General features: G+C 49.6%; 9 protein-coding genes across 9 annotated transcripts; 7 read left to right on the forward strand and 2 right to left on the reverse strand.

The window, feature by feature from the left end:
• Positions 1–16,045: 16,045 nt before the first annotated feature.
• On the forward strand, positions 16,046–41,748 carry LOC308276641 (vomeronasal type-2 receptor 116-like; the record flags this gene model as incomplete). The annotated part of the gene is made up of 14 exons (XM_080715465.1): positions 16,046–16,116; positions 18,099–18,390; positions 20,608–21,140; positions 21,297–21,414; positions 22,278–22,375; positions 22,440–22,603; positions 22,682–22,735; positions 22,847–23,079; positions 28,264–28,491; positions 30,598–30,721; positions 32,180–33,058; positions 41,253–41,275; positions 41,353–41,469; positions 41,605–41,748. 14 exons carry the CDS (start codon positions 16,046–16,048, stop codon positions 41,746–41,748), a joined length of 3,078 nt encoding a protein of 1,025 aa, XP_080571591.1.
• LOC308276389 (small ribosomal subunit protein uS2-like) lies at positions 22,279–23,166 on the reverse strand (the record flags this gene model as incomplete). The annotated part of the gene is made up of 1 exon (XM_080715123.1): positions 22,279–23,166. The coding sequence occupies one exon, from the start codon at positions 23,164–23,166 to the stop codon at positions 22,279–22,281; it is 888 nt and encodes a 295-aa protein (XP_080571249.1).
• Positions 41,749–44,273: 2,525 nt separating the features above from the next.
• On the forward strand, positions 44,274–68,156 carry LOC308276642 (vomeronasal type-2 receptor 116-like; the record flags this gene model as incomplete). Its single annotated transcript, XM_080715466.1, has 12 exons — positions 44,274–44,295; positions 53,246–53,342; positions 55,275–55,566; positions 58,026–58,290; positions 58,408–58,581; positions 58,681–58,832; positions 58,934–58,976; positions 61,165–61,220; positions 61,384–61,611; positions 64,029–64,170; positions 66,881–67,759; positions 68,053–68,156. 12 exons carry the CDS (start codon positions 44,274–44,276, stop codon positions 68,154–68,156), a joined length of 2,454 nt encoding a protein of 817 aa, XP_080571592.1.
• A 734-nt stretch (positions 68,157–68,890) lies between these two features.
• Positions 68,891–95,921, forward strand: LOC308276643 (vomeronasal type-2 receptor 116-like; the record flags this gene model as incomplete). The annotated part of the gene is made up of 11 exons (XM_080715467.1): positions 68,891–68,898; positions 69,041–69,168; positions 75,569–75,633; positions 75,686–75,822; positions 81,367–81,658; positions 83,986–84,518; positions 84,675–84,792; positions 86,557–86,784; positions 89,145–89,232; positions 90,695–91,573; positions 95,845–95,921. The coding sequence occupies 11 exons, from the start codon at positions 68,891–68,893 to the stop codon at positions 95,919–95,921; spliced, it is 2,553 nt and encodes an 850-aa protein (XP_080571593.1).
• A 1,010-nt stretch (positions 95,922–96,931) lies between these two features.
• LOC308276644 (vomeronasal type-2 receptor 116-like) lies at positions 96,932–128,941 on the forward strand (the record flags this gene model as incomplete). The annotated part of the gene is made up of 11 exons (XM_080715468.1): positions 96,932–96,939; positions 98,753–99,044; positions 101,355–101,887; positions 102,041–102,158; positions 110,881–111,108; positions 113,456–113,531; positions 114,791–115,669; positions 125,571–125,730; positions 127,581–127,872; positions 128,804–128,816; positions 128,883–128,941. The coding sequence occupies 11 exons, from the start codon at positions 96,932–96,934 to the stop codon at positions 128,939–128,941; spliced, it is 2,658 nt and encodes an 885-aa protein (XP_080571594.1).
• Positions 128,942–130,333: 1,392 nt separating this feature from the next.
• On the forward strand, positions 130,334–139,807 carry LOC308276645 (vomeronasal type-2 receptor 116-like; the record flags this gene model as incomplete). Its single annotated transcript, XM_080715469.1, has 5 exons — positions 130,334–131,116; positions 133,081–133,308; positions 136,330–136,471; positions 137,663–138,541; positions 139,803–139,807. The coding sequence occupies 5 exons, from the start codon at positions 130,334–130,336 to the stop codon at positions 139,805–139,807; spliced, it is 2,037 nt and encodes a 678-aa protein (XP_080571595.1).
• A 3,648-nt stretch (positions 139,808–143,455) lies between these two features.
• On the forward strand, positions 143,456–156,310 carry LOC308276646 (vomeronasal type-2 receptor 116-like; the record flags this gene model as incomplete). The annotated part of the gene is made up of 3 exons (XM_080715470.1): positions 143,456–143,543; positions 146,056–146,934; positions 156,228–156,310. The coding sequence occupies 3 exons, from the start codon at positions 143,456–143,458 to the stop codon at positions 156,308–156,310; spliced, it is 1,050 nt and encodes a 349-aa protein (XP_080571596.1).
• Positions 156,311–171,883: 15,573 nt separating this feature from the next.
• MBD3L1 (methyl-CpG binding domain protein 3 like 1) lies at positions 171,884–172,342 on the forward strand (the record flags this gene model as incomplete). The annotated part of the gene is made up of 1 exon (XM_080715471.1): positions 171,884–172,342. One exon carries the CDS (start codon positions 171,884–171,886, stop codon positions 172,340–172,342), a length of 459 nt encoding a protein of 152 aa, XP_080571597.1.
• A 1,980-nt stretch (positions 172,343–174,322) lies between these two features.
• MUC16 (mucin 16, cell surface associated) lies at positions 174,323–227,275 on the reverse strand (the record flags this gene model as incomplete). Its single annotated transcript, XM_080715472.1, has 58 exons — positions 174,323–174,421; positions 175,777–175,856; positions 176,125–176,166; positions 177,409–177,575; positions 177,901–177,968; positions 178,785–178,948; positions 182,399–182,518; positions 182,648–182,796; positions 184,116–184,183; positions 185,358–185,488; positions 187,274–187,309; positions 187,421–187,593; positions 187,732–187,799; positions 187,886–188,007; positions 188,811–188,876; positions 190,321–190,356; positions 192,139–192,311; positions 194,175–194,242; positions 194,322–194,446; positions 195,305–195,340; positions 195,666–195,838; positions 196,247–196,314; positions 196,398–196,522; positions 196,869–196,904; positions 196,999–197,171; positions 197,742–197,809; positions 198,086–198,219; positions 198,868–198,903; positions 199,009–199,181; positions 199,693–199,763; positions 199,872–199,996; positions 201,401–201,481; positions 201,899–201,958; positions 202,880–202,915; positions 204,014–204,120; positions 204,679–204,746; positions 204,851–204,975; positions 208,859–208,963; positions 209,172–209,207; positions 209,482–209,654; positions 211,830–211,897; positions 212,263–212,387; positions 214,819–214,991; positions 215,670–215,737; positions 215,896–216,020; positions 217,525–217,584; positions 218,426–218,461; positions 218,936–219,105; positions 220,787–220,854; positions 220,927–221,057; positions 221,613–221,678; positions 221,855–221,890; positions 223,080–223,274; positions 223,535–223,707; positions 224,912–224,979; positions 225,051–225,175; positions 226,504–226,995; positions 227,209–227,275. 58 exons carry the CDS (start codon positions 227,273–227,275, stop codon positions 174,323–174,325), a joined length of 6,210 nt encoding a protein of 2,069 aa, XP_080571598.1.
• Positions 227,276–285,151: the final 57,876 nt, after the last annotated feature.

Here is a 285,151-nt window from a genome sequence, read left to right on the forward strand (position 1 = left end):
TGCCAGACACCCGCCCCGGGACGCGCTATTTGTGTGTGAGTGTAGGTCCGTCACAGCTGACAGAACCTTAACATGGCATCTAAAGTTTTAATTCCAGAGAGAAACAGGCGGAGATGGAGCGTACACTCCGACTTTGCCAAAAGGCAGATCCCTGGTAGCTGCCCTTTGGCTGGCGGTGGCGGCTCAGCCCTCTGGAGCGCCACCTAGGTGTGGAGGACTGCAATGACGACTACCTCCAGGAGCCTGCCTGAAGTGGGGCGAAGCCACGCCCACCAATCAGACTGTGCCCGGCGTGCGGCCAGGAGGGCCACTGGAACAATGCCCTTGGAAAAGGGTGAGCCCCAGGTGCCTCAACACAGGGGGAGCACCTTTCGAGACCAGGCCCCGCCACTGGCCCTACTCAGCCTGGCTCCTGGATCCCGCAACCTCCATCCTCTTTGCCAGCTCAGGGTAGCTCTCCAGGTACTGAGTAAGCCAGTCTCCTTTTTGGTCGCCTGCTCAATCTCATGATTTGTTTTTTTCTTTAATAGCCCTTGCCTGTTCAAGCCTCCTCAAGCGCACATCACTAAGCTGTCCAGGGTAACCTCCAATTCGCACTGCAGCTATGCACCCACCTGCACCCCCTTCTGGGGGACTGGACTCCCGACTCCTCCCGGCCTGGGGCCCCTGACGACGCCCCTTGACAGCAGGAAGAAGCTAGAGGGTCCAATCGTCATCTGTTATCCCTACCATCAAAAGGCCGGGATGATAAGTTGGGTCCTGCACTCATGTGACTTTGTGTCACATGACCTCTGCAGGGCAAGGGAGGGGCTGAAACCCCCGTGAGAATTGGGCGTTCCCGCGAGTAAACCCCCATCTCGCGAGATGCATACCTTGAAAAGGAGAGCCCGCGTCCTCAAGCTTCGGACAGGCACGGGGGTCTCACGGTGCCTCGCCCTGATCCCCGGGAGAGCCGTGCCATTAAAACTTTACATGCCACGTGTACCGGACCTCTCTCGTGTTTTTCACACTCCGCCGTACTCACTTATTTTTATTTTACTTGCATTAATTTTTTATTTTACTTATCAGTCATCAGGCACCACGTGCATGAGCAGCGCCGCGCCATACAAGCGCCCCACCGTGACAGCCAGGGAGAAGCAGGTGGCGAAGGACTTGATTGGCACCTGGGCCGAGCACGTGCGCAGGACGTGGCCACGGGCGCGCATGCGCAGGACGTACCCGTGGGTGTGCATGCGAAGGAGGAGGTGATGGGGAAAGTTTAGCTGCCCAAAGTTCAGCACCCCCGAGGTGGACAGCGCCCCCTCCTAGGCCGACGTCCACGACACGGGAGGCGCAGCCGGGAGATGCAAGGTGACCGAGGTCCGGATGGGAGCGTTGACCCCGGGAGGGGCCCACCATGGGCAGGCACCGCTGGCGCCGCACGAGCACGGGGTAGTGCAGGGGGTGGCACACGGCGACATAGTGGTCGTAGAGGTCAGGGGAGCAGGACACCCTCCCTCCGCCGCACCCATCAGAGTCAGGAAGAAAATCCGAGCTGAAGACTTCCATCCCCGAGGAGATGGAACCTTCTCCCTGCAGGAAGTCTGAGGCCATCTTGGGGATGGTGAACAGGGGCAAACCCATGTCCAGCAAGGGCAGTTGGCTGAGCAGAAGGTGCATGGGTGTGCACAGCGTGAGCCCATGTTGACCAAGAGCAGCAGAGAAGGCTTAGGGCTCTAAAGTGTGCCAGAAGAGCCGGGCGCGGTGGCGTACGCTTATAATCCCAGTACATGGGAGGCGGAGTCAGGAGGATTGCGGTTCGCAGACAGCCTCGGCTACTTAGTGAACCCCTCCGCAACTCAGCGAGACCCTGTTTCAAAACAAAGAATAGACTATCAGGCTGGGCCGGGCGTGGTGGTGCACGCTTGTAATCCCCGTGCTTGCGAGGCAGAGACAGGAGGATGGCACAGGTTTGAAGCCAGCCGCGGGCGCTGGCTTAGGAGACCCTGTTTCCAAATTTAAAAAAGTATAAAATAGGTCTGGGAGTGTAGCCCGGAGGTAGAAGGCCCCTGGATTCCATCCCCAGTACCACCAAAAGATAAAAAATAAAAATAAAAAGGGCTGGGGGCGCGGCGCCTGACTTGGAGCTGAGATCTGCAGGGGCCAATGTCCGTCGGGCAAGAAGGGGAAGGGAGAGGATGGAAGGCTCCCCCATTCGGGGCCCCGCACCCGCACTCTGAAGGTTCTGGAAGGTGGAAGGGCGGTGCCTGATGCCTGGTGCACGTGGGGCCTGATGACTACTACAGCCCAGGGCAAGACAACGTGATGCCACGGTGCTGCAGCCTGCGGAACCCCGAGTGTGGCCCTGCTCAGAGTGCACCAGGGGCTGGACGCGGGTCAAGGTGGCGGTCCTCTTCTGCCCAGGCGTCCGCGGGGGCCCGCCGCAGGCCTTATGTCCGCAGTGGGCGAGTGGCCAGCGCCCCCTGCCCTAACTACTTGGCTTCATGCGTTTAACCCCCGCGGACTTGGGCTGGGCAGTGGTAACCGGGTTCATCGCTTTTTTTTTAAATCAGGGTTTGGAAGTGGAGGTGTTCTACCTCTAAGCTACACTCTAGCCCTATTTATTTGTGTATGGCACTGGAGATTGAACCCAGGCATGTTCTACCTCTGGGCTACACCCCCAGGCCTATTTTATTTTGAAACAGGGTCTTGCTAGGTTGCTGAGGCTGGCCTCCACAAGTGATCCTCCCATCCCAGCCTCCCCAGTATTGGGATTACAGGCCTGCACCATTGTGCACCAATTCTATTACTTAAATATGCTTTGTCTAACAGTGTAGTAGTAACGCAAACAGGAGGCTGTCCTTTGTAAAGCTCCGTGACTGAGTTGACAAATTATGCCACTAACATTTGCTGACCACTTGGTAACATTAAAATGTTTAAGATGGCCGGGCGTGGTGGCGCACGCTTGTCATCCCCGCACTTGGGAGGCGGAGACAGGAGGATCGCGCTGGTTCGAAGCCAGCCTCGCTGGCTTAAGTGACCCTGTTTCCAAATAAAAATATAAAAAATAGGTGTCTGGGAGTGTAGCCTGGAGACAGAAGGTTTTCCAGGAACCCCAGTACCACCACCAAAAAAAAAAAGTCTTTACAAGATATTTGTTAAAATTTGGCCTTTATTGAGACGTCCACTGTCCATCAGGGCCTGGCTACTTTGCAAACAGCCACTGAATAATGGGGTGGCACTGAATTCAAGTTCTTGTGAACAAACAGCCAACAGTCAGATAAGAATCAGCGTTGGCAAACTATCTAAGCTTTTCAAGAAGGCAGGGTTGGCAGATGGTAAATTGGATGGTAGCACATGCCCGGCACCCCAGTGCTTGAGAGGCTGAGAGGCACGGGGAGGGGACACCCCAGATTTGAGAGCAGCTTCAGTGACTTAGCGAGACTTAACAAGGCCCTCAGCAACCTAGGGAGACCTTACTGCAACCTAATAAAAAGCAAAAGTACCTAATAGGAAAACAAATCGCTAAAAACAATTATAAGCCGAAATGGAAGAACTCCAAGTAAGACAGCCCCTTTCTCCTCGTCTGAAAGCTCATCTCACTCATGAAACCATGTACTCTGCACACGCTCCGTCTCCCCCGGAGCTCGACGGAGAGCAGAGTGGACGGGTGGTGCTGGCGAGGGCGGCTTGGCAGGAAAGGCCTCCTCGTCTGGTGCAGTCTTGGCCGCCCGTGCTGTCTGCCTCCCGGGCCAGCCGGTCTGCCTGCAGGGCCTCGGCCAGTCTCTTTCTGAGTGTCCTCACCTTCCACATCTGCCTCTGGATGTCTTCGGAGGTCACGGACTGGCCCAAGAATGGCTGGGAAGCATGGAGGCGCCCTCCTGGGAGCATCCTTTCTCCTCCGGACGGAGGCCGAGGCTGGCCGGGAGCGGATTTGCCCTGACTGCCCGCTTCCATCGTCCCTGAGACAAGGGCAGGATGGAAGGGACTCAGCCGGGCTCCTTGGCGGTCCTGGGCGCAGAGCCCCTGCAGCCTCTTCAGGGCGCAGCGCTGCAGGGGCCTCTCCAGCGCCTCCCTTGCCTGGAGGCTCCTGACCTCACTGTCGGGGTGGGCCCGGGGCCTGGTCACCGGGGTCTGGAAGATGCAGCTGGTCAGTCTCAGGGGGTCTGCGGGGCCCGCGTCTGCTCTCGGCCTGGCCCTCCTCGGCCGGACGCGCCGCCTCTGTAAGGACTCGGGGATCATACTTCTTTTGAGCCTCCCCTTAAAAACACACCAAGGAAATATATATGTAAAGGACTCTAAGAGCTTAATACACACACAACCAAATAACAATAACAAACGCGCAACAGAACTAAACAGACACTTCTCAGATGAAATGTATGAAATAAATGAAAAAAAAAAAAAAGTCCGAGCTGGGCGCACGCTCGTAATCCCAGCGTTCCAGAGACTGAGACAGAGGGATTGTGGTTCTCAGCTACTGAGATTCTCCATAACTTAGTGAGACCCCGTTTCAAAATAAAGAATCGAAGCTGGGCGCGGTGGCGCACACGTGTCATCCCAGCTGTGGGAGGCTGAGACGGGACGATCGCGGTTCGTGGCCAGCCTCAGCTACTTACTGAGGCCCTCTGCAACTCAGTGAGACCCGGTTTCAAAATAAAGAATAAGAAACAGGGCTGAGGGTGTAGCTCAGAGGTCGAATGCCCCTGGGTTCCATCCCCTGTACCACACACACACACACACACACACACACACACACACACACACTTCCGACATCAGTAACAATCGGGAGTGCAAATCACAGAATCACAGTCCCCCTGTGAGTCCATCTACACCCAGTGGAGGGTTAATCTGCAAGAATTTAAACAGCTTTAACCCCAGAACTCGGGAGGCTGAGTCTGGAGGAGGAAGATTGAAGGCCGGCCTCAGCAACTTAGTAATTAAAAAAAAGCAAGCACGAGGGCCTGGTACTTCACGCTCCTATCAACTAAGTACCCGTCTCCTGGCTGGACGGAGTGCGGCAGAGGACGATACTGACCAGCGATGGGGAAGGTCTAGAACTAACTGCCAAGGGGCATTTTCACCAGAACAGAATCTCAATCTCTTTTTCTTTCTTCTTGATACTGGCGATTGAACTCAGGGTCGTTCTGCCTCCGGCTGACACCTGGGCCCTACCTCTCTTTCTTGTTTAGAAACAGTCTGGCTGGGTTGATGAAAGGCTGTCCTTGAACCTGCCACGTCAGCCTCCCGACTAGTGGGATTATAGGCGTGTGCCACCACGCCCAGCTTAAGAACAGAACTGAAACATAAAGAGCATTCTCACTCATGGACTTTGGAGAAATGGGGATAACTTAAACAGTGCAGGCTGATGTGCTTGGTCTAAAAACTTCTGACCTATTAACTCATGTGGAAAAGTGAATATAAGAAAGAATACCATAAAAAAAATAAAAGGAAGGAACCCCAGTACTTGGGAGGCTGAGACGGGAGGATTGCGGTTCTCAGCCAGCCTCGGCTACTTGGTGAGGCCCTTTGCAACTCAGTGAGACCCAATTAGTTTGTTTGTTTGTTTGTTTCTTTCTTTTGGCGGTACTGGGGGTGGAACCCAGAGGCTTTCTACCTCCGGGCTATACTTCCAGACCTTTTTTATATTTTATTTGGAATCAGGGTCTCACTGAGTTGCTGAGAGCCTCACTAAGTAAGTAGCTGAGGCTGGCTTCGAACCCGTGCGATCCTCCTGTCTCAGCCTCCCAAGAGCAGGGATTACAAGCGTGCGCCACCACGCCCGGCTGAGACCCTGTTTCTAAACAAAGAATAAAAACAGGGCTGGGGGTGCAGCTTGGAGGTAGAATGTCCCTGGGTTCCATCCCCAGTACCGCAAAATAAATAAAGAAATAATAAAAGAAAGAGTGCTTGCCTTAGCATGCAGGGGGCTTGGGCTCTATCCCCAGAACTGAAAAAAAAAAAGAAAAAAAAAGAAAAAAGAACAGTGTCGGGCCGTGCAGAGGGTGTGGCGAGGCAGCCTGCGATCTCGGTAGTTAGGAGGCGGAGACAGGAGGAATGCGGGCTGGAAGCTGCCTCAGCTACCTAGTAAGACCCTCGGGGAGACCCCATTTCAAAATAAAATAAAGAAGCTGGGAGCGGTGTCCATGCTTGTAACCCCAGCATTCGGGAGGCTGAGACCCGAGGATCCCCTTCCGAGGCCAGCCTCAACTACGTAGTGAGGCCCTCCACAACTCAGTGAGACCCTCTTTCAAAATAATAAAAAATAGGGCAGGGGCTGGGTTCCATCCCTCCCACTACCAAAGGACTCAGCTGGTGTGGGGAGGGCTGCTGCCAGCCCTGGGGGCTGCCACTCACCAGAGAAGGCCTGTGTGCGGGTGAGCGCTCCCGCGTCTCCTCCATGGTCGGGCGGCCCCTCGGCTCCTCTCCTGATGCCAACAGGCTGCAGCTGGCTGGACCGGCCTGGTCTGCTTCCTCTTTTATAGAGGCAGAGAGAGGAGCCCTCCATCAGCCAGAGCCCACCTTGGGTAGGCCAATCAGCCGGCAATCCACAGAGGCTTCCCGCAGGACACCTTGATTTTTTTTTTTTTTTTTTGTGGTATTATGGATGGAACCCAGGGGCGTTCGACCTCCGAACTACACCCCTGGCCCTATTTTTCATTCTTTATTTTGAAACAGGGGCTCACTGAGTTGCAGAGGCCTCACTAAGTAGCTGAGGCTGTCCTCGGGGCGATCCTCCTGTCTCAGCCTCCCAGATGCTGGGATTAGAAGCGTGGACACCGCGCCCGACTAGACTAGCTTTAAGTTACTTTATTCGTGCACCAAGATTCTGTGTCGTAGTGAGGCTTGAGTGAGGTTTGAAGAGATGGAGCACCCCCCAGCACTCGGGGTGCCCCCGCTGGCCACCGCCCGGCCTCCTCCCTGCCCACAGCTGCGAGCTTGGTAGTAATCCCTCACAGCTCCTCCCCAAATCCCTGCATCTACTAGACCTCTCTCCATCTTAATGTCCTTTCCAAGCCTGTCCTCCCCAGTACTGGGGGAGGCCGACACAGGAGGCTCTCAGGCTAGAGGCCAGCTTCAGTAACTTGGTGAGGTGTCTGCGATTTAGTGAGACCCTGTTTCAAAAATAAAGAAGAGCTGGGCGTGGTGGCGCACGCTTGTAATCCGAGCATTCGGGAGGCGGAGAGCGGAGGATCGCAGTTCTCAGACAGCCTCAGCTCTTAGGGAGGCCCTAGGCAACTCAGTGACACCCTGTTTCAAAAATAAAGAATAAAAAATAGGACTGGGGGTGTAGCTTAGAGGTAGACCGCCCCTGGGTTCAATCCTCAGCACCACACACGCGCGCGTGCACACAGACACAAACACACACAAATAGTAATTATTCTCAGCTTCACGGCTCCCAACTAACACTTGGCACCCAAGGGGAAACAGGACCCCGATTCCTTCTGACCTGCAGCGACGCGGGTTAGTCTTCACGTGGTCCACAGCAAAGTATTAAGTGTCGGTTCCCAAGGATTTAGGGGTCCAGGGCTGGAGGAGAGAGGGGAGAGGGCTTCCTCCTGGCCCCAGGCTGCCGAGGGGAGGGTGCTGGGGAGGAGACGCCCAGCAGGGCCTCCCGTGGAATGCTGGGACGGGAGGATGACCGGGCGTAGCTGCGGCCTTGGATGCTCTGTGGACCTTGGCGACGCCACGGGAGACCCTGCGGCCAGCAAGAAGCCATTCCCCCCGGGAAGGCGCATCTGCGGTCCCTGTGTGCGTGGTCCTCGCAGCCTGATCTTGGAGCCCAGTGTCTCCGGCACCCCTAGATCTGCCCGGAGCCTTCTTCCTCAGAAAAACAGGGCCAGGTGTCCTGGCAGACAGACGGATGTCCTGGGGAATCTAGGGGCTTGGGTCTCTCACCGGGCGCCTTTCAACTTTAATGGGCGCCCGGTGTGGTGGCGCAGGTCTGGAATCCCAGTACGCGGGAGGCTGAGACAGGAAGGTCACAGGTTTGAGGCCAGCCTCAGCAAGTAGTGAGACCCTTTTTCCAAATAAAGGATAACAAACAGGAGTAACATTGGGCTGGGGGGTGTAGCTCAGAGGTAGAATGCACCCCAGGAACACACACACACACACACACACACACACACACACACACACAGCTTTAATGGACTGAGGTCAGGACATCTTCGCTCCCACCTGCCTGTCTTCCTGGCTCTCCCTGATTGGAGTCACCTGGAGGCTTTGTCCACCCAGGCATTCCCCATTTCCCGGGCCCCGGGGTCAGCGCAGCCTGTGTTAAGAGATCCAGTTGGAAGCTTAGGCCACAGACAACCAACGTGTGAGGGATGCGTTGGCCAGAGTGGAGGGGTCGGAGCAGGACCTGAGGTCACCTGCTGTCTGCGGAGATATCAGTTGGCCAGAGTGGAGGGGTCGGAGCAGGACCTGAGGTCACCTGCTGTCTGCGGAGATATCAGCGGGGACCGACCAGAGGGAGTGAGGCCAATAAAGGGAAAATACCGGCTTCTTTTCAGAGAAAAGATGGAGATCTCCTGAGAATCTGGACGCCACCTCTTCCTCTTTCTTCATGGTGTGGTGTATTTTATCTTACTTTGTGGTATAAGGGGAGTTGACCCCAGGAGCATTCTACCTCTGAGTTACACCCCCAGACCTATTTTAACTTTTATTTTGCAACAGGGCCTCACTCAGTAGCTGAGGCTGGCTGGGAACCTGTGATCCTCCTGTCTCAGCCTCCCAAGTACTGGGATTACAGGCGTGCCTCACCACGCCCGGCTTGATAAAGGTTAAACTTGACTGGGACTTTCGTAGTGTTTCTCTCCATCCCTGACATTAAGGCCAAAGACACGCACCAGCAGTGCACAGAGATGTCACCTTGGTTCTCTGAAGACCTCTGCCATGTCTAGAACAGACGCACCGTGTCCTCTGTGCTGTGGTCCTCCCCCTCTCCCTCCTCATCCCCATTTTATCTGCGTCTCATCCCTCTGGAGTTGAAAAGCTAAGCAGAGCTGGGCGTGGTGGCGCGCGCTTGTAATCTCAGTACTTGGGAGGCTGAGACAGGAGGATCGTGGTTCTTGGCCAGCCTCAGCTACTTAGTGAGGCCCTCTGCAACTTAGGGAGACCCTGTTTCCAATTAGAGAATTAAAAAATAGGGCTGGGGGTGGAGCTCGGAGGTAGAATGCCCCTGGGTTCCATCCCCAGTTCTGAAAAAAATGAAAAAAAGAAAAGCTGAGTTGAGAGGGAAGCTCCCTCTCCTCCATTTGGTCACCTCTACACAAAGCACTCCTCCCTCCCTCCCACCCTCCCTCCTTCTTTTTTTTTTTTTGGTGGTACTGGGGATAGAACCCAGGGGCCTTCTACCTCCGGGCTACACTCCCAGACCTATTTTATATTTTCTTTGGAAACAGGGTCTCTTAAACCAGCCGAGGCTGGCTTTGAACCTGCCTGATCCTCCCGTCTCCGCCTCCCAAGCGAGGAGATTACAAGTATGCGCCACCATGCCCGGCTCTTCCTTCCTTCCTTCCTTTATTTTTTTGTGGGTCTGGGGATGGAACCCAGGGTCATTCTACCTCCGAGCCACACCCCCAGCCCTATTTTCTATTCTTTATTTTGAAACAGGGTCTCACTGAGTTGCACGGAGCCTCACAAGTAGCTGAGGCTGGCTGTGAACCGCGATCCTCCTGTCTCGGCCTCCCATATACTGGCATTACAAGCGTGCGCCCCACGCCTGGCTCCACAAAGCACTTCTTGCTCACCCGCACGTGCCTCTCGGCTTTTCTGAGGGGCGAGCTTTGCTGGCTTCAGTAACAGCACCACTACCCGTGAGGGGAATCTGAGCATTCTCACCCCCAGACACCACAGTGGCCACTAAAATGGCCAGGGAAGCCCTAGCCCTGCCGGGAAAGCAACGTGGCGCTCCCCTAGGAAAAACAGTGCGGGCTTCAGTCTAAATGTACCACACACTCGCAAATCCACCAAGCCTTCCTGCTCTAGAAAGCCTAGACTCTTCTAGGCCAGCTTAGTAGCAATCTCCCACAGCTGGCGAGGTGGCGCGTCCGTGCGCGGGTGCGTTGGTGGCTCAGGGGCTGTTCATTCCGTTCTGAGGTGCCGGCTGTGCGCTCCGTGCCGGGGGTCGAGATGCTCTGCTCTCGGGCCGATTTGGCTCTCAGCCTGGGGGTGTGAGCAGGGAAGTGTACAGAATTCTGAGCAGATGGAGGGCGTTCAAGCTCTCAGTCCTCCTGTCTGCTGGGACGTATTTGAACTGGTGTCATCGCCTGTTTTGCATCTCATGAATGTGTCAGAAATGTGAACCGGTCTTTCCTTCTCTCTCTTTTTTTTAATGACCAACAGGGTCGCAAGGTCCTAAGACCAATAAGTCTTGTCACACACAACTGGTGTCTTTCCACAACGTCACGAGGTTCACTCAACACTCAAGGTCAGAGCACCAAGAAGTGTCCCGGGTAATTGCCCGAGTGAAGGTAGGCTGAGGTCGGATGCTGGACGGCTGCTCTGCCAACTAGAAACAAGTGAGTCAAACACGACACGGCGCACTAGCAAATCCAGCCTGTGGGTCGAGTAAGTGTGCTGGACAGCGCACGAGTTCTGTACATTCAGATCTCTCCAATTAATTAGGAAAACTATATGATACAAAAAACAGGGAGTGGGGAGTACTGAACCACGTCCAGGAATGGAAGAGGAGATTCGGGAGTTGATAGAGCGGTTTGAAGTCTTGGGGATCCTCAGGCGGGGAGAAGAGCAGGACCACAGTGCTCACTGGATGGGAGTGCCACACACAGGTGGGCTGCTGTGATGGGGGCAATGTGCCCACCCTGCTCGTAGGAAGGCAGGGCTCTTCCTAGGACTTCATGGGCACTGCCCAGCATCTTGGCAGGCTGTTCCAGGCTCCTCCAATACCATGAGAGTCCTGGCAGTAGTCTCAAATGTATTGATGACGTGTGTCCATCAGAGGAGAGGAGACAGCTCCTGACCTGGGGTCTGTTATTAACTGCAGCACAGATGTGCTGGTCTGAGCCCTAGGCTACACGTCCAGACAAGTTTCTGAAGTTATAAGCTGGCAGACATAAACAAGTTGTTTATGAGTTTCTCAAGTTGTTTGAGCTCTCTGCTGGCATGTGTAAACAAGCTGTTTATGAGTTTCTGAAAATGTTTTATGATCCATACTGTACATCTTTGGCCAGTATTGAAAATTGCTCTGGTATTAATTTCCAAAAATTGTAAATGGCAGGCAGCGTCTGGGTGCTGGGCAGGCACTCAGGCAGGGAGAGGCGGCAGCTGGTCCTGGTACACTGCGGAGCTCTCTCCCCTCTGCCCTGTGACCTAATGATACCCATAGTAAGAGAGTAGATGCAATTAAAGCCTCTAGTCTTAAAATACAAAGAAGAGATCAGTGCCTGTATACCTCCTCTTCTTTGTGGCTCGGCCTTTACCTCAAAGCACCCATAGTTGATGGGCAACTGATACAGCAGAGATTAAAAAAATAGAGGGATAATTAACCTTGCACTTAGTAGGTGCACTGTTCACAGACAAGAAGGCAACACCCGCCGAGGGAATAAGTTACTACACGTTGCCTTGATAACACTGGTGAGAACAACACAATCAAACAAACAAACAAACAAACAAACAAAGAAACAAACAAAGAAACAAGCAAAACCACCCAGACACCAAAACCCCAAAACCCTGTATTTAGTTGATGAGAACAGAGAGGTGGGCAGAGTTCCATTTTTGGGTCTCCAGCATGTCTGCCAGGCTCACTGTTTTTCTTCTCTCACCTTTCTCTTCCCTATTGACTTTGTAATAAAAATGTGTTGCAGCTGCACTGAGCTGTCCATTAGTTTTAATTTCCCAATTCAATTTATCTACTTGAGTCGAGGAAAAGAGCCCACAGTGCCCTTACAACCCTAACACCTTCCTGTGTTTGCTCAGAGCCATGCATGTTGTGATACAGGTGGTTATATATCTACTAGGCAGGGCTTTAAAGAGCCACAGAAGGCAGAGCCCACCACGAGGGGACAAGGAGAGACTCTCCCAGGAAACCAGCAGCCCCCAGCCCACCGACCTGAGTCCACGCAGTCAGCATAGTATTCCTTTTGCTTTTGATATTTGAGACCACACAAGCATGAGGACTTAGTGCCAGATTTATCAGGGAGACCAGGTCAGGGTAAAACACTGGAGCTCCACTGGAGAAGGAGGACATGCAGGGACAACCACATTCTGTTCTTCCCTGGAATGTTCCAGATCTCACAGCCTTTCTTCAGGGTAGTGTTGAGGTCATGTGTTTGATGCCCACCTGTGCCCTTGTAAAGGAGACACTGGAGTGTTAGGAATTAGGATTTCACTGCTGTCTCTTCAGTTCATTTTGAGTTATATGACAAAAGTTAATGGTTCACTGTGGAAACCCAATATTCAGTATGGGTGTGTGTGTGTATCAACGGTAGAAATTATGAGTTAAAATTTCATCCAACATTTTATTTAGATAAGGAGGAATGTGTCCAAGAGATGGGTTGTACATCCCAGGCACTACAGTTAAAAACAATGTAGCAACCTGGGCACAGCGGTGCATGCCTGTTACCTAGGTTCTTGGGAGGCTGCGATCACAGGATCACAGGTTTGGGGATAACCTCAGCACCTTAGCCAGGCTTTCAGCTACTTACTGAAACTCAAAATAAAGAAATAATGCCTGGTGTGGTGGCACGCCCTTGTAATTCCAGCATTTGGGAGGCTGAGACTGGAGGATCGTGGTTTAAGGATAGCCTCAGCTGAGGCCCTGTTTCAAAATAAAGAGTAAAAAACAGGACTGGGGGCTTAGCTCAGAGGTAGAATGCCTCTGGTTACAATCCCCACAACTGCAATAAAATAAGATAAAATAATATAAAATATAAAATAAAAAGGTTGGGAATGTAAATCAGAGGCAGAATACACACACACAGGACCATGAAAAAATTTCCCCACAAGATGGCGACGGAGAAAAGTGGGGCTTACGAGCCTCGCTAACAACCAATCTCTATTACCACAAAATCAGTGCCTTTCATAGCCAGAAAACACCATCAGCAGAGAAACAAAAAATGTAATTACAAGGAACAGAGAAAAAGAGGTCTGGAAAAACGAGACACCAGAAACCAGACCGCAGTGCTGCAGCCGGAGCCGCGGCGTGAAGCGGCGAGTGCCATTTTCCCTTGCAGTACCAGGCTCCAGAGAGGAAGGGAACTCATAACGGAGCTCAGAGCCACAGAGGAGATACGCCGGCCTCACGTCCGAGAACGCGGCAGCAGCGCCTTACTGCCGGCGGCAGCGGCGAGCTCACTGGACGGCACCAGACCAATGCACTCAAGAGCCCACCAGGCTCCAGAGAGGAGGGGTGGACAGCGAGCTGAGGTGAGCCGCTGTGGATCAGCCGGGCGGGATTCGGCAGATTTCTCGGCGCAGGGAGCGTCTAAATCTCCCAGGGGCCGTGCTCATCACACCCTGCAGGGACTCAGAGCGGAGCTCAAAAACAGAAAAGAAATATGCCAGCCTCATGGCCGAGGGCGTGGCAGCGGTGCCATATTGCAACTGGCAGCGGCAGCGGCAACAAATTCACCGAGTCCACGACAGCTCCATCTGCGCACTCAACAACAGTGAGTAAAATTGTGGCCACTAGAGGAGAAACTTATAGAACTCCCTTTAGACAGTATCAGAGAAGACGATCCCCACGCCACATAATTGTCAAAATGACCAATGTCAGCCGGGCGTGGTGGTGCACGTTTGTAATCCCCGCGCTTGGGAGGCGGAGACAGGAGGATCGCGCAGGTTCGAAGCCAGCTGTGCTGGCGTAAGAGACCCTGTTTCAAAAATATAAAATAGGTCTGGGAGTGTAGCCCGGAGGAAGGAGGGCTTCCAGGAACCCCAGTACCACCAAAAAAAAAAAAAAAAAAAAAAAAAGACCAATGTGGAAGTCAAGCAGAAAATCTTAAAGGCAACAAAAACAAAGGGCCAAGTGACATTCAGAGGCAAACCAATTAGAATCACTCCAGACTTCCCAAACCAAGTCATGAGAGCCAGAAGGGCTTGGACTAACATATTCCAAACTCTGAAAGAAAACAACTTCCAGCCAAAAATTTCCTACCCAGCAAAACTTTCTATCAAATTAGATGGGGAAATAAGAAGCTTCCATGACAAACAGAAACTGAAGGAATTTATGTCTTCAAAACCAGCACTAGAGAAAATACTCAAAGAGATTAACTACAAAGAAGAAATAGGTAACACACACCAGAACCAGAGAAACAAGATTTTCCATCCAACAGACAACTAAGATTGGTTATCTGTGGAGATTCATTATTTATGTTAGTCTTTTACCTATCTCTAAACTGTATTGTTTGCTTTTATTGTTGCTAATTTTTAGGATTTCTAGTTGGAATATTAATATACCTTCAGATATAGCATTTGGAAATATTTTATCCCATTCTATCAGTAACTTTTAACTCTGTTTACATTGTCTTTGGATATACAATATTTTTTTATTTTTTAGGGAGTTTGTTTACCCTTCTGTTGCCTATGCCATTGAAATCGTATCCAAGAAATCACTGCCAATTTCAGTGTTGCTAGGTTTTATGACCCAGATTTTCTTCTAAAAGTTTATAGTCTTAAGATTTATATTTAGGTCTTTTATCTATTTTGAGTTAATATTTGTATATGGTGTTAGGTGAGGGTCCAATTTTACTCTTTTTGTCGATGAATGCCTAAGTAGTTGTGAATGGTGCTGGATAATCAAGGGTGTGCAGGACTCACTGTAGGATCCTAACTTCAGTTGTTTTCAACACCAACTCCTGCTCACCCTGTCCTGTCCCTCAGGGCAGTGGACTGACAACAAGTCTAAACTTCTGGTCTGTCAGCAACTCAGGGCTCTGTGGTACTCAGAGCCCTGCTGGACCATGATGAAATCCTGGTGGGCGTTGAGAAGCCGAGGCACAAACATGTTTTTGCAAAGTGTTTTCATCAGGATGGAGGTGACAGGTGCAGAGCCCCGGGCAGTGGGTCCCTGAGCTCATGGATGCGACGGCAGGAGAGCCATGAAATGACTGGGCACCGGAACTGCTGTGACCACAGCCAGATGGCTCAGGTCTCAGCTCCGTGACTCCGTTGGTGCCCCCTTTCCTTCTCCTTTTGTCTCTGCTGAAAAGCCCGTCGGCACACTTTGCACAAGTCCAGGACATCCGTTGACAGGGGGACGCCATTGTGCCCGCACAGACGACACCTGGATCCTGCTCTTCACCTGCACAGCTCAGCCTGAATGCCAGACTGTCTCTGTGTTGGTCGGAGCCTGAGATGTTCTTCTCTCTGTTACTCTTCTTCCCGCTCACGCAGCCCTTGCACACATACTGGGACCATAATATGACAGTCTGCGTCAATGATGTGAAGCCAAATATCCAGAAAGAAGGAGACCTGGTGCTGGGAGCCTTTTTCCTCCTTTACTACCCAAATATGGAGTCGCCCATGGTCTGGCAATCTTTTTTAAGGAAATCAGAGCACAGAGAACCTTTAGTGTAAGTTTTACTCTTTACCCAAATGTTACGGGTGGCTGTGGCTATGTGATTTTCTGTGTTTAATCTCTCTGCTTTGGCACTGGGGATGGCCCCAGGGACATTCTGCCTCTGAGATACATCCTCAGACTTTTTTTTTTATTTTGTTTTATTTATATATTTGTGGTATGGGGGATGGAACCCAAGGACTATCTACCCCTGAGCTATACCACAAGACCCATTTTCTTTTTTTGAAAATAGGACCTAAGTTGCAGAGGACCTCACTAAGTAGCTGAGGCTGGCTGTGAACCTGTGATCCTCCTGTCCCTGCTTCCAAAGTACTGGGATTACCTGTGTGCACCACCACGCTCTTGTTGTGAGTGGTACTAGGAAATGAACCAAGGCACAGTCTACTCCTGAGATACACTCCCCCAGTCTTTTTGATCCTCCTGTCTCTACCTCTCAAGTGTCTAATGCTCTTTGAGTCTGCACAGCAATTAGAGAAATACAGAGCAATGTATTCCCAGGTTCTATCTCATCCTCGTGAATCTACAACCATGCGGTTGCTCTCAGCTCCACAGGTACTGAGGAGAGTAGGGAACACATTTTCCTACTCCACCAGCCTGATGTACGTGGTCCAGCAATAGGGGGTTTGGAATGAATGTGTCTGGTGGAACCCGCCTTGCCTGGGGGCAGAAGCCCCTTACGGGGACACACAGGTGTCTGAGCCTTTTTGACCTTGCTCATGGTGTCAGACCCATGAAGTCCTTAAGAAGGTCCCTTGGTTTTCCTTGACCACTGCCATGGTCTGGCAAGTTGGTCAGACACAGTGTTTCCACAGATCGCGTCCAGCCTTAATAAATAATTGTGCCCTGCACGTTCTGCATAAAGTGCATTGGCTCTGGACTCTATGCAGGGGGTCTTCGTGGGTCTCTAATGATTAATTTACCATACTAACACACACAGATTGTCAGTATGGGGCTGAACCAGGGAGCGCTCCTCCACTGAGCTACATCCCAGGCACTTTTAGTAGGTATATATGTGTGTGTATGTATGTATGTATGTATGTATGTATGTATGTAATGTATTACCAGGTTGGATCGGAACCCAGGGTCATTCTACCTCCCAGCTAATCCCCCAGCCCTATTTTGTATTCTTACTTTTGAAATATGGTCTCAGTGAGTTGCCAAGGGCCTCACTATGTAGCTAAGGCTGTGTGTGAACCATGATCCTCCTGTCTAATCCTTCCAAATGTTGGGATTACAAGTGTGCGTCGCCACGCCTGGTTTACTACTACTTGTTTGGTAAAACAAAGAAACAAATACAAAAAACAAAATAAAAAACAGCCTCAGCAATTTAGAAAAATCTCTTTTTGAAAAAAATAAAATGAAATGCAAAAGCCAAGATGTTGCTCCAGGGAGAATGCCCCGAGGAAAATAAAATAAAAAAAAAGTTCGGGGTGTAGCTCAGAGGTAGGGTGCCTCTGGGTTCAATTAAAACACACACACACACAAACACATACACATACACACACACACACAAAAAAAATTTATGTATTCTTTCAGAAACAGAAGCCTTTGATAGGTAGCTTTAAAATCCAAGAACTTCACTTTTGGTAAATTTAGGTACAAAAATACCTGAGAAGGGGCAAGGAGAGAGGAGGAAGGATCAAGGGGCATTCTCTCCAGAGAAAGAAAGTCCAGAAACACAAAGTGAACATGTTGAAACCTACGAAATATAATTAGAGGTCCTGAATCATGTGTTTACGTTTTAAGAAAAACATAATGGCCGGCTGGCTCTCTTAAGTGTGGGTGGACTAGAGTAGTAATGGCTCTGTACAATATGAGCTGCTCAGAATCCCTCTGGGAAACCTGGAGAAAGGGGAGACTGCTCCCAAAGCTTTGGTCAGCAGGCAGGGCAGAGGCTGGCTAAGGATTCCTGAACACAGGGAGAACCAGCACTGCTTGTGATTGGTTCTGCTCTAAGAGGAAAAGGAGGACAGCTTTGTCTGAGCTGGCCTCTTGGCTCATGGCTGTGATCTCAGTACTTGGAAGATAAGAGAGGAGAATTGCAGGTTCAAGGTAGGTCTCAGCAACTTAGTGAAACTCTTGGTACCCTCGAGAGACTCATTTTCAAGCAAAACAAGTTATGTGAGGAGGCTGTGGCTCAGTGGTAGAAAGCCTGGGTTCTGCCCCTGGGTTCAGTCTTCAGCATCATAAAACAAGAGGGTTTATGAAGAAGGGTGTGAGCCACCTTCACTCATTTCCCTAAGAACTTCCTGCTCCTGTTGTAACCATCAGTGCACCTCGAATTTATAGAAACTTCAGCAAAGTGGTCCAGTCGACAGTGACAACAACCAGTGAATCTCCACCTCAGCCCACTCAAATGTCTCGCAGATCTCTCAGTGTTTAGAACACAGTGTGCTTCCCAAGAGGCCAAGAGCCATTTCAAGGTCACCAGGGCCCTGGGAACCTTACTCACCAGGGTCCACAGTCCAGGGCACCTCTGAAGAGCATCCTGGATCTAGCCTGTCTGGTGCTGATGCTGGCTCAGGACTCAGCCCTGAGCCTCCTGACCTCACCTTCTCCCTGACACTGCTCCTCTGTCTAGGTTTTTTATGAAGAACTACCAACACGTGCTGGCCTTCTACTTCACCATCGAGGAGATCAACAGGGACCCTCACCTGCTCCCCAACCTGACCGTGGGGTTCCAGATCTACAATGTCTTCCCTAGTGAACGCAGGACCCTTGAGGGCACTCTGATGTGGCTGTCAGGAGGTGACGAGGTTCTCCCTAACTACCAGTGCAAGAATCAGCACAGACCCTTTGCTGCCATCGCAGGGACCTCGCCAACATTTTCGGCTGAGACCGGAGCCCTGTTGGAGCTCTACAAAACCCCTCAGGTTAGCGGGCCAAGCATTCTGTAGAGAATGTGTAGATTTCCCCTAGTGCTGGACCCTAATGTGTGATCAAGACAAAGTGGAATTTGAGTGCCTATTAATCATGATCAGGTGATCAGGTCTCAGTGAATTCCCAAACTCTTGAGAATCTCAGCAGTGTGAGGAGAAAGATGGAGAAGGAGCTCTGGAGATTAAGCATCTAAGCTGGACGTGGAGCTCTCCTGTAATCCCAGTACTTGGGAGGCTGAGGGAGCGGGACCACAGCCAGAGTTGGAATGCCTCTGAGCTCAATCCTCAAGGCAGAAATAAAAATAAAACAAAAAGAGTATTAACCATTATATTCATCTCCCACTCACTGGAACACTGATTCCCGATGGCCCACAGCTGTGGGCCTCCTAGGAAATGTCCACAGCATAGAGACTGCCCACAGGACATGACCACTTCAGATGCCTCCAGAGACCAGTGACTGTCAGGTGTAGGGAGAGCAGCCCCTGGGCATCTGGAGGCAACGATGAGGTCATTGTGGCTCCAGGGATCCCAAGGAGAGTTGAGGCTCAGAGACACCCATCCTGGGGCTTACCAAGGGCCTCTGCCCAGCTTAAGGCATGTGATTTGGAATTCACTGTTAGAGCACCCAGCCAGGTGGAGAAGTGGGATATGGCTGGATGAGGGGGACCTGGGCTGTGGTCTTGGGAACTGTATCTGTCCCTGGCCCTCCCTGTCCCACTTGCTGCTTTCCCCTGCCATGAGCTGTGAGCTCTGTCCCACTGCCATGTCTTGCCACCAAAGTCTGTGCCATGGACACATCTGACCATGGATAGAACAGAAACTCCAAAACTTCTAAATCCATGATCCCAATAAACCTTTCCTCATCTCAGCTGTCCTTCTCAGGTACTTTGGTCAGAGAGGTGAAAGAGGTTAGGAATCAGGCCTCCCCAAGTCACTACTTCCTAGCGGGAAGCTCTGCAAACACTTCTAACAATCAGGACGGTGTCACTGACAAACACAGGCTGTAGCTTAGCAGCATTGTGTTCAGGAAGAAAAAAGTTTTAGAGAATCAGAGGGGGTAAATGGAAGTAATCCTCTAGATGACCTCAGGCCCTGTGTTCATAACTGAAGTCCAGACTACCAGGAGGTCAGTGTAGTAGAGGACACTTCATCATCAGTGTGCGCAGGCAGCATGGGTCGCTGGTGCTGGCTCTGCTCCACAGGAGTGAAATACAACCTGCTACTTCTACGCTGCACCATGTCAGACCTTATTCCCAGGCAGGAGGTGAAAGCAGTTGTCAATCTCACCTTTCCATTTTCTTGCTTTTTTTAATTGTGGTACTGGGCATCGGAACTAGGGGCATTCTCCCTCTAAATTATGGCCCTTGCCTTGAAACAGAGCCTCACTAAGTTGTCAAGTTGGCCTGGAACCTGTGATCCTCCTTTCTCAGTCAACAAACTACTGTGATACAGACGTGTGCAAGGATGCCCGGTACCCTTTAATTTCTAAAGGTAAGACACTCAGAAAAAGTGTTCTGTATGCCCACAAGGGAGAACAGGGAATCCTCTATAGGAGAGTACCACGCAAGAGGATGTTATTCAGTTTCATATTCATTCATTCTCTCTCCCTCTCTCCGCCTCTCTCCCTCTCTCCCTCTCTCTCTCTCTCTCTCTCTCTCTCTCTCTCTCTCTCTCTCTCCCAGGGATTTCCTTCTATTTCAAGCCAAAGAACCTGCATTTTTTTAATTTTAAACTTTTTTTTTTATAGTACTGAGGATGGAACCCAGAGGCATTCTACCTTTGAGCTATACCCTCAGGCCTATTTTTTGTTGTTTATATTGATACAGGGTCTCACTGAGTTTCAAAGGGCCTCACTATGTTTCTGAAGCTCATGCAAACCCTGATCTTTCTGTCTTTGTCCCCGAGTGCTGGGATTACAAACATCTGCCACCACCACCACCACCACCACCACCACCACCACCACCACCACCGCCACCACCACCACCACACCGGACTTATTTTTTATTTTTCTGAAACAGGGCCTTGCTAAGTTGCTGCTGCTGGTTTCCAGTTTGTAGTCTTGCTGTCTGAGCCTCTCTAGTGCAGAGATCACAGATGTGTACTGTGCCTGGCTGAAATGCCCTGTTTTGTAAGAGCATTCTAATTTGTTTCTAAGGAGAAAACTCTCTGACTCCCTGTAACTCAGAATCATATTTTTCTTTGCTGACTCAGGTCACATATGGACCTTTTGATCCCATGCTAAGTGACAAAGGCCAGTTCACCTCACTCTACCAGATGGCCCCTGAGGACAGCTCTCTGGTCCATGCAATGGTGTCATTACTGGTGCATTTTGGCTGGACGTGGGTGGCCATCTTAATATCTGATGATTTGAAAGGAGAACGGTTCCTTCAGGGTCTGAATGTGGAAATGGTGAAGAAAGACATCTGTGTGGCCTTAACTGAAAGGCTCCCTCCCTTTAAGACAAAGTATCCACCAAGTATGTACACTGCCATGAACAGGCTCAGCATTTCATCTGCAAACGTGCTCATACTCTATGGTGAAGCGGGGAGACTCTTCATAGTAGACTACATGACAGATTACTTCCTAACCACAGATAAGGTGTGGATCATGGCAGACAAGTGGGATATCACTGTTTATGAGAATCGCCAATTGCTGCACTCCTTCCATGGAAGCTTCTCATTTTCACAACACAAGCGGGAAATCCCTGGCTTCCAAGACTTTCTCAAAACCGTCCACCCTTCCCAGTACCCAGAAGATTCTTACTTCAGTAAAGTTTGGCTTCTATATTTTAAATGCTCACCTGCTGGGTCATCATGTGGGAAAATAGGAGACTGCGAACCAAATGCCTCTTTAGAGTCTGGTATGAATTATTTCGACCTGATGACCTTATCTGACTCCAGCTATTTCCTCTATAATGCTGTGTATGCCGTGGCCCACGTCCTCCATGAGGTGCTTGTGGAGAGAATAGCACAGGGATCTCCAGAGGATGCAGAGCAGCCCAGGCCCCCTCCATGGCAGGTAAGGCTTCTCCAGGAGCAGGCAGGGCTGAGCACCTGCTGGCACCTGCGGGTACCCTAGCGAGGGGCCTCCTGCCTGTGTTTTCATCTCTTTATCAGCAAAACCAGGCAACAAGGAGCATGGGCACCTTCACACTGGCTCTAGGTGTAGCTGGAACTGTTACCCATGTGTGGAGGATTCTGCTCCTGGGAGCTTCCATCTCAGACTATTTAATTAGAAAGTGAATCAGAAAAGCATGTTCTATTGCAGGAGAAAATACTATCAAATATGATAACTCATAACTGACAGGGTGAATTAATTGCTCCAATCTGCATTGTTTGGAATGTATCCCATGCTGTGAGACATGGACTGAGTGACCACGTGTGATTCTGGGTTCTTTGCACTGATGAAGTGGACTCTACCCATTTAGACTCTAGTACTCTATATCTCTATCACGTATAAGATGTGACTCTGGGAAATGAATTGTTTTTAAGCCTCTTCCTCTGCTTCCTCCTTCTCCTCCTCCTCCTTCTTCCTTATTGTTTTGGAAGTGGGGACAACCCCAGTCCTTAAAACATTTTATAAATGTTTTCAAATTTTTATTATTTTTTTTGTTGTTATTGTTGTTTTTTAAAAATATTTTATTGGTGCATTATATTTATACATTATATTGGGGCAAAAAAACTTGTGTGTATATACATGTACACACCACCGATTTAACCCCTACCCAATTCTCACCCCACCCCCTCCCCATCCCGCCCTCCCTTGCTTGGCTCAGTGGTTGACTTCGATATGTTTTCTTTTTTTTTTTTTTTTTGAGCTTTTAAAAACTCAGGTTTATTTCCCGCCAACCTCATTTCCACTTCACTGGTGTCTTTAGGCAGCTTAAGACCACTCGGTGGTTGTTCCGACCCACTCCGTGGCCTGGGCGGTGGGAGCTGCAGACCAGTCTTCAGTGGCTGGCTGGGCGCTCCAGTCTTCAGTAGGGAACTGCTGAATGGGCACCGAGGGAACCTGGACGCCCTCTGACCAGTCTGCAACCTCAGGCTGGGCAGCGGCGAACTCGGGGGCTGGTGCAGTCCATTCGCCCTGGAATTCCTCCTTGGTCGCCGCCTTCTCAGCAGCGGCCTGCTCTTCCTTTTCAATCTCTTCAGGATCTCTGTAGAAGTAGAGATCAGGCATGACCTCCCACGGGTGCTCCCGGGAGATGGTGCCACGCATGCGCAGGACTTCTCGGGCCAGCATCCACCACATCAGCCCCACAGAGTGAGCTCCCTTGTTGTTGCAGGGAATGGCGATGTCCACGTAGCGCAGGGGAGAGTCTGTGTTGCACAGCGCGATGGTAGGCAGGTTGACATAAGACGCCTCCGTGAGAGGCTGGTGGTCAGCTCTGGGGTCAGTCACCACTAGAAGACGCGGCTCCCGGAAGGCGGCCTGGATCTGGCTGGTGAAGGTCCCAGGAGTGAAGCGGCCAGCGATCTGGGTGGCTCCAGTGGCCGCAGCAAACTTGAGCACGGCCCGCTGGCCGGTGTTCCTGGACGATATGACACTGACGTCAGCAGGGTTCTCAATGGCGACAATGGCTCGAGCGGCCAGCAGGAGCTTCTCCCAGGTCCTCTTCAGGTTTATGATGTAGATGCCATCGCTCTTCCTTTTGTAGATATATTGTTCCATCTGGAAATCCAGGTTGGTGCCATCTAAGTGGGTTCCTGCTGCAAGGAATTTGAGGACATCCTCCTCCTTCATTTGCAGGACATCGAGGGCTCTGGACATTGTGATAGTTTCCCTTTAAGTTACGCCGGGAATCAAGAACAACGCCGTATGGACCCCTCTCTAGGCGGCGCGGAAAGGCCGATATGTTTAAGTACATGGTGTGTTTTAGAGAATTTCCTTCTTCCCCCCTCCCATCCCCTCCTTTAGGTTGTCTTGTTTGCTCCTCTGTAGGATTTCCTTTTTCATCTAGAGTTCCTCCTATGACCCATTTCACCTTGGCTTTCACATATTAGGGAAAGCATCTGATTTCTTATTTTTTTGTGACTGACTAATCTCACTTAGCATAATGTCCTCCAGTTCCATCCATTTCCCAGAAAATGATGTAATTACGTTTGTTTTTTTTTTGATGGCTGAGTAAAATTCCATTGTGTACATATCCCACATTTGTCACCTGTTGATGGACATCTTGGCTGGCTCCATAGTTTGGCTATGGTGAATTGTGCAGCTCTGAACATAGATACACATGCATTAATTTGGTAGTTTGTTTTCCTATCTTTTGGGTAAATACCCAGAAGTGATATTGCTGGATCAAATGGTAGATTTGTTCCCATTCTTCTGAGGATCCTCAATACTGTTTTCCAAAGTGGCTGCACTAATTTGCAATCCCACCAACAATGTCTTAGAGTTCCCACTTCTCCACATCCTCGCCAGCATCTGTTGTTGCTTGTGTTTTGAATGATGGCCATTCTAGAAGGTGTTAGGTGAAATCTAGGGTAGTTTTGATTTGCATCACTCTGATTGCCAGTGATGTTGAACATTTTGTCATGCATACATTGGCCATTTGAGTTTCTTCTTGCGTGAAGTGTCTATTTAGTTCATTTGCCCATTTTGTTATTTATTATAATTTGAAACATGGTTTCAAAGTTTCTGAGAGCCTCACTCATAGGCTGAGGTGGGCCTTGAACCTGCAATCCTCCTGTTTCAGACTCCAAGTATTTGGTGACAAATGTGCCTTTGCATCTAGCTTAGACATCATTTTTTAAAAATAAAACCCACCATAACGTAGCCTGTGGCTGTACTTTTAAGTAGGAGACCTCAGTTGGTGGCGATCATCTCAGACTGCCCTCCAGGTTTGAGATGGATTTTTCTGGATATTAATCCTGACTGATCTGAATCCATAGTCTATGTATGAAATATTTATCAGCTCATGTACAATAGTCAATATCAGTAATAAGCTTTCTAGAATATGTAAAATAAATTTACTATGTAGACAAAGGCAAATATGTAAAAATATGAAAAAATATGTAAAAAGCAATGTCAGAAATATGTAAAAATATGTAAAAAGCAATGTCAGAAAGTCTCATCTACCATCTAATTTCTATTTTTCCTATAATAATGTTCGATGTGCAATTTGGTTCTTATTGGAAGTTGCCATTTAGAAAAGGAGGTCACTGTGTCCAGGTGGATTCCAAAGATGGAAGGGCCAATTATTTAGAAAAACAACAAAACTGTGTAAGCCATCAGAGGTTAGTAATTTCCCTCAACACAGTGCTCTGGACACAAGAGACTCACAGATTAGCACACTCCATTCAAAACCTCCTTAGAATTGAGAGTTGTTTTTTGTTGGGGACACCAATAGCTCCCTTCCCTGTCACTAGATAGAAGCCTGGTCACTAAGAAGGTCCAACAGCAGAGACAAAGGAGCCCATGTTCTGCCTCCTTTAAACTTCACTGAGATAAAACTGATAAGCACAATCAATTGCACATACTTAATCTTCTGTTTTTTTTGACAATGTAATAATCTATTTTTAAAATTTTTTTATTTTTTATTGGTGCACTGTATTCATACATCATAATGGGATAAAAGAAAAACACTTTTGTAGACATACATGCACACATTGCCCAGTTAGCCCCTACCCAATCCCCACCCTGTTCTCTCCCCATCCTTCCTTCCCATGCTTGGCTTAGTGGTTGACATCTAGTATTATAGCAATTTATCCAAAATTAACAATGATAATCTCACATAACAGTTTCATTTGTCTAATACCACGCTTTTGATGACTTAAAAATAACATTTCAATATTTCTTTTTGCTTTCTTTCTTACCAGGGAATTTTTTTTAGGTGAAACTAGCATACATTTATTTATTTATTTTTCAGAAAAAATCTATCCTAATAAGAAATATGGACTCTAGATACCCAAAACGATCTTAAAAAAGAACAAAGCTAGAAGATGTATATTTTCTGATTTCAAACCATATAAAGCTACAATAATTGAAACAGTGTAGTACTGTTCTAAAGGCAGATATATAAACCATTGGAGTTAAATAAAAGCCTAGAGATAAATTCTTTCATATATTGTCAAGTTATTTTTGACAAGGTTTCCACGAACATTTGGTGGAGGAAATAATAATCTTTTAGCTAAATATTGTTGAAAAATAATAGTTACATGAAAAAGAATAAAATTGGACCCTCACCTAACACCATATACAAATATTAACTCAAAACAGATAAAAGACCTAAATATAAATCTTAAGACTATAAACTTTTAGAAGAAAATCTGGGTCATAAAACCTAACAACACTGAAATTGGCAGTGATTTCTTGGATATGATTTCAATGGCACAGGCAACAAAAGGGTAAACAAACTCCCTAAAAAATAAAAAAAATATTGTATATCCAAAGACAATGTAAACAGAGTTAAAAGTTACTGATAGAATGGGATAAAATATTTCCAAATGCTATATCTGAAGGTATATTAATATTCCAACTAGAAATCCTAAAAATTAGCAACAATAAAAGCAAACAATACAGTTTAGAGATAGGTAAAAGACTAACATAAATAATGAATCTCCACAGATAACCAATCTTAGTTGTCTGTTGGATGGAAAATCTTGTTTCTCTGGTTCTGGTGTGTGTTACCTATTTCTTCTTTGTAGTTAATCTCTTTGAGTATTTTCTCTAGTGCTGGTTTTGAAGACATAAATTCCTTCAGTTTCTGTTTGTCATGGAAGCTTCTTATTTCCCCATCTAATTTGATAGAAAGTTTTGCTGGGTAGGAAATTTTTGGCTGGAAGTTGTTTTCTTTCAGAGTTTGGAATATGTTACTCCAAGCCCTTCTGGCTCTCATGACTTGGTTTGGGAAGTCTGGAGTGATTCTAATTGGTTTGCCTCTGAATGTCACTTGGCCCTTTGTTTTTGTTGCCTTTAAGATTCTCTGCTTGGCTTCCACATTGGTCATTTTGACAATTATGTGGCGTGGGGATCCTCTTCTCCGATCCTGTCTAAAGGGAGTTCTATAAGTTTCCTGGATCTGTGTATCAACCTCTTGCTCTATGTTTGGAAAATTTTCTGCTATTACTTCCTTGAAGAGATTGTTGATCCCTTTGGTTTCACTTTCTTTTCCCTCCTCTATTCCGATTATTCTTAGGTTAGCTCTCTTAAAATGGGCCCATATTTCTTCAATGTCAGATTCCTGCTGTTGGATATTTTTTTCTAGATTAGAAACTATGCGTTCATTTTTGGAGTGATCATCTTCCAAGAGTGAGATTCTATTCTCCATGTGGTTTAATCGGTTGTTTGTACTTTGAATTGAGGCCTTTACTTCATTAATTGCATCCTTTATCTCTTTTTGGCTCTCTCTGAATTCTTTTTGAAACACCTCTGTTATTTTCTACAGTTATTTTCCTGATTTGATCTTCTAGAAATCTCTGAATTTCTGTTTTATCAGGTTCTTATGTTGTGGGGTTGTGGGCATTCATTGCTCCATTGTTATTCCTCTTTTCCATGATTTCGGAAGTTTGTGCCTTCTCTGGGTTCTTCCCTTGGGTCACTATGACTTCACTTAAGGTGCTCTGGATCTTGAGTCTGTGGTATCTCAGTCCCCACTACTCCTTTACTGGCTTGTATTGCAGAGTCTCCGACCCAGAGAGTCAATTGAGGCTGCTTTAGACCAGGAAGAGGCAGGTTGGGCATTCTCCTATGGTGTGATATCTCTGCCACTGCCATTTCCCCACTGGGTCAAGTCCCTGGGAGTGCTGTACTCCTCTAGGGGCTGCAATTTGACTCACTGTTGTTGAGTGTGCTGATGGAGCTGTAGTGGACTCGGTGAATTTGCTGCTGCTGCCACCAGTGGCAATATGGCGTTGCTGCCACGCTCTCGGCCGTGAGTATGGCGTATTTCTTCTCTGGTTTTGAGCTCCACTCTGAGTCCCTGCAGGGTGTGCTGAGCCCAGCCCCTGGGAGCTTCAGATGTACCCTGCGCCGAAAAATCTGCCGAATTCCGCCTGTCTTTTCGCAGCGGCTCACCTCATCTCGCTGTCCGCCGATCCTCTTTGGAGCCTGGTTGGCTGTTGAGTGCATTGGTCTGGTGCTGTCTGGGGAGCTTGCTGCTGCCACCAGCAGTAAGGCGATGCTGCCACGTCCTTGGGGCATGAGGCCGGCGTATCTCCTCTGTGGCTCTGAGCTCCGTTCTGAGTCCCCTACTCTCTGGTGCCTGGTGCTGTAAGAGAAGATGGCGCCTGTGCCGCTCCGCGCCGCGACTCCCGTTGCAGCACTGCAGTCTGGGTTCTTTCTGGTGTCTCATTTTTCCAGCCCTCTTTTTCTCTGTCCCTTGTAATTACATTTTTTGTTTCTCTGCTGATGGTGTTTTCTGGCTATGAAAGGCGCTGATTTTGTGGTAATAGAGATTGGTTGTTAGTGCGGCTCATAAGCCCCACTTTCTTTCTGTCACCATCTTCCTGGAAGTCTCCTAATCTTCTGTTTTGATGAGGTGTGATGTGCACACACCAGGCTGCCCTCCCCAGGATGCAGACACTGAAAAGTTCCACTCCTGTTGTGGCCTTACTAAGTACAAGGATTGGCTTCCAAGCTGCTCCAAATAGACTTTGCTGGTCAGAGTTGTGGCAGAGCTTCTGCTAACACTGACTTTTTAGCTTGTCCTAGAATCCCTGGACTCCATGGCTCCACCACTGTGCCCACAGAACTCTTCCCCTCCCGTGAGCCCATGACAAGGTGACCTCAAAACAAACAGACCTGAGCCTCTCCCCAGGAGGAAACCTGAGCCTAGGGAGGTGGGAAGAAGGACTGCCTAGGAATTAAGGGTTTCCCACCTTCCATTTGTATGCACGCCTCATTGCCACATCAATGCCTCTCCTCCAGCTCCATCCACTCCTGAAGAAACTCCAGTTTAACAACACTGCAGGGCAGCTCATATCCTTAGACAAGAAAGGAAACCACGCAATCATGTATGATGTCCAGAACACTGTGAATTTCCCTGGTGGCCTTGGTTTGCTGGTTAAAGTAGGGGAGTTTGCCTCTGGAAGTCCACTCCGTGAAGGCTTGATCATCAATGAAGAGATCATAGAGTGGCCTATTGGCTTCACACAGGTATGATTCTGTTTCCTTATTGCATAAAGAAAGAGGAACATAAAGAGTGCTGACTGAGTGTGGTGGAACACATCTGTAAGCCTAGTAACTTGGGAGGCTGAGACAGGAGGATGGCAGGTTTGAGGACAGGCTTAGCAAGTAGTGAGATCCTTCTCAACCTAGAAAGACTGTTTCAGAAATAAGCAGCTCAGAGGTAGAATGCCCCGAATCTAATCACTATTACCACAATAAATGGATAATTGATAAAAAATAAATAAACAAACAGGGTGTTGAAGGGCTTGAGGTATAGCTCAGGGGTACAGCCCTTGCCTGGCATGCTCAAGACTCTGGGTTCAATCCTGATTACTGCAAAGGTAATTAAGTAAAAAGAGTCCTGAGATAAGGCTGCGTGTGAGCCCTTTAGCTCAGCACCAAGTTCACCAATCACTTCCTGATTTTGTATGATGAGATTTATTCTGGACAAAATTTAGAGCTAAAATCCATAGAAAGAGAAAGTTTTAAGAATTTGCTTTTTAAGGTTCTGGAACAATGATCCATGCAACTGTAATAAAACTAAACAAAGGTTGCAAATAACAACAGAAATGAAAGTACAGATGCATAAAAACCAAATATATCTGTCCATATGACCTGAGAACCTCCCTCCTGTCTGGTGAGAATCCTTGGGATGTGTTGCTGTATATAATCACAAGTGGATCCTGGATCAGGACATCGTTCCCCTCCAGGAGGTATTCTTTACATGGTTCTTGGTACTTTGTATGCCATTCACTCCTCAAACATTGTTCTATTCAGCATGTTTTCTACTACTTTTCTTTAACATGGTCCTGGGATTGAACCCAGGGTTATTCTATCACTGAGCTAAATCCTAAGCCCTTTTTTAAAAAATTTTTATTTGAAAACAGTATCTTGCTAAGTTGCAGAGACTGGCCTTGAACCTGCAACCTTCCTGTGTCAGCCTCCAAAGTACTGGAATTACAGGCAGTGCCACCATTCTCAGCTCTACTCAGGACCTTAATGCTCTAAGATGCGTTCATGTTCTCCTTCCACAACTGGACATTTCCAGCCAATTGTTTTTTTGCAGGTCTGGGGAGGGAATCCAGGGGCATTTGACCTCCGAGCTACAGCCCCAGCCCTATTTTTTATTCTTTACTTGGAAACAGGGTCTCAATGAGTTGCGGAGGTCCTCACTAAGTAGCTGAGGCTGTTCACGAACCGTGATCCTCCGGCCTCAGCCTCCAAAATGCTGGGATTATAAGCTTGTGCCACCACACCCAGCTCTCCAGGCAATTTTTAATACTTTTATCAGTGCACTGCGATTATACATCACAGTAGGTTCAGTGTGATACAAGCGTGCATGCACACAGCCAGGTGTATTTACTTCAGCATCTCGCCACCGTCTCTCCTCCTCCATCCACATACAAGCTCCTGGAATTGGTAATAATGCCTCATCTGTTGCTATGGTATTTTGAACTGTTTCCTTCCTCTGTCCTCCTCTTTCTCTTCCCATCTCCCTCCCCAAATTCTCTTCTGCTATTTTATGGCAGTTGCTTTGTACCACAATCAACTTTGTACATAATTATATTCTCAATTATACATAATTATAATTCTCAACAATTATACTCACCATTATATTCTATGGTTTTTCTTGTCCTCAGAAGCTGACAATATGTGGTGTGTCACTCTCTGAGATTTTCTGTAGGTATGAAGTAGAGATTAGGTAGATTATACATAAAGTCCAACAGTCCCCATTCAAAGATGCAACCTCAAAGTATTCTCAGGCATAGCAGTTGACAGACCCACAGAGAATCTCATACAGAAAGGAGTTGGGTGATGAGGTTATATGAGAAGCCCGGGTGTGTGGCTGATGTCTGAACCCAATGCGATCCTGAGCCATGGTGATATGTGGTGATCGCTTGAGATGGAGAGACGGCAGCTCAGCTTAGGAGCCCAGAATCAGGTGTCCATGTAGGATCCCATGGTGACCTTTGGTGTTATGAGAGATGACCTTCTCTTCCAGGTCAAAGTGCTTTCTTATTTGGAGAGATTCTGACACACTGTTAAAGTAGATAATAACACAGCACATTCTAACCATCACCTGGTTTCCCTCAGACTCCTCAGTCTGTGTGCAGCCAGAGCTGTGGCCCAGGATTCAGGAGAATCCCCCAGGAAGGAAGACCAGTCTGCTGTTTTACCTGTGTTCTATGCCCAGAGGGACACATTTCCAATGAAACAGGTAACAGTTCACAGCCACCCTACAGTAATCTTCTCTGTCATAGCTTCTCAGGGATAGGAGCCAAGGACATTGGCAGTGGGCCACAGAGGCCTCTGTTCACTGTCCACCATCCTGTCTATAGACGCCTGCTGAGGTCACTGTCTGCCCACCTATGTCCTCTGTGGCCCAGCACAGCTCAGCCTATGAGGTCATCTGTGGTGGACAGTCCAGTCGTCCTTTGTTAGCCTCCAGTGCTGCCCCAGACAGTCTCCTGAGACCTCACGGTGGTCCAGGCTAACGTCCACCCATGCAATGCAAGATGAGCCATCCTCAAGGTACCTGTGGGTGCCTTGGAAGCATGAAACCAATAGAAAGACTGGGCTCTTCATCGCCAGGAGATACACTCAGAGCAAGTGAGCACGAATTGTCATGGGAGGGTTTTAGTGCACTGAACCATGTTAAACACCATGCAAGGCCTGAGGACACATTCTTTACACTGGACTCTGACCTTTGCAATACTATTATCTGATAGGGAAAAGATCCATTTAACGTGTGAAGGCATGAGCTGAACATGGTGCCCATGCCTGTCATCCTAGTACTTGGGAGGCTGAGACAGCAGGATTGCCACTTCACAGAAAAAATGGTCACCAAACAATGCTTTCAGTTGGAAATAAATATAAATATATAAAACTAATCTAGTCTTAAAATTTTGATTAAAATGCTCACTACTGAAAAATGTACTGAATTATAGCTGGGTGCTGTGGCAGACGCTTGAAATCCCAGTCACTCAGGAGGCTGAGACAGAGGATCACACATTTAAAGGCCATCCTGGGCAACTTAGCCAGACCCTGAATCAAAATAAAAAAGAATCTGGGGGTGTAGCTCAGTGGCAGAGCACCCCTCGGGACCAAACTTCTGCACAAGAAAGTTAATAATATAATGGCAATTAAATTTCATTTGAAGTTCAAAACTTGTGAATTCAAAGTGTTTTCAATATTTATATGGAAACACTGATCAGAATTGTCATGGGGAAATGAAAATTTCAGATGGGAACAAGACTACTTCCAGCAGATGTGAAGTCATATACTGAAACCAGCAGAAATAAGGGCACGTTAAATATAGGAGGTCCTGTAAGGTGTAGAAATTGATTTCTGGGTTGAGCATGTGTAAGGAAGGCTTCCATCTGATGGATCTGGGTCAATGTTATTAGCATGACAGACCTCCTATCATGAGAAGACACAGGGTGATGGAGGAGACTTGGTAACATCACTGAGCCACAGGAGGAGCCACGGAGACCTCCAGTGTCCCTGGAAGGGTGGGGTCAGCATTCTCCAGCTCAGCGATGGCACAGCCTGCTCTGTGCTTGTCTTGGACGTCACGGGCAGTCTGTCCTCAGTGACATTACAGAGGGGACCGTGGACTTTTATGTGGCAAAGAGGACAAGTCAGTAAATATGAACTGCTGATGTTTCCCCTCCAGATGCAGAGCAGTGTATCCGGTGTCCCCCGCACGAGTATCCAAACACTGAGAGGAGCCGCTGCCTCCCCAAGGTGGTGTCGTTCCTGGCTTATGAGGACCCCTTGGGGACGGCTCTGGCCTGTGCTGCTCTGGGCTTCTCTGTGCTCACAGCTGGGGTTCTTGGGGTCTTTGTGAAGCACAGAGACTCTGCCATCGTCAAGGCCAACAACCGCGCTCTCAGCTACGTCCTGCTCGTCTCCCTCGCCTTCTGCTTCCTCTGCTCCTTGCTCTTCATTGGCCGTCCCAACATGGCCACCTGCATCCTCCAGCAGATTGCCTTTGGAGTCGGGTTCACTGTGGCTGTTTCCACTGTCTTGGCCAAAACTGTCACCGTGGTTCTGGCCTTCAAGGCCACGGGTCCTGGGAGGAGGATGAGGCAGCTCCTGGTGTCAGGGGCTCCTAATTTCATCATCCCCATCTGCTCCCTGATCCAAGTGATGCTCTGTGCCATCTGGCTGGGAACCTCTCCTCCCTTTATTGACACTGATGCACACTCTGAACACGGCCACATCTTCATCGTGTGTAACAAGGGCTCAGTCACTGCCTTCTACTGTGTCCTGGGATACCTGGGCTCCCTGGCCCTGGGGAGCTTCACGGTGGCTTTCCTGGCCAGGAACCTGCCTGACACCTTCAACGAAGCCAAGTTCCTGACCTTCAGCACTCTGCTGTTCTGCAGTGTCTGGGTCACCTTCCTCCCTGTCTACCACAGCAGCAAGGGGAAGGCCATGGTGGCCGTGGAGGTCTTCTCCATCTTGGCCTCCAGTGCGGGGCTCCTGGGCTGCATCTTTGCCCCCAAGTGCTACATCATTCTTGTAAGACCTGATGAGAACTCCCTGAAAGGTCTGAAGGACCAAAGTTCTAGGAGAAATAGGCTTTCTGGTGGCTTCCACCATAAATCTCCTTCCTAATTTTAATGTTTGAAATATTTTTTAATTATTGTCTTCCTCTTGCTTCTTGCTCTTTTCATACTGAGGTTTGAGCCCAGGGGCATTCTATCTCTGGTCTACATCTCCAGCCCTGTTCATTTTATTTTTATTTATTTATTTTTATATACAAATTTTTTACTGAACATAAATGGTATACATTTAAACTATACTTGGTGCCCTCTCCCCTTTACACCCATTTTCCCTTCACCCCTCCCACCAATGATTGTCCAGGGTAACCATGCCATATTCATAATTTTACACATAATCAGATGTGGCCCTTTATTAATAAAGTTCAGCCTTCCTCCTCTCCTATCTTTCCATTTAATCTTTGCTGATATTTCTCCTCCATTATCTGGAGTCCCACTGGTATCCTCTATGTTCCCTAGTTTGGGCATATTAGAGGAAACATATTTACCTTCTCCTTTTGTGCTTGGCTGATCTCACTTAACATAATGCTCTCCAGGACTTTCCATCTTTTTGCTGATAATATGATTTTGCTCTTCTTTATGGCTAAATAGAATTCCATTGTGTGTATTACCCAAAGATTTGCAATCCATTCATCTGTTGATGGTGGTCTGGGTTGGTTCCATATTTTGGCTATTACAAATTGTGCTGCTATGAACATAGGTATGCATATGTTGCTGTAGTTCTCTGCCTTCAACCCCTTTGGAAAAATACCCAGGAGTGGTAGAGCTGGATCATATGGTGGATCTATTCCCAGCTTTCTTAGGAATCTCCACACAGATCTCCATAGTGGCTGAACTAGTTTGCACTCCCACCAACAGTGTAAAAGAGTTCCTCTTTCCCCACATCCTCACCAGCATTTGTTATTATTTGATTTCTTTATGCTTGCCACTCTGATTGGGGTTAGATGGAATCTCAGTGTAGTTTTGATTTGCATCTCCCTGATGGCCAGTGATGTAGAACATCTTTTCATGTATCTATTGGCCCTTTGTATCTCTTCTTTTGTGAAGTGTCTATTCAGTCTGTTTGTTTTATTGTTAAACAGGTCTCTGTAAGTTGCTGAGGGCCTTGCTAAGTTGCTGATGCAGGCCTGGATCTTGCGATGCTCCAGGTTCAGCCTCCACGTACTGGATGACCGATGTGGCCACCACACCTGGCTGCAGGCATTCTCTGGGATGGTCACTGATTCCATGAAGATTTTCAGGTAGCCTTTGATTCTAACTTTAACATATTTTGTCTACTTTCTTCTTTTTGCCACCTGCTAATTCAGAGACATCTTCGGATAAGAAATTATGGAATATACATGATACAATACCTATTCTCTCCTTACCTAAAAATTACTTAGAGAGCTGGGCATGGTGTCACACACCTGTCATCCCAGCACCTGGGATGTCGATACAGGAGGATCGCAGGTCTGAGGCCAGTCTCAAGAACTTAGTGAGATGCTGTTTCCAAAAAAAAAAAATAAAATAAAATAAAAAGAGCTTGGGTGTGAAACGTCCCTGGGCTCAAACACTGATTCCAACAGTTATTATTTAGTTGGATTTTTAATAGTTTTTTTTTTGGTGGTACTGGGGTTCCTGGAAGCCCTTCTACCTCCGTGCTACACTCCCAGACCTATTTTTACATTTTCATTTGGAAACAGGGTCTCCTAAGCCAGCGCGCACGGCTGTCTTTGAACCTGCGCGATCCTCCTGTCTCTGCCTCCCAAGCACGGGGATTACAAGCGTGCGCCACCACGCCCGGCTTTTTAATAGTTTTGACCTTAGATTTTTACTCATGAATACACTGTGGTATAGGTTTTCTTTCTTTTTTTTAATTTTTTATTGGTGCACTGTATTCATACATCATAGTGGAATACAAAAACTTTTGTAGACATACATGCACACATCGCCCAGTCAGCCTCCTCCTGATCCCCCCCAATTCCCTCCCCATCCCTCCTTCCAATGCTTGGCTTAGTAGTTGACATCTAGTATTATAGCAATTTATCAAAAATTAAAAATGATAATCTCAAATAACAGTTTCATTTGTCTGATACCAAGCTTTTGATAACTTTTTTTTTAAATTTTTTTTTATTGGTGCACTGTATTCATACATCATAGTAGGATACATACTTTTGTAGACATACATGCACACTTTTCCCAGTCAGCCCCCACCCAATCCCCACCCCATTCTCTCCCTATCCCTCCCTCCCATGCTTGGCTTAGTAGTTGACATCTAGTATTATGGCAATTTATCTAAAATTAAAAATGATAATCTCACATAACAGTTTCATTTGTCTGATACCAAGCTTTTGATGACTTAAAGATAACATTTCAATATTTCTTTTTGCTTTCTTTCTTACCAGAGAATATTTTTTTTAGGTGAAACTATCATATATTTATTTATATTTTTTTCAGAAGAAATCTATCCTAATATGGAATATGGACTCTAGATACCCAAAACGATCTTGAAAAAGAACAAAGCTAGAAGATATATATTTTCTAATTTCAAACCATATAAAGCTACAATAATTGAAACAGTGTAGTACTATTCTAAAGGCAGATATATAAACCATTGGAGTGAAATAAAAGCCTAGAGATACCTTCTTCCATATATTGTCAAGTTATTTTTGACAAGGTTTCCACGAACATTTGGTGGAGGAAATAATAATCTTTTAACTAAATATTGTTGAAAAAAATAGGTACATGAAAAAGAATAAAATTGGACCCTCACCTAACACCATATACAAATATTAACTCAAAATAGATAAAAGACCAAATATAAATCTTAAGACTATAAACTTTTTGAAGAAAATCTGGGTCATAAAACCTCACAACATTGACATTGGCAGTGATTTCTTGGATATGATTTCAATGGCATAGGCAACAGAAGGGTATACAAACTCCCTAAAAATAAAAAAAAATTGTATATCCAAAGACAATGTAAACAGAGTTAAAAGTTACTGATTGAATGGGATAAAATATTTCTAAATGCTATATCTGAAGGTATATTAATATTCCAACTAGAAACCCTAAAAATTAACAATAAAAGCAAACAATACAATTTAGAGATAGGTATAAGACTAACATAAATAATGAATCTCCACAGATAACCAATCTTAGTTGTCTGTTGGATGGAAAATCTTGTTTCTCTGGTTCTGGTGTGTGTTACCTATTTCTTCTTTGTAGTTAATCTCTTTGAGTATTTTCTCTAGTGCTGGTTTTGAAGACATAAGTTCCTTCAGTTTTTGTTTGTCGTGGAAGCTTCTTATTTCCCCATCTAATTTGATAGAAAGTTTTGCTGGGTAGGAAATTTTTGGCTGGAAGTTGTTTTCTTTCAGAGTTTGGAATGTGTTACTCCAAGCCCTTCTGGCTCTCATGACTTGGTTTGGGAAGTCTGGAGTGATTCTAATTGGTTTGCCTCTGAATATCACTTGGCCCTTTGTTTTTGTTGCCTTTAAGATTCTCTGCTTGGCTTCCACATTGGTCATTTTGACAATTATGTGGCATGGGGATCGTCTTCTCCAATCCTGTCTAAAGGGAGTTCTATAAGTTTCCTGGACCTGTGTATCAACCTCTTGCTCTATGTTTGGAAAACAATTTGACTCACTGTTGTTGAATACGCAGATGGAGCTGTAGTGGACTCGGTGAATTCGCTGCTGTTGCCTCTGCCGCTGGTGGCAATATGGCTCCTCTGCCACGCCCTCGGCCATGAGGCTGGCATATTTCTTCGTATTTCTTCTCTGTTTTTGAGCTCCCCTCTGAGTTCCTGCAGCATGTGCTGAGCCCAGCCACTGGGCGCTTTAGATTATCCCTGCGCCAAAAAATCTGCCGCATCCCACTGGGCTCTTCCGCAGCGGCTCACCTCGGCTCGCTGTCCGGCCTCTTCCGCAGCGGCTCACCTCGGCTTGCTGTCCGCTGCTCCTCTCTGGAGCCTGGTGGGCTGTTGAGTGCGTTGGTCTGGAGCTGTCTGGTGAGTTCGCCGCTGCCGCCGGCAGTAAGGCGCTGCTGCCGCGTCCTCGGCCGTGAGGCTGGCGTATCTCCTCTGTGGCTCTGTGTTCCGTTATGAGACCCCCTCCTCTCTGGGGCTGGTGATTTTTTTGTTTCTCTGGTGATGGTGCTTTCTGGCTATGAAAGGCGCTGATTTTGTGGTAACAGAGATTGGTTGTTAGCGGAGCTCTTAAGCCCCGCTTTTCTCGGTCGCCATCTTCCCAGAAGTCTGGTTTTCATTGAGACAATCACCTGCCGTCCACACTGGATCCCGAGTCCAGGGCCCATGTCCCTGCTCGCTCACCTGGAGTAAGCACTCAAGGAACACGCAGTGGCCAGGATGTGGTTTAATAAGAGTATCATGCCACAGAAGCCAAGGGAGGCTTTTGCATGTCAGGAGGAGAGGGCCACTCAGGTGTGGGCAGAGAGGAGAGAGGAGGCCAGGAGAGGCCCTGATGGCTCAGTGAGGAGCCTGTGAGGCCTCCCCCATGATGCCTGCACTGAGGTCCCGGTTCGCTTCTGGCCAGGCTTGGATTCTTGGAATGAGCTTTCGGGCCCCATGGAGCAGCCTCCTGAGAAGAAAGCTCCCTCCAGGGGTGTGTGTGGATGGACAGGTCAGTGCCTGCCCTCCATGTGTACACAGCAAGGGGCTGTTCCAGATACAACCCACAAGTTCCATCAGTTGTGCGGGACTCTTCCTGCACACGGAATGCTACAATTTCCTGGTGTGTCTACACACCACCCTTTCTCCTTAGGATGAAGTATGACCATGGTCACACCTCTCTTGGTCCACCAAACATGCTCAATCAGCAGGACTGTGGGCTGAAGAGATGCTCTGGGATCCAGTCTGGGTTCTACTCTCACCAGCCAGGGAACTCAGGCAAGCAGTCAAAGTGCAATCTAGCAGTTTCCTCAAAGATGAAGTGGTGATAATATAGAAACAGCCAGGGTGGGGCCACAGCCTGCAATCCCAGCACTGGGGAGGAGGCAGAAGGAACAGGTTTGCGGCCAGCCTCAGCTACTTAGAGAGCCCTCCACAATTTAGTGAGATCCTTTTTCCAAATAAAAGATAAAAGAAGGCTGGTGTAGGAGTGACTCAGAGGTAGAATATCTCTGAGATCAATCTTTTGTACTAACTATCATAATTATACACACAAATATAATAGAACTTGAGATTGAAACGAGTACTCACTAGTTAATATTTATAAGGTATTTCTGGCTTTTTATGAGAAGTGCCATTGAAGTGTTTGACTATTTATTACCAATACATTAGAATACTTTGCTATGTGAAAATGACCACTACAAAGGAGCAATTCACCTAAACATAGCTAAACCTATAGGCACCTGATTACTGCATATCAAAGTAAATAAAAAATAATAGAATTACAGGCATATGCATTGGAAAACTCTAATATGAATAAGATTGAAAGGGCCAGGCATGGTGGCGCACACTTGTAATACCCGCGATTGGGAGGAGGAGACAGGAGGATCACTCAGGTTCAAAGTCAGGCTTGCTGGCTTAAGAAACCCTGTTTCCAAATAGAAATATAAAAAAAAATAGGTCTGGGAGTGTAACCCGGAAGTAGAAGGGCTTCCAGGAACCCCAGTACTACAAAAAACCCCAAACAAACAAACAAACAGATTAAAAGAAAACCCTTAACTTAAATAACACAACACCACAATTACATTGATTCACGTAGCTACCCTGTGTCTCTATATTAGAGAATATACACTGCTTTCAAAGACTCACAAGCCTGGACAGCTTTTGGGAGTGAATAGTTTTACAGTTAGCTACTGTGTCCAGGGTGTTAAGCACCTCTCAAAGCAGATAGCCAACCCCTTTGACTCAACTGTTCAGCTGCTACTTTCTCTCTGCATATCACAGGTGAAATCTTTATTTATTTTTCCTGCACTGAGTACTGTGTGTCTTTTTACACACAATCAGTGTCTTTCAATATGTCCCGAGGTTTATTCAACACTCAAAGATCAAAGCACACAGAAACTTACCGGGAAACTAAGTGAAATTAGGTTAAGTTCAAATGTTGGGTGGATACTTTGCCAAAGCCAAGTAGCACCAATGAGCATCGAACAATACAGGTCATGGAAGCAAAACTAACCATTTAGGTAAAATAAGTGTGCTATACAATATGCAAATTTTATACATTCAGGGCATTTTAAGTAGAAAATAATATGAGAGTAGAAAATAATATGGGAGTGGGGAAATACTGAACCAAGTCTTGGTGTGGAAGAGGAGATTCAGGAGTTGATAGAGTGGGTTGGAGTCACACTGATCATCAGGCAGAGAGAAGGGCAGGACCGCAGTGGTCACTGGATGTTAGTGGTGCACAGGGGCGGGCTGCTGTGGTGTGAGCAAAGTGCCCCACACTGCTCGTAGGAAGGCAGGTCTCTTCCTAGGACTTCATGGACACTGAACAGTGTCTTGGCAGCTCCTCCAACACAAGACTTCTGTCAGTAGTCTCAAACGTATTGATGATGTGCGTCCATCAGAGGAGAGGAGACAGCTCCTGACCCAGGGGTCTGTTATCAACTGCAGTACAGATGTGCTGGTCTGAGCCCTAGACTGACCATCCACACAAGTTTCTGAAATTATATGCTGGCAGACATAAATTATTTATGATTTTCTCAAGTTGTTTGAGCTCTTTGCTGGCATGTGTAAACAAGTTGTTTATGAGTTTCTGAACAGGTTTTATAACCCATACTGTATACACCTTTGACTGGTATTAAAAATTGCTCTGGTATTAATTTCCAAAAAGTGTAAACGGCAGGCAGAGTCTGGATGCTGTGCAGGCACTCAGGCAGGGAGAGGTGGCAGCTTGTCCTGGTACACTGTGGAGCACCCCTTCCCTCTGCTCTTTGTCCTAATGATACCTGTTACAGATGGAAGGAATATGGTTTTGGGGGGGAAACTGTTCCTGGGGACTCCTGTTAGGGTCCCTGGACACACTTTCCCTCAAACCACCACAAAACCATAAACGACCAAAAACAGAAAAAACCCTGCGGGTTCTTGTCCTGAGCTAAGGATAAATATACATAACTTGGACAGTTGCTGAAGATTTAATAAATGTATTAAAAAGACAGAAATACAGAAGGTTATTACAGCCCCATGCCAGAGTGGCATGGAGGGGTGACTCAGCTGAATACACCAAAGGGATCACACGTGGACTCGACCGTTTTTTATACCCATGACCTCCATGTTGTTCATGAAATCTAGACTTAGTAAAGTCTCTGTAAGGTACCTTCCCCAGCCAGGTGTGGCAAGGTGTCTCCTTTCATGAAGGGCAAGGTCAAACCCTGCTCCATCCTCCCAAGATTATCATGTAGATCTATCTGTCTTTAGAAAGAGGAAGCCCTAGCTCTCTTCTATTGACTTGTTAATTACTTTTAGCTAGCTTAATTTACATTGGAATAGCTGCTTGCTTTTAGGCAGAAATCAAGTCCTTTCTTTACCCATGTCTGCTGCCATTTTGACACAACTATTTTTGAAATATTTCAATTATTTTTGAAATATATTAAAGTCAGAGCTTTCCCAAATCTTCCTAGGCTGTTGCCAACACGGGTACAATACCCATTGCAAGAGAGTAGATGCAATTAAGGCCCTTAGTCTTAAAAATGCAAAGAAGAGATCAGTGCCTGTATACCTCCTCTTCTTTGTGACCTGGCCTTTACCTCAAAGCACCCATAGTTGATGGGCAACTGGTACTGCAGAGATTAAAAAAAAATAGAGGGACCATTAACCTTTGCACTTAGTAGGTGCACTGGTCACAGAGAAGAAGGCAACACCTGCCTAGGGAATAAGGTACTATACATAGCCTTGATAACACTGATAAGAACAACAAAATTAAACAAACAAACAAACAAACAAAACAACCCCCAAACCAAAAACCCTGCATTTAATTGATGAGAACAGAGAGGAGGGCAGAGTTCCATTTTTGGGTCTCCAGCATGTCTGCCAGGCACACTGTTTTTCTTCTCTTCCGTTTCTCTTTCCTAGTGACTTTGTAACAAAAATTTGTTGCAGCTGCACTGAGCTGTCCATTAGTTTTAATTTCCCAATTCAATTTATCTACTTGAATCGAGGAAAAGAGCCCACAGTGCCCTTACAACCATAACACCTTCCTGTGTTTGCTCAGAGCCATGCATGTTGTGATGCAGGTGGTTATATATCTACTGGGCAGGTAGGGCACTGCTCCAGACCACCTCTCCTCGATTCACCACTGCTGTCCCCGCTCGTCGTTGTCCATTCTGTATGAAGCTGCTGCCATCCGTGTACCAGTTCAACGCAGTTAGGCAGTGGAACATCCTGCAGATCAGCTCGCACCTGGGAGACTTCAGACAGGATTTCTGCACAGTCATGAAGAGGCTGTTGCAGGTCCGGTGCTGGCAGCAGGGTGGTTGGATTCAGAATCACTGAATCTATGAAGGTAATCCTAGGCAAGTCCAATAATAGTCCCTGGTAATGAGTTAATCTGGCATTTGTCATCCATTTGCCTGGTGGTTGTCTTAGGACTCCCTCCACCATATGGGGAGCCGTAATTTGCAGATGTTGCCCAAAAGTCAATTTATCTGCATCTTTGACAAGCACAGCTATGGCTGCAATGATGTGGAGGCACGGGGGCCATCCTGCCATTACCGCATCCAGTGTTTTTGACAAATAGGCTACTGGCCTTTTCCATGGTCCTAGCCACTGGGTTAACACCCCTTTAGCTACTCCTTCTCTCTCATCTACAAACAGAGCAAAGGGTTTCAGGGGATCAGGCAGGGTTAGAGCAGGCGCCTGCAACAGGGCTCTTAAGATGATCAAAGGCCTGTTGATGTTCCCCAGTTTATTGTCACTTTTTAGTCTCTTTGGTGGCCTCATAGAGGGGCCTAGCCACCTCTACAAAATTTGGTATCCATAGTCGGCAAAACCCTGCAGAACCCAAGAATTCTCTCACCTTCCGAGCGGCGGTAGGCGTTGGAATATGAAGAACGGTCTTCTTCATTTCATCAGTGAGCCATCGTGCGCCATCCCTTAATTTGTACCCCAGGTAGGTGACAGTCTGTTGGCAAATCTGTGCCTTTTTAGCACTGGCACGATACCCCAGGGTCCCCAACTCCTCAAGCAGCTGGCCTGTTGCTTTCAAGCATTCCTGTCTAGTGCTGCCGCTAACAGCAAATCATCAACATACTGTAGCAGAGTCACGTGAGGATCAGTCTGTTGGAAATGCTCCAGGTCCCGGCTAAGGGCCTCATTAAAAAGAGTTGGGGAATTCTTGAAACCCCGGGAAGCCTGGTTCATGTTAATTGGCCTATCTTTCCCCCTTTTTCTTCTTGCCCCTCAAAAGCAAACAATGATTGGCTAACTTCAGCCAATCTTAACAGAATTAGTGTCGGGGAAAGATGGCTTAAAATTGTGTAGGGATTAGGCACTGTTGGGTGTATGTCTTCAGTTCTTTCATTGATCTTTCTAAGATCCTGCACTGGCCGATAATCTGTTCCTCCTGGCTTTTTGACTGGGAGGAGAGGGGTGTTCCATGCTGAATGGCAGGGCCTGAGGACTACAGCTTCCAACAGTCTATGGATATGAGGCGCTATCCCCTGTCGTGCTTCCTCGGGCATTGGATATTGCTTAACCCGTATAGGTTGGGCGGTAGCTTTTAGCTCTACGACTATTGGAGCCATATGTTTGGCCAGTCCTATGCCTGTTATTTCAGCCCAGGCGTTGGGGTAATGTTCTACCCATACAGTCATTTCCTCCTTGTCTTTTAGTTCTTTTCTTTGCTCTTTAAATAAACGGTGTTCATCATTCAGTGATAAAGTCAATATATGTAATGGTTGTCCTTCTCCATCAGTAACTTTAATTCCTTCTGGTTCAAAGTGGATACGAGCCTTTACTTTAGTGAGCAAGTCTCTTCCCAATAATGGAGCTGGGCTTCCAGGAACCACCAGGAAGGAATGAGTGACCTGGTGTTTTCCTAGGTTAACAGTACGCTCACTTGTCCAGGAGCAAAGTTTTGATCCTGTCGCCCCCTGGACTATGCTTGTTCTCTGCTTATTTAGCATTCCCAAAGGCTGGTTTAGCACCGAGTATTGTGCTCTAGTACCCACCATGAATCCCACTGGTTTCCCTTCCATCATTAAAGTTACCCAAGACTTGAGGGGGGAGGGGAGCTGAGCCCTGACTCCCTCAGTCTTCCTGATATCAGGGGCTGCCTAATAAAAGAAAGTATAACAGCTGATCAGTATACATCTGCCTCTGGGTCTATTGGAGTTTACTGCCTATAAGCATCATACAAGTGTTCTAAAAATGCAGCCGGGCTTTCAGTTTTTCCTTGAACAATAGCCTTTACCTTAGAAAAATTTGTAGGCTGTCTAGCAGCCACCTGGAGACCGGTCATTAGAGTCTGGTGGTACCCTCGGAGATGCTCCCTACATCATGCGTTCCTGAAGTCCCAATCTGGACGTGTAAGCGGGAAGGCATCACCAATTTCATACTGAAGTGTGGTGGGTCTCCCATTTTTGCTGAGGACATTCTGGCCTCATTGAGGATACGCTCCCTTTCTTCCGTGTTGAAGAGCGTCTTTAGCAGCTGCTGGCAGTTGTCCCAGGTTGGGCAATGGGTATGCATGATGGACTCTAATAATCCTATAAGACACTTAGGATCTTCAGAGAAAATGGGGGTTTTGGGTTCTCCAGTTATAGAGATCACTGGAGGAAAAAAAAAAGCCAATATTGGTAATGTTACTCCCCCTCTGGTCCCCCCTGTCCTATAGCACGAACTGGGAAGATTGGGACGTCTTCCTCTGGAGTTGAGGAGGTGGGCTCCTGTTCTCTGAAGCCCTCTAGTCCTTGGTCTACGTCCTCTTTCTTGGCCCCCAGTTGTTGAAGACACTGGCCTAACTGCGGCACTAGGTGCTTGGTCTGCCTGGGCAGCTGCCCCAGCTACTCGACCTGCTTGGGCATATGGAGGTGGCCTAACTGTCTCAAAATCTAGTAGAGAAGGATATAGAGATGAACTTTCTGGAAGCACCAGGGCAGAAGACTTTTCTCCATAAGTATTAAAGACACCTGGGGGTCCCTTTTTCTCTTGGACTACCAATGCCAGAGTGCCACCAGCTTGTACCAAAGGCCTAAGCCAGGACGGGGCTTCTGGACTTAATCCTCCCAAACTAAAATGTATGGAAACTGATCAGGATGGCCCTGGCTACCAGAACGAGTAATGATGGCCTTGTCCTTAGAAATTAGGTCTGGGAAAACGTTCCCTGTGGTTGCCACCCAATTTTCTGGTGTGGCTATGAATGGTAGAACAGGAAAGGTCATTCTGGATGCTGCAGGTAAATCTTGAATAAAGAGATGGCTCAGGGCTGGCCTGTTAAGCCCTCCCCACCCTGGCTAAGCTTTTGGATCTTGGGTCAGGAAAGAAGGGCAATGCCTTAGAATTGGCCTCTGAGATCTCACTGCATGATCACCTAAGGTTCTTTTAGTCAACTCTGGTGGTAGTAATTTACTGGGACCTAGGTCTGAGGACCCTATTTCCCTTCGGAACTGGGGGCGCTCCACCATTTAATGGTCCCCCTTTGCACTGTGAGCCAGGCCTCGGAGGGCCTCTCTGGCTTCCTGGTTGAGAGCATTACTCCAGTGATGCCCTTGCTTTCCATCCTTAAGCTGACTTGAGCCTAGGCTTCTGTGCTCAGCCAGAGTTCTTACATGGCTTTTGTCTGTCTCTTTCCCCTTTCAAGTCCTTACTAAACCAAATTGGCAGCCTGCAGTCTGAGGATGGCCCCCACTCTACCAGGTAAAGATTTAAGAATGCCAACACCTATCCAAAGGATGGCCACTCGGCCGAACAGAGAGTCAAACTTACCCTTCTTGATAGCCAGGCCCATTTCCCGAGCCTCCTTCTGTACCTCAGAAAAGTGGGAGAGGACGAGACCTTTGGGAGTTACGTGTGCTTGTCCCATTGTTAAAATTAAACAACTTATTCTATATTTTTCTCTTAAAACCACTTAATACTGTATTTACAAAGCTTTATAACCACAATCCTTATTATTCTCAGCCGAGTGGGATGGGGGAGTTATAAGTCTAGGGGTATGATTTTAGAACTCTGGCGGCTAGTCCTTCATCCCAAATTGCTTCCCCTAGTCCTTGAGGGCTACAGGTGTTTGGAAAGCTACCTGGGCAACCAGTAGAAGTCCTTCACCTAGACCAGAGTCTGGGATGGGCTCTCCTAGTGTTTCAGGTCTGTAAGTGTGCTGTCTTAAGGAGGGGACTTCACCAGGTTGTTAGTCTGTGCCGTATGCCTCCACAGTATCTCAGGCAAACCTGCCCTCTCTAGCAGAGGTAGGCTAGTCCGGAGTGCTGAGCAACCACCCCTTATGTGCACTCCCCTGGCGGACTGTTAGAATTTATTTTTAACAGATGTCGTTGCTCAACCCCACCCCAAATCGGCTGTTTCCCTAGCCAAATGCCTTAGAATAGCAATTAATGAATATTAAATGGATACCATGAAAACTTAGGCATGCAAATTACCACTATCATTAAAAGAGCAATTTCTAAATTTAGAAGAATTATAATTAACCACTAATTATAATACATTTACTGGTACCAATACTCCAAAATATCATACAACAAAAACAACAAAATTGCAAATCCAATCACATATCCCAATTGTTTCTATTCACTCCACTTTTCTCCAATCATACGGACCGGTCCTTTTCACACTCACACACTCACAGTTAGGATCCTTGATGAGGCCGAATGGAGTCCACTTCACCTGTGGAAGATCAACTTCTTCATTGGGCGCCAGGATTCCTTCTTTGCTCGAGCATAAAGGACACTGTTCCTCTCTCAAAACCTTCTGTGCTTGAGCATAGAGGACACTGTTCCTCTCTCAAAACCTTCTTTGCTTGAGCACAGAGGACACTGTTCCTTTCTCAAAAAAATTCCAAAACAGCTTTAACTCCCTTCTCATGAAGAAACTCAAGAATGGAGCTCCCCCTCTCACAGAGAGACATCCACCGAGAGCCTCCTATTGGAGGTCACTGGTCTTATGTGCCGTCGCACTGCCCCTGGGGTCTTCCTCCAACTTTCCAACCCGGCATCCGGCATTGGGGCCTGAGTGGTGCCTTCAGGCTAGGGGCCCTGGTCAGCACCACCACTGGAGGTCACAAGGGACTTTATACCCAAGCCTGTTCCTCCAGCCCAGGGGGTCACAAGGGCCTTACCACAGTGTCTTGCCGCCCGAGCCTTTTCCCCCACCTGAGGCCATCACCTCCAGACTCGATCAAGGGTCACAAGGGCCTAACACAGCGTCCTGACGCCCAAGTCTTTTCCCTTGTCTCATCCCAGGAGTTATAACGACGTCTCGTGGCCTGAGGGCTCCAAAATGAAACCTCTGCCCCTTGGTGCAGTTCGCTAAATGGGGAAGAGGCTTATCCCAGACGTGCCCCCATATGAAGGGTCCGAGAGTCGCTCACCAACACAAATATTGAAGGACTCACAAGAGATGTAAAATGCAAGTGAGGTTTATTGTGCTGCAGCTCTGTCCCGGCTAGCCAGGGGTCGAGTTTCAACCCAGGGCTCACTTCACAGTCTGGATTTATAGCCCCAGGAGGGAGTGGTTACAACATCAGAGCCCGCCAAAAGTCTGAGCCTGCGAACCTTAGAATACAACCAATCAGATACAAGGACAAACAAGTACAACCAATAATTTTAAAACATGCATCCACACATGTCAGAGCCTGCTAAAGACTGCTTATCTCCCTTATGGTATGTGTTCATTCCCTAGGGCTGCCTTTCCCACCCACCTTGGCTGGGCCAGGCTTATCTCTGTGCTGAGGACTCTGCCTGGAAAGCAGATTAGCATGGCCTTGTTTGCTGATCTGGCTCAGAGATATGGGGATGGGGCCCATTTTCAAAGACCTTGGCCGGCAAGCTGGAGATTAGAGGCTTTGACCTGGTGGGTCCCCTGCCCTGGTCCTTGAATCCTGTAACCTGGGCAACTGGACTTATGGATCTTCATTCTGTTTCTAATCCTACCTTACTTCTATATCTTAACTCTATATTCTAATATCTTATTTCTAATCCTAATATGGGAGAAGACTTCTCTAGTTAACTTCTTATGCTGGGGTAGGGGAAAGCACTTCTTCCAGCCTGCTTTCCAGCACCCCTACACCATGAAAAAATTTCCCCACAAGATGGCAAGGGAGAAAAGCGGGGCTTACAAGTCTCGCTAACAACCAATCTCTATTACCACAAAATCAGTGCCTTTCATAGCCAGAAAACACCATCAGCAGAGAAACAAAAAATGTAATTACAAGGGACAGAGAAAAAGAGGGCTGGAAAAATGAGACACCAGAAACCAGACTGCAGTGCTGCAGCCGGAGTCATAGCGTGAAGCGGCGGGCGCCATTTTTTCTTGCAGCACCAGTCTCCAGAGAGGAAGGGAACTCATAACGGAGCTCAGAGCCTCAGAGGAGATACGCCGGCCTCACGCCTGAGGACGCGGCAGCAGCACCTTACTGCCGGTGGCAGTGGCGAGCTCACTGGATGGCACCAGACCAATGCACTCAACAGCCCACCAGGCTCCAGAGAGGAGGGGTGGACAGCAAGCTGAGGTGAGCCGCTGCGGATCAGCCGGGCGGGATTCGGCAGATTTCTCGGCGCAGGGAGCGTCTAAAGCTCCCAGGGGCCATGCTCATCACACCCTGCAGAGACTCAGAGCAGAGCTCAAAAACAGAAAAGAAATATGCCAACCTCATGGCCGAGGGTGTGGCAGCGGCGTCATATTGTAACCGGCGGCAGCAGCAACAAATTCACTGAGTCCATGACAGCTCCATCTGCGCACTCAACAACAGTGAGTCAAATTGTGGCCCCTAGAGGAGAAATCCCAGTACAGCACTCCCAGGACTTGACCCAGTGGGGGAGTGGTGGTGGCAGAGATATCACACCATAGGAGAACGCCCAATCTGGCACCCCACCATGGTCTAAAGCAGCCTCAATTGACTCCCATAGTCTGAGACTCTGTGATACAACCCAGTAAAGGAGTAGTGGGGACTGAGATACCACGAACTCGAGATCCAGAGCACCTTAAGTGAAGTCATAGTGACCCAAGGGAAGAACTCAGATAAGGCACAAACTTCCAAAATCATGGGAAAGAGAAATAACAATGGAGCAATGAATGCCCACAACCCCACAACATCAGAACCTGATAAAACAGAAATTCAGAGATTTCTAGAAAATCTAATCAGGAAAATAACTGTAGAAATAATAGAGGTGTTTTGAAAAGAATTCAGAGAGAGCCAAAAAGAGATAAAGGATGCAATTAATGAAGGAAAGGCCTCAATTCAAAGTACAAACAACTGATTAGACCACATGGAGAATAGAATCTTGCTCCTAGAAGATGATCATTCAAAAAATGAACGTATAGTTTCTAATTTAGAAAAAAAAATCCGACAGAGGAGGGAAAAGAAGGTGAAACTAAAGGGATCAATCATCTCTTCAAGGAAGTAATAGCAGAAAATTTTCCAAACATAGAGCAAGAGGTCAATACACAGGTCCAGGAAACTTATAGAACTCCCTTTAGACAGGATCGGAGAAGACGATCCCCATGCCACATAATTGTCAAAATGACCAATGTGGAAGCCAAGCAGAGAATCTTAAAGGCAACAAAAACAAAGGGCCAAGTGATATTCAGAGGCAAGCCAATTAGAATCACTCCAGACTTCCCAAACCAAGTCATGAGAGCCAGAAGGGCTTGGAGTAACACATTCCAAACTCTGAAAGAAAGCAACTTCCAGCCAAAAATTTCCTACCCAGCAAAACTTTCTATCAAATTAGATGGAGAAATAAGAAGCTTCCATGACAAACAGAAACTGAAGGAACTTATGTCTTCAAAACCAGCACTAGAGAAAATACTCAAAGAGATTAACTACAAAGAATAGGTAACACACACCAGAACCAGAGAAACAAGATTTTCCATCCAACAGACAACTAAGATTGGTTATCTGTGGAGATTCATTATGTTAGTCTTTTACCTATCTCTAAACTGTATTGTTTGCTTTTATTGTTGCTATTTTTTAGGATTTCTAGTTGGAATATTAATATACCTTCAGATAGAGCATTTGGAAATATTTTATCCCATTCTATCAGTAACTTTTAGCTCTGTTTACATTGTCTTTGGATATACAATATTTTTTTTATTTTTTAGGGAGTTTGTATACCCTTCTGTTGCCTGTGCCATTGAAATCGTATCCAAGAAATTACTGCCAATTTCAGTGTTGTTAGGTTTTATGACCCAGATTTTCTTCTAAAAGTTTATAGTCTTAAGATTTATATTTAGGTCTTTTATCTATTTTTTTTGCAGGTCTGGGAATGGAAACCAGGGGCATTTGACCTCCGAGCTACACCCCCTGCCCTATTTTTTGTTCTTTATTTTGAAACCGGGTCTCACTGAGTTGCAGAGGGCCTCTCTAAGTAGCTGAGGCTGTCTGCGAACCGCGATCCTCCAGGTCTCAGCCTCCCGAATGCTGGGATTACAAGCGTGCGCCACCATGCCCGGCTTGTCTTTTATCTATTTTGAGTTAATATTTGTATATATGTTAGGTAACAGTCCAATTTTATTATTTTTCATGTAATTATTATTTTTCAACAATATTTAGTTAAAAGATTAGTATTTCCTCCACCAAATGTTCGTGGAAACCTTGGCAAAAATAACTTGACAATATATGGAAGAATTTATTTCTAGGCTTTTATTTAACTCCAATGGTTTATATATCTGCCTTTAGAACAGTACTACACTGTTTCAATTATTGTAGCTTTATATGGTTTGAAATCAGAAAATATACATCTTCTAGCTTTGTTCTTTTCGAGATTGTTTTGGGTATCTAGAGTCCATATTCCTTATCAGGATAGATTTTTTCTGAAAAATAAATAAATAAATAAAATGCATGATAGTTTCACCTAAGAAAAGAAAAAAAGAAAAAAAAAATTCTCTGGTAAGAAAGAAAGCAAAACGAAATATTGAAATGTTATCTTTAAGTCATCAAAAGCTTGGTATCAGACAAATGAAGCTGTTATGTGAGATTATCATTGTTAATATTGGATAAATTGCTATAAAACTTGATGTCAACCACTAAGCCATGCATGGGAAGGAAGAATGGGGGGGGAACGGGGTGGGGATTGGGTAGGGGCTAACTCGGTGATGTGTGCATGTATGTGTACAAAAGTATTTTCTTTATACCATTATGATGTATGAATACATTGCACCAATAAAAAATAAATAAAAAAAATTTTCCCCACAAAACCCCCAAACAAAACCAATACTCCAAGAGCTATACGTACGTGTGTTGTATCACACTGACCCTCACTATGCTGTATAATAGCAAGTATACCTCATGAAGAGCACTAATAAAAGCATTCAAATTAAAAGCACTCTACTGTCTCCTTGAAAAGTATCAAGAGAGCAGACTTCAAGTGTTCTCACTGTAGAAAGAGAAAGGTATGCGAGGTCTCCAGCAATTCCACAATATATACCTGTATCAAAATATCTCAAAACACCATAAATATATGCACTGTATGGCTATTAATTTTAAAAAAATAAAAAAATGAAAACTGTGTAGAGAAGGTTTTCCAGGAAGAGTGGTGGGAAAAAAGGGGATGTCAGCACTAGAGGACTATGGGGTAAAGCACTGAGTTGTCTTAGTCAGGGCTTGTAAACCCAATGGTGAGCACTACCCAGTGGGCAGAGGTGTAGTTTCAGGCTGAGGAAAGAGGTTTCCCTCTGCCAAGGGTTGGGGTGGGGTGGCCGACAGGTCTTCTTTGGAGCACAGAGTCCTTTTCTTTTGGCGGTACTGGGGATGGAACCCAGGGGCATTCTGCCTCCAAGCTCCACTCCCAGCCCTATTAAGTTTTTATTTTTTATTTTGAAAGAGTCACACTGAGTTTCAAAGGGCTTCATGAAGTAGCTGAGGCTGCCCACGAGCCGCGATCCTCCTGTCTCAGTCTCTCAAATGCTGGGATTCCATGTGTGCTCCACCACGCCCTGTTCACAGCCTCCTTCTGAGGAAACCACAAAGCCCACTTCTTCCAGGAGGATCCTGTCACCCTGGGAGCGACCTGGGCACAGGGTCAATGCGCCTTCCCTGAGCACCAAAGGAGACTTCCCCGCTGACCTCAGTCCCCACGTTCTTGACCAAGCTTCCAAGTGATGGCATTTTGCGACTGGGCATTTTGTTGACTCCTACTCTATCTCCTTTTGGTATTTTGAGTTTTTTGTTATACTTTTATTGGTGTGTAATTATACATCACAGTGACATTCAAAGTGATCCCTACATTCCTGCACACGTCCCTGGGTATGCTCCCTCCTTACACACCCGCCCAGCCCCTTCCTGCTCCATACATGTCAGAGAGGCTGGTGGTGAATCCTCCTTCAAGGAACAGAGCAGGATGTGGTCTGTGTCCTTCTCAGTCCTCCTCTTGCCTTTCCCCTCTCCTTCCCCAATCCCTTCCTCTGCTCTCCTGGCCTCTCTCCTCATTCAGCTCAAGTCCTGTTTCTCTCTGGAGCCCATGTAGATAGGAGACCTAGAACCTTTGTCTTTATTACATGGGCCAGTCTCACTTAGCATACTGTACTCTATCTAGTTCCATCCATTATCTGCAAATGACATGACTATTCATCTTTATGGCTGAGTAAAATTCCACTGTGTGCCTATACCACATTATATTTATTCATTCATTTGTCGATGAATGCCTAGGTAGTTGTGAATGGTGCTGGATAATCATGGGTGTGCAGGACTCACTGTAGGATTCTAACTTCAGTTGTTTTCAGCACCAACTCCTGCTCACCCTGTCCTGTCCCTCAGGGCAGTGGACTGACAACAAGTCTAAACTTCTGGGTTCTCAGCAACTCAGGGCTGCTGTGGTCCCCAGAGCCTCAATGGACCATGATGAAATCCTGGCGGGCGTTGAGAAGCCGAGGCACAAACATGTTTTCGCAAAGTGTTTTCATCAGGATGGAGGTGACAGGTGCAGAGCCCCGGGCAGTGGGTCCCTGAGCTCATGGATGGGACAGCAGCAGAGCCATGAAATGAATGGGCACCGGAGCTGCTGTGACCACAGCCAGATGGCTCAGGTCTCAGCTCCGTGACTCCCTTGGCGCCCCCTTTTCTTCTCCCTATGTCTGTGCTGGGAAGCCCGTCTGCACACTCTGCACAGGTCCAGGACATCTGACAACAGGGGCACGCCATTGTGCCTGTACAGACGACGCCTGGATCTTGCTCCTCACCCACACAGCTCAGCCAGACTGTCTCTGTTTTGGGTGGAGCCTGTGATGTTCTTCTCTCTGTGTCTCTTCTTCCTGCTCCTGCAGCCTTTGCAAACATACTGGGATGAAGATTATGTTTCCTGTGTCAAAGGCCTGAAGCCAAATATCCAGAAAGAAGGAGACGTGGTGCTGGGAGCCTTTTTCCTCCTTTACAGCACAAAAATGGAGTTGCCCGTGATCCAGCAATCTTTTTTAGTGGAATCAGAGCGTATGCCTGCTTCAATGTAAGTTTCACTCTTTACCTATAAGTTAGGGGTGGCTGAGGCTGTATTTTCTGTCTGTTTAATCTCTCTGATTGGGCACTGCGTATGGCCCCAGGAACATTCTGCCTCTGAGATACATCCTCAGTCTTTTTTATTTGTTTTGTTTGTATATTTTGTTGTATGGGGGAATGAAACCCAAGGACTATCTACCCCTGAGCTATAATTCAAGACCTATTTTCTTCATTTATTTGGAAACAGGGCTGCACTAATTTGCAGAGGACCTCACTAAGTAGCTGAGGCTGGCTGTGAACCTGTGATTCTCCTGTCTCTGCCTCCAAAGTACTGGGATTACATGTGTGTACCACCATGCCAAGCTAAATTTTTTTCTTATTGTACGTGGTTCTAGAGACAAACCAATCTACTCCTGAGCCACACCCCCCCAGTCTTTTTGAAACAGGGTCTCCCTGTTTTGTTGATGGTCTTGCTTAGTTTCTGAGGCCTCGAGCCTGCAATCACCCTGTCTCTACCTCTCAAGTGTCTAATCCTCTTTGAGCCTGCACAGCAATGAGAGCAATGCAGAGCAATATATTCCCAGGTTCTCTCTCACCCTCGTGAATCTAAAACCATGTGGTTGTTCTCAGCTCCACAGGTACTGAGGAGAGTAGGGGACACATTTTCCTACTCCACCAGCCTGATGTACGTGGTCCAGCAGTGTGGGATTTGGAATGAATGTGTCTGGTGGGACCTGCCTCACCTGGGGGCAGAAGCCCCTCTTGGGGACACACAGGCGTCTGAGCCTTTGTGACCCTGCTCATGGTGTCAGACCCTCGAAGCCCTTAGAAAGCCCTTTGGTTTTCCTTGACCACTGCCATGGTCTTGCCAGTCGGTCTGGCACAGCGTTTCCATAGATCACGTCCAGCCTTAATAAGTAATGGTGCCCTGCACATTCTACAGAAAGTGCATTGGCCCTGGACTCCATTAACAGTGTCTGCGTGGGTCTCTAATGACTGATTTACCAAACTGACACACACAGATTGTCAATAGGGCTGAATCAGGGAGTGCTTCTCCAATGAGCTACATCCCAGACACTCATAGGGTATGTATGTATGTATGTATTTATGTACATATGTATGTCTGTATGTATGCATTACAGTACCAGGTTGGATTGCAACCCAGGGTTATTGTACCTCCCAGATAAACGCCTAACCCTATTTTTTCTTTTTTTAACAGGGTCTTGCTGAGTTGCAAGGGCCTCACTAAGTAGCTGAGGCTGTTCCCAAACCATGATCCTCCGTTCTCAGGCCTCCCAAATGCTGGGATTACAAGCGTGCACCACCATGCCTGGCTTGCTACTACTTGTTTGGTAAAACAAAACAAAACAAAACAAAAACCAAAAATAAAAACAGCCTCAGCAATTTAGAAAAACTCTTTTTGAAAAAATAAAATAAATTAAAAAAAGCTGAGATTCTGCTCCAGGGAGAATGCTCCTGGGCTTGATCTCCAGTGCCCCAGAAAAAATAAAATAAAAAAGTTGGGGGTGTAGTTCAGAGGTAGGTTGCTTCTTCGTTCAATTAAAACACACATACACACAAACACATACATATGCACACACATAAAGGTTTTTTATGTATTCTTTCAGAAACATATACCTTTGAAATGTAGGTCTAAAATCCAAGACTTCACCTTTGGTAAATTTAGGAACAAAACCTAAATTTTGTACTTTTGTACAAAAGGGGCAAGGAGAGAGGAGGAAGGATCAAGGCAGATTCTCTATAGAGAAAGAAAGTCCAGGAACACAAAGTGAACACGTTGAAACCTATAAAATTAATTAGAGGTCCTGAATCATGTGTTCACGCTTGAAGAAAAACACAATGGCTGCCAGCTCTCATAAGTGTTGTGGACTAGAGTAGTAACGGCTCCGTACAACATGAGCTGCTCAGAATCCCTCTGGGACACCTGAGAAAGGGGAAACTGCTCTCAAAGCTTTGGTCAGCAGGTAGGGCAGAGGCTGGCTAAGGATTCCTGAACACAGGGAGAACCAGCACTGCTGTGTCTTGGTTCTGCTCTAAGGAAAAGGACAGCTTTGTCTGAGCTGGCCTCTTGGCTCCTGGCTGTGATGTCAGCACTTGGAAGATAAGAGAGGAGAACAGAGGTTCAAATCAGGTCTCAGGAATTTAGTGAAACTTTCGGTACCCTAGTGAAACCCAGTTTCAAGGTAAACAAGTATGTGAGGATGCTGTGGCTCAGTGGTAGAAAGCCTGGGTTCTACCCTGGGCTCGATCCCCAGTGTCATAAAACAAGACAGTTTATGAAGAAGGATGTAGCCACCTTCACTCATTTCCCTAAGAACTTCCTGCTCCTGTTGTAACCATGAATGCACCTCAAATTTATAGAAACTTTAGTTAAGTGGTCCAGTTGACAGCGATAGCATCCAGCGCATCTCTACCTCAGCCCACTCCAAATGTCCCACAAGTCTCTCAGTGTTTAGAACACAGTTTGCTTCCCAAGAGGCCAAGAGCCATTCCAAGGTCAACAGGGCCCTGGGAACCTTACACAGGGTCCACAGTCCAGGGCACCTCTGAAGAGCGTCTTGGATCTAGCCTGTCTGGTTCTGATGCTGGCTCAGGACTCAGCCCTGAGCCTCCTGACCTCATCTTCTCCTCTGTCCAGGTGGTTTTGGAAGAAGTACCAACACGTGCTGGCCTTTTACTTCACCATCGAGGAGATCAACAGGAACCCCCACCTGCTCCCCAATCTGACTTTGGGGTTCCAGATCTACAATGTCTTCCCCGGTGAACAAAGGACCCTTGAGGGCACTCTGATGTGGCTGTCAGGAGGTGACGAGGTTCTCCCTAACTACCAGTGCAAGAATCAGCACAGACCTGTTGCTGCCATCGCAGGGACCTCACCAACATTTTCGGTTGAGATCGGAGCTCTATTGGAGCTCTACAAAACCCCTCAGGTAAGTCGGCCAAGCATTCTGTAGAGGATGTGTTGATTTTCCCTACTTCTGGACCCTGATGTGTGATTAAGCAAAGTGGAATTTGAGTGTCTATTAATCATGGGGGTTCAGGTGATCAGGTCTCAGTGAATTCCCAAATTCTTGAGAATCTCAGCAGTGTGAGGAGAAAGATGGAGAAGGAGCTCTGGAGATTTAGCATCTAACTAAGCTGGACGTGGAGCTCTCCTGTAATCCCAGTATTTGGGAAGCTGAGGGAGCGGGACCACAGTCAGAGTTGGAATGCCCCTGAGCTCAATCCTCAAGGCAGAAATAAAAATAAAACAAAAAGAGTATTGACCATGATATTCATCTCCCACTCACTGGAACTCTGATTCCCGATGGCCCACAGCTGTGGGGGTCCTAGGAGAGGTCCAAGCATAGAGACTGCCCACAGGACATGACCACCTCATAGGTCTCCAGGCACCAGTGAATGTCAGGTGTAGGGAGAGCAGCCCTGGGCATCTGGCTGGCATCTGGGGCAACAATAAAGTCCATTGTGCCTCTAAGGATCCCAAGGAGAGCGTAGGCTCAGAAACACCCATCCTGGGCCTTACCCACAGACTCAGCCCAGCCTGCCTCGCTCACGTCCATCCAAGCAGATCTCTTGAGAGCCTACCCAGTGACATCCTCCCTAACGCATATGATTTTGAATTCACTGTTAGAGCACCTAGCCAGGTGGAGAATTGTGATATGGCTGGATGAGAGGTCCTGCGGTGTGGTCTTGGGAACTTTATCTGTCCCTGGCCCTCCCTGTCACACTCGCTGCTTTCCCCCGCCATGAGCTGTGAGCTCTGTCCCTCTGCCATGTCTTGCCACCAAAGTCTCTGCCTTGGAAACATTTGAACATAGATAGAGGAATGGAAACCCCAGAACTTCTAAATCCATGAGCCCAATAATCCTTTCCTCATCTCAGCTGTGCTTCTCAGGTACTTTGCTCAGAAAGATGACAGAGCTGAGGAATCAGGCCTCCCCATGCCACTGCTTCTTTGCAGGAAGATCTGGAAACACTTCTAACGATCAGGATGGTGTCACGGCCAAACACAGGCAGTAGCTTAGCAGCATTGTGTTTAGGGAGAAATAAGTTTTAGAGAATCAGAGGGGGTAAATGGAAGTAATCCTCTAGATGACCTCAGTCCCTGTGTTCATAACTGAAGTCCAGACTACCAGGAGGTCAGTGTAGTAAGAAGACACTTCATCATCAGTGTGCGCAGGCAGCATGGATCACTGGTGCTGGCTCTGCTCCACAGGAGTGAATACAACCTGCTACCTGCACCCTGCACCACGTCAGACCTCCTTATTCCCAGGCAGGAGGTGGAAGCAGTTGTCAATCTCACCTTTCCATTTTCTTTTTCTTTCTTGTTTTGGTGGTACTGGGGTTCCTGGAAGCCCTTCTACTTCCGGGCTACACTACAAGACCTATTTTTTTATATTTTTAAAATTTGGAAACAGGGTCTCTTAAGCCAGCAAGGCTGGCTCCGAACCAGCGCGATCCTCCTGTCTCTGCCTCCCAAGCGCGGGGATTACAAGCGTGCACCACCACGCCCAACTCACCTCTCCATTTTCTTGCCTTTTTTTAAATTTTGGCACTGGGCATCGAAACTAGGGGCATTCTCTCTCTAAGTTACACCCCCAGATGTATTTTATTTTTATTTTGAACAGAGCCTAAGTTGCCAAGGATGGCCTGGAACCTGCGATCCTCCTTTCTCAGTCACAAAGTACTGGGATACAGATGTGTGCCAGCATGCCTGGTACACTTTACTTTCTAAAGGTAAAGACACTTAGAAAAAGTGTTCTGCATGCTCACAAGGGGAGAATAGGGAAATCGGTATAGGAGATTACCACTCAGAAGGATTTTATTCAGTTTCAAGTCTCTCTCTCTCTCTCTCTCTCTCTCTCTATCTCTATCTCTATCTCTATCTCTATCTCTATCTTTATCTCTCTCAAACCCGTGGAACTCTTTCTATTTCAAGCCAAAGTACCTGCATTTTTAAAATTTTAATTTTTTATTCTTTTATGGTACTGGAGATGGAATGCAGGGGCATTCTACATCTAGCTACACCCCATTCTTGTTTTTATTCCTTATTTTGATACAGGGTCTCACTGAGTTGCAAAGGGCCTCACTTCATATCTGAGGCTGGACGCAAACCCAGATCCTTCTATCTTTGTCTACCAAGTGCTGGGATCACAAGCATCTGCCAACACACTGGATTTTTATTTTGAAACAGGGCCTTGCTAAGCTGCTGTTCCTGGCTTCCAACCTGCGATCCTCCATCTGAGCCTCTCAAGTGTAGAGATGTGCACAGATGTGCACCACTGTGCCTGGCTGAAAAGCTCTGTTTTGTACAGAGTATGCTAATTCGTTTCTAAGAGGAAGCCCCGATTCCTTGTAACTCAGAATCATATTTTGTTTGCTTACTCAGGTCACGTATGGACCATTTGATCTTATGCTAAGTGACAAAGACCAGTTCCCCTCACTCTACCAGATGGCCCCTGAGGACAGCTCTCTGGTCCATGCAATGGTGTCATTACTGGTGCATTTTGGCTGGACGTGGGTGGCCATCTTAATATCTGATGATTTGAAAGGAGAACGGTTCCTTCAGCATCTGAATGTGGAAATGGTGAAAAAAGATATCTGTGTGGCCTTAGCAGAAAAGCTCCCTGCCTTAAAGAAAATGCACCCACAAAGTACATATAGTGCCATGAACAGGCTCAGCATTTCATCTGCAAACGTGCATATACTCTATGGTGAAGCAGGGAGTCTCTTCATAGTAGACTACCTGTCAGCTTACTTTGTAACCACAGGGAAGGTGTGGCTCATGGCAGACAAGTGGGATATCACTGCGTTCGATAATGACCAAATGCTGCACTCCTTCCATGGAGGCTTCTCGTTTGCACAACACAAGCGGGAAATCCCTGGCTTCCAGAACTTTCTCAAGACCATCGACCCTTCCCAGCACCCAGGAGATTTTTACTTGAGTAAATTTTGGATTATACTTTTTAACTGCTCACCTGCTGGGTCATCATGTGGTAAAATTGGAAATTGTGAACCCAATGACTCCTTAGGGTCTTTGACAGGAAATATCGACCTGATGACCTTATCTGACTCCAGCTATTTCCTCTATAATGCTGTGTATGCCGTGGCCCACGTCCTCCATGAGGTGCTTGTGGAGAGAATAGCACAGGGATCTCCAGAGGATGCAGAGCAGCCCAGGCCCCCTCCATGGCAGGTAAGGCTTCCCCAGGAGCAGGCAGGGCTGAGCACCTGCTGGCACCCACAGGCACCATAGTGAGGGGCATCATGGCTGTGTTTTCATCTCTAAACCAGCAGGACCAGGCAACACGGAGCATGGGCACCTTCACACTGGATCTAGGTGTGGCTGGAACTGTTACCCATGTGGAGAGAATTCTGCTTCTGGGAGCTCCCATCTCAGACTATTTAGTTAGAAAACTGAATCAGAAAAGCATTTTCTTTTTTCTTCTTCTTTTTTTTTTTTGGTGGTACTGGGGTTCCTGGAAGCCCTTCTACCTCTGGGCTACACTCCCAGACCTATTTTTACATTTTTTAAAATTTGGAAACAGGGTCTCCTAAGCCAGCGCGCACGGCTGGCTTCGAGCCTGTGCAATCCTCCTGTCTCTGCCTCCCAAGCGTGGGGATTACAAGCGTGCGCCACCATGCCCGGCAGAAAAGCATTTTCTATTGCAGGATAAAATACTATCAAATATGTGAACACAACTCATAACTGACAGGGTGAATTAATTGCTCCAATCTGCATTGTTTGGAATATATCCCATGCTGGGAGACATGGACTGAGTGACCACGTGTGATTCTGGGTTCTTTGCACTGATGAAGTGGACTCTACCCATTTAGACTCTAGTACTCTATATCTGTATCACGTATAAGATGTGACTCTGGGAAATGAATTATTTTTAAGCCTCTTCCTCTAATTCCTCCTCCTCCTTCTTCTTCTTCCTTATTGTTTTGGAAGTGGGGACAACCCCAACCCTTAAAAATTTTAAAAATATCTTTACATTTTTATTATAATTTTATTTTTTATTTTTTACTTTTTGGTGGCACTGGGGTTCCTGGAATCCCTTCTACCTCTGGGATACACTCCCAGGCCTATTTTTTTATATTCTTGAATCAGGGTCTCTGACATCAGCGCTACTGGCTTTGAACCTGCATGATCCTCCTGTCTCTGCCTCACAAGCGTGGGGATTACAAGTGTGTGCCACCATGCCCGGTCATTTTTATTATAATTTTGAAACATGTTTCAAAAGATTCTGAGAGCCTCACTCAGAGGCTGAGGTGGGCCTTGAACCTGCGATCCTCCAAGTACTTGGTGACAGGAATGTGCCTTTGCATCCAGCTTAGGCATCATTATTTTTCTAAAATCTATACAACCCACCACAACATATCCTGTGGTTCTACTTTTAAGTAGGAGACCTCGATTGGTGGCGATCATCTCAGACTGCCCTCGAGGTTTGAGGTGGATTTTTCTGGCCACATCCTGACAGATCTGAACCCATAGTCTATGTATGAAATACATTTATCAACTCATGCACAGTAGTCAACATCACTAATCAGGTTTTTGGAATATGTAAACATATTAACTATATAGACAAAGGCAAATATGTAAACAGCAATGTCAGAAAGTCTCATCCACCATCTAATTTCTATTTTTCCTATAATAATGTTCAAAGTGCATTTGGTTCTTAATGGAAGTTGCCACTTAGAAAAGGAGGTCACTGTGTCCAGGTGGATTACAAATATGGAGGAGTCAATTATTTATAGAAATAACAAAACTGTGTAAGCAATCAGAGGTTAGTAATTTCCCTCAACACAGTGCTCTGGGCACCAGAGACTCACAGATCAGCACACTCCATTCAAAACCTCCTTAGAATTGAGAGTTGTTTTGTAGTTGGGGACACCAATAGCTCCCTTCCCTGTCACTAGATAGTAGCCTGGTCACTAATAAGGTCCAACAGCAGAGACAAAGGAGCCCATGTTCTGCCTCCTTTAAACTTCACTGAGATAAAACTGATAAGCACAGTCAATTACACATATTTAATCTCTCTCTCTTCTTTTTTTTGGTGGTACTGGGTGTACTTTGGTGTACTGCCCTCGAGGTTTGAGGTGAATTTTTCTGGTCACATCCTGAGAGATCTGAACCCATAGTCTATGTATGAAATACATTTATCACACTGGGGTTCCTGGAAGCCCTTCTACCTTCAGGCTACACTCCCAGACCTGTTTTTTTTTTTTTTGAAACAGGGTCTCTTAAGCCAGCGCAACTGGCTTCAAACCTGCGCGATCCTCCTGTCTCCGCCTCCCAAGCACGGATATTACCAGTGTGCGCCACCACACCCGGCTTTAATCTCTGTTTTGATGAGGTGTGATGTGCATACACCAGGCTGCCCTTCCCAGGATGCAGGCTCTGAAACACCCACCCCTGTGGTGGCCTAAGTACAAGGATTGGCTTCCAAGCTGCTCCAAATAGACTGTGCTGGTCAGGTTTGTGGCAGAGCCTCTGCCAACGCCACCCTTTTTGCCCACCCTAGAATCCCTGGACTCCATGGCTCCACCACTGTGCCCACAGGAGAACTCTTCCCCTCCCGTGAGCCCATGACAAGGTGACCTCAAAACAAACAGACCTGAGCCTCTCCCCAGGAGGAAACCTGAGCCTAGGGAGGTGGGAAGAAGGACTGCCTAGGAATTAAGGGCTTCCCACCTTCCATCTGTATGCACGCCTCATTGCCACATCAATGCCTCTCCTCCAGCTCCATCCACTCCTGAAGAAACTCCAGTTTAACAACAGTGCTGGGCAGCTCATATCCTTAGACAAGAAAGGAAACCACGGGGTCGTGTATGATATCCAGAATGCTGTGGATTTCCCTGGTGGCCTTCGGTTGCTGGTTAAAGTAGGGGAGTTTGCCTCTGGAAGTCCACTCCATGAAGGCTTGGTCATCAATGAAGAGATCATAGAGTGGCCTATTGACTTCACACAGGTATGATGCTGTTTCCTTACTGCATAAACAAAGAGGAATATAAAGAGTCCTGGCTGAGTGTGGTGGAACACATCTGTAAGCCTAGCAACTTGGGATGCTGAGACAGGAGGATGTCAGGTTTGAGGACAGCCTTAACAAGTAGTGAGATTCTCATCAACCTAGATAGACTCTGCTTCAGAAATAAAAAGAAAAGTTAAACATAAAAATAAACATCTCAGAGGTAGAATGCCCCTGGATTCAATCACTATTACCAAATAATAAAGCCAGGCGTGGTGGCGCACGCTTGTAATTCTAGCATTTGGGAGGCTGAGACTGGAGGATCACAGGTTGCAGACAGCCTCAGCTACTTAGTGAGGCTCTTTGCAGTTCAGTGAGACCCTGTTTCAAAATAAAGAATAAAAAATAGGGCAGAGGGTGTAGCTTGAAGGTCGAATGCCTTGGTTCTCTCAGACCTGCAACAAAGAAATAAATAAAGAAAGAAAGAAAAAAAGAAAGACCCAAAATGATTACCACAATAAATAAATGGATTGACAAACAAACAAACAAACAAACAAACAAACATATGGGTCTTGAAGGGCTTGGAGTGCAGCTCAGGGCCACAGCCCTTGCCTGGCATGCTCAAGATACTGGGTTCCATCCCAAATACTGCAAAAGTAGTTAAGTAAAGAGTCCTGATGAGGCTGAGTGTGAGCCCTTTAGCCCAGCACCAAGTTCACCAATCGCGTCCTGATTTTGTATGATGAGATTTTGAATGGACAAATTCTGGGCTAAATTCCTTAGAAAGAGCAAGTTTGAAGAAGTTGTTTTTAAGGTTTGGGTGCAATGATGCGTGCAGCATTAATAAAATTAAGTAAAGTTAAGAAATTACAACAGAATTGAAAGTACAGATGCATAAATACCAAATCTATCCTTCCATACGACCTGAGAGCCTTTGTCCTACCTGGAGAGGATCCTTGGCTGTGTTGCTGTCTAGTATAATCAAAGTGGGTTCTGGATTAGGACACCATCCCCTCCTGGAGGTTTTCTTTGCCTTGTTCTTGGTATTAAGATGCCATTCACTCCCCAAACGTTGTTCTGTTCAGCACGTTTTCTCCTTCTTTTTCTCATGCTCCTGGGGATTGGAACCAGGGACATTCTATCACTGAGATAAACCTTGAGCCCTTTTTTAAAAAATTGTGAGAACAGTATCTCACTAAGTTGCAAACTGGCCTTGAACCTGCAATCCTCCTGCACCAGCCTCCCAAGTACTGGAATTACAGGCGTGTGCCACCATGCCCAGCTCCACTCAGCACCTTAACGCATAAGGTGAGTTCATGTCCTCTTCCACAGCTGGACATTTCCAGGGTATTTTTAATACTTTACCAGTGCATGTCAATTATGCATCACAGTAGGTTCAGTGTGATGCAAGCGTGCATGCACACAGCCTGGTGTATTTGCTTCAGCATCTCGCCACCCTCTCTCCTCCTCCATCCACATACAAGCTCCTGGAATTGGTAGCAATGCCTTCACCTCTCGCTGTAGTATATTTGAACTGTGTCCTTCTGTCCTCCTCTTCTCTTCCCATCTCCCTCCCCCAATATCCTTCTGCCTTTTTACTGCAGAAGATTTGTATATCAATCAATTTTATACACATAATTATATTCTTAATATACACATAATTCTCTATAAGTATATTCTCAATTATATTCTGAGGCCCCACTTGGCCTCAGAAGCCCACAATATGTGGTGTGTCACACACTCTGAGATTCTCTGTAGATAGGAGGTACAGAATAGACAGGTGATAGATAGATGACAGATACGTCCAACAGTCCCCTTCAAAGATGCAACCCTAAAGTATTTTCAGGCATACCAGTTGACAACCACACAGAATCTCATCCAGAAAGGAGTTGGGTGATGAGGTTATATGAGAAGCCTGGGTGTGTGGCTGATGTCTGAACCCAATGCGATCCTGAGCCATGGTGATATGTGGTGATCGCTTGAGATGGAGAGACGGCAGCTCAGCTTAGGAGCCCAGAATCAGGTGTCCATGTAGGATCCCATGGTGACCTTTGGTGTTGAGAGATGACCTTCTCTTCCAGGTCAAAGTGCTTTCTTATTTGGAGAGAGATTCTGACTCACTGTTAAAGTAGATAATAACACAGCATATTCTAACCATCACCTGGTTTCCCTCAGACTCCTCAGTCTGTGTGCAGCCAGAGCTGTGGCCCAGGATTCAGGAGAATCCCCCAGGAAGGAAGACCAGTCTGCTGTTTTACTTGTGTTCCATGCCCAGAGGGACACATTTCCAATGAAACAGGTAACAGTTCACAGCCAGCCTACAGTAATCTTCTCTGTCATAGTTACTCAGGAATAGGAGCCAAGGACATTGGTCGTGGGCCACAGAAGCCATTGTAGGCTGTCCAGCATCCTGTCTATAGACGCCTGCTGAGGTCACTGTCTGCCCACCTATGTCCTCTGTGGCCCGGCACAGCTCAGCCTATGAGGTCAGCTGTGGTGGACAGTCCAGTCGGCCTTTGTTCGCCTCCAGTGCTGCCCCAGACAGTCTCCTGAAACCTCACGGTGGGCCAGGTTAACGTCCACCCATGGATTGCAAGATGAGCCATCCTCAAGGTACCCGTGGGTGCTCTGAAGGTGTAAACCCAATAGAAAGCCTGGGGCTCTTCATTAGCAGGGGATACACACAGAGCAAGTGAGCAGGAATTGTCCTGGGAGGGTTTTAGTGCACTGAACCGTCTCTAAACACCATGCAAGGCCTGAGGACACATTCTTTACACCAGACCCCGACTTTTGTAATATTATTATATGACAGGGAAAAATGTCCAGTTAACATGTGAAGGCATGAGCTGAACACGGTGCCTCATGTCTGTCATCCTAGTACTTGGGAGGCTGAGAATAGAGGATTGCATGTTCGAGGCCAGCCTCAGCAACTTGACAAGATCCTCCACAACCTAGGGAGACCCTGTTCAATCAGGGTGAGGGTGGAGCTCAGAGGTAGAATACTCCTGGATTCAATCCCCTGAGGAAATAAATAGATAGATAAACAAATAAATAAGATGAAGATGTGATATTTTAAGAAAAGTCACAATGCAGTATGAGTATATGTAGTTTTCACCCAAGTCATCAATTTAAGAAATTATACAGATCAAAACACAATATGCTATTGGCAAACACAGATTGTTGAAAGACTAATTAATACTGCTCTCATTTTTGTAATGGTTCATAACAAATACAGGATTTGAATGCATGCATAAGGACTATGTCATTCCCGTTGTGCGTGCGTGTGTGTGTGTGTGTGTGTGTGTGTGTGTGTGCGCGCGCACATGTGGTACTATGGATGGAACCCAGGGCATTCTACCTCACAGCTATGCCCTCAGCCCCTTTTTATTTTTAATTTGAAACAGAGTCTCACTAAGTGGCTGAGGGTATCCCTATGTGGCTGAGGCTGAACTTGAACCTGAGATCCTCCTGTCTTAGCTTCGCAAATACCAGGACTGTGCCTGGCTCCCATGGTCTAAGCAGTAGCAATGACCTGATTTCAATTGCTAGCAGAATAGTTAAAATCAGATAAGTATACATTAATGAAAAGACAATCTCCTCGTTTGTGCCACATTTTTTGTATGTCATATATTAAACATGGAAGGGAAGTCAAAAGGTACAGTGATACGATATGCACACACTTGTGTGTGACACGCATGCCTGTATACAGAAGTCCAAGACATCTTTTTATGCTATGAGGAGGAGTATCTCATGACAAGAACCCTGAGAGAGGATCACTCTGAATTATTTCAGAATCCTGTCCATTGCACGGATCTTCCCAGCAATAATGACATAAGGAAGCCGAGGCAGAGCAGGCAAATGGCTGCCTGTTCTGGCAAAAAGAATAAGCTCTTTGGTGCTGGGGTGAAGCCAGAGGTGTTCTGCCTCCCAGCTGCGCTCACAGCCCTATTGAGTTTTTTTATTTTGAAACAGGGTCAGGCTAGTTTGCTGAGGCTGTCACTAAGTTTCTCCAACCTGAGATCCTCCTGTCTTAGCCTCCCCAGGACTGGGATTACAGGCAGTGCCACCATACCTGGCTGGGAAATTAAATTTAATTGTAATATAGACATGCGTTTTTTTTTTTTTTTGGTGGTACTGGGGTTCCTGGAAACCCTTCTTCCTCTGGGCTACACTCCCAGACCTATAATACATATATTTTTTATTTTGAAACAGGGTCTCTTAAGCCAGCGGGGCTGGCTTTGAACCTGCACAATCCTGTCTCTGCCTCCCAAGCACGGGGATTACAAGCGTGCACCACCACACCGGCCATAGACATGCTTTTTAATAAATGTACATTGGCTATTTTCATGCAGTAAGAGCAGATGTTGGATGTGGCAGGAGGTACTTTACATCATGCCAAAGTCAAGATCCTCCTAACCTGCCACTTCATTGAACAAATGGTTACCAAACCATGCTCTCAGTTTTAAATGCATGTAAAAATATAAAAACACAGACTATTTTTTATATTTTGATTAAAATGCTCACTACTGAAAAAGTTCCTGAATTACGGCGGGGTGCTGGGGCAGATGCTTGAAATCCTGGCCACTCTGGGGGCTGAGGCAGGAGGATCACTGGTTTGGGGCCAGCCTGGGTGACTTAGCCAGACCTGACTCAATATAAAAAAGAAAAGATTCTGGGGGTGTAGCAAATCACCCCAGAGCTCAAACTTCTGTACAAAAAAGTTAACTATATAATGTCAATTAAATTTCATTTGAAGTTCAAAACTTTTCATTTCAAGGTGTTCTCAAAATTCACATGGATAGATTGACAAAATCATCACAGAAAAATGCAGATGCAGGAAGGGAAGTAGACTGCTTCCAGCAGATGTGAAGCTGTATACTGAAACTAGTAGACATTAGAGTAAGTTAAAACACAGGAGGTCCTCTGGGTTGTAGGAGGTGGTTTCTGGGTTGAGCATGTATCAGGAAAGCTTTTCCCTGATGGCTCTGGGTCAGTGTGATAAGCATGGCAGTCCTCCTGTCATGAGAAGACCCAGGGTGATGGAGGGGACTTGGTAACATCACTGAGCCACAGGAGGAGCCATGGAGACCTCCAGTGTCCCTGGGAGGGTGGGCTCAGCATTCTCCAGCTCAGCGATGGCACAGCCTGCTCTGTGCTTGTCTTGGACGTCACAGGCAGTCTGTCCTCAGTGACATTACAGAGGGGACCGTGGACTTTTATGTGGCAAAGAGGACAAGTCAGTAAATATGAACTGCTGATGTTTCCCCTCCAGATGCAGAGCAGTGCTCCCAGTGCCCCCTACACGAGTACCCAAACACACAGAGGAGCCGCTGCCTCCCCAAGGTGGTGGCCTTCCTGGCTTATGAGGAGCCCCTGGGGACAGCTCTGGCCTGTGCCGCTCTGGGCTTCTCTGCGCTCACAGCTGGGGTTCTTGGGGTCTTTGTGAAGCACAGAGACTCTGCCATCGTCAAGGCCAACAACCGCGCTCTCAGCTACGTCCTGCTCGTCTCCCTCGCCTTCTGCTTCCTCTGCTCCTTGCTCTTCATTGGCCGTCCCAACATGGCCACCTGCATCCTCCAGCAGATTACCTTTGGAGTTGGGTTCACTGTGGCTGTTTCCACAGTCTTGGCCAAAACTGTCACGGTGGTTCTGGCCTTCAAGGCCACGGGTCCTGGGAGGAGGATGAGGCAGCTCCTGGTGTCAGGGGCTCCTAATTTCATCATCCCCATCTGCTCCCTGATCCAAGTGATGCTCTGTGCCATCTGGCTGGGAACCTCTCCTCCCTTTATTGACACTGATGCATACTCTGAACACGGCCACATCTTCATCGTGTGCAACAAGGGCTCAGTCACCGCCTTCTACTGTGTCCTGGGATACCTGGGCTCCCTGGCCCTGGGCAGCTTCACTATGGCCTTCCTGGCCAGGAACCTGCCTGACACCTTCAACGAAGCCAAGTTCCTGACCTTCAGCACGCTGCTGTTCTGCAGTGTCTGGGTCACCTTCCTCCCTGTCTACCACAGCAGCAAGGGGAAGGCCATGGTGGCCGTGGAGGTCTTCTCCATCTTGGCCTCCAGTGCGGGGCTCCTGGGCTGCATCTTTGCCCCCAAGTGCTACATCATTCTCATTAGACCTGATAAGAACTCCCTGAAAGGTCTGAAGGACCAATGTTCAACGAGAAATAGGCTTTCTGCGGGCTTTTCTCATAAATCTCCCTCCCATTTTTAAAGCTTGAGACTAAAACCCAGCCTGGTTTTGAGATAGGTGTTGTTTGTCTTCCTCTCTTCCTCATCCTCGTAGATACTGGTGATTGAGTTCAGGGCCATTCTACTGCCGAGCTACATCCCCAGCCCTGTTTATTTTATTTTTAAACAGGTGTCTGTAAGTGGCTGAGAGCCTTGCTAAGTGTCTGACACTGGCCTGGAACCTGAGACGCTCTGGTCTCAGTTCCCACGTACTGGATGACAGGTGTGTGCCATGACGCCAAGCTGCAGACACTTTCTGGGATGATCACCGATTCCATCAAGATTCCTCAGGTTGCCTTTGACTAACTTTAACATGAGCTTTTTCTACTTTCTTATTTTTGCCACCTGGCAATTCAGCAGCAGGACATCTTTCTATAATGAATTGTGTAATATGCATGCTACCTGTCCTCTCCTTGCCTAACAATTACTTAGAGAGCTGGGTATGGTGGCACACACCTGTGATCCCAGCACCTGGGAGCCTGAGACAGGAGGATCACAGGCTTGAGGTCAATAGCAGCATCTTAGTGAGATGCTGTTTCCAAATAAAAAGTGTTGAGACATCCCTGGGCTCAACTCATGATACCGTCAGTTTTTATTTAGTTGAATTTTTATAGTTTTGACCTTAGATTTTTATTCTCGAGCGCATTGTGGTATGGGTTTTTTCCTTGAGACAATCGCCTGCCGTCCACACTGGAGTCCGAGTCCAGGACTCGTGTCCCCAATAGCTCACCTGGAGTAAGCACTCAAGGAACACACAGCATCCGGGATCATGCCCCAGGGACAAGGGAGGCTTTCAGCATATCAGGAGGAGAGGGCCATGCAGGTGTGGGCAGAGTGGAGAGAGGAGGCACACACAGGAGAGCCCGGGTGGCTCTTGCCTCTTTGTGTGGGAGTCGGCCAAGGCTTCATCCCTTCTGCCTGCACTTGGACCCTGGTTCTCTTTTTGTCAGACCTGGGGTTCTAGGGGTTCTAGGAGTGGAGCTGTGGGGCCCTAGAAAGCAGCATCCTGAGACAAAAGCTCCCTGCAGGGGGGCGTGTGGATGGACAGGTCAGTGTCCATCCTCCACATGTACACAGCAAGGGGCTGTTCCCAGATACAACCCAGCAAGTCCCATCAGGTGCACGGAACACTTCCTGCACACATGATGCCCCATTTACTGGTTGTCAGCCATCCACCCCTTTCACCTTAGGATGGAGTGCAGCTGTGGTCACACCTTGCTTGGTCCACCCAATGTGCCCTGCCGCAGACTGCTCAATCGGAATGGCCATGAGTTCACTCAGGATCGAATTATCTCAGAAAAGATGGGCGAGGATTCGGGTGCCGTTCTGCAGCCGCTTATCTGCAGCGATTCTTTCCCCTCTATGAAATAAATTTCTTTAAGTTCCTATTTATGGCGCTTCGGGAAGGAATCTGACATGGACAAAAGCTTCTTGAGCTATTGACACTTTATTACAAGAACCCAGAAAATTTATACCCTTCACCAGTGAGGTTAATAATAAGAAAAAAGAGGGGAGTGAAATCACTGCAAAACAATAGTAAACAAAACTAGTCCGACATTCAAGGGATTAGCTCCAGATTTTTCCCTGGATCTTGCAGACAGTGGTTCCAAAGGGCAAATTCCAGAAGACATGGCACACCCAGGGCTTGGAGGCCTCTCATGGAATCTTCTTTAACTTTTTTGGAACTTTCCATCTTTAGGGCTTAGTCCATATGTCAGGCATGGGGAGATGTGGCGATCCAGGTATATGTGATGGAGTTCTCCCAGGTGTCATCCGCCTTGCCTTCTAAAATCTGAAAGCTTAAGCAAACTCACAACACAGTTTGGCAGATAAACACCAAAAATACCCTGAAGTTTTTAGATTTAGTTGTCAGATGTATTTCCTTAGCTGCTGAACACTTTTCCTCAAACGATAGGCTTATTAGAAACCTATTCCTCTTTTAATAATCCATTTCCACATCACAATCCTTCTGCAACCTGCTTTTAATCTTTCTAATTCCTTTCTTTCCTATTTGGGACAATCTTACGATAAGCTCTTCTTCATACAAGAATCCTTTCTTATTCTCACCATATTTCTTTTCTTTTACACATTTTTATATCTATCCTTTGTTCGGACAGTCATTTCTTAGCCACGTGGCGCCTCCCTGTCTCAGGCAGCGCTCATACTGGGTGTAAAGGTCAAGAATCTTCCTAGCCTTCAGCTCTATTGTATTGGGCAGTATTAGCTGCTCATAAAATAGGTTGCTTTGATGTCATACCCAACGTTTGTCTTCCTGTATCTAGGCAGGATCACAAAGAGAGGGGTAAATAGAGGCACCGGGTTGCCTCCCCTCTAGGGCTTTTGTTGTAAGTTAGTGATTAGGATGAAGGTCAGAGATAGAGGGGAAGTCTGCGTTTGTAATTACTGGCTGGAATGCTGCCACTGCATCTAAATTCTAACTAGATTTTATTACCATTTGAACAAAGCCGAGGACGTTTAGAGGCTTAGACAAATTACCAGAAAGTTTGTTTTCCACGGACTCAGTTTCTCTCACAGTCCTGATCTTACACCACCGGAGCAATTTGTGTGGAGAGTTAAAAGAATCATTACCAAAAAATAATAGTTATGAAAGAATATCTAAAAGTGGGGGAATACTTTGGCCAGAGACGACACCCTCTCTTGGAGAAAAACACACAAATTCTACATATTCAGAAAATAATACATAAAAACATAATATGATACAAAAAACAGGGAGTGGGGAAATACTGAACCAAGTTCAGGAGTGGAAGAGGAGGTTCAGGAGTTCAAGGAGTGGTTTGGAGTCTTGGGATCCTCAGGCAGGGAGAGGATCTGGACCACAGTGGTTGCTGGACAGTAGTGGTGCACAGGGGCGGGCTGCTGTGGTGTGAGAAAAGCACCCCACGCTGCTTGTAGGAAGGCAGGTCTCTTCCTAGGACTTCATGGGCACTGCCCAGCTTCTTGGCAGCTCCTCCAGGCTCATCCAACACCATGAGACTCCTGTCAGTAGGCACAAATGTATTGATGATGTGCGTCCATCAGAGGAGAGGAGACAGCTCCTGACCCAGGGGTCTGTTATTAACTGCAGCACAGATGTGCTGGTCTGAGCCCTAGACTGACGATCCACACAAGTTTCTGAAGCCATATTCTGGCAGACATAAATAAGTTGTTTATGAGTTTCTCAAGTTGTTTGAGCTATTTGCTGGAATGTGTAAATAAGTTTATTAGTTTCTGAAAATTGTTTTATAACCCAAACTCTATACATCTTTGGCCAGTATTGAGAAACTGCTCTGGTATTGATTTACAAAAAAACATGAACAGCAGGCAGAGACTGCGTGCTGGGCAGGCATCAGGCAGAGAGAGAGGCGGCATCTTGGCCTGGTACACTGTGGAGCTCCCTCCCCTCTGCCATTGGTCCTAATGATATCCATGGCAAGAATGTAGATGCAATTAAAGCCTTTAACCTTAGAAATACATAAAGGAGATCCATGCCTCTGTTTACCTCCTCTTCTTTGTGACCCATCTTTTATCTCAAAGCACCCATGGTTGATGGGAAATGGATACATCAGCAATAAAAAAAAACCAAGATGGATCATTATCCTTTGCACTTAGTAGGTGCACTGCCAGAATCAAGAAGGAACCACATGCCAAGGAACAAGTTACTATACATTACCTTAATAACACCTACAATAATTTCCCATAATAAAAAAACCTAAAAACTAACCCTGTATTTAAAGGCTGGGGATGGAGTGGTGGGCAGAGTTCCATATTGGGGCTCTTCGGTGTGTCTGCCAGGCACACTGCTTTTCTTCTCTTCCCTTTCTATTTCCCACTGACTTTGTAGTAAAGATTTGTTGCAGCTGCACTGAGCTATTAGATTTAATTTCCTGATCCAATTTATCTATTTGAATTGAGGAAAAGAGCCCACAGTGCCATTGCAACCATAACACCTTCATGTGTTTGCTCAGAGCCATGCATGTTGTGATGCTGGTGGTTATATATCTACTGGGCAGGGCTGGGAAGAGCCACAGAAGGCAGAGCCCACCACGAGGGGACAGGAGACTTTCCCAGGAAACCAGCATCCCCCAGCCCACCAACCTGAGCCCACACAGTCAGCATAGAATTTATTTTTTTTAGGATATTTAAGAGCACTTAAGAGAGAACTTAGTGCAGATTTATCATGGATACCAGGTCAGGGTAAAACACTGGACCTCAGCTGGAGAAGGAGGAAATGCAGGGAAAAGTTACATTCAGTTCTTTCCTGGACTGTTCCAGCTCTCACAGCTATTTCTTCAGGGTGGGATTGAGGTTGTGTAACTGATACCCTAAGGGGACACAGGAGTATTAAAAATTGGGATTCTACCGCTGGTTCTTCAGTACATTCTGAGTTAAGCATATGATTGAAGTTAAAGTTTCCCTGAGGAACTTAATATTCAGCTGGGGGGTTGTTTATTAAATACAAGAAATTTTAGTTAAAAGTTCTGTCCAAATTTTTAGTTAGATAAGGAGAAATAAGTCCAAGAGATGGGTTGTACACCCCAGTCACTACAGTTAAAAATAATAAAAACTTGGACAGTGGTGCATGCCTGTTATCCTGGTCCTTGGTAGGCTGAGACTGAGGTCTGAGGATAGCCTCAGCATCTTGGCCAGGTCTTCAGCAACTTCCTGAGACCCCATTTCACAATAAAAAAATAAAAATGTTGCGACATTAGAATACCCAGTACCAAGGAAAAAAAATCCCCACCAAAACCAAACCAAACAAAATCCACACAATGCCAAGCGTAGGCATGTGAGCTGTGTCACACTGACCTCACTGTGCTGTAAGATTGCAATTAAAATTAGCAAAGTATTCAAAGTAGAAAGCAGTCTGTTGTCTTCTTGAAAAGCAGCAACAGAGCAGAACTTAAGTGTTCTCACCATAGAAAGAGACGGTATGCGAGGTAGCCAGCGATTCCACAATATATACTTGTATCATAAAGTCTAGCCTGGTGTGGTGGTGCAAGCTTGTAATCCCAGCATTCAGGAGGCTGAGACAGGAGGACATCAGTTTGTGGGCATTCTCAGCTACTTAGTAAGGTCCTCTGCAACTCAGTGAGGCTATGTTTATTTATTTTGTATTTTTTAATATATATTTATATTGGTGCATTGTAGTCAAACATCACAATGGAATACAAGAGTTGTGAGGGTATACAAACACACATCATCCAATTATCCCTTGTCCCCTTCCCGCCCCATTCCCTCCCCCTCCAGCGATCCCATGCTTGATTTGGTGATTAACTTTGATTCATTTGTTTACATATATCATGTGTTTTAAAGGGATTCCATCTTCCCTCATCCCATCCCCTCTGATTGGTCACCTTAAAAAACTGCTCTTCCATGGGGCCCTTTCTTCAACTAGATCTCTTCCCATTACCCATTTCTTCCTAGTTTTTGCATATTAGGGAAAGCATCTGATTTTCTATTTTCTGTGATGTTTCTCTATGTATGCCACATTGCAAGTTCCGATCCTGCTCCTGAAGGCTCCGGCGCCAGCCTGGCCCCCCAGCAGACTCTGATCTCGCCCTCTCTAGCTTAAGCACCGGCCTTGCCTCATGGCAGGCTCCAATCCCGGCCTCGCTGGCCCCAGCACCAGCCTAACCCCTCGGCAGGCCGCGATCCCGGCCTCGCTGGCCCTGTCACCGGCCTAATCCCTCAGCAGGCTCCAGTCCCGGCCTCAGAGACCCATGCACGGGGCTTGCCTTATGGCAGGCTCCAAACCCGGCCTCGCTGGTCCTGGCACCATCCTCACCCCTCCGCAGACTCTGTTCCCAGCCTCAGAGGCCCCAGCACCGGCCTTGCCTCACGGCAGGCTCTGATCCCGGCCTCGCAGGCCCAGCACTGGCCTAACCCCTCGGCAGACTCCGATCCCAGCCAGTGAGGCTGTTTTAAAATAAAGAATGAAAAATAGAACTGAGGATGTGGATCAGAGGTAGAATGCCCCTGGGTTCCATCTCCAAAAATTCAAACAGCATAAACATGCATTTTAAGGCTCCTAATTTTCTAAAATTAAAATTGGAAAACTGGGTAGAGGTTTTTTTTTTTTTTTTTTTTTTTTTTTTTTACAAAGAGTGGTGGAAAAAATTGAGATGCAGCACTAGGTGAATATGAAGCAAAGCTCTGGGTTTCCTTAGTTTTGACTTGTTAGGCCCCCCCAGTGGTGAGTTCTTGGTTCTGTTTCCCAGGGCGAGACAGAGCGTCAGGCTGAGGGAAGAGGTTTCGCTCTGTGAAGGGTTGGGGTGGGGTGACCAAGAGATCTGCATTGGATCACAGACTCCTTCTTTTCTCCCCCATAAATGTGGATGGAACCCAAGGTCATTCTACTTTCAAACTATACCCCAAGCCCTATTTTGTTATTCTTTATTTTGAAACAGGGTATCACTGAGTGGCAGAGGGCCACACAAAGTAGTTGAAGCTGTCCACAAATTGTGATTCTCCTCATCTCAGCCTCCCAAAAGCTAGGATTACAAGCCCCATATCCAGCACACAGACTCCTTCTTAGCAAACCAAAAAGCCCACTTATTCCAGGAGGATCATACAGCCGTGGGAGCGACCTGGGCACAGGGTCACTGTGCCTTCCCTGAGCAGCACAGGAGACTTTCCCCCCTGACCTAGCTCTACATGTTCTTGGCAAAGCTTTCAAGTGATGGAATTTTTCTATGGAATTTTTTTTACTCCTACACCACCTCCTTTTGGTATTTTGTGTTTTTGGCATACTTTTATTGGTGTGTAATTATACATCACAGTGACATTCAAAGTGATCCCTACATTCCTGCACAAATCTCTGGGTGTGCTCCCTCCTTACACACCCGCCCAGCCCCTTCCTGCTCCATACATGTCAGAGAGGCTGGTGGCGAATCCTCCTTCAAGGAACAGAGCAGGATGTGGTCTGTTTCTTTCTTCTGTCCTCCTCTTCCTCCTGCCCTCTCCTTCCCCAATCCCTTCCAGTGCTCTCCTGGCCTCTCTGCTCATTCAGCTCATGTCCCATTTCTCTCTAGTGCCATGTAAGATAGGAGACCTAGGACCATTGTCTTTATTAGACGGGCCAGTCTCACTTAGCATATTGTACTCTTTCTAGTCCCATCCATCATCTGCAAATGACATGACTATTCATCTTTATGGCTGAGTCAAATTCCACTGTGTGCCTAAACCACATTATATTTATTCATTCATTTGTCGATGAACGCCTAGGTAGTTGTGAATGGTCCTGGATAATCATGGGTGTGCAGGACTCACTGTAGGATCCTAACTTTTCAACACCAACTCCTGCTCACCCTGTCCTGTCCCTCAGGGCAGTGGACTGACAACAAGTCTAAACTTCTGGGCTGTCAACAACTCAGGGCTGCTGTGGTCCTGAGCCTCAATGGACCATGATGAAATCCTGGTGGGCGTTGAGAAGCCGAGGCACAAACATGTTTTTGCAAAGTGTTTTCATCAGGATGGAGGTGACAGGTGCAGAGCCCTGGGCAGTGTGTCCCTGAGCTCCTGGATAGGAGCCATGAAATGACAGGACACCTGAGCTGCTGTGACCACAGCCAGATGGCTCAGGTCTCAGCTCCGTGACTCCTTTGGTGCCCCCTTTCCTTCTCCCTGTGTCTGTGCTTTGAAGCCCATTTGCACACCTTGCACACTCTGCACAAGTCCAGAACATCCGTTGACAGGGGGACGCCATTGTGCCTGCACAGATAACACCTGGATCCTGCTCCTCACCTGCACAGCTCAGCCTGAATGCCAGACTGTCTCTGTGTTGGTCAGGGCCTGAGATGTTCTTCTCTCTATGTCTCTTCTTCCTTCTCCTGCAGCCCTTGCACACATCCTGGGACCATAATGTCACAGTCTGTGTCAATGATGTGAAGCCAAATATCCAGAAAGAAGGAGACCTGGTGCTGGGAGCCTTTTTCCTCCTTTACTACACAAATATGGAGTCGCCCGAGGTCTGGCAATCTTTTTTAAGGAAATCAGAGCACAGAGAACCTTTAGTGTAAGTTTCACTCTTTACCCAAATGTTATGGGTGGCCGTGACTATGTAATTTTCTGTGTGTTTAATCTCTCTGGTTTGGCACTGGGGATGGCCACAGGGACATTCTGCCTCTGAGATACATTCTCAGCCTTTTTTATTTTGTTTTATTTATATCATTTGTGGTATGGGGGATGAAACCCAAGGACTATCTATTCCTGAGCTATACAACAAGAACTATTTTCTTTTTTCTTTTCTTTCTTTCTTTTTTTTTTGAAAATAGGACCTAATTTGCAGAGGACCTCACCAAGTAGCTGAGGCTGGCTGTGAACTCTGATCTTCCTGTCTGTGCTTCCAAAGTACTGGGATTTCATGTGTGCACCACCATGCTCTTATTGTGTGTGGTACTAGGAAATGAACCAAGGCACAGTCTACTCCTGAGCTATACTCCCCCAGTCCTTTTTAAATTTAATTAATTAATTTATTTAATTTTTTTATTGGTGCATTATATTCATACAACTTATTGGGGTAAAAAACTTGTGTGTACAAACATGTACTCATCGCTGATTTAACCCCTAGTCTTTTTGATCCTCCTGTCTCAAATTCTCAAGTATCTAATGCTCTTTGAGTCTGCACAGCAATTAGAGAAATGCAGAGCAAGGTATTCCCAGGTTCTCTCTCATCCTCATGAATCTACAACCATGCGGTTGCTCTCAGCTCCACAGGTACTGAGGAGAGTAGGGAACACATTTTCCTACTCCACCATTCTGATGTACGTGATCCAGTAGTGTGGGATTTGGAATGATTGTGTCTGTTAGGACCTGCCTCGCCTGGGGGCAGAAGCCCCTTATGGGGACACACAGGTGTCTGAGCCTCTGTGACCCTCATGGTGTCCAACCCTCGAAGTCCTTAGGAAGCCCCTTGGTTTTCCTCGGCCACTGTCATGGTCTGGCAAGTTGGTCTGGCTCAGCGTTTCCACAGATCACATCCAGCCTTAATAAGTAATGGTGCCCTGCACGTTCTGCAGAAAGTGCATTGGCTCTGGACTCTATGCAGGGGGTCTGCGTGGGTCTCTAATGATTAATTTACCATACTAACACACACAGATTGTCAGTATGGGGCTGAACCAGGGAGCGCTCCTCCACTGAGCTACATCCCAGGCACTTTTAGTATGTATGTATGTATGTATGTATGTATGTATGTATGTATTGTAGTACCAGGTTAGATTGGAACCCAGGGTTATTCTACCTCCCAGCTAAACCCCAGCCCTATTTTTTGTTATGTAAATTTTTATTAGTGCATTATAGTTAAACATCTTAATGGGATAAAAACCTTTTTGAGATATACATGCACACATCACCCAATCAGCCCCTACCCAATCTCTAACCCTTCCCTCCCCTCTATCCTTCCCATGCTTGGTTTCCTGATTAATTTTGATAAGTTTTTTTTCTTCCACATATGGTCAAGTTATTTTGGACAAGGTTTCCAAGAGCATTTGGTGAAGGAAATAATAATCTTTTCACTAAATATTGTTAAAAATAATAACTACATGAAAAAGAATAAAATTGGGCCCTTACCTAACACCATATACAAATATTAATTCAAAATAGATAAAAGACCTAAATGTAAATCTTAAGACTATAAACTTTTTGAGAAAACCTGGTTCATAAAACTTCACAACATTGAAATTGGCAGTGATTTCTTGGATATGATTCCAAAGGCACAGGCAACAAAAGAATAAACAAACTTCATAAAAAATAGAAAAATATTTTACATCCAAAGACAATGTAAGCAGAATTAAGAGTTACTGATAGAATGGGATAAAATATTTCCAAATGCTCTATCTGAAGGTATCTTAATATTCCAAATAGAAATCCTAGAAATTAGCAACAATAAAAGTAAACAATACAAGTTAGAAATGGGTAAAAGACTAAAATAGATAATGAATCTCCAAAGATTTTTATATGACCAATAAACACATGAATATTACTCCTCATTATCATAATATAACTAATCTTTAAGGAAATACAAATAAAAACTATAGTGACAAATTTCATATTTGTTAGGATGGCTACTTAACATGAATTTCTCGCTTCAGCCCTTTACCTTGAATTTGTTACTATCTTTACTTGTAAAGTGTGTTTCTTGTAAGCCTCAGATGGATGGATTCTGGGTTTTAATCCTTTTTGCCACTTTATGTCTTTTTATTGGGAAATTGAGGCTATTTACATTCAGTGTGATTATTGAGAGATAACTTTTAATTCCTAACATGTTAAGATTTTATTTCTGTTTGAACTACTGTTTATTCTTCTTTGCTTTGTTGTCTGCTGGATGGAAAATCTTGTTTCTCTGGTTCTGGTGTGTAGTTCCTATTTCTTCTTTGTGGTTAATCTCATTGAGTATTTTCTCTAGCACTGGTTTTGAAGACATAAATTCCTTCAGTTTCTGTTTGTCATGGAAGCTTCTTATTTCCCCATCTAATTTGATAGATAGTTTTGCTGGGTAGGAAATTTTTGGCTGGAAGTTATTTTCTTTCAGAGTTTGGAATATGTTACTCCAAGCCCTTCTGGCTCTCATGACTTGGTTTGGGAAGTCTGGAGTGATTTTAATTGGTTTGCCTCTGAATGTCACTTGGCCCTTTGTTTTTGTTGCCTTTAAGATTCTCTGCTTGGCTTCCACATTGGTCATTTTGGCACTTATGTGGCATGGGGAACCTTTTCTCTGATCCTGTCTAAAGGGAGTTCTATTAGTTTCCTGGACCTGTGTATCAACCTCTTACTCTGTGTTTTGAAAACTTTCTGCTATTATTGCTTTGAAGAGGTTATTGATCCCTTTGGTTCACCTTCTTTTCCATCCTCTAATTATTCTTAGGTTAGCTCTCTTAAAGTGGGCCCACATTTCTTCAATGTCAGCTTCCTGCTGTCAGATTTTTTTTCTAAATTATAAATTATGCATTTGTTTTTGGAGTGATCATCGTCTAGGAGTGAGATTCTATTCTCCATGTGGTCTAACATATTGTTTATAGTTTGTTGGATGCCTTTACTCCAATGATTGCTTCCTTTATGTCTTTTAGACTCTAATATCTTTTCTAAAGTCCTGTATTATTTCTACAGTTGTATTCCTGATTTGATCTTCTGGAGATCTCTGAATTTCTTTGTTATCAGGTTCTGATATTATGGGGTTGTGGGCATTCATTACTCTATTGTTGTTCCTCTTTCCCATGATTTCAGAAGTTTGTGCCTTTTCAAGGTTCTTCCCCAGGTCACTACGACTTCACTTAGGGTGCTATGGATCTCGAGTTTATTGTAATCTCAGTTGCCACTACTCCTTTACTGGGTTGTATCATAAAGTCTCAGACCCAGGGAATTAATTGAGGCTGTGCAAAACTGTGGGGGATGCCAGGCTGGGTGTTTGCCCATGGGGACCTGTGACTAGTGTGTGGTATCTCTGCTACTGCTACTCCTTCAGTGGGTTGGACTGCAAAATCTCAGACCAAGGGAGATTATCAAAGCTGCGCAAGTCCCCTGGGATTTCTTCATCTCAATTTTACTCATGGTTATTTTGCGCGCTGTCCAGGGTGTGGTGAACTCGCTGCTGCTGCTGGCAATATGGTGCTGCTGCCACACCCTCGGGCCTGAGGCTGGCATATTTCTTTTGTGGTTTTGAGCTGTGTTCTGACTCCCTGGAAGCCCTGATGAGATAGCCACTAGGAGTGTTAGATGTTGTTTGCGCTGAAAGAACTGCTGAATTACACCTGAATGATCCGCAGCTGCTCACTTCGGCTCCTTGTTTAGCTTTCCTCTCTGGATCCTGGTGCTATGATTCATGATGGCGCTGGTGCAGCTCCACAATCCGGGCTGGTTTCTAGTATGGTCTCTGGTTTTCTTCTAGTTTTCTTTTTCTCTGTCCCTTGTGTTTACATTTTTTATTTCTCTGCTGATAGTGTTTTCTGGCTATGAAAAGCGCCAATTTTGTGGCAATAGAGATCGAGTGTTAGCAGGACTCTTAAACACTGCTTTTCTCCATAGCCATCTTTCCTGAAGTCACTATTTTTTATTCTGTCTTTTGAAACAGGGTCTTAGTGAGTTGCAAAGGGCCTCTTTATGTAGCTAAGTTTGTCTGCGAACCATGATCCTCCTGTCTCATCCTCCCAAATGTTGGGATTACAAGCGTGTGCCACCACACCTGCCTTGCTACTACTTGTTTGGTCAAACAAACAAACTGAAACCAAAACAAAAATAAAAAAAGCGTCAGCAATTCAGAAAATCTCTTTTTGAAAAAAATAAAATGAAATGTAAAAGCCGAGATGTTGCTCCAGGGAGAATACCCCTGGGCTTGATCTCCAGTATACCAAGAAAAATAAAATAAAAAAAGTTGTGGGTGTAGTTCAGAGGTAGGGTGCCTCTTGGTTCAATTGAAAAACACATACACAAAACACATACAAACGCACACACACAAGAAAAAAATTTTATGTATTCTTTCAGAAACAGAAGTCTTTGACAGGAGGGTCTAAAATCCAAGAACTTCCTTTTTGGTAAATTTAGGTACAAAAATACCTGAGAAGGGGCAAGGAGAGAAGGGGAAGGATCAAGGCACATTCTCTACAGAGAAAGAAAGTCCAGGAACACAAAGTGAAGATGTTTAAACCTACAAAAATTAATTAGAGGTCCTGAATCATGTGTTCACATTTGAAAAAAAAACATAATGGCTGGCCGGCTCTCTTAAGTGTGGGTGGACTAGGGTACAAGGGCTCTGTACAGCATGAGCTGCTCAGAATCCTTCTGGGAAACCTGAGAAAGGGGAGACTGCTCCCAAAGCTTTGGTCAGCAGGCAGGGCAGAGATTGGCTAAGGATTCCTGAACACAGGGAAAACCAGCACTGCTGTGTCTTGGTTCTGCTCTAAGAGGAAAAGGAGGACAGGTTTGTCTGAGCTGGCCTCTTTGCTCATGGCTGTGATCTCAGTACTTGGAAGATAAGAGAGGAGAATTGCAGGTTCAAGGTAGGTCTCAGCAACTTAGTGAAACTCTTGGTACCCTTGAGAGACTCATTTTCAAGCAAAACAAGTATGTGAGGAGGCTGTGGCTCAGTGGTAGAAAGCCTGGGTTCTGCCCTGGGCTCAATCCTCAGTGTCATAAAACAAGAGGGTTTATGAAGAAGGGTGTGAGCCACCTTCACTCATTTCCCTAAGAACTTCCTGCTCCTGTTGTAACCATCAGTGCACCTCGAATTTATAGAAACTTCAGCAAAGTGGTCCAGTTGACAGTGACAGCAACCAGTGAACCTCCACCTCAGCCCACTCAAATGCCCCACAGATCTCTCAGTGTTTAGAACACAGTGTGCTTCTCAAGAGACCAAGAGCCATTTCAAGGTCACCAGGGCCCTGGGAACCTTACTCACCAGGGTCCACAGGCCAGGGCACCTCTGGAGGGGGGCCTGGGTCAAGTCTGTCTGGTGCTCATGCTGGCTCAGGACCCACCCCTGAGCCTCCTGACCTCACCTGCTCCCTGATGCTGCTCCTCTGTCTAGGTATTTTTTGAAGAATTACCAACATGTGCTGGCCTTCTACTTCACCATCGAGGAGATCAACAGGAACCCCCACCTGCTCCCCAACTTGACCGTGGGGTTCCAGATCTACAATGTCTTCCCTAGTGAACGCAGGACCCTTGAGAGCACTGTGATGTGGCTGTCAGGAGGTGACGAGGTTCTCCCTAACTACCAGTGCAAGAATCAGCACAGACCCTTTGCTGCCATCGCAGGGACCTCGCCAACATTTTCGGTTGAGACCGGAGCCCTGTTGGAGCTCTACAAAACCCCTCAGGTAGTAGGACAAGCATTCTGTAGAGGATGTGCAGATTTCCCCTAGTGCTGGGCCCCAGTATGTGATCAAGACAAAGTGGAATCTGAGTGTTATGAGGGTTCAGGTGATCAGGTCTCTGAATTCCTATACTCTTGAGAATCTCAGCAGTGTGAGGAGAAAGATGGAGAAGGAGCTCTGGAGATTTAGCATCTAACTAAGCTGGACGTGGAGCTCTCCTGTAATCCCAGTACTTGGGAGGCTGAGGGAGCGGGACCACAGCCAGAGTTGGAATGCCCCTGAGCTCAATCCTCAAGGCAGAAATAAAAATAAAACAAAAAGAGTATTGACCATCATATTCATCTCCCACTCACTGGAACATTGACTTCTGATGACTCACAACTGTGGGCCTCCAAGATATGTCCACAGCATAGAGACTGCCCAGAGGACATGACCACCACAGAGGCCTCCAGGCACCAGTGACTGTCAGGTGTAGGGAGAGAAGTCCCTGGACATCTGGCTGGCATCTGTGGGCAACGATGAGGTCATTGTGGCTCCAGGGATCCCAAGGAGAGTTGAGGCTCAGAGACACCCATCCTGGGGCTTACCCACAGCTTCTGCCCAGCCTGAAGCATATGATTTGGAATTCATTATTAGAACACCCAGCCAGGTGGAGAAGTGGGATATGGCTGAATGGGGGCCCTGGACTTTGGTCTTGGGAACTGTATCTGTCCCTGGCCCTCCCTGTCCCACTTGCTGCTTTCCCCTGCTTTGAGCTGTTATTTCTGTCCCTCTGCCATGTCTTGTACCAAAGTCTCTACCTTGGAGACATCTGAACATGGATAGAAGAACAGAAACTCCAGAACTTCTAAATCCATGATCCCAATAAACCTTTCCTCATCTCAGCTGTCCTTCTCAGGTACTTTGGTCAGAGAGATGAAAGAGGTTAGGAATCAGGCCTCCCCAAGTCACTGCTTCCTAGCAGGAAGCTCTGCAAACACTTCTAAGAATCAGGACGGTGTCACTGACAAACACAGGTTGTAGCTTAGCATTGTGTTCAGGAAGAAAAAAGTTTTAGAAAATCAGAGACAGGAAATGAAAGTAATCCTCAAGATGACCTCAGTCCTTGTGTTCATAACTGAAGTCCAGATTACTAGGAGGTCAGTGTAGTAAGAAGACACTTCATCATCAGTGTGCACAGGCAGCATGGGTCACTGGTGCTGGCTCTGCTCCACAGGAGTGAAATACAACCTGCTACCTCCACCCTGCACCATGTCAGACCTCCTTATTCCCAGGCAGGAGTGGAAACAGTTTTCAATCTCACCTTTCTATTTTCTTGCCTATTTAAATTGTGGTACTGGGCATTGGAACTAGGGGCATTCTCCCTCTAAATTATGGCCCCAGACCCATTTTATTTTTATTTTGAAACAGAGCCTCACTAAGTTGTCAAGTTGGCTTGGAACCTGTGATCCTCCTTTCTCAGTCAACAAACTAATGGGATACAGACGTGTGCCAGGATGCCCGGTACCCTTTAATTTTAAAGGTAAGACACTCAGAAAGTGTTCTGTATGACCACAAGGGGAGTACAGGGAATCTTCTATAGGAGAGTACCACGCAAGACGATGTTATTCAGTTTCATATTCATTCATTCTCTCTCCCTCTCCCTCTCCCTCTCCCTCTCCCTCTCCCTCTCCCTCTCCCTCTCCCTCTCCCTCTCCCTCTCCCTCTCCCTCTCCCTCTCCCTCTCCCTCTCTCTCTCTCTCTCTCTCTCTCTCTCTCTCTCTCTCCTTCCCTCCCTCCCTCCCTCCCAGGGATTTCCTTCTATTTCAAGCCAAAGAACCTGCATTTTTTAATTTTAAACTTTTTATTTTTTGATAGTACTGAGGATGAACCCAGAGGCATTCTACCTTTGAGCAACACCCTTAGGCCTATTTTTTTGTTTATTTTGATACAGGATCTCACTGAGTTGCAGAGGGCCTCACTATGTATCAGAAGCTCACACAAACCCAGATCTTTCTGTCTGTCTCCCTAGTGCTGGGATTACAAGCATCCACCGCCACCACTACCACCACCACCACCACCACCACCACCACCACCACCACCACCACCACCACCACCACCACACTGAGCTTATTTTTTATTTTTTTTAAACAGGGCCTTGCTAAGTTGCTGTTTCTGGTTTCCAGTTTGCAGTCTTGCTGTCTGAGCCTCTCAAGTGCAGAGACCACAGATGTGTACCACTGTGCCTGGGTGAAATTCCCTGTTTTGTACAGAGCATTCTAATTTGTTTCTAAGGAGAAAAAACTCTGACTCCCTGTAACTCAGAATCATATTTTTCTTTGCTTACTCAGGTCACATATGGATCTTTTGATCTTATGCTACATGACAAAGACCAGTTCCCATCACTCTACCAGATGGCCCCTGAGGACAGCTCTCTGGTCCATGCAATGGTGTCATTACTGCTGAATTTTGGCTGGACATGGGTGGCCATCTTAGTATCTGATGATTTGAAAGGAGAACGGTTCCTTCAGGGTCTGAATGTGGAAATGGTGAAGAAAGACATCTGTGTGGCCTTAACTGAAAGGCTCCCTCCCTTTAAGACAATGCATCCACCAAGTATGTACACTGCCATGAACAGGCTCAGCATTTCATCTGCAAACGTGCATATACTCTACGGTGAAGCAGGGAGTCTCTTCATAGTAGACTACATGACAGATCACTTCGTAATCACAGATAAGGTGTGGATCATGGCAGACAAGTGGGATATCACTGTTTATGAGAATTACCAATTGCTGCACTCCTTCCATGGAAGCTTCTCGTTTGCACAACACAAGCGGGAAATCCCTGGCTTCCAAGACTTTCTCAAGACTGTCAACCCTTCCCAGTACCAGGAAGATTTTTACTTCAGTAAAGTTTGGCTTCTATATTTTAAATGCTCACCTGCTGGGTCATCATGTGGGAAAATAGGAGACTGCGAACCAAATGCCTCTTTAGAGTCTGGTATGGATTATATCGACCTGATGACCTTATCTGACTCCAGCTATTTCCTCTATAATGCTGTGTATGCCGTGGCCCACGTCCTCCATGAGGTGCTTGTGGAGAGAATAGCACAGGGATCTCCAGAGGATGCAGAGCAGCCCAGGCCCCCTCCATGGCAGGTAAGGGCTGAGTACCTGCTGGCACCCGCGGGTACCATATTGAGGGGCATCCTGACTGTGTTTTCATCTCTAGACCAGCAGGAACAGGCAACAAGGAGCATGGGCACCTTCACACTGGCTCTAAGTGTAGCTGGCACTGTAACCCACGTGGAGAGAATTCTGCTTCTGGGAGCTTCCATCTCAGATTCTTTAGCTAGAAAACTGAACCAGAAAAGCATTTTCTATTGCAGGATAAAATACTATCAAATATGTGAACACAACTCATAACGGACAGGGTGAATAAATTGCACCAATCTGCATTTTTCTTGGAGTGTATCCAATGCTGGGAGACATGGACTGAGTGCCATGTATGATTCTGGGTACTTTGCATTGATGAAGTGGACTCCATCCATTTAGACTCTATTACTCTATATCTCTATTATCTATAAGATGTGACTCTGGGAAATGAATTGTTTTTAAGCCTCTTCCTCTGCTTCCTCCTTCTCCTCCTCCTCCTTCTTCCTTATAGTTTTAGAAGTGGGGACAACCCAGTCTTTAAAACATTTTTTAAATGTCTTCATGGTTTCAAAAGTTTCTGAGAGCCTCACTCATAGGCTGAGGTGGGCCTTGAACTTGCGATTCTTCTGTTTCAGACTCCAAGTACTTGGTGACAAATGTGCCTTTGCATCCAGCTTAGACATCATTTGTTTTTATAAAACCCACCTAAACGTAGCCTAAACTTTTAAATAGGAGACCTCGATTGGTGCCTATCATCTCAGACTGCCCTCCGGGTTTGAGATGGATTTTTCTGGCTATTAATCCTGACTGATCTGAATCCATAGTCTATGTATGAAATACATTTATCAACTCATGCACAATAGTCAACATCACTAATCAGATTTTTGGAATATGTAAAATAAATCTACTATGTAGAAAAAGGCAAATATGTAAAAAGCAATGCCAGAAAGTCTCGTCTACCATCTAATTTCTATTTTTTCCTATAATAATGTTTGATAGGCAATTTGGTTCTTATTGGAAGTTGGCAGTTAAAAAAGTAGGCCATTGTGTCCAGGTGGATTCCAAAGATGGGAGGGTCAAACTTTTAGAAAAACAACAAAACTGTGTAAGCAACCAGAGGTTAGTAATTTCCCTCAACACAGTGCTCTGGACATCAGAAACTAACAGATTAGCACACTCCCTTCAAAATCTCCTGAGAATTTGAGTTTTTTTTTTTTTTTTAGTTGGGGACACCAATAGCTCCCTTCCCTGTCACTAGACAATAGCCTGGTCAGTAAGAAGGTCCAACAGCAGAGACAAAGGAGCCCATGTTCAGCCTCCTTTAAATGTCATTGAGATTAAACTGAAAAGAACAACCAACTGCACGTATTTAATCTTCTATTTTGATGAGGTGCGATGTGCACACACACCAGGCTGCCCTCCGCAGGCTCTGAAAGTCCCACTCCTTACTAAGTATGAGAATTGGCTTCCAAGCTGCTCCAAATAGACTTTGCTGGTCAGAGTTGTGGCAGTGCTTCTGCTAACACCAACTTTTTAGCCCGTCCTAAAATCCCTGGACTCCAAGGCTCCACCATTGTGCACATGGGAGAACTCTTCCCCTCCATTGAGCCCACAAGAAGGTGACTATCTAGACAAACAGACCTGAGCCTCTCCTCAGGAGGAAACCTGAGCCTGGGGAGGTGGGAAGAAGGACTGCCTAGGAATTAAGGGCTTCCCACCTTCCATTTGTATGCACGCCTCATTGCCACATCAATGCCTCTCCTCCAGCTCCATCCACTCCTGAAGAAACTCCAGTTTAACAACACTGCAGGGCAGCTCATATCCTTAGACAAGAAAGGAAACCACGCAATCATGTATGATGTCCAGAACATTGTGAATTTCCCTGGTGGCCTTCGGTTGCTGGTTAAAGTAGGGGAGTTTGCCTCTGGAAGTCCACTCCATGAAGGCTTGGTCATCAATGCGGAGATCATAGAGTGGCCTATTGGCTTCACACAGGTATGATTCTGTTTCCTTATTGCATAAAGAAAGAGGAACATAAAGAGTGCTGACTGAGTGTGGTGGAACACATCTGTAAGCCTAGTAACTTGGGAGGCTGAGACAGGAGGATGGCAGGTTTGAGGACAGCCTTAACAAGCATTGAGATCCTCGTCAACCAAGAAAGACTGTTTCAGAAGTAAACAGCTGAGAGGTAGAATGCCACTGCGTTCGATCACTATTACCACAACAAATAGATAATTGATAAATAAATAAATAAGCAAACATGGTCTTGAAGGGCTTGTGGCATAGCTCAGGGGTACAGCCCTTGCCTGACATGCTCAAGACTCTGGGTTCAATCCTGATCACTGCAAAAGTAATTAAGTAAAAAGTCCTGAGATAAGGCTGAGTGTGAGCCCTTTTGCTTGGTACCAAGTTCACCAATCACTTCCTGATTTTGTATGATGAGATTTTCTCTGGACAAATTCAGAGCTAAAATCCATAGAAAGAGAAAGTTTTAAGAATTTGCTTTTTAAGGTTCTGGTACAATGATCCATGCAACTGTAATAAAACTAAACAAAGGTTGCAAATAACAACAGAAATGAAAGTACAGATGCATAAAAACCAAATATATCTGTCCATATGACCTGAGAACCTCCCTCCTGTCTGGTGAGAATCCTTGGGATGTGTTGCTGTATATAATCACAAGTGGGTCCTGGATCAGGACATCGTTCCCCTCCGGGAGGTATTCTTTACATGGTTCTTGGTACTTTGTATGCCATTTACTCCTCAAACTTTGTTCTATTCAGCATGTTTTCTACTACTTTCCTTTATCATGGTCCTGGGATTGAACCCAGGGTTATTCTATCACTGAACTAAACCCTGAGACCTTTTTAAAAAAATTTGAAAACAGTATCTTGCTAAGTTGCAGAGACTGGCCTTGAACCTGCAACCTTCCCGTGTCAGCCTCCAAAGTACTGGAATTACATGCCACTCCCACCATTCCCAGCTCTATTCAGGACCTTAACACACTAAGATGAGTTCATGTTCTCCTTCCACACCTTGAAATTTCTAGGAAATTAAAAAAATTTTTTTTGCGGGTCTGGGGATGAAATCCAGGGGCAGTCGACTTCCGAGCTACATCCCCTGTCCTATTTTTTATTCTTTACTTGGAAACAGGGTCTCACTGAGTTGCAGAGGGCCTCACTAAGTAGCTGAGGCTGTCCATGAACCACGATCCTCCAGTCTCAGCCTCCCAAATGCTGGGATTACAAGCTAGCTCCACCACACTCGGCTCGCCAGGCATTTTTTAAAGACTTTTATCAGTGCATGTCAATTATGCATCACAGTGAGGTTCAGTGTGATACAAGCGTGCATGCACACAGCCATATGTATTTGCTTCAGAATCCCACCACCCTCTCTCCTCCTTCATCCACATACAAGGTCCTGAAATTGGTAGTAACGCCTTCACCTATCGCTGCAGTATTATTTCAACTGTTTCCTTCCTCTGTCCTCCTCTTTCTCTTCCCAACTCCCTCCCCAAATTCTCTTCTGCTATTTTATGGCAGTTGATTTGTACAACAATCAACTTTGTACATAATTATATTCTCAATTATACATAATTATAATTCTCAACAATTATACTAACCATTATATTCTAAGGCCTCACTTGGCCTCAGAAGGCCCCAATATGTGGTGTGTCACTCACTGAGATTTTCTGTAGGTATGAAGTAGAGATTAGATAGATTATACATAAAGTCCAACAGTCCCCATTCAAAGATGCAACCTCAAAGTATTCTCAGGCATAGCAGTTGACAGACCCACAGAGAATCTCATACAGAAAGGAGTTGGGTGATGAGGTTATATGAGAAGCCCGGGTGTGTGGCTGATGTCTGAACCCAATGCGATCCTGCGCCATGGTGATATGTGGTGATCGCTTGAGATGGAGAGACGGCAGCTCAGCTTAGGAGCCCAGAATCAGGTGTCCACATAGGATCCCATGGTGACCTTTGGTGTTATGAGAGATGACCTTCTCTTCCAAGGTCAAAGTGCCTTCTTATTTGGAGAGAGATTCTGACACACTGTTAAAGTAGATAATAACGCAGCACACTCTAACCATCACTTGGTTTCCCTCAGACTCCTCAATCTGTGTGCGGCCAGAGCTGTGGCCCAGGATTCAGGAGAATCCCCCAGGAAGGAAGACCAGTCTGCTGTTTTACCTGTGTTCTATGCCCAGAGGGACACATTTCCAATGAAACAGGTAACAGTTCACAGCCACCCTACAGTAATCTTCTCTGTCATAGTTACTCAGTGATAGGAGCCAAGGACATTGGCCATGGGCCACAGAGGCCCCTGTTCACCGTCCACCATCCTGTCTATAGACGCCTGCTGAGGTCACTGTCTGCCCACCCATGTCCTCTGTGGCCCTACACAGCTCTGCCTATGAGGTCAGCTCTGGTGGAGAGTCAAGTCAGCCTTTGTTAGCCTCCAGTGCTGCCCCAGACAGTCTTCTGAGACCTCACAGTGGTCCAGGCTAATGTCCACCCATGGAATGCAAGATGAGCCATCCTCAAGGTACCCGTGGGTACCTTGGAAGCATGAAACCAATAGAAAGACTGGGCTCTTCATCGCCAGGAGATACACACAGAGCAAGTAAGCATGAATTGTCATAGGAAGGTTTTAGTGCACTGAACCATGTTAAACACCATGCAAGGCCTGAGGACACATTCTTTATACTGGACCCTAATTTTTGCATTATTATATGATCATGAAAAAGCTCCAGTTAACATATGAAGGCATGAGCTGAACATGGTGATTCATGCCTGTCATCCTAGTACTTGGGAGGCTGAGACAGCAGGACTGCCACTTCATAGGAAAAATGGTCACCAAACAATGCTTTCAGTTGGAAATAAATATAAAAATATAAAACCAATCTAGTCTTAATATTTTGATTAAAATGCTCACTACTGAAAAATGTACTGAATTATAGCTGGGTGCTGTGTCAGACGCTTGAAATCCCAGTCATTCAGGGGGCTGAGGCAGGAGGATCACACATCTAGAGGCCGGCCTGGGAAATTTAGCCAGACCCTGACTCAAAATAAAAAAGAGTCTGGGGGTGTAGCTCAGTGGCAGAGCACCCCTCAGGACCAAACTTCTGCACAAGAAAGTTAATAATATAATGGCAATTAAATTTCATTTGAAGTTCAAAACTTGTGAATTCAAAGTGTTTTCAATATTTATATGGAAACACTGATCAGAATTTTCATGGGGAAATGAAAATTTCAGATGGGAACAAGACTACTTCCAGCAGATGTGAAGTTATATACTGAAACCAGTAGAAATAAGGGTACGTCGCCGGGCGTGGTGGCGCACGCTTGTAATCCCCGCGCTTGGGAGGCAGAGACAGGAGGATCGCGCAGGTTCGAAGCCAGCCGTGCTGGCGTAAGAGACCCTGTTTCAAAAATATAAAATAGGTCTGGGAGTGTAGCCCGGAGGAAGGAGGGCTTCCAGGAACCCCAGTACCACCAAAAAAAAAAAAAAAAAAAAAAAGAAAGAAGGGTACGTTAAATATAGGAGGTCCTATAAGGTGTAGGAAGTTGATTTCTGGGTTGAGCATGTGTAAGGAAGGCTTCCACCTGATGGATCTGGGTCAATGTTATTAGCATGACAGACCTCCTATCATGAGAAGACACAGGGTGATGGAGGAGACTTGGTGACGTCACTGAGCCACAGAAGGAGCCACGGAGACCTCCAGTGTCTCTGGAAGGGTGGGCTCAGCATTCTCCAGCTCAGCGATGGCACAGCCTGCTCTGTGCTTGTCTTGGACATCACAGGCAGTCTGTCCTCAGTGACATTACAGAGGGGACCGTGGACTTTTATGTGGCAAAGAGGACAAGTCAGTAAATATGAACTGCTGATGTTTCCCCTCCAGATGCAGAGCAGTGTATCCGGTGTCCCCCGCACGAGTACCCAAACCCTGAGAGGAGCCACTGCCTCCCCAAGGTGGTGTCCTTCCTGGCTTATGAGGACCCCCTGGGGACGGCTCTGGCCTGTGCTGCTCTGGGCTTCTCTGCGCTCACAGCTGGGGTTCTTGGGGTCTTTGTGAAGCACAGAGACTCTGCCATCGTCAAGGCCAACAACCGCGCTCTCAGCTACGTCCTGCTCGTCTCCCTCGCCTTCTGCTTCCTCTGCTCCTTGATCTTCATTGGCCGTCCCAACATGGCCACCTGCATCCTCCAGCAGATTACCTTTGGAGTCGGGTTCACTGTGGCTGTTTCCACTGTCTTGGCCAAAACTGTCACCGTGGTTCTGGCCTTCAAGGCCACGGGTCCTGGGAGGAGGATGAGGCAGCTCCTGGTGTCAGGGGCTCCTAATTTCATCATCCCCATCTGTTCCCTGATCCAGGTGATGCTCTGTGCCATCTGGCTGGGAACCTCTCCTCCCTTTATTGACACGGATGCATACTCTGAACACGGCCACATCTTCATCGTGTGCAACAAGGGCTCAGTCACTGCCTTCTACTGTGTCCTGGGATACCTGGGCTCCCTGGCCCTGGGGAGCTTCACGGTGGCTTTCCTGGCCAGGAACCTGCCTGACACCTTCAACGAAGCCAAGTTCCTGACCTTCAGCTCACTGCTGTTCTGCAGTGTCTGGGTCACCTTCCTCCCTGTCTACCACAGCAGCAAGGGGAAGGCCATGGTGGCCGTGGAGGTCTTCTCCATCTTGGCCTCCAGTGCGGGGCTCCTGGGCTGCATCTTTGCCCCCAAGTGCTACATCATTCTCATTAGACCTGATGAGAACTCTCTGAAAGGTCTGAAGGACCAATGTTCAACGAGAAATAGGCTTTCTGGAGGCTTCCACCATAAATCTCCTTCCTAATTTTAAAGTTTGAAATGTTTTTTAATTATTGTCTTCCTCTTGCTTCTTGCTCCTTTCATACTGAGGTTTGAGCCCAAGGGCATTCTATCTCTGGTCTACATCTCCAGCCCTATTTGTTTTATTTTTATTTATTTATTATTATATACAAATTTTTTATTCAACATAAATGGTATACATTTAAACTATACTTGATGCCCTCTTCCTCCCCATACCCATTTTCATTTCACCCCTCCCACCAATGATTGTCCAGGGTAACCATGCCTTATTCATAATTTTACACATAATTAGATGTAGACCCTTATTAATAAAGTTCAGCCTCCCTCCTCTCCTATCTTTCCATTCAAACTTTGTTGATATTTCTCCTCCATTATCTGGAGTCCCACTGGTATCCTCTATGTTCCCTAGTTTGGCATATTAGAAGAAACATATTTCCCTTTTCCTTCTGTGCTTGGCTGATCTCACTTAACATAATGCTCTCCAGGACTTTCCATCTTCTTGTCGATGGTATGATTTTGTTCTTTTTTATGGCTAAATAGAATTCCATTGTGTATATTACCCAAAGATTTGCAATCCATTCATCTGTTGATGGAGGCCTGGATTGGTTCCATATTTTGGCTATTATGAATTGTGCTGCTATGGACATAGGTATGCATATGTTGCTGTAGTTCTCTGCCTTCAACCCCTTTGGAAAAATACCCAGGAGTGGTGGAGCTGGGTCATATGGTGGATCTATTCCCAGCTTTCTTAGGAATCTCCACACAGATCTCCATAGTGGCTGAACTAGTTTGCACTCCCACCAACAGTGTAAAAGAGTTCCTCTTTCCCCACATCCTCACCAGCATTTGTTATTATTTGATTTCTTTATGCTTGCCACTCTGATTGGGGTTAGATGGAATCTCAGTGTAGTTTTGATTTGCATCTCCCTGATGGCCAGTGATGTAGAACATCTTTTCATGTATCTATTGGCCCTTTGTATATCTTCTTTTGTGAAGTGTCTATTCAGTCTGTTTGTTTTATTGTTAAACAGGTCTCTGTAAGTTGCTGAGGGCCTTGCTAAGTTGCTGATGCAGGCCTGGATCCTGCGATGCTCCAGGCTCAGCCTCCAGGTACTGGATGACAGATGTGGCCACCACACCTGGCTGCAGGCATTCTCTGGGATGGTCACTGATTCCATGAAGATTTTCAGGTAGCCTTTGATTCTAACTTTAACATATTTTGTCTACTTTCTTCTTTTTGCCACCTGCTAATTCAGAGACATCTTCGGATAAGAAATTATGGAATATGCATGATACAATACCTATTCTCTCCTTACCTAAAAATTACTTAGAGAGCTGGGCATGGTGTCACACACCTGTCATCGCAGCACCTGGGACGTCGATACAGGAGGATCGCAGGTCTGAGGCCAGTCTCAAGAACTTAGTGAGATGATGTTTCCAAAAAAAATAAAAAGAGCTTGGGTGTGAAATGTCCCTGGGCTCAAACACTGATTCCAAAAGTTTTTATTTAGTTGGATTTTTAATAGTTTTAACCTTAGATTTTTACTCATGAACACACTGTGGTATATGTTTTCATTGAGACAATCACCTGCCGTCCACACTGGATCCCGAGTCCAGGGCCCGTGTCCCTGCTCACTCACCTGGAGTAAGCACTCTAGGAACACGCAGTGGCCAGGATGTGGTTTAATAAGAGTATCATGCCACAGAAGCCAAGGGAGGCTTTTGCATGTCAGGAGGAGAGGGCCACTCAGGTGTGGGCAGAGAGGAGAGAGAAGGCCAGGAGAGGCCCTGATGGCTCAGTGAGGAGCCTGTGAGGCCTCCTCCATGCAGTCTGCACTGAGGCCCCGGTTCGCTTCTGACCAGGCTTGGATTCTTGGAATGTAGCTGCCGGGCCCCATGGAGCAGCCTCCTGAGAAGAAAGCTCCCTCCAGGGGTGTGTGTGGATGGACAGGTCAGTGCCTGCCCTCCATGTGTACACAGCAAGGGGCTGTTCCAGATATAACCCACAAGTTCCAATCAGTTCTGCAGAACACTTCCTGCACATGGAATGTTACAATTTCCTGATGTGTCTACACAACACCCTTTCTCCTTAGGATGAAGTATGACCATGGTCACACCTCTCTTGGTCCACCAAACATGCTCAATCAGCAGGACCTTGGGCTGAAGAGATGCTCTGGGATCCAGTCTGGGTTCTACTCTCACCAGCCAGGGAACTCAGGCAAGGAATAAAAGAGCACTCTCTCAGTTTCCTCAAAGATGAAGTGGTGATAATATAGCAACAGCCAGGGTGGGGCCGCAGCCTGCAATCCCAGCACTGGGGAGGCTGAGGCAGGAGGAACAGGTTTGAGGCCAGCCTCAGCTACTTAGAGAGCCCTCTACAATTTAGTGAGATCCTTTTTCCAAATAAAAGATAAAAGAAGGCTGGTGTAGGAGTGACTCAGAGGTAGAATATCTCTGAGATCAATCTTTTGTACTAACTATCATAATTATACACACAAATATAATAGAACTTGAGATTGAAACGAGTACTCACTAGTTAATATTTATAAGGTATTTCTGGCTTTTTATGAGAAGTGCCATTGAAGTGTTTGACTATTTATTACCAATACATTAGAATACTTTGCTATGTCAAAATGACCACTACAGACAAAGGAGCAATTCACCTGAAAATAGCTAAACCTATAGGCACCTGATTAATGCATATCAAAGTAAATAAAAAATAATAGAATTACAGGCATATGCATCGGAAAACTCTAATATGAATAAGATTAAAAGGGCTGGGCGTGGTGGCGCACACTTGTAATCCCCGCGATTGGGAGGCAGAGACAGGAGGATCACTCCATCCCCAGCCCTATTAAGTTTTATTCTTTATTTTGAAACAGAGTCACACTGAGTTGCAAAGGGCTTCATGAAATAGCTTAGGCTGCCCACGAGCCGTGATCCTCCTGTCTCAGCCTCCCAAATGCTGGGATTCCAAGTGTGCTCCACCACGCCCTGTTCACAGCCTCCTTCTGAGGAAACCTCAAAGCCCACTTTTTCCAGGAGGATCCTGCCGTCCTGGGAGTGACCTGGGCACAGGGTCAATGCGCCTTCCCTGAGCACCAAAGGAGACTTCCCCGCTGACCTCAATGCCCACGTCCTTGACCAAGCTTCCAAGTGATGACATTTTGCGACTGGGCATTTTGTTGACTCCTACTCTATCTCCTTTTGGTATTTTGAGTTTTTTGTTATACTTTATTGGTATGTAACTATACATCACAGTGACATTCAAAGTGTGCCTACATTACTGCACATACCTCTGGGTGTGCTCCCTCCTTACATACCCGCACAGCCCCTTCTTGCTCTGTACATGTCAGAGAGGCTGGTGGCAAATCCTCCTTCAAGGAACAGAGCAGGATGTGGTGTGTGTCCTTCTCAGTCCTCCTCTTGCCCTTCCCCTTTCCTTCTCCAATGCCTTCCTCTGCTCTCCTGGCCTCTCTCCTCATTCAGCTCAAGTCCTGTTTCTCTCTGGAGCCCATGTAGATAGGAGACCTAGGACCTTTGTCTTTATTACATGGGCCAGTCTCACTTAGCATACTGTACTCTATCTAGTTCCATCCATTATCTGCAAATGACATAACTATTCATCTTTATGGCTGAGTAAAATTCCACTGTGTGCCTATACCACATTATATTTATTCATTCATTTGTTGATGAACGCCTAGGTAGTTGTGAATGGTGCTGGATAATCATGGGTGTGCAGGACTCACTGTAGGATTCTAACTTCAGTTGTTTTCAACACCAACTCCTGCTCACCCTGTCCTGTCCCTCAGGGCAGTGGACTGACAACAAGTCTAAACTTCTGGGTTCTCAGCAACTCAGGGCTGCTGTGGTCCTGAGCCTCGATGGACCATGATGAAATCCTGGCGGGCGTTGAGAAGCCGAGGCACAAACATGTTTTTGCAAAGTGTTTTCATCAGGATGGAGGTGACAGGTGCAGAGCCCCGGGCAGTGGGTCCCCAAGCTCCTGGATGGGACAGCAGCAGAGCCATGAAATGACAGGACACCTGAGCTGCTGTGACCACAGCCAGATGGCTCAGGTCTCAGCTCCGTGACTCCGTTGGTGCCCCCTTTCCTTCTCCATGTGTCTCTGCTGAAAAGCCCGTCGGCACACTTTGCACAAGTCCAGGACATCCGTTGACAGGGGGACACCATTGTCCCTGCACAGACGACACCTGGATCCTGCTCTTCACCTGCAAAGCTCAGCCTGAATGCCAGACTGCCTCTGTATTGGTTGGAGCCTGAGATGTTCTTCTCTCTGTTACTCTTCTTCCCGCTCACGCAGCCCTTGCACACATCGTGGTACCATAATGTCACAGTCTGTGTCAATCACCTGAAACCAAATATCCAGAAAGAAGGAGATGTGGTGCTGGGAGCCTTTTTCCTCCTTTATTACCCAAATATGGAGTCGCCCATGGTCTGGCAATCTTTTTTAAGGAAATCAGAGCACAGAGAACCTTTAGTGTAAGTTTTACTCTTTACCCAAATGTTACGGGTGGCTGTGGCTATGTGATTTTCTGTGTTTAATCTCTCTGCTTTGGCACTGGGGATGGCCCCAGGGACATTCTGCCTCTGAGATACATCCTCAGACTTTTTAAAATTTTGTTTTATTCATATATTTGTGGTATGGGGAATGACACTCAAGGCCTATCTACCCCTGAGCTATACCACAAGACCCATTTTCTTTTTTCTTTTTTTGAAAATAAGACCTAAGTTGCAGAGGACCTCACCAAGTAGCTTAGGCTGGCTGTATCCTCCTGTCCTGCGATCCTCCTGTCCCTGCTTCCAAAGTACTGGGATTTCATGTGTGCACCACCACGCTCTTATTGTGTGTGGTATTAGGAAATGAACCAAGGCACAGTATACTCCTGAGCTACACTCCCCCAGTCTTTTTGATCCTCCTGTCTCTACCTCTCAAGTGTCTAATGCTCTTTGAGTCTGCACAGCAATTAGAGAAATACAGAGCAATGTATTCCCAGGTTCTATCTCACCCTCGTGAATCTACAACCATGCGGTTGCTCTCAGCTCCACAGGTACTGAGGAGAGTAGGAAAGACATTTTCCTACTCCACCAGCCTGATGTACGTGATCCAGCAGTGTGGGTTTTGGAATGCATGTGTCTGGTGGGACCCGCCTTGCCTGGGGGCAGAAGCCCTTTATGGGGACACACAGGTGTCTGAGTCTTTTTGACCTTGCTCATGGTGTCAGACCCATGAAGTCCTTAAGAAGGTCCCTTGGTTTTCCTTGACCACTGCCATGGTCTGGTAAGTTGGTCTGGCACAGCGTTTCCACAGATCGCATCCAGCCTTAATAAGTAATGGTGCCCTGCACATTCTGCAGAAAGTGCATTGGCTCTGGACTCTATGCAGGGGGTCTGTGTGGGTCTCTAATGATTAATTTACCATACTAACACACACAGATTGTCAATATGGGGCTGAACCAGGGAGCGCTCCTTCATTGAGGTAAGTCCCAGGCACTTTTAGTATGTATGTATGTATGTATGTATGTATGTATGTATGTAATGTAGTACCAGGTTGGATCGGAACCCAGGGTCATTCTACCTCCCAGCTAATCCACCAGCCCTATTTTGTATTCTTACTTTTGAAATATGGTCTCAGTGAGTTGCCAAGGGCCTCACTATGTAGCTAAGGCTGTCTGTGAACCATGATCCTCCTGTCTAATCCTTCCAAATGTTGGGATTACAAGTGTGCGTCGCCACGCCTGGTTTGCTACTACTTGTTTGGTAAAACAAAGAAACAAATACAAAAAACAAAAGTTAAAACAGCCTCAGCAATTTAGAAAAAAACTCTTTTTGAAAAAAATAAAATGAAATGTAAAAGCCATGATGTTGCTCCAGGGAGAATGTCCCTGGGATTGATCTCCAGTATACCAGGAAAATAAAATAAAAAAAAGTTTGGGGTGTGGCTCAGAGGTAGGGTTCCTCTTGGTTCAATTAAAACACACATACACCCAACCACATACACATACACACACACACACAGAAAAAAAATTTATGTATTCTATCAGAAACAGAAGCCTTTGATAGGTAGCTTTAAAATCCAAGAACTTCACTTTTGGTAAATTTAGGTACAAAAATACCTGAGAAGGGGCAAGGAGAGAGGAGGAAGGATCAAGGGGCATTTTCTCCAGAGAAAGAAAGTCCAGGAACACAAAGTGAACACGTTGAAACCTACAAAATATAATTAGACGTCCTGAATCATGTGTTCACGTTTAAATAAAAACATAATGGCCGGTCGGCTCTTTTAAGTGTTGGTGGACTAGTTGGTGGAGTAGTAAGAGCTCCGTACAATATGAGCTGCTCAGAATCCCTCTGGGAAACCTGGGGAAAGGGGAAACTGCTCCCAAAGCTTTGGTCAGCAGGTAGGGCAGAGGCTTGCTAAGGATTCCTGAACACAGGGAAAACCAGCACTGCCGTGTCTTGGTTCTGCTCTAAGAGGAAAAGGAGGACAGTTTTGTCTGAGCTGGCCTCTTTGCTCATGGCTGTGATCTCAGTACTTGGAAGATAAGAGAGGAGAATTGCAGGTTCAAGGTAGGTCTCAGCAACTTAGTGAAACTCTTGGTACCCTCGAGAGACTCATTTTCAAGCAAAACAAGTATGTGAGGAGGCTGTGGCTCAGTGGTAGAAAGCCTGGGTTCTGCCCTGGGCTCAATCCTCAGTGTCATAAAACAAGAGGGTTTATGAAGAAGGGTGTGAGCCACCTCCACTCATTTCCCTAAGAACTTCCTGCTCCTGTTGTAACCATCAGTGCACCTCGAATTTATAGAAACTTCAGCAAAGTGGTCCAGTTGACAGTGACAGCAACCAGTGAACCTCCACCTCAGCCCACTCAAATGCCCCACAGATCTCTCCGTGTTTAGAACACAGTGTGCTTCTCAAGAGACCAAGAGCCATTTCAAGGTCACCAGGGCCCTGGGAACCTTACTCACCAGGGTCCACAGGCCAGGGCATCTCTGGAGGGTGTCCTGGGTCTAGCCTGTCTGGTGCTGATGCTGGCTCAGGACTCAGCCCTGAGCCTCTTGACCTCACCTGCTCCCTGATGCTGCTCCTCTGTCTAGGTATTTTTTGAAGAATTACCAACATGTGCTGGCCTTCTACTTCACCATTGAGGAGATCAACAGGGACCCTCACCTGCTCCCCAACCTGACCGTGGGGTTCCAGATCTACAATGTTTTACGTAGTGAACGCAGGACCCTTGAGGGCACTCTGATGTGGCTGTCAGGAGGTGACGAGGTTCTCCCTAACTACCAGTGCAAGAATCAGCACAGACCCTTTGCCGCCATCGCAGGGACCTCGCCAACATTTTCGGCTGAGACCGGAGCCCTGTTGGAGCTCTACAAAACCCCTCAGGTTAGTGGGCCAAGCATTCTGTAGAGGATGTGCAGATTTCCCCTAGTGCTGGACCCTAATATGTGATCAAGACAAAGTGGAATTTGAGTTTCTATTAATCATGAGGGTTCAGGTGATCGGGTCTCAGTGAATTCCCAAACTCTTGAGAATCTCAGCAGTGTGAGGAGAAAGATGGAGAAGGAGCTCTGGAGATTTAGCATCTAACTAAGCTGGATGTGGAGCTCTCCTGTAATCCCAGTACTTGGGAGGCTGAGGGAGCAGGACCACAGCCAGAGTTGGAATGCCCCTTAGCTCAATCCTCAAGGCAGAAATAAAAATAAAACAAAAAGAGTATTAACCATCATATTCATCTCCCGCTCACTGGAACATTGACTTCTGATGACTCACAACTGTGGGCCTCCAAGATATGTCCACAACATAGAGACTGCCCAGAGGACATGACCACCACAGAGGCCTCCAGGCACCAGTGACTGTCAGGTGTAGGGAAAGAAGCCCCTGGGCTTCTGGAGGCAACGATGAGGTCATTGTGGCTCCAGGGATCCCAAGGAGAGTTAAGGCTCAGAGACACCCATCCTGGGGCTTACCAAGGGCCTCTGCCCAGCTTAAGGCATGTGATTTGGAATTCACTGTTAGAGCACCAAGCCAGGTGGAGAAGTGGGGTATGGCTGGATGAGGGGGACCTGGGCTGTGGTCTTGGGAACTGTATCTGTCCCTGGCCCTCCCTGTCCCACTTGCTGCTTTCCCCTGCCATGAGCTGTGAGCTCTGTCCCTCTGCCATGTCTTGTACCAAAGTCTGTGCCATGGACACATCTGACCATGGATAGAACAGAAACTCCAGAACTTCTAAATCCATGATTCCAATAAACCTTTCCTCTTCTCAGCTGTCCTCAGGTTCTTTGGTCAGAGAGGTGAAAGAGGTTAGGAATCAGGCCTCCCCACACCACTGCTTCCTAGCGGGAAGCTGTGGAAACACTTCTAACAATCAGGACGGTGTCACTGACAAACACAGGCTGTAGCTTAGCAGCATTGTGTTCAGGAAGAAAAAAGTTTTAGAGAATCAGAGAGGGTAAATGGAAGTAATCCTCTAGATGACCTCAGGCCCTGTGTTCATAACTGAAGTCCAGACTACCAGGAGGTCAGTGTAGTAAGACACCTCATCATCAGTGTGCGCAGGCAGCATGGGTCGCTGGTGCTGGCTCTGCTCCACAGGAGTGAAATACAACCTGCTACCTGCACCCTGCACCACGTCAGACCTCCTTATTCCCAGGCAGGAGTGGAAGCAGTTGTCAATCTCACCTTTCCATTTTCTTGCCTTTTTTTTTGTTGTGGTACTGGGCATCGGAACTAGGGGCATTCTCCCTCTAAATGATGGCCCTAGCCCCATTTTATTTTTATTTTGAAACAGAGCCTCACTAAGTTGTCAAGTTGGCCTGGAACCTGTGATCCTCCTTTCTCAGTCAACAAACTACTGATATTACAGATGTGTGTCAGGATGCTTGGTACCCTTTAATTTCTAAAGGTAAGACACCTAGAAAAAGTGTTCTGTATGCCCACAAGGGGAGAACAGGGAATCCTCTATAGGAGAGTACCACGCAAGAGGATGTTATTCAGTTTCATATTCTCTCATATTCATATTCTCTCTCTCTCTCTCTCTCTCTCTCTCTCTCTCTCTCTCTCTCTCTCTCTCTCCCTCCCTCCCTCCCTCCCTCCCTCCCTCCCTCCCTCCCCTCCTCCTCCTCCTCCTCCTCCTCCTCCTCCTTCTCCTCCTCCTCCTCCCCAGGGATTTCCTTCTATTTTAATCCAAAAAACCTGCATTTTAAAAAACTTTTTTATTATTTTATAGTACTGAGGATGGAACCCAGAGGCATTCTACCTTTGAGCTATACCCTCAGGCCTATTTTTTGTTGTTTATATTGATACAGGGTCTCACTGAGTTTCAAAGGGCCTCACTATGTTTCTGAAGCTCATGCAAACCCTGATCTTTCTGTCTTTGTCCCCGAGTGCTGGGATTACAAACATCTGCCACCACTACCACCACTACCACCACCACCACCACCACCACCACCACCGCCACCACCACCACCACACCGGACTTATTTTTTATTTTTTTGAAACAGGGCCTTGCTAAGTTGCTGCTGCTGGTTTCCAGTTTGCAGTCTTGCTGTCTGAGCCTCTCTAGTGCAGAGATCACAGATGTATACTGTGCCTGGCTAAAATGCCCTGTTTTGTAAGAGCATTCTAATTCATTTCTAAGGAGAAAAATCTCTGACTCCCTGTTACTCAGAATCATATTTTTCTTTGCTGACTCAGGTCACATATGGACCTTTTGATCCCATGCTAAGTGACAAAGGCCAGTTCCCCTCACTCTACCAGATGGCCCCCGAGGACAGCTCTCTGGTCCATGCAATGGTCTCATTACTGCTGCATTTTGGCTGGACGTGGGTGGCCATCTTAATATCTGATGATTTGAAAGGAGAACGGTTCCTTCAGCGTCTGAATGTGGAAATGGTGAAGAAAGACATCTGTGTGGCCTTAACTGAAAGGCTCCCTCCCTTTAAGACAAAGTATCCACCAAGTATGTACACTGCCATGAACAGGCTCAGCATTTCATCTGCAAACGTGCTTATACTATATGGTGAAGCAGGGAGACTCTTCATAGTAGACTACATAACAAATTACTTCGTAATCACAGATAAGGTGTGGATCATGGCAGACAAGTGGGATATCACTGTTTATGAGAATTACCAATTGCTGCACTCCTTCCATGGAAGCTTCTCGTTTGCACAACACAAGCGGGAAATCCCTGGCTTCCAAGACTTTCTCAAAACCGTCCACCCTTCCATGTACCCAGAAGATTCTTACATCAGTATAGTTTGGATTCTATATTTTAAATGCTCACCTGCTGGGTCATCATGTGGCAAAATAGGAGACTGTGAACAAAATGCCTCTTTAGAGTCTGGTAAGGATATCGACCTGATGACCTTATCTGACTCCAGCTATTTCCTCTATAATGCTGTTTATGCCATGGCCCACGTCCTCCATGAGGTGCTTGTGGAGAGAATAGCACAGGAATCTCCAGAGGATGTGGAGCAGCCCAGGCCCCCTCCATGGCAGGTAAGGCTTCTCCAGGAGCAGGCCAGGGCTGAGCACCTGCTGGCACCCATGGGCACCATAGCGAGGGGCCTCCTGCCTGTGTTTTCATCTCTATATCAGCAAAACCAGGCAACAAGGAGCATGGGCACCTTCACACTGGATCTAGGTGTAGCCGGAACTGTTACCCATGTGCAGAGGATTCTGCTCCTGGGAGCTTCCATCTCAGACTATTTAATTAGAAAGTAAATCAGAAAAGCATGTTCTATTGCAGGAGAAAATACTATCAAATATGATAACTCATAACTGACAGGGTGAATTAATTGCTCCAATCTGCATTGTTTGGAATGTATCCCATGCTGTGAGACATGGACTGAGTGACCACGTGTGATTCTGGGTACTTTGCACTGATGAAGTGGACTCTACCCATTTAGACTCTAGTACTCTATATCTCTATCACATATAAGATGTGACTCTGGGAAATGAATTGTTTTTAAGCCTCTTCCTCTGCTTCCTCCTTCTCCTCCTCCTTCTTCTTCCTTATTGCTTTGGAAGTGGGGAAAACCCCAGTCCTTAAAATATTTTTTAAATGTCTTCAAATTTTTATTATAATTTTTTGTTGTTATTGTTGTTTTTTAAAATAATTTATTGGTGCATTATATTTATATATTATATTGGGGTAAAAAACTTGTGTGTATATACATGTACACACCACCGATTTAACCCCTACCCAATTCTCACCCCACCCACTCCCCATCCCGCCCTCCCTTGCTTGGCTCAGTGGTTGACTTCGATATGTTTAAGTACATGGTGTGTTTTAGAGAATTTCCTTCTTTCCCCCCTCCCATCCCCTCCTTTAGGTTGTCTTGTTTGCTCCTCTGTAGGATTTCCTTTTTCATCTAGAGTTCCTCCTATGACCCATTTCTCCTTAGCTTTCACATATTAGGGAAAGCATCTGCTTTCTTATTTTTTGTGACTGACTAATCTCACTTAGGATAATGTCCTCCAGTTCCATCCATTTCCCTGAAAATGATGTAATTGCATTTTTTTTTGATGGCTGAGTAAAATTCCATTGTGTACATATCCCACAGTTTTGTAATCCATTCATCTGTCGATGGACATCTTGGCTGGTTCCATAGTTTGGCTATGGTGAATTGTGCAGCTATGAACATAGATACATATGCATTAGTTTAGTAGTTTGTTTTCCTATCTTTTGGGTAGATACCCAGAAGTGGTATTGCTGGGTCAAATGGTAGATTTGTTCCCATTCTTCTGAGGATTCTCCATACTGTTTTCCGAAGTGGCTGCACTAATTTGCAATCCCACCAACAATGTCTTAGAGTTCCCACTTCTCCACATCCTCGCCAGCATCTGTTGTTGCTTGTGTTTTGAATGATGGCCATTCTAGAAGGTGTTAGGTGAAATCTCAGGGTAGTTTTGATTTGCGTCACTCTGATTGCCAATGATATTGAACATTTTTTTATGCATATATTGGCCATTTGAGTTTCTTCTTACGTGAAGTGTCTATTTAGTTCATTTGCCCATTTTGTTATTTATTATAATTTGAAACATGGTTTCAAAGTTTCTGAGAGCCTCACGCATAGGCTGAGGTGGGCCTTGAACCTGTGATCCTCCTGTTTCAGACTCCAAGTATTTGGTGACAAATGTGCCTTTGTATCCAGCTTAGACATCATTTTTAAAAATAAACTCCACCACAATGTAGCCTGTGGCTCTACTTTTAAATAGCAGACTTCAATTGGTGGCGATCATCTCAGACTGCCCTCCAGGTTTGAGATGGATTTTTCTGGATAGTAATCCTGACTGATCTGAATCCATAGTCTATGTATGAAATACATTTATCAGCTCATGTACAATAGTCAATATCAGTAATAAGATTTCTAGAATATGTAAAATAAATTTACTATGTAGACAAAGGCAAATATGTAAAAAGCAATGTCAGAAAGTCTCTTCTACCATCTAATTTCTATTTTTCCTATAATAATGTTCGATGTGCAATTTGGTCCTTGTTAGAAGTTGCCAGTTAGAAAAGTAGGTCACTGTGTCCAGGTGGATTCTAAAGATGGAAGGGCCATTATTTAGAAAAACAACAAAACTGTGTAAGCCATCAGAGGTTAGTAATTTCCCTCAACACAGTGCTCTGGGTGCCAGAGACTCACAGATTAGCACACTCCATTCAAAACCTTCTTAGAATTGAGAGTTGTTTTTTAGTTGGGGACACCAATAGCTTTCGTCCCTGTTACTAGATAGTAGCCTGGTCACTAAGAAGGTCCAACAGCAGAGACAAAGGAGCCCATGTTCTGCCTCCTTTAAACTTTACTGAGATAAAACTGATAAGCACAATCAGTTGCACATACTTAATCTTTTTTTTGACAATTTTTTTTAAATTTTTAAATTTTTTTCATTGGGGCACTGTATTCATATGTCATAATAAGATAAAAGAAAAAACTTTTGTAGACATACTTGCACACATCGCCCAGTTAGCCCCTACACAATCCCCACCTCGTTCCCTCCCCATCCCTCTTTCCCATGCTTGGCTTAGTGGTTGACATCTAGTGTTATAGCAATTTATCCAAAATTAACAATGATAATCTCACATAACAGTTTCATTTGTCTGATACCACGCTTTTGATGACTTAAAAATAACATTTCAATATTTCTTTTTGCTTTCTTTTTTGCCAGAGAATATTTTTTCTTTTTTTCGGTGAAACTATCATACATTTATTTATTTATTTTTCAGAAAAAAATCTATCCTAATATAGAATATGGACTCTACATACCCAAATGATCTCGAAAAAGAACAAAGCTAGAAGATGTATATTTTCTGATTTCAAACCATATAAAGCTACAATAATTGAAACAGTGTAGTACTGTTATAAAGGCAGATATATAAAGCATTGGAGTTAAATAAAAGCCTAGAGCTAAATTCTTCAATATATTGTCAAGTTATTTTTGACAAGGTTTCCACAAACATTTGGTGGAGGAAATAATAATCTTTCAACTAAATATTGTTGAAAAAAATAGGTACATGAAAAAGAATAAAATTGGACCCTCACCTAACACCATATACAAATATTAACTCAAAATAGATAAAAGACCTAAATATAAATCTTTTTTTTTAATTTAATTTAATTTAATTTAATTTTTTTCCTTTTTTTTTATTGGTGCACTGTATTCATACATCATAGTAGGATACATACTTTTGTAGACATACATGCACACTTTTCCCAGTCAGCCCCCACCCAATCCCCACCCCATTCTCTCCCTATACCTCCCACCCATGCTTGGCTTAGTAGTTGACATCTAGTATTATGGCAATTTATCTAAAATTAAAAATGATAATCTCACATAACAGTTTCATTTGTCTGATACCAAGCTTTTGATGACTTAAAGATAACATTTCAATATTTCTTTTTGCTTTCTTTCTTACCAGAGAATATTTTTTTCTGTTTTTTAGGTGAAACTATCATATATTTATATATTTATTTTTCAGAAAAAAATCTATCCTAATATGGAATATGGAGTCTAGGTACCCAAAACGATCTTGAAAAAGAACAAAGCTAGAAGATATATATTTTCTGATTTCATACCATATAAAGCTACAATAATTGAAACAGTGTAGTACTATTCTAAAGGCAGATATATAAACCATTGGAGTTAAATAAAAGCCTAGAGCTAAATTCTTCCCTATATTGTCAAGTTATTTTTGACAAGGTTTCCACGAAGATTTGGTGGTGGAAATGATAATCTTTTAACTAAATATTGTTAAAAAATAATAATTACATGGAAAAGAATAAAATTGGACCCTTACCTAATCCCATATACAAATATTAACTCAAAATAGATAATAGACCTAAATACAAATCTTAAGACTATAAACTTTTAGGAGAAAATCTGGGTCATAAAACCTCACAACATTGAAATTGACAGTGATTTCTTGGATATGATTTCAATGGCACAGGCAACAGAAGAATATACAAACTCCCTAAAAAATAAAAGAAAATATTGTATATCCAAAGACAATGTAAACAGAGTTAAAAGTTACTAATAGAATTGGATAAAATATTTCCAAATGCTATATCTGAAGGTATATTAATATTCCAACTAGAAATCCTAAAAATTAACAACAATAAAGGCAAACAATACAATTTAGAGATAGGTAAAAGACTAACATAAATAATGAATCTCCACAGATAACCAATCTTAGTTGTCTGTTGGATGGAAATTCTTGTTTCTCTGGTTCTGGTGAGTGTTACCTATTTCTTCTTTGTAGTTAATCTCTTTGAGTATTTTCTCTAGCGCTGGTTTTGAAGACATAAATTCCTTCAGTTTCTGTTTTTCATGGAAGCTTCTTATTTCTCCATCTAATTTGATAGAAAGTTTTGCTGGTTTCTCTGGTTCTGGTGAGTGTTACCTATTTCTTCTTTGTAGTTAATCTCTTTGAGTATTTTCTCTAGCGCTGGTTTTGAAGACATAAATTCCTTCAGTTTCTGTTTTTCATGGAAGCTTCTTATTTCTCCATCTAATTTGATAGAAAGTTTTGCTGGATAGGAAATTTTTGGCTGGAAGTTGTTTTCTTTCAGAGTTTGGAATATGTTACTCCAAGCCCTTCTGGCTCTCATGACTTGGTTTGGGAAGTCTGGAGTGATTCTAATTGGTTTGCCTCTGAATGTCACTTGGCCCTTTGTTTTTGTTGCCTTTAAGATTCTCTGCTTGGCTTCCACATTGGTCATTTTGACAATTATGTGGCGTGGGGATCCTCTTCTCTGATCCTGTCTAAAGGGAGTTCTATAAGTTTCCTGGATCTGTGTATCAACCTCTTGCTCTATGTTTGGAAAATTTTCTGCTATTACTTCCTTGAAGAGATTGTTGATCCCTTTGGTATCACTTTCTTTTCCCTCCTCTATTCCAATTATTCTTAGGTTAGCTCTCTTAAGATGGGCCCATATTTCTTCAATGTCAGATTCCTGCTGTTGGATATCTTTTTCTAGATTAGAAACTATGCATTCATTTTTGGATTGCTCATCTTCTAAGAGCGAGATTCTGTTCTCCATGTGGTCTAATCGGTTGTTTGTACTTTGAATTGAGGCCTTTACTTCATTAATTGCATCCTTTATCTCTTTTTGGCTCTCTCTGAGTTCTTTTCGAAGCACCTCTATTATTTCTACAGTTATTTTCCTGATTTGATCTTCTAGAAATCTCTGATTTTCTGTTTTATCAGGTTCTGATGTTGTGGGGTTGTGCACATTCATTACTTCAGTGTTATTCCTCTTTCCCATGATTTCGGAGTTTTGTGCCTTCTCTGGGTTCTTCCCTTGGGTCACTACGACTTCACTTAAGGTGCTCTGGATCTCGAGTCTGTATTATCTCAGACCCCACTACTCCTTTACTGGGTTGTATCACAGAGTCTCCGACCCAGGGAGTCAATAGAGGCTGCTTTAAACTATGGGGGGTGCCAGATTGCACGTTCTCCTATGGTGTGATATCTCTGCCACCACCACTCCCTCACTGGGTCAAGTCCCAGGAGGCACAATACTGGGATTTCTCCTCTGTGGCCCACAATTTGACTCACTGTTCTTGAGTACGTAGATGTAGCTGTACTGGACTCGGTGAATTCACTGCTGCTGCCGCCGCCGGTGGCAATATGGCGCCTCTGCCACGCCCTCGGCCATGAGGCTGGCATATTTTTTCTTCTCTGGTTTTGATTTCCACTCTGAATCCCTGCAGCGTGTGCTGAGCTCAGCCACTGGGAGCTTTAAATGCTGTCTGCGCTGAAAGATCCCGCCTGGCTGTTCCGCAGCGGCTCACCTGGCTTGCTGTAGCCGTCCACTGAGTTCGCCGCTGCCGCCGGCAGTATGGCGCTGCTGCCGCGTCCTCGGGCGCGTGTGTCTCCTCTGTGGCCCTGAGCTCTGTTCTCAGTCCGCTTTCTCTCTGGAGCCTGGTGGTTTTTTTGTTTTTCTGGTGATGGTGTTTTCTGGCTATGAAAGGCGCTCTTTTTGTGGTAATGGAGATTGGTTGTTAGCGGGACTCTTAAGCCCCGCTTTTCTCGGTCGCCATCTTCCCGGAAGTCCCTAAATATAAATCTTAATACTATAAACTTTTAGAAGAACATCTGGGTCATAAAACCTCACAACACTGAAATTGGCAGTGATTTCTTGGATACGATTTCAATGGCACAGGCAACAGAAGGGTAAACAAACTCCCTAAAAAATAAATAAAAAAATATTGTATAGCCAAAGACAATGTAAACAGAGTTAAAAGTTACTGATAGAATGGGATAAAATATTTCCAAATGCTATATCTGAAGTTATATTAATATTCCAACTAGAAATCCTAAAAATTAGCAACAATAAAAGCAAACAATACAATTTAGAGATAGGTAAAAGACTAACATAAATAATGAATATCCACAGATAACCAATCTTAGTTGTCTGTTGGATGGAAACTCTTGTTTCTCTGGTTCTGGTGTGTGTTACCTATTTCTTCTTTGTAGTTAATCTCTTTGAGTATTTTCTCTAGTGCTGGTTTTGAAGACATAAATTCCCTCAGTTTCTGTTTGTCATGGAAGCTTCTTATTTCTCCATCTAATTTGATAGAAAGTTTTGCTGGGTAGGAAATTTTTGGCTGGAAGTTGTTTTCTTTCAGAGTTTGGAATATGTTACTCTAAGCCCTTCTGGCTCTCATGACTTGGTTTGGGAAGTCTGGAGTGATTCTAATTGGTTTGCCTCTGAATGTCACTTGGCCCTTTGTTTTTGTTGCCTTTAAGATTCTCTGCTTGGCTTCCACATTGGTCATTTTGACAATTATGTGGCGTGGGGATCCTCTTCTCTGATCCTGTCTAAAGGGAGTTCTATAAGTTTCCTGGACCTGTGTATCGACCTCTTGCTCTATGTTTGGAAAATTTTCTGCTATTACTTCCTTGAAGAGATTGTTGATCCCTTTGGTTTCACCTTCTTTTCTCTCCTCTATTTCAATTATTCTTAGGTTAGCTCTCTTAAAACGAACCCATATTTCTTCAATGTCAGATTCCTGCTGTCGGATATTTTTTTCTAGATTAGAAACTATGTGTTCATTTTTGGAGTGATCATCTTCCAAGAGTGAGATTCTATTCTCCATGTGGTTTAATAGGTTGTTTGTACTTTGAATTGAGGCCTTTACTTCATTAATTGCATCCTTTATCTCTTTTTGGCTCTCTCTGAATTCTTTTCAAAACACCTCTATTATTTCTACAGTTATTTTCCTGATTTGATATTCTAGAAATCTATGAATTTCTGTTTTATCAGGTTCTGATGTTGTGGGGTTGTGGGCATTCATTGCTCCATTGTTATTCCTCTTTTCCATGATTTTGGAAGTTTGTGCCTTCTCTGGGTTCTGCCCTTGGGTCACTATGACTTCATTTAAGGTGCTCTGGATCTTGAGTCTGTGGTATCTCAGTCTCCACTACTCCTTTACTGGGTTGTATCGCAGAGTCTCCGACCCAGGGAGTCAATCGAGGTTGCTTTAGACCATGGAGGGTGCCAAGTTGGGCGTTCTCTATGGTGTGATATACCTGCCACCGCCACTCCCCAACTGGGTCAAGTCCCTGGGAGTGCAATACTGCAATTTCTCCTCTAGGGGCCACAATTTGACTCACTGTTGTTGAGCGCGCTGATGGAGCTGTAGTGGACTAGGTGAATTCGCTGCTGCTGCCATCAGTGGCAATATCGCGTTGCTGCCACGCCCTCGGCCATGAGGCTGGTGTATTTCTTCTCTGGTTTTGAGCTCCACTCTGAGTCCCTGCAGGGTGTGCTGAGCCCAGCCCCTGGGAGCTTCAGATGTACCCTCCCCTAAAAAATCTGCCGAATTCTGCCCAGCTGTTCTGCAGCGGCTCACCTCGGCTAGCTGTCCGCTGATCCTCTCTGGAGCCTGGTGGGCTGTTGAGTGTGTTGGTCTGGTGCTGTCTGGTGAGCTCGCCACTGCCACTGGCAGTAAGGCGCTGCTGCCGCGTCCTTGGGTGTGAGTCCAGCGTATCGCTTCTGTGGCTCTGAGCTCTGTTCTGAGTCTCCCTACTCTCTGGTGCTTGGTGCTGTAAGAGAAGATTGCGCCTGTGCCGCTCCGCGCCGCAGCTCCGGTTGCAGCACTGCAGTCTGGTTTCTTTCTGGTGTCTCCTTTTTCCAGCCCTCTTTTTCTCTGTCCCTTGTAATTACATTTTTTTGTTTCTCTGCTGATGGTGTTTTCTGGCTATGAAAGGCACTGATTTTGTGGTAATAGAGATTGGTTGTTAGTGGGGCTCATAAGCCCCGCTTTTTTCCCGTCGCCATCTTCCCGGAATTCTCCTAATCTTCTGTTTTGATGAGGTGTGATGTGCACACACCAGGCTGCCCTCCCCAGGATGCAGGCTCTGAAACGTTCCACTCCTGTTTTGGCCTTACTAAGTACAAGGATTGGCTTCCAAGCTGCTCCAAATAGACTTTGCTGGTCAGAGTTGTGGCAGAGCTTCTGCTAACACTGACTTTTTAGCCTGTCCTAGAATCCCTGGACTCCCTGGCTCCACCACTGTGCCCACAGGAGAACTCTTCCCCTCCCGTGAGCCCATGACAAGGTGACCTCAAAACAAACAGACCTGAGCCTCTCCCCAGGAGGAAACCTGAGCCTGGGGAGGTGGGAAGAAGGACTGCCTAGGAATTAAGGGTTTCCCACCTTCCAATTGTATGCATGCCTCATTGCCACATCAATGCCTCTCCTCTAGCTCCATCCACTCCTGAAGAAACTCCAGTTTAACAACACTGCAGGGCAGCTCATATCCTTAGACAAGAAAGGAAACCACGCAATCATGTATGATGTCCAGAACATTGTGAATTTTCCTGGTGGCCTTGGGTTGCTGGTTAAAGTAGGGGAGTTTGCCTCTGGAAGTCCACTCCATGAAGGCTTGGTCATCAAAGAAGAGATCATAGAATGGCCTATTGGCTTCACACAGGTATGATGCTGTTTTCTTATTGCATAAAGTAGAGGAACATAAAGAGTGCTGACTGAGTGTGGTGGAACACATCTGTAAGCTTAGTAACTTGGGAGGCTGAGACAGGAGGATGGCAGGTTTGAGGACAGCCTTAACAAGTAGTGAGATCCTCGTCAACCAAGAAAGACTGTTTCAGAAATAAACAGCTGAGAGGTAGAATGCCACTGTGTTCGATCAATATTACTCAAACAAATAGATAATTGATAAATAAATAAGCAAACATGGTCTTGAAGGGCTTGTGGTATAGCTCAGGGGTACAGCCCTTGCCTGACATGCTCAAGACTCTGGGTTCAATCCTGATCACTGCAAAAGTAATTAAGTAAAAAGAGTACTGAGATAAGTCTGAGTATGAGCCCTTTTGCTTGGTACCAAGTTCACCAATCACTTTCTGATTTTGTATGATGAGATTTTCTCTGGACAAATTCAGAGTTAAAATCCATAGAAAGAGAAAGTTTTAAGAATTTGCTTTTTAAGGTTCTGGTACAATGATCCATGCAACAGTAATAAAACTAAACAAAGTTGCAAATAACAACAGAAATGAAAGTACAGATGCATAAAAACCAAATATATCTGTCCGTATGGCCTGAGAACCTCCCTCCTGTCTGGTGAGAATCCTTGGGATGTGTTGCTGTATATAATCACAAGTGGGTCCTGGATCAGGACATTGTTCCCCTCTGGGAGGTATTCTTTACATGGTACTTGGTACTTTGTATGCCATTTACTCCTCAAACTTTGTTATATTCAGCATATTTTCTACTACTTTCCTTTAACATGGTCCTGGGATTGAACCCAGGGGTATTCTATCACTGAACTAAATCCTAAGCCCTTTTTAAGAAAAAAATTTTGAAAACAGTATCTTGCTAAGTTGCAGAGACTGGCCTTGAACCTGCAACCTTCCTGTGTTAGCCTCCAAAGTACTGGAATTAAAGGCAAGTGCCACCATTCTCAGCTCTACTCAGGACCTTAATGCTCTAAGATGAGTTCATGTTCTCCTTTCAAAACTGGACATTTCCAGCCAATTATTTTTTTGCAGGTCTGGGGAGGGAATCCAGGGGCATTTGACCTCTGAGCTACACCCAGAACCCTATTTTTTATTCTTCCCTTGGAAACAGGGTCTCACTGAGTTGCAGAGGAGCTCACTAAGTAGCTGAGGCTGTTCACGAACCGTGATCCTCCGGCCTCAGCCTCCAAAATGCTGGGATTATAAGCTTGTGCCACCACACCCAGATCTCCAGGCAATTTTTAATACTTTTATCAGTGCTTGTAAATTATGCATCACAGTGAGGTTCAGTGTGATACAAGCGTGCATGCACACAGCCTGGTGTTTTTACTTCAGCATCTCACCACCCTCTCTCCTCCTCTATCCACATACAAGCTCCTGAAATTTGTAATAATGTCTCATCTGTTGCTATGGTATATTTGAACTGTTTCCTTCTTCTGTACTCCTCTTTGTCTTCCCATCTCCCTCTCCAAATTCTCTTCTGCTATTTTATGGCAGTTGATTTGTACAACAATCAACTTTGTACATAATTTTATTCTCAATTATACATAATTATAATTCTCAACAATTATACTAACCATTATATTCTACAGTCTCACTTGGCCTCAGAAGCCCCCAATATGTGGTGTGTCACTCGCTGAGATTTTCTGTAGGTATTAAGTAGAGATTAGGTAGATTATACATAAAGTCCCACAGTCCCCATTCAAAGACGCAACCTCAAAGTATTCTCAGGCATAGCAGTTGACAGACCCACAGAGAATCTCATAGAGAAAGGAGTTGGGTGATGAGGTTATATGAGAAGCCCGGGTGTGTGGCTGATGTCTGAACCCAATGCGATCCTGAGCCATGGTGATATGTGGTGATCGCTTGAGATGGAGAGACGGCAGCTCAGCTTAGGAGCCCAGAATCAGGTGTCCATGTAGGATCCCATGGTGACCTTTGGTGTTGAGAGATGACCTTCTCTTCCAGGTCAAAGTGCTTTCTTATTTGGAGAGAGATTCTGACACACTGTTAAAGTAGATAATAACACAGCATATTCTAACCATCACCTGGTTTCCCTCAGACTCCTCAGTCTGTGTGCAGCCAGAGCTGTGGCCCAGGATTCAGGAGAATCCTCCAAGAAGGAAGACCTGTCTGCTGCTTTACTTGTGTTCTGTGCCCAGAGGGACACATTTCCAATGAAACAGGTAACAGTTCACAGCCACCCTACAGTAATCTTCTCTGTCATAGTTACTCAGTGATAGGAGCCAAGGACATTGGCCGTGGACCACAGAGGCCTCTGTTCACCGTCCACCATCCTGTCTGTAGACGACTGCTGAGGTCACTGTCTGCCCACTTATGTCCTCTGTGGCCCAGCACAGCTCAGCCTATGAGGTCAGCTGTGGTGGACAGTCCAGTCGTCCTTTGTTAGCCTCCAGTGCTACCATAGACAGTCTCCTGAGACCTCACGGTGGTCCAGGCTAATGTCCACCCATGCAATGCAAGATGAGCCATCCTCAAGGTACCTGTGGGTGCCTTGGAAGCATGAAACCAATAGAAAGACTGGGCTCTTCATCGCCAGGAGATACACGCAGAGCAAGTGAACATGAATTGTCATGGGAGGGTTTTAGTGCACTGAACCATGTTAAACACCATGCAAGGCCTGAGGACACATTCTTTATACTGGACCCTAATTTTTGCATTATTATATGATCGTGAAAAAGCTCCAGTTAACATATGAAAGCATGAGCTGAACATGGTGATTCATGCCTGTCATCCTAGTACTTGGGAGGCTGAGACAGCAGGACTGCCACTTCATAGGAAAAATGGTCACCAAACAATGCTTTCAGTTGGAAATAAATATAAAAATATAAAACCAATCTAGTCTTAATATTTTGATTAAAATGCTCACTACTGAAAAATGTACTGAATTATAGCTGGGTGCTGTGTCAGACGCTTGAAATCCCAGTCATTCAGGGGGCTGAGGCAGGAGGATCACACATCTAGAGGCCGGCCTGGGAAATTTAGCCAGACCCTGACTCAAAATAAAAGAGTCTGGGGGTGTAGCTAAGTGGCAGAGCACCCCTCAGGACCAAACTTCTGCACAAGAAAGTTAATAATATAATGGCAATTAAATTTCATTTGAAGTTCAAAACTTGTGAATTCAAAGTGTTTTCAATATTTATATGGAAACACTGATCAGAATTGTCATGGGAAATGAAAACTTAGGATGGGAACAAGACTACTTCTGGCAGATGTGACGTTATATAATGAAACCAGTAGAAATAAGGGTACGTTAAATACAGGAGGACCTGTAAGGTGTACGACGTTGATTTCTGGGTTGAGCATGTGTAAGGAAGGCTTCCACCTGATGGATCTGGGTCAATGTTATGAGGATGGCAGACTTCCTATCATGAGAAGAAATAGGGTGATGGAGGAGACTTGGTGACGTCACTGAGCCACAGGAGGAGCCATGGAGACCTCCAGTGTCCCTGGGAGGGTGGGGTCAGCATTCTCCAGCTCAGCGATGGCACAGCCTGCTCTGTGCTTGTCTTGGACGTCACGGGCAGTCTGTCCTCAGTGACATTACAGAGGGGACCGTGGACTTTTATGTGGCAAAGAGGACAAGTCAGTAAATATAAACTGCTGATGTTTCCCCTCCAGATGCAGAGCAGTGTATCCGGTGTCTCCCGCACGAGTACCCAAACACTGAGAGGAGCCGCTGCCTCCCCAAGGTGGTGTCCTTCCTGGCTTATGAGGAGCCCCTGGGGACGGCTCTGGCCTGTGCTGCTCTGGGCTTCTCTGCGCTCACAGCTGGGGTTCTTGGGGTCTTTGTGAAGCACAGAGACTCTGCCATCGTCAAGGCCAACAACCGTGCTCTCAGCTACGTCCTGCTCGTCTCCCTCGCCTTCTGCTTCCTCTGCTCCTTGCTCTTCATTGGCCGTCCCAACATGGCCACCTGCATCCTCCAGCAGATTACCTTTGGAGTCGGGTTCACTGTGGCTGTTTCCACTGTCTTGGCCAAAACTGTCACCGTGGTTCTGGCCTTCAAGGCCACGGGTCCTGGGAGGAGGATGAGGCAGCTCCTGGTGTCAGGGGCTCCTAATTTCATCATCCCCATCTGCTCCCTGATCCAGGTGATGCTGTGTGCAATCTGGCTGGGAACCTCTCCTCCCTTCATTGACACTGATGCATACTCTGAACACGGCCACATCTTCATCGTGTGCAACAAGGGCTCAGTCACTGCCTTCTACTGTGTCCTGGGATACCTGGGCTCCCTGGCCTTGGGGAGCTTCACGGTGGCTTTCCTGGCCAGGAACCTGCCTGACACCTTCAACGAAGCCAAGTTCCTGACCTTCAGCACGCTGCTGTTCTGCAGTGTCTGGGTCACCTTCCTCCCTGTCTACCACAGCAGCAAGGGGAAGGCCATGGTGGCCGTGGAGGTCTTCTCCATCTTGGCCTCCAGTGCGGGGCTCCTGGGCTGCATCTTTGCCCCCAAGTGCTACATCATTCTCATAAGACCTGATAAGAACTCCCTGAAAGGTCTGAAGGACCAAAGTTCTAGGAGAAATAGGCTTTCTGGAGCCTTCCACCATAAATCTCCTTCCTAATTTTAAAGTTTGAAATATTTTTTAATTATTGTCTTCCTCTGGCCTCTTCCTCTTTTGATACTGAGGATTGAGCACGGGGCATTCTACCTCTGGGATACATCACCAGTCCTGTTTATTTTAAAAAGGTCTCTGTGAGTTGGATTCTGCGATTATCCGAGCTCAGCCTCCAGAAATTGGATGACAGGTGTGGCCTCCATACCTGGCTGCAGACATTCACTGGGATGGTCACTAATTCCATGAACATTATTCAGGTAGCCTTTGATTCTAACTTTAACATATTTTTTCCACTTTCTTCTTTTGCCACCTGCTAATTCAGAGACATCTTTGTATAAGAAATTATGGAATATGCATGATACCTATTCTCTCCTTACCTAAAAATTACTTAGAGAGCTGGGCATGGTGTCACACACCTGTCTTTGCAGCACCTGGGAGGCCGAGACAGGTGGGTCACAGGTTTGAGGCCAGTCTCCAGAACTTAGTGAGATGCTGTTTCCAAATAAAAACTAAAAAGAGCTTGGGTGTGAAACGTCCCTGGGCTCAAACTCTGATCCCAACAGTTTTTATTTATTTGGATTTTTAATAGTTTTGACCTTAGATTTTTACTCGTGAACACACTGTGGTACAGGTTTTCATTGAGACAATCACCTGCCGTCCACACTGGATCCCGAGTCCAGGGCCCGTGTCCCTGCTCGCTCACCTGGAGTAAGCACTCAAGGAACACGCAGTGGCCAGGATGTGGTTTAATAAGAGTATCATGCCACAGAAGCCAAGGGAGGCTTTTGCATGTCAGGAGGAGAGGGCCACTCAGGTGTGGGCAGAGAGGAGAGAGGAGGCCAGGAGAGGCTCTGGTGGCTCAGTGAGGAGCCTGTGAGGCCTCCTCCGTGCAGTCTGCACTGAGGCTCAGGTTCACTTATGGCCAGGCTTGGGGTTCTAGGAGTGGAGCTGTGGTACCCCAGGGAGCAGCCTCCTGAGATGAAAGCTCCCTCCAAGGAGGCAAGTGGATGGATGGGTCAGTGCCCACCCTCCATGTGTACACAGCAAGGGGCTGTTCCCAGATACAACCCACAAACGCCATCAGTTCTGCAGAACACTTCCTGCACATGGAATGCTACAATTTCCTGATGTGTCTACACACCACCCTTTCTCCTTAGGATGAAGTGCAGCCATGGTCACACCTCTTCTGGTCCACAAAACATGCACAATCAGCAGGACCATGATCTGGGGAGATGCTCTGGGATCCAGTCTGGGTTCTACTCTCACCAGCCAGGGAACTCAGGCAAGCAGTCAAAGTGCAATCTAGCAGTTTCCTCAAAGATGAAGTGGTGATAATATAGAAACAGCCAGGGTGGGGCCGCAGCCTGCAATCCCAGCACTGGGGAGGAGGCAGGAGGAAGAGGTTTGCGGCCAGCCTCAGCTACTTAGAGAGCCCTCCACAATTTAGTGAGATCCTTTTTCCAAATAAAAGATAAGAGAAGGCTGGTGTAGGAGTGACTCAGAGGTAGAATATCTCTGAGATCAATCTTTTGTACTAAGTATCATAATTATACACACAAATATAATAGAACTTGAGATTGAAACGAGTACTCACTAGTTAATATTTATAAGGTATTTCTGGCTTTTTATGAGAAGTGCCATTGAAGTGTTTGACTATTTATTACCAATACATTAGAATACTTTGCTATGTCAAAATGACCACTACAGACAAAGGAGCAATTCACCTGAAAATAGCTAAACCTATAGGCACCTGATTAATGCATATCAAAGTAAATAAAAAATAATAGAATTACAGGCATATGCATCAGAAAACTCTAATATGAATAAGATTAAAAGGGCCAGGCGTGGTGGTGCACGCTTTTAATCCCCGCTATTGGGAGGAGGAGACAGGAGGATCGCTTAGGTTCAATGCCAGCCTTGCTGGCTTAAGAGACCCTGTTTAAAAAAAAATGTCTGGGAGTGTAACCTGGAGGTAGAAGGGCTTCCAGGAACCCCAGTACCACAAAACCCCCCCCAAACAAACAAACAAAAAAAGATTAAAAGAAAACCCTTAACTTAAATAACACAACACCACAATTACATTGGTTCACGTAGCTACCCTGTGTCTCTATATTAGAGAATATACACTGCTTTCAAAGACTCACAAGCCTGGACAGCTTTTGGGAGTGAATAGTTTTACAGTTAGCTACTGTGTCCAGGGTGTTAAGCACCTCTCAAAGCAGATAGCCAACCCCTTTGACTTAACTGTTCAGCTGCTACTTTCTCTCTGCATATCACAGGTGAAATCTTTATTTATTTATTTTTCCTGCACTGAGTACTGTGTGTCTTTTTACACACAATCAGTGTCTTTCAATATGTCCCGAGGTTTATTCAACACTCGAAGATCAAAGCACACAGAAACTTACCGGGAAACTAAGTGAAATTAGGTTAAGTTCAAATGTTGGGTGGATACTTTGCCAAAGCCAAGTAGCACCAATGAGCATAGAATAATACAGGTCATGGAAGCAAAACTAACCATTTAGGTAAAATAAATGTGCTATACAATATGCAAATTTTATACATTCAGGGCATTTTAAGTAGAAAATAATATGATACAAACAAACAGGGAGTGGGGAAATACTGAACCAAGTCTTGGTGTGGAAGAGGAGATTTAGGAGTTGATAGAGTGGGTTGGAGTCACACTGATCATCAGGCAGAGAGAAGGGCAGGACCACAGTGGTCGCTGGATGTTAGTGGCGCACAGGGGCGGGCTGCTGTGGTGTGAGCAAAGCGCCCCACACTGCTCATAGGAAGGCAGGTCTCTTCCTAGTACTTCATGGGCACTGCATAGCGTCTTGGCAGCTCCTCCAACACAAGACTCCTGTCAGTAGTCTCAAACGTATTGATGATGTGCGTCCATCAGAGGAGAGGAGACAGCTTCTGACCCAGGGGTCTTTATCAACTGCAGCACAGATGTGCTGGTCTGAGCCCTAGACTGACCATCCACACAAGTTTCTGAAGTTATATGTTGGCAGACATAAACAAATTGTTGATGAATTTCTCTAGTTGTTTGAGCTCTTTGCTGGCATGTTGTAAACAAGTTGTTTATGAGTTTCTGAACAGGTTTTATAACCCATATTGTATACACCTTTGGCTGGTATTAAAAATTGCTCTGGTATTAATTTCCAAAAAGTGTAAATGGCAGGCAGAGTCTGGATGCTGCGCAGGCACTCAGGCAGGGAGAGGTGGCAGCTTGTCCTGGTACACTGTGGAGCACCTCTTCCCTCTGCTCTGTCCTAATGATACCTGTTACAGATGGAAGGAATATGGTTTTTTTTTGGGGGGAACTGTTCCTGGGGACTCCTGTTAGGGTCCCTGGACACACTTTCCCTCAAACTACCACAAAACCATAAACGACCAAAAACAGAAAAAAACTTGCGGGTTCTTGTCCTGAGCTAAGGATAAATATACATAACTTGGACAGTTGATGAAGATTTAATAAATGTATTAAAAAGACAGAAATACAGAAGGTTATTACAGCCCCATGCCAGAGTGGCATGGAGGGGTGACTCAGCTGAATATGCCAAAGGAATAACACGTGGACTAGACCTTTTTTATACCTATGACCTCCACCTTGTTCATGTAATCTTGACTTAGTAAAGTCTCTGTAAGGTACCTCCCCCAGCCAGGTGTGGCAAGGTGTCTCCTTTCATGAAAGGGCAAGGTCAAACCCTGCTCCATCCTCCCTAGATTATCGTGTAGATCTATTTGTCTTTGGAAAGAGGAACCCCTAGCTCTCCTCTATTGACTTAATTACTTTTAGCTAGGTTAATTTACATTGGAATAGCTGCTTGCTTTTAGGCAGAAATCAAGTCCTTTCTTTACCCATGTCTGCTGCCATTTTGACACAACTATTTTTGAAATATATTAAAGTCAGAGCTTTCCCAAAATTTCCTAGGCTGTTGCCAACACGGGTACAATACCCATTGCAAGAGAGTAGATGCAATTAAGGCCCTTAGTCTTAAAAATGCAAAGAAGAGATCAGTGCCTGTATACCTCCTCTTCTTTGTGACCTGGCCTTTACCTCAAAGCACCCATAGTTGATGGGCAACTGGTACTGCAGAGATTAAAAAAAAATAGAGGGACCATTAACCTTTGCACTTAGTAGGTGCACTGGTCACAGACAAGAAGGCAACACCTGCCTAGGGAATAAGGTACTATACATAGCCTTGATAACACTGATAAGAACAACAAAATTAAACAAACAAACAAACAAACAAAACAACCCCCAAACCAAAAACCCTGTATTCAATTGATGAGAACAGAGAGGTGGGCAGAGTTCCATTTTTGGGTCTCCAGCATGTCTGCCAGGCTCACTGTTTTTTTTCTCTCACCTTTCTCTTCCCTATTGACTTTGTAATAAAAATGTGTTGCAGCTGCACTGAGCTGTCCATTAGTTTTAATTTCCCAATTCAATTTATCTACTTGAGTCGAGGAAAAGAGCCCACAGTGCCCTTACAACCCTAACACCTTCCTGTGTTTGCTCAGAGCCATGCATGTTGTGATACAGGTGGTTATATATCTACTAGGCAGGGCTTTAAAGAGCCACAGAAGGCAGAGCCCACCACGAGGGGACAAGGAGAGACTCTCCCAGGAAACCAGCAGCCCCCAGCCCACCGACCTGAGTCCACGCAGTCAGCATAGTATTCCTTTTGCTTTTGATATTTGAGACCACACAAGCATGAGGACTTAGTGCCAGATTTATCAGGGAGACCAGGTCAGGGTAAAACACTGGAGCTCCACTGGAGAAGGAGGACATGCAGGGACAACTACATTCTGTTCTTCCCTGGAATGTTCCAGATCTCACAGCCTTTCTTCAGGGTAGTGTTGAGGTCATGTGTTTGATGCCCACCTGTGCCCTTGTAAAGGAGACACTGGAGTGTTAGGAATTAGGATTTTACTGCTGTCTCTTCAGTTCATTTTGAGTTATATGATAAAAGTTAATGGTTCACTGTGGAAACCCAATATTCAGTTTGGAGGTGTGTGTTGATCAAAGGTACAGATTTTCAGTTAAAAATTCATCCAAAATTTCATTTAGATAAGGAGGAATGAGTCCAAGAGATGGGTTGTATATCCCAGGCACTACAGTTAAAAACAATGTAGCAACCTGGGCACAGTGGTGCATGCCTGTTACCTAGGTTCTTGGGAGGCTGAGATCACAGGATCACTGGTTTGGGGATAACCTCAGCACCTTAGCCAGGCTTTCAGCTACTTACTGAAACTCAAAATAAAGAAATAATGCCTGGCGTGGTGGTGCACACTTGTAATTCCAACATTTGGAAGGCTGAGACAGGAGGATCGCGGTTTAAGGATAGCCTCAGCTGAGGCCCTGTTTCAAAATAAAGAGTAAAAAACAGGACTGGGGGCTTAGCTCAGAGGTAGAATGCCTCTGGTTACAATCCCCACAAATGCAATAAAATAAAATAATAAAATAATATAAAATAAAAGGTTGGGAATGTAAATCAGAGGCAGAATACACACAGAGTACCATGAAAATATTTCCCCACAAAACCCCCAAACAAAACCAATACTCCAAGAGCTATACATACGTGTGTTGTATCACACTGACCCTCACTATGCTGTATAATAGCAAGTATACCTCATGAAGAGCACTAATAAAAGCATTCAAATTAAAAGCAATCTATCACCTTGAAAAGTACCAAGAGAACAGACCTCAAGTGTTCTCACTGTAGAAAGAGAAAGGTATGCGAGGTCTCCAGCAATTCCACAATATATACCTGTATCAAAATATCTCAAAACACCATAAATATATGCACTGTATGGCTATTAATTTTTTAAAAAAAATTAAAAATAGGAAAACTGTGTAGAGAAGGTTTTTTAGGAAGAGTGGTGGAAAAGGGGATGTGAGCACTAGAGGACTATGGGGTAAAGCACTGAGTTGTCTTAGTCAGGGCTTGTAAACCCAATGGTGAGCACTTGTTCCATTACCCAGTGGGCAGAGGTGTAGTTTCAGGCTGAGGAAAGAGGTTTCCCTCTGCCAAGGGTTGGGGTGGGGTGGCCGACAGGTCTTCTTGGGAGCACAGAGTCCTTTTCTTTTGGCGGTACTGGGGATGGAACCCAGGGGCATTCTGCCTCCAAGCTCTAATCCCAGCCCTATTAAGTTTTTATTCTTTATTTTGAAACAGAGTCACACTGAGTTGCAAAGGGCTTCATGAAGTAGCTGAGCCGCCCAATAGCCGCGATCCTCCTGTCTCAGCTTCCCAAATGCTGGGATTCCAAGTGTGCTCCACCACGCCCTGTTCACAGCCTCCTTCTGAGGAAACCACAAAGTCCACTTCTTCCAGGAGGATCCTGCCACCCTGGGAGCGACCTGGGCACAGGGTCAATGCGCCTTCCCTGAGCACCAAAGGAGACTTCCCCGCTGACCTCAGTCCCCATGTTCTTGACCAAGCTTCCAAGTGATGGCATTTTGAGACTAGGCATTTTGTTGACTCCTACTCTACCTCCTTTTGGTATTTTGAGTTTTTTGTTATACTTTTATTGGTGTGTAATTATACATCACAGTGACATTCAAAGTGATCCCTACATTCCTGCACACGTCCCTGGGTATGCTCCCTCCTTACACACCCGCCCAGTCCCTTCCTGCTCCATACATGTCAGAGAGGCTGGTGGTGAATCCTCCTTCAAGAAACAGAGCAGGATGTTGTCTGTGTCCTTCTTCTGTCCTCCTCTTGCCTTTCCCCTCTCCTTCTCCAATCCCTTCCTCTGCTCTCCTGGCCTCTCTCCTCATTCAGCTCAAGTCCTGTTTCTCTCTGGAGCCCATGTAAGATAGGAGACCTAGGACCTTTGTCTTTATTACATGGGCCAGTCTCACTTAGCATACTGTACTCTGTTGCCGGCGGGCTCAGTCCTGTGGGGGGCAAGTCCACTCGCGGTCGGGAGCCTCAGAAAGATGGGGCAAAAGGCAGGTGAAGTTCTGCAGAATCTTATCTGCAGCGGTTCTTTCCCCTCTATGAATTCCTTAAGTTTTTAGGTACGACGCTTTGGAAAAGAACCTGAGGTGGACAAAGGCTTCTTGAGCCAATGACACTTTATTATGAAAAACCCAAAAATTTATACCCTTCCCCAGTAAAGTTAAGAGAAAAAGGGGGGTATCTTTCAGCTGCCTGTTGGCCTTTGAAAAAGACCAACTCCTGTTTCTCTCCAAGGTTTTGCAGATAAGCAGTTGCAGGTGGCAGTCTCCCAGAACAAACAGGCATAGTTAAAGCTTGGGAACTTCTCGGGGAATCTTCTTTAAATTTTCCTGGAACTTTCCATCTTTTGGGCTCAGTTCATATAGCAAGTGTGGGGAGATGTGGTGATTCAGGTGGATGTGATGGAGTTTCTTCAGGTGTTGGCATCTTATCTTCTAAATCTGAAAGCTTAAGCATACTTACAACACAGTTTGGCAGACAAAATACCACAAACAACACCACAAGGTTCTTAGTTCTAATTGTCAGATGTATTTCCTTAACTGCTGAGCACTCTTCTTTAAACAACAAGCCTATTAAAAGAATCCACTTCCCTGTCACAAACCCTCTGCAACCTGCTTCTAACTTTCTAATTCCTTTCTTTCCCAGTTGGGACTTTCTTATGATAAGCTCTTCTTCATGCAAAAATGCTTTTCTTACTCTTACGGTATTTCTTTTCCTTCATACATATATATTTAGAACGTCTGTCCTTTATTTTGTCATATTCATTTCTAACTATGCGGCCAGTTTTTTTTTTCTATCTCTAGGAATGCTCACAATGAGGTAAAAGTTAACAGTCTTTTTCTTTGGGTCTATTGTATTTGGGCAGCTAAGTTGTTTCTTTAAGGTTACACACACACAAGGTTTCTCTCTGTCTCTAGGCAGGATTTCAAGGGTAAATAATTATTTTTGAACTGAGCTACTTTGCAAGAGTTAATAGATAGTGATGAAGGTAGGAGGCCATAATGATTGCTGCAGCTGAGGTGCTTATCACAGTATCTGAATTCTGGCCAGTTTCTCATTATTGTTGAGCAGAGCCAAGGATGTTTAAACAAATTATTAGAAAGTTTTATTTCCACGGACTCGATTTTTTTTATAGTCCTAATTTCACATCACTGGAGCAATTCGTGTAGAAAGTTAAAAGGAATAATAGTGAAGGGTATCTAAAAGTGGGGGGTACTTTGGCCAGAGACGATACCTCCTTCTCGGGGCGTTTTTGCCGATTTAACTATGTGGAGTGGGGTCTCAACACATAGATGCCGAGGCAGCAGGATGTCTTGGCAGTACTCTATCTAGTTCCATCCATCATCTGCAAATGACATGACTATTCATCTTTATGGCTGAGTCAAATTCCACTGTGTGCCTATACCACATTATATTTATTCATTCATTTGTCGATGAACGCCTAGGTAGTTGTGAATGGTGCTGGATAATCATGGGTGTGCAGGACTCACTGTAGGATTCTAACTTCAGTTGTTTTCAACACCAACTCCTGCTCACCCTGTCCTGTCCCTCAGGGCAGTGGACTGACAACAAGTCTAAACTTCTGGGTTCTCAGCAACTCAGGGCTGCTGTGGTCCTGAGCCTCGATGGACCATGATGACATCCTGGTGGGCGTGGAGAAACCCAGGCACAAACATGTTTTCGCAAAGTGTTTCCATCAGGATGGAGGTGACAGGTGCAGAGCCCCGGGCAGTGGGTCCCTGAGCTCCTGGATGGGACAGCAGCAGAGCCATGAAATGAACGGGCGCCGGAGCTGCTGTGACCACAGCCAGACGGTTCAGGTCTCAGCTCCGTGACTCCATTGGTGCCCCCTTTCCTTCTCCCTTTGTCTGTGCTGGGAAGCCCGTCTGCACACTCTGCACAAGTCCAGGACATCTGGCAACAGGGGCAGGTCATTGTGCCTGCACAGAGGACACCTGGATCCTGCTCCTCAACTTCACAGCTCAGCCTGAATGCCAGACTGTTTCTGTTTTGGGTGGAGCCTGTGATGTTCTTCTCTCTGTGTCTGTTCTTCCTGCTCCTGCATTCCTTGCACACATCCTGGGATGAAGATTATGTTTCCTGTGTCAAAGACCTGAAGCCGAATATCCAGAAAGAAGGAGATTTGGTGCTGGGAGCCTTTTTCCTCCTTTACTGCACAAAAATGGAGTCACCTGCGATCCAGCAATCTTTTTTAGTGGAATCAGAGCGTATGCCTGCTTCAATGTAAGTTTCACTCTTTACCCATAAGTTAGGGGTGGCTGAGGCTGTGATTTTCTATCTGTTTAATCTCTATGCTTGGGCACTGAGTATGGCCCCAGGAATATTCTGCCTCTAAGATACATCCTCAGTCTTTTTTATTTTGTTTTGTTTGTATATTTTGTTGTATGGGGGAATGAAACCCAAGGACTATCTACCCCTGAGCTATAATTCAAGACCTATTTTCTTCATTTATTTGGAAACAGGGCTGCACTAATTTGCAGAGGACCTCACTAAGTAGCTGAGGCTGGCTGTGAACCTGTGATTCTCCTGTTTGCCTCCAAAGTACTGGGGTTACATGTGTGTACCACCATGCCAAGCTAAATTTTTTTCTTATTGTACGTGGTTCTAGAGACAAACCAATCTACTCCTGAGCCACACCCCCCCCAGTCTTTTTGAAACAGGGTCTCCCTGTTTTGTTGATGGTCTTGCTTAGTTTCTGAGGCCTCGAGCCTGCAATCACCCTGTCTCTACCTCTCAAGTGTCTAATCCTCTTTGAGCCTGCACAGCAATGAGAGCAATGCAGAGCAATATATTCCCAGGTTCTCTCTCACCCTCGTGAATCTACAACCATGTGGTTGTTCTCAGCTCCACAGGTACTGAGGAGAGTAGGGGACACATTTTCCTACTCCACCAGCCTGATGTACGTGGTCCAGCAGTGTGGGATTTGGAATGAATGTGTCTGGTGGGACCTGCCTCACCTGGGGGCAGAAGCCCCTCTTGGGGACACACAGGCGTCTGAGCCTCTGTGACCCTGCTCATGGTGTCAGACCCTCGAAGCCCTTAGGAAGCCCTTTGGTTTTCCTTGACCACTGCCATGGTCTTGCCAGTCGGTCTGGTACAGCGTTTCCATAGATCACGTCCAGCCTTAAGAAGTAATGGTGCCCTGCACATTCTACAGAAAGTACATTGGCCCTGGACTCCATTAACAGTGTCTGCGTGGGTCTCTAATGACTGATTTACCAAACTGACACACACAGATTGTCAGTATAGGGCTGAACCAGGGAGTGCTTCTCCAATTAGCTAAATCCCAGACACTCTTTGTATGTATGTATGTATGTATGCATGTATGTACGTACGTATGTATGTCTGTATGTATGCATTACAGTACCAGGTTGGATTGCAACCCAGGGTTATTTTACCTCCCAGATAAACGCCTAACTCTAGTTTTTCTTTTTTTAACAGGGTCTCGCTGAGTTGCAAGGGCCTCACTCAGTCGCTGAGGCTGTTCCCAAACCACGATCCTCCATTCTCAGGCCTCCCAAATGCTGGGATTACAAGTGTGTACCACCATGCCTGGCTTGCTACTACTTGTTTGGTAAAACAAAACAAAACAAAAACCAAAAATAAAAACATTCTCAGCAATTTAGAAAAACTCTTTTTGAAAAAATAAAATGAAATAAAAAAAGCTGAGATTCTGCTCCAAGGAGAATGCTCCTGGGCTTGATCTCCAGTGCCCCAGAAAAAATAAAAATGTTGGGGTGTAGTTCAGAGGTAGGTTGCTTCTTGGTTCAATTAAAACAGACATACACACAAACACATACACACACACACACAAAAGTTTTTTAGGTATTCTTTCAGAAACATAAACCTTTGAAATGTAGGTCTAAAATCCAAGACTTCACCTTTGGTAAATTTAGGTACAAAAGTACCTGAGAAGGGACAAGGAGAGAGGAGGAAGGATAAAGGGGCATTCTCTACAGAGAAAGAAAGTCTAGGAACACAAAGTGAAGATGCTGACACCTACAAAAATTAATTAGAGGTCCTGAATCATGTGTTCACATTTGAAGAAAAACACAATGGCTGCCAGCTCTCATAAGTGTTGTGGACTAGAGTAGTAACGACTCCGTACAACATGAGCTGCTCAGAATCCCTCTGGGACACCTGAGAAAGGGGAAACTGCTCTCAAAGCTTTGGTCAGCAGGTAGGGCAGAGGCTGGCTAAGGATTCCTGAACACAGGGAGAACCAGCACTGCTGTGTCTTGGTTCTGCTCTAAGGAAAAGGACAGCTTTGTCTGAGCTGGCCTCTTGGCTCCTGGCTGTGATGTCAGCACTTGGAAGATAAGAGAGGAGAACAGAGGTTCAAATCAGGTCTCGGGAATTTTGTGAAACTTTTGGTACCCTAGTGAAACCCAGTTTCAAGGTAAACAAGTATGTGAGGATGCTGTGGCTCAGTGGTAGAAAGCCTGGGTTCTACCCTGGGCTCGATCCCCAGTGTCATAAAACAAGACGGTTTATGAAGAAGGATGTAGCCACCTTCACTCATTTCCCTAAGAACTTCCTGCTCCTGTTGTAACCATGAATGCACCTCAAATTTATAGAAACTTTAGTTAAGTGGTCCAGTTGACAGCGATAGCATCCAGCGCATCTCTACCTCAGCCCACTCCAAATGTCCCACAAGTCTCTCAGTGTTTAGAACACAGTTTGCTTCCCAAGAGGCCAAGAGCCATTCCAAGGTCAACAGGGCCCTAGGAACCTTACACAGGGTCCACAGTCCAGGGCACCTCTGAAGAGCGTCTTGGATCTAGCCTGTCTGGTTCTGATGCTGGCTCAGGACTCAGCCCTGAGCCTCCTGACCTCATCTTCTCCTCTGTTCAGATGGTTTTGGAAGAACTACCAACATGTCCTGGCCTTTTACTTCACCATCAAGGAGATCAACAGGGACCCCCACCTGCTCCCTAATCTGACCTTGGGGTTTCAGCTCTACAATGTCTTCCCCGGTGAACAAAGGACCCTGGAGGACACTCTGATGTGGCTGTCAGGAGGTGACGAGGTTCTCCCTAACTACCAGTGCAAGAATCAGCACAGACCTGTTGCTGCCATCGCAGGGACCTCACCAACATTTTCGGTTGAGATCGGAGCTCTATTGGAGCTCTACAAAACCCCTCAGGTAAGTCGGCCAAGCATTCTGTAGAGGATGTTTAGATTTCCCCTAGTGCTGGACCCTATGTGTGATTAAGCAAAGTGGAATTTGAGTGTCTATTAATCATGGGGGTTCAGGTGATCAGGTCTCAGTGAATTCCCAAACTCTTGAGAATCTCAGCAGTGTGAGGAGAAAGATGGAGAAGGAGCTCTGGAGATTTAGCATCTAACTAAGCTGGACGTGGAGCTCTCCTGTAATCCCAGTATTTGGGAAGCTGAGGGAGCGGGATCACAGTCAGAGTTGGAATGCCTCTGAGCTCAATCCTCAAGGCAAAAATAAAAAAACAAAAAGAGTACTAACCATCATATTCATCTCCCGCTCACTGGAACACTGATTCCTGATGGCTCACAGCTGTGGGGCGCCTAGGAGAGGTCCAAGCATAGAGACTGCCCACAGGACACGACCACCTCAGAGGTCTCCAGGCACCAGTGAATGTCAGGTGTAAGGAGAGCATCCCCTGGGCTTCTGGCTGGCATCTGGGGCAACAATAAAGTCCACTGTGCTGTGGAGGCTCAGAGACACCCATCCTGGGGCTTACCCACAGACTCAGCCCAGCCTGCCTCGCTCACGTCCATCCAAGCAGATCTCTTGAGAGCCCACCTATTGACACCCTCCCTAAATCATATGATTTTGAATTCACTGTTAGAGCACCCAGCCAGCTAGAGTAGTGGGATATGGCTGGATGAGGGGCTCCTGTGGTGTGGTCTTGGAAACTGTATCTGTCCCTAGCCCTCCCTGTCACACTCGCTGCTTTCCCCCGCCACGAGCTGTGAGCTCTGTCCCTCTGCCATGTTTTGTCACCAAAGTCTCTGCCTTGGAAACATTTGAACATAGATAGAGGAATGGAAACCCCAGAATTTCTAAATCCATGAGCCCAATAATCCTTTCCTCATCTCAGCTGTGCTTCTCAGGTACTTTGCTCAGAAAGATGACAGAGCTGAGGAATCAGGCCTCCCCATGCCACTGCTTCTTTGCAGGAAGATCTGGAAACACTTCTAACGATCAGGATGGTGTCACGGCCAAACACAGGCAGTAGCGTAGCAGCATTGTGTTTAGGGAGAAATAAGTTTTAGAGAATCAGAGGGGGTAAATGGAAGTAATCCTCTAGATGACCTCAGTCCCTGTGTTCATAACTGAAGTCCAGACTACCAGGAGGTCAGTGTAGTAAGAAGACACTTCATCATCAGTGTGCGCAGGCAGCATGGATCACTGGTGCTGGCTCTGCTCCACAGGAGTGAAATACAACCTGCTACCTGCACCCTGCACCACGTCAGACCTCCTTATTCCCAGGCAGGAGGTGGAAGCAGTTGTCAATCTCACCTTTCCATTTTCTTTTTCTTTCTTGTTTTGGTGGTACTGGGGTTCCTGGAAGCCCTTCTACCTCCGGGCTACACTCCAAGACCTATTTTTTTATATTTTTTTAAATTTGGAAACAGGGTTTCTTAAGCCAGCAAGGCTGGCTCCGAACCAGCGTGATCCTCCTGTCTCTGCCTCCCAAGCGCGGGGATTACAAGCGTGCACCACCATGCCCAGCTCACCTTTCCATTTTCTTGCCTTTTTAATTTTGGCACTGGGCATCGAAACTAGGGGCATTCTCTCTCTAAGTTACACCCCCAGATGTATTTTATTTTTATTTTGAACAGAGCCTAAGTTGCCAAGGATGGCCTGGAACCTGCGATCCTCCTTTCTCAGTCACAAAGTACTGGGATACAGATGTGTGCCAGCATGCCTGGTACACTTTACTTTCTAAAGGTAAAGACACTTAGAAAAAGTGTTCTGCATGCTCACAAGGGGAGAACAGGGAAATCGGTATAGGAGATTACCACTCAGAAGGATTTTATTCAGTTCCAAGTCGTCTGTCTGTGTCTCTGTGTCTCTGTCTCTCTCTCTGTCTCTCTGTCTCTGTTTCTCTCTTCTCTATCTGTATCTCTCTCAAACCTGTGGAACTCTATTTCAAGGCAAAGTACCTGCATTTTTTAAATTTTAATTTTTCTTCTTTTATGGTACTGTGGATGGAATGCAGGGGCACTCTATCTCTAGCTACACCCCATCCCTGTTTTTATTCCTTATTTTGATACAGGGTCTCACTGAGTTGCAAAGGGCCTCACTTCGTATCTGAGGCTGAACGCAAACCCAGATCCTTCTATCTTTGTCTCCCAAGTGCTGGGATCACAAGCATCTGCCAACACACTGGATTTTTTTTTTTTTTTTTGAAACAGGGCCTTGCTAAGCTGCTGCTCCTGGCTTCCAACCTGCGATCCTCCATCTGAGCCTCTCAAGTGTAGAGACCACAGGTGTGCCTGGTTGAAGAGCCCTGTTTTGTACAGAGCATTCTAATTGGTTTCTAAGGAGAGGAAGCCCCAATTCCTTGTAACTCAGAATCATATTTTGTTTGCTTACTCAGGTCACATATGGATCTTTTGATCCCATGCTAAATGTCAAAGACCAGTTCCCCTCACTCTACCAGATGGCCCCTGAGGACAGCTCTCTGGTCCATGCAATGGTGTCATTACTGGTGCATTTTGGCTGGACGTGGGTGGCCATCTTAGTATCTGATGATTTGAAAGGAGAACGGTTTCTTCAGCATCTGAATGTGGAAATGGTGAAAAAAGATATCTGTGTGGCCTTAGCAGAAAAGCTCCCTGCCTTAAAGAAAATGCATCCACAAAGTACATATAGTGCCATGAACAGGCTCAGCATTTCATCTGCAAACGTGCATATACTCTATGGTGAAGCAGGGAGTCTCTTCATAGTAGACTACATGACAGATCACTTCCTAACCACAGGGAAGGTGTGGCTCATGGCAGACAAGTCTGACATCACTGGATTCGACGATAACCAAATACTGCATTCCTTCCATGGAAGCTTCTCGTTTGCACAACACAAGCGGGAAATCCCTGGCTTCCAACACTTTTTCACCACTGCCGACCCTTCCCAGTACCCAGAGGATTTTTACTTCAGTAAATTTTGGATTGCAGTTTTTAACTGCTCACCTGCTGGGTCATCATGTGGGAAAATTGGAGACTGTGAACGCAATGCCTCCTTAGACTATTTCACAGGAAATGCCAACCTGATGACCTTATCTGACTCCAGCTATTTCCTCTATAATGCTGTGTATGCCGTGGCCCATGTCCTCCATGAGGTGCTTGTGGAGAGAATAGGCCAGGGATCTCCAGAGGATGGAGAGCAGCCCAGGCCCTCTCCATGGCAGGTAAGGCTTCTCCCGGAGCAGGCCAGGGCTGAGCACCTGCTGGCACCCGCGGGTACTCTAGTGAGGGGCCTCCTGGCTGTGTTTTCATCTCTAGATCAGCAGGATCCAGCAAGAAGTATCATGGGCATCTTCACACTGCTTCTATCTCAGACTATTTAATTAGAAAACTGAATCAGGAAAGCATGTTCTACTGTGGGATAAAATACTATCAAATATGTGAACACAACTCATAACTGACAGGGTGAATAAATTGCTCCAATCTGCATTTTTTTGGAACATATCCAATGCTGGGAGACATGGACTGAATGCCCATGTCTGATTCTGGGTTCTTTGCATTGATGAAATGGACTCTACCCATTTAGATTCTAGTACTCTATATCTCTATCACATATAAGATGTGACTCTGAGAAATGAATTGTTTTTAAGCCTCTTCCTCTGCTTCCTCCTTCTCCTCCTCCTTTTTCTTCCTTATTGTTTCAGAAGTGGGGACAACCCCAGTCCTTAAAACATTTTTAAATGTCTTTACATTTTTATTATAATTTTGAAGCACAGTTTCAAAAGATTCTGAGAGCCTCACTCAGAGGCTGAGGTGGGCCTTGAACCTGAGATCCTCCAAGTACTTGGTGACAGGAATGTGCCTTTGCATCCAGCTTAGGCATCATTATTTTTCTAAAATCTATACAACCCACCAAAACGTAGCCTGTGGCTCTACTTTTAAGTAGGAGACCTCGATTGGTGGCGATCATCTCAGACTGCCCTCCAGGTTTGAGATGGATTTTTCTGGCCACATCCTGACAGATCTGAACCCATAGTCTATGTATGAAATACATTTATCAGCTCATGCACAGTAGTCAACATCACTAATCAGGTTTTTGGAATATGTAAACATATTTACTATATAGACAAAGGCAAATATGTAAAAAGCAATGTCAGAAAGTCTCATCCACCATCTGATTTCTATTTTTCCTATAATAATGTTCAAATGCGTTTTGTTCTTATTGGAATTTGCCACTTAGAAAAGAAGGTCACTGTGTCCAGGTGGATTACAAATATGGAGAAGTCAATTATTTATAGAAATAACAAAACTGTGTAAGCAATCAGAGGTTAGTAATTTCCCTCAATGCAGTGCTCTGGACACCAGAGACTCACAGGTTAGCACACTCCATTCAAAACCTCCTTAGAATTGAGAGTTGTTTTTCAGTTGGGGACACCAATAGCTCCCTTCCCTGACACAAGACAATAGCCCGGTCAGTAAGAAGGTCCAACAGCAGAGACAAAGGAGCCCATGTTCTGCCTCCTTTAAACTTCACTGAGATAAAACTGGTAAACACAGTCAATTGCGCATATTTAATCTCTCTCTCTCTTTTTTTTTTTTTGGTGGTACTGGGGTTCCTGGAAACCCTTCTACCTTTGGGCTACACTCCCAGACCTGTTTTACACTTTTCTTTATTTGGAAACAGGGTCTCTTAAGCCAGTGCGGCTGGCTTCAAACCTGCGCGATCCTCCTGTCTCCGCCTCCCAAGCACGGATATTACAAGTGTGCGCCACCATGCCCGGCTTTAATCTCTGTTTTGATGAGCTGTGATGTGCATACACCAGGCTGCCCTTCCCAGGATGCAGGCTCTGAAACACCCACCCCTGTGGTGGCCTAAGTACAAGGATTGGCTTCCAAGCTGCTCCAAATAGACTTTGCTGGTCAGGGTTGTAGCAGAGCCTCTGCCAACGCCACCCTCTTGGCCCACTCTAGAATCCCTGGACTCCAGGCTCCACCACTGTGCCCATGGGAGAACACTTCCCCTCCCTTGAGCCCACAAGAAGGTGACCTCAAAACAAAAAGACCAGAGCCTTCTTCAGGGAGAAACCTGAGCCTGGGGAGGTGGGAAGAAGGACTGCCTAGGAATTAAGGGCTTCCCACCTTCCATCTGTATGTACGCCTCATTGCCACATCAATGCCTCTCCTCTAGCTCCATCCACTCCTGAAGAAACTCAAGTTTACCAACAGTGCTGGGCAGCTCATATCCTTAGACAACAGAGGAAACCACGGGACCATGTATGATATCCAGAACATTGTGAATTTCCCTACTGGCCTTGGGTTGCTGGTTAAAGTAGGGGAGTTTGCCTCTGGAAGTCCACTCCATCAAGGCTTGGTCATCAATGAAGGGATTATAGAGTGGCCTATTGGCTTCACACAGGTATGATTCTGTTTCCTTATTGCATAAACAAAGACAAACATAAAGAGTCATCGCTGTTGCTGGGTGTGGTGGAAAACCTCTGTAATCCTAGTAACTTGGGAGGCTGAGACAGGAGAACTGCAGGTTCAAGGACAGCTTGAATAATTAGTAATATTCTCATCAACCTAGATAGACTCTGCTTCAGAAATAAAAAGAAAAGTAAACATGAACATAAACATAATCATAAAAGTGAGCTAGGATTATAGTTCAGAGGTAGAATGTCCCTGGATTCAATCAGTATTACCAAATAATAAAGCTGGGCATAGTGGCGCACGCTTGTAATCCTAGAATTTGGGAGGCTGAGACAGGAAGATCACAGGTTGCAGACAGCCTCAGCTACTTAGTGAGGCTCTTTGCAACTCAGTGAGGCCCTGTTTCAAAATAACAAAAAATAGGGCAGGGGGTGTAGCTTGGAGGTCAAATACCCCTGACTTCTATCTCAGACCCGCAAACAAAAACAAAAAAACCCCAATACTATTACCACAATAAAAAATGGATTGATAAATAAACAAATAAATAAACACATGGGTCTTGAAGGGCTTGGGTGCAGCTCAGGGCTATAGCCCTTGGCTGGCATGCTCTCAAGACCCTGGGTTCCATCCCAAATACTGCAGAGGTAGTGAAGTAAAAAGAGTCATCTTGAGATGAGCCTGAATGTGAGCCCTTTAGCCCAGCACCAAGTTCACCAATCGCATCCTGATTTTGTATGATGAGAATTTGAATGGACAAATTCTGAGCTAAAATCCATAGAAAGAGCAACTTTGAAGAAGTTGTTTTTAAGGTTTTGGTGCAATGATTCGTGCAGCATTAATAAAATTAAGCGAAGTTAAGAAATTACAACAGAAATGGAAGTACAGATGCATAAATACCAAATCTATCCTTCCATACGACCTGAGAGCCTTTGTCCTACCTGGAGAGGATCCTTGGCTGTGTTGCTGTCTAGTATAATCAAAGTGGGTTCTGGATTAGGACACCATCCCCTCCTGGAGGTTTTCTTTGCCTTGTTCTTGGTATTAAGATGCCATTCACTCCCCAAACGTTGTTCTGTTCAGCATGTTTTCTCCTTCTTCTTTTATATCATTATCCTGGGGATTGGAACTAGGAACATTCTATCACTGAGATAAACCTTGAGCCCTGTTTTAAAATTGTGAGAACAGTATCTCACTAAGTTGCGGAGACTGGCCTTGACCTTGCAGTCCTCCTGTGTCAGCCACACAGGTACTGGAATTACAGGCGTGTGCCACCATGCCCAGCTCTACTCAGCACCTTAACGCATAAGGTGAGTTCATGACCTCTATCCACAACTGAACATTTCCAGGCAATTTTAAGACTTTTATCAGTGCACTGCAATTATGCATCACAGTAGGTTCAGTGTGATACAAGCGTGCATGCACACAGCCTGGTGTATTTGCTTCAGCATCTTACCACCCTCTCTCCTCCTCCATCCACATACAAGTTCCTGAAATTCATAGCAATGTCTTCACCTGTTGCTATGGTATATATATTTTTATTATATTTTTTATTTTTATTGGTGCATTATATTCATACAACTTATTGGGGTAAAAAACTTGTGTGTACAAACATGTACTCATCGCTGATTTAACCCCTACCCAAATACCACCCCATTCCCTCCCCGTCCCTCCCTTCCTTGCTTGGCTTAGTGATTGACTTCGATATGTTTAAGTACATTGTGTGCTTTAGAGATTTTTCTCTTCCCCCTCCTTTCTCTTCCTTTAGGTTATCTTGTTTGCTCCTCTTTTCTCCCTAACTCTCACATATTAGGGAAAGCATCTGATTTCTTATTTTTTGTGACTGACTGATCTCACTTAGCATAATGTCCTCCAGCTCCATCCATTTCCCTGGAAATGACTGCTATGGTATATTTGAACTGTTTCCTTCCTCTATCCTCCTCTTTCTCTTCCCAACTCCCTCCCCAAATTCTCTTCTGCTATTTTATGGCAGTTGATTTGTACAACAATCAACTTTGCACATATAATTATATTCTCAATTACACATAATTATAATTCTCAATAATTATACTCACCATTACATTCTATGGTTTTTCTTGTCCTCAGAAGCCCCCAATATGTGGTGTGTCACTCTCTGAGATTTTCTGTAGGTATGAAGCAGAGATTAGATCGATTATACATAAAGTCCAACAGTCCCCATTCAAAGACGCAACCTCAAAGTATTCTCAGGCATAGCAGTTGACAGACCCACAGAGAATCTCATAGAGAAAGGAGTTGGGTGATGAGGTTATATGAGAAGCCTGGGTGTGTGGCTGATGTCTGAACCCAATGCGATCCTGAGCCATGGTGATATGTGGTGATCGCTTGAGATGGAGAGACGGCAGCTCAGCTTAGGAGCCCAGAATCAGGTGTCCATGTAGGATACCATGGTGACCTTTGGTGTTATGAGAGATGACCTTCTCTTCCAGGTCAAAGTGCTTTCTTATGAGCCGGGCGTGGTGGCGCACGCTTATAATCCCTGCACTTGGGAGGCTGATACAGGAGGATCGCCCAGGTTTGAAGCCAGCCTTAGCTGGTTTGAGAGACCCTGTTTCCAAATAAAATATAAAAAAGGTCTGGGAGTGTAGCCCGGAGGTAGAAGGCCCCTGGAACATCCCCAGTACCACCAAAAAAAAAAAAAAAAGTGCTTTCTTATTTGGAGAGAGATTCTGACTCACTGTTAAAGTAGATAATAACACAGCACATTCTAACCATCACCTGGTTTCCCTCAGACTCCTCAGTCTGTGTGCAGCCAGAGCTGTGGCCCAGGATTCAGGAGAATCCTCCAAGAAGGAAGACCTGTCTGCTGCTTTGCTTGTATTCTCTGCCCAGAGGGACACATTTCCAATGAAACAGGTAACAGTTCACAGCCACCCTACAGTAATCTTCTGTCACATTTTACTACAATAGGAGCCAAGGACATTGGCCGTGGGCCACAGAGGCCCCTGTTCACCGTCCACCATCCTGTCTATAGATGCTTGCTGAGGTCACTGTCTGCCCACCTATGTCCTCTGTGGCCCAGCACAGCTCAGCCTATGAGGTCATCTGTGGTGGACAGTCCAGTCGTCCTTTGTTAGCCTCCAGTGCTACCATAGACAGTCTCCTGAGACCTCACGGTGGGCCAGGTTAACGTCCACCCATGGAATGCAAGATGAGCCATCCTCAAGGTACCTGTGGGTGCCTTGGAAGCATGAAACCAATAGAAAGACTGGGCTCTTCATCGCCAGGAGATACACACAGAGCAAGTAAGCATGAATTGTCATGGGAAGGTTTTAGTGCACTGAACCATGTTAAACACCATGCAAGGCCTGAGGACACATTCTTTATACTGGACCCTGATTTTTGCATTATTATATGATAGGGAAAAAGCTCCAGTTAACATATGAAGGCATGAGCTGAACATGGTGATCCATGCCTGTCATCCTAGTACTTGGGAGGCTGAGACAGCAGGATTGCCACTTCATAGGAAAAATGGTCACCAAAGAATGCTTTCAGTTGTAAATAAATATAAATATATAAAACTAATTTAGTCTTAAAATTTTGATTAAAATGCTCACTACTGAAAACCTTACTGAATTTTCGCTGGGTGCTCTAGCACATGCTTGAAATCACAGCCACTCAGGGGGCTGAGGGAGAGGATCATGCATTTACAGGCTGGCCTGGGCAACTTAGCCAGACCCTGACTCAAAATAAAAAAGAGTCTGGGGGTGTAGCTCAGTGGCAGAGCACCCCTCGGGACCAAACTTCTGCACAAGAAAGTTAATATAAAATGGCAATTAAATTTCATTTGAAGTTCAAAACTAGTGAATTCAAAGTGTTTTCAATATTTATATGGAAACACTCATCAGAATTGTCATTGGAAATGAAAACTTAGGATGGGAACAAGACTACTTCTGGCAGATATGAAGTTATATACTGAAACCAGTAGAAATAAAGGTACGTTAAATATAGGAGGTCCTGTAAGGTGTAGGAATTTGATATCTGGGTTGAGCATGTATAAGGAAGGCTTCAACCTGATGGATCTGGGTCAATATTATAAGCATGGCAGACCTCCTATCATGAGAAGACACAGGGTGGTGGGAGGAGACTTGGTGATGTCACTGAGCCACAGGAGGAGCCATGGAGACCTCCAGTGTCCCTGGAAGGGTGGGCTCAGCATTCTCCAGCTCAGTGATGGCACAGCCTGCTCTGTGCTTGTCTTGGACGTCATGGACAGTCTGTCCTCAGTGACATTACAGAGGGGACCGTGGACTTTTATGTGGCAAAGAGGACAAGTCAGTAAATATAAACTACTGTTTCCCCTCCAGATGCAGAGCAGTGCTCCCAGTGCCCCCTACACAAGTACCCAAACACACAGAGGAGCCGCTGCCTCCCCAAGGTGGTGGCCTTCCTGGCTTATGAGGACCCCTTGGGGATGGCTCTGGCCTGTGCTGCTCTGGGCTTCTCTGCACTCACAGCTGGGGTTCTTAGGGTCTTTGTGAAGCACAGAGACTCTGCCATCGTCAAGGCCAACAACCGCACTCTCAGCTACGTCCTGCTCGTCTCCCTCGCCTTCTGCTTCCTCTGCTCCTTGCTCTTCATTGGCCGCCCCAACATGGCCACCTGCATCCTCCAGCAGATTACCTTTGGAGTCGGGTTCACTGTGGCTGTTTCCACTGTCTTGGCCAAAACTGTCACCGTGGTTCTGGCCTTCAAGGCCACGGGTCCTGGGAGGAGGATGAGGCAGCTCCTGGTGTCAGGGGCTCCTAATTTCATCATCCCCATCTGTTCCCTGATCCAAGTGATGCTGTGTGCCATCTGGCTGGGAACCTCTCCTCCCTTTATTGACGCTGATGCATACTCTGAACATGGCCACATCTTCATCATGTGCAACAAGGGCTCAGTCACCGCTTTCTACTGTGTCCTGGGATACCTGGGCTCCCTGGCCCTGGGGAGCTTCACTGTGGCTTTCCTGGCCAGGAACCTGCCCGACACCTTCAATGAAGCCAAGTTCCTGACCTTCAGCTCACTGCTGTTCTGCAGTGTCTGGGTCACCTTCCTCCCTGTCTACCACAGCAGCAAGGGGAAGGCCATGGTGGCCGTGGAGGTCTTCTCCATCTTGGCCTCCAGTGCGGGGCTCCTGGGCTGCATCTTTGCCCCCAAGTGCTACATCATTCTCATAAGACCTGATAAGAACTCCCTGAAAGGTCTGAAGGACCAAAGTTCTAGGAGAAATAGGCTTTCTGGAGGCTTCCACCATAAATCTCCTTCCTAATTTTAAAGTTTGAAACATTGTTTAATTATTGTCTTCCTCTGGCTTCTTCCTCTTTTGATACTGAGAATTGAGCCCGGGGCATTCTACCTCTGGGATACATCTCCAGTCCTGTTTGTTTTATTTTTAAACAGGTCTCTGTGAATTGCTGAGGGCCTTGCTAAGTTGCTGATGCAGGCCTGGATTCTGCGATTCTCCAGGTTCAGCCTCCAGGTACTGGATGACAGGTGTGGCCACCACACCTGGCTGCAGGCATTCTCTGGGAATGGTTCTTGATTCCATGAAGATTATGCATGTAGCCTTTGATTCTAACTTTTAACATATTTTTCCCACTTTCTTCTTTTTGCCACCTGCTAATTCAGAGACATCTTTGTATAAGAAATTATGGAATATGCATGATACCTATTCTTTCCTTACCTAAAAATTACTTAGAGAGCTGGGCATGGTGTCACACACCTGTCTTCGCAGCACCTGGGAGGCCGAGACAGGTGGGTCACAGGTTTGAGGCCAGTCTCCAGAACTTAGTGAGATGCTGTTTCCAAATAAAAACTAAAAAGAGCTTGGGTGTGAAACGTCCCTGGGCTCAAACTCTGATCCCAACAGTTTTTATTTATTTGGATTTTTAATAGTTTTGACCTTAGATTTTTACTCGTGAACACATTGTGGTACAGGTTTTCATTGAGACAATCACCTGCTGTCCACACTGGATCCTGAGTCCAGGGCCTGTGTCCCTGCTCGCTCACCTGGAGTAAGCACTCAAGGAACACGCAGTGGCCAGGATGTGGTTTAATAAGAGTATCATGCCACAGAAGCCAAGGGAGGCTTTTGCATGTCAGGAGGAGAGGGCCACTCAGGTGTGGGCAGAGAGGAGAGAGGAGGCCAGGAGAGGCTCTGGTGGCTCAGTGAGGAGCCTGTGAGGCCTCCTCCGTGCAGTCTGCACTGAGGCTCAGGTTCACTTATGGCCAGGCTTGGGGTTCTAGGAGTGGAGCTGTGGTACCCCAGGGAGCAGCCTCCTGAGATGAAAGCTCCCTCCAAGGAGGCAAGTGGATGGATGGGTCAGTGCCCACCCTCCACGTGTACACAGCAAGGGGCTGTTCCAGATACAACCCACAAACGCCATCAGTTGTGCAGAACACTTCCTGCACATGGAATGTTACAATTTCCTGATGTGTCTACACACCACCCTTTCTCCTTAGGATGAAGTGCAGCCATGGTCACACCTCTCTTGGTCCACCAAACATGCTCAATCAGCAGGACTGCAGGCTGAAGAGATGCTCTGGGATCCAGTCTGGGTTCTACTCTCACCAGCCAGGGAACTCAGGCAAGCAGTCAAAGTGCACTCTAGCAGTTTCCTCCAAGATGAAGTGGTGATAATATAGAAACAGCCAGGGTGGGGCCGCAGCCTGCAATCCCAGCACTGGGGAGGAGGCAGGAGGAAGAGGTTTGCGGCCAGCCTCAGCTACTTAGAGAGCCCTCCACAATTTAGTGAGATCCTTTTTCCAAATAAAAGATAAGAGAAGGCTGGTGTAGGAGTGACTCAGAGGTAGAATATCTCTGAGTTAAATCCCTTGTACTACCATAATTATACACACAAATATAATAGAACTTGAGATTGAAATGAGTACTCACTAGTTAATATTTATAAGGCATTCCTTGCTTTTTTTGAGAAGTGCTGTAGAAGTGTCTGGCCATTTATTACCAATACATTAGAATACTTTGCTATGTCACAATGACCCCTACAGACAAAGGAACAATTCACCTCAAAATATCTAAACCTATAGGCACCTGTTACTGCATATCAAAATAAATAAAAATAAGCCGGGCGTGATGCTGCACGCTTGTAATCCGTGCGTTTGGGAGGCTGAGACAGGCGGATCATGCAGGTCGAAGCAGCCTTAGCTGGCTTAAGAGACCATGTTTCCAAATAAAATATAAAATATGTCTGGGAGGGTAGCCCCGAGGTAGAAGACCCCTGGTTTCCATCCCCAGTACCAAAAAATAACAATAATAATAGAATTACAACATATGCATCTCGAAAACTCTGTCATTAATAAGATTAAATGAAAACCCTAAGCTTACACAGTACAACAACATCATTAGATTGATTGACGTAGGTACCCTGTGTCTCTATATTAGAGAATATACACTGTTTTCAAAGACTCACAAAGCCTGGACAGCTTTTGGGAGTGAACAGTTTTACAGTTAGCTACTGTGTCCAGGGTGTTCAGCACCTCTCAAAGCAGACAGCCAACCCCTTTGATTCAACTGTTCAGCCGCTACTTTCACTCAGAATCACACAGGACAAATCTTTTATTTTTTTTGCTGCACTGGGTGCCGTGTGTCTTGTCACACACAATCAGTGTCTTTCCACGATGTCTGGAGGTTTATTCAACACTTGAAAGTCAAAACACAGAGAGACTTACCGGGAAACTGTCTGAGTGCATTTAGTTTAAGTTTGAATGTTGGGTGGTTACTTTGCCAAAGCCAATTAGCACCAATGAGCATTAAGCAATGCATATAACACAAGCAAAAGTAACAATTAAGTCGAATAAGTGTGCGAGACAATATGCAAATTCTACACATTCAGATCACTTCAATTAATTAAAAAATAATATGAGCCGGGCGTGGTGGCACACGCTTGTAATCCCTGCGTTTTGGAGATGAAGACAGGAGGATCATCCAGGTTCAAAGCTAGCCTGGCTTTTTCCAAATAAAAATATATGATGGGTCTGGAGTATAGCCCAGAGGTAGAAGGGTTTCCAGGAACCCCAGCACCACATGCACACAAAAATTACATGATACAAACAGGGAGTGGGGAATAATGAACCAAGTCTAGAAATGGAACAGGAGATTCAGGGGTTGATAGAGTGATTTTGAGTTGCACTGATCTTCAGGAAGAGAGAAGAGCAGGACCGCAGTGGTCACTGGATGGTAGTGGCCCACAGGGGCGGGCTGCTGTGGTGTGTGCAAAGTGCCCCACGCTGCTCGTAGGAAGGCAGGTCTCTTCCTAGGATTTCATGGGCACTGCCCAGCATCTTGGCAGACTCCCCCAGGCTCATCCAACACCATGAGACTCCTGTCAGTAGTCTCAAATGTATTGACGATGTGCGTCCATCAGAGAGGAGACAGTTCCTGACCCAGGGGTCTGTTATCAACTGCAGCACAGATGTGCTGGTCTTAGCCCAAAGGCTGACCATGCAGACAAGTTTCTGAAGTTATATGCTGGCAGACATAAACAAATTGTGTATGAGTTTCTCAAGTTGTTTGAGCTCTTTGCTGGCATGTGTAAACAAGCTGTTTATGAGTTTCTGAAAATTATTTATAACCCATACTCTATACACCTTTGGCTGGTACTGAAAATTGCTCTGATACTGATTTCCAATAAATTTGCACAGCAGGCAGAGTCTGGGCACTGCATAATGTAATCTAGTTCAATCCATTTATCTGCAAACAACACAACTATTGTCCTTTATGGATGAGTATAATTCCACTGTGTGCATATACCATATTATATTTAGCCATTCATCGCTTGAACACCTAGGTTGTTGTGAATGGTGCTGGCTAATCATGGGTGTGCAGGACTCACTGTAGGATTCTAACTTCAGTTCTTTTCAACACCAACTCCTGCTCACCTTGTCCTGTCCCTCAGGGCAGTGGACTAACAAGTTGAAACTTCTGGGTTCTTAGCAACTCAGGGCTGCTGTGGTCCTCAGAGCCTCAATGGACCATGATGAAATCCTGGCGGGCTTGGAGAAACTGAGGCACAAACATGTTTTTGCAGTGTTTTCATCAGGATGAAGGTGACGGGTGCAGAGCCCCGGGCAGTGGGTCCCCAAGCTCCTGGATGGACGGCAGCAGAGTCATGAAATTACAGGGCGCCAGACGTGCTATGACCATAGCCAGACAGCTCAGGTCTCAGCTCCGTGACTCCCTTGGTGCCCCCTTTCTTTCTCCCTTTTTCTCTGCTGGGAAGCCTATCAGCACACTTTGTACAAGTCCAGGACATCCACCACAGGGGGGCGCCATTTTGCCCATACAGAGGACACCTGGCTCCTGCTCCTCACCTGCACAGTTCAGCCTGAATGCCAGATTGTCTCCGAGTTGGGCACAGCCTGAGATGTTCTTCTTTTTCTCTTCTTCCTGCTCCTGCAGCCCTTGCACACACCCTGGTACCATAATATCACAGTCTGTGTAAATGACCTGAAGCCAAATATCCAGAAAGGTGGAGACCTGGTGCTGGGAGCCTTTTTCCTCCTTTACTACCCAAATATGGAGTCGCCCATGGTCTGGCAATCTTTTTTAAGGAAATCAGAGCACAGAGAACCTTTAGTGTAAGTTTCACTCTTTACCCAAATGTTATGGGTGGCTGTGGCTATGTGATTTTCTGTGATTAATCTCTCTGCTTTGGCACTGGGGATGGCCCCAGGGACTTTCTGCCTCTGAGAAACATCCTCAGCCTTTTTTTAAAAAATAAATTTTGTGGCATGGGGGATGAAACCCAAAGACTATCTACCCCTGACCTATACCCCAAGATCAATTTTTTAAAAAAATAGGACCTAAGTTGCAGAGGACCTCACTAAGTAGCTGACGCTGGCTGTGAACCTCTGATCATCCTGTCTCTGCTTCCAAAGTACTGGGATTACCTGTGTGCACCACCATGCTCTTATTGTGTGTGGTACTAGGAAATGAACCAAGGCACAGTCTACTCCTGAGCCACACTCCCCCAGTCTTTTTGATCCTTCTGTCTCAAATTCTCAAGTGTCTAATACTCTTTGAAACTGCATAACAATGAGAGAAATGCAGAGCAATATATTTCAAGGTTCTCTCTCATCCTCGTGAATCTACAACCATGTGGTCGTTCTCAGCTCCACAAGTACAGAGGAGAGTAGGTGACACATTTTCCTATTCCTTCAGCCTGTTCTACATGATTCAGCAGTGTGGGTTTTGAAATGAAAGTGTCTGTTAGGACCCGCTTCTTCTGGTGGCAGAAGCCCCTTATGGGGACACACAGGTGTGCGAGCCTCTGTGACCTTGCTCATGGTGTCAGACCCATGAAGCCCTTAAGAAGGTCCCTTGGTTTTCCTCGGCAACTACATGGTCAGGAAAGTTGGTCAGACACAGCATTTCCACAGATCGCGTACAGCCTTAAGCCTGGATTCTATGCAAGGGGTCTGCATGGGTCTCTAATGATTAATTTACCATACTAACACACACAGATTGTCAGTATGGGGCAGTATGAACCAGGGAGCGCTCCTCCACTGAGCTACATCCCAGGCACTTTTAGTATGTATGTATGTATGTATGTATGCATGCGTGCATGTATTTTAGTACCAAGTTAGACTGAAGTCCAGGGTCAAATTATCTCCTAGCTTAACCCCCAGCCCTATTTTTTATTCTTTCTTTTGAAACAGGGTCTGAGTTGCAAAGAGCCTCACTAAGTAGCTAAGGCTGTGTGCGAACCATGATCCTCCTGTCTCATCCTCCCAAACGTTGGGATTACAAGCATGCACCACCACGCCTGGCTTGCTACTACTTGTTCTGTAAAACAAACAAACACAAAAAAACAATAAAAACAGCCTCAGCAATTTAGAAAATCTCTTTTTGAAAAAACTAAAATGAAATGTAAAAAGCATCAAACCAATAAAAAGACTGGGCTCTTCATTGCTAGGAGATACACACAGAGCAAGTGAGCACGAATTGTCATGGGAGGGTTTAATGCATTGAACCATGTTAAACACCATACAAGGCCTGAGGACACATTCTTTATACTGGACCCTGATTTTTGCATTATTATATGATTGGGAAAAAGCTCCAGTTAACATATGAAGGCATGAGCTGAACATGGTGATTCATGCCTGTCATCCTAGTACTTGGGAGGCTGAGACAGCAGGACTACAGGTTTGAGGCCAGCCTCAGCAACTTGACAAGATCCTCTGCAATGTAGGGAGACCCTGTTTCAATACAGGCATAAACAGGTTGAGGATGTATCTCAGAGGTAGAATATCCCTGGGGTTCAATCCCATGCAGAAATAGATAGGTAGAACAATAGATAGATAAGACGAAGTCATAACATTTTAAGAAAAGGACAAAGACATAGTTTAAGAAAAGTCACAGTAGTATCTGTGTATGTAGTTCTCATTCAAGACATCAATTTAAGAAATTATATAGATCAAAACATGTTATTGCCAAACACAAGTTGTTGAAAGAATAATTAATACTGCTCTTGTTTTTCTAATTGTAAATAACAAATATATGATTCGAATGCATGCAGAAGCACTTATGTAATTCTTGCCATGTGTGTGTGTGCATGCAGTATTTGGGAGGAAACGTAGGGCATTCTACCTCATAGCTATGTCCCCAGCTTATTGTTATTTTTTCTTTTGAAACAGAGTCTAAGTTGCTGAGCATCTCCCTATGTTGCTTAGGCTGGCTTTGAACCTGAAATCATCCTGTCACAGCCCTACAATACCTAGATTGTGCCCAGCTTCAATGGTCTAAGCAGTAGTAATTATGTGATTTCAATTGCTTGCAGAATAGTTAATATCAGGTACATACGCATGAATGAAAAGACAATCTCCTAATTTGTGCCAGATTTTGATACGTAGGAGGGAACAGAGAGCAGATGTTAAATGTGGTAGAAAGGACATTCTGTTATGCCAAACTCAAGATCCTTCTAACCTGCCACTTCACAGAAAAAATGGTCACCAACAATGCTTTCAGTTGCAAATAAATATAAAAATATAAAAACAACCCAGTCTTAAAATTTTGATTGAAATGCTCACTACTGAAAAACTTATTCAATTATAGCTGGGTGCTGTGGCACACACTTGAAATCCCAGCCACTCAGGGGGCTGTGGCAGAGCACCCCTCGGGACCAAACTACTGTACAAGAAAGCTAATAATATAATGGCAATTAAATTTCATTTGAAGTTCAAAACTTGTGAATTCAAAGTGTTTTCAATATTTATATGGAAACACTAATCAGAATTGTCATGGGAAATGAAAACTTAGGATGGGAACAAGACTACTTCCAGCAGATGTGAAGTTATATACTGAAACCAGCAGAAATAAGGGTACGTTAAATATAGGAGGTCCTATAAGGTATAGGAAGTTGATTTCTGGGTTGAGCATGTGTAAGGAAGGCTTCCACCTGATGGATCTGGGTCAATGTTATTAGCATGGCAGACCTCCTATCATGAGAAGACACAGGGTGGTGGGAGGAGACTTGGTGATATCACTGAGCCACAGGAGGAGCCACGGAGACCTCCAGTGTCCCCGGGAGGGTGGGGTCAACATTCTCCAGCTCAGTGATGGCACAGCCTGCTCTGTGCTTGTCTTGGACATCACAGGCAGTCTGTCCTCTCAGTGACATTACAGAGGGGACCATGGACTTTTATGTGGCAAAGAGGACAAATCAGTAACTATGAACTACTGATGTTTCCCCTCCAGATGCAGAGCAGTGCACCCAGTGTCCCCCGCACGAGTACCCAAACACCGAGAGGAGCCGCTGCCTCCCCAAGGTGGTGGCCTTCCTGGCTTATGAGGACCCCTTGGGGATGGCTCTGGCCTGTGCTGCTCTGGGCTTCTCTGCGCTCACAGCTGGGGTTCTTGGGGTCTTTGTGAAGCACAGAGACTCTGCCATCGTCAAGGCCAACAACCGCACTCTCAGCTACGTCCTGCTCGTCTCCCTCGCCTTCTGCTTCCTCTGCTCCTTGCTCTTCATCGGCTGCCCCAACATGGCCACCTGCATCCTCCAGCAGATCACCTTTGGAGTCGGGTTCACTGTGGCTGTTTCCACTGTCTTGGCAAAAACTGTCAACGTGGTTCTGGCCTTCAAGGCCACTGGTCCTGGGAGGAGGATGAGGCAGCTCCTGGTGTCAGGGGCTCCTAATTTCATCATCCCCATCTGCTCCCTGATCCAAGTGGTGCTCTGTGTAATCTGGCTGGGAACCTCTCCTCCCTTCATTGACACTGATGCACACTCTGAACATGGCCACATCTTCATCGTGTGCAACAAGGGCTCAGTCACCGCCTTCTACTGTGTCCTGGGATACTTGGGTTCCGTGGCCCTGGGCAGCTTCACGGTGGCTTTCCTGGCCAGGAACCTGCCTGACACCTTCAACGAAGCCAAGTTCCTGACCTTCAGCTCACTGCTGTTCTGCAGTGTCTGGGTCACCTTCCTCCCTGTCTACCACAGCAGCAAGGGGAAGGCCATGGTGGCCGTGGAGGTCTTCTCCATCTTGGCCTCCAGTGCGGGGCTCCTGGGCTGCATCTTTGCCCCCAAGTGCTACATCATTCTCATAAGACCTGATAAGAACTGTCTGAAAGGTCTGAAGGACAGAAGTTCTAGGAGAAATAGGCATTCTGAGGGCTTTTCTCATAAATCTCCCTCCCGTTTTTAAAGTTTGAGACTAAAACCCAGCCTGGTTTTGAGGTTAGATATTGTCTTCCTTTCTTCCTCCTCCTCTTTTGATACTGAGGATTGAGCCCAGGGGCATTCTACCTCTGAGCTACATCCCATCCCTCTTTATTTTATTTGTAAAGGCTGAGAGCCTTACTAATTTGCTGATGCTGGCCTGGAACCTGCAATGCTCTGATCTCAGCCTCCCAGGTACTGGATGACAGGTGTGCACCACCACACCTGGCTGCAGACTTTTTCCGGGATGATCACTGATTCCATCAAGATCATTCAGGGAGGAGAAGATGGCGACTGAGTAAAGCAGCTTCTACGAGTACCGCTGACACTCGATCTATACTGCTTCAAAAATGCCTTACATAGCCAGAAAATACTATCAACAGATAAATATAAGCTATAAATACAAGGGATAGAGAAAATGGAGACTAAAAGTACAGCCAGAGAACAGAAACTGGCCTGCTGTGGCCTCGGCCACTGTGCCATCATCATCTTGCCTCACAGAACCAGACGCCAGGGAGGAAAAGAAAAGGAGCTGAAGCGATCAGTTACATCCCAGTCAGATGTAATTCAGCAGTTCTTTTAGCGCAAAGAAGGACTTAAAATTTTCAGTGGCCAAGCCCATCCCGTTCTCCAGAGATTCAATGTGGAGCTCAAAATCAGAAAAGAAATATGCCAGCCTTGCAGCCAAGGATGTGGCGGCGATGCCATCTTGCCAGCAAGAGCGGCCAGTTCACCATCCAGGAGAGCTACAGCCCAGTGTACTCTACAACCATAAGTGTAATTGCAGCCCCTACTGGAGAAATCCCAGCATTGCACCCCCAGGACTCAACTAGCTTTGATAAACTCCCTGGGTCTGAGATCTAGCGGGTCAACCCAGTGCAGGAGTAGGGATGGTAGACATTACACCCTAGTTGCAGTATCCTGAAGGAAAGCTCCCAGCCCGGCGCACCCAGGGTATTGCGACTAACTCCATGGGTCTGAGACTCTGCGATACAACTCACCCTAGAGATCCAGAGCACAGTAAGTGAGGTTGTGGTGATTTGGAGAAGAACCCAGAGAAAGTGGGAATGGGATCTGTTGTTGATTATATCAGAAGCTCAGACAGACTCAAGACTCTGATCGGTGGAAAGTATGGGGGAGTCATATGCTTAACTCTAAACCCAATCAGCAGGATTGCTAGGAAGAACACAGACCTCCCAATTGTGACCAGGGAGAAGTCAGACTAGCCCAGCCCTAGCTGCAGAGAACTGAGCCTCCTCCTCTGGTCTCAGAGGCATATGCTACCAACGGAGGCAGGGAAAGACCTAGACATCAAGTCTGTGGAAAGTGTGGAGGGTAACCTTCAATCAATATTAAATCCAATCCCATTAATATTGACCATCTGCATAGACTGAAAGACTCAACCAGACTCACAGGAAAGGTGCTGGTGGCATTCAATATCTACACAGAGAGAGAGACTGGTGAATTTATTTGTAGAGTCGCATCAATTTGTTGTTGGGATTATTTGGATTTTTTAGTTCTTTTTTTGAGTGTGTATACCTTTTTCTTTTTCTTTTCTCTTTTTTTGGAGGAGTGTTTGTGGGGTTTTTTATGTTTTGCTTTTTTATTTTTGTTTGTTTTTTAATCCTCTTCCCAAATCCTCTCCCAAGCTTCTCCTCTATTGTACATACCTACTCTCTACTCTTTCCCTCGTCTATCTTTTCTCTTCTTTTTATCACTTCCTTGTGGCGAGCCACCATTAGAAGATGGCGCCGGCTTCCTGCCTCTGAGCTTGATTGACACATGGCTGTGCAGGAAGCAACTCCATATTTGGAGGCTAAAGTTACGTAATGCATGACGTGGTGGTGGCCTGACGAGCATGAGCCAATGAGTGAGTGAGACGTGGCAGGAAGTGATTGGGAGAGTTAATGTTTATAATGCCCTGCGCAAGGCAGATTTCCGCCATTCCGCCATTTTTCTTCAACTTGTATCCTGAATAAACGGCTTGCAAGAAGAGCTTAGTGTTGCGTCTTAATCGCTGGTCGAGGGACGCGACACTTCCTTATCTTGTATTAAATTCAATTCATATCACCATAGCAGAAACTCTACATTGGTTATTAGAATACTACTACACTGGTACTATTCCTAATCTATAGCATATACTACCTTAACAGACTCATAATCATAATTTCGACCCTATCTGAGACCTTACCCTTTTCTTCCATTACTCCTTTACTTCCCTCCTTACTCAACCTTCACTGTTGAAAATAACTTGCCCTTGAAAATACCAGCTGACACCTAGAGTTGGAGAGAAATCTACCAACAGCAACAGGTACAAACCTCTGAAATCATGGGAAGGAGGAACAACAACAGAACAATAAGCTGTAACAACCCCACAATAACAGAACCTGATAACACAGAAATGCAGAGATTTCCAGAAGATCAAATCAGGAATGTAACTATAGAAATAATTCAGGATTTTAGATAAGAGTTCAGAGAGAGAGTGTGTGAAAGAAATAAAGGATGCAATCATTGAAGTAAAGGCATCAATTCAAAGTATAAACAATCGATTAGACCACATGGAGAATAGAATCTCGCTCTTAGAAGATGATCACTCCAAAAATGAACACAGTTATAACATAGAAAAACAATTCGTCAACAGGAATCGAACACTAAAGAAATATGGGCCTATTTAAGAGAGCTAACCTAAGAATTATCAGCATAGAGGAGGGAAAAGAAGGTAAAACCAAAGGAATCAACAATCTCTTCAAGGAAGTAATAGCAGAAAATTTTCCAAACATAGAGCAAGAGGTCGATACACAGGTTCAGGAAACATATAGAACTCCCTTTAGACAAGATCGGAGGAAAAGTTCCCCATGTCACATAATAGTAAAAATGACCAAAGTAGAAGCCAAGGACGAACCTTAAGGCAACAAAAACAAAAGGCCAAGTGACATTCAGAGGCAAACCAATTAGAATCACTCCAGACTTCCCAAACCAAGTCATGAGAGCCAGAAGGGCCTGGAGTAACACATTCCAAACTCTGAAAGAAAACAACTTCCAACCAAAAATTTCCTACCCAGGAAAACTATCTTTCAAATTAGATGGAGAAGTAAGAATCTTCCAGGACAAACAGAAGCTGAAGGAATTTATGTTTCAAAACCAACACCAGAGAAAATACTCAAAGAGATTAACTGCAAAGAAGAAATATGTAATACACGCCAGAACCAGAGAAACAAGAATTTCCATCCAGCAAACAACTAAGCAGAGAACAAACAGTATTTCAAACTCAAAAAAAAAAAAAAATCTTAACGTGATAGGAATTAAAAGTCATCTCTCAATAATCACCCTGAATGTAAATGGCCTCAATTCCCCAATAAAAAGATATAAAGTAGCAAGATGGATTAAAAAACAGAACCCATCTATCTACTGCTTGCAAGAAACACACCTTACATGTAAAGATAGTAACAAACTTAAGGTAAATGGTTGGAGCAAGGTAATCCAAGACAATGGAACTCAAAGCCAAGCAGGAGTAGCAACTATGATATCAGACAAGTTAGACTTCAAGCCCAAGTTTATTAAAAGAGACAAAGAAAGTCATTTTTTACTGGCAAAGGTACATCCAACAAGAGGAAATAATAATAATCAACATTTATGCCCCAAACATATGTGCAGCTAGTTTCATAAAACAAACTCTCTGTGACACTAAATTACACATAAATCCCAATACAATAATACTGGGAGACTTCAACACCCCTCTCACACCATTAGAATGATCTTCTAGACAGAAGGTCAGTAAAGATGCCTCAGAACTAGTGGACACCATTAATCAGATGGACCTGTTGGACACATATAGATTATTTCACCCAACTACAGCAGAGTTCACATTTTTCTCAGCAGCTCATGGAACCTTCTCCAAAATTAATCACATCCTGGGCCACAAAGTGAGCACTAGCAAATTCAAAATATGTGACATACTTCCCTGTCTTTCCAGACCATAATGGAATGAAATTAGAAATCAACTATAAGAAGACCCAGAGAAACCACATATGTGGAGGCTGAACACCACACTTCTGAATGAAGAATGGGTCATAGAAGACATAAGAGGTGAAATCAAGAAATTTCTAGAAACAAACGAAAATAAAGGTACAACATAACAAAACCTCTGGGACACTTTGAAGGCAGTATTAAGAGGAAAATTTTGGCTGGGCATGGTGGTGCACGCTTGTAATCCCCACACTTGGGAGGCTGAGACAGGAGGATCGCGCAGGTTCAAAGCCAGTCTCAGCTGGCTTATGAGACCCTGTTTCCAAATAAAATATAAAATAGGTGGACCTGTTGGACACATATAGAATATTTCACCCAACTTTGAAGGCAGTATTAAGAGGAAAATTTATAGCACTGAGTGCTCACATAAGAAAAACAGAAAAATCTTCAAATAAATAACCTAATGACACACCTCAAAGCCCTTGAAAAGCAGGAACAATTCAACCCCAAAGTCAGTAGAAGACAGGGAATTATTAAAATTAGAGCAGAAATCAACAAAATAGAAAATTAAAAAATACAGAAAATCAACAAAACCAAAAACTAGTTTCTTGAAAAAATTAACAAGATTGACAAACCACTAGCCAACCTAACTAAAATAGAGAATCAACCCAATTTATGAAGAGAAGAGATGAAAAAGGAGACATTACTACTGACAGTGTAGAAATCCAGAGGATTATCAGAAACTACTTTGAAAAACTATACTCCAATAAAATGGAAAATACGGAGGAAACTGACAACTTTCTATATAAATACAACCTTCCTAAACTGAGTCAAGAAGATATGGAACCCTTAAACCAACCAATAATAATCAAAGAGATTGAAACAGCAATAAAGAGCTTACCATCAAAGAAAAGCCCAGGACCAGATGGTTTCCCAAGTGAATTCTATAAAACCTTTATAGAAGAGCTAACCCCAATACTCCTCAAACTATTTCACGAAATAGAAAAAACCGGGACTCTCCCAAATACATTCTATGAAGCCAACATCACATTAATACCCAAACCAAATAAAGACAGTTCAAGGAAGGAGAACTACAGGCCTATATCTTTGATGAAGTTGGATGCAAAACTGCTAAACAAAATATTAGCAACACATATTCAAAACCACATAAAGAAAATCATATATCATGACCAGGTAGGGTTCATCCCAGGGATGCAAAGCTGGCTCAACATATGCAAATCAATCCATATAATGCATCATATAAACAGAATCAAGGACAAAAATCCCATGATCATTTCAATAGATGCTGAAAAAACATTTGATAAAATCCAACATCCATTTATGATAAAAGGAATTTAGGCAATTGGAATAGAAGGAACATATCTCAACATCATAAAGGCAATATACAATTAGCTCATAGCAAACATCATATTAAATGAGGAAAAACTTCAAGAATTCCCCCTAAAAACAGGAACAAGACAAAGATGTCCATTATCACCACTTCTCTTCAGTATAGTACTTGAGATTCTAGCCAGAGAAATAAGGCAAGAAAAGGAAATCAAAGGAGTACAAATAGGGAAAGAAGAACTTAAATTTTAACTATTTGCAGATGACATGATACTTTATTTAGAAAACCCAACAAATTCAACCAAAAGGCTTATAGAACTGATTAACAAATTCAGCAAAGTGTCTGGATACAAAATCAACCTCAGAAAATCAGAAGCTTTTTTGTATACCAATCATAAATCCACTGAAAAAGAAATTCAGAAAACACTTCCACTCAGGCTCTCCCATAAAAAAATACTCAGGAATAAACTTAACCAAGGAGGTAAAAGATCTCTACAAAGAAAACTATAAAACATTGAAAAAAGAAATCGAAGAAGATCTTAGAAGATGGAAATTTTGCTAATCCTGTTCATGGATAGGCAGAATAAATATTAGCAAAATGGCCATACTTCCAAAAGTGATCTACAGATTCAATGCAATGCCTATTAGATTACCAAGATCATTCCTCACAGACATAGAAATATCAGTACTTAAATACATTTGGAACAACAACAAGCCCAGAATAAGCAAAGTAGTTGTCAGCAACAAAAACCATGCAGGGTCATTTTGAGACAGCAAAGTATTTTAATGCATTGATAATAAATGATTAAATACAGCCAGCCGTGGTGGCGCACGCTTGTAATCCCTGTGCTTGGGAGGCGGAGACAGGAGGATCGCGCAGGTTCGAAGCCAGCCGTGCTGGCGTAAGAGACCCTGTTTCAAAAAATATAAAATAGGTCTGGGAGTGTAGCCCGGAGGAAGAAGGGCTTCCAGGAACCCCAGTACCACCAAAAAAAAAAAAAATAAATAAATAAATAAATAAATAAAAAATAAATAAATGATCAAATACTTCTATATCACTTCTTGTGGAAAACCTTATAAGTATTAACTAGTGAATACTTTTTTTTTTTTTTTTTTTGCGGTACTGGGGGGATGGAACCCAAAGGCATTCTACCTCTGAGCTATACTCGCAGCCCTAGTTTTTTATTCTTTATTTTGAAACAGGGTCTCACTGAGTTGCAAAGTCTGAGTAAGTAAGTAGCTGAGTCTATCTGTGAACTACAATTCTCCTGTCTCATGCTCCCAAGTGCAGGGATTTCAAGCGTGCACCACCACATCCAGCTTGATTACTCATTTTAAAGGTTCTATCATATTTGTGTGTAAAATATTTTGGGGATGGTACACGGGATTTAATTCAGAGGCATTCTACCTCTGAGTCATTACTACCCCAGCTGTCTTTTATCTTTTATTTGGAAACAGGATCTCACTAAGTTGTAGAGGGCTCTCTAAGTAGCTGAGGCTGGCTGCAAACCTGTATCCTCCTGCCTCAGCCTCCTGAGCGCTGGGATTTCAGCCTTGCGCCCCCACACCTGGCTGTTGCTATATTATCCCCACTTCATCTGTGAGAAAACTGGTAAAGTGCACTTGGATTGCTTGCCTGAGTTCCCTGGCTGGTGAGAGTAGAACCCAGACTGGAACCCAGAACATTCCCCTGCTCACCAACCCGCTGACTGAGCGCGTTGGGTGGACCAAGCGAGGTGTGACCACAGCTGCACTCCATCCTAAGGTGAAAGGGGTGGGTGGTAGACAACCAGGAAAAAGGGGCATTGTGTGTGCCAGAAGTGTTCCACACACCTGATGGGACCTGCTGGGTTGTATCTGGGAACAGCCCCTTGCTGTGTTCATGTGGAGGGCGGACAGAAGGCAAAAAAGGAATTAATAAAGTCCACATACTCTGACCAAAAAAGAGCTGCTAACTTAAAAAATAGGGTACTGAAAATCTGATCTAGTTCCTATTATGATAAACTTAACTCAGTTTGGGAGCGATTCGCGTTGAACCCTACTATGCTGTATGATTATAATCCACCAATAAGAATAAAAAACACCTTTTGAATATGCACCATCTTGATGTTTTTAAAAAGCCAGCCTCAGCCACTAGCAAGGGTCTCAGACACCTAGTGAGACCCTGCTTCCAAATAAAAAATAAAATTAGGCTGAGATGTATCTTGGGAGGTAGAATGCCTCTGGGTTCAATTCCATGTCATACAAAAAATAAAATTTTATCGGGCTGAGGGTGTAGCTCTGAGGTAGAATGTCCCCCGGGTTCCATCTACCGTACCACAAAAGAAAAAAGAAAAGAATAAATAAGCTGGGCGTGGTGGCGCATGCTTGTAATTCCAGTATTTGGGAGGCTGAGACAGGAGAATCATGGTTCACAGCCAGCCTCAGCTACTTAGTGAGGCCCTTGCAACTCAGTGAGACCCTGTTTCAAAATAAAGAGTAAAAAATAGGGCTGGGGTGTAGCTCGGAGGTAGAATGCCCCTGGATTCCATCCCCAGTACCACACAAAGAAAGAATAAATAAACAAGAACCACCTAGCTGGTTCCCAAGAGTCACCTAGGAGCTTGTTTCATCTCCAGAACACACACACACACACACACACACACACAGAGTGCACATGGTAAGCTGGGCGTGGTGGTGCACACCTGTCATCCCAGTGCCTGGGAGGCTGAGACAGGAGAATCGCAGGTTTGAGACCAGCCTCGGCGATTTAGGAGGAATGCCAGCAACCTAGCGAGATCCTGTTTCAAAATTGGAAACAGAAGTGCCAGGGTGCAGCTGGGAGGTGGAACGGCCGTGTTAGAACCCAGGACTAGAGGGGAGGAAAAAGCACGTTTTAATTGCCTTACAATCGTGTAATGGAATCTGCGGTTCACTTCAGGTGACTGACAGAAGCGATAAGACGAAAACAAAGTGAACCCGAGTGGCTGGGCTGGCTGGGGTGGCCTGGCCGGGCCACCCCACACTGCTCACACTTCCCCTCCCAATAGGCTCACCTTGCAGCCTTGGTGGGTGGAGCGCTGAGCCCAGGGCCTGCTAGGGCAGGTTCCATTCCCTGGTGTCCCACCAGCAGGAGTTCTAAGAGAGGAGTCAGGGAGCCAGGCCCGGCAGGCACTCTCATCACAGTACTTGGGAGGCTGAGACAGGAGGACTGCAGGTTCGAGGTCAGCCTCAGCAATTTAGCAAGGCCCTTGGCCACAATCCTGTTTAAAAAAAAAAAAAAAAGATAAAATAGGGGTAGAATGCCCCCGAGTTCAATCGCCAGTACGAAAAAAGAGGAATCACTTTATTTTTTCTAAACTTAATACACTCATGGGTTTGCATCTGGGGAATTTCATGATTTCCTGAAGTATTCCTCTATTTCTTTTTCTGCACAAGTTCCCTATAATCTGAATGTGGTTCAGAGGAGCAGGGCTTTCAATCCGTGGTAAATCCTCTTGTCCCTTGGACTCCCGCGAACGTCAGGGGCATTCCTCCCAAAGAGCTCCGTAGAGCACCCTCCGTGGGCCTGGAAAGATGTGTGTGGAGGCTCTGGCCCTGCAGGACCCCACAGTGTGCTTCTTTTCATGGGGGCTGACTCGGGAGGTCGAGCCAGGAGGAGCGTGAGTTTGAGGCCAGCCTCAGGAACTTGATGAGACCCTGTATCAAAATAAAAAAGCAAACACTAAAACCTTTCCAGGCTGGCCTGCAGCTCTGGGTGTGCACTCCTGGGCCCTGCTGCAGGCTCCCTACTTCCTCCCTCTCCTGGGCCTTCCTAGCCCTCCACTCTGGGCGGGCAGCTCGAGTGGAGGCTTCAGGGCACAGGTCGTAGCAGACGCTTTGGCAGTGTGCAGGCTGTGCGCTCTCTCTGGAGACGTCTCTGGCTTCCTGGACAAGGGCGAGGCTGCTGCCTTCTCCACCGCCGGTGTAGAGTCTCCAGGGCTCTCTGCTTTGTGAGGTCTGCTCCACACCGCACCGACACTAGTGTGTGTGGGCTGACTCAGTACAGAGGGAGGGGAGCACAGAGACAGGGCTTTGGCCGGCGAGCCGCCTCCACGGGGAGGGTTGGGCACTGTCCAGGGACAGAGGCCAGCCGGCGAGTGGCCCTCAAGGCCCAGCGGTGAGTTTCCGAACCTGCTAGCCCAGAGCTCTTTCCCGTTTGCAGCAGGCGCGGGCCAGCCCCGGGCCACAGTCAGACCCAGCGACTGTGCATCCGCGAGTGCACGGAGAGGTAGGAGTTGCTGGTGAAGGCCTTGCCGCAGTGGCCACAGGCGTAGGGCTTCTCCCCGGTGTGTGTGCGTGCATGCTTCTTGACGGCCGAGAGGTTGTTGAAGGCCTTGCTGCAGTCCGGGCACACGTAGGGCTTCTCGCCCGTGTGGATGCGCTTGTGCACAGTGAGTGAGAAGCTGCTGCTGAAGGCCTTGGCGCACTGGCCACACGCGTACGGCTTCTCGCCCGTGTGCGTGCGCGCGTGCTGCGCCAGGTAGGAGCTCTTGCGGAAGGCCTTGCCGCAGGCTGGGCATGCGAAGGGCTTCTCGCCCGTGTGCACGCTGCTGTGGCCGGTGAGCGAAGAGCGGGTGCTGAAGGCCTTGCCGCACTGGCCGCACTCGTGCCGGGTCTCGCCGGTGTGCACACGCCGGTGGCTCTTGAGGTTGCAGCTCGTGCGGAAGACGTGGGCGCACAGGCTGCACGCGTACGGCTTCTCGCCCGTGTGGATGCGCACGTGCAGCCGCAGGGACGACGGGTCGCTGAAGGCCTTGGCGCAGTGCGGGCAGGCAAACGGCTTCTCGCCGTTGTGGATCCGCCTGTGGATGGTGAGGTACGAGCGGCTGCTGAAGGCCTTGCCGCACTGGCCGCAGCCGTACGGCTTCTCGCCCGTGTGAGTCCTCCGGTGCTGGGTGAGGTTGGACTTGGTGCTGAACACCTTGGAGCACTGGCCACACTCATTGAGCTGCGCAGCGCGCGGCCGCTTCTCCTGCTGGGGAGAGGAAGGGGCTGTAACTTCTAGTTATTCTGATTCTGGTGCGGCACTACAGACGGAGCCCAGGGACAGCCTACCTCTTGACTACACCCCGTCCTACTTTGTTTTTGATTTTGAAGCCTTAAGTTGCTTGGGGCCTTGCGTGCTGCAGAGTTGGCCTCAAATCTGCGATCTTCCCGTCTGTCTCAGGCCTCCAAGAACTAGGACACAGGTGTGCACTGCTGTGCCTGGCTTATATTTGATACCATTTTTTTTTTTTTTTTCTGTGCTGGGAGTAGAACCCAGGGATATTCTACACTCCCACCCCCATCCTTTTTTTTTTTTTTTTTTTTTTTACTTTGAAACAGGGTCTCACTAAGTTCAAAGGGCCTCAGTAAGTAGCTGAGGCTGGCTGGGAGCCTGTGATCCTCCTGTCTTATCTTCCCAAGTACTGGGATTACAGGTGTGCACGATTACACTGCCTTATAATTTAAATTATTTTTAATATTTCATGCTGTTAATGAATTCTCTCCCAGGAATTCTGTTACATCATTATAACTGAAGTTCAGGCTCTGCTCAGTGCTTATATATGGCTCCTGCCCAGTACGAGCCTTTAGAAGTTAAAACAAGAGACACTTCCTGCACTCCTTATCATATTCACGAGGCATTTCTCATACACTTCAGACCAATGTATGTTTCAGTAGCCAGTATGTAAGTCCGTACTTAACAAAACAGTTTCTGTGGGCCTCTCAGTGAAGAAACAGTTAGGAACTAACATACTTTTCTCCAAGTTTGCAATAGTTTCACAGTATCTCACTCTTTTTCTTTTTGGTACCAGGGATTGAACCCAAGAGGGGTTCTACCTCAGCGGATTAAACCCAAGAGGGGTTCTATCTCAGCGGAGCGTGGTGGCGCACGCTTGTAATCCCAGCATTTGGGAGGCTGAGACAGGAGGATCTCGGTTCAAGGACTGCCTCAGCTACTTAGTGAGGCCCTTTGCAACTCAGTGAGACTCTGTTTCAAAACAAAGAATAAAAAAATAGGGCAGGGGGTGTATGTCGGAGGTAGAATGCCCTGGGTTCCATCCCCAGTACTGCAAAATAAACCCACAAACAAAAAAACAAAACAGGAGGGGGTCTACCTCGGAGCTATACTCCCAGCCTTGTTTTATCTTTTTATTTTCAAACAGGGTCTCACTACACTGCTGAGGCTCTCACTAAGTTCCCAAGGCTGCCCTCGAACCTGCGATCCCCCGTGTCAGCCTCCCACGTACTGGGGTTACAGGTGTGTGCCGACGTGCCCGGCTTCCCTGATCTCTTTAGGAACAACACTTTCTTGAGTGGAAATGGCCCTTCTGCAATGATTGCTGGGCCACTTTGTACCTTTTCTAACTTACGGCATTTCTCTCCTGTGGACAAACAGAAATCATGCATGCTGGTCTTTCTTACCACTTTTGCACCTTTAGACTGATCTTTTCTAAAACCATGCTTCTTAGGAGTTAGCCACTTGGCTTTAAGAACATTCTCCGAATCTGAAACAAATTGAAAAGAAGTTCAGCTTGATGAAGAAGGAAAATGTAAAACGCACACACGGGTCAAGGCGGATTTTGAAAGTTTAGTTTTAGGGGAGGTTTTTAATGAAGAGGATGTGGTTATGAAAATTTTAGGCATTAAGAAAAAGGCTTTTAGAAAGATTCGATTTGATGAGACAGACTGGAAAGGACTATCAGGACTGAAAAGTTAGACTGAAATTTAATGAAGGACCGAGCTGCGTCTCAGTTTCTCTAGAGACCCCAGTGAGGTGTGAGCGGGTGCAGAGGGCCGCGAGTCCAGAGCCAGGGTCCCCACCAGTATCCGCCGAGTCCCCTGAGCAGGCAGCCAGCTGCTCCTCGCAGGAGCACACCTGGCCTGGACTCACCTGGACAGGTGCTTGGGGGACTTCCTCCCGCCTCTGCCACCATCTTGTCTTCTTGCTCCAATTCAGGGAACAGCCCAAGTCTGTCAACATGGCCCCCTGCTGATTAGAAGGTACACCTGATGGGGGACATGCTGGCTGCACGAAACTTGACACCCACCCTTCCTTTTTCTTTCTTTTTTTTTTTTTGGCAGTACTGGGGATGGAACCCAGGGGCATTCTACCTCTGAGCTACACCCCCAGCCCTATTTTATAAGTCCTTTTAGGTTTTTTTTTTTTTTCTGGTGGTACTGGGGTTCCTAGAACCCCTCTACCTCTGAACTACACTCCCAGACCTGTTTTTATATTTTTATTTAGAAACAGGGTCTCCTAAGCCAGCAAAGCTGGCTTTGAACCGGCGCGATCCTCCTGTCTCTGCCTCCCAAGCGTGGGGATTACAAGCGTGCACCACCACGCCTGGCTTTGATGCCCACCCTTCTAAAGATGGAAAGTGCCACTTTAGGAGCAGGGGACTAACTGCCTAAATTCCCAAGGAACAAAAGCATAAGCATCCATAACTTAGTGCTCAGGGTGGTTAAGATTTCAGCAGGCCCAGAAGCCCACGCCCGAGGGCAAACACCCACATCAGAGGCCCCAGAACTCGCTGACACTGTAAAATAAAATGGCCATCATCAATTTTTCTTAGTGAGTTGTGTGTGTGTTTTAGTAGTGATAGATCCCACAGACATTCTACCTCTGAGCTACAGCCTCAGTTCTGTTTTATTTTTTATTTTGAAATAAGGTTTTGCTAAGTTGCTGAGGCTGGCCTCAAACCTGCAATCTTCTTGTCTTAGCCTTCCAGGTACTGGGATTACAGACATGCATATATATGTGAATGTTTATATTATACGTATATGTGAGTATGTACAAATTGTATATATATATTTTTTTTTGGTGGTACTGGGGTTCCTGGAAGCCCTTCTACCTCCGGGCTACGCTCCCAGACCTATTTTATATTTTTGAAACAGGGTCTCTTACGCCAGCGCGGCTGGCTTCGAACCTGCGCGATCCTCCTGTCTCTGCCTCCCAAGCGCGGGGATTACAAGCGTGCGCCACCATGCCCGGCCAAACTGTATATTTTGAAATGACTGAAATGTTGAATTTTATGTCCTGTGAATTTTATTTAAAAAAAATTTTTTTTTTTTTTTGCAGTACTGGGGATGGAACCCAGGGGCATTCTATCTCTGAGCTCCATCCCCAGCCCTATTTTTTATTCTTTATTTGGAAACAGGGTCTGAGTTGCAGAAGGCCTCACTAAGTAGCTGAGGCTGGCTGCGAACCGCAATCTTCCCATCTCAGCCTCCCAAGCATTAGGATGACAAGCGTGTGCACCACGCCCGGCTCCTTGCCAGGACTTATCGTTTATGTTCTTGGGGACTGCCATTCTGACTGCAGTCAGAGGAACTCTCAGCGTTTTCCTAACTGCATAGAAGAGCCTAAATAATGCCATGAACTGAGTCAAAACTTAGTTTAATCCTTACTATTCAATAAAAACTTCCTAAAGCCGGGCGTGGTAGCACACGCTTGTAATCCCTGCACTTGGGAAGCTGAGACAAGAAGATCGCGCAGGTTCAAAGCCAGACTTAGGGAGGCTCTCAGCAACTCAGTGAGACCCTGTTTCCAAATAAAATAGAAAATAGGTCTGGGAGCGTAGCCCGGAGGTAGAAAGCCCCTGGATTCCACTCCCAGCACCACGAAAAACAAAAACCTTCCTAAAGACACACAGAGCATGACAAAGTTCCCAGGCAATAGCCCTCTGTGGAGGCCATGTGTGTCAGGGTACCCTCGTAATAAGACCTTTTCCTTTTAACATTTTCATTTTTTATTTTCTATTGGTGTTTTTAGCATTTTTACAATGATCTTTGCAGGGTGCACCATCCGTGCATGGTGGGCTACACACGGCGCACTTTGGCCCCCCCCCCCCGGCTCCCCCACAACTCTCTGGCTCCCTCCTCACGAGCCCCTTCCTTTCCACTGGTCCCCTAGCCCCCTTTTCTTTTTCCTCTCAAGTTCCTACATCTGAGAGCAGGGCCAGGCTTGGGGGCCAAACACCAGGCGACCCACAGCCAGGGCCCTGGCAACGCTCTGCAGTTACGGCGGAGCTGGCGAGCAACACCGTGAACATATTAAAAGGCACCGATGGCCGGGCGTGGTGGCGCACGCTTATAATCCCCACGCTTGGGAGGTGGAGACAGGAGGATCACGCAGGTTCGAAGCCAGACGAGCTGGCTTAAGAGACCCTGTTTCAAAATAAAAAAATATAAAAAATAGGTCTGGGAGTGTAGCCCAGAGGTAGAAGGACTTCCAGGAACCCCAGTACCACCAAAAAAAAAAAAAAAAAAAAAAAGCCACCAAGTTGTACATTTTGGCATGATTCAAATGTTGAATTTTCTGTCCTGTGAACTTACAAAGATATAAAAATGAGTGGTTGGCGCGGGGCTTACCGAGCGAGGCCAGGTTCCTGCAGGTCTCCAGCATCACCTCCCTATAGAGAGTTCTCTGGGTGGTGTCCAGCAGCACCCACTCCTCCTGGGAAAACTCCACAGCCACATCCTCCAAGGTCACCAGGTCCTACACGGCCATCGCAAACATCTAGTTTAGCAAAGAAGGGAGCCAGGCCCACAGAGGCCAGCTGGCACGGGTGCTTCCTGGGCAGCCCCCACCCCATCAGATGCCTGGGGCTGAGCCTGCAGGCCGCGGAAGGAAGCAAGCTTCTGCCAGGAGCGATGCTTCGGGAGAGGGGTCTGACTCACCTGCAACCAGCGTGCCAGAAAGCGACCCGTCAGCCCTTGGCTCCCTGTGGGGCCCTTCTGAGGAGCGGCTGGGGAAGAAGAGAGAGCTGAGGACCCAGGCTGCCCTGGATCCCCGAGCCCGACCCTCGCATACCACGGGGCACCCTCTGCCCGCAGCTTCCTGAAGATGCTGGGCCTCCAAGGCTGTCTCTCCCTGGCCAGAACAGCGGGCTCGGCTCTCACTGCGCACGGAGAAGCACTACCCCCATTTCACAAAGTAAACAGGTTCGGAGCCACCACTGTTTTTAGTTGGGTTTACAGAAAGGAGCCATTCAAAAGCTCTGCACGCTTCCCATGCAGGCGACACACCACTGACCCCATCCCGAGAGCTGCTGTGAGACCCAGGGCCTCCGGCACCAGGCTCGCCGCCCCAGCTTAGGCCCTTCCAGTGCCGCTCTGCCAGGGTCCAGGGCCTGGCCACTCACCACCAGTGGGGCAAGGGACAGCGACTGCCATCCCAGCTCCAGCTGACCTGCGGCCACCTCCTCTTGCTCCTCACGCACGGGGCCAGTGCTCTGGAATACATGGAGACGCAGGGCTGGCTGTAGGGCTAGGTCTTCTGGCCTGGCCTCTCGCCCTCCCTTACAAGTACAAGTTCTGACCACTACCTGAGACCTTTATTCTGCTTGGCAGGTCGAACTCAGTGAAGAAAAGCACAGGCTTCTCCTCTCTCTCAGCACCTCGGCAGAGCATCTGCCACCTGAGGGCTTCCTCCGCCAGCACAGGGTAAGTGGCCCCCCGCACTGCCCAGACAGTGCTAACCCACAGGGTGGGGCTCAGTCCCCAGGAACAACCCCCAGCCTTAAAAGCTAGCTGCAAATCCCAGGCTGTTTTGTGCGCATTTCTGGCTGATGGCTATAAACTCTTTCGCGGGTTCCATTTGTTTGTGGGGGACTCACGGAGTGTGGGAATCACCCATGGTATTTTAGAAGTTTTAGGAAATAAAGTTAATTCCTATTAGGAGGCGAGGTGTAGCAGGCAATCTTTTTTAGGACTTGCATCTTACCCTCTAATCTACAAGTTTTTCCTTAGTATTCATCCAAATGCTTTTTTTTTCTTTTCTTTTTTTTGGTGGTGGTGGTACTGGGGGTGGAACCCAGAGGCTTTCTACCTTCGGGCTACACTCCCAGACCCATTTTATATTTTATTTGGAAACAGGGTCTCAGTAAGTTGCCAAGAGCTTCCCTAAGTATTTGGGGCTGGCTTCAAACCTGCAGTGTTCCTCCTGTCTCAGCCTCCCAAGCGCTGGGATTACAAGCGTGCGCCACCACGCCCGGCTGCTAAGTACTTTTGCTAGCCTTATACTATTTATGTGCATTATCCACCTAGAAACGACAATATTACAAGTAAACAAAAGTATTTTGTACATTTACACTTACATAAGATCCTGAAATTGTTAGTGCTATAGCCAACAAGCAAACTTGCGCTTTTCTATTTATATTTACGTCTGTTCTGTGTATTTGCATTTAGCCATACTTACTTACTTACACACACACGCACCTCAGTGCCTCCCCTGAACACAAGCCATCGAACAGAAACAATTTTCAAGATACCCTCACTCTTGGCCGCCTTCTTCTGGCTACAAGTTAAGCTCAGGAAAAGCTGTTTTAGGCTGGACGCCTGCCTCAGCCCCGCCGGTCACATGGCACTCACCTGGGCACACTCAAGGGCAAGGCTCAGTGAGGGCGGAGGGCAAATCTGAGGGGAAAAAGACAGTCGCAGAGATTGCTTTTGACAATAGAGCTGTTACAGAAGAGCAACTCCATTTACCCCTTCTCTTGGGTTTTTACCTGAGCCCGTGTAAGGGCCCAGCCTGGGCGCTGTGGCCCCGCTCCACTACTGCGCCTGCGCAGTCTGCGCGGCCTCGACGCCGGGAGCGACGGCTGCGCGTAAGCCGCTACCCTGAGGCGAACGTCTGAGGCTGAGGCGGCCTCGGGCCGGAGGAGTCTCTGGGCGCCGCGAGGGCGCGCGGGCTCCGGCCTCAGCCCGCCCCGGGACGCCGAGGCCCCCAGGACAGCCCGAGGCCTCGGAGGACGCAGGCCGCGCGGACACCGCGGGACGCCGCCCCGGCCCCGGCGCCGCTCGCCGCCTCCCTGCGGCCGCCCGCTCCCGGAGGCCCCGCCCCGCTTCCGCTTCCGGCCGCGGGCCGCCCGCCCCGCCCACTTCCGGCCGCGGGCTGTCAGCCGCCGGGCGGGGCGCTGATTGCGCGCCCGTTTTCCGGCTGAGGCGTTTCCGTTTGCTTAGTATGGGCGAGGCTGGCCCTTGAGCCGGGCCGTCCCGATGGCGCGGAGCAGGCTGCGGAAGGAGCCCTGGCTGTGGGCCGGGGCCGGGTCGCCGGGAGGAGGGAGATCTCCCAGTGGGCGGGGCTGTCTGTGGGCGGAGATCAGTGCTGGGGGCGGGGCCAAGGCGGGGACGAAGCTGGGCGAGGCTGATTGGGCGGAGACCAGGTTCGGGGGTGGGGCAGTGGGCGGGGAACAGCCAATGCGTAGGGCCGACTGTGGGTGGAGCTCACGGCTGGGGGTGGGGCCGAGGTGGCCTGGGTCTTAAACGGAGACTGGCTATGGGTGGGACTCGGCCTGGAGGCGGGGCTATAGGCGGGGCCTGGATTGGGCGAGGCTGATTGGGCGGAGACCAGTCTTGGGGTGGTGAGCAACAGCCAATGTGTAGGGCCAGCTGTGGGTGGAGATCACGGCTGGGGGCGGGGCCGAGATGGCACTAGGCCTCGTAGGAGAGGCTGGCTGTGGGTGGGATCTAGTCTTGGGGCGTGGCTATGGGCGGGGACTAGACGGTGGGCGGGGCTGTGGGCGGAAGCCGAGAGTCTAGTCGGGGTAGGAGGAGTGAGAGGGTGGGGTGTGGGCGGGGCAGTCTAGGCAGAGACCCGGACAGGAGGTGGGGCTGGGTGGTACCAGGTTAAGAGGGAGAGCCTGACTGTGGGTACAGCTTAGTTCTGGGGACCAGGCTGTGGGCAGAGACCAATCCCAGGGGTGGGATAAAGCTGGATTGTGGGATGGGAGTGGGATTGTTTTAGGGGGTTGGGGATAACAGATCAGTTTCGGGGGTGATGTGCAGGTGAGATCTTTCTTGGATGCCTAGGATGTGCAGGACACTTTTTGTCTTTGTGGTATTGGGGATTGAACCCAGGGGCATTCTACCTCCGAGCTACACACCAGCTCTCTATATTTTATTCTTAATATTGAAACAGGGTCTCACTAAATTGTGAGGACCTCAGTAAGTAGTGAGGCTGGCTGCGAACCTTGATCCTTCTCCCAGTTTCCCAAGTACTGGGATGACAAGTGTGTGCCACCACGCCTGGCGAGGAGGACATTTATAAACAGCTTTTCTTCAATCTGTTCTCCAAGATCACACAGCCCAACAAAAATCCGATTATATACGCACGTTTTTCTACACCTTGCTTTCCCAAGGCAGAAGATAGGGATTCAATGCTATATTTTTAATGTGTGCGGTTTAACGTGTGTGAACCCAGGAGGCTTCTACCTCTGAGCCACACCCACAACCCCATTTTACTTATTTTTATTTTGAATTGGGGTCCCATTCATTTACTGAGGGCCTTGTTAATTTGCAGAGGCTGACCTCCAACCCATGACTTTCCCATTTCAGCCTCCCTAGTTGTGGGATTACAGGCATGTACCACCATACCCACCTTTAATACTATCTTAATTTAAAAGCTTTGGAAGTACAGGATATGAGATTAAGCCATGGATACATGGCTGAGAAAATTTCAAACAGTGGAATAAAGGCAATAAAATACTGTCATCTCTACTATTGGTTCTCAGTCCTTTTGCCCAGATATAAACATTTTCTCCTTGTCCTTCCAGATATAGTGTGTGCACACATGTGCATGTTTATGTATGTGCACATATGTATAGCCATTCAAGGAATAAATGTGTATTGTGCTCCTACTGACTCACAGTTTTAACATTTTATTTATTTTAATTTTTTAATTTTTATTTTGGTGGTACTGGGGTTCCTGGAAACCCTTCTACCTCCAGGCTACACTCCCAGACCTATTTTATATTCTTTTTATTTGGAAACAGGGTCTCTTAAGCTAGCGTGGCTGACTTCGAACCTGCGCGATTCTCCTGTCTCCGCCTCCCAAGCCTGGGGATCACAAGCGTGCACCACCACGCTCAGCCTAACACAGTTTTAGATACAGGGAATATGGACTGAACACAACGAACAATTTCCCACTCTCAGAAATGTGCATTTTATGCTGGGCGTGGTGGTGCGTGCTTGTAACCCCAGTACTTAGGAGGCTGAGACAGGAGGATCGCAGTTTGTGGACAGCCTCAGCGACTTAGTGAGGCCCTCTGCAACTCAGTGAGACCCTGTTTCAAAATAAAGAATAGAAAATCAGGCTGGGGTATAGCTTGGAGGTAGAATGCCCCTGGGTTCCATTCCTAGTACCACACACACAAAAAGTCTGTGCATAAAATCCAGGGGCTGTGAGCCCATCAAGTGCTGTGGAATTCACTCTGTGGCCTTTCTGCCTCTCCAAGCCAGCCTGTGCCTCCTCTTCCCGGTGGTGGTTGTAGTTCTTGGGTGGGTGGGTGGGGGCTTCTGGGCAACACCCCCATTGTTTCTGCTTGGAATGGCCCACACACTTTCTGTTCCACCTGCTCTGCGTTTGATCACTGCCCCCAAGATGGCATCTCACTTTCTGTGGGTGGGGGAGCATCCCGTCTCCTTTGGGGATTGTGCAGTTCAAATATTCTTGCGGCTGCCGATGGGTGTGGGTGAGGACGTGCCGCTGAGCTCACTCCTGTGATTATGTCGCCACAGGCTTCCTCTTGGATGTGAGACGCCAGGTGTGCCTGCTCACGGAGGGCTCCTCCATCCACACTTCCGTCTCCTGGACTTCCCTGCCGTGGACCGCTTCTGCGAGGATCCAGTCATACGGAAGCTCTCCCGTGGGGGCACCTCGGTCTAAACGTGGGTGCAGTTCAGTAGTTATAGTAATGTAGACCCCGTGGACAGAGCTAATAAAAAGGACCCGGGCTACAGAGGGAAGCCAGTGTATCGTAGGGCGCTGTCCACTCCAGGGGTGCTGATTCCCTGTCCCTCCTGCAGCTGTGCAGGCGCTGAGAGGAGGGCCCGAACACAGCCTTTACCACCTGCATCTTGCAGGGTGATACGATGGGTCTCTTTTGTGATGTAGCCACGTCCATGTGTGTGGTGACAGCCAGACCCCACGTGCTGTCTCCTACCACCGCAGAAACCTCCACACTCAGTCTTGTCGTCTGTTATGGGAACTGGGCCCAGCGGGTGACTCTGGACAAAACATGCTGCTGATCTGGGCTGGGAGGAAGCAAGGGCCTCGTAGGAGGCTGCGGGCATGTCTGTCCCAGTGTCTCGTATCGATCCGCTGCTAAGGCCTATGTACCAGGCTACCTGTTGAACTTTCCACCGAAAAGTCTAGTTGGGTTCACACTGACACCCCATCCATCCTCATGACTTAATTACCTTACCTCGTAACCTCATCTTCTACATTCTCCACCTGCTAATACCGAGGAATTGGGGTGGGTGAGGATTCCATCACTGGAGTGTCTGGGGGTCATAAACGTTCAACCCATAACAATGACCATAACATTTGAGCGTCGTGATTCAGACTCTTCCACCCCACATTATTGGGGATGGAATCCAGGGGCATTTTACATCCAAGCAACTCTCCCAGCCCTATTTCGGACATGTGCCACCACACACAGCTTAGCTTTATTTATTCCTGTCTCAGCCTCCCAAGTACTCAGAATACAAATGTGCACCGCCACGCCCAGCTCCGTTTCGTTTTTTCGAGTACACACACTCACTTACTGACAGCCATTTCCACGGTCTTTGTGTTGCTCTGTAGAAGTCTCATTTGTTCTCTCCATTCAAACATCTCCACCTGCCAGTAGAATTTGATCAGCGATACCTGCCCTGCCTCCGGATGTTTGGAAGAGTCACAGCTCTACAACAGGATTCCACGGTTCCAGTTCGTCCAGACCTAGGTGACGTTTTCAACTTAGAGATGATGCCGGGTGCTAATGAGAAGTTCTTCTGTCTCTAACGACACGGGGCCATTGTGACCCCATCAAGGGCGGCAGTCATAGTCATAGAATGATGAAGGCTGGCGGAAGGCAGGCGTGGCCCGAGGAGTCTTGGAGGTAAGACATTGGGGAAATAAGGTGGACATGTTCCCTCGGCGGTCCCTGCTACAGCGAAGGGATTAAAAAGTGACTGAGGAGAGATTCCAGGATGGTTAGGTGCGGTGTTCCCGTGTAGTTCAGAGGAGCTTAAGCATATTAAACGCTGGAGGAAGGATTCAGTAGGAAAAGAGTTGAAGATACAGGGCAGCCTGGCATGGCTGATTACACTGGTAATCCCAGTACTTGGGAGGCGGAGACAGGAGGACGGCGCAGGTTCGAAGCCAGCCTCAGCAACTTAGTGAGACTGTTTCCAAATAAAAAATAAAATAGGTCTGGGAGTGTAGACTGGAGGTAGAAGTTTCCCGGTTTCCACCCCCAGGACAATAAAAAAGATACAAAGCCTGTAATGAAATGGGAGGGGGAAAATTTACAAAGAGGAGGCTCGGATCACCACGGAGGGTCTTTGAATATAATTAGAAGAGACATAGAAACGATGGAAGGTCGTTGAAGATTTTTGCAGATTTAGCAACTGGACGCTAAAATTTATTTTTTAATTTTTTTGTGGTACTGGGGATTGAGCTCACAAGCATTCTACCTTTGCTACACTCCCAGGGTAGTTATTTATTTTGAACAGGGTCTCACTAAGTTGCATAGGGCCTCACTACTTGGTGAGGCTGGATGTGAACCTGCAATCCTCCTGTCTCAACCTCCCAAAGTACTGGGATGACAAGCGTGCACAACCATGCCTGGCTCTAACCCTAAAATTTAAATTGAATGGTTTATAATTTCCCCGTTAAATGTCAGGGAAGTTTTAGCTACGTAGGTGGCGCGCGCCTGTCATCCCAGTACTTGGGAGGCTGAGACAAGAGGATCTCGGGTTAGAGGCCAGCCTTGGCAACTTAGCAAGGCCCTCAGCTAAGTTGAGACCTTGTTTCAAGACAAAACAAAATGAAAAAAAAAATAGAGCTGGGATGTGGCCTAGAGGTAGAGCGACCCCGAGCTGCATCCCCGGAACAAACCACAACAAAAAGCAAAACCAAACAAAACCCCAAAAACAAAAAATAGAAAGCAAAAAGGGAAAATTCAAGGAAACTTGAGCATATGTAAAGAAAAAAGAAAGGTGTGACGCTGCAGCCCAAGCCTGATGGGGATGGAGGAGGGAGGTTGGATCCTGTGAACCCGAACCAGCCCCTCGGGAAGAGTATGTTCTGAGGGTCCGCAGCACAGCACGGTACCTGCGGCGCACAATTATTTATCACATTTTTTTTTTGGTACTGGGATTGAACCCAGGGCCATCCTACCTCCGAGTTACACCCCCAGCTCTATTTTATTTTTATTTGGAAACAGGGTCTCACTAGGTTAATGAGAGTCTCATTACTTGCTGAGGTGGTCCTCGAACCTGCGATCCTCCTGTCTCAGCCTCTTAAGTACTGGGTTACAGGTGTGCGCCATCATGCCTGGCTTATCACGTATTTTATAAAGAATTAGAAGGGGGGGGGTTAAAGGTTCCCAACACCAAGAAATTAGAAATATTCGAAGAGACAGAAATGCTGATTATCCTGTTTAGTATTAGATACTGTATGCATATATCAGACTATAACAATGTACCTGTATTTATGGACAATTAGTATGTGTCAATTTAAAATGGGAGAGAGACAGGTCCACTGGTGCATATCTGTCATCTCAGTACTTGGGAGGCTGAGACAGGAGGATGGTAGGTTTGAGGCCAGCCTCAGCAATTTAGCAAGACCCTGTTTCAAAATAGAAATAAAAATGACTGGGGTTGCGGCTCTGTGGTAGAATTCCCCTGGGTTCAATTCCCAGTACCACAAAAAGAAAAGTAAAAATAAAAAAGGGAGGGAGGGAGAGAATAGGATGAAGCTATGTGGTCTGGAGTAACTTGTCATCCTAAGAGGAACAGATCCCTATTGTGTGGGTATTTGAATGAAAAAATTAATCAGAAACTTGTGGTGGGTGAATGATTTTTCTAAATTTATTTTTGAGCATGACCCTTTTGAGCTCATGAAAATATCTGGGGTTTAGAAATGATTCTCTAGGAGTGGGGTACTTGATAATTTAAATAAAAAATTTTTGTGGTGCTAGGGATTGAACTCAGGGGCATTCTACCTCCGAGTTGCACCCCCAATCCTATTTTGTTTTTCATTGGAAACAGGGTCTTGCTAGGTTGCTGAGACCTCTGTAAATTTCTGAGGCTGGCTTTGAACCTGCAATCCTCCTGTCTTAGCCCATTTAACTTAGCTTCTGTAGCTCACTTAGTGTCCAAGTCAATAGTAAAATTATGGAGCTGGGAGGGGTGGTCCACGCAGGTAATTCCAGTATTTGGGAGGCGGAGACAGGAAGATTGCAGGTTCAAGGTCAACCTCAGCAATTTAATGGACTCTTGTTTCAAAATTAAACAAAAGTTCAAAAGGACTGATCTGAGCACGGCGACACATACCTGTCATCTCAGTACTTCGGAAGCTGAGCCAGGAGCATCCTGGGTTTAAGACCAGCAAGAGAACTTAGGCTCTCAGCAACCTGGGGAGACCGTTTCCAAACCAAAACTAAAAAGGGCTGGGAACAGAGCTCTCAGAGAGAGAGCATCCCTCTGGGTTCAATGCCTAGACACACACACACACACACACACACACACACGCACACACACACACACACACACACACACCACAGTGGCTGGGGGTGTAGCTGAAATGTATCAAAGGAAAGAGAAAATAAAAGCCTGGGAAGCCTGTGTCCTACGAGGGTCTCACTGAGTGGGGAGGGCCGAGGTAGCTGAGGCTGGCGGTGAACCGCAATCCTCTCGTCTCAGCCTCCCGAATGCTGGGATAACAAGTGTGCAAAACCACGCCTGGCTTAGAAAATTAGGCTTTACAGAGGTAAGAGGTATTGAAACAAGGAGGGGGCTCTGCAAGTCGGGGGGGGGGGTTCTGCCTTGAGCCTTCTGTGCTGACAGCCCCTGGATGGGGTCCCGGGCGGCAGATCAGACCCAGGCCTGGAGGAAGAGACAGGCCGGAGTTCCCAAGAGCAGAGAGAGCCATCTCTGAGGAGTAGCTGCGGGTAAGGACGAGTGGTGGTGGTTTTGGTTTGCGTCTCTCTGATCGCTAATGATGCCGAGCGCTTCTTCAGGCATTTACTGGCCACTCAAATGTCTCCTTTCCCGAGGTGCCATGCAGTTCACGTGCCCCTTTTGTGACTGGGTCGTTTGTTTTCTCAGCGCTGAGCTTCTTGAGTCCTCTGTGTTCTAGATATCGGTCTCTATCGGAGGAGTAGGTGGCAGAAACCTCCCATTCTGTTGGCTCTCGGTGGAGGTTCTCGATAGCCCAATACGCTAGGGAGAAAACGGGTCGGAGGAGGACTCGAGTCGAGGGAGAGTCTATTCTATATAGACGAGCAAATACGGCGACCCGAGGGGAGGGGAGGAGGAAGAGGGAATCCTCTAACGTCCATGCTGCACACACACAGACACGCCAAAGCCAACCACCAAGCCAAACGCGGGAAGGAGGGAGGGAGAGGGCTACACGAGTGGTGTGTGCACGTGTGCCTCCACCATCTTGTACCGAGACGTATGACCACAATAAAAACTTCAGAAAGAAACAGCAGAAGGGCTCCGTCGGTGACCTTGCCCGACGTCAGATCGTGTTTCTAGGGTCAGAGCCGCAGCACCATGGCCAAGACGCCGCAGCGGAAGCAGCGGGCCCCCGCGGAGCCCAAGCTCCCCTCGAGGATGTCCAGCTACACGTTCAAGAGGCCGGTGACCAAGGTCACGTCCCACCCGGGCAACGAGGTTAGGTACCGTCCGTGGGAGGAGAGCGCGGGCAAGCCCCAGCAGCTCTGCTGGCAGAAGAGGCTGCAGCGACTCCAGGCCTGCAGCGGCGCCGGGGAGCTTTTAAGTCCTTCGGGTCTTACAAAGGCTTTGCAGGATCTCGGGGCCTCGGGGCCCAGGGAGAGCGCGCCCCCGGGGCCGCCTCGGCCCCTCCGCCAACACTTCCTGATCTCCGAGGACGACATCACGGAGCAGGACGGGAGAGTGCAGAGAGCCAGGGAGAGGCTGGCCAGCGCGCTGCTGGCCGACAGGCTGGCCCGCGAGGCGGAGGCGGCGCCGGGAGCCGGGCCCCCGCCCTGACCAGCCGGGGCCCGCTGCTCAACGCCACCGCGCAGTTTCCGTAAAGCTCGTTTCTGGCTTTGAGTTGCGGACACCTCAAAAGACACCAGTCTTTCTTTAAATTAAACTTTTTGTGTGTGCAACACAAGAAAACATGAATAGTAATTTCTTCCTGTTAAGGGGAAAGGCAAGATTTTTCTTTTTTAATGGTGCTGGGGATGGAACCCAGGGGCATTCGACCTCTGAGCTACCCCCAGCCCTATTTTTTATTCCTTATTTTGAAACCGGGTCTCACTGAGTTGCAGAGGGCCTCGCTAAGTAGCTGAGGCTGTCCGCGAACTGCGATCCTCCTGTCTCTCAGCCTCCCGAGTGCTGGGATGACAAGCGTGCGCCATGGCCTACCCAAAAGGCTTGGTTTCAAGTGAGAAGTTTTTTCCTTGTTTTATACTCCCACTTTCTTTTTATTGACTGTTTCCAGGATTTATATTTTACCTTATCTTTTTAAAAAAATGATGGGGTGTGATGTGATTTTTTTGTGTGTGTGTGTGTGCTGGGGATTCTACCTGTGAACTACACCCCAGCCCTTTTCATTTTTTATTTTGAAACAATCTAAGTTGGTGAGAACCTTGGTATGTTGTTGAGGCTGGCCTCGAACCTGTGATCCTCCTGTCTCAGCCTCCCAAGTACTGCATTATAAGCGTGCATTGCCACGCCCCGCTTTGATGTGTTTTGATTTGGAAAATTATTCCTATGGTCAAATAAATGACCACTGCATATAGTCAGATTTTTGCTGTGTGTGTGTGTGTGTGTGTGTGTGTGTGTGTGTGTGTGTGTGTGCAGTAAGAGTATCTAAAGCCAGATGTAGCAGTGCATGCCTATAATCTCAGACCTTGGGAGGCTGAGACGGGAGGATCGCAGGTTCAAGGCCAGCCTCAGGAGCTTGGTGAGACCTTCAGCAAATAGTGAGAACCTGTTTGAAAATAAAAAAGAAGCCGGGCGTGGGGGCGCACGCTTGTCATCCCCGCGCTTGGGAGGCTGAGACAGGAGGATCACAGGTTCGAAGCCAGCCTCAGCTACTTAGTGAGGCTCTCGGCAACTTAGTGAGACCCCGTTTCCAAATAAAATATAAAAAATGTCTGGGAGTATAGCCCGGAAGTAGAAAAGTCCCTGGGTTCCACCCCCAGTACTACAAAAAGTTATAAATAAAAACAGGGTCTTGCTAAGTTGCTGAGTTTTAAGTTTCTGAGGCTGGTCTTGAACCCGTGATCCTCCTGTCTCAGCCTCCCGAGTACTGGGATGACAGGCGTGTGCCACCGCGCCCGGCTCTGTTCCCATCTCGGAGGCCCCGCGTGGCGGGTAAGGAGATTCCCCAGGAAGATCCATTCACGTGTCCTGTGGAGCTGAGCTCAGAGAACAAAGTGGCGTAAGGACACTGGAGTGGGCCCAGGCCCCGGGGAGCGAAGACACGGGAGACAGATGGCTGGTGGCTTTGGAGTCCAGACAGACGCACAGCGGGTGTCTCAGGAGGACACACAGACGGGAGCCTCGGCCCGAAGGGGTGTTATTTTACGTGGCGGTGATTCTACACTGGTTTCGCTGGGGGCAGCCGTGGCGTAAAACCAGGAGGTGCGGCTGCTTGCCTCCGTCGAGACTTAACCAAGGCCGAAGACTTCTTGCTTACACCCCTCACAAACCAGTCAGGGGCCAAGAAAGGCCCAAGCCGGGCATGGAGGTGTACACCTGTAATCCCATTACTCAGGAGGCTGAGACAGGAGGGTCACAGTTTGGAGGCCAGCCTCAGCAACTCAGCAAGGCCCCCAGCAACTTAGTGAGACCCTAATTTCATACAAAAAATACAAAGGGTTGGGGTATAGCTTGGAGGTAGAATGTCCTGGGGTTCAATTCCTAGCACCAAGAAAATAAGTTAGAGAGAAAGACTCGGGCCTGTGTCTGGCCAGTGTGTTTATTTCTGCCTGCGGGTGCAGGAGTCCTCAGCGAGGCTCACTGCAGCTTCCTGAGGTCCAGGTGCGGCAGGTAGTACCCCGGGCGGTGGCGCTGGACCTCGTAGTCTCCCTCCTTCTTCCGCCGGCGGACGGTCACCTGCGACAGTCAGGAGGGCGAGTCAGGACGGGCCGGCCAGCCGCAGAGGGGGGAGGCCACGGAGGGGAGGCATGGCCACAGCCACAGCCGAGACCCGATCCTTCACGAGCCCCTCGCCTGCTCACTGGCTTCCTTTCCTGGTGGTCCTCCCCTCCTCCTCTCCTCTGTCCTCCTCCCCTCCCCTCCCCCGTGTGTGTGTGTGTGTGTGTGTGTGTGTGTGTGTGTGTGTTATTTGATATTGAACCTGGGGGCATTCTACCTCTGAGCTATACTCCCAGCCCTTCCTTTCTGTGTGTGTGTGTGTGTGTGTGTGTGTGTGTGTGTGTGTGTGTAATATATATATATATATATATGTATTATATATATATACTTTTTTGTGTTACTGGGGGTGGAATCCAGGAGCATTCTACCCCCAGGCTACATCTCCAGCCCTATTATTTATACTTTATTTGGAAACAGGGTCTCACTAAGCTGCTGAGAGCCTCACTCAGAAGCTGAGGCTGGCCTCGAACCTGCACGATCCTCCTGTCTCAGCCTCCCAAGCACTGGGATTACAAGCGTGCGCCCCCACGCCCGGCTACATGCATATTTTGAAACGGGGTCTCGCCATGTTGCTGAGGGCCCAAGTTTCTGAGGCTGTCCTCCAACCTGCGAACCACCCGTCTCAGCCTCCCAAGAACTGGGATTGCAGGTGTGTGCCACTGTGCCCGGCTCAATGTTTTAAACATTTTCTCCTCTGATAGCCCTCTACTTGCTGTCTCTCTCTGTCTCTCTCAATTTCTTTGTGACTTTTTTGTCTTTCATTATCTATAATCATCTGTCGATGGCCTGTCACCTGTAAGCCACCTACGTTATCTGTCACCTACTAGCCACCCCCGCCATTGGTCCCCCACAGCTGTCAGCCACGCACCCGCCGTCTCTAAGCATCTACACCACTGTGTTCATCGTTTTCATTATCATCCACCTGTCATCTATGAATCATGTATCATTCATCCATCGTCTATGACTGCCATTCATCTACCTACACCCCACCGATCCACCCTTGAGCTCACATCTCCCTCTCTCTTCTCTCTTCTCCCATTTCTCTCTCCCTCTCTCCTCTCCCTCTGAGCAACGTATCATCAGCCAATTTCATCACTGTGCAAGCCAACGGGGGTGGGGCTTGCACCACGCAAGCCGGCCGTGACATCCCTGAGTGACGCCACGTTCGCGGTCCATCAGCGACCAGGCGATGCTCCTGGGGCCGCTGCCACGTTCGCGGTCCATCAGCGACCAGAGCATCGTTCCAGAGTGCGTGCCTGTGTTAAAAATCCCCACAGCCCAAGGGCAAGGAGACAGGGGCCCTCTGTGCTCACCAGAAAGCAGCACGCCAGGCCGGCCACGAGCCCCAGCAGTCCCGCCAGGCCCATGAGGATGATGGCCCAGAAGGGGAGGTCTGGGGAGACAGACGAGTGAGTGCCGGGCGAGCCACCTACGCATCCAGGCTCCTTCCTGGGCCCGTGTGGCCTGGCAGGGCCGAGCCCTCAGCGCCTCCTGGTGCTGAAGTCCCTGGAGGACACCGGGCAGCCAGACCCTGCGCTCCTCCCGCTGTGCAGCGAGTCCCTGCCACCCGCCGCCCACCGGCTTTCACCCTGACCCCACCGCAGTCCCACAAGGCACCGGGGCGCCCCGGCCCTGCCCCTCAAGGCTCCTTTCCGGCTCACCAGAGTTCCTCAGCACATCATCGGTTCTGCTGGCAGAATAGCCTGGAATAGAGTGGAGAGTGCATGTCAGTATTTATTTTTGTGATGCTGTGGACTGAGCCCAGGGCCTTGAGCCTGCTAGGCAGGTGCTCTACCAGTGAGCAAAATCTTCAGCCCCTTATTTATTTATTTATTTATTTATTTATTTATTTATTGGAAAGAAATGAGCTGGGCATGATGGCACACGCTTGTAATCCCAGCATTTGGGAGGCTGAGACAGGAGGATCGTGGTTCCCGGACAGCCTCAGCTACTTAGTGATGCCCTTTGCAACTCAGTGAGACCCTGTTTCAATATAAACAATAGAAAATAGGGCTGGGGGTGTCGCTCAGAGGTAGAATGCCCCTGGGCTCCACCTTCAGTATTGAAAAAAAAAGTGGGAGAAGCACCCTTGACTCGGCCCCACCCCTGCCCAGTGCCTGTTTTTTCTCTGTCCATGGTAGGTAAAGCAGAATTCTGCTCCCGCCTGCACATCTGAACGAGTTCCTCACTGCCCACCCCCAGGGAAACCCTCCAGATCCCCAGAGTCTCTGGGTGTGGACCCTGAAGCTCCTGTCCCAGCTCAGTGGCCAAGCCTCTGGTTTGGATTCAGAATGCCCCCACAGTTCTTGGGAGGCAGAGACAGGAGGCTCATGGGTTTAAGTCAGCCTCAGCAACTTAGCAAGACTGTTACAGATATGAAATATCCCCCAAAGCTTGCCGGGTGTGGGGGCGCACGCTTGTCATCCCCGCACTTGGGAGGCGGAGACAGGAGGATCGCGCAGGTTCGAAGCAACCTCGCTGGCTTAAGAGACCCTGTTTCCAAATAAAATATAAAATAGGTCTGGGAGTGTAGCCCGGAGGTAGAAGGGCTTCCAGGAACCCCAGTACCACACACACAAAAAAACCCCAAACGTCCCCCAGACCTCATGTGCTAGAAAGGCAGCCATGTTTGGAGGCGGGACGTGGCCCCTGGAGAACGGTCCTGGGGGGCGTATCTGAGGACGGTGTTTCCCTGGGCAGCAGCTGCAGCTTCCATCTCCTCTCTTTTCCCTGCCCCCGTGAGCTGACCCGCACTCTCACCCTCTCTGTGCTCCCTGTGTGATGGCCTGCGGACCCACAGCCCTGGCCCCCCGCTTGGCAGCAGTGGAGCCTGGGCGAAACCTCCCCCAGCCTGAGCAAGTCTGCGCCTTCCTGCTCCGAGCTCTGCCCGCCGCGTGTTGGGCCGTGGTGCTGAGCCCGCCCATGGGGACCACCCAGGGTCTCACCGTCCACCACGACGCTGCTTCTGTCCAGGGTGAAGTTCAGTAGCTGGGTACCGTTCTGGGTCATCCTCAGGAACTCCTCGTAGATGGCGACTCTGTCCACTCTCCGAGCCAAGGGGGAGAAGTTACACAGGGAATCCACGCCAGTGTGGTTGCTGCTGGAGACCGGCCTGGAGGGCACCGGAGATGGACAGGGCATGATTTCCCGACTCCAGGTTCCCTGCTGTCCGTGCTCTTGGAAAATTGGTGCCGTGATGTAACGCTCTGCGCGTCACTCCTGCCGCGCTACTGGCTCCAGTGTCGTCGCTGAGATCTTGCCATCATGCTCAGGCTAGCCTCGAACTGGTGGTCCTCCTGCCTCAGCCTCCCAAGTAGCTTGGATTACAGGCATGTACCACCCCCTGGCCCCAGCAGCTGATTCCTTCTTCCTCCTCTTTCTTTCTCTTTAAAAACAGTGACGTCTCCGGGGTCATTGTGCCCTGGGTCGGAACTCACCTGAACGCCAGAACTTGACAGTCAGAAAAGTCAGTCTTGATGCTGCTGTTTAGGAAAAGTTGATTGAGCTGAAAGACGGAGAACGTTTCTGAGGTCAGAACCCCGGCCCCACTGCGCGAGGCAATTACAATCGCCAGACACATTTCCCATCTATTTCTTTCCTGGGACATCATTAGCCCAGGTGTATGTGCCATAAGATATCCTGTTCCAGGGAGGTGATGGAGCTCTGTGACCCCGGGCTGACTACAGCACTTCTCTGTGCCTGTTTCTTTTTTTTCCCCTCCTTCCCTTCCTCTGTCCCTCCCTTCCTTCTTTTTTTTTTTCTTTTTCTTTTCTTTTTTTTTTTTTTTTGGTGGTACTGGGGTTCCTGGAAGCCCTTCTACCTCCGGGCTACACTCCCAGACCTATTTTTACATTTTTATTTGGAAACAGGGTCTCCTAAGCCAGCGCGCGAGGCTGGCTTCGAACCTGCGCAATCCTCCTGTCTCCGCCTCCCAAGCGCGGGGATTACAAGCGTGCCCACCACACCCGGCTCCTTTCTTTCTTTCTTTCTTTTTTTTTTTTTTTTTTTTAAGTTTTCCAGGGGCATTTTACCTCTGAAGCCCTGTTTTTTTATTCTTTATTTTGAAACAGGGTCTCACTTAATTTCAGAGGGCCTCACTAGCTAGCTGAGGCTGGCCATGAACCTGCGATCCTCCTGTCTCAGCCTCCCAAGTACTGGGATGACAGGCATGGGCCACCATGCCTGGCTTGTGCCTGTTTCTTAATGTGGAAAATGGGCAGGAGAGTCTGTTTTTAGGAATTGTTAGGGAAAGTCTCCGCTGACCTCGCGGGCGTGCAGGTCAGTCTGCCTGGAGCCGGGGGGCCCGGGACTCCCTTCTTACCGCATCCTCAATGCCTCGTTTGGTCCGCTGGTGCTGAGGCGTGCCGCCCTGGGCCAGGCTCCGGGAGTATGGCAGGTTGGTGATGGTGAAGTTCAGCTGGAAGCTCTGAGTGCTGGGAGGGCCCGTGGGGACGTCTGTCCACGGAGGAGGGGACGGCTTCACCTCTAGATGGATCAAGAGTGTGCAAACTGTCAGATCAGGGGAAGGCCCTAAAACCGAGTGTTTCTTTCTTGCAGTACTGGGGCTTGAACCCAGGGGCATTCTACCTCTGAGCTACACCCCCAGCCCTATTTTTTATTTTCTGTGCGTGGTAATTAGACCTCATGATGAGGTTGAGAGAGAGGGAATGCGTGTGCACCTCTGCATCCACCCGCACCCTCCCCCGCCTGCACACGCTAGCCAGACGGGTGCTGAGAGCTGAGTGTATGCACACGGCATTAATAGAACTCTTTCCTTCACTGAGTCTCCCCTCCTCTCCCACGTCCCTCCCTGAGTCCCCTCCGCTATTTTACTGGAACCTCTCATGTATCTAAAAATTCCCTTTTGTTCTGTTTCTGTGGTACTGGGATTGAATCTGGGGCGTTCTACCTCTGAACAACACCCCCAGCCCTATTTTATTTTCATTTTCTTGAAACAGGGTCTCGTTAGGTTATTGAGAGTCTCTTTCCCTGCCGAGGCTGTCCTTGAACCCGCGATCCTCCTGTCTCGGCCTCTCAAGTATGGGGATTAAAAAGCGTGCAACACGAGCTGGGCGTGGTGGCGCACGCTTGTAATCCCCGCGCTTGGGAGGCGGAGACAGGAGGATCGCGCAGGTTTGAAACCAGCCGTACGCGATGGCTTACGAGACCCTGTTTCCAAATAAAAATGTTAAAATAGGTCTGGGAGTGTAGCCCGGAGGTAGAAGGGCTTCCAGGAACCCCAGTACCACCAAATAAAAAAATAAATAAAAAATAAAAAAAAGCGTGCAACACCACGCCCGGCTCTCTTTGTTTTATTTATTATTTCTATATATTTATGGGTGCACTGTAGTCATACATCTTAATGGGGTAGAAAATGGTGGAGGCACACATGCACACATCACTCAATTAGCCCTTCCCCAATTCCCGCCCCATTCCCTCTCCCCCCTTTCCATGTTTGGCTTAGTTGTTGATTTTGATATCTTTGTGAATGTACATCAGGTATGTTAGAGAGCTTCCTTCTTTCTTGCCCCTGCTCCCTTCACTTAGGTCACGTAAAGATATAGCATGCGTCAGAAAACTATACGTCACCCTTGCACAGCGGCCGGGACGATCTGCTCTCTATCATCCCAATGTTAGTATACGCGCTGCTGAAGCGAGCACTATCTTATTTGTTTTAGTTTGAAACAGGGTCTCATTGAGTGGTTGAGGCTGTCCTTGAACCTGCAATCCTCTTGTCCCAGCTTCAGGTACCGGGATTACAAGTGCAAACCCGCACGCCCAGGTCACGGGGTGAGCTTTCTAGACCGGAACCCAAGGGTGTTCTGTCCCTCGCCTCGGGTCATTCCGGAGCCTGAGAGTCCCTGCCCACATCCTCAGCGTCACCTGTCCCCCTCTGATCTAAAGTGCACTGTGCCAAAGCCGGGCGTGGTGGCGCACGCTCGTCATCCCAGCATTCGGGAGGCCTGAGACCGAAGGATCGCGGTTCTAGGACAGCCTCAGCTCCTTAGTGAGGCCCTTTGCAACTCAGTGGGATCCTGTTTCAAAATAAAGACTAAAAAATAGGGCAGGGGTGTAGCTCGGAGGTAGGATGCCCCTGGGTTCCATCCCCAGTACCACAAAAATAAATAAATAAAATAAAATCCCTGTGCCAGCCCCACCAGATCTCCCGAACCAGCCCAGATGTCCATCCTGCCGCAGGAAGCTGCAGTGTCGCTCTCTTTGAGACTCCGGACACAGGGGACACAATTCCCTGTGTTTCCCCCCTGGCTGTGTCCTCTGCTCTCCCTGGCCCTTAGCTTCTTCCTCATTTCCCACGGACACGCGTTTCTAAGACCGGGCTGTGTCTCTCCTGGGTTTCCCCAGGCTCCTGGGACCTCTCAACATAGCCACTGGCCACCAGCCATCATAGCCACTCCACCACCAGCGCCTGTCACTCTGAGATCTGTTGCTGTTTTTTGGTGTCCTGTACGTTATACGTCATCCTGGGGGTAGAGTGTCAGTCAGATGCGCGCATGCGCTTCTTGGTGGCCTTCCTTCCCACTGGGTCCTTCCCCGGCCCCACGCATGTCTTTGATACTGGAATTGGTAGTTTTGTCTGCGTCCATAACATCATTTCTATTTTTTTTTTTTTTGCATTACTGGGGATGAAACCTAGGGGCGTTCTACCTCTGAGCTACACCCCCAGCCCTATGTTTTATTCTTTATTTTGAAACAGGGTCTCACTGAGTTGCAGAGGGCCTCACTAAGTAGCTGAGGCTGTCTGGGAACCAGATCCTCCGGTCTCAGCCTCCCGAATGCTGGGGTTAAACGCATGCGCCACCAGGCCCGGCTCGTTATACATTGTGATCAGTGATACCAGATCTGTCTTTCTCTGTGAAAATAAAGAGGGCTAGCAAAGAGGACTTACACAGCAGAGATAACTAGTGGACCTGCACCTACATTTGTGAAGAACAGAAAGGTCACTGGCTAGACTGTACAGGCAGTGGATTCTTATAAAAATGTCCGCACTCAGAGGCCTTCGCGTCTTACTTCAAGGCCCTCCACCGCACCCTCTGACGCAGTGCTTTGATTGTTCTGTCCTTCCTTCCTGTCTTTGTAATGACAACATTTGCTTCAGCGTGCAGCAGTGTGGTTCTATTATTTCCTAAACCAGCTAAGGACAAGAACCCACGGCGGCATCTCCAAGCCAAACGCGCTGGTGTGATATTCAGCCGGACTCGCTTGGGATGTAACTTGAGTTCTAGCCGCTTTCCTGGAAAAGGCTCGGTTTTGGTTTTATGACGGAGTAACACTCCATTGTGTGTACGAGCCAAAGTTCGTGAGCCAGTCACCTGCTGATGGACACCCAGGCTGGTTCCACCAGGTGGCTACTGCAACTTGTGCTGCTGTGAACAGGTGTACGCGAGTACTGTAATATTCTTTTTTGTTTTTTGCAGATCTGGAGATGAAGCCCAGAGGCATTTGACCTCCAAGCTGCACCCCCTGTCCTATTTTTAATTCTTTATTATTTATTTATTTATTTATTTTTTTTGGTGATACTGGGGTTCCTGGAAGCCCTTCTACCTCCGGGCTACACTCCCAGACCTATTTTTACATTTTCATTTTGGAAACAGGGTCTCCTAAGCCAGTGTGCGCGGCTGGCTTCGAACCTGCGCCATCCTCCTGTCTCCGCCTCCCACACGCGGGGATTACAAGCGTGCGCCACCATGCCCGGCTTTTAATTCTTTATTTTGAAACGGGGTCTCACTGAGCTGTGGAGGGCCTCACTAAGTAGCTGAGGCTGTCCGCAGACCGCGATTCTCCGGTCTCAGCCTCCCGGTGCTGGGATGATGAGCGCGCGCCCGCGCCCGGCTTAGTACTGCGATATTCTGATTTCACATCCTTTGGGAAGACGCTGCGGAGCGCTGTCACTGGCTTGTTGGATGCACGACTCACTATTGGTGATGACGGGGGTGCTAAGGAGCCAGCTCAGGACTTCCAAGCTTTGGGTTGGATTTACGTGCACAAATAACTGTTCTCTTGGGGGCAACTGGTCCATTTTAATCCCTTCCCGTTCTGTGGGTGGCCCAGGGCCGGGAGTCCAGGGGAGATGCAGAAGCCACCTATCCCCGCAAAGCATCCATCCTCTGCTACGCAGAAGCCCCGTCCTCCCCCAGCCAGGCCGCCAGCCAGCTCACGCTGTACCTGTCACCTGCAGATCCGCCAGCTGGTAGGTGGCGCCCAGCCAGTGGGACGAGCCGTTCAGCGTCTGGTTTAGGAAGGTCTGTTCCACAAGTTTGGGGTCCAGGCGGGAGGAGAAGAAAGCTGTGGCGGTGACTAGCATGGATCCCGACCTAGGAACGCAGATCACGCCGGCAGGGGCTCAAGTTGCCGTCTCCGAAGAGCCAGAGTCTGCCCAGCGGAACCGGAGCCCGGCAACACGCGTCCACACACGCTTATGGCAGCGCCAGTCACGATGATAGCCAAGGCTCGGAACCAGCCTGGGGGCCCGTCAACAGGAGTGCGGATGAAGAACACGCCACACACACACACACACACACACACACACACACACACACACACGAGGTTCACTCAGCCACAGCGGAGAATAAAAGTATGTTAGTCGTGGGAAAATGGATGGAATCGGGGAGTATCGTGTCCATGAGATAAGCCAGCCTCAGAAAGTGGAAGGTTGAGCGATTTCTCTCCTATGCAGAAGCTAATGAGAACACGGAAAGGAAAGCGAGCTCGTGAGAATGAAGTAGGGGGGATGAGTAAATGGGAAAGGGCCGAGGGAGGAGGGGAGGAGGGGAGGTGCCGGGAGCGAAGGGGACCAACTTATACGGGTGTGCACGCACAGGCACATCACCACGAGGCCCACTGTTAGGTCTAATTATAACCAAGAAAAGAAAAAAAAGATCCGAAGACCCAGGGGCAGGTGGCAGAGGCTGTAATCCCAGCATTCGGGAGGCTGAGACAGGAGGAGCGAGGTTCAAGGCCAGTCTCGGGACTTAGCGGGAGACCCGTAGCAACTTCACGAGATGCTGTTTCAAAATAAAACCAAAAAGGGCTGGGGGTGTAGCTCGGAGGTAGAATGTGTCTGGGTTCAATTCTCAGTACCAATAACAAAACACATAACTAAATTTTGGAGAGTTGGCCAGCCCTGGGTCTAGTGACCGGCCCCTTCCCCAGGACAGATGTCTTCATTCCTCCTCCGGCCCCCCGAGACCTGGGCTCAAACCCGACTGTGACAGTCCTTGGGAAATTCCCTTCATTTCTGGGAGCCTCGGTTTCCCCACCTGAACAGTGGGGATGGTCCCGCGCCCCACAGCAGCTGTAGAGAGAGTTAAGTGAGCTGACCACACAGCTAGATACAACCGTAGGGCTGATATGTAGGGTTCTACGTTAGACAGTGTCTTTTCCAAAATATCCAGATGAGATGGAGAAAGAGGTGGGGTCATGGTGGCCCCACGTGATGACTCCCCACCTCACGCCCTCAACTCCTTAGAGACACACGGTAGGGATCACTGATAGGGACGCGGGGGAGACCGAGCGACCCAGGGATCGCTGATAGGGACGCGGGGGAGACCGAGCGACCCAGTGTACTTTCGGCTCAAGGACTGTCATGAAGGCTCAGGCGAGCCCAGACAATGCTCTGACCTTCAGAACTTACGTTAGGTTGGTGGCCAGACACGAGTGGAACGTGTCTCGTAGCTGGCTGCCCTTGTAGAGCACAGTGACCTAAAACGAAAGGGGAAGAGTGGGTAAGACAGGAGCCTCCTGGCGGCTGCTGCTGGATCCGATGGAAAGAACACAGCCCTTGGGGCCCAGGAGACCCGGGTTCAAATCCCGGCTCTTCCCCCAACTCGCTGCATAACCTTAGGGACACCACGCTCCTTTCTGAGCCTCAGTTGGACCATCTGGGACATGGGGAGTGCAGTGGCAGTCGGGATTCCACCTTTGGGAATGTTGGGAATGTCAGAGTGTGTAGGTAAAGTGAAGAGCTCACATCATGACTCGCGTCAGAATACCCGCATGCACAGCAGCGCGAGTCACAGGAGCCAAGTTACAGAACCAGCCCAGGTGGGGTCCATCACAGATGAGTGACAGCGCACGCGGCCGTCCACAGGGTGGGAGCCCACTCGGCCTTAAAGGGGGAGAGCGTTATGCTATTTGCATGAAAATGGGCGGAGCCAGAGAGTATTATGCTAAGGGCGGAGATCAGCCGGTCTTAGAGCACGTTTTCTCTTAGAGTTGGAAGCTAGAACAAATATGGGAAGCGGAAAAGGACTTCAGTTAAAGGAGGAGAGACCAGAAGAATTGTGGAGGGGATGGAGAAGGGGCAGCTAAAATGAGGTTATGTCCATACAACGTTTCCCTACCAATCTCAGACAGGGCGGGGAGATGGAGGAGGAGGGGCACGGTCCACAGAGGGAGCTGCGCCAGGGGAGGTGTGCACGACATGTCACTTTGATTCTCCTTATGATATAGTTACCTCTAATTCTAATAAAAGAATTAGAACAAAGGGCTGGGGTGAAGCTCAGAGGCAGAGCGCCCCCGGGTTGAGTTCTAGCACCATGAATTTACAGGAAGATTGCCACTGAATAGACGTTAAGTCAAGCCGGGCGCGGTGGCGCTCGCTGGTATCCCAGCACTCGGGAGGCTGAGACCGGAGGATCGCGGTTCGCGGCCAGCCTCAGCTACTTAGTGAGGCTCTCCGCAACTCAGTGAGACCCCGCTTCAAAATAAAAATAAAACATAGGGCTGGGGTGTGGCTTGGAGGTAGAATGCCCCTGGGTTCCATCCCCAGTACCGCAAAAAAAAAAAAAAAAGATGTTAAGTGGGGAAGGTGTCTCCAGGGTGGGAGGGATGGGGTTGGAGGGTTGGAAGGACGGGAGGTGGAAGCCATCACCACCTTGTCCTGGAGGTCCTTCAGCAGGAACGCGCGCTCCAAGGGCGTGGGGTAGGGGTCGTCTGGGTGCCAGTTCACGATGCGGAAACGTAGCTGGTACTCAGCCTGGATGGTGACATTCTGCGGTGCAGATCCTGGAGCCACAGAGAGGTAGAGAGAACAGGTGGGACCTGAGATCTCTACACCGAGCCGGGGTCACCCACAGGCCAGGCCTGCCGTCGGATCCATCCCCAATCAGGCTTGCCCGGTGGGGGCACTGGGCTTCCCAGGTGGACAGGCACCCCAAAGACTGGGAGACGGGACTTTTACGGGATCCTCCGGATCCCAGCGTCCCTCCCTTTGCCTCAATGCAGACCCACTTCCTGGAATGCGCTCCCAGCTTCTTCTTGCTGGAAAATTCCTATGATGCTTCAGGAGCCTCAGGAGCTGGAGCTCCCAAAAAGCAGGGATCCGGGTGGGCCTGGTTCACGCCTTGTTGTTGTGCTTAGCACAATCCTAGGCACGTGATAGCCTCTGTCCTGTTCTATCGACACCTTCCTCTACGATCCCACACAACTCGCTGGCAGCAGCTCCATCATCATTACTGCCCATTAATACCATGAAAAGCCTTAATCTGAGCCAGTGTGGTGGTGCACGCTTGTAATCCCAGCGCTTGGGAGGCTGAGACAGGGAGATCGCACAGGTTCAAAGCCAGCCTCAGCTACTTAGTGAGTGAGAGCCTGTTTCCAAATAAAATATAAAATAGGTTGTGGGTGTAGCCCAGACACCCACACACACAAAAAGTCAACTAACAGTATATGAAAAGGGAAAAGCTGGTTGAAAGCTAAGACCCAGAGCGAGACAAGGACGGCCATAGTCACCCCTGTTCAACATAGGGCTGAAAGTCCTCACTGGGCCAATCAGCCAGACAGGGAAATACAGGGCACACAGATTACAACGAGGACAGCAAATTGTCCCATTTGCTGACGACATGATCTTATATACAGAAACATCTCAAACCGCCATCAAAAGCCAGTGAGAGCCGCTAAATCCAGTAAAGTTGCAGGATACACCCCCAGTGCCCAGGGGCACTCTGCCGCCTAGCTACATCCCAAGCCCTTTTTTAAATAAAAAATTGAGACAGGCCATTAAATGTTGGTCGGGAGCCCTGGCCAGCCTTGAACTTGTGATCTTCCAGCACCAGCCTCCTGATTCTCTGAGACTATAGGCGTGTAACTAACGTTCTGACACGTTATATAAATATTTCTGTTAATATAAATATTTCTGTTGAAATATTGTCCACTTATTTTCCTCTATGTACCTACCCAACTAACTTTTTTTGGTACTAGGGATTGAACCCCCAGCCCTATTACACTAATTAATTAATTGATTAATTGATTTTTTGCAGTATTGGAGATTGAACCCAGAGGTATTCTACCTCCGAGCTATACCCCCAGCCCTATTTTTATTTTTACTTTGAAACAAGGTCTCACTAAGTGGCGGAGGGCCTCACAAATTGCTGAGGTTGGCCATGAAGCTGAGATCCTCCCAAGTACTCAGCCTCACAAGTACTGGGATTACAAGTGTGCACCACCATGCCCGGCTCTAATTTATTTTTAAATTTTGAAACGAGGTCTCACTAAGTTGCTGAGGGCCTCATTAAGTTATTGAGGCTAGCCTTGAACCTGCCACCCTCCTGTCTCAGCCTCGCAAGTACTGAGATTACAGGCATCGTCCGTGCACCTGTCCACCTGACAAAACTTAATGGCCGTTTCTCGGTGTCCAGCCAACAGCCTGGAGGTGGCGCACAGCTGACTCTATTGCAATAATCTCTCAGACTGCATCCTCCGCTCCTTTGCTCTCTGATGGCTACAGATGTGGGCAGTGGTGCTTCCTTCCCTGCTGGAGAGAGGCAGTTCTAGGGGTCATGGAATGCTCACCACCGGGGGTGGTTACTGAAGTCTGGTGGGTGTAGCCTGCGGGTGGGGAGAGAGAGAGGGAGAGAGATGTACATTAGGGGTTGGAGGACGTAAGGGAGGTGGGGAGGGGGTTCTGTGGACTCAACTGAGCACAGTGGCGCTGCTCACCGTTGACACAGAGACTGTCCTGGTCCAGGGTATAGGGGCCCAGCTGGGTGATGCCCTGGGTCAGCCTGCTCAGCTCCCAGTACAGCTGTTCCCTGTCCAGCTCGGGACCCACGGGGTCAGGGCGGTAGGTGCAGGTGATGTCTACACCTGTGGCTGACCCGTTCTTCTCTGGCCTGGAGTGGGGGGAGAAAGAAAGATGGAGAGAGAGATAGGATGCCGGGTATGGGGAGCAGGAGGCCAGTGCAGATGGGGAAAGATGCTGTCATAAAAGGGGACCCTTGTTACTGCCAAGAGCCAGGAACTGGACTCACCTGAGGGATTCCAGGCTGCAACTTGAGTAGAGGGGGCCCAGGCTGCTCTTCTGGAGCAAGGGGATTATCTGGGGAGGAAGGTGAGAGGGTCAGCGGTTGGTGGAGGGGCCAGGCGGGCTCTACCCCACTGGGAGCGGCTGGGGCCGGGGCTCACCAGGTGCTGCAGGACCCTGGCGGTGGAGTTGAACGTGGAGGAGCCGCCGCTCATGTCTGGCGTGTACTGAAGGTTGGAGATGGTGAAGTTGAGTGTCAGTGTCTTCAGGTCGTGCTCAGGGGCTGCAGGAAGGGGGCAGGAGAGAGGCCCGCCAAGCTCGTGTACCATCTGTCATCTTCTCTCCCGGTGCACCGCTACCCTCCCCGGGTGGTTACATCCTGGGTCCGGAGGGTCTCTGTGTCGGCAGGCCCATGCAAAGAGGACATGCGGGCCTCCTCACCTCCAGGCAATTCAGAGTCCACTGGCTGAACCTTCCCCACATACTCCTTCCCTAATTCCAGCTCAGGTCTTCAAAGACCAAAACCCCAGCGCACTTGCTCGATGCCCAGTCTAGAGGACACCAGAGGAATCTTTGTGCAATGAAAACCACCCTGCTCTAGTACTGCCCATGACTCCCTATGGCCTTTGGTGTAAGGGTCAAACTCTCTGATCTGGCCTTCAAGGCCCCTTCCATCTAGTCCCTGAAGACCTCACTTATCCACCCAGTCTGGTGGAGCTTTCCGCTTTCCGCTGGCAAAATTCCTCTCCTTTCTGTCCACACAGTCTTTGCTCATACTGGAATCCCCTCTTCCAAAGTGCTCCCTGCTCAGACCACTTCTACTGATCTGAAACAACTCAGTCGAGATGGGGATTACCCCAAGAAAGGCCTCCTTCCTTGTATGGTGCCAGATACCTCTCTCCTCCACCCTAATCCCACATTTAATTGTACAGGTTTATCTCACAAGATTGACAGCTCTGGTAGGACAGGAATATGATTGAACAGGCTTTGTGATAGGAACGGCCACACTGACACGCAAGAGATTTTGCATCCTGGCTTCTAAGTGCTCTTATGACAACCTTGGGTAAGAAAAGGGGCCCCAGGTACCTGTGGTGGCTGCTGGCTGTACAGATGTGGATGAAGAAGGCAGGAGCGTGATAGCTGGCTCAGGAGCTGTGGAAGGGTTACCATCAGCCCTCACATAGTAAGAGGACCCTCCCCAAGTGCCCCTGGGCCCCAGCGATCTCAGCCAAAACAACCATGCATGGGCGAACCATAAGTAAGAGCGTGCGAAGACAGTGTGTGGGTGGAGGGGCGCAAGCCTTGAATGAAGTAACAGGAGAATGAGTGGGTAACGGGCGAGAGAGAGGGGGGGGAGGGAGGGAGGGGGAGGTGGAACAGAAAAAAGGAAGGGTTAACAAGGTTGACAGAAGGAAGAATGGATAAGTGGGGGTCAGAAAGAAGGCAGTAAGAATAAAAACAAGAAACTGAAGAGATAAAAGGAGAGAAGGAATAATAAACAGGTAAACAGGCATGTTGGTGGGTGGACAAGTGGATAGATGGATGGATGAATGGGTGGGTGAATGAGTGGATGGGTGGCTGGGTGGATGAGTGGGTGAATTGATGGATAGGTGGGTGGGTAGATAAGCAGGTGGGTGGATGGATGGATGCATGGATGAAATGATGGATGGGTAGAAGGTAGGAAGGATGGGTGGGTATATGAATGGGTAGATGGGTGGGTGTATCTATGTATGAATAAATAGATGGATATGCGAATGGGTGGGTGGATAGATTGATGAATGGATGAATTGACAGATGGTAACTGAGTGAATGAATGAATGAGTGGGTGAATGGGTAGATGGATGGATGGGTGCATGGATGAACTAATGAGTGAATGTGTAGATGGTTGGATGGATGGGTGGGTGGATACATGCATGAGTGAACTGATGAACGGTTGGATGGACAGGTGGTGTGTGGATAGACAGATGGGTGGGTGGATGCATGCATGGATGGGTAGATGAGCGGATGGATGCTGAATGAGTGGGTGGGCGAGTGGGCACATGGGTGGATGAGTGGGTGAATGGACAGAAGAATAGACGGATGGATGGATAGACAGATGGATGGAGGGGATGATGAACTCATGGATGGATGGATGGGTAGATGGACATTTGAGTGAATGGTTAAATAAGTGGATGGATGGAGTGGGTAGATGGATGGGTAGGTGGATGGATGCATGGATGAGTTGACAGATTGGTAGACAGGTGGGTAGATGAGTGCATAAATGGATGGATGGGTGGGTGAGTGAAACATGGATAGAAGAATAGACTGATAGATATGGGTGGATGGATGGATGGATAAACTTCATGGTCACCATCTGACCTCAACCCTAACCCTGTTGGGAATGCATGTTCAAACTTCTTCCTCTAGCCTGGAGGACTGCAGAAAATTCAGGGATCCAACCCCAGGGCTGCAGATCCAAAAAGAGGCCAGGGTTCATCATTCTTCCCCGCAGGGACCTTGGCTCCTCTCGAGGGATTGGCCTGAGCTTGGGGACGAGGGGAGAAGCTTGGCCCAAGACCCACAGAAGCTGCAAAGGATCCCTGATGTCACGACATACTTGTAGGTGGCTCATCTGGACCCGGTTCATTGTAACCTGGAAAACAAAAGTCACAGTTAAGGAGAGGGCTGAGCCACCCCATACTCGTGGTTTAGTCCACATGGCCTGCCTGCGTGCCTTTCCTTCTGGATCCTTTGCAAGCACCTACTCACCTGCGAAGGTCTGACTTAAATGCCACCATGGAAAAGAATTTCCCCAGATTTCAGGTAGAACCACCTCTTCAGCCTGTCCTGACAAGGGGGTCCTCTTCTAAGATGTGGGCTCACACCCGTGTCCCCCCCCCATATGAGCATCCAACCACACCACCAGCTGCTCCTCCACCCTCCCTCCAATTGACCCTCGCATCCGATGGGCGTTTACTGAGCATTCCCCAGAGGTGGGGCTTCATTTGCATCTGGGGCTACTGTGCCCACTGGACTCTACACGAAGACAGGACACAGGTGTAACCTATGCGCGGTGCGGGGCCACGGCCCGGAGTATCACAGATGGCTGGAAAACGCTGAGTAGCCAAGCAAAGCATAGAGCCGTGCCGTTTGCTAGGGGAGGACTTCTCCACAGGCCCCTCAGTGGGCCAGTGGAAGGGGTCAGGTGTGAACTCAGAGCATCGAGATCCACACGGCCACACACCTTACTGTGACGTGGGCAGGCCCCTCCCCACCACGGGACTCAGCCGCACTCTTTAGTCAGGCCTGGGGTATGTCCCGGTCCCCTTTCTGGACCAATGGTGGTGAGGAAGTCTATTTGCAAGGCACAGTCTGATATAAAATGTCCCCTAAAGAGCTCATTTATTAATGTTGGAAGCTGAGGTAAATAAGTCACGAGGGTTGGAGTCCCAGCAGTGGATACGTCCATTTATAAAGGGTTTATCTGGGTGTTGACCCAGGGTAGTAGGATATGACTGGAGGTGGGTCTCTGGGGCTGAGGTATCAGGATTATATAAACGCTCCTCCTCCCCCTGGTTGTGCTCTCTACCCCTCCTACATATATACACACATAAAAATATACATATATAATATATAATATATAATATATAATATATAATATATAATATATAATATATAATATATATATATATACACATATATTTCCAGTCTCTGGCTTCCGGCCTCAATGATCTGAGTTGCACAGCCCAGTGCACTCCCTCTCTCCATCTCTCACCTCTAGCCCTGAGATCCATGGTCCCCAGCCTCACATGAACTGACTCCAAAACCATAAGGAACGAAATCTTTCCCTTACATTACGTGATCAGTCTTTTAGATTGGTGCTGTAAGGATGCTGAGTGGAAGAAGGGTGCAGGGAAGGAGGGAAGGAGTGGATGGGCTTTGGCCAGCGTCCCTGTGGCTGTGGTCTGCGTCTCAGACCCCGGTGGGGGGCACCCTCCTCCAGCCCGACTCTCCCGGCTCTGTGCTCACTCCGGGCCCAGCGTGTCTGAAGCCTGGGTCCCCAGAGTTTAGAGTGCCTGATTTTCTTCCTGGCACAGGCAGCCCGAGCAGGGGAGAAGCTGATCCCTCATCAAGGGGAGAGGTAAGCCAGGTGGGGATACAGGTGCATTTGCTTTCTGGTCTCCCCAAAAGGCTCTTCTGTGAGTTAAATATGCGAAGACGTCAGGTGTGGCAACTCATGTCCCAGACCCAGCGCTCTCAAGCTGTGCCCACTTGGCACAATGACTTAACCTATCGGAGCCCCAGTTTTCTCTTCTGTAGAATGGGATTAGCCAAGGTGAAGGCTCGCAGGGTGGCTGAGGAAGTTGGTGTTGGAACCAGGGTTCCTCTGGGAGGTCCGGTGGCTGGATGCCCCTGTGGGCTGAGGGCTGCTCACCGTTGAGGTAAAGGCTGTCCTTGTCCAGAGAGTAGGGACCCAGCCAGGTGATGCCGCGGGTCTGCCAGCTGAGCTCACGGAACACCTGCTGGGCGGGCAGCCCCGGGCCGCGGTGTGGCTGCCGGTAGGAGCAGAGGAGGTCCAGCCGAGTCTGGGCGCCATTCTTCACAGACCTGAGGAGGGGAGATGTGCTGGGGGTCGCAGGCATCGGCACCTTTCAGCCTGTGGGCCCCACAACCCTCGTGGCCACACCAGCCTCACTGGGCCGGCCACTGAGCTCCCTGCAGGCGTTCTCACCACAGACCTCTGGGCGTGTGCTCAGGCCTCAGCTTTGACAGAGCTGACCCCTCCTCCCCTCCTCCCTCACCTTCCTCTTCCTCCTGCGGAACCTGCCCAGGCTGGGCCGCGGGGCCGTCCTTCCCCAGACAGCACGGGGCACCTTCTACGTAGTCATAAATGATTTCTGTTTCTTTCAGAATGTGACCTCCACAGGGGCAGGCAATTACCTAGCACACTTGCCTGTTCCATGCAAAACTCAAACTAAGCAAGGGAAGGAACAATATGGTATTTAACGCACACATGAAATACTATTCAGTCTTGAGAAGGGAGAAGATTCTGGCGCACACTTCCACGTGGATGAATCCCGAGGACCTTCATGCCCAGTGAAATAAGCCAGTTGCCAAAACACTAACACTGTGTGATCCCCATAAAAAGGGCTGGGAAGTGTGTCAGAGGTAGAGTGCTCAAGGACAACCTCAGCAAGCAGTGAGACTCTTGGCAATGTACTAAGACCCTGCTTCCAAATAAAAATAAAATAGGGCTGGGAGTGTAGCTTGGAGGAAGACTGCTCCTGAGTTCAACCCCCAGCACCAAATAAATAAGCATTTTTAAATTATAATAAACAATATAAAATTTATAAAATATCATACAAAATATTTTTTTGTAGTACTGGGGATAGAACCCAGGGGCATTCTACCTTCAAGCTGCACCCTCATCCCTATTTTTATTCTTTATTTTGAAACAGGGTCTCAGTAAATTGTGGAGGACCTCGCTAAGTAGCTGAAGCTGTCCGCAAACCCGTGATCCTCATGAGATTATAAGCGTGTGCCACCATGCCCAGCTTTATAAAATATTTAACATATAAAATATATTAAATATTTAGCATATAAAACATTTTATAGCCAGGCATGGTGGTGCACGCTTGTAATCCCCGTGCTTGGGAGGCGGAGACAGGAGGATCGCACTGGTTCGAAGCCAGTCTTGCTGGCTTAAGAGACCCTGTTTCCAAAAATTAAAAAGTATAACATAGGTCTGGGAGTGTAGCCCGGAGGTAGAAGGGCTTCCAGGAACCTCAGTACCACCAAAAAAATTTAAAAAATAAAATAAAACATTTTATAAAATAGCATATTACATAAGCTATTTTATAAAACATCGAACATGTAAAATAATTTTATAAATATTTATTATGTAAGGCCGGGCGTGGTGGCGCACGCTTGTAATCCCCGCGCTTGGGAGGCAGAGACAGGAGGATCGCGCAGGTTCGAAGCCAGCCGCACGCGCTGGCTTAGGAGACCATGTTTCCAAATAAAAATGTAAAAATAGGTCTGGGAGTGTAGCCCGGAGGTAGAAGGGCTTCCAGGAACCCCAGTACCACCAAAAAAAAAAAAAAATATTTATTAGGTAAGACATTTATAAACAGTATAAATATTATTATAAAATATTTATTTACTCATCTTGTAGTGCTGGGGATTGAACACAGGGACATACTACCTCTGACTGTCACTTTCAGTCTGATTATTTATTTACTTTTTATTTTGAAACACAGTCTCCCAAAGTTGCGGAGGGCCTAAGTTGCGAGCTGGCCGCGAACCTGCCACTCTCCTGTCTCAGCCTCCCGAGTACTGGAATTACAAGCGCGTGCCTCCACACCTGGCTCCACGTAAATAAATAAATAAGTAAATAAATCAATGTCCAAGAAGAAAAAATCTTCCTGCCTCATCCAGTCCAAGGCGTCCCTGGGTGGCAAGACTTCCTACCTTAGGGCAGTGAGCTTGCATCCCCTGTAGAGGGCGCCCAGGGTGCTCCTCTGGAACAGTGGGCCGAGCTGGGGAGGAGAAAGAGTTGGAGGCAGCGCCTGGGATGGGCAGGGAGCCCTGGAGCCCTGGAGGGTAGCGGCCACCCACCAGGTGCTGCATGAGGGTGTCCGTGATGTTGAACTTGACGGAGCCAGGCTGGCCCATGTCGGCTGCATAGCGCAGGTTGTTGATGGTGAAGTTGAGCGTGAAGAGCTCCTGGCTGAACTCCTCAGCTGTGGCGGGGAGAGAGAGAGAGAAGAGAGAAGAGAGAAGAGAGAAGAAAAGAGAGAGAGAAGAGAGGGAGGGAGGGGAAGCTCTCAGGGAGAACAATGGGCAGACAGAATTAGGGTCTGGAGCGTCCCCCAAAGCCTGGTCCCCAAGCAGCGAGGTTCAGAGGTGGGATGTACCGGAGGAGGGCGTGGCCTGGAGATGTCATCTGTCCTCCCCCCTGCCACTCCCCCAGCTCCCAGATGCCGAGAGCTAGGCAGTGCTCCTCTGCCTGGCCCGGCAGCCATGATGATTCTGCCTTGGAGCCAGCCAGCTGTGGATGGAACCCTGAAGCCATAAGCCAAATCCATCTTTCCTCCTCTAAGCTGCCCCTATCAGGTACTGTGGTCACGGCAACCTAGAAGCTAATACAGGTCAGGGTAGAATGGGGTAGGTGGGGCAGTGTGTGTCCTCATCCACCTCCTGGTCAACCCAAGGGTGACTTGTGAATGGAGACAACTTTAGCCCCTTGATGTGGGGTCAAGATGGACCGTTTCCACTCACCCACAGCAGGAGGGGAGAGCTCTGCATGCTGGGTATGGAACCCAGGGGCATTCTACCTCTGAACTACACCCCAACCCTTTTTTATTTTTATTTTTAAATTTTGAAACAAGGTCTTGCTAAGTTGTCAGAAGTTCCTTCATAAAGCTCTACCTGTGTTTAAATTCTTTCTTGGTCTGCAACTTTGGATTTAAGAACCCAAGGTTGGTCTAGGACTCTCTGCCAGAACCCGGGGCAATGAGGAGGGAGCTGATGTTCCCCTCAGTGCGGGGGGAGGTGAAGGAGAAACTCCCATCGAGAAGGTCAGGGACGGGGAGACTCACCGGTGGAGTGTGGGACAGCAGCTCCGAACGTGTAACCTGCATAGAGAGGCAAAGAGGAGGTGAGGGAGAGTGGGGAGAAGGTGGAGGATGAAGGGGTAAAGGAGGATCCCTGGCAGGAAAGAGGCAGTGGGAGGGATGCTGGGGGAGGAGGTAACTAGGCAACGAGATGTCAGGGCTGGACCAGCCCTGGTCTCCATGATGCCTTTGATCCCTCCCAAGGAAGAAGGAGCCCAGACCCAGAAGGCGAGAAAGACGAGTCGAAGCTCGCTCTAGAGAGACGGAAGCCGGGTTCAGAGCTTTGGGGAAGCCCGGGGCTCCACCGGGGAGAGAGGATGTGGCTGCACCACGTTCGGTTCCTCACCGTTGACGCAGAGACTGTCCCTGTCCAGTGTGTAGGAGCCCAGCCTGGTGACGCCATGGGTCCCTTGGCTCAGCTCCCAGTACAGCCGCTCTCGGTCCAGCGCGGCACCCGTGGGGTCGGGATGGAAGGTGCAGATGACGTCCACACCCGTGGCGACCCCGCCCTTCACAGGCCTGGAGAGGGAAGGACATGGCGGCGTGCGGGAGGTGGAGGGGGACCATAAGCTTGGGTGTGGAAAGCAAGAGTGGAATGCAGAAGGCGAGGGAGACGTCTAGTCCAGAGGGGCTCTAGGAAGTGCGTCTCGTCCAACACAGCCCCTCCCCCTGCGGCCAGGGCACACTTTATTTATGTCTTGCCATCAAGATGTGCAGCTGCCCTGCTTCTTGAAGATGGGAGGCTCATGTATGGCACAGTATCACCTGCGTAGTGTGTATTATACACAGTTCCTTGTCTTTCAGCTTTAACTTTAAGGAGGACATTTCAATGGCTATGAAGTTTAGAGGTTAGTGGCTCCTGAGCTCGGCTGGCAGGTGCATGAGGGTTCAATTCACCCGACGGACCACTCCGTCTGGGGGTCTCACCTGAGCGAGGCCAGCTTGCAGCCGGTGTGGGAGGGGCCGGCGCTGGTCTTATTGAGCAATGTGCCCAGCTGGTGGACAAAGAGACGGAGGTCAGCGGGGGCAGCTGAAGGGCGCGCGGTGGGGCTGGGCGTGGTCATGGGGACGCTCTCACCTGGCGCTGCAGGATGCTTTCAGTGATGCTGAACTTCAGGGAACCCGGGTGCCCCATCTCCCCCGTGTAGCGCATGTTGGTGATGGTGAAGTTCAAGGTGATGGGGACCACAGTAGAAGTGCCCGCTGTAGCGGTGAAGGGAGAGAGAGGGGTCCAGTTAGGGACACAGTGATGACCGAGACTACTGCCTTCAGCCCTACCGCTTGGCCACTAGCTGCAGGGGGCAGGAGCTGAAGAGGGGCTCGGCTGAAAGCACCCCAAGTACTTGGGTTGAGGTCTCCATCATCCTGGGGGTGCCAGGGAGGAGGCACCTATGTCTTGGGAACGAGCGGGGACCGATCGGTGTTCATTGGGGTGGGGGTGGGGCCTGAGTGGAGTAATAGGGCTCTGAGGCTTTTTCTCTCCTAAGGGCTGGGACCCAGGAAAGGTGGGTTTGTAGGACCATGGACAATCCCAAATGCAGATGCTCACTGCTGGAGGTAGTGGTCAAGGGCTGGTGGGTAAAACCTGCAGAGGCAGAAGGGAAAAAAAGGGTAAGAAGGAGGTGGGATGGGAGAGAAAGGGATGGGGAGGAAGGAGAACTTGCTGGACGGCGCCTCACCATTAATGTAGAGACTGGCCTGGTCCAGGTTGAAGGGGCCCAGCTGGGTTACACCGCCAGTGAGCTGGCTCAGCTCCTGGTACAGCTGCTCTACGTCCAGTTCAGGACCCGTGGGGCTGGGGTGGTAGGTGCAGACAGTGTCCACTCCTGTGGCGGATCCATCCTTCTCAGGCCTGGGGAGAGCAAGGAAGAGACATGACAGTAAATGGATGGCCTGGGAAGGAGCTGTGAGCTTCCTTGGGACCAGACAGAAAGGGGGACAAGGGGATGAGAAGTCTGGGGGAGAGCTGAGAAGGTAGGTAGATGCTCTGAGGCAAGTCACTTCCCTGCGGCACATGTCCTGAGCAGAGTGATATATCAAAGAACTTTTATTAAGTGGTGAGACCCAAGCCTGCATTCCACTCGGCAGAGACAAGAACTGTAACGCCTGAGGCGGGGACAGTGGGAACTGGGGACTAAAGCACGGGGAGAGGGTTGTTTTAATCCTGGGGACAGAATTCGACGCTCAAAGGAAATGTCATTGGTAGATGGAGGTAAAGACAAAAGACAGAGGAAAGGACAGAAGTAGGGCTCCGATCCTGTAGAACCTGGGGGCGTGGCAGGCTGAGGGGACACCCTCGTGCTGAAACCAATCTGTCCCGAATCCCACCCCTGCTGAGGACGTCCAGAGAGAACAGGAGGGAAGACGGCCAAATGGCTAAGCCTGAGAGCGCGTGGGGCAGCCCCGGACTGGCCGTTCTCACCTGAGCATGGTCAGTTTGCAGCCAGAATACAGGGGGCCCATGCTGGTGTTCTTTAACAAGGGCTGGAGCTGTGGAGGAGAGGGATGGAGGGAGGAGGGTAGCAACCAGAAAGGAAGGGACCAGGACCCATCTGCCAGTGGAGCAGGAGTCAGGAGTCAGGGAAGTGAACCAGGCTGGAATGAGTGTGTGTGAGGAGTGGTCAAGGCTGGGGACAAGGAGTCTGTGGGCGGGGCTGATTCCAGTGGGTGGGGCGGTGGAGTGGGTGTGGCTTTGGGATGGGCAGGGCTATAGAATGGGTGCCATCCTGGTGAGTAGATGGGGCTGAAAATGGGTGGTGCTCTCACCAGGTGCTGCAGGACCCTCTCTGTGGTGTTGAACATCCGGGAGCCTGGGGGCTGCATGTCCTCCTTGAAGCGCAGGTTGGTGATGGTGAAGTTGAGGGTGAAGGGCACCAGGGGGGGTTCTGTGGCTGCCGCTGCTGGGGAGCGAGAGGAGGGCACAGAGTCAGGCCTGGCATGGACACGGGGCGGCATGGTCTAGAGACCAGGACGATGGCTGCGTGTCCTTGTAGCCTAAAACGCAGTCATCAGCTATAGACAGTCGTTTAACATCTCACCCTGCAGGCAGGTGAGGAATGATTTGAAAGCCACACAGCTTAGAGGAGACAACAGCAGAGTAACATGAGATTTGTTTTTTCTCTTTATTCTGGGGCTTGAACTCAGAGCGTTCTCCATCTGAGATACACTCCTAGGATCATTTTATTTGCAACAGCGTCTCACAGAGCGTCTCATTAAGTGTCAGAGGCTGACCCTAATCCTGCAATCCTCCTGTCTCCGTCCCCATGTGCCGGGATTCCAGGTGTGTGCCCCAGGCTGCACGAGCTTCTGACAGACACTGTTTCTACTACACTGCTCCCTTCCTTTCTCCATCCCTGCACCTGCCATCACTGACCATCACTTCTCTGCTACCATGACCGAGGCAAGAAGGCTGGACACTCAGAGCTGGCCACAGCCGAGTCTCCCTGCAAGAACTCCCAGCCTGTGGCCCCGCCCCTCCCACCAGTGGTCTGTGTGCAGGCCTGGCGCTTCTGCCTTCTGTGCTGGGACCATGGAGAGTGAGCACTCACCGCTGGGCGTGGTCAGCGCAGCCCGGTGGGTGTACCCTGTGGAAGAGAGAGGGAGCCCAGTGAGGAGGTGCTGGGGGAGGGCTCAGGGCATGAAGGGAAGCCGTGTGCCCACCAACAGCCAGGCACAGGGGCCCTGCTCACCGTTGACGTAGAGACTGTCCTGGTCCAGGGTGTAGGGGCCCAGCCGGGTGACGCCCTGGGTGAGCCGGCTCAGCTCCCAGTACAGCCGCTCCCTGTCGAGCGAGGCGCCCTGGGGTCCGGGACGGTAGGTGCAGATGGCGTCCACTCCCGTGGCGGAGCCGCCCTTCTCTGACCTATGCAAAGAATGAAATGTCTGGGGTTGTGTCCACACCACCCTGGGAAGGGAGCATAAGGACCAAGGTCCTGAGAGGTTGGCAGAGGTCAGAAGCCACTTGGATTTTCAGAGCTCACTGAGGTCTGCCTGCAGGGGACCACAAACAATTAAGGTTTTTTTTTTTTTTTAAATTAAACACAACACTCAAATCTACTTCTTTTTGGCATGGTCATACTTGAGTTGGGGATAAATTGAAAATGGGGGTTCAAGCCAATGGCAAAAAGGCACATTTGTCTGAAGAGAAATCCTGGGGTCAGCATGCAAGTCTGAAGGACACGCCTGTCCTTTCTGTCTCAAGGCCAGCGCGGGAGAGCTGGTGAGGGGTAAGTCTGGGGAAGCCAGCGACAGGGCTAGGGCGCACTGGGGTGCTGGGGCCCGGGCGTCCTGAACCCACCTCTGCTGAGGCCGTCAGGAGGAGTAAGGAGGAACACCTGCCCTGGCAGCCCGCGGCTTCTGCGCTAAGGTCTCACCTGAGCACGGCCAGTCTGCAGCCAGCGTCCAGGGGACCGAGGACACTGGTGTTCTTGAGCAGGGGCTGGAGCTGGGGAGGAAAGGGAGTGATGGGGCGGGGCCAAGGCCCAGTGGGCGGGGTATGCGATGTGGGCGTGGCACGGTGGGCGTGGCGTGACGCCGTGGGCGGGGCTCTGACCAGGCTCTGCAGTGCTTGCTCTGTGGAGTTGAACTTCTGGGATCCGGGGCGAGCCATGTCCTCTTTGAACCGGAGGTTAATGATGGTGAAGTTGACCGTGAAGGGCGCCGGGAACGGGCTGGCCGCTGCAGGCAGGTGGAGAAGATCGCTCTGAGACCGAGTGTCCCTCGCGTCCCACAGGTGCGTCTTAAAGCACTGGCCGGGCCTCCCTCAAGGACGGAAGGCGTCCTCAGGGCGACACCCCAGAGGCCGCCACTGGCCAAGCGATACTAGGGATGAGTAGGAGAAACTGCTTCATGGAGTTAAATATGTCAGCAAAAGCTGGGCGCGGTGGCGCTCGCCTGTCATCCCAGCCCTGGGGAGGCTGAGGCAGGAGGACGGTGGTTTGGAGTCCAGCCTCAGCAACTTAGTGAGACCATCAGAAACTTAGCAAGATCCTGTTTCAAAAAAAAAAAAAAAAACTTGGGTGGGGGCAGGCCGAGGATATATCTCAGAGATAGAATACCCTTGAGTTGAATATCCAGTATCACAAATTAATAAAATAAAACAAAAATGTCTGGGGGTGTGGATGAGAGGTAGAGTGCTCCTGAGTTCTAATTAATATATATATATATATATATATATATATATATATATAAATTACATATACATTATAATCATATATATATATATATATATATATATATATATATAATTTTTTCAGTACTGGGGATTGAACCCAGGGGTTTTCTACCTCTGAGTACACAGCTCAACCTATTTTTTATTCTTTTATTTTGAAACAGGGTCTCACTGAGTTGCAAAGGGCCTCACTAAGTAGCTGAGGCTGTTTGTGAACCATGATTCTCCTGTTTCAGCCTCCCAAGCGCTGGGATTACAAGCGTGCGCCACCACACCTGTCTTTTAATTTTTTTTTTTTTTTTAAGGACTGGGTGTGTAACGCAGAGATAAATGCTCCTGGATTTAATCTCCAGTACGAGAAAATAAAATAAAACTTAAATAAAAAATAAAATAGAGCCAGGGTTGTAGCTCACAGGTAGAATGTCCCTGGGTTCAATCCTCAGTATTATAACAAATAAAAACATAAAATAAAGATAAAATAAAAACACCATCCAGAAGGAGGTAAACCCATCTGCCTCTCCAGGTGACCGTGATTCTAACGGACACTGTCATCCTCTGAGTTTTCATTTAATCCAGATCCTTCCTCCAATTCATAGATTTTAAAAGTGGCCTGAAGGAGCGCCCGTTTTGCCTGTTTCATGCTGGGCCGTTGAAGCGCCATCTTCGCATTGGACTCATGGCTCTGGACGGAGACAGCAAGATCATGCCGGTTTGACAGATGTAAAAACCGAGTGCTCTGGGAGTTAAGTCACTGGCTCCAAGTCCCCCGCTCTCTGAGTGGCGGAACCCGACTGGATCCCAGAGTCTGGGCCCAGAGCGTGTGCCCCTCGCGCCTCCCCCTGGGGCCACAGACGGGTGTGGACGGCCAGGGTGGCGCGTGCTGCGCTGCGGTGCGTGTGTGGCCAGGCCACCCTGCGGGGCGTTAGCTAGTGTGTAGGAGAGACTGGAGACGTGGCGAGGCCGGCTGGCCAGCGCCCTGCGCAGGGCCGCACCTGCAGGCCAGGCTCTTAAGTCAGCAAGAGCGCAGCGGGTGCCTTCCAGATCTGTGGATAGCACCTGCTTCGTTGGAGCTGGAAACTAAGTACCCGGGACAGACACTCAGTCCTCCACCTCCTGCGGGCCTCCCCCAGGAGCCTGGGGCTGTGGCCCCTGCCTCGCCGGGCGGTCCACACCTTTTTTGTCTGTTGAGCCGCGAGGGGCTGCCCCGTGGCTCCTCAGCGGTGCGTAATTGTGTGTGCGTGCTTCTGTGCTCGAGAGCGGCCATGATTGTTCAGTGTGCACTGGTTGCTGATGTCTCTTAGACGGTAAGTGCTTACTAAGTGCTTGTGGGGTGAATAAATGAGAGGAGGCCTCCTCCTCAATACACGAGATGGAGCTTTGTGGGGAGGAGCGGCGGGGGAGGCTCCTACCTGTGGAGACCGGGACGGGGGCCGCAGACGCTGCTGGGGCTGTGATGGAGGCCGTGGTGACTGGGAAGGAAAGAGAGTGACGTAGAGGTCATGGGAAAGAGGCCCCGGCCCGCGAGGCCCTGTCGTGGGATATTTTAGATCAGAATTCAGTTTAGTTATTAATATTTTATGTATGGATTTATTTTCCTCAGCTCTACACAGGTATCAGAAATATGGGTGGTCACAAATTCTGGTGTATCCCCTGCAGGGACAGATTGTAATGAGAGCTAGGCAGTGGAAGATCATCACTTTTTTATCCTTATGGATGCCATTTATTTTTCTCTTCATAAAATTTTATGGCAATATCATATTACCTTTCCATGTGGAAATAATGTACAGCTTTAGACATCTACATTTCCAAAGACTGTTTCTCTGACACTGTGACTCCATCCATCTGTTCGCTTTATGCGATATGAAATAATAAATAAGCTGAGGGTATTTTGGCACACGCCTGTCATTCCAGTGCTTGGAAGGCTGAGACAGGAGGACTGCAGGTTCGAGGCCAGCCTCAGCAATTTAGTGAGATACTGTTTCCACAATGAAAAATGGAAAAATAGGGCTAGGGCTGTTCAGTCATCAGTCTCTCAGTTTCTCTGTCTCTCTCTGTCTCTCTCTCTCTCTCTCTCTCCTCTCTCTCTCTCTCTCTCTCTCTCACACACACACACACACACACACACACACACACACACACACACACAGAATGAGTGGGTGATGATCCAGCCACTGATTATCTGAACCGCTTTAGACAAGCCGCGCAGTCACTCCTCGCTTGTTTTGCTCTGTAATCTCTGGGCCGTTTAAGGACCCAGTTCGCAGGATTCCTGTGTGTCTTCAGCTGGTGGCGAGCACATGTTTCCTAGCTGGAGAAAGCCCTGGGCTTCCTGGGCTCGGCGCCCTCTGGGCATGTGGGGCAGAGGACAGGGAGAAGGCCCCGGTACTCACTGGTGGGCGTGGAGGTCAGGAGCCGGTGGGTGTAACCTGAAGAAAGAGGGAGGGAGCGTGAGCCAGAGGCGGGAACCTGGGGTCCACTAATCTACTTATTTACTTATTTTTGTTTTGTTCCCTTACAAATTTTTATTTTTTAGCCAGGCTTGGTGGCGCAGGCCTGTGGTCCCGGCTTTGGAGGCTGGGACAGGAGGATGACAGGTTTGCAGGTCTGCAGCAACCTAGCAAGACTCTGTCTCAAAACAAAAAACAAAAAGGACTGGGGTGTAGTTTGGGAAGTAGAATGGGCACAAAAAGGAAAGAAAAAAACCCCGATGCATTATAACTAAGAGTGGGGTTCGCTGTGATACACTGATACATGCAAATATCAGCTGGTCAGTGTAATTCCCTGACAGCTCCTCCCTCCCGCCCGTGCTCCCCTTCCTCTACGCTGTGGTCTTCCTTCCATTTTTATGAGAACTCTTTCTTTTGTCTTTTTTCCCCTCTCTGTCTAGCCGCCACCGATGAGAAATGGCATGTGACCGCTGACTTTCTGAGCCTGGCCGATTTCACTAAGCATGAGCCCTCCAGGCCCGCCGACTTCCTGGAGATGTCCTCAGCTCCACTCTTCTCTGTGGCTGGGTGAGCTCCATGCGAGTCTAGGCCGCGAGTTCTTTATCCATTCACCTGTGGACGGCTCCACCGCTCGGCCCTTGGGAACCCGGGTGTGCATGCGTTGCTGGAGCGTTTTGACTTTAGTTCTTTTGGAAAGACCCCGGGCAGTGGCCTAGCTGGGTCATATGGCTGCGCTGCTGCTTGGAGGAGCTTCTGTACTGATTTCCACAGTGGTCGGACTCATTTACAATCCCACCGATGGTCTACAGATATTCCCTCCCTTCCCGCAGCCTCATCAGCTTTGTTACTGTTTGCATTCTTAATGGTTGCAAGAATCCTCCAAGGATTCATTTCTAAAGTCTTATCTGCAACGTGTAGACAAACCCGGGAACCTAACTGCAGCCCGGGGAGGGGGTCCTCTCTGCCGCAGGCTCTGCATTCACCCCTCTGCCACCTGCCCATTCCCCTCTTCTCTGAGTGGCTCATCTCGCCAGGAGACTCACGGGGAAGCCGCCCTGCAGCCATGGACCCACGCACCGTTGACGTAAAGACTGTCCCTGTCCAGGGTGAAGAAGCCCAGCCGGGTGACACCGCGGGTCTCGCGGCTCAGCTCCCAGTACAGCCGCTCCCGGTCCAGCCCGGTGCTCGCAGGTGCAGAGCGATGGGCACAGATGACATCCGCTTTGGTGGCAGATCCGTCCTTCTGGGGCCTGGGTGGAGGGATGTTTTAAAATAAAAATAAAAATAAGCCGGACGTGGTGGTGCACGCCTGTAATCCCAGTGCTTGGCAGGCTGAGACAGGAGGACCGCAGGTTCACAGCCAGCCTCAGCTACTTAGTGAGCCTTCCACAACTTAGTAAGACCTTGTTTCAAAATAAAGAATAAACGAAGAGGGCTAAGGGTGTAGCTAAAAGGCAGAATGCCTCTGGGTTCCATTCCCAGGACTACAAAAAAAAGTGAATGCTGCAAAAAGTGTTTACTTTTGCATTTTAAGTTTCCTGAGTACAGAGTAATTTTGGGAATATTCACTCCTAGCAGGCTGGCTAAGACCAGAAAGCAGACAGAAAGGAATCCCTTCAGGGCCAGAGCTGGGGGTTGTGTGCGTGGCAGGCTCAGCACCGACGTGGACAGGTGGGAGCACATTCATTTAGGAATGGAGTCTGGGAGGCAGCGGAGTGCGAGCTCTGCCCTGGGCATCTCACCTGAGCGAGGCCAGTCTGCAGCTGGCGTATAGAGGGCCGATGCTGGTGTTCTGGAGTGTGTGGCCAAGCTGGGGAGGAAGGAGAGGGAGGTCAGAGGGCGAGGGGCTGAGGTCAGAGGGCGAGGGGCTGAGGTCAGAGGGCGAGGACTGGCAGCAGCAGCTCAGACCCTTACCAAGTGCTGCAGGATTGCTTCGGTTTTGTTGAACTTGGCAGATCCCGGATACTTCATGTCTGGTGTGTACAGCAGGTTTGTGATCGTAAGGTTGATGGTAAAGGGCACCAAGGTTGGGCTTGCGGCTGCAATAGGGAGGGCAGGGAGGAAGATCTGTCTCCAGCCTGCAGGCGCTCTCTGTCCAGCCTTCCTCAGCCTGCCTCCTTGCACACACAGGGGCCCTGATTCTCTCCACCAGGGGCTCCTCACGGCTATGGCAGTCGTGGCTCCTTCTCCACCTTCTTCATTTTTGAAGTACTGGGGATGGAACCCAGGGGTATTCTACTTCCAAGCCACATTTCTACTTCTTATTTTATTTTGGAACCGGGTCTTGCTACGTAGCCACCACGCCTTGCTCTGAACAAGCATGTATTGGGCACCAGCTATACACAGGAGGCAGGGTCATGGCACTGACTTGTCTATTTCCTGTTAGGAAAATAGAATTCATGCCAGCTATTCCAAAAGAGGGAATTTAATGGAAAAACCAAACAAAGCTCAAGGGGTAACATGGAGATTAGCAAAATCAGGAAGTCTCTGGCCCCCAGACAGTGGCATAGCAGAGGCTGCTGAGACCCTGGAGGAGACAGCCGGCTGGAGGTGCTGCAAGAGGCAAGGGAAGCTACACCTAGTTCATCTTCAGCCCCAACCACCACTGCTTCCTGTTGGCTGAAACAGGAAGTTAGTTAGCAAGGGACCCTGGGAAATGTAGTTTTCAGGGTAAGAGAGCTAGTTCACAGAGCAGAGCCTGGGAAGGGTGGAGAATGAATCAGAAGACAAAAATCTACTGACCCACGGTGCAGTATTACAGAGTATATAGTAGGAAAATCCCGCAGAAAACCACATTTGTAGAGGGGGAAACAGACATGTAAACAAACAAACACAACAGAAGCATTAGATAAGCACAGACTTTTCCTGACTTAGGATAGTTCTATACAGGACCTTTTGATTTTATAGTGGTGAAAAAGACAATGCGCATTTGGTAGAAAATGTACTTTAAATTATTTTTCCTGGACTAGCAGTATGTAGTCTGATACTCTGTCAATAAACATGAGATATTCAGCATTGCATTATAAGAAATGTGTGGTGTTAGAAAACTTTGCCCAATTGTAAACTAATGTTAGTTAAGTGTTGAGCACATTAAGGTAGGGCAGATTAAACTATAATGTTCAGTGAGTTAGCTATATTAAATTCATTTTTCAACTTACAATATTTTCAATATATGATGGGTTTACTGGGATGTAAACCCATCCATTGTAAGTTAAAGAGCATCTATATTGTAAAGAATTTAAAAACTCAATAGAACCGGAAATGTTGGCACATGCCTCTAAATCTCAGTACTTGGGAATCTGAGAAAGGAGGACTGCAAGCTTGAGGCCAGCCTTGGCAATCTAGTGAGACCCCAGAAACTTAGACCTCCATTTCAAAATAAATATAAAAAAGGGCTGGGGTATACCTTGGAGGTAGAATGCCCCTGAATTCAATTCACAGTATTAAAAAAAAGAATTTTGATAGAGGAGTCAGACCAATCCATATGAGAACTTGACATATCTATGAATCTTGAAAGATGAAGAGGAGCCGGCGACACAAGCAGAAAGAGGAGGCTTCCAATGAAAGTAATAGCGTGTGCAAAGTCCACGAATTTGGAAAGAGATGCTGTGTTTGTGTGGTTTGCACATTGCCCTGAGCCAGGCAAAGCACAGGAGGAGATGAAGTCAGATGGGTATCGAGAATGCTCATCCCTAAGGAAACTGGGCTGAGCGAGGAATGAACATTTAGTTGTCACAACGGTGTGAAGTGGATAAGGACTTTACCCTAGAGAATGGCACGCTCTAATGTAGATTTTTAAAAGCTTCATGTGGTTGTAATGTGGGGAACAGATCATAGGGGCAGGAAGGAGGCCCCTGTGGAGGCTGCCTGGTGTGTGGGCGTAGCCTGGACTACTGTAGGTATGATGAGAATGAATGGGCCCAGGCTGTGCCCTGGACTGCATATTCTGATGGTTAAAATGAGTCGAGCGAAAGGACCAGATGGGGCCAGGATATGCTTCAATTTCCTGTGTTAGTAACTTAATTCCTTTGCTTGAATTGTCATCCTACCATTCTATGTTGGGGAATCTGACTGCTACACTCAGCACCACCTCCCCTCCAGTTATCAACAGCGTATATCACTGTAATCATCATCATCAACTTTATCAGTATCAGCATCATCATCAATGCCACCGTCATCAACAGCTTCACCATCACCTCATCACCCTCATCATCATTATCAGTGTCACCATCACCATCACCAGCATCATCATTATCAGCATCAGCATCACCAACAGCATCATTATCACCTCATCACCTTTATCATCGTCATCACCACCATCATCACCATAATCGTCATCATCACCATTAACAGCATCATCATCATCACCTCATCATCATCATCAGTATCACCACCATTACCATCACCATCACATCATATCACCATCAACATCATCATCATTATCAGCATCACCATCAACAGCATCATCATCACCATCACCATCAATAGCATCATCATCACCTGATCACCTTCATCATCATCACCACCATCATCATCACCATTGCCATTACTGCCATCATCACCATCATCTTCATCACCATCATCAATATCATCATCACCTCATCACCTTTATCATCATCTTTATCACCACCATCACCATCACCATCAACATCATCATCATTATCAGCATCAGCATCACCATTATCAGCATCAGCAACACCATCAACAGCATCGTCATTGTCAGCATCACTATCACCATCAACATCATCATCATTATCAGCATCAGCATCACCATCAACAACATCATCATTATCAGCATCAGCATCACCATCAAAAGCATTGTCATTATCAACATTACCATCACCATCACAGCATCAACAGCATCATCATCACCATCAACAGCATCATCATCACAATAACCATCAACGGCATCACCATCATCACCATCACCATCAATAGCATCATCATTATCAGCATCACCATCACCACCATCATCATCTTCATTACCATCATCATCACTATCATCATTATTACCATCATCATCACCAACACAATCACCATCAACAGCATCATTATTATCAGCATCATCACCACCACCATCGGCAGCAGCATCAACATCACCTCATCACCTTCATCATCATCAGCAGCATCAGCATCACAATCAACAGCATCATTATCACCTCATCACCTGCATCATAATCACCACCTTCATCACCATCATCATCACTATCATCATTATCACCATCACCACCAACACCAACACCATCAACAGCATCATTATTATTGGCATCATCACCACCATCAGCAGCAGCAACATCAACATCACCTCATCACCTTCATCATCATCAGTATCACCATCACCATCACCACCAACACCATCAGCAGCATCATCATCTTCTTCATCATAACCATAATCATCATTATCAGCATTGTCATCACCACCACCAGCATCAACAGCATCCTCTTCCTCACATAATCACCTTCATCGTAAGTATCACCATCACTGCCACCATCATCAACAACATCAACAGCATCTCATCATCATCACCAATGTCGTCATCATCACCACTGTCATCATCATTAGCAGCAGCATCTCTATCACCACCACCATCATCACTCATCATTATCATCAACAGCAGCATCATCACCATCACGACCACAAACCATCATTATCAACAGTGTCATCATCATGAAAGTCACCATCATCACCACCACCATCATCACAAGAACGTAAGTTCTCAGAGGCCAGAAAAGATCCATTTTGTTTCCTGGTCCATCCCTGGAGCCTGGTACAAGTCAGGGGCTGCGTGGAGGTTGCCTCATTCTCACTAGACTTACTATGACTTTCCATCTTTGTTTGACCGAATAATATCAGAGACCAGTGTTTCTGATGTGATGCTCGTCAGGCTCTCTCCATGAGAGATGCCATGAACTGGTACTTACCTGTGGATCCAGGGAAGAAGGATGGAGTCCCAGAGGTCCCAAGATGCACTGTGGGTGTTCCAGGAGCTGGAGAGAAGCCTTCATTAGTAAAATCAGCAAGACACTCTTGTGGCAGAAATGCCGGAAGGAGAGGCCATTTACAGGGTCTGCTGCATGTGGGCTGAGCTAGAGCACATTCTCTCTGAAGCCGGCATATAAGAGAGTAAATATGTTGCCTCCTTGACCCTCAGAGATAGCACGCATGAGGAAGGCTTGGCTCCCGCTCTGCTTGGTGGGGATGAGGTGGACGCTGGGACACGGGTAGGGTACTTACTGCTGCTGCTGAGTACAGAGTTCCGATGGGTGAAACCTGCATCGGGAAGGGGGAGAGTAGTGGATAGGGTGCATGGAGGAGGGAGGGCACCAGAGGGGTCAGGGGATTCCTCAATCAAGGGCTGTAGGGGAATCCCTCTGGGGACCCTCTCACTGGGGAAGAAGGCCCTGGGGTGAAGTCAGGAGATCCAGAAGAGACTCAGCACATACCGAGCACGAGGCCAAGGGCCCAAAAGCCAGGCAGGGAGTGTGACCGAGAGCACGGGCTGCCCACCCAAGAGGAAGACTCCAAACACACCCTAGCCGCTCACCGTTGACATAGAGGCTGTCCCTCTCCAGGGTGTAGGGGCCCAGGTGGGTGACGCCCCAGGTCAGCCGGCTCAGCTCCCAGTACAGCTGCTCCCTGTCCAGTCCCAGGCCTTCGGGGTGAGGGCGCCGCGTGCAGACAGCATCCACGCTGGTGGCCGCCCCGTCCTTCTCAGGCCTGGGTAAGCATCACATAGGGTTGTCCAACTGTCTCTCTGCCTGACTGATCCCCTCCTGGTCTCTGCCAGCCCCTGACACAGAAACTGGGGACATCATAGCTAACAAGCAAGCTAAGCTGTTGTCCTTAAGGAAACAGCCACCATAAATAAGAGAGTCATAATGCCAGCGCCCCCATGTCCCGGGAGAGATCTCCTGAGGCCCTGGGTGCCCAACAGGGACATAGAGGGGCCTGTTGGTGGGGGAGAGAGCTGGGTCATGCCAGGCCAGCGGAGGGCCACACAGGTTCTTTTGGACACAGCAAGGTACCCAGGGCTGATCTGTACTGGGTGGCAGTGGTCCTCCTGTCTCAGCCTCCTAAGTACTGGGATTACATGTGTGCCACCACACCTGGCTATATCACTTTTTACATCACGAATTACCATGTGGCCCATATTAAATACATATTGTAGTTACATATATCCACATTATAACACACACACACACACACACACACACAACCGGCCCTCAGTATCTGTCAGGGCTGGGTCTAGGGCCCCTCAGGGTACCCAAGTCCTTGGAGGCCCGAGTCCCTTCCATAAAATGATGTATTTATACAAAACCTGCACAGTCCTCCATGTATTGTGTTTGCTCATTCGTTCCCACCGCTAGAGACTGGAGCCTTCCCACATGCCGGCAAGCGCTCTGCCAATCAGTACATCCTCACCTTTTTTTTTTTTTTTTTTTTTTTTTGCGGTACTGGGGATGGAACCCAGGGTCCTTCTGCCTCTGAGCTCCACCCCCAGCCCTACTTTTCATTTTTTATTTTGAAACAGGGTCTCACTGAGTTGCAAAGAGCCTCACTAAGTAGCTGAGGCTGTCCTTGAACCACGATCCTTCTGTCTCAGCCCCCCAAATGCTGGGATGACAAACATGCACCACCACACCCAGCTTCCTCAGCCCTTTTAAAAAATGTTTCTACGTTTTGAGACAAGGCCTTCCTAAATTGCCCAGGTTGGCCCCAAACTCTGGATCCTCCTGCCTCAGCCTCCAAAGTAGCTGGTTTGACAGGCGTGTGCCGGCCACTGCGCCCAGTTCCTCCCGTAGGCTTTAAGCAATCGGTCGATCACTTCCAGTCCCCGATACGATATGTTTACTTGCATTGTGTTAGAAATCATGAAATGTTATCTTTAAGTTATCAAAAGCGTGGTATCAGACAAATGAAACTGTTATGTGAGATTATCATTGCTAATTTTGGATAAAGTGCTATAATACTAGATGTCAACCACTAAGCCAAGCATGGGAAGGAGGGATGGAGGGAACGGGGTGGGGATTGGGTAGGGGCTAACTGGGCGATGTGTGCGTGTATGTCTACAAAAGTTTTTTTTTTATCCCATTATGATGTATGAATATAGTGCACCAATAAAAAATTAAAAAAAAAAGAAATCATGATAACAAAGTCCGCACATGCTCGGTCCAGATGCAGTGACCTTTTCTGAGTATTTTCAATGAGTGGCTGATTAGATCTGATCAATCCTCTTGTTTAGAGGCTAGGATATTTTGCAGGGAAAGGGGAACAGAAAGGTCCAGGTCTTGGCTAGCTGGGATTCTAACTCAGGCTCTCCGACTTCACCAAGGGCTTGAGCCACCAGGCCCTTGATGTCGATGGCAACGCGGTAATCTTCTGAGAGCCGTCCAGGGGCTCCCTGTGTGCTGTGGGTGCTGTAGTCTTGCTTTTCTACCCCAGCCCCCTCCCCCTCCTTGCAGCCGAGGGACCGGGCCTCCCCCAGGGACAAGTCCCACTCACGTGGGGGGCACCGTGTCCTGTGCACCTGGTCGTCTCACCTCCTGTCTTAGATTCTCCACACGACTGTGGTTTTCCACACCCTGGAAAGCCTCAATGTGGACCGAGAACGCAGCGCTGCCCCAGGGCTAGGAGTTTGGACCTAGAGTAATCCTAGATGCTGGGGTGCAACCTACTTATTCCCTCCGCACCTCAATTTCCCCGTTTCCGCTTCATAAGACTGATGAAATGTCAAACATAAAGTCCATAGAACAGTGCCGAGGGTCTCAGCAACCACTGCTGTTGTTGCTTAATACCCACAGACGGCAGGGTTTTTGAGAACGGTGGGTCAGGGCACCCGTAGTTTAGGGTCTCATCCACCTGCAGGGCCCTTTCTCCTGGGGAGGGTCTCACCTGAGCGAGGCCAGTCTGCAGCCCCAGTAGAGGTATCCCAGACTGCTATTCGTGAATAAGGGCTTGAGCTATGAGAAAACAGAGGGGGAGGTGAGAGAGAACCCGAACGAAGCCAGGAGGAGTGGCGCCTTGGTGGCAGGGCTTAGGCAGGCGATGGGGGCGGTGCCCGCGCTCCTGAGCAGGTTGTGGGCTGCTACTAGTGGGCGTGGCCTGGCGACATGGGCGTGGCTTGGCAAAGCGGGTGGGCCTGGTACTAGTGGGTGTGGGTTGGGCAGGATGAGTGGCTGTCTGGCACAAGTGGGCGTGGCCCAGGAAAGTTAAGTGGCTGTCTGGCAATAGTGGGTGTGGCCTGGTGAAGTGGGTGGGTTTGGGCACAGTGGGTGGGGCTTAGAGGTCACGGGCGGGGCCTAAGCGTGGTGGGCGGGGCTCTCACCAGGTATTGCAGGACTCGCTCTGTGGCGTTGAACTTCCAGGAGCCCGGGTTTCGCATGCTCTCCTCGTAGGCCAGGTTCGTGATGGTGAAGTTGAGGGTGAATGGCAGCAGGAAGGGGGCCGAGGCTGCAGCCGGGAGGAGAAAAGGGGCCATGATTGAGTTAGACCTGGTCTGGGCCCTAAGTCGACTTCAGGGGATCCAGCTGGAGGGTTTGCAGCAGGCTGGCAGACTACCTTGGAGCCCAAAGATCGATTCCAGTTAAGGAATAAAGTGAGATATAGAAGTGCAGGGGAAGCCGGTGGGAAGCCCAGATGCAGGTAAAGGACCTGCGCAGGTGTATGGACTGGTGTCCAGGAGTTGAGCCCTGGCCCTAACAGGCTCCCGTTAAGTAGTTAAAAGGAACCGGATGCCGGGCGTGGTTGTGCACGCTCGTAATTCCAGCATTTAGGAGGCTGAGACAGGAGAATCACCAAGTTTGCAGCCAGCCTCGGCTACTTAGTGAGGCCCTTTGCAACTCAGTGAGACCCTGTTTCAAAATAAAGAATAAAAAATAGGGCTGGGGGTATAGCTTGGATATACAATGCTCCTGGGTTCCATCCCCAGTACCGCACACACACAAAAAGGAACTGGATTTGGGAAATCTCATGGTTTATAGAACATAAAAGGAAAAACACCTAATAAAATCCCATTCAACAGCTAACAAACTTTTAAAACTACCAGTCCGTAACAGGAGACCTCCTCTCACCTCCGCAACCTGTTGATCCCTCCCAGGCAGCCCACAGCTCCCGGCACGCATCCCGTCAGGAAGAGATCTGCTGCCATGGCTGCAGCCACGCTAGTGTCAGATCTAGCGTCAGGCTCTCTCCACCCTCCTCAGCCGTGTGGCTGTGGCCTGTGACCTGCCCGTGCCTCCATTTCTCCTGAGACCCAGGACAGTCCTGCTTTGTGGGAGACGAGGAGGGTCAAATGACTCCTTAGAAGCCAGCCCACCTCAAGAGCATCGTGGGAGTGCAAAGAATGCGGCCTCGGGGCACGAGGGTTCTTCTGCCATTCTTATAATAGTCCCAGAATAAAACCCCAGGAGCTGGGCATGGAGGAGCATGCCTGTCTTCGCAGTTCTTGGGAGGCTGAGATGGAGGAGGGCGGATTGGAGGCCAGCCTCAGCCACAGAGCCAGGCTCTCAGAACCTAGTGAGACCCTCTTTCAAAATAAAAAGAAACAGGGCTGGAGGTGTAGCTAGAATGCCCTTGGGCTCAGTCATCAGTACTGCCATAACAAACAAACAAAGAAAGAAATTAAATCCCACAAATGGGTAACAGGTGAGTGGGTTCCATGGGTGGGTGTAACTTCAAAAGGGTAGTTTGAGGGAGATCTCTGTGGGGCTGGAACAGTTCTGTACATTGGTTATGGTGGTGGTTATAGGACTCTATGTGCTAAAATGGTGTAGAACACACACACACTAGGAGTGCATGTACAACTAGTAAGACTTGATATTTTTATTTTAGATATTTTTTAGTGTGTGTGGTACTGGGGCTTGAATCTAGGGCATTCTTCCTCTGAACTACACCTCATTCATTAAAAAAAAAATCTTTATTTTGAAATAGAGTCTTGCTAGGTTGCTGAGTCACTAAATTGCTGAGGCTGGCCTAGAGTCTATGATATTCCTTTCTCAGCCTCCCAAGTACTAAGATGACAAGTGTGTGCTACCACGCCTAGCTAAAGTCTGTGCAGCTCCAGCTTCTCCCACACCGCCTCCCTCAGCATCTCCCAGGTATACCGGCTTCCTGAAAGCCCAAGCAAGAAGTCACCTACCTGTAGAGCTGGTGAAGTAGGGCTTTGCCCCAGTCGTCCTTGGGAAGAATGTAGAAGTTTCAGCAGCTAAGAAGAAACCGAATGGAGAAAGGGCATTTCAGATTGGGTATGAGTCCTACCAGGAGCATCCTGACTCTCAGTGTGAGCCCCTGAGTGTTTTGTCCCTTGGTTTCTTTTCTCCCCAAGACCCTGGGCTTGGGATTGCGGGGTCAGCTGCTATTCAGGAGAGGTTTGGTGCATCTGGTTCCCAAGAGTTCTCAGTACTCACTGCTGGGAGTGGGGGTGGTGGTTCGGTGTGTATAACCTGCAATGAGAAGAGGAGATAGAATCGGAGTGCAAGCAGTACAGGATGTCAGAGGCACAGCCGAGGCCCATCACCTCCGCCCCCTCCAACTGAGACTTGATGTTCACACAGTTGAACAATTATGACCTAGACATAGCTCTATTTTCTTCCAAAAAGGCAGAGAGAATCAAGGATCCAATCCTTGTCTTCATAGGCTAGAAATTTATTTGGGAGGATAAGCACACCTTGATTTCTACAACTTACATTTGCAGAGGGTTTGTTCTTCAGGTCCTAGAGGGAATTTTGAGGCATGCATGGGATGAGGTTGAACAGTTACTTTTTTATTCCCACTGGATTCAACCAGAGGGATGTTCTTTTTCATGCATTGGAGAAAGGCCTCTGTGGCTCAGCACATGCAAATTGTGGCCCTGGAAGCTTACATGTACTAAAAGGATGCTCACCATTGACATAGAGACTGTCCTTGTCCAGGGTGAAGGAGCCCAGCTGGGTGACACCATGGGTCTCATGGCTCAGTTCCCAGTACAGCTTCTTTCTGTCCAACTTTAGGCCCAGGGGACCAGGATGGTGAGTGCAGACAGCATCCACTCCAGTGGCTGTTCTGTTTTTCTCAGGCCTGGGCAGGATGGGACACAGGGGTGGGGAGCTGAAGACTTCAGTTTGGGCCCCTGAAAGACCCCATTTATGGAGGGGGCAAAGCAGAACTGGTGGGCAACCGCATGGCCTTGATGTTGGAAGAGGGCTGGAAGTGAGTAGGACAGCCATGGTCCCTGAACAAAGAGTATGCCATATCTACAAATGTTGGTACATGCGCTAAGCTTTGGAATGACATTCATGATGAGATGAGACCTCGCATGCCCTAACAACAGGAGCATGATGGAGCAGGCAGAGGAAAGAAGCCTGGGAATAAGACAGGATGTAAGAAGACAATGTCAACTCCCATAAATCTCACTTCTACTCCTCACTTGCTGGGTGACTTTGTGCAAGTTTCTCAAACTTCTTGGTGGCTCATTTGCTTCGTCTATGAGATGAGGCAATAGTACAGTCCCAACAGCACTTCATGTTTGGAAAGTATTACAACCAGGCAATAGTACAGTCCCAACAGCACTGAGTTATCAATAAAAACCATCATCCTTGTCATCCAAGAAGAAAGAATAAGAGAAGTCCACAGTTCATTCCAGGAGGAAAGAACCAGACTAGTGATCATCTGTGTTCAGGACAGTGGGTTCAAGATGCTGGGGCACAGCTTATGATCCTATCCCACTTTGCTTGTACGTTACTTTGGAGTACTCACCTGAGCAGGGTCAGTCTGCAGCCAGAATAGAGGGGGCCAATGCTGCTGTTCTGGAACATGGGTGTGAGCTGAAATGAAAGGGAGGGAGGGAGGGAGGGAGGGAGGGAGAGAGAGAGAGAGAGAGAGAGAGAGAGAGAGAGAGAGAGAGAGAGTGGAGATTAAGCTGATGGGCCCAGGGACTGAGGACAAGATTGAGATGGTCCAGTTACACACTTGAGAGTCTCACCAGGCGGTTCAAGATCCGTTCTGTGGTTTTGAATAGCTCAGATCCTGGGGGCTCCATGTCCTTGGAGTAGTGCAGGTTGGTGATAGTGAAGTTCAGTGTGAAGGGCACCAGAGATGGGCTCGTACCTGCCCCAGGAAAGGTAATGGAGGAGGGGTCCATTGTGAGCTCTGGCCTGACGGACTGTGTTCATTTTTGTACAATCCGTTTCCAGAATTCTTCATCTTGCAGAACTGAAACTATCTTTTTTTAAATTTTGTGGTACTTGGGATTGAACACAGGGGCATTCAGCTCTTTTTACTATTCATTTTTTGAAACAGGGTCTTGCTAGGTTGATGAGAGTCTCACTACTTGCTAAAGCTATCCTTGAACCTGTGAGCCTCCTATCTCAGACTCTCAAGTACTGAGATTATAGGGATGTACCACCAAGTCTAGCTTGAAACTTTCTATTAATTTAATGGTACCCATTTCCCCTTCTCTTAGCAGTCGCCATTTTACTTTATGTGTGTGTGAGTTCAATGACTTTAGATACTGACGATGAGTGAGGTCACACAGTATTTCTCTTTTTGTGACTGGTTCATTTCATATGGAAGGAGAGCCTCAAGGTCCATCCATGTCCTAACATAGGTCAAAATTCCCTTACATTTTAGGGCTAAGGAATATTCCACTGTACAGATGTCGCATTTTTGTTTATCTATTTGTCTGTCAGTAGCCACGTGATTGCTTCTACCTTTTGATTCTTATGAATAGTGCTTCTGTAAACATGGATGTGCAAACAGATGTTAATTTTTATGCTAATGAGACATATGTTTGTCTTCTCTATGACCTGAGTTCAGGAGTTGGGTCCTAGGGTCCAGGCTTAAGGGTTTGGGTAGGAAAGTTTTTGTAGCATAAAAACCATGGCAGGTGGCTGGAGCCCCAGGAGTCCTCAGACCCCACATATGGGAAAAATGAGGCCAGGGCAAGAATCAAACTCATGAGAAATATTTCTAACGATTTTCTGATGTTCAAGTGGAATCTGCAAATAACAGACCCAGAGACTCCCTCATCCAGTCACTGACTTGTTCAATCAACAAATAGAAAATGAGCATTGACCAAGTGTCCAAGTCCTAGGGTACATACCATAAAGAGAGAAAGAATCAAACCAACAAATCCCATAGAGGAACTAAGCGTGGGGAAGCACTGTTTCACAGAAGGTGTTTCAGAGAAGGGGAGGCTTGAGTTGAGGTTTGGAAAATAAGAAGGGCTAGGGATAGTGGCACATGTCTGTCATTCCAGTACTTGGGAGGCTGAAACAGGAGGATCACTTTCAAGGACAGGCTCAGCAACTTAGGGAGGCTCTCAGTGACTTAGCGAGACTCTTTTTTTCAAATAAAAATAAAATAGGGCTGAGGGTGTGGTTCAAAGGTAGGATGCTCCTGGGTTCGAGCCTCAGCACCATGGGGCAGGGGTGGGGAAAAAGAAGGAGTAGGGATAGCTTGTTTCTAGAAATAGCTAGTGCAAAGGCCCTGGGGGTGGGCAGAGGCAAGAGTGTCAAGCGTCTGGAGCGGCCAAGCTTAGAGAGTGGGGGAGCATAGAAAAGCCCGAGTCCACACAGGCTGAAGATTTCCGGAGAAGAGCGCAGGTGCCCACCTGGAGAGCTGGGGGTGTAGGATGTGGGAAGTTCTGGAGAGGACGTAGACATCACTGGAGCTGAGGAGACAAGGACACAGGGAAGATGATTGGATCTCACCCTGAGGTAAAGGAGGGCAGAAACTGTCAACTAGAACTTTTTTTCCCCTGGAACTGGGGATTGAACCTAGGGGCATTCTACCTCTGAGCTTCACCCCCAGCTCTATTTCTTATTCTTTATTTTCAAACAGGGTCTCACTAAGTTGCAGAGGGACTCACTAAGTAACTGTGATCCTCCTGTCTCAGCCTCCCTAGAACTGGGATTCCAAGTGTGTGAAAATAGAGCCCTGCCTGGCTTGGGCTCTATTTTCTTTTTTTGCGGTACTGGGAATTGAACCCAGAGGCATTCTACTTCCGAGATACACCCCCAGGCCAATTTTATTTATTTGGAAACAGGGTCTCACTAGATTTCTGACAGCCTCACTAAATTGCTGAGGCTGTCCTCGAACCTGTAATCTCCCTGTCTCCGTTTCCCAAATACTAGGATTCAAGCATGTGTCACCATGCCCAGCTTGGGTTTTACCTTTTTTATTTTTATTTTTGTGGCACTGAAGATTGGACCCGGGGGTATTCTACCTCTGAGATACACTCCCAGCCATTTTTATCTTTTGATTTTGAAACAGGGTCTCTCTGCATTGCTCAGAGTCTCATTAAGTGGCTGAGGCTGGCCTTAAACCTGCAATCCTTCTGTCTCAGCCTCCTAAGTACTGGGGAAATTTTGGCTCTATCTTAACTCTGATCAAGGGGCCATGGGGCTGCACTGAGGTGCTCAAAGAGAGGATACTGCTGGCTTCTTTCCTGGGGAGTGAGCTCAAGGTGGAAAGGTCCTGGGGGAGTTGGGGAATCAGTTTTGAATACTCACCGCTGGGAGTAGTGGTCCAGTACCGATGGTTATAACCTGCAAATGGGGAAGACAGAATAAGGAAGGGTTCTCATGATGGGCAAGAGCCAAGGGAACAGAAGACGGTAGACCTCGAGGGGGAAGGTGTTAAAAAGTTTTATGAGATTTATAGAGGAACAGTAACAGCAACATTTTATGTGTCCTTCAGAGTGATGTGTCCCGCCCTTTGATGACAAGGATAACGGGTACCTGTACTAATTTGTGGGACACTGAGTGTGCACCAGCAGCAATGGTTTCCATGAAGGAAAACACACAGGAATGAGTGCGTGTCTTAAACCTACGTGTATTCTCTCTGTCCGTCAAGATAACTGAACTCTACTTTCTTAGCTCTTTTTCCTTCATACAGTTTTATGGCGATGTGATTGCTTCCTAGCTCAGCCTCTGGGTTTCTGATATAAGCCAGGACGTCAGGAGGTGTTCCCCCTTGATGTCTCCTGGGATGGACAGGGCTGGCATAGCGTGGGCACTCACCATTGACGTAGAGGCTGTCTCTGTCCAGGGTGTAGGGGCCCAGCCTGGTGACGCCCTGGGTCAGCTGGCTCAGCTCCTGGTACAGCCGCTTCCTGTCCAGAGCAGGTCCCGCGGGGTCAGGACGGTAGGTGCAGACGGCGTCCACGCCGGTGGCCACCTCCCTCTCGAGCCTGTAGCGGTGGGACAAGGGACGGGGACGGCCAGAGATGAGAGGGTTCACAGTCGTACCCCTGCCTGTTTGGGCCCCTCGTGCATGGCGCTTCTGAGCCGGGTTCTTTTCCTGGGTCTCTTTATCTGGGCTTCCTCCTGCTCTATCAAGCGCTGGTCCCAGAGCTGCTTCTGCGGCCCTTCTTGGCTTGGGTCACCTCTCACTCGTGTCTAGCACCAGCTCTTGGATCATGGGGCACAACGTCATGGTCGACGAGACTGTTCTCCTGAGCTCTGACGCACGGAGCCAATAACCACAGAGGGGTCCCCCAGACCCCATGGTGCCCTATGTCACCACCGTCTCCTACCCCAGACACAACACCCGCTCCCCTTTCCAGGTGTTCTTTTTCTTTTAGGTACCAAGGATGGAACCCAATGACATTCTACTTCCGAATTATACCTCTGACCTTATTTTATTTTTTATTGTAAAACAAGGTCTTGCTAGGTTGCTGGGAGTTTTGCTTCACTGCTGAGGCTGGCCTTGAATTTGTGATCTTCCTGCCTCAGCCTCCCCAGTATTGGGATTCCAGGTGTGCGCCACCAGGTTTTCATATTAGTGTCAGAACTAGAGGCTCGGGAACCTCCAGAAACAATCAAACAAACAAAAAAAAAACTTCCCTTTCTTTCTCATTTCCTTCCCTCTCCACCCTCTTCCCCTTGCTCTTTCTGTCATTCATTCATATTTGCTCCCCCTCTGCCCTCCAATTTTACAGCCTCCCACACCCCATGCTGTGTCTTGTGTCCCATCATTTACGACGGCCATGAAATACTCTCTCAGTGTTTCCTCGGCCAGTGGACACCCTGCCATCCACATCTGGTCCAGGCACCTCCTTCCCCACCCAGCCTCCACCCGCACCGTCACGCTGAGCTCAAAGCCTGTTCTCTGAGCTCCTGGGACCTGTGTAGAGTTGGGTGGTCCCACGGACCCTGCTGTATTACGGTTTCGGGTGCACATGGCTGCTGGCCTCTGCATGTGCCGGGCACCTCGTGGTGGCGTGTCTGTGTCCTTGACACCATCCACCTCGGGGTGGCCTGCGGGCGTCCTCCCACACTTGTGTGTTATGATCGAGGAGCCCGGATGCTTTGTGCTTCTGCTAATCCAAAATAAAGTGTCCACTGACAAGCCTGGCGTGGAGGTGCACACCTGTAATCCCAGTACTGGGGAGGCCCAGACTGGAAGTTTGTAGGTTCAAAGCCAGCCTCAACAACTTAGTGAGACCCTGTTTCCAAATTAAAAACTACAAGTAGGGCTGGAGGTGTAGCTTATAGGTAGGATGCCCCGGATTCAATCCCTAGAACTGCCCCTAAAATTGATAAATATAATTAAGAAATAAAAATAGATAGGGGTGGGGCTGGCACTCAGAGGTAGAACACTCCTGGTTCAATCCTCAGAAACACAAAAAAAAGGATAAGTAACATAATAAAAATAAATAGGGCTGGGGGTATAATGCAGAGGTGGAAGGCCCCTGGTTCAATGTGCAGTATCACACACAACAAATAAAGGCCACCATAAGCCACCTCCAGGGGGAGCCCTCTCCGATGCCCAGCCCAAGGTGGTGTCACATTCTCAGGAGGTCCCCGTCATCCATGACCCTGCTCCTAGGTTCCGTGCTCAGGTTCTTACCTCTAGGTAAGGACTCTCACCTGAGCTGAGCCAGTCTGCAGCCTGAGTAGCCGGGGCCCACACTGGTGTTCTGGAACAAGGTCTGGAGCTGGGAGGAAGACCGAGAGATGAGTGGGTGGGATGGGGGTCCCGGGTCGGGCAACGACCGGGCGGGACTTACCAGGCCTTTCAGCGTCTTCTCCGTGGAGTTGAAGCTCGGGGAGCCCGGGCGCCCCATGTCCGGGGTGTGATGCAGGTTGGTGATGGTGAAGTTGAGGGTAAACGGTACCAGGATGGGGCGCGCTCCTGCAGCTGGAGGGGGAGAGAGAGCCCGTCGGGTCCAGACCTGAGCTGGTCGTGTCTCGTGCCTCTGCAGCCACAGGGCCGCCAGGGTGAGGCCTGGGATGTCCCGCTTGGGCAACCAGAGGGAGGGGAGCTGTACGTGTGACTTGAACTCAAAAGGGCGCCTCAGAACTGGACGCAGGGCTCAGTCCTGTCACCCCGGGATCTGGGAGGCAGGAGGAGCACAAGACGTAAGGCCAGCCTTCGCTACTTAGTAAGACCCTCGCAACCTAGCGAGACGCCGTTGCAAAATAAAAATAAAAAAATCAGGGATGGGTGTAGAATGGTCCTAGGAGAGAGAGAAAGAGAGAGAGGAGAGAAGAGAGGAGAGGGAGAGGGATAGAGGGAGAGGGATAGAGGGAGGAGAGAGAGGGAGGGAGAGAGAGAGAGAGAGAGAGAGAGAGAGAGAGAGGGAGAGAGAGAGGGAGAGGCGCAAAGAGAGGGCAGGGGCAGCTGAGGCCGGGTGGCCACCAGGTTTAGGTCCTGCAAGAGTTCTACAGCACTGGACAGGAGCTGGCTTCCTACCTGTGGAGCTGGGAGTGGGGGCCACAGGTGTCGGGGATCCCGGAGGGGGCGTGGAGCTCACCGGAGCTGAAAGAAAATGCTACGTGATAAGATGCTCGGGCCTGTAGGAATCCATGGAGCTTGCCTCCCTAGGGGTCTGGCCCCAGACTTTGTAGCAGCCTGGGGCTTCTGTGGGGCGGAGGTGCTAGGGGATGGGGAGGCGGGATTTGGGGCAGAGGGCCTTCAGCGCCGTCAACACTCACTGCTGGTGGTGGAGCTCCAGTGCCGATGGTTGTAACCTAGAGGGGGTGGAGGAAGAAGAAGATGGAGGATGGGCTGAGGGGCGGGTGATGTCACCTGCTACATCTAGACTTAACGTGCAGAGGGCCCTCCAGACCGTCCTCCGGAATGGCTGTCCTTTACAGTCTCACCAGCAGTGTATAGGAGGCCCCTCGCTCACAGTCTCACCAATGTGCTTCTGTGTTTCTTTGGACAATGGCCTCTAACTAGGGTGAGGTACCACCTCACTGTGCTTCTGAAACATGGGTGTGGTGTGGGACGCTTGTCATCCCAGTACTCGGGAGGCTGAGACGGGAGAATGGCAGGTCACGGACAGCCTCAGCTACTTTGTGAGGCCCTCTGCAACTTAGTGAGAATAAAGAATGAAAACCAGGGCTGGGGGTGTAGCTCGGAGGTAGTATGCACCTGGGTTCCATCCCCAGTGCCCCCCCCACACACAAAAAAATTGGTATGTGGTGATTACACATCAAAAGGAAGGTCCCAGCAATTGAAATATCCACACACCCAACAAGGGTGTGCTTCCCTTTGGACTCCACCTCTCCCTCCTCCCCGTACAGACGGCTGAGCTGGGCTGACGGCCTCATGTGCGGACACAGCATCCTGTGTGTGCACCGTGTCCTCTCTCGAGCCACCCCTCCCTTCCCCTCCCCACACCCTTCCTCCATCCCGCCGGGGCCCTTGTTTACCTGAAGTCTCTTTTCTTTCCCAACTTCTCCCTGGCTTCCACTTGTGAGTGAAAAATGTGTGGCCCTTGAGTGCAAGGCGTGAATGGATTATGTGTGTGTCTGTGTGTACACATACGTGCCTGCGTGTGTGCCCTTGTGTACTGACTGAGCTCTCCAGACCTGCAGGCGCGTGAGCCCTCCCTCCTCTATCCACGCACCGGGTCTAGGTCTCGCTGGTGAGAGCCTGGCTGGAGCGGGCGCCCTCTCCCACGAGCCTCCCATCCTGAGGTTCGGGACCTGTTCTCGCTGAGCTTGGGGCAGCTTGGAAGTTCCGGGTTCCGGGTTTTAGCTCCAATCGGGGACCCTGAGTCTCAACACTAGCATCCATTTGCCACCAGAGCCTGGATTTCTTTTCAGAGAGTGATCACGGCTGGGACATATGGTGTCTTGGGGAGTTTTGCGCAGGAGTGGCACGAGATAAGATGTATGAAGTTCTGAGCCCTCGGTAAACCTCGGCCTTAACCACAGGCTGCATTGTTGGTGCCGTGGCCGGGAGCTCTGTGGTGCAGGACCCCATTTCTAAAACTATTGCTAAGAGCTTTGAGTTGGTTTCTCGGGGCAGGGATGCTGCGGCTGGCCCGTGGGAGGGAATGAAGGACACAGCCTGCCACAAGGACAAGAACCGGTGGGCGGCTGACTGCAGTAAGGAGCCCGCTGCCTGTGGGGAGAGCCAAAGTCCAACACCCGCCACGGGCAGCTGCAGCCTCCTCCCTCCCCGGCACGGATGCTGCCTCCGCTCGGCCTTGGTGAAGGGCCTCGGGGTGTGGGCCATGGGAAACCTTCTATCCAGCTGCAAGGCCCTTGTGGGTGCATCGAGAGGAGAGAGATGAACCCCAGGGGGACCAGGATGATGAGCGTGGGTATGGAGAAGTCACAGTGAGGGGGATGTGTCTGGGGAGCCGAGGGCCCAGCGCTCACCATTGACAAACAGGCTGTTCCCGTCCAGGGTGTAGCTGCCCAGCCGGGAGACGCCCTGGGTCAGGCGGCTCAGCTCCCAGTACAGCCGCTCTCGGTCCAGCTTGGGGGCCGCGGGTGGCGTGAGGCGGGAGCAGACGGCGTCCACACTGGTGTCTGTTGCCCGCTGCTCTGCTCTGGGGAGGCCAAGGGATGCGGGCACAGAGTGGATCTCCTGCCGACTCCTCCTGCGGTGCCCGTGGCTTTATGCTAGCACATCTCCCTGGGCGGCACCTGCCCACTTGAATGCACCTTTTCCTGCTTCATGTAGAGGCTGGCCCTGTGCAACCTCTTTATTTATAAAAGAATTAAGCCGGGCGTGGTGGCACACATTTGTAATTCCAGAGCTTAGGAGGCTGAGACAGGAGGATGGCGCAGGTTCAAAGCCAGCCTCAGCTACTTAGTGAGGCTCTCAGAAACGTAGTGAGAACTTGTTTCCAAATAAAGTATAAAATAGGTCTGGGAGTGTAGCCCGGAGGTAGAAAAGCCCTTTGCTTTCACCCCAGTACCACACACACACAAAAAAGAAGAATTAAGCTGAGTGTGGTGGTGCACACCTGTCATCCCAGTACTTGAGAGGCTAGGACAGGAAGATCGCAGGTTTGAGGCCAGCCTCAGCTACTTAGCAAGACTAAGCAACCTAGTGAGACCCTGTCTCAAAACATGAAAAAAGGGATGCAGGTGTAGCTTGAAGGTAGAATGCCCCTGGGTTCAATCTCCAATAACTATCTCTCTCCCTCCCTCTCTCTCTCAACACACACACACACACACACACACACACACACACACACACGCGCGCGCGCGTGCGCGCGCGCGAATTGCTTGAATTGCAAACCAAAATCCCACCGATGCTCAGCCCTTGGGTTCTTTTTCCCTCTGGTTTGGTAACACTTCTCCTGGAAAGGTCCCTTTTTCTTTTTGACAGCCAGACTACAGAGGTGCGATGACCAGAGATTGTTCCCAACGTGTCAGAGACGGGCTGGGGCGCGGCGGGGCGTCAGGGTCTGGGGCTGGCGTTGGCAAAGACACTACACTGGCCGCTACTGAGCGACCATATTACCCGAGAGCTCACTGTGGGCCTGCCTGGTGCAAGGGATGGTTCTTATCGCCATTTTATAGATAATGTGATTGAGGAACAGAGAGGTCGTGTCTTGCCCAGGGCCGCACAGCTGGCAGGCTGGAAGGGCAAGGGTTCAAACACAGGCACGGTGGGGCCAATGTTCTACACCGCCTCTCAGCACAGATCTAAGTCGCCGTGGCCACCTGGGATGCAGAGGACCTTTAAGAAAGGGCAGAGCCGGGCTGCTGTTGGGAGGGAATTGCGCCCGAAGGGAGACTCACCTGAGCGACTGCAGTCTGCAGCCGGCATAGAGCGAGCCCAGGCTGCTGTTCCTGAGCAGGGGCTGGAGCTGGGGGGAAGGAGCGAGACGTGAGTGGGGCCGGGGCGGCAGGGGGCGGGTGCGGGCGTGAGGGCTCTTACCAGGCGCTGCAGGGTCCTCTCGGTGGCATTGAAGATCCCAGAGCCCGGGCGTCCCATGGCCTCCTGGTAGAGCAGGTTGGTGATGGTGAAGTTGATGGTGAACACCGTCATTGGAGGAGCCAGGGCTGCAACGGGGAGGATGCAGAGACCCCGCGTGTCAGGCCCGGCGCAGGCGAAGCAGTTCTCATGTCCATCACTAACCGACAACCCCCAGCACGGCTTCCTACGCAGGGTACCAACTACCCCAGAGTGCTTGCGACTGTGTGACTCTGGGCTGCACACTCAGAGTTTTCTGTTTGTCTGTGTTTGTGGCACTGGGGATCGAGTCCAGGAGTAGCTTGCTGTACCTCTGAGAATGCTATCCCAGTACATGGGAGGCTGAGACAGGAGGATTGCAGTCTGGAGGCCAGCCTCAGCAATTTAGTGAGATGCTGTTTCAAAATAAAGAGGAAGGCCGGGCGTGGTGGCGCACGCTTGTAATCCCTGCGCTTGTAATCCCTGCACTTGGGAGGCGGAGACAGGAGGATCGCACAGATTCGAAGCCAGCCGTGCTGGTTTAAGAGACCCTGTTTCCAAATTTAAAAAATATATAAAATAGATCTGGGTGTGTAGCCTGGAGGTAGAAGGGCTTCCAGGAACCCCGGTACCACCAAAAAATAAAAAATAAAAATAAATAAAAAAGGAACGAAGTTCTGACATATGATGAACCTTGAAAACATTGTGCTAAGTAAAATAAACCAGAAGGTAAAAGGAAAGAGGGGGTGTGATTCCAACGACATCAAATATCTAGACTCTGCAGATTCCTGGAGGCAGAAGTAGGTTCAGGGTCTCTAAGCGGGATGCCTGCCACACGCTCTGTTCTTGGGAGGCTGAGGCAGGAGACTCGTGGGTTTGAGGCTAGCTTCAGCAACTAAGCAAGGCCCTGCTTCCAAATGGAAAAATAAAAAGGGCTGGGGGATTGCAGCTTGGAGGTAGAATACCCTTGGCTTCAATCCACAGGACCCAAAAAAAAAAAAAAATGAGTAAAGGCTGGGAGGCATTATTGCATAATGGCCCAGGGTTTCTGTTTGGGCTGATAAAAAGGTTTGAGAAGTCGGTGAAGCCTGGGCATGTAAGCCCAGTACTTGGGAGAGGCTGAGGCAGGAGGAACGCCGGTTCGAGGATAGCCTCTGCTACTTAGTGAGGCCTCCGAAACCTAGTGAGACCATGTTTCAAAATAAAGAATAAAAAATAGGCTAGGGTTGTAGCTGAAAGGTAGAATGCCCTGGGTTCCATCCCCAGTACTGCAAAAAAAAGAAGTTGGTGAAGGCCATGGGCGGCGTGACTGTGGTTGATGTTATGGAGATGTGCCTTTGCTCCCGTGGCTGACTGCACACGGTGTGTGAGTGTGTGTGTGTGTGTGTGTGTGTGTGTGTGTGTGTGTAATGCACCACACTACAAAACTTATTCTTACTCGGTCCTGAAGTCCCTTCGTCAGAGGCGGACGTCCCCGGGGTGGTCAGGGGGGCCAAGGAGCTTCGGGCCGGCACAGTGAAGGTGGCTGTGGTCTCTGCCCTGCCGGGGTTTGAACCCGTGGCCGTGGAGTCAGTGGTCTCGGCAGCTGTGGTCAGCAGGCTGCCGGGCTGTGCTCCGTGACTGCTGGTTGGCGGCGTTGACGTCACGGAGGGTATCAGGGTCACAGTGGTGCCTGTGACCTGAGTCCTGGGGACACTTGAGAGTCCGGTGGAAGCTACAGGTGGCCCCAATGTGGCGCTCCAGGGAGTGTTGGTGCTGGGCTCGGTGGCTGGCGCGGGGACGCTGGGGGGAGCTGTTTGACCTGGAACACCTGTGCTGGCCTCTGCCGAAGGGCTGGTGGCCCCTAAGTCCGTGGTCTCTGAGAATCCGGGGGCCGGGGGGACAGTGGCGAGCGTTTCCATGTTGGGCTGGGTGGCGAGGGAGGCGGTTCCTGCAGAGACACTGGGCGAAACTGTCGTACCTGGATGGGGTCTGCTGGCTTCGGTCTCAGGTGAGGTAAGCAGAGATGTGGTCATCGTGGGGTGTGGTCCTCCAAAGGACGTGGTCTGAGCTGGGAGAGCTGCACTAGCCCCTGTCCCGGGGCTTCTGGATGGGGAGGCTGTGGCCTCTGATTGATGGGAGGTCCGGGCAGAGGCAGGGGCACCTGTGGTCACGCTGGGGTGGGACGGCGGCGAGGCTGTGGCTCCTGGCTCAGGAGTGGAAAGGGCCATGCTGGGAATGGGGGTACTGGTGGGTGGCCAGGGGCGTGTGGCCTCTGAGGTCACCGTGTCTGGTTCCTCCAGTGAGACAGTCGCCGTGGGCACAGCTGAGCTGCCTTCTGCCCCGGGACCGGTGGCCGCTGCGGGTGTACTGTCTAAACCACTACGGGGTGTGCCAGGGGTCGTCAGGGGGACTGCCATGCTGGTCTCTGCAGGGCGCGTGGCCAGTGAGACTGTCATCTCTGTTTGGCTGGGAGAAAGAGTCAGAGTCGGGGGAGCCACGCTCAAGAGTGTCCCATCACTCGGAACCGGTGAGGTCCCCGGCACACCAGGTAGGGTCACTGTGCTTACAACGGGTAAACTGGTTTCTGTCCCAGGTCTGGGGGACATGGAGGGTGTGGAGTCCTGTTCACCCTGAGAAAAGTCTGAGGTCATTCTAGAAATAGGTGTCCCGCTCTCTGCAGAATGAGTGAGTGTGGGAGCAGCCATGGTGACCCCTGAGGCTGTGGCCCCCGGTTCTGCTGAGTCACCTGTCGGTACTGAGTACACCGCCCCTGACATGTCAGAGGGCGTGCTCTGAGTTGGCCTAGATGAGCTTGTCTGTGGCCCGGCAGGGATGACCCGTGAGGCCGTGGCCTCTGGTTCACTGGAAGGCGTCAGAGTTGGGGTACTGATACTGGTCACTTCCCGGGCCCTGGTGACCTGTGAGGTCACTGTCCCTGGCAGCTCAGGTGAAATGGCAGAAGCTGGCACAGTTGGCCTGCCTTTGGCCCCAGGAGCGGTGGTTACTGGGGATGTGGCACTGGATCCGCTGTGGGGCAACCCTGGGGCCGTCCTGGGCACTGTCGGGCTGGTCTCTGCAGGAGCAGAAGCCCACAAAGCTGTCACTTCTGGAGAGATGGTCACAGTCGGGACGGCTGAGCTGGCTTCTGGCCCAGGCTGCGTGGCCCAGGAGACCGTGGTGTCCAGTTGATCTGGGGACACAGGCCGAGCTGGAGTGGCCGTCCTTGTCCCTGTCCCAGGACTAGTGACCAGTGCTGTCATCGTCCCCAAGACACCAGGTGAGATAGTTGGAATAGCCGAACTCTCCTGTGTACCGGGAACAGTGGCCGACGAGGCTGTGGTCTCTGGTTCAGAAGAAGGAGTCCAGGTGGGTTTAGTTGTGCTGATGTCTGTCCCAGAACTAGAGACCCGTGAGGTTGCCGTGTCTAGGACACCAGAGGAGATAGCTGTGGTGGGAACAGCTGAGCTGACACCCGCCCCAGGCATGGCGGCGGTCGGATGTGTGGTGTCCAATCTGCCGGGGGGAGGGCTTGTTTGGGGAAGGGCCCTGCTTGTCTCTGGCGGACGGCTGACTTGTGAGACTGTGGTCTCTGGCTCTCGAGGAGAGATGGTGGGAGCTGAGGTGACAGAACTGGCTTCTGGCCCAGGATGTGTCGCCCACCACGAGGCTGTGGTCTCTGGCTGACCAGGGGAAGTTGCCAGAGGTGGAGACGGGCTGGTCTCTGCTCGGGAGCCGGTGACCAACAAAGTCACCATCCCTGTTCCGCTTGGGGAGACGGCCACTGTTGGGATGGCTGAACTCGCCTGTGGCTCAGCGTGGGTGGCCTGAGAGGCCGTGGTCTCTGATTCCCCAGCAGGAAGAGTGGGGCTCGGAGCTGTTGTGCTGGTCACTACCCTAGAACTAGTGACCGGAGAGGCCACCAGAGCCGGTGTGCCAGGCAAGGTCCTTGGAGTGGGGGCAGCAGAGCCGGCTTCCTCTCCTCTTGTGGCTGTGGAGGGCGCGGTGTGTGACTCTCTTTGGGGGAAATCTGGGGCTGTCCTGGGCCCTGAGGGGCTGGTCTCTGCAGGAGTAATGGTCACAGTCGGGACAGCTGAGCTGGCTTCTGCCCCAGGCCGGGTGACCCAGAAGGCTGTGGTGTCCAGTTGCTCTGCGGAGCCAGTGAGGGCCGAGATAGTCATCGTCCTCTCTGTCCCGGGACTGGTGGCCACTGACGTCACCATGCTGGACACACCTGGCGCTAGGGAAGTTCTTGGAACGTCAGACCTGGCATCTGTCTGGGGAATGGTGTCCATTGCTAGCGTGGCATGTGATTCGCCGTGGGAGACAGCGGGGCTCGTCTTGGCCACAGGTGTTCTGGTCTGAACGGGATGGGTGGCCACTGAGACCGTGGGCTGTGCCTCACTGGGGAGGAGGGTCAGAACTGGAGTACCAGTACCCGGCGAGGTGCCCAGCCCTGACACACTGGAGGAGGCCCTCGGAGCTTCAGTGGAATAACTTGCTATTGTCCCGGGAGGGGGGACCCACGAGGCCGTGGTCGCTGGTGCCTCTGGGGAACTGGTCGGAGTTGAGAAGCCCGTATCTGTGTTCGCCCCAGGGCTGGAAGCAAACGAGGTCACCAGATCTTGTCTGTCGGGAGGGACAGTTGAAACAAGCGAGCTGGCTTCTGCCCCTGGACTGGAGGCCGCTGAGGGCAAAGTGTCTGATTCACTGAGGGAGGTGTTCGGGAAGGTCTCGGAAATTGTTGAGGTGGTCTCTGCAGGACGGTGGGTCCCCGAGGCTGTGGTACCAGGCTCAGCAGAGGAGAGGGTCAGAGGTCCAACAGCTGGACTGGTCGGTGTCCTAGGACTGGGGGCCCACGAGGCTGTGGAATCTGGTTCTTTATTGAAAAAAGATGGGGTTGTCGCGGGAATGGCCATGCTGGTGGCCACAGAAGCTGCGGTCTCTGGAACATCAGGGAGGCTGGCTAAGGTGGTGGCCATCGTGCCGGCGGCTGTTCCTGGAGTGCTGAGGATGGTTGGTGTTCCTGACACGGGCGCAGGCTCCATGGTGGTGGCCATGGCCGCCGGGCTGGTCTTCAGGGCTGCGGCTGTGGTCTCTGCTGTCACTGGCCCTCCTGTGGACGATCCTGTGGATTGCGGGGATGGACACACAATTTGGACAAAATGATTACACGCACCAGACTGGCCATCGCTTATCGTTTTCTCTACACAAGGCCAGAGAGAGAAATATCCCTGCTCCTGTTGGCTGGGATGGAAGCGGGTCTGTGATCGGTCTTCCCTGCCCTAAGTGTTCCATCTGGGGCCAGGACGCTCTGTGATTTCAGGCCCCCCCAGCTGTGTTTTGTGCACCGCCCAGCCTCTGGGCCTCCCTTGAAGCTCTCTTCTCTGCCCAGCACCCCGTCTCTCTTCAGAGCCCTCCATTCTGTCCCTTCTCAAACCCATGCTCAACCCAGGTGAGTCCACATCACAATTCACCTCCCCCTTTCCACATCCCTGCATTGTACTGCTGCCTGGACGGTGAGGTAGCAACAGCTGTGTGTGTGCATGTATGCATGTGTGTGCATGTGTGTCGTGCGTGTACGCACACGTGTGTGTATGTGTGTGCGTGCACATGTGCGTGCACATGTGTGTGTGTTGGGGAGGTGCTGGGAATTGAACCCAGGGGAATTCTATCTCTAAGCTACACCTCCAGCCCCTTTTGTTTCTTATTTTAAACCAGGGTCTCGCTAAGTTGCTGACGCTGTCCTCAAACCTGCCATCCTCCTGTCTCAGCCTCCCACGTGCTGGGATGACAGCCATGCATCTCTGGGCCCGGCTTGTCCCTATATCTTTGCTATGTTGAGGTCTGCTTCTGTGAAGAGCCTTGGGTTATAGGATAAGAAAGCAACAGCCTGCTTTAGACGTGAGCCTTCCAAAGCAGGCTGATAAGAGTCCAGGCTCCTGAACCTTCTGGGAGTAGCTCCATGAACGGGGCCTTTGTCTTTTAGCCGCACAGGCCAAAGGAGCCCTTGCTAGGCACACCTGCGCCTCTCCAGCACCCGTGCAGAATAAGAATTCTATGACCCGGTAGGTGTTTTTCAGAGGAAAAGGGTCCGCAGGCAGACAGTGTTGTTAAAGCCTAGAATGAACAGAGCTAGACACGTTTCTTTACAGTGGTGTCTCAGAGCCTTTAATACGCCCCTGCTCACTACACCTCTCCAAGAGAGAGCAATGCTTCTGCTAAACGTGTGTGTGTGTGACGTGTGTGTGTGTGTGTGTGTGTGTGTGTGTGTGTGTGTATGTGGGCACACACAGTATACTGGGAACTGAACCCAGTGGCATTCAACCTCTGAGCTGCATCCCTGTCCCTTTTTATTTTTTAGTTTGAAACAGGGTCTCATTAAGTTGCTGAGGGCCCCGCTCAGTTGCTGAGACTGGCCTTGAACCTGCGATCCTCGGGCCTCAGCCTCCCAAGTGCTGGCATGACAGGTGAACGCCCAGCTAAACTAATTTTGGCCACAAGCATCTGTGTCTTTTTATTAAATGGCACGCAAACACAGCTGAAGCCGAGAAGGTTTTCTGCCCGTGTCCCCAGCCTCGTCTCCCATCCACCCCTTCGCCTGAGCAAAGGTGGATTTTCTAGAATTCTTAGATATTCCTGGATTTCTCCTTATTTGTGTCTTATCCTGCTGCTCTGCTTCCACCCTCTGCCTCCCCAGAGCTCCTGTTCATCCCGCAACACCCAGGTGAGACCTTACCTCCTCCATGAAGCCCCCTCTGCGGCCCCACCGTCCTCCCTGCGTACCCCGAGTCCCTCCGTCGCTCTCCGGCGCCTGTGCCGTCCCTCCTCTTTGGAGTGGCTGCCCCAGGAGCGGCGTCAAAATCTCTCCATCTGTGCTTCCCGTGTTTAGCACAGTCCCGGGCACACAGGGAGTTACTCAGAATCGTGTTGAGGACTGAGTTAAGCTGGGTCATGTGGGTTAAGTCGACCCATCAGACCTCAGCACACCCCATGGAGAAGAAAAGCCATGGCCCCACCCGGGAGCCTCTAGACGGGGCGCAGCAGACACGGCCTGTGACCGCTACACACGGGCTCCCTTTCTGAAGAAAGCAGGCGGGATCTCCGGGAAGCACCCAAAGCTGAACCTACCTTTAGGACCGCTGGGTGACGTGGCTGCCACAGGGCCTTTGCCTGGTCCCGGGGTGCCCCCGTGGGCTACATGATCGGGGATTCTCGTGTTGGGCTGTACATTGTTGTCGGTTTCTGTAGGGGCGAGGGAGAAGATGGGCTGAGTCGTTTCACCCAGGAGGCGCACAGTACGCTGTCTGAGGGAACCCTCACCCCAGGCCACGGCCTGACCTTGGGGTCCATCTGTCTGCACGTCCACCCTCTGCCCACAGGCCCCAGCACGCTGCCGCCCTGGGGCTCATGCCCGCGCCTTGTCTTCCACGCACTCCTCCGCTTGGACCCCCTTCTCAACACAGAACCGTGCTCTGCCCAGAGGTGGGACCTCCCTGTCTCCATGGGCTGCTGAGCTGTGGTCCGAGGACCCTGCCTTGAGGAATCACCTTTCATTTGAGTCCCTGAGGACCCCGCGCTGCCAGAACACCTCTCACATTCTGAGTTCACTGTGTTTTACGAAACTTGCTATTTCCTCTACACCTGAGGCCCCTGGCAGCTCCGCCGTACCAGAATCAATTGCTCCTGGGTTTTTTTTTTTTAATTTTGTACTGAGAATGGAACCTAGGAGCATTCTACCTCTGAATGATACCCCTAGTCCCCCCTTTTAAATCCTATTTTGAAATAGGGTCTCACTAAGTTGCTGAGGGCCTTGCTAAGTTGCTGAGGCTGGCCTTGAACTTGGAATCCTCCTGTCTCAGCCTCCTGAGTACTGAATGAGCACTGCATTCCTCCTACCTCTATGAACATTCTCATTTAGCCTGTTGGTTAAGAGCATGGATTTCTGTCAGGCGTCGTGGCACACACCTGTGATTCTAGTACTTGGGAGGCTGAGACAGGAGGATGGCAGGTTTGCAGCCAGCCTCAGCTACTTGGTGAGGCCCTGTGCAACTCAGTGAGACCCTGTTTCAAAATAAAGAATAAAATACGGCTGGGGGTGTAGCTTGGAGGTAGAATATCTCTGGGTTCAATCCCCAGTACTGCAAAAAAAAAAAAAAAGCATAGATTTCTAATAATTCTTGGTCTGAATATTTACTGTAGAGTCATTTATTAGCTTTGTTCCCCTGAACAAATTCCTCATTTGCAAAACAGGCTTATAATGATCCTTACATCAAGTAATGTTATAACGAACTGGACGTGGGGATGCACGCCTGTCGCCCCAGTGCTGGGGAGGCTGAGACAGGAGGATCACAGGTTCAAGATCAGCCTCAGCAACTTAGCGAGACTCTGTTTAAAAACAAAAACTTGTAATGGTTTGTATTTCTAATATCTCCTGAGACCTGATGGAGAGCAGGCAGCCGCGCTTGTCTGTGAGGAGGGGTCCCTGGGGCATGGCCTTGGGGCCTAGATATGGTCCCTCCTCCCCGTTCTTCTTGATTCCGTCCTTTATAACGTGAGAGCAGAGCCTCGCTCTCCCTCTCTGCTCCATCACCACGCCCTGAACTCTGCAGACCCAGCCTGACACGGACTGGACCTCTGAAATCCCCAGAGCTGTGAGCAAACACATCTTTCCTGTAAGTTGCAGGTGGCCAGTTGTTTAGGCCGTGACACAAAGTGAGAACGCTGATGGAGACAGAAATAAAAAGGGCTGCAGGTGCATCTCCGCTGGAGAACATGCTGGGGCAGTGAATAAGTAATGAAAATAAAAAAGGACTCAGGTAGAGCAGCCTGGGCTCCAGCCCCAGGGCCAGTAAATAAGTCACTAAGTAATAAAAGAGAGGAGGAGGACTGAGGGTGCAGCTTGGAGGTAGAACGCTCCCTGGCTCAATCCCTAGTACCAACGACTAGCTAAGTAATAAAAATAGAAAATAAAACAGGATTGAGGACATAGTAGGGGGTAGAACACTCCTGGGCTCAACCTAGTACTAAGTAAACAGTGTCACAAGGAGGACTAGGTCGGAGTGCCTGCCGCGTCAGCGCGCGCTACCGTCCACACACAGCGTCGTCGTGGCAGCAGCGCAGGGTGCCTGTCCTGACACGACCCCTATTTACTGCTGATGTAAGTCTGACCCCCTCCCGGTGTCTGGCCTGATGCTTGGAACTAGAGCTAGATCGACAGACGCTTGCGCAGAGACCGTCACCATCCTTTCTGTCTACCAGGAGAGGCCATGTGCGTGGACGGGAGGGTCCTTACTTGCAGGCCGGGTGGAGAGTGCAGGGCTTTGGAAGGCAGGTGTCGCTGTCCCCAAGCCAACGCTGGCGCTCATCCTGGTGCTAGGCGTGGGTGCTGAGGAAGTCTCGGCCGGCTGGGTGCTGGGCGCTGAGGTGCTGAGCACCACCCCGCGTCCTTCAGTGGGGCTGCTCTTGGTTCCCCAAGTCCCCTCCTGAGGGGCGGCCGGGGAGGACGTGCTCCCTCCGGAGGCGGGGCTGGTGGCTCCAGTGAGGACAGAAGAGGGTGAAGGCAGGTTCTCTGCGATGGTGGACGTGGCCATGTGCCCGGGGCTTGACGGTGTCCTCAAATCAGGATGATCGGAAGAGGTGGCGATGCTAGTTTCTGGAACCCTGGCGGTGGTGAATGAAGTCGTGGCTTCTGCCAGGGAGGGTGTCGATGTGTTCACGATGATTTCGGCAGAAGGGAGTGTATCCGCTGTCACATTCGGAGGACTCTCAGATGCAGGCAGAGTGAGCTCAGGTTCTGGGGACAAGGTCACCCCAGTAGGCTCTGGGACAGGTGGGGACACGTAGGCCAGGGTGACCGCTTCCTCTGGCCTGTCAGTCAACTGTGAAGATGGAGACCGGCCTGGGGCAGAGGTTACATCAGCCTCTGGAGTCTGCCAAGGGGGACGGGACACGAGAGACGATGGGGTGCTTGTGAGCGTGGCTGAGCTGGTGGTGTCCGGGGCAGCGCTAATGTTCTTTAATCCAGAAGTCAAAGGGGAAAGTGGCTCTGTCTTAAACCCCGTCATCTCTGAGTAGCCGGGCACTGATGGAGACACGGTAGTCGCCGGCACGGAGGAAGAAGAACCCGCTGTGTATGTGGCCTGGGATGACACAGATGGGGCTGGTATAGAGGAGGTTGGTTTGTGCCCCAAGCTGGTGGTCTCTGTGTGGGTTACCGCTGTCGTTGAGAAAGGAGGGATTTTCTCTGATTCTGTGAGGAGGTCAGATGTGGGCAGTGTTTCACCCGAGGAGCTGCCCCACCATGGAGTTGTCCTGGATTCAGAACCTGGGGTTTGGGGCAGCATGTCTGTGGTCTTCACAGGTCCAGAGCTGGACAGTGAAGTGGCAGGAAAGGGAGTGGACAGGGTGCTATGCGGCCACGTAGAGGAGACAGACGAGGGTGAAGTCACGGCAGGACCCAGGCTCCTCACTTCTGACTGTGGGGATCCCCGGGTCGTGGGAGAGTGGGAACCTGTCCAGATGGTGGCTGATGTTTCCCTGGAAAGGGTCTCCTGTGCCGCATCCAGAGAGGGACTTGTGTGGATGGTGGTGTCATCTGCAGAGCCCGTCCCGGTGGAGGAGGCGGAGAGCCTGGCTGCGGTCCCAGCAGAGACGTCTGATGATCCCGAGGACTGAGTGGCCGGGATGGAGGTGTGGCTGGAGGGAATGACATCTGTCCTGGAGACCACAGTGAGGGTGGCGGTGGGGACACTGTAAGGCAGAGAGCTTGTCTTTGCAGAGGAGATGGTCTCTTCAGAGGTGCTGGACTCCATCTGATTCGATGCAGGTTCAGGAGAGGTAGGCACTGATGTGGGGGAAATGGAGTCTATTGTGGTGTCAGAAGTAGCCATTGGAGATGTTGCCATGGTGAGCTTTGGAGCCACGGGTGCAGAGGAAGACCACCCAGAACCGGGGGTCCTGGTGTCCACGGTGGAGGCTGCACGGGGTGTGGAAGCGTGACTCGTGACCAGGTAGGTGGTGATTTCCGAAGGGGACAGGTGCTCCTGTGGGCTGCTGGTCAGTAGTGGATGGGAACTGGACTCGGGTGCTGAGCTTCTGCCCTCAAACTCTGTGGTACCCACAAGAGTAGAGGCTAAGGAAGAGACAGTGGAGTAGGGAGAGAAGGCTCTGGGACCTGTAGAAGAGAGGGCAGGTGGAGGAGATGAGGTCCCACCTAGGTGTGTCCATGGGGAGGTGAGGGAGCTGCTGTGCTGCATGGATGGAAGGCTGGTGGGTGCTTCAGTCCCAGAAGATGCGCGGGAGGGAGGGCTCACGTCTGAGTGTGTAAATATCTGTGTGACAGGAAAGGTGGGCTGGGGTCCTGAGGCTGTGATTGTGGATTCCCAGGGAAGGTCGCTGTGTGAGGTGTCTTCAGGTGGACCCGGGAGGGTGGTGGTGGCCATGTCTGAAGGTTCTGTATGGAAGGGGGAGGGCGGGAGCTCAGTGCTCATCACCCCAGAGCTCCCATCTGCTGTGTTGGTGGAGGGGACAGTGTGGGGAGCGGTTGTTTGCAGAGGGGACTTGTGCTCTGCACCTGATGGCTGTGTGGACACGCCCAGGGGCATTTCCTGGAGGCCTGTGGTCCTGTCCGCAGATGAGATGGAATCCCCAGGTGTGCTGCTGTGGGGCCAGGCTGAGGTCCAGGAGGAAGCTGTCTGATCACCCATCTTCACAGTCTCAGAGGATCCAGGCATTGGTGTGGACATCGTGGTTTCCCTAGTGATGTAGGTGGTCCTCAGTTCTGCTGTGGTCTGGGATGGATGTGACGTGGCTGAGGCAGTGGGATGAGGCTGGGGTCCAGAGCTGGAGGTCAGCTCACTGGTCTCTGCTGTGCTGGAGGAAGCCTCACTTGACCTTGGGCTTGTGGTGACAGGGGAGGTGAGCAGGCTCTGTCCTGTGCTGCTGGTCTGACCTTGAGGTGTGAAGGTTGCAGGTTCTGAGCTCATGCCTGACACAGGTGTGGTTGTCTGTAGTCTGTCTGTCGCTGAGCTGGTCTCCTCGGCTGTGCTGCTGTGGGGCCAGGCTGAGGTCCAGGAGGAAGCTGTCTGATCACCCATCTTCACAGTCTCAGAGGATCCAGGCCTTGGTGTGGACACTGTGGTGTGCCTGGTGGTGTAGGTGGTCCTCACTGCTGCTGTGGTCTGGGATGGATGTGACGTGGCTGAGACAGTGGGATTCGGCTGGGGTCCAGAGCTGGAGGTGAGCTCCCTGGTCTCTGCTGTGCTGGAGGAAGCCTCACTTGACTCTTGGCTCATGGTGACATGGGAGGTGACCAGGCTCTGTCCTGTGCTGCCGGTCTGGCTTTGAGGTGTGATGGTTATACTTTCTGAGCTCGTGCCTGACACAGGTGTGGCTGTCTGTAGTCCATCGGTCAGAACTGGGGCTATGGTTCCAGGAGAGGAAGCTCTGAGTTTTGCAGAGGTGGGAGTAGCAGAAGGAGATGGCGTCACACCTGTGCTTGACCCTGGGGAGGTGGCGGAGCTGCTGTGATGCGCAGATGGAGGGCTGGTGGGCACTTCAGTCCCAGAAGATATGCTGGAGGGAGGGGTCACTTCTGAGTGTGGAGACGTCTGTGTGACAGAGGAGGTCATCTGGGGTTCTGAGGCTGTGGTTGTGGATTCCCAGGGAAGGCCACTGTGTGAGGTTTCTTCAGGTGGAGCTGTGAGAGTGATGGTATCCTCCTCTGAAGGTTCCGTATAGAAGGGGGAGGGCGGGAGCCCAGTGCTCATCACCCCAGAGGTCCTATCTGGGGTCTTGGTGGAGAGGACAGTATGAGGAGCTGTTGTTTGTACAGAGGACGTGTCCTCTGCACTGGATGGCTCAGAAGACGTGCCCATAGGTGTTTTCTGGAAGCCTGTGGTCCTGTCCGTGGCTGAGCTGGACTCCACAGGTGTGCTGCTGTGGGGCCAGGCTGAGGTCCAGGAGGAAGCTGTCAGATATTTCATCCTCATAGTCTCAGAGGATCCAGGCATTGGTGTGGACACTGTGGTGTCCCTGGTGGCGTAGGTGGTCCTCACTGCTGCTGTGTTCTGGGACGGTTTTGACCAGGCTGAAGTAATGGGATGGGATCCAGAGCTGGAGGTCAGCTCACTGGTCTCTGCTGTGCTGGAGGGAGCTGGACTTGACTCTAGGCTTGTGGTGACCGGGAAGGTGACTGGGTTCTGTTCTGTGCTGCTGCTCTGACTTTGAGGTGTGAAGGTTGCAGCTTCTGAGCTCATGCCTGACACATGTGTGGCTGTCTGCAGTCTGGTGGTGGGAACTGGGACTGTGGACCCAGGAGAGGAGGCTCTGAGTCCTTCAGAGGTGAAAGCAGCATGAGAAGATGAGGTCACACCTGTGCTTGACCCTGGGGAGGTATGGGAGCTGCTGTCTTGCACAGACAGAGGGCTTGTGGGGGATTCAGAGCTATAAGATGTGCTGGAGACAGAGGTCACTACCGAGTGTGACGTCTCTGTGACAGTGGAGGGGATTCTGGACCCCAAGGCTGTGGTCCTGGTATCCCAGGTAAGGCCACTGTTGGAGATGTCCCCTGAGGGACCTGTGTGGCTGGTGGGGGTCATGTATGAAGATTCAGTGTGGAAGGCAGAGAGAGAAGGCATGGTGGTCACTGTCCCAGTCATCTTCTGTGGTGTGGTCATGGACAGGACAGTATGGGGCACAGAGCTTGGTCCAGTGGATATGTCCTCAGAAGTGAAGGGCTCAGTAGACATGGCTGTGGACGTTTCCTGGAAGCCTGTGGTCCTGTCTGTGGCTGAGCTGGTCTCCTCGGCTGTGCTGCTGTGGGGCCAGGCTGAGGTCCAGGAGGAAGCTGTCAGATCACCCATCTTCACAGTCTCAGAGGATCCAGGCATTGGTGTGGACACTGTGGTGTCCCTGGTTGTGTAGGTGGTCCTCACTGCTGCTGTGGTCTGTGATGGATGTGACGTGGCTGAGACAGTGGGATTCGGCTGGGGTCCAGAGCTGGAGGTGAGCTCCCTGGTCTCTGCTGTGCTGGAGGAAGCCTCACTTGACTCTTGGCTCGTGGTGACAGGGGAGGTGACCAGGCTCTGTCCTGTGCTGCCGGTCTGGCCTTGAGGTGTGATGGTTACACTTTCTGAGCTCGTGCCTGACACAGGTGTGGCTGTCTGTAGTCCATCGGTCAGAACTGGGGCTGTGGATCCAGGAGAGGAAGCTCTGAGTTTTGCAGAGGTGGGAGTAGCAGTAGGAGATGGCGTCATACCTGTGCTTGACCCCGGGGAGGTGAGGGAGCTGCTGTGCTGCCCAGATGGAAGGCTGGTGGGCACTTTTGTCCCAGAAGCTGTGCTGGAGGGAGGAGTCACTTCTGAGTGTGGAGACGTCTGTGTGACAGAGGAGGTCATCTGGGGTCGTGAGGCTGTGGTTGTAGAATCCCAGGGAAGGCCACTGTGTGACGTGTCTTCGGGTGGAGCTGTGAGAGTGAAGGTGGCCACCTCTGAAGGTTCTGTATAGAAGGGGGAGGGCGGGAGCCCAGTGCTCATCACCCCAGAGGTCCTATCTGCTGTGTTGGTGGACAGGGCACTTTGGGGAGCCATTGTGTGGAGAGAGAACTTGTCCTCTGCACTGGACGGCTCAGTAGATGTGCCCGTAGATGTTTCCTGGAAGCCTGTGGTCCTGTCTGTGGCTGAGATGGTCTCCTCAGCTGTGGTCTTTTGGGGCCAGGCTGCGGTCCAGGAGGAAGCTGTCAGATCACCCATCTTCACAGTCCCAGAGGATCCAGGCCTTGGTGTGGACACTGTGGTGTCCCTGGTGGTGTAGGTGGTCCTCACTGCTGCTGTGGTCTGTGATGGATGTGACGTGGCTGAGGCAGTGAGATGTGGCTGGGATCCAGAGCTGGAGGTCAGCGCACTGGTCTCTATTGTGCTGGAGGAAGCCTGACTTGAATCTTGGCTTGTGGTGACAGGGGAGTTGAGCAGGCTCTGTCCTGTGCTGCTGGTCTGACCTTGAGGTGTGAAGGTTGCAGGTTCTGAGCTTGTACTTGACTGAAGTGCAGATGTCTGCAGTCTGGTGGTGAGAACGTGGCTGGTGGTTCCAGGAGAGGAGGCTCTGTGTCCTCCAGAGGTGAGAGTAGCAGGAGATGAGGTGACACCTGTGCGTGTCCATGGGGAGGTGACGGAGCTGCTGTGCTGCCCAGATGGAAGGCTGGTGGGTTCCTCAGTCCCAGAAGATGCACTGGAGGGAGGGGTCACTACTGAGTGTGTAACTGTCTGTGTGACAGAGGAGGTGGTCTGGGGTCCTGAGGCTGTGGCTGTGGACTCCCAGGGAAGGTCAGTTTGTGAAGAAGCTTCAGGAGGGCCTGTGTCGGTGGCGGTAGTCAGGTGTGAAGGTTCTGTATGGAAGGAGGAGGGAGGGATCTCAGTGCCCATCACCCCAGAGGTCCTATCTGGGGTCTTGGTGGAGAGGACAGTGTGAGGAGCTGTTGTTTGTACAGAGGACTTGTCTTCTGCACTGGATGGCTCAGAAGACGTGCCCATAGGTGTTTTCTGGAAGCCTGTGGTCCTGTCCGTGGCTGAGCTGGACTCCACAGGTGTGCTGCTGTGGGGCCAGGCTGAGGTCCAGGAGGAAGCTGTCAGATATTTCATCCTTATAGTCTCAGAGGATCCAGGCATTGGTGTGGACACTGTGGTGTCCCTGGTGGCGTAGGTGGTCCTCACTGCTGCTGTGTTCTGGGACGGTTGTGACCAGGCTGAAGTAATGGGTTGGGATCCAGAGCTGGAGGTCAGCTCACTGGTCTCTGCTGTGCTGGAGGGAGCTGGACTTGACTCTAGGCTTGTGGTAACCGGGAAGGTGACTGGGTTCTGTTCTGTGCTGCTGCTCTGACTTTGAGGTGTGAAGGTTGCAGCTTCTGAGCTCATGCCTGACACATGTGTGGCTGTCTGCAGTCTGGTGGTGGGGCCTGGGACTGTGGACCCAGGAGAGGATGCTCTGAGTCCTTCAGAGGTGAAAGCAGCATGAGAAGATGAGGTCACACCTGTGCTTGACCCTGGGGAGGTATGGGCGCTGCTGTCTTGCACAGACAGAGGGCTTTTGGGGGATTCATAGCTATAAGATGTGCGGGAGACAGAGGTCACTACCGAGTGTGACGTCTCTGTGACAGTGGAGGGGATTCTGGACCCCAAGGCTGTGGTCCTGGTATCCCAGGTAAGGCCACTGTTGGAGATGTCCCCTGAGGGCCCTGTGTGACTTGTGGGGGTCATGTATGAAGATTCAGTGTGGAAGGCAGAGAGAGGGAGCATGGTGGTCACTGTCCCAGTGGTCTGCTCTGGGGTGGTCATGGACAGGACAGTATGGGGCACAGAGCTTGGTCCAGTGGATATGCCCTCTGCAGTGAAGGGCTCAGTAGACATGGCTGAGGACGTTTCCTGGAAGTCTGTGGTCCTGTCGGTGGCTGAGCTGGTCTCCTCGGCTGTGCTACTGTGGGGCCAGGCTGAGGTCCAGGAGGAAGCTGTCTGATCACCCATCTTCACAGTCTCAGAGGATCCAGGCATTGGTGTGGACACTGTGGTGTCCCTGGTGGTGTAGGTGGTCCTCACTGCTGCTGTGGTCTGGGATGGATGTGACGTGGCTGAGACAGTGGGATTCGGCTGGGGTCCAGAGCTGGAGGTGAGCTCCCTGGTCTCTGCTGTGCTGGAGGAAGCCTCACTTGACTCTTGGCTCGTGGTGACAGGGGATGTGACCAGGATCCGTCCTGTGCTGCTGGTCTGGCCTTGAGGTGTGATGGTTACACTTTCTGAGCTCGTGCCTGACACAGGTGTGGCTGTCTGTAGTCCATGGGTCAGAACTGGGGCTGTGGATCCAGGAGAGGAAGCTCTGAGTTTTGCAGAGGTGGGAGTAGCAGTAGGAGATGGCGTCACACCTGTGCTTGACCCTGGGGAGGTGACGGAGCTGCTGTACTGCACAGATGGAAGGCTGGTGGGTTCTTCAGTCCCAGAAGATGCACTGGAGGGAAGGGTCACTACTGAGTGTGTAACTGTCTGTGTGACAGAGGAGGTGGTCTGGGGTCCTGAGGCTGTGGCTGTGGACTCCCAGGGAAGGTCAGTTTGTGAAGAAGCTTCAGGAGGGCCTGTGTCGGTGGCGGTAGTCTGGTGTGAAGGTTCTGTATGGAAGGAGGAGGGAGGGATCCCAGTGCCCATCACTCCAGAGGTCCTATCTGGGGTGTTGGTGGAGAGGACAGTGTGAGGAACTGTTGTTTGTACAGAGGACGTGTCCTCTGCACTGGATGTTTCAGTAGACGTGCCCATAGGTGTTTTCTGGAAGCCTGTGGTCCTGTCCGTGGCTGAGCTGGACTCCACAGGTGTGCTGCTGTGGGGCCAGGCTGAGGTCCAGGGGGAAGCTGTCAGATATTTCATCCTCATAGTCTCAGAGGATCCAGGCATTGGTGTGGACACTGTGGTGTCCCTGGTGGCGTAGGTGGTCCTCACTGCTGCTGTGTTCTGGGACGGATGTGACCAGGCTGAAGTAATGGGATGGGATCCAGAGCTGGAGGTCAGCTCACTGGTCTCTGCTGTGCTGGAGGGAGCTGGACTTGACTCTAGGCTTGTGGTGACCGGGAAGGTGACTGGGTTCTGTTCTGTGCTGCTGCTCTGACCTTGAGGTGTGAAGGTTGCAGCTTCTGAGCTCCTGCCTGACACATGTGTGGCTGTCTGCCGTCTGGTGGTGGGACCTGGGGCTGTGGACCCAGGAGAGGAGGCTCTGAGTCCTTCAGAGGTGAAAGCAGCATGAGAAGATGAGGTCACACCTGTGCTTGACCCTGGGGATGTATGTGAGCTGCTGTCCTGCACAGACAGAGGGGTAGTGGGGGATTCAGCGTCATAAGATATGCTGGAGACAGAGGTCACTACCGAGTGTGACGTCTCTGTGACAGTCGAGGGGGTCCTGGGCCCCAAGGCTGTGGTCCTGGTATCCCAGGGATGGCCACTGTTGGAGATGTCCCCTGAGGGACCTGTGTGACTTGTGGGGGTCATGTATGAAGATTCAGTGTGGAAGGCAGAGAGAGGGAGCATGGTGGTCACTGTCCCAGTGGTCTGTTCTGGTGTGGTCATGGACAGGACAGTATGGGGCACAGAGCTTGGTCCAGTGGATATGCCCTCTGCGGTGGAGGGCTCAGTAGACATGGCTGCGGACGTTTCCTGGAAGCCTGTGGTCCTGTCTGTGGCTGAGCTGGCCTCCTCGGCTGTGTTGCTGTGGGGCCAGGCTGAGGTCCCGGAGGAAGCTGTCTGATCACCCATCTTCACAGTCTCAGAGGATCCAGGCCTTGGTGTGGACACTGTGGTGTCCCTGGTGGTGTAGGTGGTCCTCACTGCTGCTGTGGTCTGGGATGGATGTGACGTGGCTGAGACAGTGGGATTCGGCTGGGGTCCAGAGCTGGAGGTGAGCTCCCTGGTCTCTGCTGTGCTGGAGGAAGCCTCACTTGACTCTTGGCTCGTGGTGACAGGGGAGGTGACCAGGATCTGTCCTGTGCTGCCGGTCTGGCCTTGAGGTGTGATGGTTACACTTTCTGAGCTCGTGCCTGACACAGGTGTGGCTGTCTGTAGTCCATGGGTCAGAACTGGGGCTGTGGATCCAGGAGAGGAAGCTCTGAGTTTTGCAGAGGTGGGAGTAGCAGTAGGAGATGGCGTCACACCTGTGCTTGACCCCGGGGAGGTGAGGGAGCTGCTGTGCTGCCCAGATGGAAGGCTGGTGGGCACTTCAGTCCCAGAAGATACGCTGGAGGGAGGGGTCACTTCTGAGTGTGGAGACGTCTGTGTGACAGAGGAGGTGATCTGGGGTCGTGAGGCTGTGGTTGTGGAATCCCAGGGAAGGCCACTGTGTGAGTTGTCTTCAGGTGGAGCTGTGAGAGTGAAGGTGGCCACCTCTGAAGGTTCTGTATAGAAGGGGGAGGGCGGGAGCCCAGTGCTCATCACCCCAGAGGTCCTATCTGCTGTGTTGGTGGACAGGGCACTTTGGGGAGCCATTGTGTGGAGAGAGAACTTGTCCTCTGCACTGGACAGCTCAGTAGATGTGCCTGTAGATGTTTCCTGGAAGCCTGTGGTCCTGTCTGTGGCTGAGATGGTCTCCTCAGCTGTGGTCTTTTGGGGCAGGACTGCGGTCCAGGAGGAAGCTGTCAGATCACCCATCTTCACAGTCCCAGAGGATCCAGGCATTCGTGTGGACACTGTGGTGTCCCTGGTGGTGTATGTGGTCCTCACTGCTGCTGTGGTCTGTGATGGATGTGACGTGGCTGAGGCAGTGGGATGTGGCTGGGATCCAGAGCTGGAGGTCAGCGCACTGGTCTCTATTGTGCTGTAGGAAGCCTGACTTGAATCTTGGCTTGTGGTGACAGGGGAGTTGAGCAGGCTCTGTCCTGTGCTGCTGGTCTGACCTTGAGGTGTGAAGGTTGCAGGTTCTGAGCTTGTACTTGACTGAAGTGCAGATGTCTGCAGTCTGGTGGTGAGAACTTGGCTGGTGGTTCCAGGAGAGGAGGCTCTGTGTCCTCCAGAGGTGAGAGTAGCAGCAGGAGATGAGGTGATACCTGTGCGTGTCCATGGGGAGGTGACGGAGCTGCTGTGCTGCCCAGATGGAAGGCTGGTGGGTTCTTCAGTTCCAGAAGATGCACTGGAGGGAGGGGTCACTACTGAGTGTGTAACTGTCTGTTTAACAAAGGAGGTGGTCTGGGGTCCTGAGGCTGTGGCTGTGGACTCCCAGGGAAGGTCAGTTTGTGAAGAAGCTTCCGGAGGGCCTATGTCCTTGGCGTTGGTCAGGTGTGAAGGTTCTGTATGGAAGGAGGAGGGAGGGATCCCAGTGTCCATCACTCCAGAGGTCCTATCTGGGGTCTTGGTGGAGAGGACAGTGTGAGGAGCTGTTGTTTGTACAGAGGACTTGTCTTCTGCACTGGATGGCTCAGAAGACGTGCCCATAGGTGTTTTCTGGAAGCCTGTGGTCCTGTCCGTGGCTGAGCTGGACTCCACAGGTGTGCTACTGTGGGGCCAGGCTGAGGTCCAGGAGGAAGCTGTCAGATCACCCATTTTCACAGTCTCAGAGGATCCAGGCATTGGTGTGGACACTGTGGTGTCCCTGTTGGTGTAGGTGGTCCTCACTGCTGCTGTGTTCTGGGACGGTTGTGACCAGGCTGAAGTAATGGGTTGGGATCCAAAGCTGGAGGTCAGCTCACTGGTCTCTGCTGTGCTGGACGAAGCCCACCTTGACTCTAGGCTTGTGGTGACCGGGAAGGTGACTGGGTTCTGTTCTGTGCTGCTGGTCTGACCTTGAGGTGTGAAGGTTGCAGCTTCTGAGCTCATGACTGACACATGTGTGGCTGTCTGCAGTCTGGTGGTGGGAACTGGGACTGTGGACCCAGGAGAGGAGGCTCTGAGTCCTTCAGAGGTGAAAGCAGCATGAGAAGATGAGGTCACACCTGTGCTTGACCCTGGGGAGGTATGGGAGCTTCTGTCCTGCACAGACAGAGGCCTTGTGGGGGATTCAGAGCTATAAGGTATGCTGGAGACAGAGGTCACTACCGAGTGTGACGTCTCTGTGACAGAGGAGGCTGTACTGGGCCCCAAGGCTGTGGTCCTGGTATCCCAGGTAAGGCCACTGTTGGAGATGTCCCCTGAGGGACCTGTGTGACTTGTGGGGGTCATGTATGTAGATTCAGTGTGGAAGGAGGAGAGAGGGAGCATGGTGGTCACTGTCCCAGTGGTCTGCTCTGGTGTGGTCATGGACAGGACAGTATGGGGCACAGAGCTTGGTCCAGTGGATATGTCCTCAGAAGTGGAGGGCTCAGTAGACATGGCTGAGGACGTTTCCTGGAAGCCTGTGGTCCTGTCTGTGGCTGAGCTGGTCTCCTCGGCTGTGCTGCTGTGGGGCCAGGCTGAGGTCCCGGAGGAAGCTGTCAGATCACCCATCCTCACAGTCTCAGAGGATCCAGGCATTGGTGTGGACACTGTGGTGTCCCTGGTGGTGTAGGTGGTCCTCACTGCTGCTGTGGTCTGGGATGGATGTGACGTGGCTGAGACAGTGGGATTCGGCTGGGGTCCAGAGCTGGAGGTGAGCTCCCTGGTCTCTGCTGTGCTGGAGGAAGCCTCACTTGACTCTTGGCTCGTGGTGACAGGGGAGGTGACCAGGATCTGTCCTGTGCTGCTGGTCTGGCCTTGAGGTGTGATGGTTACACTTTCTGAGCTCGTGCCTGACACAGGTGTGGCTGTCTGTAGTCCATGGGTCAGAACTGGGGCTGTGGATCCAGGAGAGGAAGCTCTGAGTTTTGCAGAGTTGGGAGTAGCAGTAGGAGATGGCGTCACACCTGTGCTTGACCCTGGGGAGGTGACGGAGCTGCTGTACTGCACAGATGGAAGGCTGGTGGGTTCTTCAGTCCCAGAAGATGCACTGGAGGGAGGGGTCACTACTGAGTGTGTAACTGTCTGTGTGACAGAGGAGGTGGTCTGGGGTCCTGAGGCTGTGGCTGTGGACTCCCAGGGAAGGTCAGTTTGTGAAGAAGCTTCAGGAGGGCCTGTGTCGGTGGCGGTAGTCTGGTGTGAAGGTTCTGTATGGAAGGAGGAGGGAGGGATCCCAGTGCCCATCACTCCAGAGGTCCTATCTGGGGTGTTGGTGGAGAGGACAGTGTGAGGAACTGTTGTTTGTACAGAGGATGTGTCCTCTGCACTGGATGTTTCAGTAGACGTGCCCATAGGTGTTTTCTGGAAGCCTGTGGTCCTGTCCGTGGCTGAGCTGGACTCCACAGGTGTGCTGCTGTGGGGCCAGGCTGAGGTCCAGGAGGAAGCTGTCAGATATTTCATCCTCATAGTCTCAGAGGATCCAGGCATTGGTGTGGACACTGTGGTGTCCCTGGTGGCGTAGGTGGTCCTCACTGCTGCTGTGTTCTGGGACGGATGTGACCAGGCTGAAGTAATGGGATGGGATCCAGAGCTGGAGGTCAGCTCACTGGTCTCTGCTGTGCTGGAGGGAGCTGGACGTGACTCTAGACTTGTGGTGACAGTGGAGGTTACTGGGTTCTGTCCTGTGCTGCTGGTCTGACCTTGAGGTGTGAAGGTTGCAGCTTCTGAGCTCATGCCTGACACATGTGTGGCTGTCTGCAGTCTGGTGGTGGGACCTGGGACTGTGGACCCAGGAGAGGAGGCTCTGAGTCCTTCAGAGGTGAAAGCAGCATGAGAAGATGAGGTCACACCTGTGCTTGACCCTGGGGAGGTATGGGAGCTGCTGTCCTGCACAGACAGAGGGCTTGTGGGGGATTCAGAGCTATAAGATATGCGGGAGACAGAGGTCACTACCGAGTGTGACATCTCTGTGACAGTCGAGGGGGTCCTGGGCCCCAAGGCTGTGGTCTTGGTATCCCAGGGATGGCCACTGTTGGAGATGTCCCCTGAGGGACCTGTGTGACTTGTGGGGGTCATGTATGAAGATTCAGTGTGGAAGGCAGAGAGAGGGAGCATGGTGGTCACTGTCCCAGTGGTCTGCTCTGGTGTGGTCATGGACAGGACAGTATGGAGAACAGAGCTTGGTCCATTGGATATGCCCTCTACGGCGGAGGGCTCAGTAGACATGGCTGAGGACGTTTCCTGGAAGCCTGTGGTCCTGTCTGTGGCTGAGCTGGTCTCCTCGGCTGTGCTGCTGTGGGGCCAGGCTGAGGTCCCGGAGGAAGCTGTCTGATCACCCATCTTCACAGTCTCAGAGGATCCAGGCATTGGTGTGGACACTGTGGTGTGCCTGGTGGTGTAGGTGGTCCTCAATGCTGCTCTGGTCTGGGATGGATGTGACGTGGCTGAGGCTGTGGGATGGGGCTGGTGTCCAGAGCTGGAGGTGAGCTCCCCGGTCTCTGCTGTGCTGGAGGAAGCCTCACTTGACTCTTGGCTCGTGGTGACAGGGGAGGTGACCAGGATCTGTCCTGTGCTGCCGGTCTGGCCTTGAGGTGTGATGGTTACACTTTCTGAGCTCGTGCCTGACACAGGTGTGGCTGTCTGTAGTCCATGGGTCAGAACTGGGGCTGTGGATCCAGGAGAGGAAGCTCTGAGTTTTGCAGAGGCGGGAGTAGCAGAAGGAGATGGCGTCACACCTGTGCTTGACCCCGGGGAGGTGGCGGAGCTGCTGTGATGCACAGATTGAGGGCTGGTGGGTTCTTCAGTCCCAGAAGATACGCTGGAGGGAGGGGTCACTTCTGAGTGTGGAGACCTCTGTGTGACAGAGGAGGTCATCTGGGGTTCTGAGGCTGTGGTTGTGGATTCCCATGGAAGGCCACTGTGTGAGGTTTCTTCAGGTGGAGCTGTGAGAGTGATGGTGGCCTCCTCTGAAGGTTCCGTATAGAAGGGGGAGGGCGGGAGCCCAGTGCTCATCACCCCAGAGGTCCTATCTGGGGTCTTGGTGGAGAGGACAGTGTGAGGAGCTGTTGTTTGTACAGAGGACTTGTCCTCTGCACTGGATGGCTCAGTAGACGTGCCCATAGGTGTTTTCTGGAAGCCTGTGGTCCTGTCCGTGGCTGAGCTGGACTCCACAGGTGTGCTGCTGTGGGGCCAGGCTGAGGTCCAGGAGGAAGCTGTCAGATATTTCATCCTCATAGTCTCAGAGGATCCAGGCATTGGTGTGGACACTGTGGTGTCCCTGGTGGCGTAGGTGGTCCTCACTGCTGCTGTGTTCTGGGACGGTTGTGACCAGGCTGAAGTAATGGGTTGGGATCCAGAGCTGGAGGTCAGCTCACTGGTCTCTGCTGTGCTGGAGGGTGCTGGACTTGACTCTAGACTTGTGGTGACAGAGAAGGTGACTGGGTTCTGTTCTGTGCTGCTGCTCTGACCTTGAGGTGTGAAGGTTGCAGCTTCTGAGCTCATGCCTGACACATGTGTGGCTGTCTGCCGTCTGGTGGTGGGACCTGGGACTGTGGACCCAGGAGTGGAGGCTCTGAGTCCTTCAGAGGTGAAAGCAGCATGAGAAGATGAGGTCACACCTGTGCTTGACCCTGGGGAGGTATGGGAGCTGCTGTCCTGCACAGACAGAGGGCTTGTGGGGGATTCAGAGCTATAAGATGTGCTGGAGACAGAGGTCACTACCGAGTGTGACGTCTCTGTGACATTGGAGGCGGTCCTGGGCCCCAAGGCTGTGGTCCTGGTATCCCAGGGATGTCCACTGTTGGAGATGTCCCCTGAGGGACCTGTGTGACTTGTGGGGGTCATGTATGAAGATTCAGTGTGGAAGGCAGAGAGAGGGAGCATGGTGGTCACTGTCCCAGTGGTCTGTTCTGGTGTGGTCATGGACAGGACAGTATGGGGCACAGAGCTTGATCCAGTGGATATGCCCTCTGCGGTGGAGGGCTCAGTAGACATGGCTGTGGACGTTTCCTGGAAGCCTGTGGTCCTGTCTGTGGCTGAGCTGGTCTCCTCGGCTGTGCTGCTGTGGGGCCAGGCTGAGGTCCAGGAGGAAGCTGTCTGATCACCCATCTTCACAGTCTCAGAGGATCCAGGCATTGGTGTGGACACTGTGGTGTCCCTGGTGGTGTAGGTGGTCCTCACTGCTGCTGTGGTCTGTGATGGATATGACGTGGCTGAGACAGTGGGATTCGGCTGGGGTCCAGAGCTGGAGGTGAGCTCCCTGGTCTCTGCTGTGCTGGAGGAAGCCTCACTTGACTCTTGGCTCGTGGTGACAGGGGAGGTGACCAGGCTCTGTCCTGTGCTGCCGGTCTGGCCTTGAGGTGTGATGGTTACACTTTCTGAGCTCGTGCCTGACACAGGTGTGGCTGTCTGTAGTCCATCGGTCAGAACTGGGGCTGTGGATCCAGGAGAGGAAGCTCTGAGTTTTGCAGAGGTGGGAGTAGCAGTAGGAGATGGCGTCATACCTGTGCTTGACCCCGGGGAGGTGAGGGAGCTGCTGTGCTGCCCAGATGGAAGGCTGGTGGGCACTTTTGTCCCAGAAGCTGTGCTGGAGGGAGGAGTCACTTCTGAGTGTGGAGACGTCTGTGTGACAGAGGAGGTGATCTGGGGTCGTGAGGTTGTGGTTGTGGAATCCCAGGGAAGGCCACTGTGTGACGTGTCTTCGGGTGGAGCTGTGAGAGTGAAGGTGGCCACCTCTGAAGGTTCTGTATAGAAGGGGGAGGGCGGGAGCCCAGTGCTCATCACCCCAGAGGTCCTATCTGCTGTGTTGGTGGACAGGGCACTTTGGGGAGCCATTGTGTGTAGAGAGAACTTGTCCTCTGCACTGGACGGCTCAGTAGATGTGCCCGTAGATGTTTCCTGGAAGCCTGTGGTCCTGTCTGTGGCTGAGATGGTCTCCTCAGCTGTGGTCTTTTGGGGCCAGGCTGAGGTCCAGGAGGAAGCTGTCAGATCACCCATCTTCACAGTCCCAGAGGATCCAGGCATTGGTGTGGACACTGTGGTGTCCCTGGTGGTGTAGGTGGTCCTCAGCGCTACTGTGGTCTGTGATGGATGTGACGTGATTGAGGCAGTGGGATGTGGCTGGGATCCAGAGCTGGAGGTCAGCACACTGGTCTCTGCTATGCTGGAGGAAGCCTGACTTGAATCTTGGCTTGTGGTGACAGGGGAGTTGAGCAGGCTCTGTCCTGTGCTGCTGGTCTGACCTTGAGGTGTGAAGGTTGCAGGTTCTGAGCTTGTACTTGACTGAAGTGCAGATGTCTGCAGTCTGGTGGTGAGAACGTGGCTGGTGGTTCCAGGAGAGGAGGCTCTGTGTCCTCCAGAAGTGAGAGTAGCAGGAGATGAGGTGACACCTGTGCGTGTCCATGGGGAGGTGACGGAGCTGCTGTGCTGCCCAGATGGAAGGCTGGTGGGTTCCTCAGTCCCAGAAGATGCACTGGAGGGAGGGGTCACTACTGAGTGTGTAACTGTCTGTGTGACAGAGGAGGTGGTCTGGGGTCCTGAGGCTGTGGCTGTGGACTCCCAGGGAAGGTCAGTTTGTGAAGAAGCTTCAGGAGGGCCTGTGTCGGTGGCGGTAGTCAGGTGTGAAGGTTCTGTATGGAAGGAGGAGGGAGGGATCCCAGTGCCCATCACTCCAGAGGTCCTATCTGGGGTCTTGGTGGAGAGGACAGTGTGAGGAGCTGTTGTTTGTACAGAGGACTTGTCTTCTGCACTGGATGGCTCAGAAGACGTGTCCATAGGTGTTTTCTGGAAGCCTGTGGTCCTGTCCATGGCTGAGCTGTACTCCACAGGTGTGCTACTGTGGGGCCAGGCTGAGGTCCAGGAGGAAGCTGTCAGATCACCCATTTTCACAGTCTCTGAGGATCCAGGCATTGGTGTGGACACTGTGGTGTCCCTGGTGGCGTAGGTGGTCCTCACTGCTGCTGTGTTCTGGGACGGTTGTGACCAGGCTGAAGTAATGGGTTGGGATCCAAAGCTGGAGGTCAGGTCACTGGTCTCTGCTGTGCTGGACGAAGCCCACCTTGACTCTAGGCTTGTGGTGACCGGGAAGGTGACTGGGTTCTGTTCTGTGCTGCTGCTCTGACTTTGAGGTGTGAAGGTTGCAGCTTCTGAGCTCATGCCTGACACATGTGTGGCTGTCTGCAGTCTGGTGGTGGGGCCTGGGACTGTGGACCCAGGAGAGGATGCTCTGAGTCCTTCAGAGGTGAAAGCAGCATGAGAAGATGAGGTCACACCTGTGCTTGACCCTGGGGAGGTATGGGCGCTGCTGTCTTGCACAGAAAGAGGGCTTTTGGGGGATTCATAGCTATAAGATGTGCGGGAGACAGAGGTCACTACCGAGTGTGACGTCTCTGTGACAGTGGAGGGGATTCTGGACCCCAAGGCTGTGGTCCTGGTATCCCAGGGAAGGCCACTGTTGGAGATGTCCCCTGAGGGCCCTGTGTGACTTGTGGGGGTCATGTATGAAGATTCAGTGTGGAAGGCAGAGAGAGGGAGCATGGTGGTCACTGTCCCAGTGGTCTGCTCTGGGGTGGTCATGGACAGGACAGTATGGGGCACAGAGCTTGGTCCAGTGGATATGCCCTCTGCGGTGGAGGGCTCAGTAGACATGGCTGTGGACGTTTCCTGGAAGCCTGTGGTCCTGTCTGTGGCTGAGCTGGTCTCCTCGGCTGTGCTGCTGTGGGGCCAGGCTGAGGTCCAGGAGGAAGCTGTCAGATCACCCATCTTCACAGTCTCAGAGGATCCAGGCCTTGGTGTGGACACTGTGGTGTGCCTGGTGGTGTAGGTGGTCCTCACTGCTGCTGTGGTCTGGGATGGATGTGACGTGGCTGAGACAGTGGGATTCGGCTGGGGTCCAGAGCTGGAGGTGAGCTCCCTGGTCTCTGCTGTGCTGGAGGAAGCCTCACTTGACTCTTGGCTCGTGGTGACAGGGGAGGTGACCAGGATCTGTCCTGTGCTGCCGGTCTGGCCTTGAGGTGTGATGGTTACACTTTCTGAGCTCGTGCCTGACACAGGTGTGGCTGTCTGTAGTCCATGGGTCAGAACTGGGGCTGTGGATCCAGGAGAGGAAGCTCTGAGTTTTGCAGAGGTGGGAGTAGCAGTAGGAGATGGCGTCACACCTGTGCTTGACCCCGGGGAGGTGAGGGAGCTGCTGTGCTGCCCAGATGGAAGGCTGGTGGGCACTTCAGTCCCAGAAGATACGCTGGAGGGAGGGGTCACTTCTGAGTGTGGAGACGTCTGTGTGACAGAGGAGGTCATCTGGGGTCGTGAGGCTGTGGTTGTGGAATCCCAGGAAAGGCCACTGTGTGAGGTGTCTTCAGGTGGAGCTGTGAGAGTGAAGGTGGCCACCTCTGAAGGTTCTGTATAGAAGGGGGAGGGCGGGAGCCCAGTGCTCATCACCCCAGAGGTCCTATCTGCTGTGTTGGTGGACAGGGCACTTTGGGGAGCCATTGTGTGTAGAGAGAACTTGTCCTTTGCACTGGACAGCTCAGTAGATGTGCCCGTAGATGTTTCCTGGAAGCCTGTGGTCCTGTCTGTGGCTGAGATGGTCTCCTCAGCTGTGGTCTTTTGGGGCAGGACTGCGGTCCAGGAGGAAGCTGTCAGATCACCCATCTTCACAGTCCCAGAGGATCCAGGCATTGGTGTGGACACTGTGGTGTCCCTGGTGGTGTAGGTGGTCCTCACTGCTGCTGTGGTCTGTGATGGATGTGACGTGGCTGAGGCAGTGGGATGTGGCTGGGATCCAGAGCTGGAGGTCAGCGCACTGGTCTCTATTGTGCTGGAGGAAGCCTGCCTTGAATCTTGGCTTGTGGTGACAGGGGAGGTGAGCAGGCTCTGTCCTGTGCTGCTGGTCTGACCTTGAGGTGTGAAGGTTGCAGGTTCTGAGCTTGTACTTGACTGAAGTGCAGATGTCTGCAGTCTGGTGGTGAGAACTTGGCTGGTGGTTCCAGGAGAGGATGCTCTGTGTCCTCCAGAGGTGAGAGTAGCAGGAGATGAGGTGACACCTGTGCGTGTCCATGGGGAGGTGACGGAGCTGCTGTGCTGCCCAGATGGAAGGCTGGTGGGTTCCTCAGTCCCAGAAGATGCACTGGAGGGAGGGGTCACTACTGAGTGTGTAACTGTCTGTGTGACAGAGGAGGTGGTCTGGGGTCCTGAGGCTGTGGCTGTGGACTCCCAGGGAAGGTCAGTTTGTGAAGAAGCTTCCGGAGGGCCTATGTCCTTGGCGTTGGTCAGGTGTGAAGGTTCTGTATGGAAGGAGGAGGGAGGGATCCCAGTGCCCATCACTCCAGAGGTCCTATCTGGGGTCTTGGTGGAGAGGACAGTGTGAGGAGCTGTTGTTTGTACAGAGGACTTGTCTTCTGCACTGGATGGCTCAGAAGACGTGCCCATAGGTGTTTTCTGGAAGCCTGTGGTCCTGTCCGTGGCTGAGCTGGACTCCACAGGTGTGCTACTGTGGGGCCAGGCTGAGGTCCAGGAGGAAGCTGTCAGATCACCCATTTTCACAGTCTCAGAGGATCCAGGCATTGGTGTGGACACTGTGGTGTCCCTGGTGGCGTAGGTGGTCCTCACTGCTGCTGTGTTCTGGGACGGTTGTGACCAGGCTGAAGTAATGGGTTGGGATCCAAAGCTGGAGGTCAGCTCACTGGTCTCTGCTGTGCTGGACGAAGCCCACCTTGACTCTAGGCTTGTGGTGACGGGGAAGGTGACTGGGTTCTGTTCTGTGCTGCCGGTCTGACCTTGAGGTGTGAAGGTTGCAGCTTCTGAGCTCATGCCTGACACATGTGTGGCTGTCTGCCGTCTGGTGGTGGGACCTGGGGCTGTGGACCCAGGAGAGGAGTCTCTGAGTCCTTCAGAGGTGAAAGCAGCATGAGAAGATGAGGTCACACCTGTGCTTGACCCTGGGGAGGTATGGGAGCTGCTGTCCTGCACAGACAGAGGGCTTGTGGGGGATTCAGAGCTATAAGATATGCGGGAGACAGAGGTCACTACCGAGTGTGACATCTCTGTGACAGTCGAGGGGGTCCTGGGCCCCAAGGCTGTGGTCTTGGTATCCCAGGGATGGCCACTGTTGGAGATATCCCCTGAGGGACCTGTGTGACTTGTGGGGGTCATGTATGAAGATTCAGTGTGGAAGGCAGAGAGAGCGAGCATGGTGGTCACTGTCCCAGTGGTCTGCTCTGGTGTGGTCATGGACAGGACAGTATGGAGAACAGAGCTTGGTCCATTGGATATGCCCTCTACAGTGGAGGGCTCAGTAGACATGGCTGAGGACGTTTCCTGGAAGCCTGTGGTCCTGTCTGTGGCTGAGCTGGTCTCCTCGGCTGTGCTGCTGTGGGGCCAGGCTGAGGTCCCGGAGGAAGCTGTCTGGTCACCCATCTTCACAGTCTCAGAGGATCCAGGCATTGGTGTGGACACTGTGGTGTCCCTGGTGGTGTAGGTGGTCCTCACTGCTGCTGTGGTCTGGGATGGATGTGACGTGGCTGAGACAGTGGGATTCGGCTGAGGTCCAGAGCTGGAGTTGAGCTCCCTGGTCTCTGCTGTGCTGGAGGAAGCCTCACTTGACTCTTGGCAAGTGGTGACAGGGGAGGTGACCAGGATCTGTCCTGTGCTGCCGGTCTGGCCTTGAGGTGTGATGGTTACACTTTCTGAGCTCGTGCCTGACACAGGTGTGGCTGTCTGTAGTCCATCGGTCAGAACTGGGGCTGTGGATCCAGGAGAGGAAGCTCTGAGTTTTGCAGAGGCGGGAGTAGCAGAAGGAGATGGCGTCACACCTGTTCTTGACCCCGGGGAGGTGGCGGAGCTGCTGTGATGCACAGATTGAGGGCTGGTGGGTTCTTCAGTCCCAGAAGATACGCTGGAAGGAGGGGTCACTTCTGAGTGTGGAGACCTCTGTGTGACAGAGGAGGTCATCTGGGGTTCTGAGGCTGTGGTTGTGGATTCCCATGGAAGGCCACTGTGTGAGGTTTCTTCAGGTGGAGCTGTGAGAGTGATGGTGGCCTCCTCTGAAGGTTCCGTATAGAAGGGGGAGGGCGGGAGCCCAGTGCTCATCACCCCAGAGGTCCTATCTGGGGTCTTGGTGGAGAGGACAGTGTGAGGAGCTGTTGTTTGTACAGAGGACTTGTCCTCTGCACTGGATGGCTCAGTAGACGTGCCCATAGGTGTTTTGTGGAAGCCTGTGGTCCTGTCCGTGGCTGAGCTGGACTCCACAGGTGTGCTGCTGTGGGGCCAGGCTGAGGTCCAGGAGGAAGCTGTCAGATATTTCATCCTCATAGTCTCAGAGGATCCAGGCATTGGTGTGGACACTGTGGTGTCCCTGGTGGCGTAGGTGGTCCTCACTGCTGCTGTGTTCTGGGACGGTTGTGACCAGGCTGAAGTAATGGGTTGGGATCCAGAGCTGGAGGTCAGCTCACTGGTCTCTGCTGTGCTGGAGGGAGCTGGACTTGACTCTAGACTTCTGGTGACAGAGAAGGTGACTGGGTTCTGTTCTGTGCTGCTGCTCTGACCTTGAGGTGTGAAGGTTGCAGCTTCTGAGCTCATGCCTGACACATGTGTGGCTGTCTGCCGTCTGGTGGTGGGACCTGGGACTGTAGACCCAGGAGTGGAGGCTCTGAGTCCTTCAGAGGTGAAAGCAGCATGAGAAGATGAGGTCACACCTGTGCTTGACCCTGGGGAGGTATGGGAGCTGCTGTCCTGCACAGACAGAGGGCTTGTGGGGGATTCAGAGCTATAAGATGTGCTGGAGACAGAGGTCACTACCGAGTGTGACGTCTCTGTGACATTGGAGGCGGTCCTGGGCCCCAAGGCTGTGGTCCTGGTATCCCAGGGATGTCCACTGTTGGAGATGTCCCCTGAGGGACCTGTGTGACTTGTCGGGGTCATGTATGAAGATTCAGTGTGGAAGGCAGAGAGAGGGAGCATGGTGGTCACTGTCCCAGTGGTCTGTTCTGGTGTGGTCATGGACAGGACAGTATGGGGCACAGAGCTTGATCCAGTGGATATGCCCTCTGCGGTGGAGGGCTCAGTAGACATGGCTGTGGACGTTTCCTGGAAGCCTGTGGTCCTTTCTGTGGCTGAGCTGGTCTCCTCGGCTGTGCTGCTGTGGGGCCAGGCTGAGGGCCAGGAGGAAGCTGTCTGATCACCCATCTTCACAGTCTCAGAGGATCCAGGCATTGGTGTGGACACTGTGGTGTCCCTGGTGGTGTAGGTGGTCCTCACTGCTGCTGTGGTCTGTGATGGATGTGACGTGGCTGAGACAGTGGGATTCGGCTGGGGTCCAGAGCTGGAGGTGAGCTCCCTGGTCTCTGCTGTGCTGGAGGAAGCCTCACTTGACTCTTGGCTCGTGGTGACAGGGGAGGTGACCAGGATCTGTCCTGTGCTGCCGGTCTGGCCTTGAGGTGTGATGGTTACACTTTCTGAGCTCGTGCCTGACACAGGTGTGGCTGTCTGTAGTCCATCGGTCAGAACTGGGGCTGTGGATCCAGGAGAGGAAGCTCTGAGTTTTGCAGAGGTGGGAGTAGCAGTAGGAGATGGCGTCATACCTGTGCTTGACCCCGGGGAGGTGAGGGAGCTGCTGTGCTGCCCAGATGGAAGGCTGGTGGGCACTTCTGTCCCAGAAGCTGTGCTGGAGGGAGGAGTCACTTCTGAGTGTGGAGACGTCTGTGTGACAGAGGAGGTCATCTGGGGTCGTGAGGCTGTGGTTGTGGAATCCCAGGGAAGGCCACTGTGTGAGTTGTCTTCAGGTGGAGCTGTGAGAGTGAAGGTGGCCACCTCTGAAGGTTCTGTATAGAAGGGGGAGGGCGGGAGCCCAGTGCTCATCACCCCAGAGGTCCTATCTGCTGTGTTGGTGGACAGGGCACTTTGGGGAGCCATTGTGTGTAGAGAGAACTTGTCCTCTGCACTGGACGGCTCAGTAGATGTGCCCGTAGATGTTTCCTGGAAGCCTGTGGTCCTGTCTGTGGCTGAGATGGTCTCCTCAGCTGTGGTCTTTTGGGGCCAGGCTGAGGTCCAGGAGGAAGCTGTCAGATCACCCATCTTCACAGTCCCAGAGGATCCAGGCCTTGGTGTGGACACTGTGGTGTCCCTGGTGGTGTAGGTGGTCCTCAGCGCTACTGTGGTCTGTGATGGATGTGACGTGGCTGAGGCAGTGGGATGTGGCTGGGATCCAGAGCTGGAGGTCAGCACACTGGTCTCTGCTATGCTGGAGGAAGCCTGACTTGAATCTTGGCTTGTGGTGACAGGGGAGTTGAGAAGGCTCTGTCCTGTGCTGCTGGTCTGACCTTGAGGTGTGAAGGTTGCAGGTTCTGAGCTTGTACTTGACTGAAGTGCAGATGTCTGCAGTCTGGTGGTGAGAACGTGGCTGGTGGTTCCAGGAGAGGAGGCTCTGTGTCCTCCAGAGGTGAGAGTAGCAGGAGATGAGGTGACACCTGTGCGTGTCCATGGGGAGGTGACGGAGCTGCTGTGCTGCCCAGATGGAAGGCTGGTGGGTTCCTCAGTCCCAGAAGATGCACTGGAGGGAGGGGTCACTACTGAGTGTGTAACTATCTGTGTGACAGAGGAGGTGGTCTGGGGTCCTGAGGCTGTGGCTGTGGACTCCCAGTGAAGGTCAGTTTGTGAAGAAGCTTCAGGAGGGCCTGTGTCGGTGGCGGTAGTCAGGTGTGAAGGTTCTGTATGGAAGGAGGAGGGAGGGATCCCAGTGCCCATCACTCCAGAGGTCCTATCTGGGGTCTTGGTGGAGAGGACAGTGTGAGGAGCTGTTGTTTGTACAGAGGACTTGTCTTCTGCACTGGATGGCTCAGAAGACGTGCCCATAGGTGTTTTCTGGAAGCCTGTGGTCCTGTCCGTGGCTGAGCTGGACTCCACAGGTGTGCTACTGTGGGGCCAGGCTGAGGTCCAGGAGGAAGCTGTGAGATCACCCATCTTCACAGTCTCAGAGGATCCAGGCATTGGTGTGGACACTGTGGTGTCCCTGGTGGCGTAGGTGGTCCTCACTGCTGCTGTGTTCTGGGACGGTTGTGACCAGGCTGAAGTAATGGGTTGGGATCCAAAGCTGGAGGTCAGCTCACTGGTCTCTGCTGTGCTGGACGAGGCCCACCTTGACTCTAGGCTTGTGGTGACCGGGAAGGTGACTGGGTTCTGTTCTGTGCTGCCAGTCTGACCTTGAGGTGTGAAGGTTGCAGCTTCTGAGCTCATGCCTGACACATGTGTGGCTGTCTGTAGTCCATCGGTCAGAACTGGGGATGTGGATCCAGGAGAGGAAGCTCTGAGTTTTGCAGAGGTGGGAGTAGCAGTAGGAGATGGCGTCACACCTGTGCTTGACCCTGGGGAGGTGAGGGAGCTGCTGTGCTGTGCAGATGGAGGGCTGGTGGGCACTTCAGTCATAGAAGCTGTACTGGAGGGAGGAGTCACTTCTGAGTGTGGAGACGTCTGTGTGACAGAGGAGGTCATCTGGGGTCGTGAGGCTGTGGTTGTGGAATCCCAGGGAAGGCCACTGTGTGACGTGTCTTCAGGTGGAGCTGTGAGAGTGAAGGTGGCCACCTCTGAAGGTTCTGTATAGAAGGGGGAGGGCGGGAGCCCAGTGCTCATCACCCCAGAGGTCCTATCTGCTGTGTTGGTGGACAGGGCACTTTGGGGAGCCATTGTGTGGAGAGAGATCTTGTCCTCTGCACTGGACAGCTCAGTAGATGTGCCTGTAGATGTTTCCTGGAAGCCTGTGGTCCTGTCTGTGGCTGAGATGGTCTCCTCAGCTGTGGTCTTTTGGGGCCAGGCTGAGGTCCAGGAGGAAGCTGTCAGATCACCCACCTTCACAGTCCCAGAGGATCCAGGCATTGGTGTGGACACTGTGGTGTCCCTGGTGGTGTAGGTGGTCCTCACTGCTACTGTGGTCTGTGATGGATGTGACGTGGCTGAGGCAGTGGGATGTGGCTGGGATCCAGAGCTGGTTGTCAGCGCACTGGTCTCTGCTATGCTGGAGGAAGCCTGACTTGAATCTTGGCTTGTGGTGACAGGGGAGTTGAGCAGGCTCTGTCCTGTGCTGCTGGTCTGACCTTGAAGTGTGAAGGTTGCAGGTTCTGAGCTTGTACTTGACTGAAGTGCAGATGTCTGCAGTCTGGTGGTGAGAACTTGGCTGGTGGTTCCAGGAGAGGAGGCTCTGTGTCCTCCAGAGTTGAGAGTAGCAGGAGATGAGGTGACACCTGTGCGTGTCCATGGGGAGGTGACGGAGCTGCTGTGCTGCCCAGATGGAAGGCTGGTGGGTTCCTCAGTCCCAGAAGATGCACTGGAGGGAGGGGTCACTACTGAGTGTGTAACTGTCTGTGTGACAGAGGAGGTGGTCTGGGGTCCTGAGGCTGTGGCTGTGACCCAGGGAAGGTCAGTTTGTGAAGAAGCTTCAGGAGGGCCTGTGTCGGTGGCGGTAGTCAGGTGTGAAGGTTCTGTATGGAAGGAGGAGGGAGGGATCCCAGTGCCCATCACTCCAGAGGTCCTATCTGGGGTCTTGGTGGAGAGGACAGTGTGAGGAGCTGTTGTTTGTACAGAGGACTTGTCTTCTGCACTGGATGGCTCAGAAGACGTGCCCATAGGTGTTTTCTGGAAGCCTGTGGTCCTGTCCGTGGCTGAGCTGGACTCCACAGGTGTGCTACTGTGGGGCCAGGCTGAGGTCCAGGAGAAAGCTGTCAGATTACCCATCTTCACAGTCTCAGAGGATCCAGGCATTGGTGTGGACACTGTGGTGTCCCTGGTGGCGTAGGTGGTCCTCACTGCTGCTGTGTTCTGGGACGGTTGTGACCAGGCTGAAGTAATGGGATGGGATCCAGAGCTGGAGGTCAGCTCACTGGTCTCTGCTGTGCTGGACGAAGCCCACCTTGACTCTAGGCTTGTGGTGACCGGGAAGGTGACTGGGTTCTGTTCTGTGCTGCCGGTCTGACCTTGAGGTGTGAAGGTTGCAGCTTCTGAGCTCATGCCTGACACATGTGTGGCTGTCTGCAGTCTGGTGGTGGGAACTGGGACTGTGGACCCAGGAGAGGAGGCTCTGAGTCCTTCAGAGGTGAAAGCAGCATGAGAAGATGAGGTCACACCTGTGCTTGACCCTGGGGAGGTATGGGAGCTGCTGTCCTGCACAGACAGAGGCCTTGTGGGGGATTCAGAGCTATAAGGTGTGCTGGAGACAGAGGTCACTACCGAGTGTGACGTCTCTGTGACAGAGGAGGCTGTACTGGGCCCCAAGGCTGTGGTCTTGGTATCCCAGGGATGGCCACTGTTGGAGATGTCCCCTGAGGGACCTGTGTGACTTGTGGGGGTCATGTATGAAGATTCAGTGTGGAAGGCAGAGAGAGGGAGCATGGTGGTCACTGTCCTAGTGGTCTGTTCTGGTGTGGTCATGGACAGGACAGTATGGAGAACAGAGCTTGGTCCAGTGGATATGCCCTCTGCAGTGGAGGGCTCAGTAGACATGGCTGTGGACGTTTCTTGGAAGCCTGTGGTCCTGTCTGTGGCTGAGCTGGTCTCCTCGGCTGTGCTGCTGTGGGGCCAGGCTGAGGTCCCGGAGGAAGCTGTCTGATCACCCATCTTCACAGTCTCAGAGGATCCAGGCATTGGTGTGGACACTGTGGTGTGCCTGGTGGTGTAGGTGGTCCTCACTGCTGCTCTGGTCTGGGATGGATGTGACATGGCTGAGGCTGTGGGATGGGGCTGGGGTCCAGAGCTGGAGGTGAGCTCCCCGGTCTCTGCTGTGCTGGAGGAAGCCTCACTTGACTCTTGGCAAGTGGTGACAGGGGAGGTGACCAGGATCTGTCCTGTGCTGCCGGTCTGGCCTTGAGGAGTGATGGTTACACTTTCTGAGCTCGTGCCTGACACAGGTGTGGCTGTCTGTAGTCCATCGGTCAGAACTGGGGCTGTGGATCCAGGAGAGGAAGCTCTGAGTTTTGCAGAGGTGGGAGTAGCAGAAGGAGATGGCGTCACACCTGTGCTTGACCCCGGGGAGGTGACGGAGCTGCTGTGATGCGCAGATGGAGGGCTGGTGGGTTCTTCAGTCCCAGAAGATACGCTGGAGGGAGGGGTCACTTCTGAGTGTGGAGACGTCTGTGTGACAGAGGAGGTGATCTGGGGTCGTGAGGCTGTGGTTGTGGAATCCCAGGGAAGGCCACTGTGTGAGGTGTCTTCAGGTGGAGCTGTGAGAGTGAAGGTGGCCACCTCTGAAGGTTCTGTATAGAAGGGGGAGGGCGGGAGCCCAGTGCTCATCACCCCAGAGGTCCTATCTGCTGTGTTGGTGGACATGGCACTTTGGGGAGCCATTGTGTGGAGAGAGAACTTGTCCTCTGCACTGGACGGCTCAGTAGATGTGCCTGTAGATGTTTCCTGGAAGCCTGTGGTCCTGTCTGTGGCTGAGATGGTCTCCTCAGCTGTGGTCTTTTGGGGCAGGACTGCGGTCCAGGAGGAAGCTGTCAGATCACCCATCTTCACAGTCCCAGAGGATCCAGGCCTTGGTGTGGACACTGTGGTGTCCCTGGTGGTGTAGGTGGTCCTCACTGCTGCTGTGGTCTGTGATGGATGTGACGTGGCTGAGGTAGTGGGATGTGGCTGGGATCCAGAGCTGGAGGTCAGCGCACTGGTCTCTGCTATGCTGGAGGAAGCCTGACTTGAATCTTGCCTTATGGTGACAGGGGAGTTGAGCAGGCTCTGTCCTGTGCTGATGGTCTGACCTTGAGGTGTGAAGGTTGCAGGTTCTGAGCTTGTACTTGACTGAAGTGCAGATGTCTGCAGTCTGGTGGTGAGAACGTGGCTGGTGGTTCCAGGAGAGGAGGCTCTGTGTCCTCCAGAGGTGAGAGTAGCAGGAGATGAGGTGACACCTGTGCGTGTCCATGGGGAGGTGACGGAGCTGCTGTGCTGCCCAGATGGAAGGCTGGTGGGTTCCTCAGTCCCAGAAGATGCACTGGAGGGAGGGGTCACTACTGAGTGTGTAACTGTCTGTGTGACAGAGGAGGTGGTCTGGGGTCTTGAGGCTGTGGTTGTGGACTCCCAGGGAAGGTCAGTTTGTGAAGAAGGATCCGGAGGGCCTATGTCCTTGGCGGTGGTCAGGTGTGAAGGTTCTGTATGGAAGGAGGAGGGAGGGATCTCAGTGCCCATCACCCCAGAGGTCCTATCTGGGGTCTTGGTGGAGAGGACAGTATGAGGAACTGTTGTTTGTACAGAGTACTTGTCTTCTGCACTGGATGCCTCAGTCGATGTGCCCATAGGTGTCTTCTGGAATCCTGTGGTCCTGTCCGTGGCTGAGCTGGACTCCACAGGTGTGCTGCTGTGGGGCCAGGCTGAGGTCCAGGAGGAAGCTGTCTGATCACCCATCTTCACAGTCCCAGAGGATCCAGGCATTGGTGTGGACACTGTGGTGTCCCTGGTGGCGTAGGTGGTCCTCACTGCTGCTGTGTTCTGGGACGGTTGTGACCAGGCTGAAGTAATGGGTTGGGATCCAGAGCTGGAGGTCAGCTCACTGGTCTCTGCTGTGCTGGAGGGAGCTGGACTTGACTCTAGACTTGTGGTGACAGTGGAGGTGACTAGGCTCTGTCCTGTGCTGCTGGTCTGACCTTGAGGTGTGAAAGTTTCATGTTCTGAACTTGTGCCTGACACAGGTGTGGTTGTCTGAAATGCAGTGTTGAGATCTGGGGCCATGGACCCAGAAGAGGAGTCTGTGTGTCCCTCAAAAGTTGTAACAGCAGGAGGAGATGAGGTCACACCTGTGCCTTCCCATGGGGAGGTGTGGGCATTGCTGTGTTTCTCAGATTGAGAGCTGGGGGGTAAATCAGTCCCATAAAATGTGCTGGAAAGAGGCATCGCTACCGAGTGTGACGTCTGTGTGACAGTGGAGGGGGTCCTGGGCCCCAAGGCTGTGGTCCTAGTATCCCAGGGAAGGTCACTGTTGGAGAAGTCCCCAGCAGGACCCGTGTGGCTGGTGGGGGTCATGTATGAAGACTCAGTGTAGAAGTCTGAGAGAGGGAGCTGGGTTGGCACTGTCCCAGTGGTCTGCTGTGGTGCGGTCACGGACAGGACAGTATGGGGCACAGAGCTCTGTCCAGTGGATATGGCTTCTGCAGTGGAGGGCTCAGTAGAGGTGCCTGTGGACATTTCTGGAAACACAGAGGTTCTGTGTGTCACTGAGCTGGTCTCCTCAAGGCTGCTGCTGTGTGGCCAGGATACATTCCCAGAGGACGCTGCGTGGTCTGTGATGCCCAGTGTGGCAGAGGTTCCAGGCCCTGGTATGGACAGTGTGGTATCCTTAGTGTCGGAGGAGGTTGGCACTGCTGTTGCTGCCTGGGAGAAATGTGACCGGTCTAAAGAGATGGCTGAGGATCTAGACTCAGAGATGGAGATGTCCACACTGGTGTCTGCCGGTTTTGAGGATACCTGACTTGATTTTAGTCTTGTGGTGACAGGGGAGGTGAGCAGGCTCTGTCCTGTGCTGCTGGTCTGACCTTGAGGTGTGAAGGTTGTAGTTTCTGAGCTCAATGTAGTGGTGGGTACTGGAGCCGTGGCCCCAGGAGAGGAGTCTGTGTGTCCTTCAGAGGTGGAAACAGCAGGAGAAGCTGAGGTCACACCTGCGCTTGGCCCTGGGGAGGTGTGGGAGCTGCGGTTCTGCACAGATGGATGGGTGGTGAGTGATTCTACGTCAGATGTGGTTGTTTGCAGTCTGGTGGTGAGAACCGTAGCCATGGACCCAGGAGGGGAGTCTGTGTGCCCTTCTGAGTTGGAAACAGCAGGAGGAGATGAAGTCACACCTAGGCTTGAACCTGGGGAGGTGTGAGGGCTGCTGACCTGCACAGACAGAGGCCTGGTGGGCAATTCAGTGCCAGAAGATGTGGTAGATACAGAAGTCACTTCTGATGGTGCAAATGTTGTTGTGACAGTGGGGAAGGTCTGGGACTCTGATGCTGCGTATTTTGTTTCCCAAGAAAGGCTCCTGTGGGAGGTGGGCTCAGCAGGACCCGTGTGGCTGTTGAGGGTTGTTTCAGTAGATTCAGTATGGAAGGAAGAGAGAGGGAACCGGATGGTCACTGTCCCAGTGGTCTGCTGTGGTGTGGTTATGGGCAGGACAGTAGGGGGCACAGAGCTTGGTCCAGAGGACTTGTCTTCTGCAAGAGAGGGCTCAGTAGACATGCCTGTAGACATTTCTGAGAGGATCTTGGTCCTTCCTGTGGCTGAGCTGGTTTCCCCAGGAGGGCCTGTGTTGGGCCATGCCGAGGTCCAAGAGGAAGCTGTCTGACCATCCGTTTTCACAGTCTCAGAGGATCCAGGTATCGGTGTGGACATTGTGGTGTTTGTGGTGGTGTAATGAGTCATCACTTTTGTTGTGGTCTGGGATGGATGTGACGTGGCTGAGGCAGTGGGATGGGGCTGGGACCCAGAGCTGGAGGTCAGCTCACTGGTCTCTGCTGTGCTGGAGGGAGCTCGACTTGACTCTTGGCTTGTGGTGACAGGGGAGGTGAGCAGGCTCTGTCCTGTGCTGATGGTCTGGCCTTGAGGTGTGAAGGTTGCAGGTTCTGAGCTTCTGTCTGACATGGGTGTGGTTGTCTGCAGTCCAGTGGTGAGATCTGGGATCATGGAACCAGGGGGGGAGTCTGTGTGTCCTTCAGAGTGGGAAGCAGCAGGAGGAGATGAGGTCATACCTATGCCTGACCCTGAGGAGGTGTGGGGGCTTCTGACCTGCACAGAGAGAGGGCTGGTGGGCAATTCAGTGCCAGAAGATGTGGTAGATACAGAAGTCACTTCTGATGGTGGAAATGTGACAGTGGGGAAGGTCTGGGATTCTGAGGCTGTGTATTTTGTGTCCCAAGAAAGGCTCCTGTGGGAGGTGGGCTCAGCAGGACCCGTATGGCTGGTTGGGGTTGTGTCTGAAGATTCAGTTTGGAATATGGGTGAAGGGAGCTTGGTGGTCACTGTCGCAGTGGTCTGCGGTGGTGTGGTCACAGACAGGTCAGTATGGGGCACAGAACTTGGTCCAGAGGACTTGTCTTCTGCAGTAGAAGTTCCCTTGGGCATTTCTGAGATGATCTTGGTTCTTTGAGTGGCTGAGCTGGTCTCCCCAATTGTGCCTGTGTCGGGCCATGCTGAGGTCCAGGAGGAAGCTGTCTTATCACCCAGTTTCATAGTCTCAGAGGATCCTGGTATCTGTGTAGACTTTGTAGTGTCTTTTGTGGTATATGCGGTCCTCACTGCTGCTGTGGTCTGGGATGGATGTGACGTGGCTGAGGCCGTGGGATGAGGCTGGGACCCAGAGCTGGAGGTCAGCTCACTGGTCTCTGCTGTGCTGGAGGGAGCTCGACTTGACTCTTGGCTTGTGGTGACAGGGGAGGTGAGCAGGCTCTGTCCTGTGCTGCCGGTCTGTCCTTGAGGTGTGAAGGTTGTAGGTTCTGAGCTCGTGCCTGGCACGGGTGTGGTTGTCTGCAGTCCAGTGGTGAGAACTGGGGCCATGGACCCAGGAGGGGAGTCTGTGTGTCCCTCAGAGTTGGAAGCATCAGGAGGAGATGAAGTCATGCCTGTGCTTGGCCCTGGGGAGCTGTGAGAGCTGCTGACCTGCACAGACAGAGGGCTGGTGGGCAATTCAGTGCCAGAAGATGTGGTAGATACAGAAGTCACTTCTGATGGAGGAAATGTTGTTGTGACAGGGGTCACTTCTGATGGTGGAAATGTTGTGGCAGTGGGGAAGGTCTGGGATTCTGAGACTGTGTATTTTGTGTCCCAAGAAAGGCTCCTGTGGGAGGTGGGCTCAGCAGGACCCGTGTGGCTGTTGGGGGTCAAGTCTGAAGATTCAGTGTGGAAGGAAGAGAGAGGGAGCTGGGTTGGCACTGTCCCAGTGGTCTGCTGTGGTGTGGTCATGGACAGGACAGTATGGGGCACAGAATTCTGTCCAGTGGATATGCCTTCTACAGTGGAGGACTCAGTAGATGTGGCTGTGGGCATTTCTGAGGAAATGGTGGTCCTGTTTGTGGCTGAGCTGGACTCCCCAGGTGTGCTGCTATGGGGCCAGGCTGAGGTCCAGGAGGAAGTTGTCACATCATCCATCTTCACAGTCTCAGAGGATGCTGGCATTGGTGTGGACACTGTGGTGTCCCTGCTGGTGTAGGGGGTCCTCACTGCTGCTGTGGTCTGGGATGGATGTGACCTGGCTGAGACAGTGGGATTCGGCTGGGGTCCAGAGCTGGAGGTGAGCTCCCTGGTCTCTGCTGTGCTGGAGGAAGCCTCACTTGACTCTTGGCTCGTGGTGACAGGGGAGGTGACCAGGATCTGTCCTGTGCTGCCGGTCTGGCCTTGAGGTGTGAAGGTTGTAGGTTCTGAGCTTGTGCCTGGCACAGGTGTGGTTGTCTGCAGTCTTTTAGTTGGAGCTAGTGTGCTGGACCCAGGAGAGGAGGCTCTGAGTCCTTTAGAGGTAGGAGCAGCAGAAGGAGATGTGGTCACACCTGTGCTTGTCCATGGGGAGGTGTGGGAGCTGCTGTCCTGCACAGACATAGGGTTTGTGGGTGATGCCGTGCCCAAAGACGTGCTGGAGAGAGTGGTTGCTCCTGAGTGTGGAACTGTTGGGACAGTGGGGAAGGTCCCAGGCCCTGAGGCTGTGGATTCCTGGGGAAGACCAGTGAGTAAGCTGGCTTCAGGTGGGCTTGCGTGGCTGGCGGGGGCCATGTGTGCAGATTCCACATAGACGGTGGAGGGTGGGAGCCTGGTGCTCATGACACCTGATGTCCTCCCTTGCACGCTGGAGGACAGGACATTATTGGGAGGCGTTGTTTGTAGAGATGACCTGTCATCTACACTGGGAGGCTCAGCAGAGGTGCTGGTGGGCATTTCTGAGGGGATGGTGGTCCTGTCTGTGGCTGAGCTGGTCTCCTTGGCTGTGCTGCTGTGGGGCCAGGCTGAGGTCCAGAAGGAAGCTGTCTGATCACCCATCTTCACACTCTCAGAGGATCCAGGCATTGATGATGACATTGTGGTTTCTCTGCTGGTGTAGGGGGTCCTCGCTGCTGCTGTGGTCTGGAATGGATGTGACGTGGCTGAGGCTGTGGGATGGGGCTGGGATCCAGAGCTGGAGGTCAGCTCCCTGGTCTCTGCTGTGCTGGAGGAAGCCTGACTTGACTCTTGGCTCGTGGTGACAGGGGAGGTGAGCAGGCTCTGTCCTGTGCTGCTGGTCTGACCTTGAGGTGTGAAGGCTGAAAGTTCTGAGCTCGTGACTGACTGAGGTGTCATTGTCTGCAGTCTGGTGGTGAGAACTTGGCTGGTGTATCCAGGAGAGGAGGCTCTGAGTTCTACGGAGGTTGGAGCCACAGGAGGCGAGGAAGTCACACCTGTTCTTGACCCTGAGGAGGTGACGGAGCTGCTGTCCTGCACAGACAGAGGGCTGGTGGAGGATTCAGCACCATGAGATGTGCTGGAGACAGAGGTCACTACCGAGTGTGACGTCTCTGTGACAGTGGAGGGGGTCCTGGACCCCAAGGCTGTGGTCCTGGTATCCCAGGGATGGCCACTGTTGATGTCCCCAGAAGGACCTGTGTGGCTGGTGGGGGTCATGTATGAAGATTCAGTGTGGAAGGCAGAGAGAGGGAGCATGGTGGTCACTGTCCCAGTGGTCTGCTGTGGTGTGGTCATGGACAGGACAGTATGGGGCACAGAGCTTGGTCCAGTGGATATGCCCTCTGCAGTGGAGGGCTCAGTAGACGTGGCTGTGGGCATTTTTGAGGAGATGATGGTCCTGTCTGTGGCTGAGCTGGTCTCCTCGGCTGTGCTGCTGGGGGGCCAGGCTGAGGCCCAGGAGGAAGTTGTCTGATCACCCATCTTCACAGTCTCAGAGATTCCTGGTGTTGGTGTGGACACTGTGGTGTGCCTGGTGGTGTAGGGGGTCCTCACTGCTGCTGTGGTCTGTGATGGATGTGACGTGGCTGAGGCAGTGGGATGGGGCTGGGGTCCAGAGCTGGAGGTCAGCTCACTAGTCTCTGCTGTGCTGGAGGAAGCCTGACTTGACTCTTGGCTCATGGTGACAGGGGAGGTGAGCAGGCTCTGTACTCTCCTGCTGGTCTGACCTTGAGGTGTGAAGGTTGCAGCTTCTGAGCTCGTGTCTGACTGAGGTATGATTGTCTGCAGTCTGCTGGTGAGAACATGGCTCGTGGAACCAGGAGAGGAGTGTCTGAGTCCTGCAGAGGTGGGAGCCGCAGGAGGAGATGAAGTCTCACCTGTGCTTGTCCATGGGGAGGTGAGGGAGCTGCTGTCCTGCACAGGTTGTAGGCTGGTGGGTGCTTTAATTCCAGAAGATATGCTGGAGGGAGGGGTCACTTCTGAGTGTGGAGACGTCTGTGTGACAGAGGAGGTGGTCTGGGGTCCTGAGGCTGTGGTTGTGGATTCCCAGGGCAGGCCACTGGGTGAAGAAGCTTCAGGAGCGCCTGTGTAGGTGGCGGTGGCCATGTCTGCAGATTTTGTATGGAAGGGAGACTCAGCGTTCCCAGGGCTCATCATCTCTGTAGTCTTATCTGCTGTGGTGCTGGAGAGGACACTAAGGGGAGCTGTTGTTTGTAGTGAGGACCTATTTTCTGGCTCAGTAGACATGCTTGTGGGCGTTTCCTGGAAGCCTGTGGTCCTGTCTGTGGCTGAGCTGGTCTCCTTGGCTGTGCTGCTGTGGGGCCAGGCTGAGGTCCAGAAGGAAGCTGTCTGATCACCCATCTTCACAGTCTCAGAGGATCCAGGCCTTGGTGTGGACACTGTGGTGTCCCTGGTGGTGTAGGTGGTCCTCACTGCTGCTGTGGTCTGGGATGGATGTGACGTGGCTGAGGCCGTGGGATGGGGCTGGGGTCCAGAGCTGGAGTTGAGCTCCCTGGTCTCTGCTGTGCTGGAGGAAGCCTGACTTGACTCTTGGCTCGTGGTGACAGGGGAGGTGAGCAGGCTCTGTCCTGTGCTGCTGGTCTGACCTTGAGGTGTGAAGGTTGCAGGTTCTGAGCTCGTGCCTGACTGAGGTGTTGTTGTCTGCAGTCTGGTGGTGAGAACTTGGCTGGTGTATCCAGGAGAGGAGGCTCTGAGTTCTACGGAGGTTGGAGCCACAGGAGGCAAGGAAGTCACACCTGTTCTTGACCCTGAGGAGGTGACGGAGCTGCTGTCCTGCACAGACAGAGGGCTGGTGGAGGATTCAGAACCATAAGATGTGCTGGACGCAGAGGTCATTACCGAGTGTGATGTCTGTGTGACAGTGGAGGGGGTCCTGGACCCCAAGGCTGTGGCCACCTCTGAAGCTTCTCTACGGAAGGGGGAGGGCGGGAGCCCAGTGCTCATCACCCCAGAGGTCCTATCTGCTGTGCTGGTGGAGAGGACAGTGCGGGGAGCCGTTGTTTGCAGAGGGGACTTGTCCTCTGCACCTGATGGCCGTGTGGACATGCCCAGGGACATTTCCTGGAGGCCGGTGGTCCTGTCCGCGGCTGAGCCGGCCTCCCCAGGTGCGCTGCTGTGGGGCCAGGCTGAGGTCCAGGAGGAAGCTGTCTGGTTCCATGTGTTCACAGTCTCCAAGGACCCAGGCATTGGCGTGGGTGTTGTGGTGTCCTTGGCAGGGTCGCGTGTCATCACTCCGGTTGTGGTCTGGGAGGAATGTGACCAGGCTGACGAGGTGGGACGGGGTTGGGGTCCAGCGCTGGTGGGCTGCGCAGTGGTTCTGGCCGTGCGCGCGGGCGTGCGACTTGTCTCTGTCTGAGTGGTGACGTGCGAGGTGGTCGGGATGCTCCTGGGCGTCTGCAGTGAGGAGTGCGTGGTCCCTGCGTGCGTCCTCTGCACTCCTGCACTTTCCTCAGTGGAGACTGTATGTATAGGAGTTGTGGGATGAGGGCTGGAGGTAGCGTGTCCTGGTGAGACCGAAGGGACAGGAGAGGATGAGCCGGTGACGGGGTGACGGGTGGTCCCCGGGTCTGCACAGCGTGTCCCGCACAGAGGCACGTTTCTCCTGCCCTGGGTGACCGTGCAGCTGACCTCTGTAGTAAACTTTTATGACTGTTTATAAGGGCGTACCTGCTTTAGACACCTGCGCGGTCTTTCTATAGACTGCAGCTGCTAATACTCCTCCAATAACTTACCTTACTTTTGGTGTCGTGTCAGTCTTAATTTTTTATTTTTTCACAGTGGGAATTTAACTCAGGGGCATTATGCCTCCAAGCTACACCCAGCCTAAACAATTTTTTAAAATTTTGAAACAGGCCGGGCATGGTGGCACACGCTTGTAATCCCCGCGCTTGGGAGGCGGAGACAGGAGGATCGCACAGGTTCGAAGTCAGCCGCGCTGGCTTAAGAGACCCTGTTTCCAAAAATTAAAAAAAAAAAAAAAAAAAAAAAAGGTCTGGGAGTGTAGCCTGGAGGTAGACGGGTTTCCAGGAACCCCAGTACCATCAAAAAAAAAAAAATTGTTGAAACAGGATCTAAGTTGCTGAGGGTCTGGCTAGGTGGCTGAGGCTGGCTTCCAGCCTTAGATCCTGGCCTCCCACGTACTGGGATAACAGGCATGTGCCGCTGTGCCTCGGTAGGATATATTTCTTCAAGCTGTTGAGGAAATTCAGTGCCCTGATATGCGTAAAGAGATTAGAAGGTTCTGGATGACCGGCACCACGGGGCTGCCCTGAACATGGTTAGATGGAAGCAGAACTGGACTGAAGACGCGGGGTCGGACAGGCTGCCCCCAGGACTCAGCAGCCTCTGTCTCCTGACTGTCGGAAGCCCAGATCCCCAGAGGTATGAGGCCAGACCGGCCGGGGCGGTCCCTAGACCTCACACTTCAGGCTGGGGTGAGGAGGGGCAGGGCCGGCAGCCCACCTCCTCCCCTGCCCTGTGGAGGCGCTGCTGACCCGCCCAGCCCTGCCTGCGCCCCCTCTGTGTCCACAGGGACTGCTGGGGTCCCCGGGGGACTCGGGGGGGCCAGCTGCTCAGAGGCCCTGCTCTCTGTCCTGGCAAGAGACACCTGGGGCTCCTCCCCATCCCCCATGGAAGGGGAGGTATCTTGTCAGGATTAAAGAGACAGGAGCTGAGCGTGGTGGTGCACACTTGTAATCCCAGCATTCCAGAGACTGAGGCAGGAGGATTGTGCTTCTCAGCTACTTAGCTTCTCTGTAACTTAGAGTGAGACCCCATTTCAAAATAAAGAATAAAAGCCGGGCATGGTGGCGCACACTTGTGATCCCAGCTGTGGGAGGCTGAGACAGGACGATCGCAGTTCGCGGACAGCCTCAGCTACTTATTGAGGCCCTCTGCAACTCAGTGAGACCCTGTTTCCAAATAAAGAATAAGAAATAGGGCTGGGGGTGTGGATAAGAGGTAGAAAAAAAAAAAGAAGACAAGACAAGCCTCTCCAGCAAGAGGAAAGAACACATACACATTCCTGCACAAATACACACACACTCCCACGCACGCGTGCGCACACACACACAATTCCACCACTCACAAAATGCCCTCAGCCACGCTCACACACAGTCAGGCCCGCAGCTCTGGGTTCCTCCTGGTTCTGTTCCCACTCCCCTGAGCCTCCGTTTGCCCAGGATGGGAACAGATGTGAGGCGGCGAAGGCAGCCCGCTGTGCTGTCGGGAGGCTGAGCCGAGGCCCGGGAGGGGAGGCCGCCGGGTTCCCAGCGCTGCCCGACCCGCTCCGCAGACACCGTCCCGATTCCCTAGACTGTTTTATCCCGTCACCCTCGAATGCCACACAATTGACACATTACTGTCCTGCTTTCTGGTCACCCTCCGTAGCTAGAATGTCAGCCCGGCAGGGGATCTTTGATTTGCTCAGGGTGCAATGTGGTGCCCAATAAATAATGGATAAATGACTCTCTCAGTCTCTGCCTCTGTCCGTGTCTGTCTGTCTGTCTGTCTCTTGCTGTGAGGTACTACCTGGGCTCACACCCAGGCCTTCAGGCCTGCGAGGCAAACGCTCTACCACTGAGCTCTACCCCGGCCCTTCTTTTAAGCTCTATTTTGACACAGAGTCTGATTTGCCCAGGTGGCGTCGCACTTGTGAGCCTCCTGCCTCAGCCTCCCAGGCTCTGCCGCTGTCAGGCTTTGCGCTGCGCCTCGCGCGAGCGCGCGGACCTCTAGGTGTGGTAGGTGGTGAATCAGGAGGGAGGGCCTTCCTCCGGGAGAGCTGGGGCCAGGAGCCCTTCCTTGGTCACAGTGAAGAGTCCTCCCTCCTAGAGCAAGGGAGGAAGGGACTGAGGGAGGATGGGATTCTCCACTTTTTTGGGGAAGCGAGCGCGGCTCTAGACGCCAGTCATGGAAGAAGACGGTGCAAATTGCCCCGGGGAGGGTACGGACGGAGACCCTCCTCAGTTCCTGCACCAGAGGTAGCCGATACCCAGAGGCTCCAGACAAAATTGAAAGATGGAACTGCCAGATGACCCAGAAGCCCACCTCCCTAGTTGTCCACCCACAGGAAGTGCGATTGATGCCGGGAGCTACGCGCCTGACACCCCCACCCCCCGTATCACGGCATCACCCAGATACAGAGGCAACCTGAGTGCCCGTGAGGGAGGGACGCCAAAGAAAAGTGGCCTGTCCTAGAGTGGAGTAGTATTCAGCCGTAACAAAGAAGGCAACCCAGCCATTTGTGAAATATACATAGAAGAACTGGGAAGGACATTCTGCTCTGAGAAATAAGCCGGACACGCAAAGGCAAATCCTGCCCCATCTCGCTTCCTAAGTCCCGCAAGCAGAGAACAGCATGGTGATTGCCCGGGCCTGGGGGACGGGGAGAGGGTGGCGACATGTATGGGGCGCCAGTGGTGTGGGATGAGTGAGTTCTGGGAGTAAGGCATGGGCTGCTGGCCACCGCTGGCAGTCCTGTGTGAAGCCTGGCAGGTGAGCACGCTAGGAATGCTGGATACCTGGAGGCCGAGGCAGGAGGATCCTAAGTTCGAGGCCAGCCAGGGCAACTTACCAAGTTCCTGCCTCAAAATAAAAGGTGAAAAGGGCCTGGGAGGTAGCTCAGTGATGGAGCACCCCCGGGTTCTATTCCCAGTACCACAAAGTAACAACAACAACAACACTGTATACTTGAGATTTGCTCAAAGACCTTTTTGTTGTTCGCTTTGGCACTGGAGATTGACCCCAGGGGTGTTCTACCTCCAAGCTACACCCCCAGCCCTTTTTTACTTTTTGTTTTTTACTTTTTGGTTTGAAGCAGCATCTTGTTAGGTTGCTAAATTGCTACTAAGTTTAGCTAGCTCAGCTACGTTCCCTGAGGCCAGCCTCGAACCTGCAACTCCATCTCAGCCGCCCAGTACTGGGATGACAAGTGTGCGACACCACGCCTGGCTGGATTTTTTTTTTTTAATTGAGGCATTATTGGAATTTAAAAAAAAATGCTTGTGAGCTGGGTATGGAACCCCTTGGAAAAAGAGGCCGGAGACCACAAGCTCCAGGTCAGCCTGAGTGAACGAGTGGGAACCTGCCCCATAATAAAATACTTTTTTTTTTTTTTTAAAGCTGGGTGCAGTGGCCTACAGGCTTGGATTACAAGCCTGTAATCCAAGTTCTTGAGAGGCTGTGACAGGAGGATTGCAGGATGGAGGATGCCTCAGTAACTTAGCAAGACCCTTACCAACTCAGTAAGACCCTTTCTCAAAATAAAAAGTAAAATAAAATAAAAGGGGCTAGCATGTAGCTCAGAGGCAGAATGCCTCCTGGGTCAATCTCCAGTAACAAACAAACAAACAAACAAATAAACAAATAAATAAATAATTTTTTTCTTGAAAGGCTTGGAGCTCAGTGTTCGAGCGCTTGCCTACCATGGAGGAGGCTCTGAATTCCATACCAATACCATCAAAATTGAAATAATAATAATGATAATAAAAATAAAAACGGGACTAAAAGCTGCGAGGTGGCCTCCTTCCAGCGTGGGGTGGGTGTCTGGACACATTCCAGGGGAGCCTTTTGAGGAGCGCATAGGGGTGTCCATGGGGAGGATGGGGAAGGGAAAAGGGGCTATGCCCATCAGACCTTGCGGGAGCTTTTTTTTTTTTCAGGTCTGGGGATGGAACCCAGGGGCATTTGACCTCCGAGCTACACCCTCTGCCCTAGTTTTTATTCTTTATTTTGAAACAGGGTCTCACTAAGTTGCGGAGGGCCTCACTAAGGAGCTGAGGCTGGCCGAGAACCACATCTCAGCCTCCCGAGTGCTGGGATGACAAGCGTGCGCCACCACGCCCGGCCCCTGCGGGAGCTTTGAGGACAAAGCCCGTCAACAGCTGCGTGCTTTGGGGGCCGTTCGGGAGGCACCTGGCTTAAGAGGTGCTGGGTTGTTCTGTGCAATCCCGCCTCACTGGGGCCTCTGTGTAGCCACCTCCCGGTGATATTGAAGGCAAAGTCTTCCCGTCCTGGTGGCTCCGGGGTCCCCCCACCCTGGCCCACCCCGTGGCCAAACAGGAAGGACGCCCTTTCTCCTGAGAGCAAACAAATGTACAACAGGCCCTTTGTGGGCGCCCCATAAAGCTCCAGTTTGAGCTGGTTCTGTACGGTGGCTCACATCTGGAATCCCACTACATGGGAGGCTGAGACAGGAGGATCGCAGGCTCGAGGCCAGCCGAAGCAGCTTAGTGAACCTAGAAAGACCCTGTTTCCAAATTTATTTATTTATTTATTTATTTATTTATTTATTTATTTATTTATTTATGGTACTGGGGGTGGAACCCAGAGGCTTTCTACCTCCGGGCTATACTCCCAGACCTTTTTTTATATTTTGTTAGGAAACAGGGTCTCACTAAGTTGCTGAGAGCCTCACTAAGTAGCTGAGGCTGGCTTTGAACCCGTGCGATCCTCCTGTCTCAGCCTCCCAAGCGCGGGGATTACAAGCATGCGCCACCACACCCGGCTCCTGTTTCCAAATTTTAAAAAATAAAAATAAAAAGGGGCTGGGGGTTTAGTTCAGAGGTGGAATGGCCCTGGTTTCATCCCCAGTACCAATAAATAAGTGTAAATATAATCAAGTAAGTTCCCGTTTGTGTGGACACAGAAGGGTCTGGCAGAAAGACTCCAGCTTCCTGTCCAAGGAAGGCACCCGGGGCTCAGGCAGCGCTGGGCCAGGCCTGGAGGCTCCAGGACTCACTCTCTCTCTGGGACAGGCAGCCTGGTTGCCCCCGAGCCCCTGGTGCCCAAACACACACAGACACCCTTCCCTGGAGTGGGGGGCTTTCTCCCCATAGTCGTGCCCAAGTCGATTTCCCGGCTGCCTTGACAGACCTGCTCAGTCCCCTTTGGACTCAATAACGTGTACCCAAACCCTCCCACAATGCCTTTCTGCTTCCCGACCGCCACCACGCAACCAAGGATGACCAGCACAGGCAGCTCCCCAGAGCTGCCGGCAGCCCCTGCCTCCCGCCCGGCCCAACCCGCCTGGCAGCAGCCAGGACGCCCGTTCTCCCCCACAGAGGGGGCCTGCCCAGCTTCATGCCAACTGACCCCAGTAAAAATCCAGTGCTGCCCTATTTCAAAATAAAGAATACAAAAGTAGGGCTGGGGGTGTAGGTTGAAGGTAGAATGCCCCTGGATTCCATCCCCAGTGCCGAAAAGGAAAAAAGAAAAAGCCAGAGCTGTCCTCCTGCAGTTTAGGGTGTGTGTGTGTGTGTGTGTGTGTGTGTGTGTGTGTGTGTGCGTGCGTGCGTGCGTGTGTGTGTGTGTGCGCTGAAGTGGAGCCCGGGAGTGTCCTACCTCTAAGCTACACCCCAGTCCTTTCATTTCATTTCATTTTTTATTTTTTTTGGTGGTCCTTGGGTTCCTGGAAGCCCTTCTACCTCCGGGCTACACTCCCAGACCTATTTTATATTTTTATTTGGAAACAGGGTCTCCTAAGCCAGTGAGGCTGGCTTCGAACCTGCGCGATCCTCCTGTCTCCGCCTCCCAAGCGCGGGGATGACAAGCGTGCACCACCACACCCGGGCATTTTATTTTATTTCGAATCAGGGACACACTAAGTTGCCCAGGCTGGCCTTGAATTTTTGATCCTCCTGTCTCAGCCCCCATGTATGTCTATTTTAGGTGTGTGCCGCTGTGTCTGGCTGAAGTAGGGTCCTCCCTCCCTCCCTCCCTCCCTCCCTTCTTTCCTTCCTTCCTTATTTTTTTTTTTTTGTACTGAAGATTGAACCCAGAGGCATCCTCCCTCCAAGCAGCACCCCCAGCCCTTCTATTACTTTATTCTGAAACAGAGGCTAGCTAAGTTGCTCAGGCTTGCCTGCCTATCTCTCTTCCCCCTCCTCCTCCTCCCCCTCCTCCTCCTCCTCCCCCTCCTCCTCTTCTCCCTCTCTTCTCTTTCTCTTTCTCTTCTCCCCTTCTCCCTCTCCCTCTCCCTCTCCCTCTCTGGATTGAGCCCAGGGGCATCCTACCTCCAAGCCACCCCCCCCAGCCCTATTTTACTTTTATTTTAAACAGGGTCTTGCTAGGCTGCTGAGCGTATCCCTGCTTGCTGAGGCTGTCCTCCAACCTGCGATCCCCCCATCTCAGCCTCCTGAGCACTGGGACGATGGGCGCGGCCCCAGCCGGGCTCTGTCCAGTGCCTCTAAGTCATAGCAGAGTCCCTGCTCAGCCCTGAACCCTGGTGACCTGTCGCCCAGCAGAGACGCTGTGGGAGCCTCTCCTTCCCCTTCCCGGGAGCCTAACCAGGTGTTAGAAGTGCAGGTGTCAACAAACCCCCGAAAATGCGGGTGAGGGTCAGTAAGTTCCTCTTGGGGCCCGGAGGCCCCGCACAGGTCTGGCTGGATGCTTAGCACAGCACAGCGGTTTTGTGAACTTGTCCAAGGCAGACCAGAAAAAATCTCCCTGGTTCAAAGGGACGTGGTCACTCTCTCCCAAAGCCAAAGAAGGGAGCTGCCCCCATGGGGCAGTGAAGCCCTGGGCACCCTGTGCCTGCCGTCTCTGCTCTCCCCCCTGCACCCCTGGGTGGCCCTGCTTACCTGGCCTGCAGGCGAGGAGGAGGCTGGTGGCCAGAGCCAGCAGGTGCCTGCCCCAGAGCTCCGGGTGCGCGGGGCCCGGCCGGCCCATCCTCCTGCTGGGCCGTGTGAGCTCCTGGGAGCCAGGCCCTGCGACTGAAGCCAGCCCAGCCCGGCCCGGGCTTTGGGCTGGGTGGCAGGGACACACCTCGCAGACCTTCCCAAGAGGGGCAGGGCCCGGCTGAGGGGGAAGCAGCGGCTGCCCCTGCCGGCAAAGGTCAGCTAGCATTATTCACAGGCGCACTGGGAGGTGACTAACACCTGCGCACCGATGCCCCAAGCCAGGAAGGACCTGGACGCGCCTGCCCGCGCCATGTGGGGCCCACGCCAGAGCTCCCCACGGGGCTGGCCGGGCTTCGAGGGCCCACACATCTGTCCTGCATCCTGACGCCCCAGGTTCTACCTGCCTCCCTCCGCTCTGCTCAGGGGCTGGCACCACCAGACTGGAGCTGGGCGGGTCCTCCCAGGAGGCAGGTCCTGGAATGTGGAGGAGGGATGGGAGGCTGGGAGCTGAGCTGGAGCTCATCACCACACCTCCTTCCAGAGGACCCTGCGCTCTCCCCAGCCCCCCACGGCCACCCCCACCCCAGCCCATCTGCTGCCCCTGGCGCAGGGTGCTTGGAGAGGTTTGGGGACTTTGCTGTCTCTGTGGAAACCTCACAACCTCCTTAACAAAAGTAAAGGGCGACTATTAAAACAGCTGCCCCGGCCGGGCCTGGTGGCCCACGCCTGGCTGGCATCTAGTAATGGAGAGGATGAGACAGGAGGATCGCAGGTTCAAGGCCAGCCTCAGCAACACAGCCATACTCTCTGCAACCTAGCGAGAGAGGCAGGTTTAAAACAAGAATAAAACAGAAAGGACTGGTGGCCAGGCGTGGCGGCGCACATCTGTGATCCCAGTACCTAGGCGACTGAGCCAGGAGGGTCGCAGGCCTGGGGCAGCCGCAGCAACCTAGCAGGACCCTATCTCAAAGTAAAAGAAGAGAAAGGGTTGGGGGTGTAGACAGAGGCGGAACGTTCCTTGGCTCCATCCCAGTACCAAACAGCTACAGGACAACCGGTGCCCTCAGCAGTGGGCTCCCCGACCCTGCCAGTGCCAGTCCTTAAGTACCGCCCGCAATGCTCCCACTGTCTGGGTTGCTGGAGCCCCAGGGCCTTCCCTCCAGCCTCCAGCAGCCAGATGAGGTGGGCTTCTCCCCGCCACCCCGAGGGGGAAGGAGGCGGCTGGGGGATTCGGCGCCGCGTCGCTCCTGCACTGGACCCCGCTGGCTCCCACCCCGGCCCACCAGCTCTTGGCAATTTCCTCTCCGCCTTCTGGGCTCTGCTGAGCTCTCAGGTCAGACCCGCCCTGACCGGCCACCCCGGCCGAGGTGCATAAAGGAGCAGGTATATAGGCGTCTATCTGGGCTGGAGGAGGTCGGAGCGACCAGGCTGTGGGACCCGGGCTGGGCCGGGTCTGGGAATCAGGGTGGCTGCCTGGACGGGTGTCTCAGCCACTGGGAGGGAAGGTCAGGGATCGCTCTGGACTGGGAGGGAGGGGTGGGCAGGGCTTCCCGGGAGGAGGCAGAAGGCCAGGAAGGGGGAAGGTGGCCAAACGTCCACGCTGGGTTCTCCATCCAGGGGAACCGTCAGCCAGCTTGTCAGGGGGGGGGGGATAAAGGGCTGGGGGCGTGAAGGAAACCGTGACCTGTGAGCCTCAGCCCTGTGGCCTTCCCTGCCCTGCTCTAGCCTGCCTGCCTCCCTGCCTCCTATGCCCTAGCCTTTTATTTTTAAATTCTGAAACAGTGTCTAAGTTACTGAGGCCGTTCTTGAACTTCCAGTGTTCTTGTCTCAGCCTCCCAAGTACTGGGATGACAGGAGCGCGCCACTGTGCCCAGCTTCTAAGAATTATTATTATTATTATTATTATTATTATTATTATTTGTAGTACTGAGGATTGAACACAGAGGCATTCTACTTCTGAGCTATACCTGCAGCCTTATTTTTAATTTTAATTTATTTTATTTTATGTGGTACTAGGGATGGAATCCAGGGGCATTCTGCCTCTGAGCCACACCCCCAGCCCTATGTTTTAGGGTCTCACTGAGTTGCAAAGGGCCTCACTAAGTAATCGAGGTTGGCTGAGAACCACGATCCTCCTGCCTCAGCCTCCCAAATGCTGGGATGACAAGCGTGCGCCCTCATGCCCAGCTTTTATTTTTATTTTGAAGCAGGGTCTTGCAAGGTTGATGGGAGTCTCACTCCTTGCTGAGGCTAGCCTCCAGCCTGCGGTCCTCCTGTCTCAGCCTCCCAAGCCCTGCTTGACGGAACTCCACTTCCCCGATCCGTTCTCTCTCTGCTCGGACTTTTCGAGATAACCTCTTTACTCACACTCCCGGCCCACCGCTACTCCACCCTCTCGCGGTACCCCTCCACCCAGCCAACAGTGACCTGTCAAAAATGCAGAACCGGCCAGGCTGGGCCGGACGGAATTCCTCTGAGACTCCTCACTGTCCTCAGGGGCAGACCTAAACTTCCTAGGCTGCTGTGCTGGTGTCGATGCATTCATTTAAGTACGTATTTATGTAGTTCTGCAGTTTTTAATTTACCATGGTCCTGAAGATCAAACCCAAGGCTGTTCTACCGCTGAGCTACACCACCAGCCCTATTTTATTCTTTATTTTGAAACAGGGTCTCACTAAGTTGCGGAGGGCCTCTCCAGTCCTGGGATTGCCGTGCCGGCCTTTAGCCTGTGTTCAAGGCTGCCTGGGCCTTGCGTCTGTCTCCGCCCTGTGCCTCGCCGAGGTCCCTGCGCCCGTGCCTCACAGCCCCTTCCTGCTCTGGACACGCTCCCTCTCCAAAGCGGCCCTTGGCCTCTCTGGATTCGCCAAGCCTCCCCGGACAGAACCGGAACACAAAGCTCCGCTCCGAATTCCGGAGCAGCTGGGCTTCCTGGGCGGAAGGACCTGGCCTGCAGTGTCTGCACCCCCGGGGTCCACACGAGGGCGGGGTGGGGGCCGGACGCCAGCAGGTGGAGGGAGGGGAGAAACTTCATTCAGGAGCTGAGCACTGGGCAGCACCAAGTGCTGGGCTCGGGGCACGCCCGAGGAGGCGCCTGCCTTTGGGCTGGTGGCTTCCTTCTGAGGTTGGCGCCTCCTCCTCCTCCTCCTCCTCCTCCTCCTCCTCCTCCTCCTCCTCCTCCTCTTTCTTTCTCTCTCTCTCTCTCTCTCTCTCTCTCTCTCTCTCTCTCTCCCCTCCCTCCTTCCAGTACTGGGGATAGAGCCCAGGGGCATTCTACCTCTGAGATACACTCCAGCCCTATTTTTAATTTTCATTTTGAAACAGGGTCTCACTGAGTTGCAAAGGGCCTCGCTAAGTAGCTGAGGCTGTCTGCGAACTGTGATCCTCCTGTCTCAGCCTCCTGAATGCTGGGATTACAAGCCTGTGCCACCACGCCTGGCTCTCATTTTATTTTATTTTGTTAATTTTGAAACAAGGTCTTGCTAAGTTGCTGAGAGCCTCACTAAGTAGCTGAGGCTGGCTTTCAGCCTGCGATCCTCCTGTCTCGGCCTCCCAAATATTGGGACTACAGGCATGTGCCATAATGCCCCTGGGTTCCATCCGTAGCAACACACACACACACACACACACACACACACACACACACACCCTAGCCCCTTTCAGTATCGATGCTGCCATCAGGATACAGAACAACCTGATCGCCCTCCAGCTCCCTGGAGCTGCTGCATTAGAGTCCTAGAGAAGTGGCTTTGTGTCCCTGCGCAGCATTCTTGGAAGGCTCAGACAGGAGGACCCCAGGATGGAGGCCAGTCTCAGCAAGTAGTGAGACTCTCATTGAAAATAAGCCAGGCACAGCTACTTAGTGAGGCCCTTTGCAACTCAGTGGGACCCTGTTTCAAAACAAAGAATAAAAAATCGGGCTGGGGGTGTAGCTATGAGGTAGAATGGCCCTGGGTTCCATCCCCGGTACTGTAACAAATAAATAAACAAACAAGTAAATAAATAAAATAAAAATAAATCAGGATTGGGGGTGGCTCGGAGGGAGAGCTCCTGTGTGCCAGTGCCGGTCCCTGGCTCACCCCCTGTCTTTCCTTTTGCACAACCTTTATCTCCTGGACCTTCTGCCTCTGGGGAGGAGGCAGCTTTGCAGACCTTGTTCCCGGTGCATCTTGGAGCTCGGCCGGTGCGGCAGGTGCTCGGTAAACATTTACCCAGGCCATGAGAGCGGACAGCGGTGCCGCCCAGGAGACAAAGGAGAGGGGTGGCCTTTGGCGTCAGGGACCCCCAGTGGCTGGCACCCAGCCAGCCCGGCCAGGCTTCCTGGTTCTGGGCCTGGGGCTCAGCCTGCTTTCCTCCCAGCCCCGACCCTCCTGCCGCGCCCACCGCCTGTTGCCCTGATGACAGTCACACCCGGCTGCTGCTGAAGGCCTCCGGATGCCTGTGGGTGCCAGAAGGCTCAGGTAACACCCTGAAGGGCTGCTAATCCCAAGTGCACACAGAGAAAGAAAGGCTGCCTGCCGGGAAGAGCTGGCTCCAGGACAGAGCAGAGTCAGAGCCAGTGGCCAGGCAGGACCTGTCTCCCAGGGCCAGCCAAGCAGGGCTTGGGAAGGCGAGGGGGACCGTGAGGCTGGGGGTCGGCAGGGGGCGGAGAAGGAGCGGCCAGTGGTGCCGAGTGCACGAGTGCACGCAGGAGGATGCGCAAACACACACGCACACGCACGCGCAGCCATGGGCAATTACAGTGCGCCAATAAAGGTTTTGTTTAAAAAAAATGGATAGCACATCTTATTACTTACAATACAAAATACTTAAAAAAGAATACTTGATAATAAGCAGCTGTGATGTTTTGTATAATTACTAAGTTACTCTTTTACGTGTGTATGTGAGGATTGAACCCAGGGGCATTTTATCTCTGAGCTACACCCTCAGCCCATTTTGATTTATTTTTTGCCATACTGAGGATTGAACTCAGGGGCATTCTACTTCTAAGCTGCACCCCCAGCCCTATTTTTTATTCTTTATTTTGAAACAAGGTCTGAGTTGTGGAGGGCCTCACTGAGTGGCTGAGGCTGGCTGTGAAGCCGTAAGACCCTCCCGGCCGGCCCAGCCTCCCGAGTACTGGGGTCACAGGCGTGCATCAACACACCTGCCTATACTATACTCTTTGTCATTATTTATTTTACTTGGCCCTGGGGATCAAACCCAGGAGTGTTCTCCCTCTGAGCTACGCCCCAGCATTTTTATGTTTTGACTTTGAAACAGGCGCTGGCTAAGTAACGGATTACAGGCACCTCACCCCTAGTTCTTCCTTTCCTCTCCTTTTGCACTGGGGATGTAACCTCCCAGCTACATACACCCCTGCGCTTCTCAGCTTTTATTTTGAAATAGGGTCTCACTAAGGGTCTCGCTAAGTTGTCGAGGCTGGCCTTGAACCTATGATCCTCCTGCCTCGGTCTCTCAAGTCCTGGGATGACAGGTGTGCTCCGGCATACCCGGCTTTTATTGTTATTTTATTGTATTCCCCAACCAGACATAAGCACAGCTCCTGCCCACCAGTTTGCAGGGCTCCCCACCCCCAACCCCCTCCCATCTCTGTCGCGTCAAGAGGCCACGCACTGTGGGTGACCTGCACCGTCCAGCTCGCGACGTCCTGCAAGCCACTCAGAAGCGCCCCAAAGTCACCTGACGCTGCGTCTCAGAACTTGTCCCTGGGGTCAGGCAACGAGTCACAAGAAAGCCTCTGATGTTCCCAGTCAATGCACATCATTTTGTGATTTTCCTCCCTTCATTTTGGTGCTGGGGCTCGAAGCCAGGGCGGTTCTAACGCTGAGCCAGACTCCTAGCCCTTTTTAATGACTTAAGAATGTGCGACGGGATGTAGCTGAATTGCCCAGGTTGGTCTTGAACCCGTGGCCCAACTGCCTCAGCCTTCCAAGAACCTGGATGACAGGCATGCACCATCATGTCCAGCTCCCATTTTGCCCATTCATTAAAAAAAATTAAAGCTTAGCCGGACGTGGTGGCGCACGCTTGTAATCCCAGCATTGGGAGGCTGAGACAGGAGGATCGCAGTTCACAGACAGCCTCAGCTACTTAGTGAGGCCTCTGCAACTCAGTGAGACCCTGTTTCAAAAGAAAGACTAAAAAACAGGGCTGAGGGTGTAGCTTGGAGGTAGAAGGCCCCTAGTTTCCATCCCCAGTACTGTAAAATAAATTTATTATTATTTTGCTGGTACTGGGGATGGAACCCTTCTACCTCTGGGCTACACTCCCAGACCTATTTTATACTTTTATTTGGAAACAGGGTCTCTTAAGCCAGAGAGGCTGGCTTCACACCTGTGCGATCCTCCTGTCTCTGCCTCCCAAGCGCAGGGATTACAACGTGCGCCACCAAGCCCGGCATAAATTAATTATTTAAAAAAATAAACTAACCAACAAAAACAGAGACGATCCAATTGATATACAGAGCAGATGTGTAGTTGAAAAATTCATAGCACAAGTACTCACGGTCTGTGGTCCTGAGGGGTGTGTGTGGCCAGTCCGTCCGCCCCGAGCTTGGAGGGTGCGGCTGGGCGGGAGGAAGGGGGCGCAGCTGGGGCCCCTGGCCTCCGGGGTCTCCTCCTGGGCTCACCCGGCTCTCTGGCCTCGCGGGGACCAGGCTGGGCGTGGCCCCTCTGGTCAGTTTTCTCTTGTCCAGCTGCCTCCTGGTGTCCCCAGCGCTGCAGGGTGGTGGGGGGCCGTCCCCTGGGGTGCTCCCGGGGGAGGCGGGCGCTGTGAGAAGTAGCCTCTCTGCAGGAGGCGGAGCCGTGTGTTCATGGTGCCCATCCGGGACCCCTGGGGCCGCACCCAGGCTCAGCCGGGCTCTGAAGTCCTGGGGACTGAGTTCTCCTGGGGAGAAGAGAGGGGAGAGAGGATGGGTGTGGCCTCTGGGCCAATTTAGAAAATTCTCTGAGCCAGGCGTGGTGGGCACATGATGGAGGACATGGAAGAAGCCTGAGGGACAAAAGGTTCCGAGAGCGTTAAGGCAGTTTGGCGAAAGGCCAAGCTTTCCGAGACTCTGGGTGACTTCTGGTCTTTCCGGAATTTCATGCCCCTGGCCCACCATGAGAGCGGGAACTGGCCGCAATCACACTTTTAACAACCTTTAACCAGGTCTCTGTGTTCCCCCTTGCTCTTGTAATTTCCCTTTAATAACTGTATTTGTAAGCACATGACGTACGTTCTATATCGATCACTCCGTATTGTGCTTTGATGTTTTCTCATGTAGCCATGATGTTAGCATAGCTGAAAAAGGTATAAAAACTTAGTCCTAAAAAATAAAGTTGTCAGTTGTCCAAGAGACAATTGTCCATGCCTTCATTTCAGTCTCTCCCTCCTAAGTCCCGGAGAGGAATCTCCACAGGCACACCTGTCATCCCAGTATTGGGGAGGCGGAGACAGGAGGATCACGGTTCAAGGACAGCCTCAGCTACTACTTAGTGAGGCCCTCTGCAACTCAGTGAGACCCTGTTTCAAAATAAAGAATAAAAAATAGAGCTGGGGGTGTAGCTCAGAGGTCGAATGGCCCTGGGTTTCATCACCAGTACTGCAAAAAAAAAAAAAAAAAAAATCAGGTGAGGGTATAGTTCAGTAGTTCAGGGATAGAATGCCCCGGGGTTTAATCCCAGAAACACAAACACACACACATACACACCAACAACTCTGCCATGTATGTATGTATGTATGTATGTATGTATGTACGTAGGTATGT

The sequence above is a fragment of the Muscardinus avellanarius genome, assembly GCF_963383645.1.
Source record: "Muscardinus avellanarius genome assembly, chromosome: 18".
Taxonomy (NCBI): domain Eukaryota; kingdom Metazoa; phylum Chordata; class Mammalia; order Rodentia; family Gliridae; genus Muscardinus; species Muscardinus avellanarius.